The sequence below is a fragment of the Protomyctophum parallelum genome (assembly GCF_964188405.1).
Source record: "Protomyctophum parallelum genome assembly, chromosome: 1".
In the NCBI taxonomy this organism is placed as follows: domain Eukaryota; kingdom Metazoa; phylum Chordata; class Actinopteri; order Myctophiformes; family Myctophidae; genus Protomyctophum; species Protomyctophum parallelum.
In genome coordinates, this window is record NC_139697.1 from 83,011,665 (window position 1) to 83,253,778 (window position 242,114).

The window sequence follows — 242,114 nt, forward strand, 5'->3', positions numbered from 1 at the left end:
TCGTGGCGGTGTTGGTTACGACTGTTGGCCACCAGTTGTGATGCAACAGAGTTCGCTGTGACCGTTGTGAATTATGGGTGGCTCCCTGAGGTCCTTGATCGCCATTGGGTCCAACAGTGGTCATTGAAGCGTGCACACACATGCACACATGCACCTACACACACAGGGGCACATGCGTATGCACACCTGGACCTTTAAATGAACAACAACACAAAAACTAAGGCACTGGTGTCGGACTTCTGGTTTACCGGAACGGGGTTCAACTCCCTGCAGTGCCCTGCTCAATGTGTTGTATTTCATTCATTGGTCCATGGTCTCAGGTCATTGAGCGGCGCGCTATAGTGTGCGATTCTTCATCATTGTTGAGGATTTTTTAAAGGTGAAAATCAAGGAAAAGCAAAAGGCTATAGTCCATGGTCACGGACCGCATACTGGTCAAGGTCATTTATACTGGTGAAGATCATTTACTAGTCTTCTAAAGGTCATTTATACTGGTGAAGATCATTTACTAGTCTTCTAAAGGTCATTTATACTGGTCAAGGTCAATTACTAGTCTCATGAAGGTAATTTATACTGGTCACAGTCATATACTGGTCACGGTCATTTCTACTGGTGAAGGTCATTTATACTGGTCAAGGTCATTTGTACTTGTCAAGGTCATTTATACTGGTCAAGGTCATTTACTAGTCTTATTGAAGGTAATTTATACTGCTCAAGGTCATTGATATTGGTCAAGGTCATTAAGTGGCACGCTATAGTGCGCGATTCTTCATCATTGTTGAGGATTTGAAAAAAGGTTAAATTGCAGAAAAGCGAAAGGCTAAAGTCCATGGTCACGGAGGGCATACTATAGTATGTTGTTTTTCTTTTTTTTGGTGGTGTGCGGGCTCCATCCAATAACTACACCAGTTGTGATGCAATAGAGTTTGCTGTGACCGTTGTGAATTATGGATGGTGTGGTCTTTGCCAAGACGGTGGATTGTGGCCCATGCCTTCCTGCTGTTATTTGTCATGTTGGTGTTCTCTATATCTTTTCGTCCTGGGCATGACGTTAAACTGTTCCGTTCGAGAGGACCGGCGACCCTCGAATGTAAACAGGTGTTGGGACAGGGTCAGGTGTTGTCTTGATGCATCCTATGATGATGCCACAGGTGTCATTTAGGGCTGTGTCGACCAATTTGGTGTGACGGGATAGGCTTGTAGGTGATGCAGAGGAGGGAAATGGGTCGGTAGCTCTTTGGGGATAATGGGTCTTTGCCAGGTTTAGGGATTGCAACCACTTTGGCCTTTTTCCAGACAGAAGGGATGGTTTTCTGTGCTATGCATGTGTTCAGCATCCCCACAAGCCAGGTCTTTCCGTTAGGTCCCAGGTGCTGTATCATTTCTGCTAGTAGGTCATCAATCCCTGCTGCTTTTCCGGGTTTCAACTTTCCCATTGCAGTTTCACGTTCTTCTAGGTCGAAGGGTTTGGTTTGAAGGCTGGCTGATTGTGGTTGGTCTGATACCACTGTGCGATGGTATTCTCCTGTGGGTTGGTGGCGGTCTTGGTCACAACTGGTGGCCAACAGTTGTAACCAACACCGCCACCGACCCACATAGAATACCATCGCACAGTGGTATCAGACCAACCATAATCAGCCATCACTCAAACCAAACCCTTCGACCTAGAAGAACTTGAAACTGCAATGGGAAAGTTGAAACCCGGAAAAGCAGCAGGGATTGATGACCTACTGGCAGAAATGATACAGCATCTGGGACCTAACTCAAGGCCCTGGCTTGTGGGGATGCTGAACACATGCACAGCACAGAAAACCACCCCTTCTGTCTGGAAAAAGGCCAAAGTGGTTGCAATCCCTAAACCTGGCAAAGACCCATTATCCCCGAAGAGCTACCGACCCATTTCCCTCCTCTGCATCACGTCTTTCTTATACCTGTGGTGTGCGGGCTCCATCCAATACCTACACTAGTTGTGATGCAACAGAATTTGCTGTGACCGTTGTGAATTATGGGTGGTGTGGTCTTTGCCAAGACGGTGGATTGTGGCCCATGCCTTCCTGCTGTTATTTGTCATTTGTCATTATGGTGTTCTCTATATCTTTTCGTCCTGGGCATGACGTTAAACTGTTCCGTTTGAGAGGACCGGCGACCCTCGAATGTAAACAGCCACGAAAGGAAACTGTGTGTGTGAGGTGTTCTCTATCATTTCATTCCAGACTTCACTGTCTATCTCCTGTGTTTTCCATTCATCTTGAGCGTTACACAGTCGTCTGATGTGCGGGGGGAGGTGCCGGCTAGCGCATAAAGGCACGGACGGGACAGGTGTTTTCTTGACCCATCCCGTGATGATGCGACAGGTGTCATTTAGGGCTGTGTCGACCAATTTGGTGTGACGTGATCGGCTCCAGCTTGAGCAGGAATACTCTGCTGTAGAGAAAGACAGGGCCATGGCAGTTGCACGGATTGTTTGTGGGTCTGCGCCCCACTTGGGAGTTCACTAGTTTTCACAGGATGTTATTGTGGGTGTTGACCGTGGCTTTTGTGTTCTCCAGGTGTTTTTTTGAAGAAGAGTGTCCTGTCCAGTGTAACTCCAAGATACATGGGGTGGGTATGGTTGGAGAGTTTGTGACCATCCCAAGTGACGCTCAGTTCTTTTCTCGCGTATCGGTTCCTCAGGTGGAAGCTGCATAGTTGGGTTTGTGTGTCTTTCTTTTTCTGTCTTTCTTTCTTAGGACGGAGATCAAGGTAGACGCCATAGGAAGGCTCAACACTAGCCGATGCCCCTAGAGATCCATCCCAAAGCTTCCCTCAGGGAGCACAGCAAGCCAGCTAGCCAGCAAGCCTGCCCAGTCAGCCAACGCAGCCAGTCAGCTCCGCCAGTCAGCCAGTGTAGAAAGTCAGGCTGCCAAGCCAGAGCATATCAGCCCTTGCAGTCAGCCATTGCAGCCATACCAGCCTTGCTCAGTCAGCTCAGCCAGGCCTCTCTTGAGGCCTGGCTCTCTGTCTGCCTGGCCCGGTCTGCCCTGCCCTGCCTTGCAACAACAGAACCAGCCTTTCTGGAAAGCCAGCCAGCTCAGAATGCGAGCTGAGCAAGCCAGTGCAGCAGCAAGCCCAGACTAGGTTACCGCAGCCTTACTGTGCAGCCACAGCCACTCAGTCTAGACCAGCAGGAGCTGGCCAGGCTCCAACCCTTGCAGCGCAGCCTTAGGCCGGACAGTCCCCCTGCCTGCACTTTGTTGCCTTCCTGGCCTGTCTGCCTGCCTAGGCGCCTCGGTCTTCCTGTCTGTCTGCCTTGGCCTGCCAGTCTGAAACTGGTTTAGACTAACTGCGTGCTTGCCAGCTGCGCTGGCTTGCTGAGCTCGTATTCTGAGCTGGCTGGCTTGCCAGCAAGGATGGTTCTGTTGCTGCAAGGCAGGGCGGGGCAGACCGGGCCAGGCAGACAGAGAGCCAGGCCTCGAGAGAGGCCTGGCTGAGCTGACTGAGCAAGGCTGGTATGGCTACAATGGTTGACTGCAAGGGCTGATGTGCGCTGGCTTGGCAGCCTGACTTTCTACACTGGCTGACTGGCGGAGCTGGCTGGCTGCGTTGGCTGACTGGGCGGGCTTGCTGGCTAGCTGGCTTGCTGGACTCCCTGAGGGAAGCTTTGGGATGGATCTCTAGGGGCATCGGCTTGTGTTGAGCCTTCCAACGGCGTCTACCTTGATCTTCGTCCTAAGAAAGAAAGACAGAAAAAGAAACACACACACAAACTCAACTATGCAGCTTCCACATGAGGAAGGCAGGCAGGCACGCAGGCAGGCACAAGCTGCCTGCGTGCTTCCTTCGCCCTCCAGTTGCTGCTCCAGTTATTTGTTTTCCCTCAAACCCATCCTCAATGTGTTGGGTGAGGTTGAGCTCTGTCCAGCACAGGACGGGACGGAAACCAGCTTGGTCTTTAGTCAGCTTGGTGTCTATGAGTGGTATGAGGCGTTGGAGTAGCAGCCTCTCTTGTAGGTGATGCAGAGGAGGGAAATGGGTCGGTAGCTCTTTGAGGATGATGGGTCTTTGCCAGGTTTGGGGATTGCAACCACTTTGGCTTTTCTCCAGACAGAAGGGATGGTTTTCTGTGCCATGCATGTGTTCAGCATCCCCACGTGCCAGGTCTTTGCGTTAGGTTCCAGGTGCTGTATAATTTCTGCCAGTATGTCATCAATCCCTGCTGCTTTTCCGGGTTTCAACTTTCCCATTGCAGTTTTGAGTTCTTCTAGGTCGAAGGGTTTGGTTTGAGGGCTGGCTGATTGTGGTTGGTCTGATACCACTGTGCGATGGTATTCTCCTGTGGGTCGTGGCGGTGTTGGTTACGACTGTTGGCCACCAGTTGTGATGCAACAGAGTTCGCTGTGACCGTTGTGAATTATGGGTGGCTCCCTGAGGTCCTTGATCGCCATTGGGTCCAACAGTGGTCATTGAAGCGTGCACACACATGCACACATGCACCTACACACACAGGGGCACATGCGTATGCACACCTGGACCTTTAAATGAACAACAACACAAAAACTAAGGCACTGGTGTCGGACTTCTGGTTTACAGGAACGGGGTTCAACTCCCTGCAGTGCCCTGCTCAATGTGTTGTATTTCATTCATTGTTCCATGGTCTCAGGTCATTGAGCGGCACGCTATAGTGTGCGATTCTTCATCATTGTTGAGGATTTTTTAAAGGTGAAAATCAAGGAAAAGCAAAAGGCTATAGTCCATGGTCACGGACCGCATACTGGTCAAGGTCATTTATACTGGTGAAGATCATTTACTAGTCTTCTAAAGGTCATTTATACTGGTGAAGATCATTTACTAGTCTTCTAAAGGTCATTTATACTGGTCAAGGTCATTTACTAGTCTCATGAAGGTAATTTATACTGGTCAGTCATATACTGGTCACGGTCATTTATACTGGTCAAGGTCATTTGTACTTGTCAAGGTCATTTATACTGGTCAAGGTCATTTACTAGTCTTATTGAAGGTCATTTATACTGCTCAAGGTTATTGATCAATATCAATGACCTTGATGACCCCAAGGTCATTAAGTGGCATGCTATAGTGCGCGATTCTTCATCATTGTTCACGATTTGAAAAAAGGTTAAATCGCGGAAAAGCGAAAGGCTATAGTCCATAGTCTCGGAGGGCATACAAAAATGTGTGGTGCTATACTGGCCGTTCTGGAAAATTTGGGACAGAGGTTCATCGTTGGCATCCAGGGAGTGTGTGTGCAAAATTTGGCATCGACCGGGTTAATGGTGCTGGAGATTAGCTGTTAACAAACTGACGGACACACACACACACACACTCACTCAGAGTGCAAAACATACTCTATCCCCATGGCTTTGGCCTGGTGCCATACCGTTATTAATTATTGCCTACAATGTTAATTGTGAATTAAATTACTTTACCGTTGCAATGCAAAATTTACATTTCAACGAATGGACCTCGTAAAACAAAACAAAAACCAAGGCACTGGTTGTGGTACTTCTAGTTTACCGGAATGGGGTTCAACTCCCTGCAGTGCTCTGCTCAATTTGTTGTATTTACATGGTTCATTTTTATTTTCTGCTCATTGTGTTGCCTTTTCATAGATGATAACCCCCAGGTTCTTTAATGTGTTTGCACTCCCTACAGTTAGGTTAGTAAGTCTATTTATTTATTATTTCTGTTCACTAGAACTAGAACCAATTACCAAAGTAGGCTTTCTAATGACACAACTCGCCTTTGTTTTTATGTGTAGCAAAAACGTTCTTTTTATTTACGCCAAAGAGTAGAGGCTGGTCTGCATTCATGCGAGCGGGGAAGTTTAGAGTAACATAGCTCTAAATGAAACGCATTAGAGCTATGGACCAGAGCTAGTAGTCATAGCACTTCATGGTATATGCATAGTTTATATAGTTTCATTATAGATATATTAAACAGAGAGGACTGGAGTCAATTGGGTTATATTATGTTTAACACTAATTTGAAGCTGTCAAAATCTGACAGACTTCTGGCGGCCATGGCCACGCCCACCTTTTGGTAACGCCCACTTTCGGCCAAGCCCACAAAAAGGACCCCCCATGTCATTTGCCAGGCAGGCTCCACTCTCAGACAGATATTTGGCTCCGTCTTATGAGCTAATTTAGAACTTCCTGTCTGAGAGCTAGCTAATTTAAGACATCCGGTTGCCTTCAGAATAAAATAAGGTTATTTAATTCGTTAATTAAATAATTGTCAATGCCCCAAGGCACAGCACTTTTTTGAGCGTTGACCTCAGTAGAAGGTCTGCTGCCGTGAATTTTACACCTCTCCCACTTAGCGGAGAGTGGGGTGTGGTACAGGACATCTCCCCGAACGCGTGGGTATACTGCATCTACAAGTAGTACAAGATAAATTGAAACCATTGACACCTACTTCGATGGTTCAGTTGTCATCTATGCCGGGGAATTTAGCAGCTCTCATTCAAGCGTTTTTTCAAAATCCAGGTCACACATTTGATTGCAAAACAATCTGTGGTGTCACTCAACAACTAGTGAATAGCATCTTACTTGGCCTTAGGAATGCACAATGACCCATTAGATTTTATACACAAACTAGTAGTTTGGTTGAGTATGTGTGGTGTCCACACAGTTGTTCAAGCAAAACATACAGACATCTGTACATTCTGTGCCTGGACAGTTGAAAGCAATTAACAGAACAATAACGGAGGACAATTTGGAAGAAGATGATGATGATGTGGTTTTATGCAATGAAAGTCTAAATGACAATATGTGTGAAGCTATACCATTACCAATTCTACATCTGCTATCAAAAAATGTCACACACGGCTTGAAGAAGCAGCAGCGCAGGACTCAACATTTAGACGGAAACTTGAGAAATTCAATCTAGCCAACACATCAGTGTCATTAGTGTCTCAGAAATGTTCTAAGACAGAAGTATGCACCATATTAAACAGCTTTGTAGAATACACACTTCGGTCTCCTTTCCTTGGAGATGACCTGCTTTGCCTGAAAAGTCTTAGTCTGTATAGTTGTACTCAATGTGGTGACAAGGCCTTACCATCTACAAAGAACATGTCACAATTCATAGTGCAGCCACTTGACGTGTCACAAAAAGGCATCTTAGACACTATTGCACAAATATTACCTGCTCAATCTGAACAATGTGAAACATGTCAGCAGGAAAAGAGCTTATCAACATATGAAGTAATTAACAGCCCACAGACCTTACTTCTCCTGTTAAGAGCTGGCACAAAAATTCCAAAAACGTTCAATTTATCCTGTCTGTACCACCAAAATGAGTATGCTTTGACCAGTATGTGTGTATTTTTCGACAGGCCACCATATGCGTCATTGTACATCCTTAAAGATCATAAATGGCATATCTGGACAAATGAATCGAATGACACAGCAGGCTATACCTTTGAGCTGATGCAAAGAACATCTGCTCGACAGCACACAAAGACAGTAGTCACAAGTAGTTTCTATGTCGTGTCATACGAGAAAATAAACAGTCGAGAAATAATCAAGTTTCGTCAGGACAAACAAATGCATAAATGCACAGACAGATGCAATCAACGCACACAAGTGACACCCATTCCAAAGCTAGAGGTAACTCCTTGACCTGACTTAGCTTGCGTAGAGAAAGTGATTTCATGTCAATGCCCCAAGGCACAGCACTTTTTTGAGCGTTGACCCCAGTAGAAGGTCTGCTGCTGTGAATTTTACACCTCTCTCGCTTAGCGGAGAGTGGGGTGTGGTAGAGGACATCTCCCCGAACACGTGGGTATGTCCAGATAGTTGCCTCGCGGAGGCCTCTTTGTCCAGTGTCCATTCTGGGTCCGGAAACGGTACTTTTTGTCAGCATTGACCCCAGTAGAAGGTCTGCTGCTGTGAATTTTACACCTCTCCCGCTTAGCGGAGAGTGTGGTGTGGTAGAGGACATCTCCCCGAACGCGTGGGTATGTCCAGATAGTTGCCTCGCGGAGGCCTCTTTGTCCAGTGTCCATTCTGGGTCCGGAAACGGTACTTTTTTCAGCGTTGACCACAGTAGAAGGTCTGCTGCTGTGAATTTTACACCTCTCCCGCTTAGCGGAGAGTGGGGTGTGGTACAGGACATCTCCCCGAACGCGTGGGTATGTCCAGATAGTTGCCTCGCGGAGCCGTCTTTTGTCCAGTGTCCATTCTGGGTCCGGAAACGGTACTTTTTGTCAGCCTTGACCCCAGTAGAAGGTCTGCTGCTGTGAATGTTACACCTCTCCCGCTTAGCGGAGAGTGTGGTGTGGTAGAGGACATCTCCCCGAACGTGTGGGTATGTCCAGATAGTTGCCTCGCGGAGGCCTCTTTGTCCAGTGTCCATTCTGGGTCCGGAAACGGTACTTTTTGTCAGCATTGACCCCAGTAGAAGGTCTGCTGCTGTGAATTTTACACCTCTCCCGCTTAGCGGAGAGTGTGGTGTGGTAGAGGACATCTCCCCGAACGTGTGGGTATGTCCAGATAGTTGCCTCGCGGAGGCCTCTTTGTCCAGTGTCCATTCTGGGTCCAGAAACGGTACTTTTTTCAGCGTTGACCACAGTAGAAGGTCTGCTGCTGTGAATTTTACACCTCTCCCGCTTAGCGGAGAGTGGGGTGTGGTACAGGACATCTCCCCGAACGCGTGGGTATGTCCAGATAGTTGCCTCGCGGAGCCGTCTTTTGTCCAGTGTCCATTCTGGGTCCGGAAACGGTACTTTTTGTCAGCCTTGACCCCAGTAGAAGGTCTGCTGCTGTGAATTTTACACCTCTCTCGCTTAGCGGAGAGTGGGGTGTGGTAGAGGACATCTCCCCGAACACGTGGGTATGTCCAGATAGTTGCCTCGCGGAGGCCTCTTTGTCCAGTGTCCATTCTGGGTCCGGAAACGGTACTTTTTGTCAGCATTGACCCCAGTAGAAGGTCTGCTGCTGTGAATTTTACACCTCTCCCGCTTAGCGGAGAGTGTGGTGTGGTAGAGGACATCTCCCCGAACGCGTGGGTATGTCCAGATAGTTGCCTCGCGGAGGCCTCTTTGTCCAGTGTCCATTCTGGGTCCGGAAACGGTACTTTTTTCAGCGTTGACCACAGTAGAAGGTCTGCTGCTGTGAATTTTACACCTCTCCCGCTTAGCGGAGAGTGGGGTGTGGTACAGGACATCTCCCCGAACGCGTGGGTATGTCCAGATAGTTGCCTCGCGGAGCCGTCTTTTGTCCAGTGTCCATTCTGGGTCCGGAAACGGTACTTTTTGTCAGCCTTGACCCCAGTAGAAGGTCTGCTGCTGTGAATGTTACACCTCTCCCGCTTAGCGGAGAGTGTGGTGTGGTAGAGGACATCTCCCCGAACGTGTGGGTATGTCCAGATAGTTGCCTCGCGGAGGCCTCTTTGTCCAGTGTCCATTCTGGGTCCGGAAACGGTACTTTTTGTCAGCATTGACCCCAGTAGAAGGTCTGCTGCTGTGAATTTTACACCTCTCCCGCTTAGCGGAGAGTGTGGTGTGGTAGAGGACATCTCCCCGAACGTGTGGGTATGTCCAGATAGTTGCCTCGCGGAGGCCTCTTTGTCCAGTGTCCATTCTGGGTCCGGAAACGGTACTTTTTTCAGCGTTGACCACAGTAGAAGGTCTGCTGCTGTGAATTTTACACCTCTCCCGCTTAGCGGAGAGTGGGGTGTGGTACAGGACATCTCCCCGAACGCGTGGGTATGTCCAGATAGTTGCCTCGCGGAGCCGTCTTTTGTCCAGTGTCCATTCTGGGTCCGGAAACGGTACTTTTTGTCAGCCTTGACCCCAGTAGAAGGTCTGCTGCTGTGAATTTTACACCTCTCCCGCTTAGCGGAGAGTGTGGTGTGGTAGAGGACATCTCCCCGAACGTGTGGGTATGTCCAGATAGTTGCCTCGCGGAGGCCTCTTTGTCCAGTGTCCATTCTGGGTCCGGAAACGGTACTTTTTGTCAGCATTGACCCCAGTAGAAGGTCTGCTGCTGTGAATTTTACACCTCTCCCGCTTAGCGGAGAGTGGGGTGTGGTACAGGACATCTCCCCGAACGCGTGGGTATGTCCAGATAGTTGCCTCGCGGAGCCGTCTTTTGTCCAGTGTCCATTCTGGGTCCGGAAACGGTACTTTTTGTCAGCCTTGACCCCAGTAGAAGGTCTGCTGCTGTGAATTTTACACCTCTCCCGCTTAGCGGAGAGTGTGGTGTGGTAGAGGACATCTCCCCGAACGTGTGGGTATGTCCAGATAGTTGCCTCGCGGAGGCCTCTTTGTCCAGTGTCCATTCTGGGTCCGGAAACGGTACTTTTTGTCAGCATTGACCCCAGTAGAAGGTCTGCTGCTGTGAATTTTACACCTCTCCCGCTTAGCGGAGAGTGTGGTGTGGTAGAGGACATCTCCCCGAACGTGTGGGTATGTCCAGATAGTTGCCTCGCGGAGGCCTCTTTGTCCAGTGTCCATTATGGGTCCGGAAACAGTACTTTTTTCAGCGTTGACCACAGTAGAAGGTCTGCTGCTGTGAATTTTACACCTCTCCCGCTTAGCGGAGAGTGGGGTGTGGTACAGGACATCTCCCCGAACGCGTGGGTATGTCCAGATAGTTGCCTCGCGGAGCCGTCTTTTGTCCAGTGTCCATTCTGGGTCCGGAAACGGTACTTTTTGTCAGCCTTGACCCCAGTAGAAGGTCTGCTGCTGTGAATTTTACACCTCTCCCGCTTAGCGGAGAGTGGGGTGTGGTATAGGACATCTCCCCGAACGCGTGGGTATGTCCAGATAGTTGCCTTGCGGAGCCGTCTTTTGTCCAGTGTCCACTTTATAAAGTCCATGCACTCCAGTGAATAGCATTTATCCATTTAGATAACTTTATTATTATTATTATAAGGATTTAATTACTTATTCTTACACAGAAACATAATCTTGTCTTATAGCATCATATAGCATCATTTAAATGCTTAATTTGTAGTTTTAATGTGCAAATTAAACTTTTTTTCAATACTCTAGAGGGTACTCTTATTTTGAAGAGATCGTCCACCGGAAGTCTTAAATTAGCTCACTAGATTAGCTCACTAGACGCTGCCGATTGTCCCTCATATAGTTGCCGTACTAAAACAAAACAAACATGGCGGCTTCTTTGGACGTACACGTCCGAATTTGTGGACAAGAAATAATCAAATATGACCTGGAGATCAAAGCTTTCATTCAGGTATAACTATCAGAACATTCTATCAATGTGTCTGCGTCATTCATGTTATTTTACTATTGTTATTTAATGTGTTAATTCTACTGAGATTAGAAGAACGAGAACAGCCACATTGTTACGAAGTTAACTAGTAAAACTACAAAGCGTTTGCGTTACAGACTGAATCAAATGTGCAAGTAAACTAACTGGAGAAATATGATCATAGTTGTTACGTTGTAGAACAGAAATAAATCGTTTTATTCCATTAATACAGAACTTTAAGCGTGTATTCGTTCCACCTAAATAAAACAAATGGGTGCAAATGGATGCTGACACATACAAATCTGTTGGATATGATGATACGTATCAGTGTATATTTTATATAGATTACCATTACCATTGGCAACAGGTAGCCTAAGATTTAGACTCGTAGATGTATTTGATCGATTCTGACATTTTTGTCAGAGACTCTCAGTCTCTGACAAAAATCAAATCAAAATCGATCAAATACATCTACGATCCGAGAGGAAACGGATATAGATTCACTGAGGACAGAGTTCGTATGGTATGGTTGGTAGAAAATTAAATTCATGTTTTTGTTTTACTGTCCACTGTGATGAATTAAGACATTTAGTATTTTTGTAAAATGTTAACTATTTGTGTGTTTTAGGAAAGGTATTTTCGTTGTAAACAAGTGTAATGCTTAATTGGGTCGTCCACTCAAATTCTACAAACTGTTAATAAATATTTCAATCAATCAATCAATTCTTATTCAAGGCTTGGGGGAAAAAGGCAGAATGTTTATTGTTTTGTTTGCTTGAATTCTATTTTATTGTACACCTGCGGGCTGGGCATCTCTGGTGCATGACACATAAATAAAGTTTCTTTCTATAGAACCGATAAACACTAAGATGCTATAGAAAACATATTGTTGTATAATTATTAGCCTATGATACAAGACTGTCATAGACCGTGACCATATTAATCCAAGGCTAATATATTGATAATAGTACAGCCTACACTACACATCGTTTTTGTTTTTTACAGACATGCTTATGTATGGAAGTTGAAATAGCTCATCCATTATCTAAAAACATACATACAATCAAAATAATATATAAAATAATAATGAAAATAATATGCAAATGTATTTTTATGTACAGTATATATTATGATATTGATATACGTTTCTTAAGGTAAGTCACCGAGACCGAGTCAGTGTGAAAGACTGTAAATATAACTATTTAAACTATTTGATGTACACATGTAAGTGTTGTCAGTGTTTATTACAAGGCCAATTAATACATTATGTACTAACTAAAGCATCACAAAAAACGTTCCTCCAACTGTGCCTTGGTATCTGCCCTGGGGTCTCCTCCCAGTGGGACGTGCCTCGAGGACCTCCCTAGGGAGACGCCCGAGAGGCATCCTAACCAGATGCCCAAACTACCTACTTTGTCCTACTGTAAGCTGGCTCCTTTCTAGGTGAAGAAGCAGCGACTCTACTCTCTACTCCGAGTCTCTCCCGCATGACTGAACTTCTCACCCTATCTCTAAGGGAGATGCCAGCCACCCGTCGAAGAAAACTAATTTCGGCCGCTTGTATTCACAACCTTATTATTTCGGTCATGACCCACACTTCATGACCATAGGTGAGAGTAGGAACGAAGATTACTCGGTAGACGGAGAGCTTTGCCTTCTGGCTCAACTCCCTTTTCGTCACAACAGTGCGGTACAGGCAGCGACTGCAATACCGCCCCTGCCGCTCTGATTCACCGGCTGATCTCCTTCTCCGTCCTCCCCTCACTCGTGAACAAGACCCCGAGATACTTAAACTCCTTCACCTCAAAATGCCTCATTCCCTACCCGGACTGCACAATCCACCGGTTTCCTGCTGAGAACCATGGCCTCAGATTTGGAGACACTGATCCTCATCTCAGCCGCCGTTCACTTGGCTGCGAACTGGTCCAGTGAGAGCTGAAGGTTCACCAGTGAGAGCTGAAGTTCCACCTATTCAGCAATGGAAATATATGTGTTTACTATTTGATTAAAAATTAAATTAAATGTTCTAAGTTTAATACTCTGTTTATTATTATCCATAATATCTCATGCGACGTTGTGTGTTTGCGTGCGTGCGACCCTTGTGTGTGCCGCAGGACATCAGAGATTGTCCCGGCCCCCAGTCTGCTCTCATGGAGCTCAACTCTCTGGTGAAGGTGAAGCTCAACCAGCTCAGACTGCGGATACAGGCAAGAACTCAGGGAAACTGTACACACACACACACACACACACACACACATGCATTAGGCTACGGACCCCATTTGATATGTTTTTTTATCCCTGGGAGTGGGACCTCAATTATTTTGGCCCACTGTGTATTTGAGTTTGACATCCCTGCTCAAGAGGATAAACTTTACAAAAGTAAACCTGAAGATGTAATCGAAACACCATCATTAATATAAAAATCAGATAGTCCTTTGGAAGATGATGATAAATATCCAATTATTGATAAAACAACTGTCAATTATTATCGAGAAAGGGGTTTTAATAATAATAAATACTAATAGCTTTTACTGAAACACACTTAAAGAAAAATAATAACATTACTTTTAAATTAAAAACAATGAACACGAATTACAATACAATCAGGAATGACAGAGAATATGATATAGGTGGGGGAGTTATGTTTGCTATAAAAGAAGATATTTCCATTGAAATAATTCAAAATGAAATCAGGATATTAGAAAGAGTAGAACACGTATGTATACATGTAAAAGATAAAGATCTATATATCATTCTTATGTACAGATCACCTAAAACAGACCTTTCACAGTTAAACACATTTCTCGAAAACATGGTAAAGTATCTATCATCACCGACTTCTGCAATTATGATAATAGGAGATTTCAATGAAGACCATTATACTGAGAAAGATAGAAGTATAAAGACCTTCATGTCAAGATTAGGCTTTAAACAATTAAATACAAATCCAATTACAGATTACAGAAGTATTGTAGATCATGTATATTTTAACAAATGTGAAAGTATTATTACAGAAATTGAAGTTAGAGACACATATTACTCTGATCATGATTTAGTATTAATATCACTATAATCCAAGATGAAATACATTTAAAACAATTGACAATTTACAATAAATAATAAAATAATTATACTGTATAATATATCAGTTTATATACCTTTTTTTTCATCACATATCATATCAATGATTTATTTTTCTTTGAAAAACTAAAAAGGGATCTAGAATATATCTACATCGATAAAACTGTATTTCTTATATAGATAGAAACTTGAACCATACTTAATAATACTAGGTGTTTATATGCATAAAGTAGGTAGGTAGCAAATAGTTACACCTAATAATTATACATTTCAAACGTTCCTTCACAGATATACTGAGATTTGACAGTTTACAGCGGTTGAAAGTACTTGCGCGCTCTGCTTGCGCACTAGTTGGCCATTTATGGCCTACTAGTGTGCAACAAGCAAGTATGCACTCGACAGAGTGCAGTTCTAGTTTTAATATATTTTTGGGGGCTTTTTTATGACTTTATTGATAGGTACACAGTTGTCTGACAGGAAATGGGGAGATAGATTGTGGGGGTGACACGCAGCAAAGGTCGTCGGGATCTGAACTCGAAGCCGTGACACGCTGTCAGGCAGGATTGCCAGCTTAGGTGCCCAGAGTTGGTAACCAAATGGACCTTTATCTATGGTTGGTTACCAACTCTCATCACTTTAACTCTTGTAAAATGAAACCAAATGGACCCTTACGGTTTCATTTTATGCTCTCAAGAGTTAGATTTTTGTTAAACATCTGCATTATTATTATCTACACAATTATAGAATGCAAAATAATTGTTATTTTGATCGTTTGCCTGTTACTGTATCTCTCCTAATGGTACCACATCAATACAGCAAGGAATTGTGTATAAAATCTTATCCAGCGATAAAATAAAATCCTTAGTTTTGGTTCTACCGAGGCTAAATCTCATCAAATAGTGGTTTCGCTGACTCCCCAGCGACGAAATTATATGAAATATGAAAACCACTGGCGTAGTGGTGTAAGACGTCACAGTGTTTGATTGTGTGGTGGTTGTTTTTGGTTTGCTGTGGTTGGCACTAGGACCTGGAGCAGATGGCCAAAGAGCAGGACAGAGAGGAAGACAGACTGGCCATCCAAACGGAAACGGAGAGCCAACGCAAGCAGATGCTGAGGTTTACACAAGCAACGTAGACACTAATATACTCTGTACATGTTTGGCATTGTGTGGTGTGCTCATGGCATTGTGTGGTGTGCCTGTAACTTCAGCAATAAGCCATCAGGTTGTTAAACATTTCTTAATGTATATAAATCGGGGCTTAACTGTAGTTAGCATGAACCCCAGTTCTAGGGGCAAGCATACGCGTTCACTTTAAAAAGTCAGAGTTTGTCCGCCCCCCCTGCCCCCACACACTCTCGCTACACACACTCTAGTATCATTGGAACACGCACACTCTTTTTTTCCCTTTTTTGTAATGTTTTTTTTTGTGGCTTTCGCCTTTATTTTATATTTTGTATGGAGGGACAGACAGTAGGCTGACAGGAAATGGGGGGGGGGGAAGACATGCAGTAAAGGCCGTCGGGATCGGGAGTCGAACCCGCGCCACACTGCCAGACTGGATTACCAACCAAGGTGCCTGGACCACTGAGCCATGGCCCAGGCCACGCACACACTCTTTACCTCTCGTCAGAAGCGTTTACATGGCGGCAGCGTCGCGGTACAAAGGCACAAATTAAATCCGAAATGTGGATGGCAGAAAATCCACAAAGGACAGCGATCCAAGAATCCGACTTATGGCGGTTTGAAAATCCTCCTTTCAACTGCTTTGCACTGTGAATATATTTGCAATCCCATAGTTGGAACTGTGGGGCGTTGCTGTAGGAACCGGACCAGGCTTCCGTAGCCATCAACCATTATATATATAATAATATACGCTGGGGTACCTAGCGTCGACGTACGTATATACTTGGGGAGAAAAAAAGAGTTAAGTGATTAAAACCAGGAGAAGACGACACAAATCCTTTTTTCTCTGAATCCTTTCTCAGATTGAGGTGTTTGATCAGAACGGCGATGTTAGTGGCTCCACTTGACTTGGATAGATACTATATTTCTATAATTTCATAGTCCGATATCCAGAATCCCAGACAATATCTAGCCAGCCTAAGCTCCTCCAGCAGTCATTTAAAGCAGTGGTTCCCAAACCTTTTCATGTCAAGGACCCCCAAATTGACACTAATTAGCCCGCGGACCCCCATTTCAAAAGGTATGCCAGGGACCCCCATAAGAGAAGATCTTTACAGCTCTAGCAGTGATTCTCAACCCGTTTAAATTCAAGGACCCCGGCCCCAGTTTGACATGCATTAGTCTACGGACCCCCATTTAATGGCATTTCTATCTCTGGGACCCTCATTTTATATTGTAAAATCAATGATAATTTAACTCTAAAGCCCATTCACATTGCAGAAGCCAGCTTCTGCTTTAGCTTCGTGGTACCATGTTATCTCTATGCAGAGCAGCTTTTGCGTTTTGAAGCTTGGAATTAACAGCTTTTTCTTTTTTGCGTTTTTCTTTTCTCCCCAAAACTTAACTTTCAAGGAAGCTTTTCGTTCATGTAGGCCTATCGATGAACCTCATGGCAAAAGTTGAAAGACAGTAGATAGCCTATATTTATAGATGGAACACAATCCCCGTGTGTGTGTGTGTGTGTGTGTGTGTGTGTGTGTGTGCGTGTGCGTGTGCGAGATCAATAATGAATAGCCTTTATATGATTATATCAGTTGTATGATATGCATGTGGACATCCCTGATCCGACCTGTCCTGTCCTGATTGTATTTCTACGGTATGCTCTTGCTAAATCAACATTAACATTACATACAGAGCGGCTATTTAAAAAAATGCCCGGAGGGTTTCGCTCGAGAGGGGGAGAGGAGAGCTGAGAAGACTGGGGAGGATTGAGATCCGGTCCGTTCGGTTATTTACAAACAAGTTTACCAAGATTATATTATTTATTCATTGATAAATAGGTTATGATGTAACTAAATATATAATTATTTCTCCTATACAGTCGCTATTTTACATTTTAGACTTTCAAATGCGCAATCTGCTGAAAAACTGCCTGTGTGTTCTTCCTCGTCTCAAAGCCATTCCAGGCAGGTTGAGTGACAGGTACCTTGTACACGCCCACTTTCTAAAAAACAAAGCTGCGTGGAAATGAGTTTTGCTTCTTTTTTTTTCAGCTTTTTTTGATCTGAACGGGGCTTAACACTCAGAGTTACAGACCCACAAGAGTCCATTCGGTTCCAAACATTTAGCTGGGGACCCCGTGGAACTCCCTCCAGGACCCCTGGGGGTCCCTGGATCCCACTTTAGGAACCACTGATTTAAAGGCAAACAGGAAAAGGTCAGAATCTATGGTGTCGTTGTGCCTTTAAATTTATGGTGTGTGTGTGTGTGTGTGTGTGTGTTTGTGTGTGTGTGCGCGTGTGCGTGTGCGTGTGCGTGTGCGCGTGCGCGTGTGCGTGTGCGCGCGCGTGCCTGTCAGTAACCAGACAGCATGGCGTAAAGCCAACCTGGCCTGTAAACTGGCCATCGACAACATGGAGAAAGATGAACTGTTGCATGGCATACAAAACCCTACACTCAAACAGAGGTGAGTACAAGAAAAAGCCTTCACTCTCACACAGCAATCCACTGCTGCAACAAACTAATCGATTTAACCAATTATAAAACGGTAATTGAGTTTGAACAAAATAAAAAAGGACTCAAAATAGATCTACAAGCTCACAACATGAACAGTTTTATATTTGTCTGTGACGCCGTTATTAAGTGTAAAATAATAAAAAGTAATCGATAATTGCTAAGAAGATAATTGAAAATGCTAAATCTCGAGCCAACCACCATATGATGCCTTGACCCCTTTGTTCCTGTGCTTGTGTGCGTGTGCGTGCGTGTGTGTGCGCGTGCATGTATGTGTCAGGAAGGTGACGAAGGAGAGCTTGGTTCAGACCAGCGGTGACATCACAGACAGCCTGATGTCTATCTGCAGGATGATGGACCATAACGTCAAACAGAGTGAAGACTCCATTGGCACACTGGGTAAGACATGCTATTATGGTAAATGGTGCATTTATATAGCGCCTTTATCCAAGGCGCTTTTCATAGATTGTGCAGTTCATTCACCCATTCACACACATTCGTACACCGATGGTGGAGGAAACCATGCAAGGCACCAACCTGCACATCAGGGGCAAAGGGGTTCAGTGTCTTGCTCAAGGACACTTCGACACTAACTCTGGGGATCGAACTGGGAACCTCACGGTTCCCATCCAGCTGCTCTACCAGCCACTCAATCCTGAGCCACTGCCGCCCTGCCGTCATGATTAGGCCGCCTCAATTATTACATCATATCCATTCCTGACCGCAAATTATATGAGATAATCGCAATTATTTAGCATAATCTACAGAATTGTTTCATTCCTGTATCTATCTAATGTCACCTCACCACCCCTTTTGGTCTCCTCTGCTGTGTAGCCACGTCCTCCAGGACGATATTGGAGACCAACGAGGAGTTCAAGTCCATGACGGGGACCATCCACCTGGGAAGGAAGCTCATCCTCAAGTACAACCGCCGCGAGCTGACGGATAAGCTGCTCATCTTCCTGGCGGTGGCTCTGTTCCTGGCCACCGTCCTCTACATCCTCAAGAAACGACTGTTCCCCTTCATCTAGACTGACAAACACTCCCTGTCTGTCTCTGTTTTTGGTCAAGGGCTCACAACAAAATGCCAAGAAATATTGAAAATTGCATCACTGACTTGTATGTATTTGCAAATTGCAAGAGCTTGTTATTGTTACAGACTATGCTAATTATTGTGTCGCGGTGCCACATAAACTCAGGCACACGAATGCAGCTGCGTTTCAAACTGGGCATATTTTTGAATCATTGTTTCTGAACTTTTTGGATTCCATATGAAGTCTTGGAAAAGCTGTGTTCATGCCATTGGGATTCACATTGCAATTGCACTTATTTAGTAAACAATTCACAAAGTAGTTTTGTTTTTAGTTATCCCAGTATTTAGAAGCACATTAAATATTAAAAGAGCTGAGTTTTTTCCCCCTGCTGTTCCGACTTTATATCTCAGCCAATTCCCCCCCTCTATTTGAACATTCAGTCTTCTCTTGCTTTGACTATCATACAGATTATTTATATTCAGTGGTGGAAATGGGCTTTCATGTGATTAACCCATTTAGGCCTGACCTCGAAATAAAAAAATAATATTCTAAATCCTCCAGTTTTCTGAAATAAATATTCACGATTTTAGGAGACCTACAAGCTCGTAGCACGCCACTCGGTGGCGTGCTATGAGCTTGTAGATCTGCTATTTTTCAATAGCTAAATTATAACAATGTTTAAAACACCAAAAGGGGTTCCCACCCAAAATGGGTTGAAGAAGACCACCTACCATAAAGAGGTTATAGGGTCTTATGCACAACTGAGCCTTGGATTCTGAAGTCTTATCCAGTGGTAATTGTGTTAACTGAGACATTTATGGAGTGCCTTTATTTCTATTCAGACACATTGTACTGATTACTCAGTGTTCACAGGGCAAATGGTTTGCATTTCTGCAACTGGTCTGCTTTTCTGTAACTGCCATGACATTCGATAAATGGTATAACATTCTATAAATGGTCTTGCAAATGGTCTTTATTTACAATGCACATGCATTGTGACGAACTCAAGTCTGGCCTATGTTAACCTTTTATGCACATTGTTTAATCTTTTATGGACATTCTATTGTATATGTCGTTACTCTATGCTCAAATATCAATCTCCCTGTTTAGAGAAGACGACTACATAAAAATTAAGAAAGCGTGTTTTCTTCTATGTACTGCTACCATGTTTATTAGATTCTAAAAAAACACTTTAATTCCCTGAGAGCATAATTTTATTGACAGTCTTGTGATTTTAGTCATCACACTAATCCACAACATGACAAGAGTCAGCATAAGGAGGACAGTCCTCGTATTCCTGCAGGTTGGGGTTTCTTGTTGTCAATGGGTCCTCAATACAGACACACCGAGCATGGCTGGAGCCAGGAGAGAAGAGCTTCCTAGGGACTCCCGTCCAGTCTCTCTTCACTCCCCCACTGGAAGCAAAACAAATTAGACTGAATATTGTGAATGACATATTTACAGTAGAAATGACGTGTGGGGTGGGAGTGGAGTGGCAGCATATTCATTCCAGATTATTCCATGGTTGAATAGGGTTTTATTCTATTCATACTACGATGGCCGTACCTTTTAGTAGAGCACCAGACCCTTCCTCTGTTGGCACTCCATTCTGTGTTGCATGCTGGGTAGTTTTTTCTCTCAGTTTGGGATTGGGTTTTAAGTCTCAGGCCCTCTGCTAGTAACGCCTGTACCCCCAGCAGAGCTTCTGTGGGTGTTCCACTTGCACTGTAGAATCGCCCCACCAGCCGTCCTGAAACAAAACAGCCGATGCGTGTTGGTGCTTGGTGGCTGTAAGTGTATGAGCGAGGAAATGGTATAAAAGATGTAGCAAGTTGTATGGACAGTACAACAAGTTGTATGGACAGACACACCTATAGGATGGTAGTTCTTCCAATAGAAGGCTAGCCAGTCATACAGGGCCACCACCTGCAAAGGGGACAGACTGGACACGTCATCTGTCAGTCCGCTTTCTGTGAAATCCCCAGTGATGTAGGACAGTGAGGCATCTTTACCTAGGCATAATGATAACTGCATGAATTTATTGATTTAATTTGGTGGATTTAATCTGGTGTTTTATTTCCTATGTGCATGTTTCCAGTTGAGATGAGATGGTGTGAATGAAATCATATGTATGCATTTACATTGACTATTACATTTGTGATGTTACTGCATATTTTACATAAGTAAACCAGAGCTAGTCAGTTATGACATTGGGTCCAGAGTCCAGACTGGTCCAGACCCAGGTGCCTCCTTGAGGGGGTTTCCAGGGGCTCTCCAGCTAAATTAAGTGTAGTGTAATCTATTTGTATTGTAATAATTTCAAGTGAATTGAATTATCTCACTATAATTCAATTCACTTGAAATTATTACAATACAAATATGAGAGATTATTCTAAGAACCAACGCACTAACTAACGCACTAAACGATTTCCCATGTCCAATTCATTCCAACAAAAGCACAATAGGCCTATAAGGGTCCCTAAAAGAGAATAATTTAAAATTGTGGTCCATGCGGTAAATTGAAAAAGTATTTGAAGGTCACCTGCCATACTGTGATAACCACCACCAGGTCCATAGTTCTTTCTTCCCTTGCTTACATCAAACACCTGCCCGAGTATAGCCAGGTAAAGACCCTTGCTATCTTCCTCCCCGTTGTATATACTCAACTCATCCCTACTCATGAGGCGCTCAGGTGGCAGTAGTGATGATAATTCATGATGCTCATCGTCTGACGTCCAGTCCAGAGGAAAATAAAGTATTGCAAATATAACTGACAGAAGTGCGACACAGACATATCCAAGCATTATGTCCAGTCAGTCAAGCTTCCCCATCTAAAATGTGCATCCCGAATCTTGATCTGATCTGGACCATATTAAATAGAGTTTTGATCTGGAGTCGCCCGAATTGAATGTTTACATCGGAAGTGTTTCCGCGATTATAGTCTCAACAGCGCATGCTCGACATATTATTTATTTATTTATTTCGAGTTAGTACTTCGCCTTTTATGCTGCGTTCACACTTGCAGATACAAAGATGCAAAGCTGCAGTGTATTTGTAGCTGTTGCCTGTTGTAGCTTTTGCAGCAGCTGAATGGTAGACTGTCTGTAGCTTTGCATCTGCCCGTGTGACGGTGTCATAAGGCTTCGCGACGCGTTGTGGGCTTGTAGATCTGCAGTGTAGATCTGATAGTAGGCGAGCGAGGGACGTATACCACGTCACGTAAAACCTGATGTCACGTTACTGTACGTCAATGCGGTAGTGAGTGAACTCCGGAATGATCGCAGGTTAGAAAGGTCTGTCTGTGTGTTGTGTACAATCTGTACATGGTGGTGATATTACACACTGATCGGACCTGTCCCAATTCGGTCGAATACTGATTACTAATAATAGTCGGACCGCGAACGACGATGGGGAACACTGAGAGCGGCTGCGGGGCCGGCGGCGGCGGCAGCGGCGACGAGGAAGACATCGAGGCGGAGAGCCCCGCCGGCTTCGCAGAAGACAGTCCGGCCTCTGCGGCCACGGGCGTCGGCGGCGCTGGAAGCGGCGGCGGCGGCGGGGGAGCCGGCGGCTCCGCCTCGGCGAAGAGCGGAGGAGCGAGGGGGGGCTCGAACAACAACCCGTCGGTTCCCAGCCACGGACCCCCGACGCCCGGCGTGCTGCTGGAGCAGGTCAAGCTGAGGGAGGCGGCCGCTCGCATCAGCGACTCCGGCGTCGCCATTCCAGAGTCGGTGCTGGCCGGCAACGAGGGCGTGCTGGTGCGGTGGCTCGAGGACCGGCTGAGCCGCGGAGAGGAGTCGGTGAACGTGGAGCAGTTCTGCGAGATGCTGGAGAGCAGAGATGCTCCGCGTGACGAATGTGAAGAGGTACAGTATAGACTAGAGTACAAACTACAAGTATAATGGATATGTTATTGTTATGTACTATTAAGTGCCAATCATGATCAATCACATGATCAGATCATAATTGTGTCACAGGCTTACAGCGGGCCCAATAAATACAAAACACTAGCCCACAAGGACACGTGACAGGGCATCTATCTGTAACAGTGGACGTGGTTTTCAACCAGTGGTCCTTGAGGGGGTTCCAGGTGGTCCCCTAAATGATGGAGACTTGGTAACTAAATGGAATGGAGTCAATGGACCCTTGTATATCTTTAACTCTTGAGAATGTTAAAATGAAACCAAATGGACCTAGCCGGCCTAGCCCAAACATTTAGATTCTCGTAGAGGTTTTTTTTCTTCGATTCTGACGAGAATCAAAATGTTTGGGCTAGACCTGGCCCATTTGGTTTCATTTTACACTCTCAAGAGTAAAATTATTGTTAAACATCTGCATTACTTAATTTACAGGAAGTCTACACCATTTAGAGAATGTAGAAGAATTGTTGTTTTGTATCTCTCAGACTATGTTACATGGAATGGACAGAATCTTATCCAACGCAAGTTTCTGGTCTGAGACGGTCTCATCAAATGGTGGCTCAAATAAAATACCGAATAAATAATGGACCTTGATATGAAAAGGGTTAAAAACCACTGATCTATAACGTTTATTATTTATGAGTAAAATTGATTACGCCCTGTAATGTCACTGAAGGTTAGATATCAATTGTGTTATGTAATGTCACTGAAGGTTAGATATCAATTGTGTGTTTAATGTAAAATTCACGTGTGTGTGTGTGTGTGTGTGTGTGTGTGTGTGTGTGTGTGCGTGCGTGTGCGTGTGCGTGCGCAGCAGAGCCTGTGAGTGAGGTTAAGTGAACTTGTGACTGTTGTTTACATTCACCTTTGGCTGCCAGGTCCATTGTTATTTTTCAGGTTTCAGCTTTGGTCTCTCTACTAAATGGCAAAGTCAGTTGCTTTGTTGCTATATAGTACTACATTTGTTCAGTCAAAGCAGGTTTACGGATGAATAGCATATCTGTAATGAATGAGCACCTAAAGTCTGTGTCTGTTTTAGATCGGATGCACATGGAATGCCGTAGCTTTGCTTTGAAATACAATTGTTCCGCTGCTGCCTCACATATCCCAGTTATTGTTTCTTTCAGATATAGTGTGTAGAATAGCCTCGATGTGTCCTGTGGGATGAACCGTGTTCCAAACTTGTACACTGATGAAAAAAGAGGAAGCTGAAAAAACAAAACAAAACCATGAACACCGCGGTGCGGCGGGTGTATTTAACTTTACTGTGTTGTAGTGTGTTGTCAGGTCTAACTTGTCTGTGGTCTATTAATTTTCAAATCATACATATACGTTGGTTAAAAAGTCCAGGACTTGTTGATTGACATTGTCTGTGTAACTAATGACATTGCAAATTACGTTCTATTATGTCTGTCTGTTCCTCTGTCAGGCCTTTGGTCAGTTTGATGCAGAAGGCGATGGAGTGGTCGAGGTAGAGAACATGCTGATGGCCCTGAAGAACTCCAACGGGGCCAATCTTCAAGGAGAGCTGAGTCATGTGATCCGGCAGCTCCAGGCATGCTCCCTAACCCCAGGTAGGGGAAATTGTTTATGGGACGTCTCAATGTAATCTTCATCCTGAAAGGCTGGCGATGCCGTGATAGTTGAGTTAGCCTTGACACTTTTGTTTTGAACTCATTTGAAAATGGTTCTGTGTCTTCCCAGGATTTGTTGACATATTCTCCAAGTCGAAAGACCGGTTGGGGGCACACTCTGCCAAGATCTTGAAATTCCTCCACAGGAACCGCATTCCCAGCAGTGCCATCCCCTTCCCTCTCTTAGAGGGCTACAACAGCATCTGCACCATGAGATCAACCGTGGTGCAGGACTATCTTGAATTCCTCATGCAGAAGGAGAAAGGTAAGCCAAGTTCAGAATAACAAAGAACAGACGGTCAACATTCTGTAGTGTTAATTAACGGTATAATTTATTTCATTTAGGTAGTGGGGAACTGGACTGATACTTTATTGGGGATGCACACGCAGATCCGACACACCAAAGGTCCGACATGTGGAAATCACCCGTCGCTCCGGACAATGCGTTGGTCCGACATGCGTTGCGCCGTGCTTGCAGTTAGGGTTAGGTTAGGGTTTTGGGTAGGGTGTCGGTCTAATAAATTAAGGTGTTACAGCAGCTGTCATAGAGACATCAATAAAACACATTATAATAAAAAGAAATCACACCTGTGTGAAGTGAGGGTCGCTCTTATCATCGTACATCATCATACATCATCTCATTCCGGCCGATCAGAATCAGAATTTGCGTCCTCACTTTCATCTTCAATGTTTGTGTTTACACAAACACTCAAAACTGGCCATTCATTGTCAATGGCATTTCATGTTTGTGTTTACACACACCATCAAAGCTAGACATAGGTGGACTAGCGCCCCTCAAAAATATCAAAAACCTACAATACAAAACAAATGACTGCCCAAACCCAGTGGCTTGAATTCAACATCCCCAATCCTAATCAGCCTGATCAAGCCAACCATATGAGGAGTTGTACAGTCTTATTTCTAAAAAGCTCTTAACAATTTTGAGCTGTCGACACATTTTAGCAAGAATACATTATAGTTTCTGTATGTTTCACACCAGACTTGGACATCCAGTACAGAGCAGAGCTGAACCGGGACCCAGAGGTGGACAAGGTGAAAGTGGTCACACAGTGTTTCAGCTTCATAGAAGCTTCATCCAATGCGGCCGACATTCACAAGATGACAAATGGGGAAACAGGGTCTTTTTGGCAGTCTGATGGCAGCGCACGCTCGCACTGGATAAGGTAAGCGGTGCTCTTGGCCAGGAGAGACTTCGGCAATACACTCACAACACCCACACCTGACATGTGGGCATTTTATGTCATTTTGCCATTCATTTTTGAATGTGGGCCTATGTCCTTCTGCTCGCAGGTTAAAAATGAAACCAGATGTGGTGTTGAGACGCCTAGCCATCGCCGTGGCCTCCAATGACCATAGCTACATGCCTCAGCTAGTGTCCGTAGCCGTTGGGAAGAACCGACGCTCCCTGCAGGAGATCCGTGACATTCGCATTCCCAGCAACGTTACTGGCTATGTCGCTCTCTTGGAGAATGCCAACATCACACATCCCTGTGAGTTGTGATCTACACAGTGTGTGTGTCCTCAAAAGTATACCAATCACATTCCCAACTCATGCATGATGCATCACAAAACAGAACGACCTACACTACAGCCATGAAAGCCTGAACAGTCTACTGTAGGAAATCATGCCTGCCTGGTGAGGTAGATGCAAAAGTGGGACCAGCAAATCTCATAGTTACACCAACATTATAGGAAACATGTTTATAATGATAACTATTTCCATTTGACCAAATGAGGTGTAGACTTTACTTATCTTCATTATCAAACTGCATAATAACTTACTATCAATAGCTAAAGGTTGAACAGGGATGCTAAGTATGTAGTATGTTTTATTTATGACCTGTCAAAGGGTCAAATATTATTTTATACGTTACATATTTCATCATTGCACTAACCATATTATGATCTCTCCCTCAGACATCCAGATCAACATCAAACGGTGCCTGAGTGACGGATGTGACACTCGGATTCATGGCTTGAAGACCCTCGGCTATCAGATCACTAAAAGCAAAGAGGTGTCTGTTTCGGATGCCTCGGCCATCTGGTACCTGTCTCTCCTCACCTCGCTGGTCACTGCCTCGATGGAGACCAACCCTGTCCTGGCACAGACGGTCCTTCAGAGCACACAGTAAGAATCCCTTATAATTCTATTATATTCTGGCTTGTAAAGGGGTTTGATATAATTTCTTAGAACACTGTTTCCCAAACAGTGGGTCGCGAACAAAATCTCCCCTTTTTGGTTTTCAATTATTATTATTTCAAAACATTTTCAAAAATCATTCTCAAAAAAGAAAAACCTTTCATGAATTAATAACAAAATCCAATGACTTCTTTTCAGCAATGTCATTGAGAAATGAAAGAAGAATCTAGCGAAATTCCATAAATCAGAACAAATATTTAAGAAGTAGTGAAAATTGCAGATCTACAAGGTCACCTTGTGAATCTGCTATTTTCACTAGTTTGGGTCCCGGGCGAATATCTAATTTCTGTTTTGGGCCACAAGCTGATAAGTTTGGGAACCACTGTCGTAGAGACTATCTATTGTCACTAGTATTAACTATATTCACACAGCACCCATTTTACACTTGTGTGATATTTGGCTGTGGGGAAACCGCACCCATCTGTTCGTGCACTTAGCGGCATGAGCTGTGACTGGTCTACTTTTGACAGACAAAACCTCTAGATGAAAGCAATTATGCTTACACAGTCGAGGCTGCCGTAATCTTCTTGTAATTATCCCTTGATCTTTTCCTCAGGAAAGCTTTGCGGCACATGCCACCGTTGTCCCTAACTCCGTCATCCACCGAGTTTCCCAAGTTCTTCTCCATGAACATCCTGGAGGAAGTGGATGGATTTCTCCTCAGGATAGCAGAGTAATGATCAACCCCTGTTTTAATATTATCAGTGACATGTCATTGCTACGCTGAGCTCATTTGTCTGACATCACGACAACCGTCACCTGACTAAAATCAACATTTTAAAAACTTTTCATTGAATATGATAATGATCTAATATTCTAATATAATGTATGCTATAAACTAATATTAGGGTAGACAGTTGACACACACACACACACACACTATGGGTCAAAGTCGTGTAACATTTTCAAAATGGTAAAAAGATAATAAATTATGTTCATTCATTGGAGTATCTCTTGAGAATTAATACAGCCAATAATTACATTTTTATTCTCATTAGATTACAAGCTAATGACACACAACATCTGTCTGTCCTCTCTGTGTAGCTGCTGTGTGAGTCCCGATGCAGAGCTGACGCTGCTAGCCTTTGCCTTGGCCCGAGGCAGTGTGGCCAAAGTGTTGCAGGCCCTGTCTGGCATCAGTGATCACCTGGAGGCCGAGTACAGAGCGTCCTCCCTCATCTCCTCCATGGCCTCCGTCCGGCTGCGGCTGCTATACCGCAATGGTAACACATATGTTTGGAAGCCATAGGCCAGAGAACCAAACAAAGCTGCAACACTTGCACACAAGTGATGCATTATTAGAATCCGGCAAAGTTGTAGTGCTGTGATTCTGTTGGATCAGCCATTCCCACTTTACGAATAAGGATTAGAAACTGTAAAGCAAATATAAGTCCAAGGTCAGATCTGGTGTAACACAAGTTTAAAAGCTAAATCATGGCTGAGCAGGAGCCATCTCTGCTCTTTTCGTTACATGTAGTCTTGAAAGTTTGAGAAGCTTAAATATCTTGAAATGCTCATCTCTCCAGTTTATTTATTCATTTATCCAGGGAAACCCCTCCAGCTGCACCTTCAGGCCTGTGATGTGAAGAGCAAAGAAGAGAAGTCTGGACCAGAGAACATGCTAACGGAACCCTCCACTGGAGATGGTATGACAAGAACTCCATTTGGACAAGGGCATTGTTTTTGGCAGTGTTGGAGTACCGTATGCATTATCCTCTAAAGGGATATTGAACGTGCCATGTTTCTTCAAAGGTTTTCTCACAGAGAGTGGGCGAAAGAAGGCCAGCATCATCTTGTCTACAGAGGACCAGAGCAACTTCCAGATTACTCAGATGAAGATCAAAGTGAGGCCACTTTTTATTACTCATTACTGACAAAATGAGTCATTTGGCATTAACGTACGTACATATCGCCTCATGTCTGCTTTGTATGATAAGGTACGGAAAGGAGCCATAGGAGCAAAGTGTGGCTTGGTGTTTGCATACAAGGAAACCGACCCTTTTGATGCAGAGAAGCATTTCAAAAGATTCAAAAAATACGACTCGTGGGACTTCAAGGACTACAAGGAGTTTGTGCAAGACAAGTAAGGACTTTTGCCAAAATCGGATCTGTTAGTGATTGTCTTGTTATTTCAGTTTCATATTTTAAAGGGATAATATCAAAGCGAGGGCATTAAGGGCAGCCAGCTGTCGGTATAATGCCTGGTACCCTCTGTGGAGTTGCAGTTCACAAGTAATTTGCAGATCTTCAAATTACAAAATAGTCCATTTAATGTAGTTGGCCTCACTTACTTGCATGGATATCAAACTGTCCATAACTATCCCAGTTGTTGATGCTTTAAAGAGTGCCCATACCACATGTGCAATAACATGGTTTCTGTTGTCATATACAGTACCTCCTGTTTGATGTCTAGTCATTTACACTAACATAAAATCTAATTTATGCTGAATCACAGAAAGATGTCTCAAGACACTTTTCTGTATAAAGCATATTGACCCAGTATAGCAGACACCCTCCCCCTGAGGACGCATTAGGTCATAGTGGAAAAACGGCATACATCATGACTGTAAAGCACACACACTCATGTCAATTCTTTCATGAATCTAATTCAAGAAATAGAAAAGTACATAACAGATTGTGTACCAAAAATCGAATGCGATTCAGTGACTGCTTGTTGCTCACCTCCACATTTTCAGACAATTACATGCAAAATCAGGTGAACCAAAACGTAATCGGATAAGAGGAAGCTGTCAGTGCAGCTACTGTAGTCATGAGCACAGAAAGGTAAACTAATCGAAGAACATTACAGGGATTTATCTTTTCCGGCATTTCTACATACAGTAGAAATTCTAAATGAATCAAATCAGCCTGATTGGTGGTTCAGGGAGTGTTGTTTTGTTTCCTTTGTTAAATGTGGGCCTGTAAAACCCTTTTAACAGTGATTACGGGCTATACAAATAACTATATCTTGACCTATACCTATAGAATACTGTTCTCAATCTCACCTGAAAGTAATGGATGAAAAATAATCAAGAACAAGCAGCAAAATTCAGTGTGAGGTCTGCAAAAATAATGTGCAACATAACGACACTATCGATAATAAAGCTATGACAAATTATGATAAGACATTAAAAGCAAGGAAAACTAAGGATAAGCCTTGTGAGAAAATTAGGGGGCATAACAACAACTGAAGAGAATGCGCAAAGGTATGCATGTGGGCGGCTGTGGCACTGGCTCAGGAGGTAGAGCAGGTCGTCCAATGATCCGTGGGTCGTTGGTGTCCTTGGGCAAGACACTGAACCTCACATTGCCCCCAATGAGTCCGTCGGTGCGAGCTTGCCACCATTGGTGTGTGAATGTGGGAAGTGAGGACGCTGGCGTTGACTGTTCGCCGCTTCACCTCCCAATGTATGAATGAATGGACCATTGTAAGCGCTTTGAGTACTTAGAAAAACACTTTAAAAATGCAATCTGTTTGTATATACAGAATAGTAGCAACAACATCATAACATTAGAAAAGTTGGAAGAACACCAGATTATAATAAAATATATTTAGGAAAAATATTATGAACCATCTAAAATGAGTCTCTTGCAAGGCCTGGCAAGGTTGCAGGGCTTAATGTGAATGGCTTATCTATGCAAATAGCTTATTGCCCATGCTGTCATCTGACCCTGCAGTATGAGGATTCCAGCCCAGTCTGAAGATGAGCCCATTGGCTGGTTCGAGCTGGAAGATGACTGGAATGACGTGGAGATCAAGCTGCAGCAGTGTCGTGTTGCAAAGGTTTGTGCTACCGCATCCAGTAGTAAACGATACACAGTTAACAGTATACACTTTTTGGGACCTGCTTTCATTTTAACTTGCCTTTTTTATGTCTTCCATGTCAACATAATATTCCATAGTAATTTAACAGCTTTATGCTGCTCATTCTGGAGTGTTAATGTGCACGGTTCCTACGGCCATATCTGTTCCAGAGTAGGTCAAAGCATCTGCATCGTGGTTTATTGTCCACCCATTAACATGGTATATTGTCCACCATCACCATGTCTTCACAGTTTCTCATGGTGAAGTTCCTGTGTGCCAGGCAGGACACTGCTGAGCGCCTGGGGGTCCAGTCCCTCAGCTTCAGTGGTTACCTGTGCCTCGGGGCGGAGAGGCTGGGCGACCTGGACGAGCTCAGCCCAGAGGCAGACGGCTCAGAGGGTGATGCAGTCACTGGACTTACCCTGCTGAACAAGACCCTGTTCTTCATCCAGCAGCTTACACGAGACATGGTAACCTCTCTTCACTACTCGGGACCGCTCAAGGTATTCTTAGCTGCGCGGCACTGTTGCACCGACAATATCAGAGCCACAAGCTCACTACATGTCTCATTGCAGCTTGTAGACCAGCTGTTTGTGATGCGCAAACATGATGCGCAACCAAGTATAAATCAGGCATAATAATGGTTTACTGTTTTATGCTTTTCCGTAGGATGTGTCCCACTTCAAGCAGAAGCTGCTCCTGGACTTCAGTGGTCTCAATCTCACCCTGTTCTGGAACTTCTACAGTAAACTCAGGGAGATGTGAGTAGTGAGACCGATAATTGTTTTTTATACACTGTGCCGAGTAACTAAATGCCGTTGGCTTGACCAGTGTCATGGATATGGTTACACTAGTCATTCTCTAGACTATCTAAGCATCCAATCTTCTCGGGCTTTGTCCAGACGAGGACGTATTCTGCGCTAACCGGGCAAGTATTTAGCCGATCTGCCATTTCTGCCACACGGAGACGGCGTTTTTGACTCATTTTGAAACCACCTCCCAGAGTGGGAAAGTTTGGAGACGCAACTTTGTCGTCTCCATGTGTACAAGTACAGCGAATGCCGTCTCTTTCCTGAGCCGGTGATGTCATAGTCCCCTCGCCCCCTCCAAACTAACCAGTGTTAATGGTTTATTTCACCATAACCACTTACATAAGTATCACAGCTGTTTTATATTTGCATATAATGTCTATAAATCTCTTCTCTGAAAATAGCCGATCTGCAGCCATGCATGAGCTTGTAGATGAGCTATTTATTACAGCTGAACAGATAAATTATGGTGATTACCAATCTGGAAAGACAAGAAAAAAACGGATGATCTGCATTATTGTTGCTATAATGGTGTAGTGTAGAATAGATTATAGGCTATATCTAAGATCGGCAGCACAGCCAGGCAGGTCCCTCTGCGAGGTGCACAGAACAGCAGCATGGACAAAGTGCTTCGTCTTCTTGGGTGGAAATTAAACATTCTGAAGGTGCTATCCATGCTTCAACTTGCTCTCTAAATTATATTCTTTGCAAGCAAGCAGCCAAAATGTCACGGCGGGAAAAGCCTTTGTGTAACTTCAAACCGGCTTTGCATTGAGAGGATAAACACATCGTTTAGTGTCCATATTCCTCGATAAAAGGCCTGTATACAGTGTATAGTATTAGTAGCCTATGTGCAATTTCTCTTGTTAACTAGCTGCAGATTAGATTATGTTTAGTGCTGTGTAGGCAGCAGGTGGAATCTATTAACGAGCAATTATCTGACATTCAGCAGTGTTGCGCCCCGAATATAATCTCCAAAGTCACAATGCATCATGCCCCCCCCCCCCGCGTTTTGAGCTTTCTGATCTGCAACCTATGAATCTCATGATTATGTATACTTTGTAGCCTATACTTCTTGCAGAAGAGGGTAGTTATAATAATAATAATATAATAGGCCTACTAATATTCTCATATGTAAAATTGTAATGAGTAATGAAAAGAAAGAAAAACATCAGCTACAGACTGATCATGCATTTTACCTACTACTACTTTTTTTTTGGGTGGCCATCTACAGGCCGGGCATGTGTACTACAGCTTTCTCTGGAATCCGGAGCGGTTTACCAGTCATGTACACGGCATGCATAATTAACATAACCGCAATGTAGAGGTAGGAACGTTTTATATCGTTTACAAACTTGCGCGGCAAACAGCCCGAGCCATCCTCGTGTATACAGGGTCTCAGATTGAGGCCAGATGTGAGTTCCTTCCATATATGTGACCTGTCATTGCGGCTGTCTGTGATCAGATAACAGTTTGAATATCATGATCCTTCACAAGAAGTAAAATAAAATCACATCGCTCATAAAAATGTTTGTTCCTTCATTCCAATTCTTGCATAAGTAAATGCATATTGTCATTGCAATTTTATTATATATGAAAGGAAATTAATTAAAATTAAACTATATATCAGTGCTATTAGGCAGTGCAGAGGTCAAAACACCGTAAAAAGCGAGGTGACATTTCCATTTGTGTTCACATTCTACTTCAGGAATGAAACCTGACTAAGTTGTTCCGATGTACTGATTCAGTCGCCTGCACGACCCAACATAAGTTCACAACATCCGGTCTAGATGTTTGGCTCTTCAAAATAAGAGCTGAACAGGGAAAAATGCTGGCGTGAATTATATCATTTGTCAATAAATGCTAGTGCTGTAAGTGTTAAGGCACAACGTCTAATGTGTATGTGTGCTTGTTTATGTGTTGTATGTTCTCAGCGAGGGAGAGGAGGTGATGAAGAGCAGAGTTCTACTGCTCCAGCTGCTTCAGAACTGTTTTCCCATGCTCCCCAACCCTTTGGAAACCTGTGAGGCCGAGGAGGGGATGGAGATGGCGGCGGGTGCAGAGACTTGTCCGTCTCCCTGCAGCAGTGCTGACCCTCTGCCGGACGCTCAGCCTGACACTGCAAGATCTGTGTGGGACCTCTACACTCACCTCTGCCAAAGTAAGATCTGTGTGGGACCTCTACACTCACCTCTGCCAAAGTAAGATCTGTGTGGGACCTCTACACTCACCTCTGCCAAAGTAAGATCTGTGTGGGACCTCTACACTCACCTCTGCCAAAGTAAGATCTGTGTGGGACCTCTACACTCACCTCTGCCAAAGTAAGATCTGTGTGGGACCTCTACACTCACCTCTGCCAAAGTAAGATCTGTGTGGGACCTCTACACTCACCTCTGCCAAAGTAAGATCTGTGTGGGACCTCTACACTCACCTCTGCCAAAGTAAGATCTGTGTGGGACCTCTACACTCACCTCTGCCAAAGTAAGATCTGTGTGGGACCTCTACACTCACCTCTGCCAAAGTAAGATCTGTGTGGGACCTCTACACTCACCTCTGCCAAAGTAAGATCTGTGTGGGACCTCTACACTCACCTCTGTTAAAGTAAGATCTGTGTGGGACCTAGACACTCACCTCTGCCAAAGTAAGAACTGTGTGGGACCTCTACACTCACCTCTGTTAAAGTAAGATCTGTGTGGGACCTCTACACTCACCTCTGCCAAAGTAAGATCTGTGTGGGACCTCTACACTCACCTCTGCCAAAGTAAGATCTGTGTGGGACCTCTACACTCACCTCTGCCAAAGTAAGATCTGTGTGGGACCTCTACACTCACCTCTGCCAAAGTAAGATCTGTGTGGGACCTCTACACTCACCTCTGCCAAAGTAAGATCTGTGTGGGACCTCTACACTCACCTCTGCCAAAGTAAGATCTGTGTGGGACCTCTACACTCACCTCTGTTAAAGTAAGACCTCCACCCAGGGCATACAGCCATTAACACAGTAAAACACTGGGTCGGGACCCATTTGTGGGTCACAGACACATTTTTATGGGTCCCTATAGTCCCTTCATTTTTTTTGTTTCCTACATTTTGTTAAATTAAAAAGAAAACATTGAAAGAAAAAGACAATTTATTAAAAACTAAAATGCAACATTTTTCAGTAATTTCATAAAGAAATCAAAGAAAAATCTAAGAAATTCCATAACATTCCAGAAACAAATGTTTAAGAACTAGTGGAAATAGCACCTCACCTGAAAGTAAAATGATCAAGAACAAGCAGCTAAATTCAGTGTGTGAAGTCTGCAAAAATAATCATGTGCAACATAACAACACTATATCGATAATAAAGCTATGAAATATTTGAATATTTCTCCTCTGGAAACTCTGTATTGTTTTGGCAGTGTGTAAGTGTCTTCTGCTCTAATTGTGGAAACTAGAATCACAATTAGTTAACAAAGACAAAAATGAGGAAAAAAAGGGTGTAACGCAGAAACCTGTGGTCTGTAGAAAGATGTTACCATAGGTGCACGTCAATGTTTGATGACATTGCGTAGACCGTAGAGTGGGCCTAATAGGCAAAAAAGGTGACTGAAATGTGCCTGAATAATGCGTTTTATATTAACTGTACAATATGTGAAAATATTGAGAGTGGGATAATAAGCCTAGATCATAGACAGAGAAGTGATGAAGTGTCTGTGAGAAATCTGAAGGCAGGTGGAGTGCTGGTCAGCCCGTGATGAGCTGACGCAGACGCACGCAGCGACGTCACTTCTCTGATTCTGGTAGTGGGATGTTAGTTTGTGAACATGAGACTGAGTGTTGCTGTTGTTGGTTTTAGTTGTGGATGCTCCGGAGGCGGAGGAGTTGGTGGAGAAAGTCTTGCAGAAGGAGGCGATCAAGGCCATTCTTAATGGAGCGGCTGTCTTCTTCCCCGATAAACACAGCAGGAGGGACAAACTCTTCAACATGATGGTAACTGTGAGACAATTCCCTTTCCTTAAAATAAATACAATTTATGTCCGTTACTTGAATTCCCGAGAGTGTAAACATGTAAATAACTGTGTGATTGACAATGAGGATTTTACTGTGTTTTCTTTTTTTTGAAAGAATATTTGACACTAAATATAAACTTTTTCTCTCTCTCAGAAAAACATCACAGAAGAGGATCAGCCCAAGTCAGTGAAGGTGACCTTTGCATCCCTGTGTAATTACTTCAGGTAAGCATGTGTTGATGCATGCACATCAGATACATCCACAATGTACCTGCAACCCAGTGTATTCCACATAGATTAAAGTTCTCAATCGCCACGACTGATTTCAGTCATTTGGATTCCATGGAAGCCAGTATGACATGGAAATGTCATAAAAAGCAAACTCAAATCTTTCATTTCTTCAGCTGGTTGGCCTAAAACATCATCATTACATTTTCAGTCTTGAGATTTTATTTAGCTTTATTCCATGATTACAGCAAACTGCAAATAGCATGTTTTTTCCTTCCATCTTTCTTGTCCCTACAGTGACCAGGATCCTAGCGGCCTTCTCTTGCTCCCGCCCAAAGGAGCGCCCTCCGACTTTGACATCAGCCCCATCCTGTCCGTCATGGAGACTCTGCTTCTGGTAGCAACCAGAGAGGTCAGATCCTCTTCCTTCATTGTCATTCATGGCAATATCACTGATGTGCAATCGGCTAAAAGTTGTACTATAATGACCTATGTTCATGGTAACTGTTATTTCAGTTCCTAATGGTTTGCTTATTAAGTGATAAGAAAATTGTCTAGTCCAATTGAACTTAACTTAAATTTTAACCTGGTGTGGTTCCATTAGCCATAGCCTCGGAAACCCAGACATTTTTATTTCCAGGGAGAGAAAAAAGTCTGGGGCCGAGTCCAGTCCTTGCTCAGTTGAGAAATGTCTTTAATCCTCCAGCTCTAGTGTTTCATCAGAGCAAGTTCAAAGTGTTTTAGTTTTATTTGCCCTGAACCAACAACCTGAAAATCAATGCACCAGTGCTGATGTTGGTGTCTTCCTCTACCATCCTGTGCCAGTGTGAGGTGATGGTGGTGGATGTGAGTGGCGGGGCCAGCCGTACCGTGCTGCTCTCTCTCTTCTGGGCTCTGCAGGGCAGCCTCCTCTCCTGGTGCTACCTGCACCTCAAAGGAGGGGCGTCCTCCACTGCTGGAGAACTGGCCAAGGACATCCTGCTCAAATGTGAGGAACACTGTCTCATTTGACCTTTTCAGGACTATAGAGGGTATGCACATGACATCATCATCATACCCGGAAGTTATGTGGCAAAAAAGGACTTTCTGGCCTTGATAGTCCATATACATCCAAACAGAAAAGTCCTATCTGATTGCATTAAATTACGTTAACGACTTTAAACACACTTTGCCACTTCATTTGCCATTCACTTCATGCATGCGCATACCATCTATATACATAACAATATATCAAAGTCCCCTGGGATTAGATATGAAGTTATTGGGGTTGTCCCGATCCGATAATGTGATCGGAAATCGGGGCCGATCACGTCATTATCAAATGATCGGAATGGAATCAGGACCGAAAAAAGTGATCCTGACATCCCAAGTATCAAATATCATATCCATATCATGGTATTAGACTGGATATTGTCTGTGATTTTGGATATTGTACTATTGTGATATGGCTGTTTTATAAAAATATCGGATCGGGGAAAATCTGTATCAGCAGATACTCAAAATTAAATGATCAGATTGGGAGCAAAAATAACAAGCTGTTTTTATTGTGTTGGCTCAACAGTTTAACGAACAGCCAGAGATTTGTATTGAGTCCATCTCTTTCCTCCTCCTAGATGTGGATCAGTTCTTAGGCAGCACCAAGGCTGTGCTGAGCTCCCTGCTGGAGAAATATAGTGGGGCTGAAATCACTGACAAACTGAGCAGCTCCATCCTGGCCATGGTGACCAGACAACTGGTAATACATTCTTCCATTGTCATTTGTTAATAATGTTAACGAGATAGGACAGTGCACTGTGCAGCAGTGTCATTAAAACTGTGCTAATAAGTGTTGTGCCTCATCAGATGATATTCCTGCTGGAGCTGTGTTCCTTGGACATCCCCCACAGTATGCTGCTGAAGAGCTTCTCTTCTCTGGTAGAGCTTCTGAAAAATCTCTCCAGTGACACAGGAGACATCTTCTCCAAGGTGGGCCCACACTCCTATCGGTGATTGCTATGGGACCATTAAGTCAATTAACTGTGTGTGTGTGCGTGTGCGTGTGCGTGTGTGTGTGTGTGCGCTTGTATATCTGCTATTTTTAGCAAAGATTTGTTATAGAGGGAAAAATGTAGCGGACCTACTGTGTAGTAGCCTAGTAGGTCACACGTGGTTCAAGTGGATAATTGTTTTAACAACCTTTGTTTCAGGTGGACCAGGAAAGCTGCCAACAGCCACAGCAGCCGGTGGTCCTGAGAACCTGGAACATGGAGTCTCCTCACAACTATGAGAACAGCCGCCATGAGACCACCATCTTTGCCTGCCCGGGCGCCACCTCCTTTGAGGTGGAATTCGATGAGCGTTGCGAGACGGAGAAAAGGTGAACGGGCAAAGTAAAAACCTTAGACATCCTCCTGTCATTTTTGACATAACGAACACATGACATTTACCGTTGTCTCTGAATATTGCCAGGTATGACTACCTGGAGTTCACTGATGCCAGAGGCGGAAAGGTTCGTTATGACATGAAGGTCGGAACAGAGAAGTGGCCAAAGGTAAGACGTGTGTCAGCGCCATCAACTTGTTTCTTAACATGCATCTGTGTCACCTCATAGCTTTTAACCCCTAGAACCATTATTTTGAACTTTTGCTGTTTCACGATTTTTCAAAAATAGCAGATCTACAAACTCATAGCACTGCACCGAGTGCCACGCTACGAGCTTGTAGATCTGCTTTTTTTCTCATCGTGAAAATGTGTTAAATTCTTTGAATATACAGTATATTCTTTCACAGTGAATGTTTTAACTCAAATCTTTGCTTCTGGGTGTTTCTGAAACAACATATTTTGAGAAGGGGTTCCGGCAGCCAAATACATAATAATATTTGGGGTCTTTGACATGAAATAGTTTGAGCATCACTGATATAGAAACATGTCATGATTTAGAAGACATTTGTGACCGGGGACAGTGGTTTGATATACAAGGGGGACATTTTTCAGTTATTTACATATTATGAAACTGCACACTGTGACCTTTCATATGATGTATTGCTCATTGAAATTGGGGGGAAAATGATAAGATATGACCATTTGAATCTTGTTGAACCAGAAATGTCAATTTAGAGAATTCCCCTTTCAAAGTTTCCCTAGAATTTGAGCCCAGGAATGGGTGTGACAATAGATACTTGTCTCCACCCCTAGATACTTGCATAAACACTCCCCCCATCCACTAACCACTACGTAGGTTAGCTGTCAACTGCAGAGAATGACTTGAGTGGACACTTAGTAAAAGAAGAATACATGTGGAGTAAAACTACTTGCAGCTAACACTGCAAGTAGGCTATAATTTATTCCATGAAGTTACTTGTAGTTTTAGACCCATGCTTTTAATTGCTAAATTTAAAAATGCTGTATGTTTACATTACATTATTATGTACAAAGGTACCTTTTTACCCCTAAATACATGGCTTGAATCAGCCGTGCACTGATGTGAAAGAGTTAAAACCTTACCAACAGAAAGTCAGGGGAAAAAATACCTTAGACGAAAGTTTCCACTTTTAAGAAGATCACACCAGGATTTGTACTACACTATAATTGTCTTCACATTCAATATTTGAGCTGTTCTTCTAACAACAACAATGTCATGGATTGATCAAATTATTTAAAAGACGGATTTCACCGCAACACGCGATGTTATTAATTCATGTATTGATCATCAGGCAGCTGCATCCAACGGTAATAATGTTACAAAGATTAAAACACAGTGCTAAACATGCACATGTGTGCACTGAAATAAAGGGCAGAAGAATGGATTTACAACTAAGACAATCGTCAGAACGCGTGTGGTGTGGAGACCACAAACAAACTGGCAGCAACTTATTTTTTCTTCAGTGGACGACGGGTAAATCAGTTAATTTATACTTTTATTACAACATCCAACAGCATCATATCAAGTTAACAATGCTGATGTTGTATTTACTATTGTCACAGAAACACACTGCACGGCTACTATAACTGGAGAACAAAGATAGCTATGGCCAATCGAAACGACTCTATGTAAATACGTGCAGGATTGTTCACACCCCCAAAATACGGCAAATAATCTGTAATTATAGAGACATTTTTGCAATGTAAATACAACGACTTAATGACACTAAAGCGACTTTCTGATGGAATAAAAACATTCTTTAACATTCCAACTGTGTTAATGTGGCAAAAAAAAAAAAAAAGTATTTTGGCCTATTGTGTAGTTTAGTTTCATTACTGCCGACTTGTGGTTGAAAATACTGGGAGCGGTCACATTTGTAGAATCTGCGCTGTAAAATCTTCAGCACTTATTTAATTGGGCACAAATGGACCTGTAAGGGTCCATGTATGTCGTGCACCCTAAAAATTGGCCCAGAAGTTTGGTAAATCTTTTTCCATTTTAGTTACAGTTACAGACCTGTAATGGTCCGTTTGGACCGCTGGTGGTCCATGGACCAGACGTTGAGAGTGTCTTAACATCGACACAAAACAATATATCGAAGCTCCGGCATCTCTTCCTTGGCAGGCGCGCCTGGCCCTGTCTGTGGCATTGACACAGTGTCCCCCCCCCCGATTGAGTCTGACCGCGCATGCGCAGACCGTCGCTTTGTATTCAGACAGTCTCAGAGGCACTTAGACTGTAAACACACCCCCCCCCCCCCCCCCGCTTGGAGTGCCCCCCCCCCCCCCGCTTGGAGTGGGCCCCCCCACGCAGGACAAGGGGGGACACCCTCGTCAAACATCAGAGAGTAACTGAGTAAAGTGAAGGTTCCCTGCTAAAGTAATGCTAGTGCTTCCATGCTAGTAAAGTCATTTGCTAAACCAATTTCGCGATAAAATCCGTTAATTGTAACCGTTTTTGAAGATAATACTAGTATGGTACTAACTGGCTAACAGAAATAGCAGAGAAGGAAATATTAACAATGGTATTTTGTAAAAGTGTCTTGGCCCGCCTAGCCTACAGAGCTACCGTCAACAACAACAGTATGTTGCCAGATTCTGCGAGAGAAATAAGCAACCAGTTGTGAAAACAACTTCAAGCCCAAAATAATAACACAAATCTTATTTATATAGTGTTTTTATTTGTACTCATTTGGCACATTTACACAGGCCTAATGCATCTGAGACTGTTATTTTAATGTTTGTTTGTTCATTACAAAATGCCAAATAAATACAGTAGACTATATTTTTTTAAAGGAGAGATAACAGGCAAACGATCAAAATGACAATGGTTCTACATTATCTAATTGTGTAGAAATTAAGTAGGCTAATCTATTATCTCTAATGCAACAAGTAACAACAACAATACTATTTGTGTTGTGTGCAGGCAGCTAATGTGTCTGTTTGGTGTGGGGGAACCCTTGCTAACAAAGCCAACTACAGCTTCCATGCTAGTGCTTCCATGCTAGTAAAGTCATTTGCTAAACCAATTTCGCGATAAAATCCGTTAATTGTAACCGATCGTTTTTGAAGATAATACTAGTATGGTACTAACTGGCTAACAGAAATAGCAGAGAAGGAAATATTAACAATGGTATTTTGTAAAAGTGTATTGGCCCGCCTAGGCTACAGAGCTACCGTCAACAACAAATGATGTTGCCAGATTCTGCGAGAGAAATAAGCAACCAGTTGTGAAAACAACTTCAAGCTCAAAATAAGCGAAAATAACAACACAAATCTTATTTATATAGTGTTTTTATTTGTTCTCATTTGGCACATTTACACAGGCCTAATGCATCAGTTAAGTTTTCCATTCCTAGGTGTTCATTAAGGGGTCTGGAACAATGATCTTAGCTATCAATCAGGCCATTGCTATTCCTATTTTGATTGTGGGATGTCAATGGGCCATTCACAACCATCTATCCAGGAGGAATGTAATGTCAATAAGCCATCTCTTGGGCAATTGTGGTGAATATGATTGCATTTTGTATCCAGAAATAATGACAAGAGCTGTAGTGTCACCCAAAAGTGCTTTTTGTGCAAAAGTAATGCTTTTAATGGATTCAGAGTAATGAAAAACCCCTAGTTTGACCCCACACATTATGTAGTCATAGCACTTCATGGTTATATGCATAGTTTATACATATAGTTTCATTATATAGATAGATATATTCCACTGTTATGTTCTTAGCTTCTGTAAAACAGATGTCATTGCCAAACACTGTCTTTTGAATAGGCTAATGTGAGCTTGTAGATATGCATCTTCACTGTTATTGTGCTGTACTTGTGTCACACACACACACACACACACACACACACACACACACCAAATCAATCTAGACAGCACTATAATTGCTTTTTATGTAGTCATAGCACTTTATAGTTAGATATATGTGGGTGATTCTTCAACTTGGGGCACTTTTGACTTTAGAATTAAAAAAAATGTAAATATGGTTTGAACTCAGTTTAGTTTCCCATTCCTAGGTGTTCATTAAGGGGTCTGGAACAATGATCTTAGCTATCAATCAGGCCATTGCTATTCCTATTTTGATTGTGGGATGTCAATGGGCCATTCACAACCATCTATCCAGGAGGAATGTAATGTCAATAAGCCATCTCTTGGGCAATTGTGGTGAATATGATTGCATTTTGTATCCAGAAATAATGACAAGAGCTGTAGTGTCACCCAAAAGTGCTTTTTGTGCAAAAGTAATGCTTTTACTGTAGTTAATTAAACAGAGAGGACTGGAGTCAATTGGGTTATATTATTTTTAACACAAATTTGAAGCTGTCAAAATCTGACGGCCATTGTCACGCCCACCTTTTGGCCACGCCCACCTTTTGGTAACGCCCACTTTTGGCCACGCCCACAAAAAGGACCCCCCTTGTCATTTTCCAGGCAGGCTCCACTGCTCACAACTATGACTTGTCTTTCCTCCTGCAGAAAGTAACGTTTGACACGGGCCCTCAGCTGCAGTTCCTCTTCCACTCCGACAGCAGCAACAATGAGTGGGGCTACAAGTTCTCTGTGACCGCTCTGGGCCTGCCAGACATCACAGTCTCCTGGATGTCTGACCTGCAGCTGCTGGTGGCTCGCCTCATGGGTCGCTTGGCGTCTAGGACGATGGCCCTGAAGTCCCCGTACGGTGAGACTTCATGTTTGTGACAGGCTCATGTCAACAGATCACGCTGCCCACCACCACGAAGACTGGCGTTTCTCAGCCGCCACTCCGGCTTGGCGGGAATTGGTTGTGATCACGGGTGGGAAGACAACAGAGGAGGGTGTTCTCCGTTCCTGTCTACACCCTCCGCAGACCAAACGGTAGTGGTTTCACAGCGACGGGGCCTGTACAACATGGGGGAGAATTGACAAATTGACTGAACTGAGGAGAAAATGAAGAACAGCTAACAGCTGATTGAGAAGGAAAAAAAGACTGAATCAGTAGATATTCTATATGGGGTGTGAGCCTTTTTTCATGGCTTTAAAAGTTATATTTCATGCTGGCCCCCCTACGCACGATCTGAGCCGATCAGATGTGCATAAGACGTTGTTGTTGCCTGGCCTTTATATAACCAACATTTTGTTTTCTCCATCCCGACACAGAGATCCGCAGTGTGAAGGAGCTCCCAGCAGTGAAGATGTCCCATGTTCAGTCCTCGCCTTTATGGAAACCAGTTTTCAAACACGGACTGCATGAATCAAGGGATGTGTGTACACAGACAAACCAGGTATGTTCTGTGGTGTTTATTGTAGTTGTGTATTATATGTACCATGTCGTGTGTTGCTGAGCTTTCTTCATCTTCTTCACACAGACATGCCATGCTGAAGAATTCACAAGCTTCCTGGAAGACTTTGCCAGATGGAATCCTTCACAGGATTCAACCGACAGCAGAAGCGAGCTGATGAGGACCCTCATGCAGTCCTGTAGAAAGCAACCAATGAGGAATGAGATAGGCACCGGGCCAAAGGTCGACCAGGCTGTGAATGCCATCTGGGCAGCCATGGTGTACCACACACCGGCCCTGAGCAATGCCCTACACATCTATGGTAAGGGTTTATTATAATTATTGGTCACAAGGCATGACACTATTTCGCATGGTTATAGTTTGTACTTTTAATGTCGGATTCCTGCTTTAATGGAGCTTCTTATAGTAAAATAGAAGGTTCATCAAGATAAAGCATTTATGACTTCTCCTCTGCTTCTTGTTTTTGTACAAGTAGTCAGTCAGGGCGGCAAGCCGTGCCTGAATGAAGACTTTGTACACGTGTACTCCCTGGCGGATGGCATCAGAACATGGATGGTGAGTGTTTTTGGAAGGACTCATCTAATTGAACGTATTACTGCCGGTTGTGTAGTCCAGTGGTTCTCACCAAAAAGAAAGACATGGGACCTCTTCAAGACTCACCGATCTAACAACATAGACGCACTAAACAAACGCATGCTTGCATACAGACAGACTGCTATAATAATAATAGACAAAATAATATAGTAAAACCAACTACGGTATATTTAAGGATTAATACTTTAATATAGGTACATTTTCTTCGATGGGGTTTTTTGCACGTGTCGTACTATTAAATAAGTTGATGATGCAATAAGTTGTCCGTCTCTGTTCCCTGGAGTGTGCAGTCCCTTCCTTGGAAGGTTTATTTATCTTTTTGAAATATTAACGCTTCGCTTCTAAAGAGAGACCAGATGAGGTAGTGGAATGGAACATTATACCTCCCAGATTTTGGGAGAAATGGAAGGCGGGGCTTTTCAGAGCCCAACTGCTTGACACGCCTTTATTCTGAAAAATTCCCCGACAAAAGTAGTGTTAATAACGTATTTTGTATTTTTGTCTTTTTTTTTTCTTAAGTTGGAAATGAAGCAGAGATACCTGGTTGGCAAATTGAATGTTCCTGACGAGAAGGAGGCAGGTCATGGCGAGGTCACGATGGAGACGCTGGGTGAGCAAACTGCCGCCTTCCTTTTGAGTATTTTTGATGGGCTGCAAATGTAACCATATTGACATGGCAGCCATTTTACTCTTATTTCATTATTATGTCACTATGTGAGTATGACATAAGACAAAATGGCTGCATGAATACGGTCCTGCCTCCTGTCTCTCTAAAAGCTGAGACCTGCATCGAGAAAAGCCTCCTGCTGTTCCGGTTCGCCCCCAGCGGAGCAGCCTCCCAGGACGGCGATGCCTCCACGGCGATGCCTCCACTTCGTGTTCCACTCCTCCGCTCTGGTTCAGTGTCAGAAGGAGCCATGTTCCAGGCGAGCCCCTCGGCACCGGGGACCCAGGCGGCAACAGCAGCAGCACCCGAGGGAGACGACGAGGCCAAAGGTCAGAGCCAGCTCCTTAAGGCTCAGGCCCCGAGCTCCTCCTCCTCGTCCTCTGAGGTGGGGCCTGGCGGTGGGTCCACCGGCCATCATGGCCGCAGGGGATCCACAGAGAGTGTCTCGTCCCAGACGGCTGAGCCGGCGTCCCCTTCCACCTTCCCCCGCAAAGCCACCTTTAGTCGTGGGTGCCTGCGCCTGCTCTCCTACCGCTCGATGGAGGAGCCCCGCACGGTGCCCTCGGTCAGAGAGCGCTACCCCATCCTCAAAGACATCCTCAACTACATGAAGGACCAGGCTCTCACCACGGCCAGGTGTGTAACCGTTGCTTCGTTTATTCTCCCGTTCCATGTGCTGGGAAATATAGCAGGTCTAGTACGCGATGTGTTGTGAGCTTGTAGATCGGTGCGGCACCGGTCGAGCAAAAGTATATACATACATCAGGCTTATTATTCCTTTGTTTGTCTGCACAGCACTCGGGCTTAGTTATCACAATCCACAGTTCCTTGTGTGATTCCTAATTGACGACAAAATTAATATTTGCTATTTTTTGAGGGGTGCTATGTTTACCTTTTGAGGATTTGTGTAAACACAAACATTGTCCTAACACAAGGACAACAGAAACGCAAACATTGAATGTCATTGACAATGAAAGACAAAAGTGAGGACGCAAATTGTGATTGGCCGGAATGAGATGATGTATGATAAGAGCGCCCCTCACTTCACACAGGTGTGATTTTTTTATTAGTATTATATTTTTTGCAGCATTCTGCAGACCTTGTCCCTAAACAAAGCCCAGGCTCTGAGCGTGTGCAAGGTCCTGGAGACGGTTCAACAGTGTTTGCAGTCCCTGGGAACACCACATCTCTTCCAGGCCCCGTGCATTCTGTTCCTACAGGAGCTGCTGGCATGCCAGAAAGACTTCACAAGGTATTCCACTCAGGCAATATAGGGTGATTCATAATATAAATGTTGTACTATCGATCAAGACTGTGCAATGGACATTTTGTGAGCTTTGAACCATGCCCTCTAGAAAATGAACTGTCTCGCTTAGGTTAATAGTTTTATGGGTTGGGAATCAATGTCCTGTTGATTCCATGCCGTTGTACATCACAGATCCAACTAGATAAAGTGCCCTTCGGCACTAGTCTCTACCAGGGCAGGTCAGGTTGTGGCCTCCTGGTGGCGCTATAATAGGCCAATGTGAAAAGGGTGCCATTTCTTCTCACGCCTTGGATGGCAATTGGATGATTTGAGGCATTCTGTTCCAAAAATGGGTTTTGCAAAAATCCACCTGTTGGTGGCGCTATAACAGGCCAATGTGAAAAGGGTGAGATATATTGTCTGTGAAAGATTTCACGTAAATTGCACGCTGTGTTCATGATTTTAGGCTTTTTGTTCAAAACGGGGCAATCCTGCAAACTTTGAAAGGCAATGTTAGCCAATTAGGATGGAATATGAAATATCGGACAGATCAGTCGGACAGACACATGACTATAGAGATAGTGTGTAACAATTTGCCGGATTCTCCAGAATCTGGAGGAGTAATACATTTGGGGCAGAGGTTCATCGTTAAAGGACCACTTCACCACTTTTCAACCTATCTTCATATAATAGGTCCTCACTAATAATCATGAAAAAATGGCATGATTTCTTTCTACTCAGTCTGTGTCTCATAGGATGGCCGTGGGCAGTTTAGAAACCGTCTTCCAGTGACATCATCATGAGGCAGATATTTTTTTAAACAATATTTCTTTACAAAAATATTTAGATTTTAATTATCGTGAGAACGATGGCTTCCATTTTCGCATTGCAACTTTTCAGGACTAGTAAGCCTGCAGTTTCTATTAGCTTGTATTCCCCATCGATGATGTCACTGGAAGACTGTTTCTGAACTGCCCACAGCCCTCCTATGAGACACATACCGAGTAGAAAAAAATTGCGCCATTTTCTTCATGATTATTAGTGAGGACCTATTATATGAAGATAGGTTGAAAAGTGGTGAAGTGGTCCTTTAACAGTGCCAGAGGTTAGTTGGTAACGGACGGACGGACTCACACACACACACACTGTGGCCATTAGCTGTGCGTCACCACGCACGCCCATTGGTGCCGTCAGTTCACTCCAGACTGATACGTTATTTTTATGTCCTGACGTCACACCTGGCTAGCGGCAGGAGTTAGTGCTGTGGCAGCGGCGGAGGCTGGAGGTGTGTGTTTGCAACTCGCGGTTACGTTCGTTTAGCCAGTAACCCTTTTAGTTCATAATTCTTTGTGCACTCGGAGCGTTATCGTTTTGGATATACATTGTGGAGAGGATCACACAGAGGAGGACTCCCCGGGGATCGTTTGGATCGGGCACCTTGGAACAGTGGGGATTTAACCCCACACTTGTACGTCAGTGAGTGAGTAAAGAACGAGGGTACACAACAGAACAGCTGAGGGGTTCGGGGTTACAACCTAACGGATACCGTGCAGGTACAGGAAACATACTGTCGGGTTTTGCGTTTGTGCACGGGCTGTATATACGATGGGAACTGATTACTGAACTGAACTGTGGTGAACTTATGTGCTTTGAACATTACAATATATACAACTTATTAACTGCAATCTGCCGTGTCTGTGTTTATTGTGTTATAAGTGACTACAGGGTGTGCAGTGTGGTGCGGACCACATTAAGCTGCACAGCCTTATGCAACGGTTTACCCTCTTAATTAACATTTTGTCAGGATACAACTGCCTGGCTGGCACCCCAGATCCATGATCTATAACAAACCGTTACAACACACACACACGGACGGAGTGCAAAACGTGTACTCTCCCCATGCCTTCGGCCTGGTGGAGACAATAATCTAACTCATAAACCAACAAAGTGGGGAAAAGGCGGCACTCAAAAATAAAAGATGCAAGACTGGCTCAGACGCAATTTCTCATATTTTATGACACGTTAGCCTTCTTCAGAGCAGATTAAAAAAGTGATACTGGGTGTAGGTCCCTCTTTTAAAGCCAACATTTGATCATGCAAGCCCCATCCATAATCACCTCATGCATTTTGTCAGAACATTATTATTAGTCTTCCCAGAAGGGCCTTGCGTGCCGTTTCCCTTGGTATTCTCCTTTTAGGGGTTAGAGAATGATGTTATGCTAATGACTCCTGTTCAAGCTATTCTCTTCCTTCTCCTTCCTACCAGTTATTACTCTCAGCTGTCCGGCAGTGGGCAGGAGCTGAGAGAGGAGGTCCAGTGTTCCTACCACAAGCTGGTTCTGATGCTGGTGGAGGCAGTGCAAGGTTTCAGCAGCCTCAATGAGAAGTAAGGCATCGTCATACTATTAAAGTGTATGTGTCTATGGAGTTAACATTACTCTAATAGTGTGTTGTTATAATATTCAAATATGTCTTCCCTGTGTAGTTTTTGTTTCGTCCTGAAAGCTGAAAGCCTTTGATTCAAAAGGCCCAATCGTAAAATCATAATCATAAATCATAAAATCCAAGCTACCCTCTAAACACATCTTACATGCTATTATGTCCACAGAGCACTGTTGCCTGCCCTGTCCTGTGTGCAGACCTGCTTGCTGCACCTTCTAGACATGCACTGGGGCGTGCAGGACCTCGCCTTGTTCCTGCAGATCAAGCTGCCCGACCTACTGCTCAGCATGTCACAGGAAAACATCAGTGTTCACGACATTGCCATCAGGTAACAGAGACATGGCAGGGAGAGAGCGCGCTCCACTGTGAGGTGTTTTTAAACAAGTGCATGTACATGGTATTTATTGCACAAAAAGGTTAGAAAAATAGACCCACCAAAGTACTTGGGGTTTCATTGTCTGATTTCCAAGCTCATGGAAAAAAAATCCATTCGAATTAGAGTCTCGATTCTCATTATAAACTATTCAAAATATACAATGACTGAAATAATTGAGATAAAACTGATTGGGATTTTTTTTTTAATGAGAATCGATTTTCTTCAGATACTTTTGAATCAATTTTAATCAAAAAATCTCCAAATCAGAACCGAATCGTGAGATAGAAGATTCACAGCACTACTTCTAGTGCAATAGTATGTGTCAAAGGTAGCAGAGACGCTATGAAGATTGTACAGTATGTCACTAGAAATGAGTGCACATGGGCTACAGTCACACATTGTTGCTATCAGACAGTATTCAGTTGACCAAGAAATTTTCTGAAAACAAAAATGCACGAGTGCTAAGAGTAATCATTATCTGATGTGACTTCAACTCAACAGTCAGTGGACAGAGGAGGATGAAATAGCAGACTACAAGAAAAACCAGGACTGGATGGATGAGTGTGTGGACGGGATGTTTATGAAATGGTATGACAAGATCGATGAGGAGGGCTCCATGGACGACAGGAGAAAGGTACGATTATAATGTGAACAAATACTCCAGGGAAAAGAACTGACACACACACACACACAAACATACACACATTCATGTCTGAAACGGTGTTGATTTTGTCGACTAAAACTATGACGAATAATGTCCGTCGACTACCTTTTTTCACTGACTGAAACTATATGAAAACTAAGCTATGATGACTAAAACTAAGACTAAATATATTGACAATTTCGTCAACAAATAAAAACTAGATTAAAATGTTAGGAAGGGACTAGTGGACAAGAGATCCAGTATGAGTCATTTTCCTCTTGGTTGCATGCTGAAATATCTACAACAGGGCCTATCACCATGATGTTACACCACTGGATGGCGCCATCCACCTAGTACACTGTAATGGCTAGAACCTCTTCTCCACCCACCTTGTACAGTGCATTTACGGTGTTAAATACATTCACAGTTAGCATGGTTGTGTGTGTGTGACAGTATCTTTGGTTTGCATTCAAATATTTGCAGTTCGTTCTTCGCTGTTGAGAGTGCAAACAAAAGTTATTGAGGATACCCTTTGTAGTGATGCAAGATCCGCTGTGTGCATCAGCAAATATTTGACGGCGGAATGATGTGCACAAAAGAACCAGGATCTCAGTTTGCGACAGGGCCAAATATTTACTGTAAGGTATTACTTTTAAGTGTTAGTTTAGTATTAGGCTTTAGAATTTAGAAATTTCAGAACGGCAATTTTAATATACAGAATTAGTTAATGTTATGTTCGAGCAATGCAAATCCCATTGACAGCCATATTAATTGAATTTGATGGTGCTGTCCACAGATGCACATGTTCATCGCACGCTACTGTGACCTGTTCAACGTGGTGATGTCATGTGATGGCTGTGAGAGGATCGCTCCTTGGCACCGCTATCGATGCCTGCAGTGCATGGACATGGACCTCTGCAAAACCTGCTTCCTCAGTGAGCTCTCACACACATCTGTTGATCATTATACTAGCAGCTTTGTATCTTATCGTCACCGTCAGGCAGAAACCTTGTATCTCCATGTTTCAACTTTTCTTCAGAAATTGCACTATTCTATGAAAAAAAAAGTGCTCAAAACTTTATGTGAGGAAAGTGTGTAAAATCAATGTACTTTTACTATCGCTAAATGTGCTGTTCTATACGTCTTCGTATGACGGCATCACACAAAAGTTGGGAACATCAACTTATTTTTTTGACATTTTGCTTGAAAGTGGAAAGGGGGTGTTGTTTCTGTCACAATAAATTTGCACGCATACGTGAAGTTAGACCTCTGCATTTAACCCGTCCTAACTATGAGGACCGACGAGCAGTTAGGGCTTAAGTGGCTTGCTCAGGGAGACTTGGACACACAAAGCCCGGGCGTGAACCGAGGACCTTCCCATTTCCAAAAGGCCCCCAGTACCTATGACAGCTAACCAATGAGAATTGTTCACATCAGCTTGTGACAAAATCATAAATTCATTTTTCCCCATAAGTAACGGTTTTGGGCATACAAGGGTTCCACCCAACAGCGATGATATGGTATAATAGGTATATAGTATACGCTATGTAAAAATATATATATATATAAATAAATAAAAATCATACTCAAATGTCCCATCGTTGGTATGTACTGTAGGATATAATATTCCTAGTGTTTCTGTAGTATGTAATATTCCTAGTGTTTCTGTAGTATGTAATATCCTAGTGTTTCTGTAGTATGTAATATTCCTAGTGTTTCTGTAGTATGTAATATCCTAGTGTTTCTGTAGTATGTAATATTCCTAGTGTTTCTGACTGTAGGATATAATATTCCTAGTGTTTCTAAGTGCTGTGTGTCCATGTATGGGTTGACCCAGGCGGTGCCAAGCCGGAGGGGCATGAGGATGACCACGAGATGGTGAACATGGAGTATGCCTGTGACCACTGCCAGGGCCTCATCGTAGGCAGCAGGATCAACTGCAACGTGTGTGAGGATTTCGACCTGTGCTTCGGCTGTTATAACGCAAAGAAGTATCCCGACAGGTAGCACTTACAATTTTAACTTTAAAAACTTTATCTACTATAACCCTCTCTACAACATGTGATGCATTGTGAGCTTGTAGATCTGCTGTTTTTGCTGAATGTTCGACTACTATGACATGCTCAGACTAGGGATGCAGGTTCTAGTTGTTACACTCTTAACACATCCCTACTTTGGATGTCATGGTAGAGGGTGGATGGATGTCAAGTGAGTGGCAAATTCAGTGGCAAATCAGTTTAACGTCGCTTTACGATGTAAAGCGATTAAAGCGTTAAACTGATTTGCCACACTTGACATGAGAGAGTTTGAGAACCGCTGATTTAGAAACATAGGTTTTTCAGAAAACTGTCGTAGAATCTGGTGTCGGGTCTAAATGGGTTAACACTAGACACCTATTCCCATTTACCTCACTCAATTTCTTTGTTGGCCTCCAGCCACCTGCCCACCCATCGGATCACGGTGTTCCCCATGGTGACCATACGCATCAGTGACCGCCACCGGCTCATTCAGCCATACATACACAACTACTCGTGGCTGCTGTTTGCGGCGCTGGCCCTGTACACGTCGGACCTGAGCAGCAAGAGCCAGCTGGAGGGAGAGCTTCTAGACGCCAGCACCCTGACCCTGGCCTCAGACCTGCAGACACGCTGCTCCAAACTCATAACCGAGTGCTTGCTCAAGGGACAAACGGGCAAAGGTTGGTACTAGGGAGACGTCGTTTTCAATTCGGGTCAAGAGCTGAGCCTAGAAATAGAATTTCCATTTTTAAGTTAAGAGCCATTCCACATTGGCATAGAAGGTTCCTCGACATATATTTAAGTTCCATCCCACTGAGCATTTTTCAGGCTATTAGATGTCTAAATGGCCGTTAAAAAACGTCTATATATAGACGTTTAAAAAACTGCTAATGAATAGAGCCATAGAGTAAGACAGAGTTACGACATTGAGGGGGCAGAAAACAGCCCGGTCACGTGGTTCATGTAACTTGTTTGTCACTGTAAAGCCTATAGACTCCAATGCATTCCGTAAAGTTCCGGTTCAGGCCTTTGTCACTATTCGCCAATAGAAGTCGATGTAGAAGAGCGCCATTGGACTGGCCCCATGAAGTGAACAGAGTTGTCCGTCTTCCTCTCTTCCGCAACATTTAAAAAAAAATGTTTTTAACATTAAATACAGTTATTGAGCTTATTTCGTTATTGTATAATTAATAACATTATACAAGGCAAAGCTCATCTTCAGCTACAGCAACACTGTTTTGCATTTACCACATAAAGCGCCTAAATATGTATTCGGTCAAACGTTCCCCATACATTTTATAGGTCTGCGTTCCTCTGCCCTGCTGTCACTTCTGACCTCCAACGAGTCTATCTCTGACAGCGAGCTGCAGTGTCCAGTCTCTCCCCAATCCTCCCAGGATCTCAGCACCACCGCCACCACGGACACCTCCTCTGTTCCGGGCAGCACGGCGGCCATCTGCTCCCCTTCGTCACCCAGGGACAAGGTGACATGTCATTTAATACTCTGCAATTCCCAGTGGTGGAAAGTAACTAAGTACATTTGCTTAAGTACTGTACTTACTGTACTGTACTGTAGATTTTGAGGTATTTGTAATTTACTTGAGTATTTCCAATATCCAATTATTGTACTTCTACTCCACTACATCTCAGAGCCAAATACTGTACTTTTACTATTTTAATCACGGCCATTTGAAAATAGCAGATCTATAAGCTCACAAAGCTTTGCATCGCGATGCATTGTGAGCTTGTAGATCTGCTTTTTTCACCAACTGCCATACATCCCGTGTTTCTCGTAGTGAACACAATGGTCCATGAGTTAACAACATATTTCCTGTTCCTTCCTGTTCTTATAACTTGCTCCATCTTGCCTCTGTTTAGATCAAAGCACTGAGCACGGAGAATACACATTCAGCCTCTCCTCCCACGGCTCCCTCCGAGGCAGCCTCTCCTCCCACTGCAGCCTCTCCTCCCACTGCTCCCTCCGAGGCTGCAGCCTCTCCTTCCACTGCTCCCTCCGAGGCTGCAGCCTCTCCTCCCACTGCTCCCTCCGAGGCTGCAGCCTCTCCTTCCACTGCTCCCTCCGAGGCTGCAGCCTCTCCTTCCACTGCTCCCTCCGAGGCTGCAGCCTCTCCTTCCACTGCTCCCTCCGAGGCTGCAGCCTCTCCTTCCACTGCTCCCTCCGATGCAGCCTCTCCTCCCACGGCTCCCTCCGAGGCAACCTCTCCTCCATACTGGGAGGAGGACGAGGACGAGGAGGAGAACCGAAAGCTTGAGACTCAAGGCACGTCGGATTCGTCCAGCCTCAGCCAGACCCCCTCCGTTTCCAGCGAGGATACCCTCTCTCCTGTGGTTCGACGTAAGAGCTGACTCAGTTAGTCTCATGGCAATGCAGCATAATGTAAAATGTTATGCTCCATTATACAACAGGTCGTTTCGAGGCAGCAATCTTATTGGTTGAAATGGCCTTCTATCCGTACTTCAAATCAGCATCATGGAACACCTAATAAATAAAAAGTTTCAGCCGTGTTGTTCTCCCAGAGCGCAGCAGACTCGGTTGCTAGGCTAGCCAGTTTCTTGGCTCGTAATGGTCGTAGTGGCTTCATCTGTAATTAAAAAAATATACGATTTCTTTTTTTTTGTGAGTATCTTAGTTTTAAGGGTGTATGTTTAATGGGCCACTTCACCCCTTTTGCAACCAGGTCTTATTTTAATGACGTTTGGGAGACAAGAAACACTTTCCTGGGGTTTTTATGTTGGTAATATGTGTTTTTAGATATTTCAGTATTTCAAAGTGGCCATGGGCTCCATGATGTCATGGACACTGGGCTCACGGCAGAAGCACTGCTCTCTGATTTTGTGGCTTTGATAACAAACTGCACACATTGCAACTTATTATCAATAGCTAAAGTTTGAACAGAGACACCACTCTGTTATTGGGCCTAATGTTTTTTTTTAAATCACCCTTAGCTTCAGAATCTTGTTCGGAAGCGGTCGCCTCTCCGACGTCCGACGGTGCTGATGTGGTCACAGTACCACAGGAGAGGATGGCCCAGGTCCCTCTACAGGAGAGGATGGCCCAGGTCCCTCTACAGGAGAGGATGGCCCAGGTCCCTCTACAGGAGAGGATGGCCCAGGTCCCTCTACAGGAGAGGATGGCCCAGGTCCCTCTACAGGAGAGGATGGCCCAGGTCCCTCTACAGGAGAGGATGGCCCAGGTCCCTCTACAGGAGAGGATGGCCCAGGTCCCTCTACAGGAGAGGATGGCCCAGGTCCCTCTACAGGAGAGGATGGCCCAGGTCCCTCTACAGGAGAGGATGGCCCAGGTCCCTCTACAGGAGAGGATGGCCCAGGTCCCTCTACAGGAGCACGTGTTCTCAGAGTGTTCCAGAGAGAGGATCCTGGGCCTGCTGGCGGCCATGTTGCCTCCAGCCAAACCGGTATGACTTTGGACATTTTACGCTAATATTCTATATTGCAGTAGTAATAGTTCATTATTGTCAAATCAACATTGCAAGTCTGTGATCTCATCCGATGCCTGACATTATTTTGCTCTCCATCATCAGGGCAGCACTCTGTCCCTGTCCAGCCTGAGCCCCATCCTTCCCCAGCTCTTCAGAGTGGTCATCTCCAACGCCGGCTGCCTCAACGAGACCTACCACCTGACCCTTGGCCTTCTGGGTCAGCTGCTGCTCCGCATCGCTCCCGCCGAGGCCGACGCTGCCGTCGTGGAGGCCCTGGCGGACAAATACGAGCTGCTCGGCCAAGGAGAGGCGGCGGCCGCCGCGGCCGACATGGTGGGCTGGAAGAGCACGCAGCTTCTCTTCAGCCTCGGAGCCGTCTGTCTGGACAGGTACAAATGCAGACCTTCGCTCGTCAGGAGTTTCAGTGTGTCATTTTCTACCTCTCCCAACGTGCATTAACAATACCACGGGAGATCTTGTGGTACGCGCATAGTTATTTAATTACGCACTTGTGGAATAACAATATTGACTATTCTCCTCAGCTTGAATGGTAAATGGTGCATTTATATAGCGATTGTGCATTACATTCACCCATTCACACGCACATTCACGCACCAATGCCGGAGGAAACCATGCAAGGCACCAACCTGCACATCGGGAGCAATTAGGGAGTCTTGCTCAAGTGCACTTCGACACTAACTCTGGGGGAGGTGTCACTCACCTGAGCCACTGCCGCTTAAAACCATATCTCAGCTGTTGGTATTAGTTTTTAGATGCACTTTCACTACCCCAGTGCTGCTGTTATTGCCATATAACATATTTTTCCCTCCACTGTTCTCTCTCTGTCTGTGTGTGTGTGTGTGTGTGTGTGTGTGTGTGTGTGTGTGTGTGTGTGTGTGTGTGCCTGCCTCGTGTGTAGTCGTATCGGTCTGGACTGGGCGTGCTCAGTGGCTGAGATATTGCGCAGCCTGAACGCCTGTCCCCAGTGGAGCCCAGTGATCGCCTGCTTCACCAACCACTGCATCCAGCAGCTGCCACGAACGCTCAAACGCACCAACCTGTTCACTCTGCTGGTTCTGGTGGGCTTCCCAGAGGTTAGACCCCCCCCCCCCCTTCACTGCTTTATTTTTCTTTTCTTTTTTTCCCCCTGAAAGCCATTTTCTACAACATTATGATAGTTGCATTGTTGTTTTTGTCGACTATGACAAAAAAAGTACCTTTTTTCACTGACAAAAACTAAATTGAAACTATATGACAACTAAGCTATGATGACTAAAACTAAGAGTTCAAACTAAGTTTGTCAACAAATAAAAACTAGACTAAAATGTCTCTTCTCTCCTATAGGTATTGTGCATGGGCACCCAGTCGGTGTTTATCGACAACGCCAACGAGCAACACCACATGATCCTGCTCAAGCACTTTACGGAAAAGAACCACGCTGCCGTGGTAGATGTCAAGACGCGCAAGAGAAAGACGGGTCAGTTGCTTCAGTGCATTACTCCCCAGTCACACGGCACTGAATGTGGAAAGAGTCGTCCCCATGCCGACAGACACTAAACTCTTGAGTTCTCTGTGTTCTTTGTATTCTTTTACAGTGAAGGACTATCAGCTGATCCAAGCCCAGGACTCTAGCACAGCAGCTCTCCCGGGCCAGCCAGAGGGACCGAGCACCCCCCAGGCCCCGCTGACCCACTATCTGAGCAATTTCACCTCCATCATCAGCCACCTGCTGCAGAGCAGCCAGGACAACAATTCCCCTGACGCCGTTGAAGCTTCCTGGGTCCTTTCTCTGGCCCTTAAGGGCCTCTACAATACGCTCAAGGTAAAAACTGTGGCGCAGTCGGTAGTACAGGTCAATCTCTATTCCTTGAGCTTTTGGGCCTGTGGCTCCCCGGCTACTATAATGCCTCCCCCTGCCCAGCTGGGGCGCCTGATGGAGGGGAAAGGAATAACGTTGGAATAACGTGTTCCTTCCATGCCCTATGTCCAGCTGGGGAAACTCCCCCCGGTCAGGTGAAAAGAAGCGGCTTAGACTCCTCATGCATGGAAGGAAGCATGAGATCAGTCCATTGCTCTCCCCAGGTTGGCAGAGGGAGTTTAATTAGTGCCCAGGATTACAATTGACACTGGGTGAAAAAAATGGGTTACAAAAATCGTGGGATAAAAAATATATAATTTCAACACGATTTATGGGTTTTCTAGTACGTACGGAATTGTAATTCCGTACATATTTATGTAATTCTGTGAGACTGGGTAGTTGAAATAGTTGTTGTCCCCGTGTGTAGAAACACGGTGTGGAACAAGCCCAGGAGGCCATTCAGCGGTCCGGTCTGACCCAGCTGCTGGTGAGGAAGTGCAGCAAGGGGACGGGCTTCAGCAAGCTGTGGCTGCTCCGAGACCTGGAGATCCTCTCCGTCATGCTGTACTGCTCCAAGAGGGAGATCCACTCCATGGCGCAGGACCCCGAACGGGACGACCGGGAGCAGGAGAAGGAGCACGACTCGGACCACTCCAGCTGCTGTGCCGACGACCCCGACCCCAACCGGCCCGACCCGCTGGAGGGCCTGGACGAGGAGACCAAAATCTGCTTCCAGGTGCGTGATCAAAATGAACCCATGGGATACATCCCCTCAATATTGTCCCCACCCTTCCCCATAAAAACATGAAAGAAGCAGAGGACTTCTTTTTTTGAAAAGTCACTATAACAACATAGCCTCTGACAGAGGCAGTTCTTTTTTTCTCCAGTACTGGGTCTTTGGTACACACCGTGTTGTGATCTCAGTCAACAGTCGGCATAGTGTCTCCTCTCCACTGGCGCTGTACGCGTGTACTGTACACATGGAAGAGGTTGTTAACCAGCCTGAGGAGGAGGTCCCATAATTTGTTTTCCTTAAAAAGAAATCTCAAAACGCTCCTTTCACCTGGACCGTTTGGCATAAGGTGGTAGTCTGAGCTGTCTGAAGTCAGTCTTTTTCCTCATTCTTGTCAGTTCCAATCAAACCAAACACGTTTTAGTCTGTCTTGGTGCGTGCTCATGTGAAGTTCAATGATGTCGTGAACCTTATCAACAACCAATAGGTGAACCCAAGCACCAAACGGGTAGATGGATAAGTAGGATGGCGGCGGATAAGTAGGAGGGCGGCGGTGGCTCAGGGGTAGAGTGCCTGGATGGTAACCATAAGGTTGCCAGTTCGAACCCGGGCTCCCCCAGAGTTACTGTCGAAGTGTCCTTGAGCAAGACACTGAACCCCTAATTGCTCCCGATGTGCTAGTTGGTGCCTTGCATGGTTTCCGCTGCCATCGGTGTATGAATGTGTGTGTGAATGGGTGAATGTAATGCACAATCTCTGTAAAGCGCCTTGGATAAAGGCGCTATATAAATGCACCATTTACCATTTACCATTTAGGATGGAGCGGATGACAACAACAGAGCTCTGATAGTCTGGTGACCCGAACCGAGTCGAGTGAAAACTTGTGTGGTTCGATACTGCGTGACTAATGTTATCCAAAATGCAACTCAAAAGTATGTTGGAAAATGGCATACTAATTAGATCAGACACGCTCATTTAAAATGGCCTGATGGTGGCGCTAAAGGGAACGTCATGTTGAAAATCTGCAGGTTTCTTCTTGTTGGGACATCAAATATCATGGTAAAGTGGCCATTACTTCAAGATTCAAGATATGTTGGACAAACAGACGGAAGTCATTACATATCCTACTTTTAAGTTTGAGTAAAAAGATATCATCACAGACATCATGGCAAAAGAAAAACCAGACTTGAGACTGGCTAAGAGGGATGCTAGATTTATTCTCCCAGCTATTGTAAATCAATAGTGAGTCAGTAATATTTAGGCATACGCATATCTCAATAATATGTCCTGTGTGTGACGCAGATCACCCACGATGCCTTAAACGCGCCTCTGCACATCTTGCGAGCCATGTACGAGCTGCAAATGAAGAGGACCGACTCTTTCTTCCTCGAGGTGCAGAAGAGGTCAGAGTCGACACTGTGACACTGCTGGAAAATAAACATTCCTATTCACGCAGTCACGCATATACAGTATTCCCTGTATCTCTTTTGTCGTCATAATGAGGAGGTTACTTTTTATGTCAAATCTACAGATTTGACGGAGATGTGATCAAAACGGACGAAACGATCCGCACACTGGCCCAGAAGTGGCAACCGACCAAACGCCCTCGCTCCGAGGAGAGGAGCACCAAGGCCGTGGACACCGACATGATTGTGGTGTCCTGCGTGGTGAGACTTTTGTTAAACCCTTTTTTGGAACGTAAAAAAAAAAGTTCTGCCAAGTCTTTGTCGCATGATACAAGATACCAACGCAGTTGCGTAAAGTCCCGCCCCCCGCCTGCCTCTGATTGACCTACTGAATGTCCCCATCTGTGACGCGCACGGAACTGCTTCGCCTCTAGTCATGTGTCACATTCACAAGCATGGAAATGGTTCCGGTGTCACAGTACCAGTAAATGCCCCCTCCCCCTTGCGACTTTCCCTACTTGGGGGCTCTGGGGGACGAAGATTTACCATTCTGTCCATATCGGGTTGCAATTTGAACGGGGCAAATTTGAACGTTCGACGCGGCAACTCGTGCGCTTTAGCACGCTCGGTGGTGTCTCTCGTGGCTCGAGACACACTCTAAAACTATACTTTGTCGGCCCCAAAAAAAAGTAGTTCGCAGTTGTTGGGGGGGAAAAATGCAGATTTTGAACCCAGGAGGTGTGGATTGGGAGTCTAATGACTAGCAAGGCACGCAACCGATGTGACTAATAGGAGGGGGCCAATCAGAGGCAGGCGGGGGGCGGGTCTTTCCGCAACCGTATCGGTGCCGCGAATGACGCGTCTTTGTCATGTCTTTCTTGGAACTAGATGTAGTTCAAGAAATCGTGGGGGCGCTACACTGCCCCCACAATATCCGGTGGTACTGTGCCGGTTTTGTGTGTATCTAAGCTTTCAGAGAATGTGCTCAAAGACCAAAGAAATGAATGCAGGAAACGGACGGAAGGCTCAGCCTGTATTTTTTTATAGGTACAGTATTTAACATTGACTTAAATAAATTGGCCTTTAGCACATAGACTGCCGGATTTAAACGTCTTTAATCCCCGTTCACTGCTGCATTTCTTCCAGAGTTTTTCCACTAACCTTTGATTTGAGTCCAATATTCTACGTGACTCCTTTTCCACACACGGATGCTTGTGTGGAACGGTCAATTGTCGTGCACGTGTGTGCTAGAGTGTCAATCCGTTTGAAAAACACCGGCGATCGTGTGTAGAGAGCGCCTGGTTACATCATCCCATAGGAATCGACTATGTGAGGTTTTTCCACCAGAGCTCACGGGCACGCTGGAAACTATTTTCTTCCGGTCATGTGATCCACACGTGTGTCTTGTCAGGATGTAGCCACGGAAAGCTTATGATGTCTTATAAATTAGCTAACGGCGCCCTCCAGTGCCAAAAACCAAAATTCGGGAAACTCTGGTTTAACCCATTCTGAACGGGAACCCATTTTGGTGTTTAGCATCATGTTATGCTTTAGCTATTGAAAAATAGCAGATCTACAAGCTCATAGCGCGCCACCGAGTGGCGCGCTACGAGCTTGTAGGTCTGCTATTTTTGAAAAATCGAAGAACGACTGACATTTTTTAGATTCTGATCTCAGGTCCGAACGGGTGTGTGTGTCCCAGTGGAAACCTCGTATGAATCTGATCTCAGGTCAGAATGGGTTAAAGGTTTCATGACATTCATGTTCATTTATTTTTCGTTTTTCTTTTAGGTTTTATGACCTCAATTACACCCAAACAACCTGAGTATGTGCTAATCTGTCTTCCCACTGCTCCTTCCTCCCTTGTGGTCCGTCACAGTCCAAGCCCAGTCACTGTGAGAAGGCCACGGAAGAGATCAACGTCGTGGCCCAGAAGCTCATCACCAACTCTGAGAGCGACCTGCAGCTCAGCTACGCCAAGCAGCGGCGCACCAAGAGCTCTGCGCTTCTGCACAAGGAGCTGGACGCGCGCAGCAATCGCAACGTGCGGCAGTACCTGGTGAAGGTCAGTGTTGTTGATCGACTAAAAACGTACTATGATGAAAAATGGTCGTCGGCTAGCCTTTTTCCACTGAGGAAAACTGGATAAAAACGAAATAAAAACTAACCCATGATGACCAAAACTATGACTAAATATATTTGACATTTTGTCAGCAAATTAAAACTAGACCAAAATGTTAGGGACTAGTGATCAAGAAAACTAAAAGAGATGTCATTTTATGTTTGGTTGCGCTCTGAAAATAGATCTACAAGCTCTGTGAGCATTGTGAGCTTGTAGATCTGCTATTTTCAGAGCACAAGTGTAAAATCGGGCATTACGACGCCATCAAGGCCCGCCAAAACACATTTCAGTCGACAAAATCGACTGTAGATTTAGTCGACTAAAATCTTACGACCTTTAGTGGACTAAAACTAAAGTTAACACTAAAACATTTCAGTTGAGTAAAATGTGACTAAAACTAAATGACGTTTTTTAACACCACCCACCCGCCACCAGAGGGCGCAGCTGTATCACACACAAAAAACACACGCACTCACACACACTAGAAAACTAAAAAATAAATAAAAAAACAACAAAAAAAGAAAACTTTAAAAGAATAACTGGTGCGTGTATGTGTGTGTCAGACTGCCAACAGCTGCGTTCGCTTCCCGCGTTCACACGTCTTACTTGTTCCAAAGACTAACTAAAATATCATAATATTTTTCCCTGTCAAAATCAACACTGGTTGGGTGAAGGTGAACCAGGCCATCGCCACACTGTACGCACGCCACGTGCTGGCCTCTCTGCTGGGCGACTGGCCCGCCGCAACGCCCCTGAGCGAGGAGGCCCTGGAGCTCAGCGGAGCGTCCCACATGGCTTACATTCTGGACATGCTCATGCAACTGGAGGAGAGACCCCTCTGGGAGAAGGTAAGGGGCGTGTGTGTGTGTGTGTGTGTGTGTGTGTGGGCTTGCATTAGTGTTATGCTCTTACTATCAAAATGGTGATCTCTCAAGAACAGATTCCGAGCTGCAAAACCGAATCTGTCAGCAGGGCCATTCAGAACGTGTATACATTGTTTCATAGTGGGAATGAAAACACAGGAAGTGGAGGGCTGAGGGCGGGCCAAACGGGCCAACATCCTGTTATACACATTCTATTGAGGCTTGCCCCCAGAGGCAAATTCAAACGAAATAAACAGTGGAGGGCGCTGTTTTGCCTTATTCTTTTGCCAATGGGTTCCCAGATTGTCAGAATGGTAGTATGTGATTGCATATGTATGTACAGTATGTACTGTGTTGTTAGTTTGTGTGATATCTTAGAGCAGTGTAGTAAATGTGTAAAATGTTAGAGGGGAAAATGTTGCCTTGTGTATGTCTAAATCTTAGAGGCATTGTATTGCCCTTTGCCCCAGTACATGACTAATTCTGAATTTATGTATTTTAAGTGTGCGTGCGTGCGTGCATGTGTGTGAGCGTGTACTGTATTTCCAGTGAGTGTACTGATGTTGTCTGTGGCGTGCTGTGTCCCATCAGATCCTCCAGAGGGTGCTGAAGGGCTGCAGTCAGAGCATGCTGTGCAGTCTCTCTCTAACTGCCTGCCAGTTCATGGAGGAACCAGGCATGGCCGTGCAGGTCCGAGAGTCCAAACACCCCTATGACAACAACACAAACTTTGAGGTGGGTAAACCTAGTGTTCCTGCAACCAAGTCAACTCACTGTAACTCCTTGTATACTGTACCTGGCAACACCAAACAGAATTCAGGTTCTGAGGAGTAGCCGTAGGGGCGGCCGCGCCTTTGCTGCTGCTCCTAGGCTCTGAAACAGCCTGCCTTTTTATTTGTATAAAAAGTGCCAACTCTGAATCTTTTAAATCCCTTCTTTTATTTATTTACATGCCAGTGCGACGGATGTTTTTGCGATGACGTCATCAAATCGCGTCACCTATCTCACTCTGTCCGATGGAATCTACGTCTTAAAACGTATTAAAAACGCGAATTAAACAATGAAAACATAACTCGTTATTGCGAGGGAAGCTGTTCTACAGTCAATTTAATCGTGTAACTTGGGAGGGAAAGTGTTAATGATTGTGTCTTGATCTGTTTGTTGTATCCAATGTTTTGTTGTTGTTGAACTTGCATAATTTAATTGTTGATGGTTTTTGTTCTCACCTTGTACAGCACTTCACAGTCAATTTTGATTGTTGTAAAATGTGCTTTATATAAATTTAGTTTGATTTGATTCTGATGCCTGTTTTTGGAGAACTATTGAGTACTGGGGAAAACTAGGATATTTTGGTGGTGAGAGTGCATTCTGTGTGTCCCTATAGGATAAGGTGCACATCCCAGGGGCCATCTACCTGTCGGTGAAGTTTGACTCGCGCTGCTACACGGAGGAAGGCTGTGATGAGCTCATCATGGCCAGCAGCACTGACTTCCTCCAGGATCTCCACAACTTCAGCGGCTCCCCCCAGAAATGGTCCGACTTTGAGATTCCTGGTAAGACAACAGTCTTTGTGTGTGTTGTATGTATGCATGCTGTCGGCCAGGGGTGGGAAACTTTGAAGATGGAGAGGGCCACTATATTTCCACACTCACTCCAGAGGGCCACATTGCATATACTACAAAAAGATTGCAGATCTACGAGCTCAAAACGCATCGCACTGTCATGCGTTTTGAGCTTGTAGATCTGCTATTATTTGAATTGAAATCCTGAATATTCTTTTATATTTTTTTCAATTAGAATCCTGAAAAATAACATGTTTATTTATTTATTTATTCTTTAACTTTATTTAACTTTATTAACTTAAATGCAAATACATTAGACATAAATAAGACAATAAAATTATAATACTAGTCATTCAGCTACTAATATAGACTGTAGTAATTAAGTAATGTTGTTTGAAATTTTAACAGCTGGAATAAATCAATATTCGGATATTAACCTGCATGCCACATTAAGTGAAGTAGTTAATGTGGCCCCTGTATGCTGATGACGTATGTGGTTGTGACTGACCTGTGACTTTTCTCTCAGGTGATACCCTGCACTACAGGTTTTTTTATGTGGTTGTGACTGACCTGTGACCTTTCTCTCAGGTGATACCCTGCACTACAGGTTTGTTTCTGACATGAGCAACACGGAGTGGGGATACAAGTTCACCGTGACAGGAGGCCACAGAGGACGATTTCAGACAGGTAACAGACTTTGGCACTGTATATCCAGGGGTATAGGAACGTGACATGTAATCAGCGTCAGCTCATTGTAATAGAAATGGGACTTCAGAGGCCAACCACCATTTTGTAAAAGGCAAAAAAATGGAAATCAAACTCTCATATTGCTTTGCAACGCCAAGCTCTTTTTTTGGACACAAATCATATCCTATCAATAGTCTGTATAGTGTGTTATAGATTCAGATTATGGGCCCTATTTTCACCAGTCCCTTGACTGATTTTTTTTCTACTATTTTGAATAGTTCAAATAGCCAATCTACAAGCTCACAACGTGTTGATGTAGTTGGAATATTAGCCGGCAGCATAATTACTAAATTGGGGATAAAAAGGGAGTAAAATAATAATAATAGTAATACTGTACATTATTGAAAAGTTAAGAAAGGTAAAAACTAAATAATAATAATATTCAATCGGGCGCCTGCTGGCCTAGTGGTCCAGGCGCATGCCACATATAGGCTCTGGTCTGACAGCGTGTCACGTGTTCGAGTCCCGTTCATGACGACCTTTGCTGCATGTCTCTCCCCTTCTCTCTCTCCCTCTTTCCTGTCTGTCTTCACTGTAACTATCAATAAAGGCACAAAAGCCAAAAACAAATATGTAGGCATTTTACCCCTTATTCAAACACTTAGTTGTTGATTTACTTCAAACAGGGTTTGAGATCCTGAAGCAGATGTTGGCTGATGACCAAGTGCTCAGTCACCTGCCGCTGTCTGACATCTGGGAGTGGCAGGTGGGCGTGGCCTGCCGTCAAACGGGGAACCAGCGGCTGAAAGCCATCCACCTGTTGCTCCGCCTCCTGCAGTGTCAATCACAAACGTGAGCTCACACCCATACATCCATCCATTCCTCTGAATGCAATGCAAGCGTTTAACACCTACCCTACCCAAACAAGGTGAAATAGCACGGAATTGCAAATCTGTGCATACACAAAAAATCCCTACATATGACACTGGGCGACGTGTTGTCCAGAATTGTAAATAATGTCAAACCCGAACTCACCCAGCCACGGTGAAATAGCACTTCCATACTGGTAGGCATGTAACGATTCACTCAACTCACGATACGATTCGTATCACGATATGAGGTTCACGATACGATTTTTCACGATATTTTAAACAAAAAATATGTTCCACAATCTTTTTTTTATATATATATATATATATATATATAATTTATCTTCCCCCTAAGCTTTTTTCACATATTTTATTTAACTACATTGCAAAAGAAGTAGCATTACTTTTGACAGTGCAGAAACATATTTCCTTCCTTGATGAGCATCAACGACCATCATCACCTGGGCACAGTCACAGACACACACAGCTCCCCTCTACAGTGCTCTACTACTAAGTGACTCATTTCTCTCCAAAAGCACTTGAATATGATAATTCACTAGCCCCCTAAAAAAAAGGGGGAAAAAAATATTTCAATAAACGATTCATATCGTCGGGATAAATGTCGATATACGATATATCGTTACATGCCTACATACTAGTGAAAGCCACGCCTCCGTCGTGGTCAAAACAGTAGTCGTGTATTATGTGCAGATTTTGGGGTTTTCTAGTAGACATGCATGGAATTGCAATTCACACACACCCTCATGCTGACAACAACACTAGTACACTAGCTTTGCTGTTCGTAGTTTGGTGTAAGCATCAGCTGTACTCTTTTCTAGTTAATGCCTGTGTCGTTTGTTGTCCCAGGAGACGAGACACAGGATTTCACTTCACACAGGGTTTGCATACAGGGCTTCACGGAAGCTTAATATCCTGATAGTTACCATGGAGATGAGCTAAGGGATATGTTTGAGGATTTGCATAGCTTCAGACTCTGGTGCTTTATGGCCATGGTGACAGCATCACCATGCCAGAACGTAAAATCTTCCAACAGCTATTTTATTTTGCATTTTTCAGTTTTCTTTCGTCAGAGTCGTTTCTTGGGCATGCTGACACTTTAGCTGACTACCACATAATGTCCATGGTTCAGTTCCGCTCTGAGACCTGCGTTGCACATTGTGCGTAGGACTGTCACCAGTACAAATTTAAGTTGATGATTAATTGTCATACAAACAATTGCGATTAATGATTGAATTGTATGTTTTTATTTATTTTTTAACATTGAACATTGGAACATTACAATTTGTATTTGTTTGCCTTTTAGGCTTCGTAATCACACATTGCACAGGGCAGATATGACAAATATAACTTAAATATACAAAGAAATCACTGACACATAATTATTAGGCCTAAGGCCGATTCTAAAAACGCCTCTAAATCCTGACCTAAGTTTTCTGAAAAACTTCAAATATTTATATAGCAGCATCAATTTTTTTACATTTTTGAATACTGTACATACTGTACAGAACCCCAAAATGGGTTCCCGACCTGACGGGGTAAAACACCAAAAGGGGTTCCCGCCCAGAATGGGTTAAAAAACATCAACAAATGTACAAAATAGCTTGTAGATCTGCTATTACTGTTTTTTCCCACTAATGTTTGAAAATGGAAACGATTGACGATTATGCAAAAACAATTGCGATTATCTCAAATAATTGCAATTAGGCGATTATGTAATAATTGTGACAGGCCTATAGTTGTGCGTGGTGTCGTGTCCTGACTGCATAATGCCGTGTCATCACGTCATCTCTCTTGAAGTCCTGCATAATAAGGCTGCTGTGTCATCATGTGGCTGCGTTGCGTTGCAGGGCCTGCGAGTTGACCCTGCTGCGGCCGCTGTGGCAGCTCTTCCTGACCATGGAGAACAACCTGGGCCAAGACCCCACCAGTATCACTGTGCTGCTGCCCCTCCACAGAGCCCTGACCGAGCTGTTCTTCATCGCCGAGTCCAGAGCCAATGTGAGTAACATTTCTTTCAGCATTTTGTGCGTGGGTGGGTGAATGTAATGCACAATCTATGTAAAGCACTTTGCATAAAAGCACTATATAAATGCACCATTACTGTGTCTGTGCCCATTGGATGTTGCCGCATGTAATGCCACTAGCAAACACCAGGGGGCAGTAGCAGGACGGATACATGAGGGACGTGGAATGATGATATTGGCCTTGGACGCCCTTCAGAACCACACACGGAATTCAGTATCACTGTCGCATTGAACGAAGCGTGAGCTCAGTTCGGGGCTCTCCCCCGGTTGGCAGAGGGAGAGAGTAACGCCTAGGAATACAGTTTAGGCAATTGGCACCGGGTGAAAAATGGGTTACAAAATTGTGGGATTTCAAAAAATGTATAAAAAAATGTCACAGCAATGCTAGGGTTGTGTGCCTCCATCCAGGGGCCTGTTTGTCTTTTTTTTTTTTTTTTACCAGTGCCTCACGATCAAATTCGCATGTGTTTGCTATAGCCTCTGTTTAATGCTTAGTCATCTCTGTTCATCACACAGCATCTGACATGTTCAGAGAGGCGGAACGTAGCAGATGAGAGAGAGAGAGAGAGAGAGAGAGACAGCGAGAGACACTAAACTAGTAATAAGCTAGCTGACATGTTTGGCAGTGTACCATTCATGCCATGCACATATCACAATTGGATTATTGCAACATACAGTTGGGGGTTATAGGCCACAGTAGTCGCTCCGCGTGGCTGTTTAGCTATGGACGAATGCTCCTCGACTACATTTTACCAGCTGTTCTGGAGATACTTAAATTAATACACCAAAACCTTCTCTAGCCATTTTGCTGACACCAACACTGGCTTAGCCTGATTAATAATCAATGTGTAGGCAATTCTTTTCTTTTTCTATTTCTTTTGGTACTGGGCAGTCTTGGCAGACTCGTCTGTTTTCCAGGTTACCACTGACCTCAGACAGTGCAGTAAAGTCTAATTTATTCTTCATTGCACGACTGTGTCGCTCACAGAAAATACTTATTATACTTAAGTATGAATTAGACTTATGCCAGCTGGTCAGCTAGCTTTTATTAGCACAACACAACACCACCATGCCCTCAAACTGGCACAGCAGTTGAGCAAGAGTAAAGTGCTGTGCTGAAAGAGCAGTGTCTTCAGTGTGACTTCCTGATGATGGTGGCTAAAATAAAACCATGCCGTTTACCCTCTCTGCTGCTCAGCCTGGCTCCTCCCACTGCCAGACTCTGACTGGTGCTTGACGCAATGACGACGTTGCATTCAGGATGTGGTTCAAGCCATTATGTGAGGTTTCAGAAGGAGACGGCACTGTACATATGGTGCTGCACCTGAATCCAGGTTGCACTGACTGGAATCTAGGCTATGTGCTCTGTGTTCTCTTGCAGCCACTTTGCAGGGTAAGATCCAAAACAAAACAAAAAGGTGGACATTGTTTTCTTGTTCATGTCTGCATTCACTCCGGTGCATAATATTGACCAGGGGTTCTCAACCTTTTTCTCCCGGAAATGCTTTAGCCATGTCTACTTTATACTATATAAAGAATAAAGATGACAATCTTTAACATGGAAATTATTATGAATATAATATCTAATTGAGATTATCTCAAAACATTGCGATTAGGCAATAATGTAATAATTGTCACAGACCTAGTCGTACTGACAATGGAGCTGTGGATGTGCGTGGACAGAGCTCCATCGTGGCTCACACACACACAGCATGTTGACACACGAACTCGGCAGCGTGCGATGACATACGGCCCTGTTCAACGGCTCCATGTTGACACTGCTGCAAAAACACGGCCGAGCTGCAGAGCAGTTCTGACGTGCCTTCCTTGTGAGTCTTCCAAAATAGCCTTATTTGGTCTGGGACAAGGACCACTGCATTTCTTAAGGTTTAGCACTTAATGCCGTCCAGATTTCCTTGCGTGATGCTTACAGCTGGGGGGGGGCATGTCCATTGAGATATAATGAACTTTCTTCTACCCCCAGGAAGTGAGAGCTATATTTAGGAACCAAAAAATGGCACGTCACGCGCTGGTGACCATACAAATGGTGCTAGGATGTTCCCCAGAATAAACATTTGGGGTGTTGTGTGAGATGGATGGTTCGAGTGTGGCTCTGGACTGTGTCTCCTGGACCCATAAAGGCTCCATTTCGCCAGTGTCTCGGCCCATTTAGTTTGTATTTAGTCTTATCTGTGTGTCGTACCCAGACAACTTCCCATGCTTTATCGTCTCTGCCAGGCGGAAACCTTGTATGTCCAAAAAACCTTTTATAAAATGTTAAACAAGAACCTGTGTTCCAATGCACGCAAATTAATTATTATTCACAAGCTCTTGCTTTTACTTGCTTAAATATTTATACTTCTATTATACTAGAGGTAAAATCACACCCGTGTAAAGTGAGGGGCGCTCTTATCATCGTACATCATCATAAATCATCTCATTCCAGCCAATCACAATTTGCGTCCTCGCCTTCGTCATCAGTGTTTGTGGTTACGCAATGTGTGTGTTTACACAAACACTCAAAATTGTCCAGTCATTGTCGATGTCTTTTAATATTTGTGTTAAGACAAAATTTGGGTTACACGCACCAAAAGCTGGACATAGGAGGGGCTAACTCCCCTCAAAAAGGATGGATTTGGAGATACGTGGTGTCTACCCAACCAACAGTGATGTTATGTAACCTGAGGTATGTCTTCACTATGGGGCCTTGGTGGTGGAAGCTCTGATTTGATTTGATGGTAATTTTAAATAACCTTTCCAACATTCCACCACGGCTTTGACGGAGATATGGAGATGATAAGTGGTCAGGGGGAACGGGAACCAAGCCTCATTTATAACTGGAGCATAGTAAGGCAGATAGCGTTGCATGTTCCTTCCTATACACTGCACTTATCCTGCTTGACATTACTTAACCCGTTTAGACCTGAGACCAGATTCTACAAATGTCTTTTAACCCATTTTGGCCTGACCTCGAAATGTAAAAAAAGATCTTCTAAATCCTCCAGTTTTCTGAAATAGATCGTAGATCTGCTATTTATCAATAGCTAAATCATAACATAATGTTTACAACACCAAAATGGGTTAAATCATTTTCTGATACGTTTCTATAGCAGTGGACCCAAAAACGTATATGTATTTGGCCGCTGGCCCCCATCTGAAACCTGTTTGTTTCAGGGACCCCCCAGAAGCAAGGTTATGAGTTAAAAAACGTTTGCTGTGAAAGAATAATATAAATTATTCCAAGAATTGCACACATTTTCACGACTTTAAAAAGGCAGATCTACAAGCTCGTAGTGCGGCACTCAGTGCCACACTATGAGCTTGTAGATCTGCTATTTTTCAACAGCTGAAGTTTAAAATTATCATTAAAGTCCCGTCCTAGATGGCCCTAGAAGGCCCTTCGCTCCTCTAGGGTGCGTAGGCATTTGACATATAAGTCCACCACTTTACTCTGGTAATGGCGGTTCTTTTCAGAGCTGCCCGCTCTCTTGACATTTCTTCCTGGACACGTCTTCTCCATCTATTCCTCAGGGGCTACATTCTTATCTCTTTCCTTGAGAGTTACTTTTCAGGGCTTGTCGGATGATGTTTTGTGAGGTTATTATGCCGTTCTTACATCGCACGGACCAAAACAACTCTGCCGCGAATCCTCTGCCTAGAGTGAAGACAGTGTGTGGGAGGGGGCTGCACTTCCTGGTTGCCCAGGATCTCTTCTTCTACTGTGGTATTTTGCGCATTTGACTGACACTGGCCTAATGATCCCGCCAGTTCTTTGCACTGTCTTGTCCTGTTTTGCACTAATGTTGTTGTAACTGCACTCTGCTGTCCCTCCAAACCAAATTCCGAACATGTTTACATGTCATGGCAATAAAGTCTTCTGATTCTGATTCTAGTGTAACGGGAGGGAATGTGTTAATATGTGTTGATGAATGTTTTTGGTAGCCTGTGTGCTTTGTTGTTCTCCAAGTCGAAGATCCATACAGCATAACCTTTTTCACGCCGCGGTTTGAAGATAACGTATTTTGTTATTACTTTTACTTTTACGGCTTGTGGAGATTTTGTTTCATGGATCAACCACATTCTAATGTGTTTTCCAGGCACAAGGCATTTTCCAGGAGTACCTACTAGCAATGACCACTGATGAGCAGCTCCTGAACCACACAGCTCTGGTAAGACCTTTTCACTTCTCTCCTAGTGCATGGTGTCCCCCAAGGGTCTATGATGGGTGTAGTGCTTTTGTTTCCTACACCAAATTTCTTGGCTGAAAATAGACGAAGTGTAGCAATTGTTGTGAGTCTATAGATCAGCTTTTTCATGTGGTTTAAGGTGTCTCTAGTCCTAAATTGTCATAAGCTCATTACATAACATTCTTTTCATCTTCTTTTTAACTCACCATTCTGATTCAAATGTTTTCCCATCAGTCTTTGTTTTTCACAACTTCTCAGAAGAAATATTTGCGTGAATGTAATTCACTATACAGTATACAGTAGGTAGAGAGTCAAAAGAGATCTCGTTCAGTCAGTGTCCAGGTGCTGGACACTGGCTCCACTTTTTGAGTGGTGCAACCACTCCTATAGACAGCTAAGTGTGTCCCTGGCTGGCTGTGTCCCTGGGTCTGAGCACGGAAATAGCATATTTTCACCACCAAGTGTCACTGATGTGCAGCCTAATACACACACACACACGCACAGAGGCCAGGAAGGAGACCTTGTACTGCAGGGGTAGGAAACCTTAGGCACCGGTGCCAACATCGGCACCAAGGATGGTGATCACTGGCACACTGGCATGTGTGTGTGAGAGAGCATTTTTGATGAACTATTTAAAAATAGAAATGTACTCAAATAAAGTCCCTCACATTTGTATGCAAATTACATCGTGTACATAATTCTACATTCATTAAAACTCTGAACTCTGACTTTGGAGGGAGTCTGGGAGAGAATCGAGGTTATTGTTTTGAGTCTAATGATCATTATAACAATGTAAAACATGTAAACGGTTATTGTAGCGCTGTCTGTTGCTACTGTGGGTTCCTCTCAGTCACATGGAATGACAGACAGCTTGATGCAGGTTCACTCATTTATTGGCTCCACACAGCCGTGCTGGGAACATTGCCTGCCACGCAAATTTTAGTTCAGTAGGTCTTCTCTTGCACTCTCTGCTCTCTGTGTGGCCAAGCCCCACGCCCAACACTCTACTAAATAGAGATCAACCTCGTTAGTCATAATCACAAACACCTGCCATTTAAAAAACCCTGACACTGACTGCTCCCATGAGTCACTCCCCCCATCTCCACCTACAGCAGAGCCCAAATCAAACCCCACAGTTACATTCGTGGACAATCAAAATGATTGTCATTAAAATTACCGTTGACAATTGACATGGCACATCTAGAAAATAAAATCATGGCACTTTGTTTCCAAAAGGTTGCAGACCCCTGTTGTACAGTACTGTATACATACGGGTAGACAGGTCACAGATTTAATTTGTATTTTTTGCTGCTCAACATTAACCAGCAATAAATAAGATGAGCTATATCTTCCACTCAGTGTACTGTGTGTTTCCATTGGAGGCGGCGAGCGCTTTAGAGGAGGGGGGGGGCGGGTCATGTGGGTGGAGGGACAGAGTGGAGTTGTGGGTGGTTGGATGGAGGAGGTTACTTTCGTATTGAAAAATAACAGCGGAGTAGATGGTGTTTGTGATGTGGAAAACGGATCACTTTCATTAATCAGTCCACGGAGAGCTCCTTGGTATGGCAATACATTATTGTTAGTCAGCAGCCAGAGGCCACAGATTCTGGATTACTGAACAGAACAGACCTTAAGCAACACTTCCACTGGAGATGTCTTTCGAGTCCTCGCTGTAAAGCAAACCGTGGAACTAACAAAGATAATCATGCACTCTGTCTATAATTGAAATTAAAAAGTCTATTAGAGAGAGAAACGCAACTTAACTTTCAGGCCCTCAGTCATAGTTGCCATTTTGCCTGATTTCTCTATAATAGATGTTTTAATTGCTAAATAAAATTGATGGATCCCTTGCCTCCAGTGTTACAGCATTGTGCATCTCCCTGAACTGCTTTATTCCATCATTGTACAAATTCACTCACTTTTTCCCTTGTTGTCGTTTTTGAATCACACAGGCTCTGAAGAACATTGCCGCCATCAGCCTGGCTATCAATTACCCCAACAAATCCACCAAGCTGCTCGACGGGTCGCCCTGAGAGGACCGGACCATTTAAGAGATTTGACCGAGGTGATTTTAGAGGGTATGATTGCAGCCTGGAGGCGACCCATCTTCACGTTAACTCAGCTTGGCTCACTTTGATCCAGGGGATGAAGGCGTTGTTCCCCCCACACAACAACCTCTACTTACTGTAGGGACTCCCAGTGACATGCGTCTACTCTCTCCGTTCCTCTAGACAGAGAAGGGGGGAGGGGGGGGGCTTACTAATCACAGTTCCGTTGGCCTTAGGTGAATCCAATATATCAGCATGTGCTTTATTGGAACAAGTGTCTTTTTTTAAATTATTTTTATTTTGAAGTTTTACTTGACGATGCTGTGCTAAAAGTTGAGGTGTGCCAAATCTGCCACTCCCACACGGAAGAAGTATTTTTCTTTCTTTTTTTCTTTTTTTAACTCTGTTCATTTTCTTTTGAATTGTCTCTAAACAAAAGCCACTTTGCGTACACACGATTGATAATGGTGACAGAAAGCAGCAAGCAGGTCACCTTGCCTGCATGCCGGCCGAGCGTCTCTGTGGACATGTAGAACGTGTCTAAAAATACGGCCCGGGACGGTGGATTCTCATTAGTCACAATGTGGAGACACTTCTGACCTACTAGCTCACTCAATTCCTCTCCTCCTCCAGCTTACTGAGGGAAAAAAGTTGATTATTATTATTATTATAAAACGTTTGATTTTCATTTATTTTTAATACTAGGACTAGGATTTGCCTGTGAATTCCTTCCTGAAAAAGATGAAAAGGCTCTAACTTTTTGGTGTGAGAAGTGGGAGTCTTAATAATAATGGCTACTGCACCACTTCAAAGTTGACCACGGAATGATGTACATTAGAGTTGATATACTGTTACACCCGTACAGTGTGTAGGGTGGGAGCGTTTTTCTTTTTCTTTGTTTTTGACAGAAATTATAAAGAATAATTTAACAACTTTTCCCCCCTTTCTTTCATGTTGGTGCCATTAAACAAAACGCATATAGGACTGCCCAAACGGAACACCAATGCAAACATTTTGCCCTGAACCATTGAGGCATTGGAACGGAAATCTATCGTCCACCTCAAACCTCAGCCTGTGCTCTGTTACTTGACTTCAAGGATAGCACAAAACAAATTGATATACAGGAAACTAGAAGGACTTGAAATATTTATTTTAAGAGAAAAAGGCCTGATGCAAACAGAAAATAAATGTCTAATAAAAACCAGAACCATAGTGATTGAAAATAGGGGTAAGGAGAGGTGTATCATCTACTCTGGAGGGAGATGAAAGAAACAATGAATACATTTCCTGTGATTACATAACGCCAGGAGGAGATGTGTGGAAACGGCAGGGTTTACGAGCTTACGAGCAGGTGTTGGGTGGTGGATATATGTTCTAAATATACTAAATGTGTAATTGTGTGTGAATTCTAAAAAGTATGAATCCGAATCTGAATTCCTTTTCTGTCATTGTACAGTGTACAGCACAATTTACTGATGGTGCACTCACACACACACAGTTAAGCAAATGTACGGGTGAAACATAATGATATATATGCGTTTGCTGTAACCTCTAAAACAATGATACATAATATACTGTAAACTAATTCCAACAGCTAAGATATTGCACTTCAGGATATTGCACATTTTCTGAATTGCAAGTAGTACAAGAAAGAAATGGACGCTTACAAAGGTGCAATTAAAATGTCAACATCTGTGCAGTTCTGTAAACATGTAGTGGGGATAGTTTGGCAATATTCAGTTCCTGTATGGCTCTGGCGTTGAAGCTGTTCTTAAAGCGCCACTTCACCCCTTTTGCAACCAGATCTTATTTTAATGATGTTTGGGAGACAAACACTTTCCTGTGGTTTGTATGTGGGTAATTTGTGTTTTACACTGGTCTCACTGCTGGATTACTACAAGGACCATGATGCTTTGCTGCACTCACCGCACCTTGTGGAGAGGGGAGGGTTGTCTTACTGAGACAAGTAGTCCAGGAAGTAAGTGAGACCATTGTCCATGACATCGCTGGCACTTTGAAATACTAAAATATTTAAAAAAAATGAACTGAGTGGTGCAACTCCCCCCCCCCCCCCCCCCACCTCTCTCTCATTAGCAGGCAACAGTGCAGCACTATCCCACTCTGTTTCTGGCACAACAGCGCCCCTACTGGTACTCAGTCATATACTGATGCTCATTAACGTCACATAGGTGGGTGAACAACACATAGACACGGACATTGCGCACACGGACATTGCGCACACAAAAGAAAAACATGAAAGTGTTTCTTGTCTCCCAAACATCATTAAAATAAGATCTGGTTGCAAAAGGGGTGAAGTGGCCCTTTAACTATTTTTTTTTGTTGCTAAGTATGTATATATTCGTACCCCCCAGCTATGGGACGTTATCAGCGAGGTACGTACATATTTGTACCCCCCGGCCCCCCGTATACTCCTGATATGAAGCGCTCACCACCAGCTATGGGACGTTACAACTCTTTATTTACCTCTGTTCAAAGCAGGATTTTCAAAGCTCCATAACTCAGAAACTACGAGCGCTGTCCTTGTCATCCATCCAAAGTTCGGATGTCATTTATTACTTTTTCTCGCATCGCTCCCGACATGTAAATTTTTCTGGCGAGAGTTAAATGGTGTGAGTTAATGCTAATGATAGCCGATGGTTACAGTGATGGTGTGCAGGGGGTACAAAGGGGATGAAACTGATCTTAAAGTGACTTTTTCTTCATTTTTTTAAGATATGTTTTTGGCTTTTTCTGCATTTATTGATAGGTTGAAAGTAGACTGACAGGAACTGGGGAGAGAGATTGGGGGGAAGACACGTGGCAAAGGCCGTTGGGATTGGGAGTCGAACCCGCAGCACGCCGTCAGGCTGGCTCAGCAGCCTAGGTGCCCTAGCAGTAGAGCTAACCGTCCGGGCCTTAAAGTGAACGCAAACTCTGGCACAACTTAACTACACTTTTGCTACCACCCTGCGGCACAGAATTAATTAAGTTTGTTTGTGCTTGATGGTGGAAGTTTAAACCCACCACCACCTTCAAACAAAGTCTTGTTTCAAGAAGTAGAGAAAGGGGACGCGGGTTTAAACTCAATTTTTGTTCTTTCTTTTTTCTTTTTTAGAATGAAACCACGGTGGTGTACTGTATGCCAAAGAAACCCATTGTGAGTCATCAAAATGAGCTCCCTCCACTTTTCATCATATTGCTGAGGGGAAATGGGTTAGAATATCCTTATTTATTTTTTGATAGACCCTATAAGCATCTTTGGTGTTTTTGTTTACATGACTGTCAGCCACAGCGGGGAGCATAATTCATAATCGGTCGCCCGACCATATGTAACAGATTTTCCGAGTTAAATAAAATAAAAACACACAGTGACTCACTGCTAGTGACTACAGTAGGGGCACAGTAAAAAATTGAGCTCAACATTCTTGACTTGGTGAGTTCGAAGGCCTCCAGCATGGCTTCTTTTTGTTCTCTGAAGAATTCAGTTGGATGACGCCTCACTTACCGTATATACCATGTGCCTACAGCTAAAACAAAAAAAGCAATCGTTTATTTAACTATAATTATATTTTTAATTAGAAATATATTGTTTAATTTGAGCATTTTCTATCTTTTTACCTTTTTGTGTTAGTGTCATTGTGTTATTGCTCGTTACTTGAGACTGACTGAGATTTGAATGTACATATCTGTGAATATTGTTAATTGCATAGTAATAATAAAGGGGGGGGGGGGTCTTTCATATCAGCCCCTTACCAATTTGAATTTTAATATATTGGTCACTAAAGGCTAGACACATTATTTTGTTTTATTTTGTATGCATGGCACATTGGAGATCAGTTGGAAGAGAATATTGCTTGGGTTGAAATGTGATCCATTTCTAATTTAAAAAGAAAAAAAGTAAACCTTTTGATGTGAGAATGTTTCTTTGTCATCTTTCGTTGTGTGTTCGTCTGTGTTCACTATAGGGGTTATCTTAATTGAATCATCATAGATTATCTGGAATTCTTATACCAATTTCCATCTGTTACTGTACTTTATAGAGGGTATGCGCATGCATAAAGTGAGTGTCAAACCGAGTGGCAAAGTGAGTTTAACTTTGTTTAATGCAATCAGACGCTACACCGCTCCCCATAGATCAGTGGTTCCCAAAGTGGGGTCCTTGAGGGAGTTCCAGGCGGTCCCCAGCTAAATGAAAGTTAGGAACCAAATGGACCCTTATGGGTCTGTAACTCAGAGAGTGTACAAATGGAACCAAATGGACCCGTTTGTACACTCTAGACCAGGGGTCCTCAACTAGAAATGCTGAAGGTCCACAAATCATTTTTGAATACGACCATGGTCCAGTCTCATGCACACGCAAATAAAATTGCGGTGAATGTGTGAATGTGTCACTGCTAGTGAGCCAGTCAGCGAGACATTGTCATCATGACATGCCGGCCCATAATACACACATTCAGAGTGTTAATTGCGTTTCTCGGCATTGATCGAATACAACGGAGAATTCAACTTGCGGTTGCGGTGACTTTCTTTCTTCTCTTTATTCATTTTTTTAAAATGTTTTTTGTGTGGCTTTCGCCTTTATTTTATATTGTTGATAGAGGGACAGACAGTAGGCTGACAGGAAATGGGGACAGAGATGGGGGGTGGGTCACTCCCGCTGAGCCACGGCCCAGGCCTTTTCTCTTTATTCTATCATTTCTCCAGAGTCCGCAGAGACGTGTGCCGCGGTCCGGTCGTGGGCCGCGGTCCGCCTGTTGAGGACCACTGCTCTAGACGTTCCTCCTACTAGTAGGAACCACTGCCGTAGATTCCCCCGTTGCCCCGCCTCCCCGTTCCTCCTAGTAGGAACCACTGCCGTAGATTCCCCCGTTGCCCCGCCTCCCCGTTCCTCCTACTAGTAGGAACCACTGCCGTAGATTCCCCCGTTGCCCCGCCTCCCCGTTCCTCCTACTAGTAGGAACCACTGCCGTAGATTCCCCCGTTGCCCCGCCTCCCCGTTCCTCCTACTAGTAGGAACCACTGCCGTAGATTCCCCTGTTGCCCCGCCTCCCCGTTCCTCCTACTAGTAGGAACCACTGCCGTAGATTCCCCCGTTGCCCCGCCTCCCCGTTCCTCCTCCTAGTAGGAACCACTGCTGTAGATTCCCCTGTTGCCCCGCCTCCCCGTTCCTCCTCCTAGTAGGAACCACTGCCGTAGATTCCCCCGTTGCCCCGCCTCCCCGTTCCTCCTACTAGTAGGAACCACTGCCGTAGATTCCCCCGTTGCCCCGCCTCCCCGTTCCTCCTACTAGTAGGAACCACTGCCGTAGATTCCCCTGTTGCCCCGCCTCCCCGTTCCTCCTACTAGTAGGAACCACTGCCGTAGATTCCCCTGTTGCCCCGCCTCCCCGTTCCTCCTACTAGTAGGAACCACTGCCGTAGATTCCCAGGTTGCCCCGCCTCCCCGTTCCTCCTACTAGTAGGAACCACTGCCGTAGATTCCCCTGTTGCCCCGCCTCCCCGTTCCTCCTACTAGTAGGAACCACTGCCGTAGATTCCCCCGTTGCCCCGCCTCCCCGTTCCTCCTACTAGTAGGAACCACTGCCGTAGATTCCCCTGTTGCCCCGCCTCCCCGTTCCTCCTACTAGTAGGAACCACTGCCGTAGATTCCCCCGTTGCCCCGCCTCCCCGTTCCTCCTACTAGTAGGAACCACTGCTGTAGATTCCCCCGTTGCCCCGCCTCCCCGTTCCTCCTACTAGTAGGAACCACTGCCGTAGATTCCCCTGTTGCCCCGCCTCCCCGTTCCTCCTACTAGTAGGAACCACTGCCGTAGATTCCCCCGTTGCCCCGCCTCCCCGTTCCTCCTACTAGTAGGAACCACTGCTGTAGATTCCCCCGTTGCCCCGCCTCCCCGTTCCTCCTACTAGTAGGAACCACTGCCGTAGATTCCCCTGTTGCCCCGCCTCCCCGTTCCTCCTACTAGTAGGAACCACTGCCGTAGATTCCCCTGTTGCCCCGCCTCCCCGTTCCTCCTACTAGTAGGAACCACTGCCGTAGATTCCCCCGTTGCCCCGCCTCCCCGTTCCTCCTACTAGTAGGAACCACTGCTGTAGATTCCCCCGTTGCCCCGCCTCCCCGTTCCTCCTACTAGTAGGAACCACTGCCGTAGATTCCCCTGTTGCCCCGCCTCCCCGTTCCTCCTACTAGTAGGAACCACTGCCGTAGATTCCCCCGTTGCCCCGCCTCCCCGTTCCTCCTACTAGTAGGAACCACTGCTGTAGATTCCCCCGTTGCCCCGCCTCCCCGTTCCTCCTACTAGTAGGAACCACTGCCGTAGATTCCCCTGTTGCCCCGCCTCCCCGTTCCTCCTACTAGTAGGAACCACTGCCGTAGATTCCCCCGTTGCCCCGCCTCCCCGTTCCTCCTACTAGTAGGAACCACTGCTGTAGATTCCCCCGTTGCCCCGCCTCCCCGTTCCTCCTACTAGTAGGAACCACTGCCGTAGATTCCCCCGTTGCCCCGCCTCCCCGTTCCTCCTACTAGTAGGAACCACTGCTGTAGATTCCCCCGTTGCCCCGCCTCCCCGTTCCTCCTACTAGTAGGAACCACTGCCGTAGATTCCCCTGTTGCCCCGCCTCCCCGTTCCTCCTACTAGTAGGAACCACTGCCGTAGATTCCCCTGTTGCCCCGCCTCCCTGTTCCTCCTACTAGTAGGAACCACTGCCGTAGATTCCCCTGTTGCCCCGCCTCCCCGTTCCTCCTACTAGTAGGAACCACTGCCGTAGATTCCCCTGTTGCCCCGCCTCCCCGTTCCTCCTACTAGTAGGAACCACTGCTGTAGATTCCCCTGTTGCCCCGCCTCCCCGTTCCTCCTAGTAGGAACCACTGCCGTAGATTCCCCCGTTGCTCCGCCTCCCCGTTCCTCCTACTAGTAGGAACCACTGCCGTAGATTCCCCCGTTGCCCCGCCTCCCCGTTCCTCCTACTAGTAGGAACCACTGCTGTAGATTCCCCCGTTGCCCCGCCTCCCCGTTCCTCCTACTAGTAGGAACCACTGCCGTAGATTCCCACGTTGCCCCGCCTCCCCGTTCCTCCTACTAGTAGGAACCACTGCCGTAGATTCCCCCGTTGCCCCGCCTCCCCGTTCCTCCTACTAGTAGGAACCACTGCCGTAGATTCCCACGTTGCCCCGCCTCCCTGTTCCTCCTACTAGTAGGAACCACTGCTGTAGATTCCCCTGTTGCCCCGCCTCCCCGTTCCTCCTAGTAGGAACCACTGCCGTAGATTCCCCCGTTGCTCCGCCTCCCCGTTCCTCCTACTAGTAGGAACCACTGCCGTAGATTCCCCCGTTGCCCCGCCTCCCCGTTCCTCCTACTAGTAGGAACCACTGCCGTAGATTCCCCTGTTGCCCCGCCTCCCCGTTCCTCCTACTAGTAGGAACCACTGCTGTAGATTCCCCTGTTGCCCCGCCTCCCCGTTCCTCCTAGTAGGAACCACTGCCGTAGATTCCCCCGTTGCCCCGCCTCCCCGTTCCTCCTACTAGTAGGAACCACTGCCGTAGATTCCCCCGTTGCCCCGCCTCCCCGTTCCTCCTACTAGTAGGAACCACTGCCGTAGATTCCCAGGTTGCCCCGCCTCCCCGTTCCTCCTACTAGTAGGAACCACTGCCGTAGATTCCCCTGTTGCCCCGCCTCCCCGTTCCTCCTACTAGTAGGAACCACTGCCGTAGATTCCCCCGTTGCCCCGCCTCCCCGTTCCTCCTACTAGTAGGAACCACTGCCGTAGATTCCCCTGTTGCCCCGCCTCCCCGTTCCTCCTACTAGTAGGAACCACTGCCGTAGATTCCCCCGTTGCCCCGCCTCCCCGTTCCTCCTACTAGTAGGAACCACTGCTGTAGATTCCCCCGTTGCCCCGCCTCCCCGTTCCTCCTACTAGTAGGAACCACTGCCGTAGATTCCCCTGTTGCCCCGCCTCCCCGTTCCTCCTACTAGTAGGAACCACTGCCGTAGATTCCCCCGTTGCCCCGCCTCCCCGTTCCTCCTACTAGTAGGAACCACTGCTGTAGATTCCCCCGTTGCCCCGCCTCCCCGTTCCTCCTACTAGTAGGAACCACTGCCGTAGATTCCCCTGTTGCCCCGCCTCCCCGTTCCTCCTACTAGTAGGAACCACTGCCGTAGATTCCCCTGTTGCCCCGCCTCCCTGTTCCTCCTACTAGTAGGAACCACTGCCGTAGATTCCCCTGTTGCCCCGCCTCCCCGTTCCTCCTACTAGTAGGAACCACTGCCGTAGATTCCCCTGTTGCCCCGCCTCCCCGTTCCTCCTACTAGTAGGAACCACTGCCGTAGATTCCCCCGTTGCCCCGCCTCCCCGTTCCTCCTACTAGTAGGAACCACTGCTGTAGATTCCCCTGTTGCCCCGCCTCCCCGTTCCTCCTAGTAGGAACCACTGCCGTAGATTCCCCCGTTGCTCCGCCTCCCCGTTCCTCCTACTAGTAGGAACCACTGCCGTAGATTCCCCCGTTGCCCCGCCTCCCCGTTCCTCCTACTAGTAGGAACCACTGCTGTAGATTCCCCCGTTGCCCCGCCTCCCCGTTCCTCCTACTAGTAGGAACCACTGCCGTAGATTCCCACGTTGCCCCGCCTCCCCGTTCCTCCTACTAGTAGGAACCACTGCCGTAGATTCCCCCGTTGCCCCGCCTCCCCGTTCCTCCTACTAGTAGGAACCACTGCCGTAGATTCCCACGTTGCCCCGCCTCCCCGTTCCTCCTACTAGTAGGAACCACTGCTGTAGATTCCCCTGTTGCCCCGCCTCCCCGTTCCTCCTAGTAGGAACCACTGCCGTAGATTCCCCCGTTGCTCCGCCTCCCCGTTCCTCCTACTAGTAGGAACCACTGCCGTAGATTCCCCCGTTGCCCCGCCTCCCCGTTCCTCCTACTAGTAGGAACCACTGCCGTAGATTCCCCTGTTGCCCCGCCTCCCCGTTCCTCCTACTAGTAGGAACCACTGCTGTAGATTCCCCTGTTGCCCCGCCTCCCCGTTCCTCCTAGTAGGAACCACTGCCGTAGATTCCCCCGTTGCTCCGCCTCCCCGTTCCTCCTACTAGTAGGAACCACTGCCGTAGATTCCCCCGTTGCCCCGCCTCCCCGTTCCTCCTACTAGTAGGAACCACTGCTGTAGATTCCCCCGTTGCCCCGCCTCCCCGTTCCTCCTACTAGTAGGAACCACTGCCGTAGATTCCCACGTTGCCCCGCCTCCCCGTTCCTCCTACTAGTAGGAACCACTGCCGTAGATTCCCCCGTTGCCCCGCCTCCCCGTTCCTCCTACTAGTAGGAACCACTGCCGTAGATTCCCACGTTGCCCCGCCTCCCCGTTCCTCCTACTAGTAGGAACCACTGCTGTAGATTCCCCTGTTGCCCCGCCTCCCCGTTCCTCCTAGTAGGAACCACTGCCGTAGATTCCCCCGTTGCTCCGCCTCCCCGTTCCTCCTACTAGTAGGAACCACTGCCGTAGATTCCCCCGTTGCCCCGCCTCCCCGTTCCTCCTACTAGTAGGAACCACTGCCGTAGATTCCCCTGTTGCCCCGCCTCCCCGTTCCTCCTACTAGTAGGAACCACTGCTGTAGATTCCCCTGTTGCCCCGCCTCCCCGTTCCTCCTAGTAGGAACCACTGCCGTAGATTCCCCCGTTGCTCCGCCTCCCCGTTCCTCCTACTAGTAGGAACCACTGCCGTAGATTCCCCCGTTGCCCCGCCTCCCCGTTCCTCCTACTAGTAGGAACCACTGCTGTAGATTCCCCCGTTGCCCCGCCTCCCCGTTCCTCCTACTAGTAGGAACCACTGCCGTAGATTCCCACGTTGCCCCGCCTCCCCGTTCCTCCTACTAGTAGGAACCACTGCCGTAGATTCCCCCGTTGCCCCGCCTCCCCGTTCCTCCTACTAGTAGGAACCACTGCCGTAGATTCCCACGTTGCCCCGCCTCCCCGTTCCTCCTACTAGTAGGAACCACTGCCGTAGATTCCCCCGTTGCCCCGCCTCCCCGTTCCTCCTACTAGTAGGAACCACTGCTGTAGATTCCCCCGTTGCCCCGCCTCCCCGTTCCTCCTACTAGTAGGAACCACTGCTGTAGATTCCCCCGTTGCCCCGCCTCCCCGTTCCTCCTACTAGTAGGAACCACTGCCGTAGATTCCCCCGTTGCCCCGCCTCCCCGTTCCTCCTACTAGTAGGAACCACTGCCGTAGATTTCCCCGTTGCCCCGCCTCCCCGTTCCTCCTACTAGTAGGAACCACTGCCGTAGATTCCCCTGTTGCCCCGCCTCCCCGTTCCTCCTACTAGTAGGAACCGCCGTCTCTAGCGACCTTGAGCCACAAGAGACGACCACCGAGCCACAAGTTGCCGTGTCGAACGTTGCAAAGTTTGCTAGAGCCGACTCAGCCCCGTTCGGGTTGCAACTTTTCTGTTTGGATGTATGTGCTGTCAATAGGGATGAGAATTATCGATCAATGCATTCATTGATTGATTGTTTTGATAAGCTTATCGATCGATTAACCGGTTAGTTGATAAGCTGCGTTTTTGTAAAAAATAAATAAAACGTCTTAATTTCCCTCAATGTCTAACATAAAACATTTTTCTGATACACAGAAATAATACAAAAGGCAAATGATATTTATATAAAATATTTATTTGACCATTGATGATACAGGGCCAGGCAATGTCATCTTTGTATGCACGTTCCTCTGCCACGCTCGCGCAGACGGCGTTACATTCACAGAAAACCCAATGATAGAATCACAGACTTTTCAATTAATTACGATGAATTAAGTTTAATTGACTAATTTCTTAACAGCGATTAATCGATTAACTATTAACACCCCTAGCTGTCAAGGCCAGAAAGTCTTTTTTTGCCACCCACATATGGTGGCCAAGTGGTCCAGGCGCATGCCACATATAGGCTTTGGCCTGACAGCGTGTACATTTTTTGGGGGGGATGATGGTAATGTCATGCACATACCCTCTACCAGCTTTCCTTAACTCTGGAAGCTGGTACTAATCAATTACTGTCCTTCACCTTCTTAATACTTATCTCCCTTTAGCAATGGAAAAGAACCTCCCCATTCATTCAGATATTGGTGACCATTTTTGTCATCTTTAAAACTGCGGTCCTGCCTCTGTTTAATTTTATTTATCTCGGCACAGCATCTGCCCTGAGTTATTGTTTAGTCTCTTTTCCCCTGGCTTAATATGACTTTAGAGTCCCTGCCGTTCAGCTCCTATACGCCTATAATCTCCTCAGAGGTGGGCATTCATTCATGAAGGGAAGGATGATGATCGCTGGGGTTGATAATGATATCAAATGGAGGAAATATTCAATAAAGGGTCCAGATGATTCAGCAGGCTATGTGTGCCACCTAGCCCCCACACACTGGAGTGAGTCAGCTCATCCACCTCCGCCCTCCTTACCTCTCTCCTGCCCCAGCTCCTTCCTGTCTCCTCACTGTTAAGCCTTTAAGACCTGAGACCAGATTCTACTAAATGTCTCCTGAATCAGTGCTTTTCAACCCTTTTCAAATCAAAGCCCATTATATATTCTGCAATTGAGCCTTGGACCACCTCTCAGACCAATTTAATATTTTGTTATCGTCCAATTATTCTACTTCTCTAATATTGTGTAGACTTCTTGTAAATTAAGTAATGCAAGTAATAACAATAATTTCACTTAAGAGCGTAAAATGAAACCAAATGGACCTTTATGAGTCCATTTGGTTTCATTTTATGCTCATCATTCAGCTGGGGACCACCTGGAAGCCCCTCAAGGACCACTGGTGGTCCCCGGACCACTGGTTGAAAACCAGTTCTAAATCATGAAAAACCCATGCTTCTATATCAGTGGTTCTCAAACTATTTCATGTCAAGGATCCCCCAAAGTTATATGTATTTCGCCGCCGATGCCCATCTGAAAATATGTTGTTCCAGGGACTCCAAGTTATGAGTTAAAAATGTTTGCTGTGAAAGAATATATATTCAAAGATTTGCCTACATGCGCCCTCAGGTCTAAATGGGCTAATCTAGGTCTCCCAGCCTTTTCACCTATACCCAAGGTGAACGAAGCGTCACCTAGCTGCCTCGAGTGTGAATGCACAGAGGGGAGCGTGAGGAGGACAAGCTGTGATTTGGGGGTGGCGCTGGGTGTCAAGAGTATAAATAACCTCTGACACAGGATGTCATTGCTGCAAACAGCAGTAAAATAGTCCATTTCATTCCATAGATTGAAAAGCAATAAAAAAATATAGCTTTATTGGGCACTTTCAGTGTTGAAAGAAAAATACATTACCACTTGTCTGACCTTCAATAAGGACCCAATTATTATCATAAGCCCACTGTGCACAACTAAATCATCAGTGAGACAAATTTTCTAAAAAGATAAGTCACAGTGATGACGCCATTGGCAGCAGCATGGAAACGTAAATTAATATCCGACCCTCGGTCTCATCCTGTGTTCTCGTTGTGCGACTCTGTGATGAATGAGGTGACTGACTCAATTTCTTAAGGTCAGACGACAGGCTGCCCACTTGGATTCATCTTCTTGATGTTTCCCTCGTCTCATGCAGGCTGGTGGATTTTCCCTGGTGCCCTGATGTTTCCCCACCACCAACAAGTGTCTTCTAAAGTGTAGAATATGCAACATCTTCGAGACAAAAATGCTTGATGTCAGTATGTTGTCACTTGTTTTGTGGACCCTTTCACCCGGTCCAAATATCCATCTTCTGGGGATGAAGGCAGAACAACAGATGGTCAGTCGGGCGTTAAGAGTCCCGCTGATGCTGTGCCGTCTCCTTCGTCTCGTCTCTTGCCATAATGAGAGACCTACTTCCTTTATCCCACTTGGGACACAAAGGACCGCGTGGGTCACTTCCCCTGAGGCCTGAGGGTAATTGGGAAGTTTAAATAACCCAGGAAGATTGTGAGACACGCTCGACCCCAGCCATTCTTGTAGCAACTCCTCACATGCTATGTGTCTGGGTTGGGATAGACCAGTTTGTGTTCTGTCTCCTTTCTGGGTGTGAGGCAGTGTTGATTTTGTCGACTAATACTATGACGAACAATGTTCATCGACAACCTTTTTTCACTGACGAGAACTAAATTAAAACTAAGCTATGATGACTTAAACCAAGACTAAAATTTTAGGAAGGGACTAGTGGACAAGAGATCCAGTATGAGTAAGACACAAGTAATTTTTCACTTGGTTGTATGCTTAAAATAGCCGATCTACAAGCTCACAATGTGCTGCTTGTAGATCAGCTATTTTCAGCAAGTGTAAAATTAGCCATTATGACGGCATTAAGGCCCACCAAAATACATTTTAGTCGACTAAATTAACTGTAGATATAGTCAACTAAAGTCTTAACTGATATTTAGTTGACTAAAACTAGAATAACACTAAAACATTCCAGGTGACTAAAATGTGACTAAAACTAGTAGTTTTATTCCAAAGACTATGACTAAAACTAAAATAGAAATGTGCTTCCAAAAACAACACTGGTGTGAGGTGTGCTGTTGTTGGAACACCCACCTGTAGCACAGGAAGAGGTTGGATTGTAACGGATAGCTGGTTTCCTCTACCATGAGTCATGACAGCCATGATGTTAAGCCTATTACCCCAGGTGCTGAACAACATCATTAGGGCTAAGGCACTTCCTGGCCTACACTGCAAATGCAATGAGTCTCGTACAACCTTTAGTGAACACCATGTTGTCAGATTGACAGGAATTAAGAAAAGGCATGGTATTTCCTATTTTAGTCTGTTTTTGCTTTAGGACAGAGTAGAAAGCGAGGTCTCCAGCCAGAATTAAATTTAACCTGATGACGCACTATATGCAGTTAGCTCTTATCTGTCAGTGCACTGCGACATCAAGCCATAGTGATGCAGTGAGTGGGATCATGGTCAGTAAATAAGCTAACATTCTTTCAGTATATCACTTTGTTACATTGGCAATGGTGTTATCAAAGTGGAGTATAGCCAAGTTCCTCTTTCCAATTCCTAATTCATTCTACAGTCCAAGGGTAAAAAGACACATCTGGTAATAAAAACAAAGTTAAAAACGTAGTTGCTGTCAGGGGTTTTGATGCTTTTGCAGAGCAAAGAAATAAAATAAATATTTGTTCTTTAAAGAAAATGTAGTTGAAAGATTATCTGATAGGGCCAGCCAGCAAGTGTTTCAGATCAATCTGCACAACTATATTTTGTTTTGTCCGTGTTACATGTGTAAGGCTAAAACAGTTTTTTTAATTCCAGGTTGAAGGTGGCAAGTTCAGATAATTCATTGTCCCGCTACAACCGGTTTAACAAACATTAGCCTACTGATGATCACGCAAATCATGAGAGTTGATTGCTTTCCACTCAAGCCTGAAACAATGGTTGATGTGTGTATACTGTATAGTATACCGTATGCTTCTTTACGGTTGGAAAACGCTCCCAGCATTCAATTCACAGGAGAGAGAAAGAGAGAATTACAGTATCCTAAAGAAAACCCTCCGCTGTGCAGTTTCTCTCTTTCCATCTCTCACTTCTTTGTAATTCTTTTTCCTTTGATTTTTGTCTGGTCTAATATGTAATTCCGCTGAATTGTTATATATTTTATTAATTTAATAAAGGGAATATTTAAATTCGATGTATCTTCTTTGATGTAGTCCTAGCTTATCTGTAAGGGCAGAAGAGGGGGCAGCGGTTATGTTTATCTTTCTTGTCGGAGAGGATGCCAGAGGTGGATGATTTATACTGCAAAGTACGAACAACATTGTTGGACGACAATATATAAATGTGGCTTTTGGCCCTCCCGCCTTTCATGTTTCTCAGTCTCAGTGCTCTCAGGTGAACCAACACACCTGCTTACCGTTCTTAAAGATTTACCTTTTCTTTTTATTCTTTCCCTGCATTCTTGCATTACATTTGTATCGCTCAAAAACAAACAGCTCAACAAACACCAGGGCTGTACTGCCACAAAGATGTTCAAAGACGTTCAAATCAGCCTCATGGTGGCGCTATAACAGATTAATATTTTTACTGTATAACCGCACCGATCTGTGTAACACTTTGTATGCACACAATAGATATTTAAAAAATAGATGCCTCATTGGCCGCTGCAGTTCGTTGGAGTGTCGACGGGAGGGCGGAATAATTTACACTGGGGGAGGAAGTGCTTCGCAAGGAATCTCGGGATTTTTTTGCCCTCCCTTGATCACATATACGCTCCACAGCCGAAAGGGGCATCTACCTTTATGTCTATGATGCACACTCCCTAAAGGCCAAGGAAAAACATCTTTTTTATATTATTCCTTCAGACAAAAAAACAGTATGTATGATCTTTATAGTCGTGTGATCAAGACGGATCGGTTTGATGTTTTTGTATTCTATTGTGGTTGCCTAAGATTGCCATCTAAAGTTTGCAGGTGTGCCACAAGGAACAAGGAACAAAATGCCTCAAATCATAAACGCGAAACCTTGTATGCACATTTCCACTACGTTAGGAACAATTAATGCCACCCTTTAACATTGCCCTATTATAGCACCAGCAGCTAGGAGGCAATTTTGGGCCAAAAAACATGTTTATATCACTCCTACACATTTTGTCACCACACATGACAAATCTTCCTCCTGACCTGGTGCAGACCCATGCTCCAAGGAGCACTTTTTCTAGTTTCTCATCTATTTTATTGAGAACTGATTAATGGAGCAAGTTGGACTATACACTATAGTATAGATGCTTGGTTTTTCTTTTTTCAGTGGTGCTAACCACTCCTATAGACAGCTATGTGTGTCCCTGTGTATGCGTGTCTCTGTATGTACGTACATGTACGTCCGAGTATGGAAATAGCGTTTGTTGACCACCAAGTGTCACTGTTGCGCAGCCTAAAACACACACACACACACACACACACACACACAAACACAGAGGCCAGGGAGGAGGGCTAGTACAGTACAGTACAGTACAGTACGAGTACTACAGCTACACTCACTTCAGACTGGTTTGATTTTTGAGCCCCTCCTATATACAGGTTTAATGTTTGTCTTTAGTTCAATGTTTGTTTAATAAACGCCATTGAAGGGAAAACTTACGTCATTTTGTAAGTCATTATGTCATATCTTTATTGTAATGTTTGTGTTGGCACCGTTTGTTTTACATCACCATTACATCACCTAATCAACATGAGTTAGACTTTAGTATATTAGCGCCCCTCACTTCACACGGGTGTGATTTTTTTCTTTGTTGGATTGTCACTGGATTGAGTAAGAGCAGTTACTTTCTCAGTGGCAACCCATCCAGGGCCTTTGTCTAAAGTAGCTCCCCGACTACTGTACGTGTTGTTATTGAGATATACTGATAATGATAAACATAATCTAGGTGTCAGGTATGGCTTCAGTGACACATACAGTAACTCACTGATGTACTTTGGACAAAACAAAAGCTGCATACATATGCACTTGTGTGTGCTGTCATGCGCAAAGAAGAGATGCTTTGTGGACAGTGGTTGAGCCTGTGTGACACAGTCAGGAGTTTTTTCCCCCGGAACTGTAGATCCCTCCTGGGTGGATAAGACTGGTTTAGGGGACTGGCAGAGAGCCCACCACATGCATCAGTGCTTCCCATGGCAGGACAGATGAACAGAGAGACTGTAAAGTAGGGCAGAAGGTTAAAAGAAAATACAGAGATTGAGGTTGTGGAGTTATACATAATGCACTATACTAAAATAGAAAGAACGTTTTCACTACCCACCAATGCAAAGACGGCTTGTGTGATTAGAAAGCGTACTTTCCGGGTGGACGCACTCTGACCACACGTAAAATGCACTTTTTGGCCAGAAAAGGCACAGACGGATAAAAGGATTCTTTTTTTCACCGGAAGAAAAATACTTTTAGTTACTCCACTGCGCCCTCTACCGATATTTCCACGAGAAAACCCCATAGACAAGATGTTTCCTTTCGGTGAAACAAAATCCCTTGCTGGCCAAAAAGAGCATTTTTTGTCAGTAGTCTGGTCTGCATGTCATGCGAGCGCAGGAAGTCGAGAGTAGCATAGCTCTAATACTAAGAGCTTTAGAGCTATGGACCAGAGCTAGTGGGACACATGAGTGGCTAGATAGACCAAGGACAAAGCCATGTGAACTGGATAGATGGGGGGACCTTTGGTGCACACCAAGGTACTTTGGGTAGGTCATGAATCTTATCTAGGCATGCCTTTCGGGCTGCACCTTTGAGTCGACTCATGATCCTTCATCAAGGCTGTTTTTTTGCATATGAACACACCAGAGATGCACTGAGAGGGAAATCGATGATTGATTAGGAGCAATCTCACACCAACTATTTTTTTTTTTTCTTCAATAATATTTTTATTGATTTTCACATTTTATGACAAAGACAAAGTCAAGACAGGAAAAATAAAACAAACAAACAAAAACAGACAGCTCAGCTCAGGCGCGTTGTGGAACAAAGGACACAGTTATACACTTATACCAAAAAAAAGTACAAAATTAATATACAAATATGGACACATTTGCAGTTTGGTGCAGTTTGGTGCTTGAAAGTCTAGATGGGTTAACAACTCCAGAGAAAATAAAATAAAATAAAAGATATGCATATACATACATACATACATAACAATAATATCCATAACTTTTTTATATAGAAGGTATCTGTAGTGGAGCGTAGCAGGCAGGTTTGTAATTCCAACGGCATGCACTGCATGATTATTTTGTGGCAGTCTTTTTTTTCTCATTAATCCAAGACAACAGAATATTTGTCCTAGCAGCATAAATTAAGAGATTAAACAGACGTGTATGGAACTTGTCAACAATCTTGTCATCAGGCAGCCCAATAATCAAACACATAGGGTCAGGTTCAAACTCCATATTAAAGATCTCATTCAACTGCTGCACGATACCCAACCAGTATCGTTTAATCTTACGACATGACCATATACAGTGAATATAATTTCCCTCTTCAGTTTTACACTTAAGACAGAGAGGAGATAGAGTAGGATTCATTTTATGGCGAAGGCTAGGTGAAATCTGTAATCGGTGTATGGTTCTTAGCTGAATCGACCAAGCTCTTACACACAGAAAGTTTTTTGGCATTTTCAAATATTTCCCACCAAACCTCGTCTGAAATTTCAACCTCAAGATCACTTTCCCATTTCCTTTTAGCATCTTGTGTGTCAACAGTTGTTTTGGATCTTAACATGCCATACAGAATACTTATAAACCCTCTTGTAAAACCCATTGTCAGCACTCTCTCAATTGGAGAGGTAGTTGAATTAGTTGATAGTGTTGTGCGTCTGAGAATGAAATCCCTCACCTGTAAAAATCTGAAAAAATTTCTGCGATGTAGGTCATATTTTTTAGTATAGGACCGGTAAAAAGATTTTGTAACGTTGTTATACCGCTATCTCTCCAATAATTAAACCCAAGGTCAATAAGGCCAGGAGGAAAGTCTGGGTTCCCCTGAATTGAGGTAAGAGGTGATGTTACTTTGGCTCGACCCTCCAAAAGCCTTGCCACCTTCCATGCCTATAATGTGTTGGAAACAATTGGGTTTTTACAATATTTCTTTGCTGTTGTAGGATCTCTGAGAAACAAGAGATTCCGGAGAGGACAATCACACTGTGCAGTTTCAATATCTAACCAGATTGAAGGTTGATCTTCCTCTAACCATGCTGCTACAAATCGTAGTTGTGCAGCTGTCTGATACCATTTTATATTGGGGAGGTCCAGCCCTCCTTCAGAGACAGACAGTTGTAATTTTGCTAGCGTCAACCTGGGCCTTCTCTTGCGCCTGTTATATCTCCAACTCCGGATTCACTTGTTACACATCCACTTGCTTGGATTCAGGTCACACACAACTGCACAGCAATGTGCTGCAGTGGTCTGCTTGGTCTCTATATCACTAACTTGGCGGCCTGCAGAAACGTCTATTGTTCTGCTGTGTTCACTGTACTAGAACCCATTTGGATGGATAGAGACGGTCCAGTGGAGTCGGGCCATGAAAGATGACACTTCCATTTTTTTGATGGAGCCCCCAGTGCTTTGTAGATTTTATTCGCCAATGACCTTGATGAATAAAGCAGCTGCAGTGCCAATGAATGGGGGCTGGTTAATAGTTAATGGCCATGTCTATTACTGTGTTAAGTTTAGCATTACAGCCGTGTGTGTGTGTGTGTGTGTGTGTGTGTGTGTGTGTGTGTGTGTGTGTGTGTGTGTGTGTGTGTGTGTGTGTGTGTGTGTGCGCGGGCGGTCACGGGAGGGCGGTCAGGTCACAGTGGGTTGTTTTGCTCAGTCCCTAACCCTCTTACAGAGAGCCATCGTTACAAAGTTGTGAAAGCCAAGCAGGCGACGGTTACATAGTCATGACTCATGATGAACTATACCCAGTCCAGATCCGCCACGCAGTGAGAGAAATACTAAAGTATAGTAAACAATGACCATCATCTTCATCATCATTTTATCCTGCAGAGTCCAGACACAAAGCTAGTCACTGGACAGACTTTCAGTAAAGGACTTCACTATACCAGGGCTCTGACATGTTTGTTTAGTCCCACTTTTTTGTCTTAGTGTGTGTGTGTGTGACAAAGAGACTGTAATGACTGAACAAATGATTGTAACACATATAATGGGCAGTTCCCTGGCTATCTGTCATTGGCAGCTGGTTTGTCACTATATTTAAGAGGATGCTGTCTTAGCCATCTGTGTGTGTGTGTGTGTGTGTGTGTGTGTGTGTGTGTGTGTGTGTGTGTGTGTGTGTGTGTGTGTGTGTGTGTGTGTGTGTGTGTTCTAACAGACCATATTTCCTGGCACACATTTTGTACATCAAACCAACTGATGCATGTCTAGTTGGATTATTAGATTAGAATGACATTCTGACTACATACTTTATGTTGGCTTCAGCTATACCATTTTAATGGCTTAGACAATGGATTTCTTCTAGCTGAGTCAAATAAATAATTTTCTCCAGGAACTGTTTTCAACTAGACCTCAAAAATGTGTATCTGCACTTACTTTAATATCCGTTAAAGCACTATAATAACATAACTGTGTTAGTTGCTTTTCATGCTGTACTGTAATGAACTATTACATTTAATTGCTACTTTGAAAATCAAACAAACCACGGTATACTTTGGAAAACAGTGTTTTCCATATACCATGAGTCGGAGTCAATAAACTAAACATAGTCTGTTTAAGGTTATGGGAAGGGGACAATTTCTTTTTTTACCAGCTGCTGTGTGAAGCCCAGCGGAGCTGGTTTATGAACGATCGTTTTGCCATTCTGGACTAGCAAGCTATTGGACCTGTTAACTTTCATGTGGGAGCTGTCAATTCTATACTGCCAATGATACGTTCTATATTTAAACCAATGATACGTTCTATATTTAAACCAATGATACATTCTATATTTAAACAGTGTAACATCCTGTTCTCCCTTGTCCTCGCATCGGGTTGGTTTGATTGATTGATTGAATATTTTATTAGGCAACATATAAATGCAAACAGCATAATGTACAGTCAGGCATTTCTGTCCAAAAAGGATTTCACCGAAGAAAGACCTTGCCTTAATTGTTTCCATTCGGGTCCCATCCACTCACACATGACATGAATAATAATTTAACACAGTAACAACAATTGATATAACAATAATATTTTTTTTTAAATTTCCTCTAAACATGAAATATACAGTATGCACAGGTCAGCATATGTACTTACATCAGTGGTTCTCAAAGTGGGGTCCAGGGACCCCCAGGGGTCCTTGAGGGAGTTCCAGGGGGTCCCCAGCTATGATGGATAGTTGGGAACCAAATGGACCCATGGATCTGTAACTCTGAGAGTGTACAAATGGACGCTGACCGGTCCAATTGGACCCGTTCCATTTGTACACTCTCAGGGTTAAATTAACATGGATTTTACAATATAAATTGGGGGTTCCAGAGATAGAAATGCCAATACATGGGGGTCCATAGCCTAATTCATGTCAAACTGGGTGTCCTTGAAATTACAATGGTTGACAGAACGAAAATACATCGCCTGGATGCAACTGGGACGTATCCTCAGTGATGTATCCCAAGGTCATCGGGGTTTCGGGTCTCTCGAACATCATACCACTCACTCAGGCGACCCAGCCGGGGTGATCAAGTCCCGACTTACGTCCCAGTAGCTACCCTCGATCAGACCCACTAGGGAAAGACAGGGCCGCGCAATCCGTTGGAACCACTCCAGAACTACTGTGCCGGGACTGAGAGGTACAATTCTGGTATGTGGAGGGACTAGGCTCTGTGGGTTGCCTCCTGTCCGGGCCCCTGCTACGTCTCACCAGGTCCACTCCTGCTCTCACCAGGAGTACCGCCAGGACCTGTGCGTTGCACAATCACTGCTAGAGCCGTAAAAAATCTTCTCATATGGGGGTCCCTGGCATATGTTTCAAATTGAGGTCTGCAGGCTAATAAGTGTCAATTTGGGCATGAAAAAGTTTGAGAACCACTGATGTAAAAGCTGAGATGTTCCTACACCAATGTCCCAAATTCCTGCACACTCATTGCTGCTGGCAACTACAGTGATTGTGTTTCCCCCCATCTTTTATTTCCCCTTGATGTACTTATTTTGGATGGTAAGGAAGGTCATAAAGTACACGCTTAAAAATACAACAATGATCCGTCCACGCAGGCTCCAGGCTCCTTTCACCCTGTCTCACTCTCCCGCCCGTCAGCTCTTTTGCGTGTCCGTCTCTGCATGCCATCATTTGTTAGGCAAATAATGCACCGGCCTCCTCCTGACAGGCCTTTCCCGTGGCATGTCACACAGTGACAGAGAGGGTCAGAATGTCCAGGTCACAAAACGGGTTACATGATAATTCGGGGTGTGTTCATCCTGACCTGTGTGACCTCTCACTGTGTGTTTAAATATAATGGCTCTTCTCATCCCGTGAGTCTTGCACTTGCACTTTGTGCAAACGAAGAATGTCGAGACTGCTTTGAGCTTGGATGTGTCGCCTGGCTATTTCCCTGTCCTGCTCTATGCTGAACTGACTTAGCCCTGCATGTAGGCCAGTGGTTCTCAAACTTTTTCATGTCAAGGACCCCCAAAATTATACTCATTAGCCTGCGGAACCCCCATTTGAAAATATATGCAAAGGAGAATATTTTTTTTACGGCTCGAGCAGTGATTTTCAACCATTTTCATTTCAAGGGCCCCCGGTTTGACCTGAATTAGACTACGGTTGCCTATTTAATGGCATTTCTGGGAGACTGGGACCCCAATGTATATTGTCATTTGGTTCCATTTGTACACTCTCTGAGTTACAGACCTATAGGGGTCCATTTGGTTCCTAACTATCATTTAGCTGGGGACCCCCTGGAACTCCCTCAAGGGCCCCTAGGGGTCCCCGGACCCCACTTTTGGAACCACTGATGTAGGCCATGCAGGGCAGGCTGTCGCGTGCTTCCTGCAGGATCTGAAGCCGAGCAGTGTTCTGCAGAGAGAGAGAAGAGGGAGAGAGAGAAGAGAGAGAGAGAGACAGAGAGGAATCAGGCCATAGTTTTATTTAAAGGCTGTAACAACGTGGGCTGCATGCAGCAGTCCTCTGGGGCTCCCATGCTTCACAGCTCTTATAGAGGTGATCAGAGCTTCCTATACGGAACTTTAACCACCTCAGCCTCTTATAGAGGTGATCAGAGCTTCCTATACGGAACTTTAACCACCTCAGCCTCTTATTGAGGTGATCAGAGCTTCCTATACGGAACTTTAACCACCTCAGCCTCTGACATGTTGGTTATGCGTGTGCATGTTTAGGGGGAAGAGTATGCAAATGCAACACTTACTGTGGGTGCGAGGAGGATGTGGGAGGGTTGGAGACTAGTGACTTTGGTGAGAGCTTGAATTGGGCTGCCCTCGCAACCGACGGTGTGATTCATTGAGTTTTTAAGGTCCAGGAGCGAGCGAGGGAGGCCAGCCCACCTGGAATAACAAGCGCTCCCACAACAACAACAACAGCCGTAACAACACGGCAACGACAGCAGCAGCGGGGGCTTAAAGGATGATGAGCAGTGGTGGATGTCTGCCAAACACCGTGCAGGACGCAGGAAGGATGCACTGCTGTGGGTTGGAGGGAGAGCCTATATAGCACACCATGCTATATACACAGTCAAACCCTCAGGCTTCATTGCACCCTCAGAGTTCTCTATATTCTGAGTATTACCGTTAAAAAAACACCCGTGTGAACTGAACGTACTGTACTGTATATTACCACTCGTACTGTACTGTACGATTTGTACTGTACCATACTGTACTGTACTACTCGTACTGTACTGTACGGTACTGTTGTACTCTGTACTTCCCGTCCCAATCAGGAGGTTCACACGGCCATGGCAACAGGTCACCTAGCGCTCCTGCCGTACTCAAACGGATGGACAGACATACATACACGGGGACGAACGGACGGACATAGTTGTGTGTTGGAACTTGGAGCGGTTAGGCACTGCTCAAAACATTTGATGATGGATATTGATTGCCTCTGTAGGAACTGCAGATTTCAGACTGTGCTTTATATCGTGCGCTGCACAAGACAATACAGCATAGTTAATAAATTGGAAACACCAATGTGCAAATCATGCAGCAGGTGCACAGCACATACTGTACATATGGAGTGCATGGGTCATTGACATTAACACACATTGATCCTCATGTTTACCATGCTATGAGCTCATGAGATGTAAGCTACCAAGCTTATCTTCAATTGCTACCTAATAAGTCAAACTCTCTCTAAAGTCTAAACGTAATAAAGTTGACCTGAGTTGGCTCTGTAAGTCAAACTGTCTCTAAAGTCTAAACTTAATAAATGCGTGTGCATATTTTTCACATTACACCAAATCTCTCACCAATAATAGCCGATTTACAAGCTCAGCGCATGACAACGAATAAGGATGCTAGGATTCAGGTGGTCAAGTTCATCAGGGTCTATTGACCGTTGCTCTATTGAGCCACGTACACTATAGAGAGAGCGACAATGGTTTCAAACTTTGTAACAGTGACGAGAAGAAGAAAGTTGATTTCATGTCAGGTAAAGGAGAAACATAATTTTGACTTGAAGATGACATAATATATATGTTTATAATGAAACCTGGCCTTTGGGTGTTGGCTATAGTAGACTTGGTGAGAGAGAAGCTTAACTGTGAGAGCCATTCTGTCTGAAGCAGAGGTTTGTGTTCAGTCACATCCGCCGAAGTCAGACTGCTTTGCATTTTTTGTTTGCTTTTCCCTTATAATCCAGTGTGTGGATTCAGGTTCCCTCAAATGGAGCCCCATTGCAGTTGAAGAGAAGGACATTGCTCAGTGCTCAGTCTGCTCACCACCAACTATTAGGCTAAGCACCTGGCACGACTTTGATAAATAACGTTATTTCTTTCTGTGGGTTGGGTTTGCCACCTACGACCTACTATACCACAAGCTGATGTTATTCTAATGCCCCAAAAATGGCACATTTTACATTATACAATGTACAAATATTAGATTAATTGCAATATTAGAGGTTCAATAATGTGTTGCCTTCCCATTTATCTCACTATAATTTCCCCCTAGATTGTCTCTCAAGTTCTAGGGAAATTGCAATGAGTATCATATTCATTTGCCTAGAATTGCCATTTATGGCTATATTGTCATCAGGAAATTTATGTTATGATGATCATTTGTTTGACTTAGCAGAGAGGAGGAAGGAACCTTGGCTTCAGCATGTAATGAAATGACGGTTGTAACGCTGACAAAGACCAGTCTGTGGTGTGTTGCTAGATTGGCTTTTCTCTCTCTCTTTCTGTTGAATGACTTAGTGGCCGCGCAGTGGTTCCCAAAAGTTTTTTGGCCGTGCACCCGAAATTGATACATTTTATATATCGCCCCCCACATACGCACTTCACACCTGACCTAAGGTGTGCATTGGTGTGTTTACGTTCAGGTTCAGCACCCTTGGCCGTGACCATAAATTGGTGCCCCTGGCCACCCTTTTCATGTCACGCACCCCCTACCTAGGGTGTTCACGCTGCACCACAGTTTGGGAAACCCTTAGCCAATTCAACCTTTTTGGTTTTCTTAGAGAAGAGTGAAATTGGACTGTCTATTGTATGATTTGTATCATTCATTGCTTGTCCCTATTGCATCTTTGGCCTTTATGCAATGTGTTAGTATTAGTAATATGCAGTACAAGTTCAGTCTCACATCTTGGACACAGGACAGACATAGAGACAGACATAGAGACAGACATAGAGACAGACAGACAGACAGACAGACAGACAGACAGACAGACAGACAGACAGACAGACAGACAGACAGACAGACAGACAAAGACAGACTTAAGAGATCCAAAGCATAACCTCTGCAGGATATATTTTGTATTCTGAGTCTGTGCCTGACTAACTACCTGTCTAACGTCAGTCTGCAGGAGATCAAAGAAAGGGCGTGCGTGCGTGCGTGCGTGCGTGCGTGCGTGCGTGCGTGCGTGCGTGTGTGTGTGTGTGCGTGCGTGCGTGCACCGAAAAAGAATAATAATATATTGTCTATTTTCTGTGGCTCTGGTACGTACATTATAGTCTATACTCTAAATCAACGTGTGTTTGATAGATGTGCTTGTTTTTGGGTTTTGTTCTCTCCCTCACATCATCTCTGAACTATGGTTGGTTACGTAACCACTAAGTGACTGCATCAATCCTCCTCATTCTCTTGAAATGTTAAGACTGGAGACTCTCAGTAATAAACAAAACAACATGTGTCTCCACTCTCCAGACAGCAAGATATAGTGAATCCCTCTCTCTGTGTTCAGTGGGGCAGCTTGACTGTGCGAGAGTCAGTCTGTAGCTACTCTGTACATTTACCTACAGTATAGAGGGTATGCGCGTGACATCATCGTACCTGAACGTTATGCGGGAACGCCCACTGAGTGGCAAAAAACTACTTTCTGGCATTACCAGCCCATTCATCCAAACAGAAAAGTCCTGTCTGATTGCATTAAACATGTTAAACTCGGCCCAGGCGGTGGCGTAACCGTCTGGGCACCCGACTGGTAATCCAGTCGCAGTGTGCCGCGGGTTCGACTCCCAAGCCCGACACGGCCTTTACTGCATGTCTTCCCCCATCTCTCTCCCGTTTCCTGTCAGCCTACTGTCTGTCCCTTCAAAAACTAATAAAAGGCGTAAGCCGCAAAAAAATATCTTTAACAAAAAAAAAACCATGTTAAACTCACCAACATTGCAGCTGTACGAAAAGCTTGAATTATCCTCTTTCTATCTGCAAAGTTTTTGTTTCATAAGAATCCACCATAGATAGCTTTCGATAACACAACATTTTGCTGCCTCCTGCATTATGTGACATTTAGAAACAGGTGGTACGCAGGACGGTTGAGTGATTTTTTTTTCCAACAAGCGCTTCCAAACTCCAACACGCCATGCTGCTCAATGTTTTGACACTCAGTCTAGATGAGGGGGGCGTGTCCTGATTGGAAAATAGTTTTCACTGGAGCCATCTTCTCCAGGACTCCAGCCATCACATATGGGAAAGTAAAGGGGTGCTTACAGCAGAGAGAGAGAGAGAGAAAGAAAGAGAGAGAGAGAGAGAGAGAGAGAGAGAGAGAGAAATTAGGTGTCAGGCTAAAGGGGATCTCAGCAGTGAACTTTTTGTCTATTAAAAGACTGATACTTCCCAGAGGACCAGTACTCCCCAAGGAATCAACATCCGCTGGCCTAATCTCTAACCCCCATCACAATCACTCCGCTCGCCTCCCTCCTCTTCTCTCCTCTCCTGGTGCATTCCCTCCGTCATACCTGCGGCACTACGGGTGGCAGATATACAGAGATTACAGAAAGAGAGAGAGGAACGTATGAGCATATAGGAAGCACTGAATCAGTTTGTGAGACAGGAGGAGCCTCAATTAGTCCAAGTTTGACAATATTATTGTTCGTAACTACAGTAGCCTACATGGCAACATGCAGTATGTACTGTATGTGTTGCACCACCTCATGAATTGTGCCTTGCATATTTTATAACTTGTAGCTCACCTTTTCTTGGTGAGTTGGTGCCGTTTGTATGCCAGATGCTCGGCAGGCAAGCTGTGGGGTTTCCCCACGTTCGGCCATGTATTTGCACTAGCCTGGCTGCTCATGCTCAGTATGGATAGGTTTTACAGTCATTTTTCGGAAATGCATTCTGAATGTTTGTGTAGCTTTTGGAACGGCTGTATTTATAGCATGCCGATAAGTCTTATTTGACATCTATTGAGACATCTATGATACTGATACTGACCTGATACTGACCATGATACTGACCTGATACTGACCATGATACTGACCATGATACTGACCATGATACTGACCATGATACTGACCTGATACTGACCATGATACTGACCATGATACTGACCATGATACTGACCATGATACTGACCTGATACTGACCATGATACTGACCTGATACTGACCATGATACTGACCATGATACTGACCATGATACTGACCATGATGCTGACCATGATACTGACCATGATGCTGACCTGATACTGACCATGATACTGACGGTACTGACCTGATACTGACCATGATACTGACAATGATACTGATCATGATACTATCATGATACTGACCATGATACTGACCTGATACTGACCATGATACTGACCTGATACTGACCATGATACTGACAATGATACTGATCATGATACTATCATGATACTGATCATGATACTATCATGATATTGACCATGATACTGACCATGATACTGACAATAATACTGACATATCACAAAGGGCTTACCCACTTGCCCCTCCCCCTCCTGTTATTCTTCCTCACAAGCCTATTGGCCTGACCGTCAGCACCCACAGCCCTCCTACAGATGTTTAATAAACACTCTTCCTCTGTCTGGGGTGCTTCAGCTGAAATAACATTTGACAATATTATAGCAGCCAAGCACCAAGCCGTTGTGAGTATTAAGCAAGGCTTTAAAGGGCAATTACCCGGGCGGGCACACACACTTACAGCAATTAGTGATAATTCAGAATAGGCCACTCCGCTCTATCAAAGATGGAAAGAATATTCTACAAATTAATGTCAAGCCAAGCGTTACATTTTCCAAATACCTGATACTAGTATACCTGGCGACTGTGACTCAAGAGGTAGAGCAGGTTGTCCAATGATCCATGGGTCGGCGGTTCGAATCCCGGCTCCTCCTGTCCTCCTGTCTACATGTCGAAGTGTCCTTGGGCAAGACACTGAACCCCAAATTGCTCCAGATGTGCTGGTTGGTACCTTGCATGGCTTCCGCCGCAATCGGTGTATGAATGTGTGTGTGAATGGGTGAATTTACTGCACAATCTATGTAAAGCGCCTTGGATAAAGGCGCTATATAAATGCACCATTTACCATTTACCTGGTCGAACTGCTGACCTCATGCCATTTGAGTAAATTTGCCTCAGGCAGAGAGCAGTAGTAGGTAGTGGTACTACAGAACAAGTGTTCACTCTGTTCATTTAGGCTATGGATAGGCTATTATGAGTCCCTTCCCTGAAGCTTTACCCATAACTCTACCCATAACATTTTCCAATGTAAGTCGGTGGGAAACTACAGATAAGAAAAATGCAAAAAGGGCCGTATGCGTCTAAGTAAATGCAATTTCTATATTCAACGTTGAATGTTTCATTTTTGATGATTGTCATAGTTTATATTTTGACAGTAATTGGGTCATGTTAGGCTAAATTAACGAAACTGAGTATTGATTTTGTTCATAAATCAATCGTTTCTCTGGAAAATATGTTCCACTACTAGACAATTCATATTAGTCTGTGGATTTTTTAAATGCTAACATAACCTAACAAAAAATTACATTTTGTGTATGGGATTGACTATGTCAAGCAAGTCCCGGCAAGTTGAGTTTCATTCATACTGTTCTGAAATGAACGGAAAACATTCGTTTCCTCGAATTGATTGATTGTTTGACATTTTTATTTCATAGTATGCAGAAAGCAGAATACCTGTGAGTGGGCAGTGTTGGCTGATGAATGAATATCAACATCCTAATGCATCCTGATACTGGGGGGTCAAATTATGACAGGCAATTCCTGCTGTCAAAAAACACTTTGTTTGAAATAGACACTCATGCTTTCCAAGGTGTGATTTTGTCAATACAAAAACTGTTACTGTGGACGACACCATGATTGCCTCCACCAGGCCGAAGGCATGGGGGGAGAGTATGTTTTGCACTCCGTCCGTGTGTGTGTGTCCTTCAGTCCGTCCGTCCTTCCGTCCGTCCGTTATCAGCTAATCTCCGGCACCGTTGGCCCGATCCATGCCAAACTTTGCACACACACTCCCTGGATGCCAACGACGAACCTTTGCCCAAAATATTCCTCAACGGCCTGTTATAGCGCCACCATGAGGCCGATTTAGGCAAAACACATTTCTGGCATCCAGGGAGTGTGTGTGCAAAGTTTGGCATGGATCGGGCCAACGGTGCCGGAGATTAGCTGATAACGGACGGACGGACGGAAGGACACACACACACACACACACGGACGGAGTGCAAAACATACTCTCCCCCCATGCCTTCGGCCTGGTGGAGACAATAAATGTAAATGCCTGATTTATATTGGTTGTACTGATCTAAGCTCCCAATGTCTCGCTTGTAGATCTGCCATTTCCGTTGCTCTGAAGTGAATACAAGTCCATTGTGAATCAGTCAAACACTGACAAGCCGTCAAAACATGGTGGCCAGTTTCTCTTCCGCCGACAGTCAGGACTCAAAGCAAGAGGGGAAGTCTGCCTCTCTTGGCTACTTTGCATAAGCACGCACGCTTTCTAAAAGGGGAAGTATTTGATATTCAAATGAAGCTGTCAATTACATCATCCACCTGCGCTCTCTGACAGTGTCATCAGTATGATACTGTTAGTGACATGTTCCCTGACTTGGCCCTGTTTACCGTCTAGATACCATCATGGAGTACGCACCGTGCACTTCCACAGACAACGGTAGCCTGCATGTATCCGCACAGTCACTCACATGCACAGACAATGGTAGCGGGCATGTATCCGCACAGTCACTCACATGCACAGACAACGGTAGCGTGCATGTATCCGCACAGTCACTCACATGCACAGACAACGGTAGCGTGCATGTATCCGCACAGTCACTCACATGCACAGACAACGGTAGCGTGCATGTATCCGCACAGTCACTCACATGCACAGACAACGGTAGCGTGCATGTATCCGCACAGTCACTCACATGCACAGATGTGGAAAGCGACTTGGAGAGAGAATGGTTTGTGTACTTCCCTGGTAATACAGGACAAGGCAGGAGCCCAGAGAAAATCAGTAGAGAGTTGAGAAATGGGGGAGAAAAATAACTGCTGCTTTCTCTGTGAGAGTCTAGTTTAATTTAATTTAACTCTGGGAGTGTAAAATGGATACAAAGGGACCCTTGCGGCCAGGATTTTAGGTGGAACATTGTGGAGGCTTACCACCATCAGATAATGTGATTGGTTATTAAACATCCCATTCCTCTTATTTTTCAGAAATCACAGGTTATTGCTTTGTGCAGCACCTGCCTCCTTTCTCTCTCTCTCTCTCTCTCTCTCTCTCTCTCCTTCCCCTCTTCTGTCTATTTACCGGTCAGTGTTCGGTAACATGGTCTGAAAGGAAGCCTGTGTTATTGTTGTGGTCTCTCTCTGGTCTGATGGGAAGCAGCAGCCAGTGCTCATTGGGAATTTACATAAAGGCCATGCAAGGACATGCAATCCCTGTCTATCCTACATGTTGATGTGGGTCCCGGGAAATGACAGTTCCTAGAGAGCACGACATTATGTTAGTAAGTAAGTTGGTTGGGAGTGGCTTATTGTCTGTATCCACCGGTAACACGCGGGAGTCTGTCCCCGTTACAATGCGCTATCTAGAGACACCTGGGAGATGGATGCTGAGGTGGAGCGCAACACTTACCATCAACTCCCAGTACTTGCCGCACCAAAGCTGTGCTACTCATACACTGAGTTGGCGGTTTGTGTGTGTGTGTGTGTGTGTGTGTGTGTGTGTGTGTGTGTGTGTGTGTGTGTGTGTGTGATTTTAAAGCCCACTGATTAGATTATTGGTGGACTATATGATGTGTGTTGTGCTCTCTGACACCGATATGGTGATTACTTTAGAATGATAAGAATGTATGTCCCGTTACTTAAAGGGACACTTCACCTTTTTTTGCTAAAACATACAGCTCCATCTGTATATTCAATATTTTGTAAAAGTTAATTTTCTTCTGTAATATAATTCAAAAAGTGAAACTTTCATATTATTCTCAATTCATTGTGCATAAAGTGAAGTATTTAAAACCTTTTTTTGTTTTAATCTTGAAGATTATGGTGTACAGCTCACGGAAATCAAAAAGTCCTATCTCAATGAATTAGAATATTTTACGAGACCACTAAAAAAATGATTTTTTAAACGAGAAATGTCGACCATCTGAAAAGTATATTAATGTATGCAGTTTAGAAACCGTCTTCCAGTGACATCATCATTAGGCAGATTATGTTTTAAACAAGATTTCTTTACAAAAATGTTTAGATTTTCATTATCGTGAGAACGATGGCTTCCATTTTCGCATTGCAACTTTTCAGGACTAGAAAGCCTGCAGTTTTTATTAGCTTGTATTCCCCATCAATGATGTCACTGGAAGATGGTTTCTGAACTGCCCACAGCCCTCCCATGAGACACAGACCAAGTAGAAAGAAATTGCGCCATTTTTTCATGATTATTAGTGAGAACCTATTATATGAAGATAGGTTGAAAAGTGGTGAAGTGGTCCTTTAATACTTGGTCTGGGCTACTTTTGAATAAATTATTTCATCAATGGGGTGTGGCATGGAGGTGATCAGCCTGTGGCACTGTTGGGGTGAAGCCCAGGTTTGCTTTGATAACAGCTGTAAATTAATTTGTATTGTTCAGTCTCATGTCTCACACCTTCCTCTTGACAATACAACGTAGATTCTCTGTGGGGTTTCAGGTCAGGCCAGTTGGCTGGTCAGTTAAGCACACTAATACCATGGTCAGTACAAAAGGGTGAAGTTTCCCTTTAAGGAATGAAAAACTTGACCATGTCAACTTCCAAGACATCAAAACTGAACAGAAACAGAAATGCGACAAATATAGCCAGGTTCACTGGGTGCGCTTAAGAAGAGAATAAGCACCTGTGATGTATATTTTGTGCACCAAGTGACCCTTGTGTCTTGTAGCGGCGATGGTTGAGTGGGAAGAAACGGAGGCAGGCAACAGGTTCCAGTCTACGAATCAGTTTTATTGGACAGAATTCACTCGGTACAAGGCAGGCACGGGCAGAAGGCCCCGTGCCTCAGGAGTCACATCGTAGCCAATCTCATGTGAACACAACTCAGTGGTCACCAACATTGCAGTATAGTTAACTTCAAAGTCCCTCCTCCGTGGAAACAAACAGGCTACCTCCGCTTTATGGGAGCCAATCAGAATGTTGCCTTCACAACTGTGAAGGTAGGAGGGACACCTGGCATGTAGCTCATATGTCATACTTAACTATACGGTTTATATCAATAGGACTAATTAAATATCTATACTATATATGAAGTATGCAGAACCTTGTTTAACATACATTTTATACTAGAGCAGAGAGCAGGAAGCCCCCTGAACACACACAGCTGTTGGATTGCAGTTTGAGATTATATTACTTACTTACTGTCCCGCGACCCCTGGGGTCTTGACAGCATTATAACAAAGATTGTAAATAACTCTAGCAGTTTACTCTTTCTATGAAGTCACCACAGTATCATACACCTTGTGTGTCAGCCAGTGTACCTAGCTGACAATATTCATCACCTGCATTAAGGCCAACAAATTGGTGTCTTGTCTTTGCTGTGATATGTTGAACACTGCTTTCTCCAACATTCCTCTGTCTTTCCAGGATCTCTATCAATATTTCGGAGACATCGTAAAGCACTGGCCGACCCTCAGCCGCCTGTTACGCAGATAACATACAGTAATTGCCTCTGGTAATTGCTTCAAATGCAGCATTTGATTCCATTAATTACTGATGGACAGCAATGTGAAAATTATCCAGCCATTCATCAGTGAGTCATCCTGCTGAAAAAAATAGTGTGAGTGTGTGTGTGTGTGTGTGTGTGTGTGTGTGTGTGTGTGTGTGTGTGTGTGTGTGTGTGTGTGTGTGTGTGTGTGTGTGTGTGTGTGTGTGTGTGTGTGTGTGTGTGTGTGTGTGTGTGTGTGTGTGTGTGTGTGTGTGTGTGTGTGTGCGAGAGAGAGAGAGAGAGAGAGAGAGAGAGAGATTCAGATTCAGATTTTAAGTTCTGGCTTTATGAAGAGAGAATTTTTCAATTATAGTGTTGAAAATATCCTGTCAAAGGCTGTTTAACAACACATCACAGTGATCACACACAACTATCAATCAACTATTTAATCAAAACCAATGGAACCGATTTATTTTTAAAATGTTGGAACTAAAATAACCAAAAAAGGTGAAACAAAGGACTACGAGGATTTGCAGCTTTTACAGCTTCTGCACAGCTACAGTAAAAAGCATCTTTAATTGGTCTGTGTACACTTCTTCTGCAGTTAATTATTTGAAAGAGAAAATAGTTTGGCATGATAAAAGTGGACATACTAATACCAGCAGACCTTTCTTTGGTCAGAATCGATTTCTCTCCATTTTGCCAATTTTACTGAATCAGACGACAACATGGTTATAAACAAGGCCATGATGTGTCAAGGGTCAGTACTACTTAAGAGAGCATGTACAATCACACCTCCTCTGACAAAAAATGCTTCTCTTCCCAGGGCAGACAGACTATATGAGGCAACACTCTGAGCCGTGCACTGTGAAATGATGACTGCGTCACAGATGTGCACTGTGCAGAGCCCCAATGCGGGAAGAAACAATGGGGAATCGAGGAAGCAGGAAAATGTGTCTGTGTGTGCATGCATGCATGTGTGCGTGGTGATGGTGGTGGTGTGTGTGGGGGGGGGGCGGTGGGATGAGGGGGGGCTTTATTAAAGGAGATAGAGGTGAGTTGGGTTGACTTACTCTTTCAGCTGCTTGTCAGGTACAGCTGCTAACATACTGGGGTTGACACTAGTACATCGCAACTCTTCCATTCCAAGTCAATGGCAGCTGTTTCTCCCTCCAGCATAATGCACCGAGTGCTATGTGGGAATATCAGATGAACAGTCAAAGGCAATATAACTTTTGTTTGTTTGGTTGTAAATCAAAGTAAAACTAAAATAATGGTTTAATGAACATTAAATATTGAATCAAGATATAGCCTAGGCCTATTGTAGAAAGCAGAATTAGGTCTTTGTGGCAACTCACAAATGCAAGGAGAAGGTAAAATTGGCTTTCGTGCATGGGAGGTCATGGCTCTTTTCCCTAATGCAAATGAAAGCTGTGAGCAAAGTGAAGCCCAATGCTGCTGTAGTATGGCTGACGGTGCTGTGTGGAAAATGTAGTATGACTACAGCGGGGACTAGCACAGTTCCTCAGTGTGTGTGCCACTGAGACGGGGGGGGGATTTCCTTTTCATAAGAACCTTGGCAGATCTAAGCAAGGGGTTCTCTAAAAAAAATGTGTGTAACTATAGGACTGTTGTGATATGTTCTTCCTTTCTTGTCACAAGGATTTGAGTCTACTAGACAGATTTATTTTCTCTTTTCTCTTATCATTTACCCCAATTTAGTCATTGCCAATCCCCTTGTATATACAGTAGTCCCTGTCACTGCCAAGCACCAACTCCTACTGGTGGAAGGAGGCGAGGGTGCAGCAGACAATGTCTCTTCCGATACACATTGAGTCATCAGCCGCTTCTTTTCACCTGACAGTGAGGAGTTTCAGTTTCATCGTGAGTGCATAAAACATGTGGAGGAACACACTACTAGCTACAGAGAAAAATAAAGTTCCCCACCTGCGAGCGAACATGGAATTTTTTGCAGCGCCCGGCCAAGCCGGAGCCACCATGGAGGAATTGGATCCCAGTGGCTCCAAGCCGGAGCCACCATGGAGGAATTGGATCCCAGTGGCTCCAAGCCGGAGCCACCATGGAGGAATTGAATCCCAGTTTCCAAGGTGGGCAGGCATATTATGCGCCACCTGGACGACGTGTGTGTGTATGTACACACACGCACACACACACACACACAGACAGACAGACGGACGGATGCACACACTTCAACTTCAACTTCAACGTGAATAGCCATACGGGGGTTAAGAATCAAAGACATGACAATGATGACACATGTCTAATGATTGTTTGACTATATGTGAGTGGGTGGACTGGAGAAGCAGTGTTTGTAGCCTGTGTAACTATTCTGCTGGGGGGTGTGAAGGAGCGCTACAGGTCTGTTTTTTTATATAGAACCCTCTAGCTGGGTCGAGCAGCACCAATGGACAGGTTAAAAGTCATCAAGAAAAACACATTTTTGGTTGGACATTGGACATTTAAAGGGCTGTATTTTGCGTGTCTTAAGTACCAGGTCTTATTCCCTAACTTGAGTAAACTAAAGACCTGGAGGCGTGATCAATGCCATTTGGCTATTCTGAGTGGCCAAAGAGCATTGATCACGCCTCCAGGTCTTTAGTTTACTCAAGTTAGGGAATAAGACCTGGTACTTAAGACACGCAAAATACAGCCCAATCATTATGTCCAATGTCCAATGTAATGCTTGGACAATTAATATCCAAGCACTTCATGGAACCAGCTACCATCATCTGGACAGTAGTTCTGGAAGTTATGTAACCTCTGGTTATATTCATACTTTTTTTCCCTTTTTTTTACCATGAAAGAGGAGGCCAGCTGTGAGCGGGGACAGAATTGGAGCACCTTGTTCCTTTTATGCTTCATTTCCAAAGAAGTCCCAGTCCACTTCCTACCATCTCCTACAAGTGGACCCATTTCAGCCACTGCATACTGTGAGGAGAGCACGCTGCAGTAACCTTAAGCTAAAGATAAGGTTTAAACAAGTATAAGGTGAGGTGATGGAAGGGAATGTAGAACATATTGTTTCACTTGTGTTTTGACTCCAGTGACCATGAGCCACGCTTCCCTATATAGTAACTGTTTGTTTTCAACTGTTTACAAAGTTTTGAAGAAGATTCAGTGTGTATAATAATATGCTAAATGTTTAATTGTAGCCTATGTCAATTAAAGCCAATGGCACATTGTTCTCAGACACCCCCCCCCCCACACACACACACACATTGTAAACTTAAGGGTTTTATTTTTGAGGGGCGCTTTTGAGGAACCGCGCTAGGTGCTAGCCCCTCCTATGCCCAGCTTTGTGTGTGTCTGTGTAGTCTGTGTACCCCATATAGAGCTGATGCTGATTTGATTGACTGAGCACGGAATGTGATGGTGATAAAAGAGCGCCCCTCACTTCACACGAGTGTGATTTTTCATTCTGCTCATCATGTCCCCTCGTCCATTGCAAACGGATGAGGGCCAGCCAGCCACTCAACTCAGGTAAATAACCAATAGCAGCAGGAGAGGGAGTGCTCTGTCTGTGGCTCTCCCTCACCATAGAGGCGGTCCGTATCACACACAGACACACTCACCTTCACATGTTGATGAAGTATTACGAACAGCAATCTGATCTACTGAGTGTGTGTTATTACAGCAGCGTCGCAATCAGGAACCCGGAGGTATATCGCCGCTCAGAGAGAGGAGGGGGGGCAGCCAGGTGACAGTCCGTCCGTGCAGGAGGACCACTACTAGGCATTTTCAACGTTCGTCGCTGGAAATTACGGCTGTTTTTGCCCTCACTCACCGTCACAGTAGATGCTACTTTGTTGTTAACTACATGCATTTCGACTTGATTGTTTAAGCCAGGCCAGCAGTCCACCATCAAGATGGAAAATGCGCACACTAAATCGGCGACTGAAGTTTTAGCCAACTTCAAGGTGAACGAAAACACCGGGCTGACACTCGAGCAAGTGAAAATCAATTTGGAGAAATATGGACCGAACGGTGAGTAGTAGTAGTGTATGTTTGTTTGTATTTTCCTCAGTCGAAGTTCAGAGTAGACGAATGCACATGATGAAAAGATGAATGAGCAAAATACAACCCGTGTGCTAGACGTAGACGGTAGATAGCCTATATCAAATTCCCTGTTGCGCACAGTCATGTGTCAAGTTCATTCATGTGGTGAAATAAAATAATATCGTGCATTTCTGTGTGCGTAAACTTATCGGCATTTGCAGCTGGGGCGCGTTGACTTATGCATGCACTGCACATCATCGTGGAGGGAAACAAATACACGTGTTTCTTTTACAAAATTGACTGAAACAATAATGAAGAATGGTGACTATGGTATTTCTTTAATGCGCCCGCCGCCTGAGGACCGCCGTTCAGTAGCTATCTAATCTATGTGCGCACCAGACACCATTAACGCAGTAAACGCACGAAGCACTCCTGTCCATGACTGTCCTCACTGTCATATAGCTGTTACAGTTTTAGGAGCGATTTTGATGACGTTGACTTGACCTACAGTGAATATATGCTGGCTACATGCCATTTATGTATATGTATATAGTGTTAACAATTATTATCATAACCTCATGATCTGCTGCAATGCATCTGTCGAGGAGAGAGAGTCTGAGAGACAGACGGAGAGAAAGACAAACGATTTATCACCCGTGCCTCTCACGCAGAGATAAGGAAGTGCAGTGCATGGGTCTGTTCCCCAGTGCAGAATATATAGTGGAGGAAGATGAACTAAAGATACAGAGGGAAAAAAAACTTGAACGACCTGTTTCCACTTTCAGAAATTGTATTCCACACATGGCTCATACTGATACTTCTCGATTTCAATTACACCATTAGAATGATATGTAGTGATCTGCACAACTGCAGTGATATTGTCATCAAGGCAAGGCATACATTGACCAGAGTCACCAGAAGTTGGCCAGCCTATATGGACTGAAAGGAAATGGCACCAATTTGAACAACACTAAAGTGTGAGGGCCCGGGCCTTTAGTTGCAATATTGCTTGGTAATTATTAATTAACCTATTGTCGAGCCAGAACAGATTATTAGATTTAGGTGGAGCAGATTTAATAGAGTTCTGCTGGGTTTGGTCAAAGCTAAATATAAGCCAGCCAGTTCTTCTTGCATTTTAATTGAATACTTTTTTGCAGTGGATGCTGCTGTGCTGAACGTGGTGTTTGACATTACTACCTTTCCTCCAGCCTGTCATTTGCATGTGTGCCCAGGCTCTAGAGTGGAGCAGCATATTGTCCCAGTCAAACAGAAGCCCTTTTGTTGCACTCTACCCAGTGGCTCGATGACTTCATGGAAAAAGCAACGTCTTGCTACAGATAGCATCTTTTTTGGCTTTTAGTTGTGAACTTCCTGCTTCTGCGAGTGTGAGACAGGCAGAACGCTAGTGAACACATACTGTAAATGTCGGAGGGAATACCCATTCCTTTTTTGGGTCTGAGTGTAGGTTATTTTTATCCCCTCCACAGTAAAATAATTTATCAGCAGTCTGCGTGTGTTTGCTGTTTTAGTGCATGTCACTGCCAAGTGATATATTGACTGCTCAATGGCTCATTCCCTCCTCTCTCAAATGTGTTAGTTGAGTTCAAGGACATTTGTTCCAACTAGCTTCGGTTAAAAGATAATTTGTGGTTGGTGCAATCACCTTACTCACTCAGACATTCAGTAGTACATTAAGCAGTAGGTGTCCCGTTGGTGGCAGGTAGAGACAATTTACAATTTACAATTTAGGCATTTAGCAGACGCTCTTAATCCAGAGCGACTTACATTTAAGCAAGAACAAAAGCATGGGAATACATCACATAAAAGCATTTATCATGAAACATGCGTAAGCTAAGAAGGTAACAGTGGAATATCTATATGATGAAACTATACATACACTATACATAATAAACTATACATATTCACTACTATGCTATACATATGTACTATGGCGTGCTATGACTATATACAATACAATTATAGTGCTGTCTACATAACATGCTATAAGTCTGTGTCAAATGCTATCTAAGCCAACAGAAATGCTATCTAAGGGGTTAGGGTAAGTGCTATGGGCCATGATGGAGTCTGAAAACGTGGGTTTTCAGGCTACGGCGGAAGATTGATAGAAGATAGAGAACTGCCGTCATTGTGTGTAACTAATTCAGAAATGCAACAAACATGCTATCCAATGTGAAACGGGTCAGCAGAGATTCCAGGTTTGCTGCGAATGTGACGTATGTGTAGGGCTATCCCTCAGAGGGTAGACCAGAGAGGAACATTTTTTAACAGCAGCAGCACTGCTCCATAGTGCCCACTTGAGGAGGCACTGACATTCTGGGATAATATCATGTGCTCGTCTCTGAGACTCAGAGACAATGTACACACACTTGATAGTTGTATGTGATGTGGTGTTAAACAGCCTTGACAGGATTTTCTCAACAGTAGTCATTTAAAAAAATTGCACTTCAGTCTTCATAAAGCCAGCACTTAAAATCTGAATGACACACACACACACACACACACACACACACACACACACACACACACACACACCACCGATAGTATGTCTTCCCCAGGAGTCTTGGTAAGGGTGAATTTGACCACTTGACCCCAGCATCCATAATCTTGGCAGACCATTTTCCCAAAAGCAGCAGATCTACTGTACAAGCTCATCTCTATGCAACACCCTGTGAGCTTGTGGATCGGCAAGTACAGAACCAACTCGAGTCCTAGAGTTGCAGATTTGGCATGATTTCCAGATACATTATTAGTTTATTCAAGGATGGTTAGATGGCATTTACTATTCTATCACACTACTGTAACATTATAGTGTTCATTAGTGACTTAAGTGTTAGAGGTTTTCCACTGGTACAGTTTCATCTTTATTAATACCTGCCGTGCATGCGTGCGCTGATAGTGTTATCATTATCTGATGAGTCTCACCACCTTTGGAAATTAAAATGTAAGAGCTACACACTACAGTATAGTATGTACATTTCCTGCGGACGATCACTTGAGCCTATTCTTAGATCCTTGAGGTCTGATGTCCGTCTGTCTCCAGGCCAAAGAGAGGTCATTGTGTTCTTTTGGGTGACCACAATTGGATTAATGTTTTTTTTAATGTTACTTTATGTCTAACAAGGGAAAACATCAAAGCTCAGCTATGGTTATCCATGTTGTTGCCCAATAATGTGGTCCAGTTTTCCATTGACGTTTTATTAGATCACTTAAAGTTGTTGTGTGTCGTGATGTGATCTTGTTCTTATTTGGACTACTGAATATGCTGGCTTGTGTGTGCCGCTTATCTGCACCCACTGTCGAGGTGCGTGCAAATAGGTATGCTCTGAAATTGTGCCGCTTATCTCTCATAATCTCATTAAGATTAATATGTTGCCTTCCCATGCCGTGAGAGGACTACCGAATGTGTGCTGAATACTTGGCTCTACTAGAACATCAGTGCTTTCATGTGTTGTTGCAGAGGAACCAAAGTAAACATAATGTCTAGTCCAGTGGTCCTCAACAGGTGGACCGCGGTCCACGACCGGACCGCGGCACACGTCTCTGCAGACCCTGAAGAAATGATAGAATAAAGAGAAAAGGCCTGGGCCGTGGCTCAGCGGGAGTGACCCCCCATCTCTCTCCCCATTTCCTGTCAGCCTACTGTCTGTCCCTCCATAACACATATCAAATAAAGGCGAAAGCCACAAAAAACATTAAAAAAAAGAGTTTAATTCTCTGTTGTATTTGATCAATGCCGAGAAACGCAATTAACACTCTGAATGTGTGTATTATGGGCCGGCATGTCATGATGACAATGTTGCGCTGACTGGCTCACTAGCAGTGACACATTCACACATTCAGTTGAATGAACAAAATTGGATTTTTGGAGGTGTGAATAATGAATGTCAAAGTGAAAAAATATATTTTCATACTCTGCCACCCCAGTGTTGGTTGGGATGGGACCCGGTTTGTATAGCTTGGTTTGACTGTACTAAACAGGCATAGTTGTTTCTAGGGGTGGGGAGCGAGGGGGCAGCCCCACCCCATGGGGCCCACGTGGCCCGCGACCCGCAATTTTATTTGCGTGCGCATGAGACTGGACCATGGTTTAAAAAAAAAGAAAAATTGTGGACCTTCAGCATTTCTAGTTGAGGACCTCTGGTCTAGTCCTTTCTGAGATGTTGGAAAATTGGCAAGCTTGTTCTGCCCATGTGGACAACCTGACAATGCAGTCTGCGGGTGGAGGGAAGTGCCTGACCTTCTATTCACATGTTCCATTTATGGTCCACTCTTATTGTCTTACACACACACACACACGCACACACACATGACTGACTATGCCGATATTGGGCTACTACAGGTCATGTTGTATCTACCACACAGTTTACATCAACCATTAAGCCCAAAATGATTCTATTTGTGAGATAATTTGTTTGTTCACAATGTTGGATTCTCAGTGACCACGACTGATTTCAGTCATTTGAATTCCATAGAAGCCAGCATGTCTTCTATGGAAGCCTATCTACAAGCTCTTTTGGAGTAAGCATTTCTTGGGTATTATTATTTCATCTGAAATTCAAATGGAACTAGAAAAAGTGCCCTTCTGGGCACAGGTCTCCACCAGGTCATCCACAGATCCGTGCAGTTGGCGCTATAACAGGCCGTTCTGGAAAGTTTGGGGCAGAGGTTCATCGTTGGCATCCAGGGAGTGTGTGTGTGCAAAATTTGGCATCGACCGGGTTAACGGTGGCCGAGATTAGCTGCTCACGGACGGACGGACACACACACACACACACACACACACACACGGACGGACCATAGACTGTAAAAAATATGGACAAAGCGTTCGCCGGGTCTAACATGAACGTAAAATGAAGCCTGTAATAATATGGTAATTCCTGATGTAAGTCGCCATCTTTCTAGATCCGTTTGGTACCAGCTGGCCATTGGCTGGCTCCGTTTTGGACCAGCTGGCCATTGGCTGCCCAGACAACGAGGCGGGACTTCCCCCCTTCTTCTCCGTTGGTTTTTATTTTGACTCGAGTGGGAGGGGAATCCCGATCATAGACTGTAACGGTAGCCACGCCCCTCAGAACATACGCGATTGTTTTTTTTCTTTATGGTCATTTTTTTTATTATTGGGACCATAATTTTCCAAAAAGAATATTATGACATTAGAAATGAGACTTTAAACTAGTGACTGGAAGAAGAAAGTATTCATGACCATGTTTATTAAGGTAATACAGTCTAGGTGAAGTTGGGCCAAAATATATGGGCCTCTATGGAGCTATGGGGCTTTTTTTTCCAGCGCCACAACAGGCCATTATATGAACTACCGATTTCAAATGAGGCTTCACGAAATATCTGGCTGACTGCCCCCCTGGGACGGACACACGGACGGACGGAGTGCAAAACATACTCTCCCCCCATGCCTTCGGCCTGGTGGAGACAATAATTTCCCTCTGTGAAGTGGGCAGTGGGCCCCTGCCTAGCTGTTGAATGTATCTGAAATCCTGCACTAAGTTGTCACTTGGATTCTTACCCCATACCTCTCTAGTTGTCAAACACCTTGTCCTAGTAGTTGGTGTTGAGTCACTGAGCCCCTAACATTGTGGCAACTGAAAACTGAAAATAGCAGATCTACAAGCTTGTCTGCGAATCATATACCTCTGCCATGTCAACATTAGGTTTTCTGTTTGCACTCACAGATCTGATCTTTGTATTATCTGTTTGATGTACAGTAACATATAGGTAGCAGGTTTGTATAATGTACACCTTGTAAACCTCGAGGAATGGTACAAATCTTTTTTTTTGGTTGAATCTCAGGTTGAATTGAATCATAGTAGAATCTCATTTAATGTAATGAAACGAGGGTCCGACATGAACGGATGCCTGAATGCCTGGGGCAGGAAATAAAAACATGTGGACAAGTGAAACCTGTCTGGACCTGCCCAGGTCAGGCAAGTACAGTACCAATTGAGCGCAATGTTTCGTGTTGTTTTTCATTTTGAATCTGCCTTTTCTGAACCTCTCTGCTTGAGCAACCTAGACTGCAACCAAAAGGGCCAGTTAGAACTTTACCTTCTCGCATTTGTACAGTGCATGGTGATCACTATGTCAGTTTCGCCCCGGTCTCATCAGTACCGTGTACATTGATGAAACTTCTTCAAAGCCACTGAAGCAATTTCACGCAAGGCCATATCATGTCTTGTGAAGTGAGTCATGTCATTAAAATTATGCTGGAGCCCTGCTGAGCATGTCTGTTTTGAAATGACTAGACTATAATACTATATCCGTTTCTGTCATATTGCTTTTAATCTCAACTACAATTCAATCTATTGATTGGTGTAAGATAGTCGACAGGCAATGGATTTATATATACAGTGAGAGAAATCTACATGTAATTCCAAATTGGAATCCTTTGGAATTACATGTAGATTTCTTATTATATTATAATAAGCCCTATAAATAGAATGGTGTTAATAGTAATACAGATATTTAAACCAAACTTTTAGGGGATTGCTCACTGACTGTTTCAGAAATCACACCCGTGTGAAGTAAGTGGTCCCTGGAACTTCCAGACCCACAGGAACAGGCCCAGGGTCTCGGCCTGGTTCCGGCGAGCTGCCCCACGTCCAAAACGGTTGAGAGATGACAGAGTTACCGTGTAGGTTCCCCAGGGGGTCCCTCTACTGTACTGTACTGTCACTGTACTGTACTGTCACACCCAAAATCATCATATATACAGTTAATGCGTGTGTGTGTGTGTGTGTGTGTTAGGCTGCGCAACTGTGACACTTGGTTGTGAAAACCAACCAAACGCTATTTTCGTGCTCAGACCCAGCCAGCCAGCCTTAGAGGCTATTGCATTGATGGGGTTAATAATAACTGTGCTACAAACATGATCTTGCTCAGACAGCAGCCATTTCATTTTCTTCTTTAATAGTGGAATTGTAAAACATAACAATGACCTTTTTATTAAACGTTCTTAATCAAAACATTTCCACATTGTGAATGTTGAAATAAACCGTGATGTGCACATAGTTTTGAGGAATCCTCTTGCCAGTGATTTAGGTCCTTATACCGTTTATTGACTCTGTCTCAAAGCAGATCGAAAACAGACTTCTAGCTGGAGCTATGAAGAATTGCGGTCTGCTGGGTAACACTGATCTTGAGGTTAATTTGAATGCATATAGAGCACAAGGCACAAATAAATCAGTCTTTTGTGGTGCTGTATCCCTAGAAGTCGATATACAAATGAAAATGTGCAGCAAGACATCTTCATGCAGCAGTCCCTGATTTAGTAGTGTTTTCTTGGAAGGTTCCTTGGCATTTCCTTCTTCAGCACTAAATTTTCAATTCAAAGGAGCTTTATTGGCATGAGAAATTATACGTTTACATTGCCAAAGCAAGTGTCAAAATATAAAAACAGTTGAAAATGGGGAAGTATACGGTTGGAGGGGGTAGCACAAGGCATTTTGTAAACTGCTATGTCACATTGCATCGTGCAGCTTTTTTGAAACATTTTGCAGTCAAACTCATTCATTCATTAAAAAAAAATGCATGTGTAAATTAAACTGTACAGTGTGAGCATGCTTGTAGAGCCCACCATTAGGTTGTTCACACAGCTGTGTCCAACGTACTGCTAGAATATTGACATTATAATGTCTGGAATTACCTGAACAGGTACTGCACAACACCGCAAAATATCCACTCACTGCTTCCTATTAACCCTATCCTTCGGAATGCCATGTGATTGTGAGCCAGGTCCAATGGCCTTCAACCACGACATCAGTGTCTGTCTGACCTAATTCATGATCTTGTAGCTGATTGATTGGAAGCTGATGAAGGCCGTTCACGGCCGAAACGTTGTCCTAATTTAATGGTGTTTTAACACAAATAAACACTGTTGGAGCACTGTCTGGGGTCCCCAGATATAAATGGCATTAAATGGGGGTCAGTAGCCTATGCATGACAAACTAAACTGGGCATCCTTTTCAAATGGGGTCTTGCCCTGAAAAGACCTCGACCTCGCGCGTGCAGACTCGGCCCCCAGCCTGGTACCCTAGTCAAAATATGGCCCTTGAGGAAAATTCATTGGGGAACCCTGGTCTATGTGCTACAAAGTAACTAGGATATAATTAGATGTCAAACCTGTCACCTCTATCTAGCAAAACGGCTACTTGTGTGAACACTGCCTCACAGCTAAATGTGTATTCGTAACACAAACTGTGTTTGTTCATATATTTTAATGTAGTTATGATGCCTGCAGGCCGGGCATGCTGTATCAAGGCCCTGCAGATTGCATAACAAGTTATTCTTGGTAGGTTGTGATTGTGGCACCGTGGAACGTTTGAAACTGTTTTCCTTGAATTCATGAGCCAAGTAGCCATGGTAACTGTTCTGAAAACGTTCTCATGTTTGAAGTGTGTGTGTGTGTGTGTGTGTGTGTGTGTGTGTGTGTGTGTGTGTGTGTGTGTGTGTGTGTGTGTGTGTGTGTGTGTGTGTGTGTGTGTGTGTGTGTGTGTGTGTGTGTGTGTGTGTGTGTGTGTGTGTGTGTGTGTGTGTGTGTGTGTGTGTGTGTGTGTGTGTGTGTGTGTGTGTGTGTGGAGTGATCCCATATCTTGCAGCACTGAAGGATGAATGGCAAGTTTCCTACTCCTCTCCCCTTTCTCTCATGGCCATGGGGCACCCACTCTCCACTGTTGTTGGCAACAGTCTCCAGGAAGTGTTTCCCCATTGCTCACATCACTGCTAAAGTGTAAACAAGCTGCCTCTTTTATTCATTGTCTGGCCTGGGAGGGGAGGAATGGGGAGAGGGAGAGACAGAGGTAGTGAAGTCAGTTTGCAGGAATGTGCTTGGGCAGGCCTGGGTTGACACGACCCAGATGACTGTGAGGGAATCCTTGGCAGAGGGAAGACGGGGAACCCCGATCAACACCTCCTCCAGCCTGCTCTCTCTCTCCCCTCCCTCTTTATTTTTCCTTTCTTCTGTCTCTCCCCTCCAGTATGCCTGCCTTTGTATCCAGCACTGGAGCTGCAGTCAGCCTGTCTGTCATAAAAAACATCATACGAGTATGGAAGGCAGAGTTGTCACCGGGAGAGGGCTCATGTCAGACTAGTGAAGCATGGAAAACAGTGGGACACATTTCTGCTGCTTTTGGCATAGAGCAAAAGTGTTTTCATTTAAGTCTAAGAGGGTCAATTTTTACATTCAAATTGACACTCTGGTCAGGACTTTCTTCTGTGTAGGACTTACGGGTGTAAATTAAACCGTTCTAAGCCTGACAACGAGCATAATTTCAGGAAAGAAAACTACTAACATGGATGGTTTGGCATGGATTTTGAGTGCACTTGTCTGTCTCATAATCAATTAATCTTCAGAGGTGGAGAAAATATACATAAATAAAATAAATTAATTTTAGTTTAAATGAAAATTCTAGTAGGTGGCAATTACCATTCCATGGGTCCCCAAATGATATGCCCCTGTCTGAAAATATGAAAACCCACCATGCAGCAAATGTGAAAAAATGGAACACAATGCTTCATCAACTATCATTACACAAGTTGATGATCTGTCCCAAAGCTAATGGTAGATATACATGTAGGATCTGGCCCACACAGCAAATTCCTGAGTGTTGTTTTAACTCTGAGAGTGTACCAATATAACCTTAAGGCAGTTACAAGTCCATATTTTTACACCGAGTTATGAACCTCAAGCTCGCTCAGTCTACTCTACGGTATGTGTTGAAGTGTCCCTGTGCAAACCCCTAACTGTTCCCTGGGTGCGGTGTTAATGGCACCCACTGTGCTCTTATTTGTAAATGCAGAGGACAAATTCCTCGTTTTTGTACCCTGCCAAAATACCAACAACAATAACAAATGGGTAAATTATAACACTGAGGCTTTTGCTGTGCAGGAAGCTGTTCAAATTCACTAGTTGTGCCGGGTTGCCTGAGGGCATTTTGAAATCAAAGTTTCCTAAACACAATAACAGGCCTTCATGCAGCCTACTCAAATAGCATAATTTCGGAAAAAGAGACGAGACCTCTGTGTACTTAAAAACACAATAGCCTCTTTGTGTTTTCAACAATGCACTCTCACTGAACCTAAAATAAAACTTAATTAAAAGACTATAATGCACAGAATTGAAATAATCAGCAAACAAATGTTCCACGTTGCTGTTTGTAATCTGGAACATTTTGACTGTGCCATGTGCCAACTTGGTCCTGTGTCTAGGATAATTTGTCTCTTATTCATTATGAAGTTCTTATTCAATCCGGTGGTCGTGATATAAAATATTCTTTCTGTCATAGCACATGTGTAATGTAAAGAGGGCTTTTAGAGTTTTGTTTTTGGAAGGAGCTTGTGGGCTCACGTCATGGCCTTTCCTTTTTCCACCTCCCCCTCTTCACAGGGTCATCATGTTTGATGGGTATGTAACACAGCTGAAAACTACTGCTTTAGTGTGGTCAAAACACAGTAACACACTAGAGAAACATGGGACTTATTTGAAGTCTACTTTTGTGTGTGTGTGTGTGTGCGTGCGTGTCTAAACTCTCATACACTATAAACAATATAGGCTTAAGCTATCAGCAGTTCTGTGCGCATGCAATGCGCACATGTAGGCGCATGCGTGCGACTGGTACTGGGGGAAAAAATCACTATTGCGGGAAAAAAGGGGGGTTTGCTCTGCAAGCTCCATAAATTTCACAGAGTGGATAATTGGGGCTAAAATCGTGTAGTGTGAACTCTGCATTATTAAACTAATACTTACTTGACCAGGGTCCGCTCTGTACTTCTGTACTGTACTGTGCAAGTCTCTTTGCCCCATTTTACAAGCTTAGATCTGTTATTTTCCGTGTATGTCCCCCCCCCCCCCCCCCCCAAAATAGGGACACATACTGTAATAGGGTTCATATTGTTAATTGCTCTTTTGTCTTTCTCCCACCAACACCGTCATTCCTCTACTGCATGGTGTGACATCAACAGAGCTCCCAGCTGAAGAAGGTAAATATAGATGTTTCCAGTGTGTGCTGTCTGCGATCCTCCTCCCTTTACTATCCGATTAATATTGTTCTGATAGGACCCATTGTGTTATTTAGGCCGGGAGGTAAACTTGGAGAGTGTACACAGCCTCAGAATCACACCCATAGACATAGACACTAGAACTCCTCTGTCAATACAGTACATGGATGTATCGCCTTGCTTCACAGATCACTCAAGCTGCTTAATACTTTGTAGATCCAAGTCAATACACCCTAGATTCTAGCCATGCATTTGTGTAAAAACATATTTTATGTATGTTTATTTATCAAACTGAAAAACAATTAACCACTTCAGCCCAAATATACTTGTTGTGTACAGTATGTCGAATAGACGAAAATAGCCGTTCTACCATGCACAAGTGTGGATCTGCTATTTTTGCATTATATTTTTATTTTTAAGAAATGTACACATTTGAACATTTTAGCAAGTATAAAACATTTGGAAACATTTTACATATCTAAAATGGGGACACCAGTTTGAAAGTGGATAATTCGGTTTTATGCTGGGCCTGTTGATGAACATTTGTGCATTTATTTTGTACCATGCATGTTCTAGGCAAATCGCTATGGGAGCTAGTGGTGGAGCAGTTTGAAGACCTCCTGGTCAGGATTCTGCTGCTAGCTGCCTGCATCTCCTTTGTAAGTACCCAAACCACTAATATAACCAGGTACCAATAAATGTCACTGCTCACCAATGACTGCACAGATCTTATTTTAAGACCGTTTTAAGACAGAGTTCACATTGGCCCCTTCTGCCTAATATTGAACCAGTTCAGAGTGTTTCCACTGAAAATTAATTGGTTTCTAGAACCCTAAAAGTTGGTTCGGAACTGGAACCAAAAAATGGCCGCTGGTTCCGTGAAAGTTTCCAAGAATCTGGAACGGAGCCAGTTCTAGAACCAAAGTTATTTTGGTGGAAAAGGGGCCCCAGTGATTCGACAAATTGACAGCCCTGGTATTTTGCTCTATATTTTTCATGTACATACATACCTCCCTGTATGGTCAGTACATTCTTCCCTGCTTATGAGTATACGTCAACTACATGCTTCCCTCCTCATGTATACAGTATACCTTGTGCACCTCACTGCTCATGTGCCTACTTCATATACATACTTACCGCCTCATGTGCATACTTCATATACTTCACTCTGCATTCGCAGCTCAGTGACCTTGTGGTCAGAGTGTCCGCCCTGATATTGGGAGGTCGGGGTTCAATGCCTGGCTGAGTCATGCTGCACCAAAGACTATTAAAAAACATTGTACCTGATGCAATGATTCATCCCTGCTTGGCACTCAAGGGTTGGATTGTGTTGGTAGTCCCTGCAATATGCTAGCGTCATGTCCAGGATGTACATATCCTCCTCATACCTCATGTACATCCTCCTCCTCATGTGCATATTTCATCAACATAATTCCCTCCTTGCGCACCTAGTTTTTATAATGTACATAATTAGTAATTACCTGCTCATGTGCATACCTCGTGTACATACTTAATACACACTTAACTGCTATAGATACTTCCTTCTCTCTGCCCAGGATTGATTGACAGGGATTCCTTCTATATGGGGGGATCAAGCATGTCTCAGGAAAAACGGGAAAATTCCCTATGACACAATGGCCTCAATTGGTGACACAAGTTTTAGGACTTTAACTGGGTCAGAGAGGGGTGTGAGCAGGGGAGGGCAATTCTGACTACATAATAACTTTTTTCCATCCATTACAGTGAGTCCCCGGTGCCTCGGAGTGGAGTTGCTATTTCTGAGAGTAGGAAAACGCTATTAAAATGTATATGTGACACAATATATCTCCTCTAACGGGCCGTGTGTGTGTGTGCTCTGTGCTGCAGCTTTTCCAAGCCAGATGCCTGGAGTCCAGGCGTGGGCTATAACTGCAGGGGTTTGCAGTGTGGGCTTACTTTTCCTAATGTGAATTGGGCTTCCCTCGGTTGTAATTTAAAATGCACTGTTTATAGTGGAACAAGGCCTCTGTCCTGTTCCATTGGCGCATGGCTCCCAAAGAGCCCTTGCAATATTGAGATCTGCCTTGCATGTTTTCATTCTTCAGGCCGGCAAGTCTCTCAATGTAATTCCCACTTAGGTCCTATACACACACAGACAGAGGTCTCTCTGAACTTGGATTCTTGGAACATTGATGAATTGAGCTCTCGCTGACATATCGTGTCTAACTCTGCCCCTAAGTTCTTCATGAATTTGTTTATGATGCAGGTATTAATGGTTACATTGTGTTCTGGAAAGAAGTAGGTCGGGAGTGGCTGTATCAGCCAGTAACATGCAGGAGTCTGTCCCCGTTACAATGTGCTAGACCCCTGGGAGCAGTGTTGCTTTGGAGAATAATGCACACAACGGAGATGAGTTGAACATGAACACTAATGGTGCGCTGGCAACGCAGTACGCAGTACGGACTAGAACATGTCAAACCGGTGTCAGATCATCAGCAGCACATCATTTCGTTACTGTCGTGGACTCGTAGGGTGGCCAGACGTCCGGTTTTAGACCCACCTGTCCTCCTCCCAAATCAACCTCTGGCCGGACAAATCATTGTCAGTTTTTTTGTGATATAGCCTACAGTGCTTGTGTCATAACTGTCATTTACGTTGTCTCTGTATTAAAATCTCCTCATCACTTTTCCGCTGCACAGCAAGCTCTCAGTCTCCCACTGTCACAGAGACAGAGCAGGCGTTGGGGTATTGCCATGTCCGCTTATTATAAGCGACTTTGGGCTTGTTTTATAATTGACCAGTCGGGCTTCTTTTGGGCTTGTTTTCATAGACATGGCTGCTTGTTTCTCTTCTAAAACCTGGCAACACTGCCAGTGGGAGGGTCTGTTTGTTTGTTGTAGAACGTGTGCTCTCACAATCACTAGTTAGTTAATGCAGAGATAAATAAACCAAATATGCCAAAATGAAAAACTACATTTAATGAGCAATGGAGCAGGGGACTCCACATCATAAAGAAAGGGATCCTAAAGCACTGTGAACATAATAGGCTACTGATTTATCTCAGTCTCATTATTTTTATTTGAATATATATTGGGAAAGTTAATATTTGCCTAGAACCACGTGGTACAGTGGTTTTCAACCATTTTCATATCAAGGTCCAGTATGTATTCTGCATTTTAGCCATGGACCACCATTTGATGAGATTTGGCCTCACAGACCCCAAACTAAATATTATGTTGTTGTCGTAGGATAAGATTTATTATTTGACAATGCATCTCAGGCGATTTTATAAAGTAACGCAAAAGTAATGTAATGAGTAATGTAACTAGTTACTTTCTCCAGGGAGTAATAAAGTAATGTAAGGCATTACTTTTTTCAAAAGTAATATGTAATATGTAGTGTATTACTTTCATGAGTAACGGACCCCAACTCTGCTTGCCACACCCAAGCCGTGCTGCTCATACACTGAGTTGGCGGTGCCCGGGATCGAACTTGTGGTTCAAAGGTGAGAGCTCTACCGACTGAGCTACACGGACACTGAGTTACCCCCCCCCCCCCAAAAAGAGAACAGAATAAAATTTACAAATTTGTCCGTGTTTGAATACACTCAAATTGGCACATTGGACTTGCCTGCATTATTTGTATGACAAATAACCAAACTACCCAGGAGTCAGTTGGAAAGCAAATCCAAATTGTATATAGCCTGACATTTTTGCTGCTCTCTTAAATCCATATTCCTTCTTTTTTGTTTGTTTTGTGGTGATTTCTTACTAGGCCCCTTGGGGTTCATTTAATGTCACATAGGCAAATTACTAATTTGTTCTAACTGTTAGAAGGTACCTTCTATCAATGTAGCCATGTTTACAATTCTAGTGCAAATGTGTGTGTGTGTGTGTGTGTGTGTGTGTGCAGGTCTTGGCTCTGTTTGAGGAAGGAGAGGAGACCATCACTGCCTTCGTTGAGCCTATCGTCATCCTTCTCATTCTCATCGCCAATGCTGTTATTGGGGTCTGGCAGGTGAGACACACTGTGTGTGTGTGTGTGTGTGTGTGTGTGTGTGTGTGTGTGTGTGTGTGTGTGTGTGTGTGTGTGTGTGTGTGTGTGTGTGTGTGTGTGTGTGTGTGTGTGTGTGTGTGTGTGTGTGTGTGTGTGGCTGTGCGCGCCTACTGAAAGATATTGGATATATTGCTATATAAATGCACAATTTACAAACCATGCAAGGCGACAACCTGCACATCGGGAGCAATTAGGAGTTCAGAGTCTTGCTCAAGGACATTCGACAAGAACTCTGGGGGAGCCGAGGATCAAACACGGAACCTCGCGGTTCCCATCTGGCGGCGAGTGGATGACATCTGTCAAGGCTAAGAGTATTATGTCCTATGCCTGCACTAACCCCGACTCTCAGCCAGTATACCTTTTATGTATGGATGTATGGCGCTGTCAAGGCCAGAAATTAGTTTTTTGCCACTCGGTAGGCGTTTCCGCATAACTTCCAGGTACGACGATTTTCACACACATAGCTTCTATAACTAAAGAATGTCAGATTTGCGGTGACACACTTTTCTCCCCGCAGGTAATGATGAGTTAATAGATGTTGCCGCTGGCAGGGTTTGCAGCTGAAGAGTTTACAGCTGAAGAGTTTACAAATGCATTTCTTTAAAAACGACTTGTCTGTATTTCTGTCCCGTCAGGAAAGGAATGCTGAGAATGCCATTGAGGCTCTGAAGGAGTACGAACCAGAGATGGGCAAGGTGTATCGTATGAACAGGAAGGCTGTGCAGATGATCAAGGCTCGGGACATTGTCCCTGGAGACATAGTGGAGGTGGCAGGTATGCAATGAAAAACTGAAATGCAAGAAATGAAACTGTACGTTTCTCACAGAGACTGTTCCGTGCTTTGGTCTTATACAGTATTGGAAGCTTGTGCATCTATTCTGCGGCACACTCGCGTCTAACGCTATGTGTCTATGTCGCAGTGCGGTGTGCGTGAGACACACACACACACACACACACACACACACAAACCGTACATTTTGAACAAACGCAGACAGCGATCTATCTTTTGCCACTGACCGCGTTTTTTCCGTGCTGGGCAGGTTGTGTGGGCGCTCTGTAATCGGTCCTTCGCATCACGGAAATGGAAACTGCACCCACAAAGCTGCGTTGAAAACGCAGAGGTAAAGTCAGTGACGTATCATGGCCACAAAGCACAGGCGTAAATGGAACTTCTGCATACTTCTGCATATGTATGACTTGACCAACTGAACCGTGCACAAAGCTGCTCTTCTCAAATGTATATCTAGATAAGCTCACAACGCATCATGGATGTGACGAGTTGTGAGCTTATATATCTGCTATTTTTGGCCTGTGACGCCATTGTACAATGGAGCATAAATTATAGGCTTAACTCACTACATTGCCTGTAGACCAGTATTGCTGGCACTCATGTCCACAAACACAGACATACACAACCCATGCCAATGAGCCAGTGAGTCTGGAAACACTACTGGAATATCTCAAACCAAGATACATAAGTGCCTTTTCTCTGGACCTGCAGGTGCCAGTGTGTGCTTGCGTGCGTGCGACCGTGCGTGGCTGGCTGTGTGTGTGTGGGTGGTACTGTTTAAGTGGCTGTGGTCGGTTCTGTATTTAGGGTCCTTTTTAAATTTCCACAGCTTTTCCTCTTCCCTTTGCTTTCCATGCTCTCAGTCCATCCACCTGGACGCTGCTGGATGTTTGTCAGCTTCACTCACATCCCTAGCTGGTACACACACACACACACACACACACACACACACACACACACACACACACACCAACATACAGTACACAAACTTCTGTGATTATGTGTGGGCAGTCTCATCAAAAAATAGACATCGGTATGGAGTTGTGTGTGAACGTGCATATAGATGTTGTAAAATTCACACACATGTACTGAATGGACATAACTTCACTATCATCATGATTATTGATCTCAAAAGCATCAGAATGGTGTCTCTGGAAAAATGGTGTGTACAGGACTGGAATTAGATCACAGACTTCACTCATAATTTGTGCTCTTCTGGCCTAAAAAGCCATTCACATCACAAGGCACAGGTATTTTATGCACTGTATAAGATAAGCTGTGTGCTAGATACACCGTAGCCTGCATCCATTCCAGTCTAGCTCGTTAACTAAGTAAGGGCTTGTCTGAGGACCACCTTGCAGAGGGCCTTTCAGACCTTTCATCATCGTTGGCTGCAATCTTACATGTTGGAACTGGCATTACATTTATGATGTAACATTTAATTTAATGGACTCAAGGAATTTCACTAAACTGGTTCTATCACAATGCATGTGAGTTTGTTGTTACCTGCAGGCATCATTGGAAATAATTGTATTTCTTCATGTGTAAGTGCGAGCACAAGATTGTGTGCCGTTGCACACAGTGGCCCTTGCAAACCCAACAAATGACAGTGAAGTCACAATGTTCACAACACATTCACAATCATGTTCACACAAGTTAAAGGACTGCGTAAACACAGACACTCCACCTTTCTTCACCCTCACCATTAACACCAACAGTGTGACTGACAACCTCCCTCACTAGTGATATCTTCGAGCAATGCAAGCTATTGAGGTTCAGTGACTCCTTTTGTCCCTGATGCCAAAGAAGGAAAGACATTAGTATGTCATGATTGGATCAGTATGGAAATCTCCTGCAATTAGATTGTCTCTTTAGCCAGACTGTTGACTCACACAATTTTCAAACACAAACACTTCCCTCATACAGGAAGCGCAGAAGATGATCTGGCAGTAAAGGGGTTGCTTTACCCCCATCATTGCAGTCGCGTACATTTGTCCTACTATAATGATTTACAGTAGGACAAATGTATGCGGCTGTAGTCGAAGTAGTCTAGACATATATAGGCATATATAAGGTTGGGGAATAGTTGTCTGGCTACTCGTAATGTCTCAAGAACAGTAGTCCATGTATTCCACGTGTGTCCATGTGGCCCACAGACTCACGGATACAAATGGTGACTGAGAGACTCACAGGTTAGGTTACTTCCAATCCGGGACCCCATCGGCAAAATGGAAAAACAGGTTAAGGCCCGCGATGATTTTTGCCCCTTGAAGAATAATAAGGCTTTAAAAATGCTATTTAAAGAATGGCTAGAGAGATCACAGAAGTCACACTTGGGCCATATGTTTTTTAGCCAGTGGAAATAGCTGGTTATGAAGGAGCTTTCGGTCTGCCAGTGAAGGGGATGTTCTAAGCATAATGAGGTACATGGATCATGGTTGGCATACACTGTAAATACACTCAGAAAAGAATGTACCTTTTATCAAACAGTTACACGCATCTGTGGAAGTGTTTTGATAGTCTAGTGCAGCCTGGCACATATTTTATAAACACAGTATGTGACTGTCCTACCCTTCATTTTGACTGACATAATCTTGTTGCTAAGCGTAGTTAAAACAGCAGTAAACAACACTAGAGCTTGGTAGTGCACCAGCGCACAGTTTTTCTCCCTCCTCTCTCTCTCAGAAAGTGTGTGTCAGGGAACGGGGACGTTGAAGCTCCTGGCTCAAACACAGTTTTTCTCCCTCCTCTCTCTCAGAAAGTGTGTGTCAGGGAACGGGGACGTTGAAGCTCCTGGCTCAAACACATTTGTCCCTCCTCTCTCTCTCAGAAAGTGTGTGTCAGGGAACGGGGACGTTGAAGCTCCTGGCTCAAACACATTTGTCCCTCCTCTCTCTCTCAGAAAGTGTGTGTCAGGGAACGGGGACGTTGAAGCTCCTGGCTCAAACACATTTGGGGTTTGGTGACAAAGAAAACAAACAAATCTTCCTTTTCCGCCATTACATTTCCCAAGCTTTTCTGCACTTCAGATTACCCAGTCTCTGTTCCATGGGAACTGGATGTTAGGGGATAAATTAAGCTCCTTGGAGGCATTGGAAAGGGACACTGGTATAGACCACAAATGCCTTTTAAAGAGAGAAAAGCACATAAATATATTTACACGCAAGTTTCCAATCCTTCTCGATGACTGTAGATTAATTGTCAGCAGTGACAGCCAAGGGTTACGGCATATATGTGATTCCCGCTTGCACTCAAACTTTCCTGTGTTTCTACTTTCTAAACACTTTAACACTATAGCGTCCCCTTTGCATTTCATGCAAAAATAGCCGATCTACAAGCTCACAATGCATCTGTGAGCTTGTAGATCTGCTATTTTTGGCCTAGAGTTCTGGTATGGAGGGAGTGCCAGTGCGTTCCGTTTGAGCCTTACCAAAGAGACTCCTGTGTGAGTTGATAATGACTTGATGAATAAAATATTTGGTAACACTTTACTTAAAGTCAGGTCTATAATGCATTATAATTACATTAACTTGGCTAGTTCTTATGAAGTGCATTATAAATGTAGTACATTATAGACCCGTCCTTAATATAAAGTCTTACCAACTTTGTCCAAGTTGAAATAACAACAAATATTTGACCATTACAGTTGTGACAGTGAATCGGAAAAGACATGACGATGTATCACCCCGAGCATTAACAAATCATATCCACCAGTTTGAGTTTCAAAAGCAGCTTTTACTCAATATTTCAATTGTGCCTTTTCTATTCTAGAGTGCCTGTAGAACATGGGTGCCCAAAAGGTAGATTGTGATCTACCAGTAGATCAAACAGCCTATAATAAAAAAATAAGAAACCCTATTTTTGGTATCTGCCACTTGAATTAAGATGACCTTATTGATTGACATAAAAAATGGCCTGTCAGCTCAAACCCACAAAGCAATACTTTGATTTCAAGAGTGTTGCACACAAACATCAGTAGCATTACAAAGTTATATACAAGAAAACCCTTCCAACTCCACCCTCCCCCTCCCCTATTTCCCATTCCAAGTGTGTTTGTCTTATATGTAGCCATCACCGCATTTTTAGTTTAGTTTAGTTTTTCTTTTTGAAAGTAGCTCTCAAGTCCAAAAAGGGTGGGCACCCCTGCTGTAGAAGGTCAAGTGTGAGCATGTTTCAATGGGTTGGCATTTCAAACGTCTTTGTCCCAAGTCTGCTGCTGTAGACCTATTGTCTCCAGCCAGCTGAAGGGCTACACACACCGGGTGCGCAGCGACGCGGCACCGGCATTGTCGCGCGCCAACTGCCTGGAAAATAGAACGCTGACGTATCGGAGCGTCAGGCGAGGTGTGAACGCGTGGCATTCGCAGACGGTGTGTGTAGCCCTTCACACACAAATGCAACTTCTCGTTCCACATCACCACCTCCCTCATATCACAAACTATTTAATGTGGGCGATTTATTTTATTCCATAAAAAAATATAAAGTACATTTGCACATATCTAGAAGCTGTCCTGTGTGTTTGACCCATCCTTTTTCATTGATTGATTGTTTGATTGATTGAAGTTTTTATGTCACAGTATGCAGAATGGTAGCCCCTTTCAGCACCCTTGGTTAGCTTTTCTGAAGTTTGGACGTCGCTGCCCTCCCTGATCTGTTATTATTATGGGATGCAGATGTACATACCCTCCGTTCACGCAGTGTTGGTGAGATGTTTCAAAGATGCATAACACGGCTATAGGAGAAAACGGAAACGTGGGCGAAGTTTTGGCTTCTCCAAAATTCTCTCTTCCTCACTTCCCATGTCCCCTCTCCCACGACACAACAGCATTATAAACATCCTGCATGTACCCGGTCGGCCAATCGGAGGCAGTAACTAGGACGTGCAGCTAGCCAGTCGCCGCTCGGGAGGTGGAAGTCAAGGAAGTGAGGAAGAGAATTTCGGAGAAGCCAAAACTTAAAAAAAAGGATTAAAAATACTTAATGGCATCGACGGGTAATGCGATTTCGCCCACGTTTCCGTTGTCTCCTATAGCCTTGTTATGCCAGTACCTGCTGGCAGGAGTATGTTAACATGCGTGTCTTCTTTGTCAGGAGTATGTAAAAAAACAAAAAACAAAAGGCCCAGTATTTCTTGTGATAACTCCTATACAGTGTCACAGGGAATATTGCACATAAGGTGTTTAGCCTTTCCACTCTCTATTGACAATAAAGATTGTATTCTAGTACATAATGGTACTGTAAGCATCAAAGATGAGCGAACGCCTTGACAAAGGAGAAGTGACACAGGATGTTCATAATAATTCAACTAAGTACTGCATTCACCATGTGCCCTTGCTTTGGATGTGATTGGTGGTGACTGGTGAATAGATCTGAGAGCTAAGGACTCTGTCTGAGCTATTCATGAGACAAATTATGCAAAGTAACAGATTTACAGAGGTCTGTCTGTTGCCTTGGGCTGAAAAAAAGAAAATAAAGAAACTAGGACATTGCGAGCATTTGAAGTGTGTTCCTTCTTCTTTCTGTTTCTTTTCCTTGAAGAACACTAATTTGAGATTCTTAGAATGGGGTAGGTTCACTAGGTTGACAAACATCTTGGGCTATGTTGGAAAGGGGTGAACTCAGTGGTAGGAAACCCCCAAATGGACCAAGTTGGGGCTTTGCTGTAGGAAGGATGTGAATGTGTGACTTTGTTGGGAAAAGGTGAGGTGTAGGGAGAGGAATTTGAGAAACAAGGTATGCAGGTACTTTACAAGAGAGTATGGTGTTGTGATAGTATGTGACATGTCCTGGGGGCACCGTGGCACAGTCGGTAGTGCTCTGATAGTATGTGACATGTCCTGGGGGCACCGTGGCACAGTCGGTAGTGCTGTTGCCTCACAGCTAGAAGGTCCTGGGTTCGATTCCCGCTGTGGCGCTGCCGCGCTGGGGGCGTGTTCTCTCCTCCTCAGCAGTGCCCATATGCTAGGTGGGGTTGTCAAAAGGCCCTCTCTGTTTGGAGTTTGCATGTTCTCTCCCTGTCCCCCAGGGTAGGTACCCTCACAAAAAACATTCAGTATCCTGGTCTCTAAACTGCCTCCCCCTGGCCAGCCTGATGGAGGGGAAAAGGAACTGGTTGGAATAACGTGTTCCTTCCACGCGCTACATCCAACCAGGTAAACTCCCCTCTATCAGGTGAAAAGAAGTAGCTTGGACTCCTCATGCATAGAAGGATGCTTCCTTCTATGCATGAGGAGTCCAAGCTGCTGTCAGTCCGTTGTTCTCCCCAGGTTGGCAGAGGGAGTGTCGCGCCCATGATTACATTAGATAATTGACACTGGGTGAAGAAATGGGTTACAAATATTGTGGGATATAAAAAAAAAGGAAAAGGATGTGACATCTCTTCTCGTCCTCTTGCTCGGTGCTTGGAAATAATATAGCTGGTCAAATGACTGTATGCAATTCACCTCTCGTCAAGTCTTGCCCGTGTTCCTGCCCCTCATCCGAGCCCATTGGTTGCCGTTTCAAGATTGGACAAATGCCCTCTCTCCATCCAATGCCATTGAAAAGATGTTAAGTTGTTTCATTTGCCTTGATATTTAATTAAATTCCTATTTCAAACTTGGTCTTAGTGAAAAGGAACAACTCGGGTGCAGTGCAGTATAGTGAGTTTAATCAGCAGGGTGGATCTCACACGGGCAGTAGAACGAATCCATTACATAGATTTGAAGCAGACATTGACTCTACTTTGTTCCTGCTGTGTGTGTGAGAAAGGGCTGACCTGCACAGTAAAATCCTGAGTGTTACTTTAACTCTGTGAGAGTACAATGGAACCAAACGGAGGGTCCATTTGGTTCCATTTGTATGCCCCGAGTTAAATTAACCCTCAGGATTGTGCTCACTGTTATCTTAATTTCTTTGCTCAGGGTTTCACTATTTGAACACATAACTGAATGTAGATGGGTGTTTCCTGTGTTTCACAACGTAACAAGCTAACCTTTCTCTACTGTGAATAAAATGCATAGTCGGACTCACTCACTCATTCATGTGGGCAGGCGCACGCGCGCACATTTTTAAGAATGGTACCCTGATCTCGAGGGAAATGGTGTCCTGATGTAGAAGGAAAAACTCACACCTGTGTGAAGTGAGGGCGCTCTTATCAACGTACATCCTACATCATCTCATTCCGTCCAATCACAATTTGCGTCCTCACCTTCGTCTTCAATGTTTGTGTTTACACAAACACTCAAAGCTGGCCATTCATTGTCAATGGCATTCAATGTTTGTGTTACCACAATGTTTGTGTGTGCACAAACCCTCAAAGCTGGACATAGGAGGGGCTAGCGCCCCTCAAAAAGGAGTGGGCCTAGTATAGATCCCTGGAGGATCCAGGTGTACGAAATGTAGTTAAAATTAATGCCAGTCTTTTGTTGTTTTTTGCCATTCTGCTGTGGTGTTTAGTTGGTGACAAAGTGCCTGCTGACATCAGGGTGACATCTATAAAGTCGACCACCTTGCGAGTGGACCAGTCCATCCTCACAGGTACTGTCATCTCTCTTGGTCGAGCACAACTCGTATGGCTCAAGTAATGCGTACTGAATCTGTTGGATGAAATTTTATATCAATTCTACTTAATTTCCTGATTGCTATGCAGATAGGCATTTGTGGGTGTGGGTGTGGGTGTTTAATACACATTTTCTATTACTGCAATTTAAAGGACCACTTTTCAAATCATATAATTGGTCCTCACTAATGTTCATGATAATATACCACAATTTTTTTCTATTCGGTCTGTGTGGCAGGGCTGTGGGCAGTTCAGAAACCCATCCACCAGTAACATCATTGTTAGGCAGATTTGTGTTAAAACCATATTTCGATTCTTATTATCGTGAGAACGATGGCTTCCTTTTTTGCATTGCAACTTTTCAGGAATAGAAAGCCTGCAGTCCTTTAAGTTCCAGATTGAATACTTTATTAGGGCTAAATGTAAATGGCACGTGGTACAGTAAGACATCAAAGCTGAAAGGGTAACACAAAAAGGTCCAGGGGACTTGTTTCCATTGTGGTCCAGAATGCTTTTAAGGGTTTCAAAATAAATGTAGTAGAGTGTGCAGGTCTGGATTGGTGGGGGGGGGGGGGGGGTGGCAGTGTTCAGAGAGTGTGCAGGTATGGATTGGTGGGGGGGGGTGGCAGTGTTCAGAGAGTGTGCAGGTATGGATTGGTGGGAGTGTTGGCAGTGTTCAGAGAGTGTGCAGGTATGGATTGGTGGGAGCGTTGGCAGTGTTCAGAGAGTGTGCAGGTATGGATTGGTGGGGGGGGGGTGGCAGTGTTCAGAGAGTGTGCAGGTATGGATTGGTGGGAGCGGTGGCAGTGTTCAGAGAGTGTGCAGGTATGGATTGGTGGGGGGGGGTGGCAGTGTTCAGAGAGTGTGCAGGTATGGATTGGTGGGAGCGGTGGCAGTGTTCAGAGAGTGTGCAGGTATGGATTGGTGGGAGCGTTGGCAGTGTTCATGTGTCTGAGGGTCTGATCGTCTCTTTAGGGGAGTCCGTGTCGGTCATCAAACACACTGACCCTGTTCCTGACCCCAGAGCTGTCAATCAAGACAAGAAGAACATGCTGTTCTCTGTGAGTATACCTCCTTTGGGTTTTTTCACACTGCTCACATGTTATGAAGAATAAGCCTTGTTGAACATTTTAAAAGGGGGTATTGCATGTCACACATTTTGTTAGCTCGGACTAGTTGGTCTGCATTTGTTTTGTATTATATCGATTGCACATCCCCTCACCCCATCGTATTGTTCAATGCTCAGTTATTTATAATGTATGACAGCCTTACATATCTGTAGTAAACAATGTGTTGACTGTATACATACGTACCGGTACATGTAGCCTGACTTATCTGTAGCGATTAGTGTTTCCAGTGAATGTGCCAGTCTTGTGCAGTACACTAGAGTGCACCCTGATGTATATTATCACTTTTTATGACCCAGATTTTTTTTTTTAATAAAGGCGCTAAAGTACTGCCCAGCACATGAGGCACATTTTACTCGCCTTCCATTTCCCCCCAAAATGGGGAGGTATTCCATTACTAGCTCACCCTAATATGTCTGATCTCTCTTTAGAAGCATTGATATTCCAAATAAGATGCTTGGTTAAGTCAGGACAGAACATTGGCGTTCTGATCGGAGCCGTAAACAAGGAAGTGAGCGGCTACGCGCATGCACAAAACATGTCCGGGAGCTCCGAGCAAGGTGTTGCCTAGCAACGGCTGCTGTCAAAAAAGCGATGGTTTTGTACCATTAAAAAAAAAGGCAACCTAAAGACGTCTCCAGATGTCTTGGGCCGTCTACGGGTATTAAGACATGTGGGGACGTCTTGGACAAAATAAGTGTTAAGCATTTCGTTTAGCGAGGTAGACCACTTCCAATCAGGCATCGTACTCTTGAGTCATGGAATTGGCATCTGATATCTCATCGAAAAGTACAGAATTGGCATCTGATTCCCCCCCCCCCCCCTCCCGGCTCCTGTTCCCAAGGGCACAAACATCGCAGCGGGCCGGGCCATTGGCATCGTCGTCTCCACCGCGGTCTCCACGGAGATCGGTAAGATCCGCAACCAGATGGCGGCCACGGAGCCGGAGAAGACGCCCCTGCAGAAGAAGCTGGACGAGTTTGGCCAGCAGCTCTCCAAGGTCATCTCCCTCATCTGCGTGGCCGTGTGGGTCATCAACATCGGCCATTTCGGGGACCCCGTCCACGGCGGCTCCTGGGTCCGCGGCGCGATCTACTACTTCAAGATCGCCGTCGCCCTGGCCGTGGCCGCCATTCCCGAAGGCCTGCCCGCCGTCATCACCACCTGCCTGGCCCTTGGCACGCGGCGCATGGCCAAGAAGAACGCCATCGTTCGCAGCCTGCCCTCCGTGGAGACGCTGGGCTGCACCTCGGTCATCTGCTCCGACAAGACGGGCACCCTCACCACCAATCAGATGTCTGTGTGCAGGGTGAGTGGCATCTATAGGGGCTCTTATATCTTTTGTAGGGGTTTTTGTTTGAATTAAGAGAATAGTACAGGCAATGGTCTATAATCACTATGCAGACTGTGCAGAGTTCCCATCAGGAACAATAAAGTTTACTCTCTCTCTCCCCTCTCTATGCCTCTGGTTTACACACTGTTATCTAAAAGCAAAACAAACAAATTAATGCTAATAATAGAGGTTATGCTCATGCATTAAGTGAGTAGCAAACGTCAACGTCGTTTAATACAATCAGATAGGACTTTTCTGTGTGGATGTATGGGCTGTCAAGGCCAGAAAGTAGAGTTTTTTTGCCACTCAGTAGGTGTTTCCGCATAACTTCCGGGTATGATGATGATGTCACACGCATATCCACCCTCTATATTTACCCACTAGTTTAACACGGGTGTATTTCTTCCAGTAAAACAGTGTATGCGTGAGCTACAGTACAGTATGCCAGTTCTACTCTAAGCACTACTTGCGCTTCTGTTTGTCTTGGCATGTGGCTCTGACACACACCTACTGTACACAACGCACACACACTTTACCCCAGTTAACACCTCTTCTTTCTACATCCTGTGCACCTCTCTCCTCGGGTAATGGTCTCAAAGTTACTGGCCAAGGCTGTCAGCCTGATAATAACCTATGTATGAATGCCAGCACACTTGCACTTTATTATGACTTTAGGTAAAGTTAACAGTGTGCTCCACGATGGTTAGGAGTTTGTAGTGCCTTAGATCCCGTGTAACATGATGCATCAACTTAGTGGGACAGAGTGTTTTCAAGCATGCAAGCTCCTTTTTGGTGACGACACAGATTGCGTTTTGAGTTCTCTCTCTGCTCTGTTAAATAGAAAACCTGGCCCTAAATCAATTGTGAATTTAATTGCAACGTGTGTTTACTCTCTGTCTGCAGTTCCCCTAAAACTAGAGTGTGTGTAACGCCAGGGCTTCCCACAGGAGGGGACACGGAAGCCAAACATCTTATTAACGCCACTAATCTGCAACACTAGCCTGGCCTGTATAATAATGTACTGTAGTACAGTGGTTCCCAAAGTGGGGTCCGGGGACCCTCAGCGGTCCTTGAGGGAGTCCCCAGCTAAATGATAGTTTGGAACCAAATGGACCCTGTTACTCTGAGACCCCTAACTGCTCCGTTTGATTTGAAACATTGATTTTACAAAAACAAAAAAGGGTCCCAGAGATGCCATTAAATGGTAGACTAATATGCATGTCAAACTGGTGGTCCTTGAAATTAAACCGGTTGAGAATCACTGCTAGAGCCGTACAATTCTTCTCTTATGGGACTCCCTGGCATATCTTTTCAAATGGGGGGGGTCTGCGGGCTAATTGGTTCAATTTTGGGGGTCCAAAAGTTTGGGAACCACTGCTGTAGTACACATGCTACTTCAGCTTGTCCTGTGTAGTGCTGTAGTATATGGTACTTGGGTTGTGTTGTGTCTCAACATGTGTGGCGTGCACATTGCACAAGTATGCATCACAGGTCTTACTGTTTTGCTGTCTTTTTCCAGTCAGCCAAACTTCATGGACAGGGAAACCAAGACCTCTGTTCAGTCGGATAAAAAAACATTACATTGTACCTGTGGTGTACTGTGGTAATTCTGTCGAAGGTGTCTCTTTATGCGTGTGCGCCTGGCTTTTCAAATCTTTTTTCCCCCCCTATAGTATATTTTGTAGAGGGAATTCTAAGCATGTGCATCAGTGGCTTTTGTGCGTTTCCTGTGGAGCAGCTTTCCCAGACTGCTCCCTCCCCTCCTCCCTGCGATGATGACGTGGGTGCTTTGCAGTACTAGGGAGTTCCCTCCAGTGGGGGGAGGGGTGGGGGTAGCCGTGGACTTGAGATATCTAATTTCTAACCCTGAAGAGAATGACTGCAAGCAAGCAGCTTGGTTAAATATTGACTCACTCACTGCTCTCAACTCAGTGCCGTGGGCTGCTTCTGATAGCTTTCTTTCTGGTGGACGACGCACGCGCGTGCGAGCGCACACACACACACACACACACAGACACACACATGTCACACTTCCGCCTCTGTGGGGGTTTTTATGGTGTTTCCTGGTGATAGTAATTTCACGGTTGTTAACTAACTACATTCTGGGCATGTCATAATAGATCTGCAACGTCACGTGTCAGTGAGCTTGTAGATATTTTGGTGAGTACATTTTGTGTAGTAGTGAAAAAGGGAGGGAACCAAGAATGGACCACTGCTGGGGGACCACAGTCAACTATTATAGTACTTAGTATATACTGTATATGGGGTTGGAGTTGCTCCTCCTCCTGTGATTGAATTGAAGTTGCATGTTCTATATTGTTTTATTATCTCCGCCAGGCTGGAATGCATGGCCAGGGCCGGATTATATTTTCTAATCGGCCTCATGGTGGCGCTATAGAGCGTCGCAGTCCTGCCCCTGAAGAGAATTTCATTTTTCAGAAAGTATTTCTTTTAAAGCCTCGGACAAAGCCAACTCGGCGGCTGACAAATCATGACAACAACCACAATTTTTGGGCCAAACAAATAATTGGAAAGAAGAAAATTATTTGATCATTATCTTTTTAATTTAATGTCATGATTTGTCACCATCCGATTTGGCTTTGTCAGAGGCTTACAGGACTTTAAATGAATACTTTTTGAAATGACTATGGCAAAATTTAATTGGGAGATTCTCTTCTGGGCCACTCATCGTTATGAAAGGGGGCGGGACTGCGACGCTCTATAACAGAAAACTCGAAATAATTATTGTACATTCCGTCTGCCTGTAATTGCTTTCACAACTTTACATCATCCCTAAACACAAACTGAGGGCCTTCTCTTGGCCTTGTCCTTAGGGCTGCATGCCACAACTTACATAGTCCTTGTTGGGCAACCAGCAGGCATGGATACATTTAGATTTAAATATGGGCAAACTACTGTAGGAGACTGTTCAGTAGTCAGTAGTACGGACTCACAGACTGTCAACAAAATTCTGAGACAAATCATCGTAGCTGTAACTGAAACTAAGGCAGGAAGTGAAGTGGTTAAAACATCTGAGACCTGGGGGTTTTCCCTTCTCTTTTATTGCTAAGAGAGATGAGTGAGAAGAGTTTGCCCTAAAGCTCATTCCAGGCCCATAGAGAAACTCCGCTTTCTAGCTTCAGTCGATTTGAAAGGGAACCTTAAGTTTATAGAAGTTTTAGAGGTAATGTTCACTGGTAGCTTATCAAAGACTTTATATATAGAGAGAATGTGAATCTATGCACTTACTGTACGTCTTTTCTGTTAATGGTTTAAGCCTGAGTACTTGGCTGTGTATAGAAAATAGAAATTGGCTTAATTGTTGCTTTGAGCTGTTTACCCAGCCTTTTCCATCTGTCCAATATTTTAGTTTTTTCTTCTTTTTTGGGGGGGCTGGACCTTGTCCTGAGCCACTGATAGGAATATGCATCTCCCTGCCCAGCTGTCCAGCCCTGGTTTTCCGACCTTGAGGATATCCCCGCCCTCAGTGGTGTTTCCAGGGAACCCCCACCATATCATAACAGCACACTTCCCCGCACTCAGTCACACATGCACACAACCGCACACATGCACACCCATCTGCATACAGCCCACCTCAGAGGAAGTGAATGGTGTAACACAAACGTTCGCCAGCGCTAATGAGTCACATGGCTCATGCTGTCTCTTGTTTCCTTGGTGACCACAGCGGATGAAATGGCGATAGAATGACTGGTAGGAAGCATGGTCGGTTGACCAAAGATGCAGGAAACGGTCTAATTATAATAATTGTATTGTGTCTGTTCTTCCTCTTGGGTAGTTGTGTTTTTTTCCTTTTTTTCTTTCTTTTTTCCAAAGACTTTATAATTCAGTGTTGGTGTTCAGGATATGGTCCTCTTAGTTTCTAAGATTGGGACAGAATGTGACATACTACTGTAATCTTTCTCACTCACCGACTGAATTTGTGGGTGTGCAGTAGACAAGATTCTATAAACTTTTTGCATGAGAGTATCCATTCTATTGGGAGAAAACAAACACAACATGTTTGCTAACACAAGTAGAAATGATTTGGAGAACGTGTAGATCCAGCACACACACAAGCGCACGCGCGCACGCACACAAGCGCGCGCGCACGCGCACACACACACACACACACACACACACACACACACACACACACACATATACACACACACACACACACACACACACACACACACACACACACACACAGTCAAACTAGCTAAGACAACATCAACTATCGGTTTGATTCCAGTTTGGGCCCTGCATTGTATGTCCTCCTTCCCCCTCTCTGGCCTCGTTTTCCTGTCTCTGTACCGTGCTATATCTAAATAAAGCAAATAACATGGTCCTAAGAAGAGGTTCAGGACAAATGGTGACTGGTGCAGACTGATCGCATCATGCTTCTGGGCTGAGGAAAGCCCTTGGCAGGGCAGATATGTTGTCTTTCTCACTCCGCTTGACGTCACTGGCCTGAAATCAGCTCTCCCTTTTCAGCTTTCCCTGGCCCCTTTCCAGCCCGCAGAGTACTTCACATTCGGTGCACATACACTCACGCTTTGCAACAAGGATTTCTCATACCAAATGCTGCAGATGCGTCAGCCTCTTCGTAACCCCTCCCCTAGCATCACTATTCTGGGCATGTCGTCGTAGGTGAACATTTGCTGAAAATGGCAGAGTAATCTATGTGCATAGTTGAACCCCTTGGCTTATCACTGACCTTGACCATAAAGTTGCACCACATTGCACAGTATGTGCCAAACAAATTTGACATCAAACATTTTTTCTCATAACATTTTGTGTTTTTCTCTCCAGATGTTCATTGCAGACGAGGTGCAAGATTCAAGTTGCACGCTTCATGAGTTCTGTATAACCGGCTCTACATACGCACCTGAAGGACAAATGTGAGTGTCTCTGCTGTTTATTTGCTGAAGGATTTATCACCAACGCCATACATAAAAAGAAATCGGCCCCATTGGTGGCTGTATTTAAGGTTACGGATTTAATGGTTTGCCTGTGTGGTTTCCATGCTCTATTTTGAGTGGTGTCTGCTTGCATTTTGGACAGGCCTTGTGTGTTTGCCAGGCACACATACATCGATTTTTAATAAAAGCCTGTGCTCCTAAACTTTAGCGATGTCATAGTGCCACCACATTGCCAAGGATACATTTTCATATCCAATCCAACATTATTTATAGAGCAACAGAAGTGTTTAAAAACAACAGAGTTGACCAAAGTACTTTACATAAAATATCAAAGAGACACATCACAAATAAAAGTACACGACAAAACACACAAGTCAGAGATATAAACACAAATAAGCATAGAAACACGAATGAACATAAAAGGTGGACTCAGGTAAAACAGAATAGAACTCGTACAAGTGATTGATTGATTGATTGAAATCTTTATTAACAGTTTGTAGAATTTACAGTACATTTTAAGCACAAACTCAATACAAAGACTGTCAACTGTGAGTGGACGACCCAATTAAGCATTACACTTGTTTACAACAGGGTCCACATTGTTCAATTCATCAAAACATTTAAGGACATACAAACATTTAGAGACATACAAATAGACATTTCTCTGTAGGTAAAGAACAGAACAGGAATTCATCATATGGGAAGCAAAAAAGGGAAAAGATACAATATACAGTGAGGGAAAATGGGGTGGGGGGGTGGGGGGGATTCAGATTTTACAGAGGCCAGTTTCGAATTGCAGCCGTCCGTAGGTGCCCTTTGAGAGCGGTTTTGAAGGAGTCAAGGGATTCACATGTCTTAATGACTGTTGGTAGGGCGTTCCACATTTTGGTGGCATAGGAGCGAAAAGAATTTAGTCCCTTGTTTGTGCCGAATCTGGGTTGTACATGGTTTGTTGCACTCCCTCTGGTGTTGTGGGTGTGGACTTCGTTTACATTAAGGAAGTATTTAGACAGGTACATGGGTATCTTGGTGGTGTATCGAATCTTGTGGACCAGACCCATTGCAAGATGCTGTACTCTGTCGTCGACCCTAAGCCATCCCAGCCTGTCAAAGTGGGCAGGGGTGAGGTGGGTTCGGGGGGTGAGGCCAAACCCACCTCACCCCTGCCCACTTTGAGTAAAGTAAAACCCACACTGGATTAAAAGCTTGGGAATAGAAATGTATTTTAAGACGGGCTTTAAAAATGGAGCGTGGGGTGGCCAGTTTGTCATGGAGGGAGGAGGTCATTCCAGAGCTTGGGGTCAGCCACAGAAAAGGCTCGATTCCCCCCCTAAGAACAAGCTTGGACATCGGGACCTCAAGCAGAAGCTTTCCTAACAATCTCAAAGTCCTTTTTGGGACATACAGTTTAAGATGATCCAAACTACAGGGTGGTGTTCATATTCAAAATTTAATTCAGTAGTTAGTTAGTTAGTTAGTTCAGGATTAATTAGAACAATAAATTTTTCTTGGATTGGAATTGAACAGTGTAGAAGCACAAAGTAGTGATGGGGAAATGCAGAACGGGGAACAGATTTGAGTTCCCTGTTATCATGTGCCATGTACACAGTTCGAGCCTCGGTGCTAATTTAACTCTGACCATGTACAAATGTAACCAAAATAGACTCTTTAGAGTTTAGACTTTAGATTTGGTGTGTAGAAATACTAAAGTTTGGGCTGCTATGCGTCCCTCACATCTATAGCCTACAATAATAGTCTATTATCATCATCATCATCATCATCATCATCCTAATAATAATAGAGCGAATGTCTGAATGTCTGTCTGTCTGTCTGTCTGTCTGTCTGTCAGAAACAAACACTTATCTCCTCATTGCCTGCACCAATCGCTCCCACTTTTCACACAGGCATTGACCATAATAATATGGAGGTCTTAACGAAGCCATTTTTCCAATAAGATTAATAATGAATTTATTAGTGAATAAAAACCAGTTTATTTGTCCGTGCTCTATCTCCGACCGAGCCACACTATTAGCACACATCTCTCCATGCCAAAATAAATCTGCACGCTCCCACAATCCAGCTAGGCTACTTTTTTACCGACGCAACTGTCGTATTTACTGTACAGATATTGTTTTTACATCACCACACGATCATGGAGAATTGTAACTTGAAGAATTGTGTGCCTGTGGAGGGGGTGTGGGACGCATAATTCGATAGGTCACCGTTTGTAGTGTGACGTAGGAAGCGAAACCCAGCCCCGTCGGAGCATCTGTTCTGTGTCCGTGTTGGATGTGAATGACCAGCGACACACAGCCAGGACTGCAGCCGCTCCGAGGACACTGTTTCTGGGCTTATGATCAGTGACACACAGCCAGGACTGCAGCCGCTCCGAGGACACTGTTTCTGGGCTTATGATCAGCGACACACAGCCAGGACTGCAGCCGCTCCGCCGCTATATATAAATGCACCATTTACACTGTCCGCCCCCTCCTCAACCACCTCCTTCGCCGTGCATTACACATGGGCTACATGCACGCTCAAAGCCTGGACACTGACAACGACAGCTTACAGCCCTGCGCGCACCCAGCGTGGCTGCGTGACACACTGAACAGCACGATCACAACGGAATGCTTATCTGTCGGGGTCTCGGGGTGGCCAAATGGAGACGTTTGGAGAAGACAGATCCCGTGCCGTCGGAACAACACAATGACAAAATACATACAGACAGATGCAATGACAACGACACGTTCCTAAATCACACAAAACATCTAATTCTTATCCTGATTATATAAAGAACAAACTACAACTTGCTTTGAAGCCCAAAAAGCCAACCTCCGCGTTCACCGTTTAATAGCTTATATCTCCACGGGCAGCAGACGGTGAGCGGTTAGGGACCGTCTACAAAGTGCAACACCGACCTTGAAAATATTCAATAACTTCCATTTATAGGCAGAATATCACCACCATATTTACATCACACATCAATGGTGTACTTATGATTGTACTACAGCATTTAATTAGCCTATACTTTAGTGCCCAACCCAACTTCCCAAGACCATCTGTAAACAATTCCCCCCCCTATCAGTAATGTGATCTATTACATCACACACTGAACATGATTTGCTGTTTGCATATATTCAGAACGGGTAAGGACTAGTCATACTATAATTAACCGAATGTCTGTGTGTCTGTGTGTGTGTGTGTGTGTGTGTGTCTGTCAGAAACAGTGCCGTAACTCCTTACTGCCTGCACCAATCACTCCCACTTTTCACACAGGCATTGACCATATGCATATGGAGGGCGTAACGAAGCCCTTTTTTCCGATTTGACACATTAATGATTATTAACCCTCTAATGGCCAAGTGGCCAACCTTAATAACATCTTATTGTGCCTTAGGCCAGCTTTGGCTGACTTTTTGAATGACAATAGAATAATGTGCGATATGACCACAATGTCACGAAATATCTCATTTTAAAGCTGCACGTCTCTAGTTTACACAGAAAAAGAAATTATGTTCCTAGCATGTTCCATCGTTTACTTATAAGCATTTTAGTACACCTTGGTTTGACTTATCACTGAAACCAAGGTCTACTAAAAAGCTTATAAGTAAACGATGGAACAAGCTATAATCATAATTATTTTTTCATTGTAAAGTAGTGACTTGGAGCTATAAAATGAGACATTTCGTGACATTGTGGTCATATCTCACATTTTTCGATTGCCATTCAAAAAGTCGCCAAATCTGGCCAATGCTGGCCAATGCCCCATTTCTTAATTCGTCATTTTAATGCAATAAGAGGGATCAGCGATCTAAATAAAATACATCACGTTTTACTTTCATTTTCAAATTAATACCCAGAAGTGCCACCAGATGGCGGGAACGTTCCATTATTCTGATTTCTGCAAAAGTGTCAAATCTGGCTAAATCACTTCCTGTCAAACGGAGGTAAACAAAGGAGGCTACTATGACCACTAGCACATAGCTTAGCAATCCGGACAGCCAAGCTAACATTAGCTTTTTTATAACTTAGTCAAATTAAGCTTAAAAACGGCCAGGAACATCCCAAAATATCAAATGTTTTGCCGCGGATCACATAGAGACGGCGCGCGTGCACGATAGTGCACGATAGTGTACGATCGCGCGGGTTTCGGCCGGTTTTTGGTAGATTACATAAAAATAATTAAAAAAATGTCAAACAATTGCAATATTTTGTTATAAAAAGACGTACTGACAGGGCAGTACGTCTACTACGCAGATAACGTCATTGGCCACGAGGGATTTGTTGATTTACTACGTCAATTTACAATTTACAATTTACAATTTACAATTTAGGCATTTAGCAGACGCTCTTAATCCAGAGCGACTTACATTTAAGCAAGAACAAAGCATGGGAATACATCACATAAAAAGCATTTATCATGAAACATGCGTAAGCTAAGAAAGTAACAGTGGAATATTTATGTAGTGAAACTATACATACACTATACATATAAACTATACATCTTTACTACTATGCTATATATGTGTACTATGGCGTGCTATGACTACATACAATACAATTACAGTGCTGTCTACATAACATGCTATAAGTCTGTATCAAATGCTATATAATCCAACAGAAATGCTATCTAACATGGCAGTCTATGGGCCTGACGTGCTCTTGGCCACAAGGGGGTTAATTAATGTATTAGTCAATTACAAACGCACCCGGGCGCAGTACCCTTCACGGCCACAAGGGGGGGCAAATATCTCACAACGGGTAAGGACTAGTACTAATAACTACCGGTATTATTCCTCAAATACATACCCCTCAGGTAAAGCTTGGCTTGCACGCCTTCAAGATCAGTCAGATCATGGTGTCATTTGTGGGAACATTCTTTATTTGGTGCTGTATGGAAATATTAGTTGAGTAAGGCCTCTTATTTTAGATTAAATGGATTTAGTTGGAGCTATGTATACGCTCGTGTATACACACAAAAACACACACACACACACACACACACACGTGAATATTGTGTTCCGCGGTGGGCATATAACATTGCGACTGCGTGTGTGTGTGTGGCTTATTCTGTGCATGATGTTCTTCTGTGCCACGCTGGTCGTGGCGATCTCTCTCTCTGTGTCTGACATACACACACTGTCTGACTGGCCGTGCATGTCAATATTTTACATGCGAGCATAAACGTGTGCGCAATGAAGTAACTCACAAACACACACACACACGTGCGATCACACATACCGGTAAGTCATTCGCCGTAAATACCAACCATGTGTTCCTGTGACTCACTCTCTGCCCAGCCCTGACACACACACACACACACACACACACACACACACAATGGCAAGCGTGGACGGTTGCATTATGGACAAAATAGTCCTTTTCCTTTTCACAACTGTCTCGGTATATGGCGTTCCAAAGTTCAAGTGTCCTGCTATGGCGAGTTGAGTTGATGCTGCCGTAATCATGTAGTCACAGGGCATCTACAGTGTCTCTGCCGTCCAGCATGTGTCTGCACACACGCACACACGCACACACGCTGTGCACGTTAGAGGGTTTCCGGTTGTTGCGTAATCATGTAGAAATGTTGCGTAATACAATTAAAAGTAGACGCTGCAGTGGCTACAGGTATGATTGATTTTTAGGACACACGTGGTCTGCTAGGTTCTCAACCTGGGGGTCACAAAAACATTTTTTGGGGGTCCCCAGATTATTTAAAAGAAAATAAATAAATAAAGAATAAATAAAAACAATTGCAACTGAATTGCTGGAAAATGGAAATACATAGTACTCATAGTACTTTCCTTAATGATTATATCTGGTTTCAGTATTTATGATGTATTTTCTCTATTATTGTGGTTATTATAGCGGTCAATTTGTATTGGGTAGTGGGGAGGGGGGCGGGGGTTGCGAGACATGGCCAAAGCATCTCTGGGGGTCCCCAGCCAAAAACATTGAGAACCCCTGTGCTAGAACATAGCTCAACAAAGACTGTGGATAAACATGGGGTGGAACAACTATCCAACAACGGATAACCAACGGATCCATTTGCGTAACATTTGTACACTCTCAGAGTTAAATTAACTCTCCCACAATTAGCTCTCCCACAATGTGTGGCAGAAAGCCTATGTACAGTACAGTATATACTGTACACACCTTCCCCAGAGGAAAAAGCTGAACAGTCCTAACGGTTAGAAGTAGGGCTGAAGTGAAAGTGAACGATGGACTGCCTACAAACCGCGTGGCTGGCTGCGGTGCAGCGTATTCTAAGTCTCACTGTGTATGAACTTCATTTCATAACAGTACTGTGTGGGCTGTTGTGTGGGACCCCTGATAGCAACGGTTGCCCTCTCTCTACCTGGCAGAGATCCACGGTGGTCACGCAATCAACTGTATAGCTTGTATAGCAACAGCGACACACTTTCAACGTCTAAAACCCCCGGTCATCGAGGGCTTTTTTTAAGTACCCAATGTACCGCTAAACATTGATGAGGGCTTAACCACTTAACCACTTAACCACCTGTATAGTTGGTTTTATACAGGGCTCTGAGTTCATGTGCATAAATGTCAGTGCCATTGCGTTGTGCTCTTCTGAGTGATTTGTGTGTGTACATATGCCTGTTTGCTGTCTTCTAGATTGAAAGGAGATCAGCCAGTCCAGTGTGGAGACTATGATGGGCTGTTGGAGCTAGCCACTATCTGTGCCATGTGCAATGACTCTTCACTTGACTATAATGAGGTCAGTACTACACACCCACACACACACACACACACACACAACACATCTGCTGCTGCTGTGAGACCTGATGTCGTTAACAGGTTAACACATTGACTACATAACCTGCTAAACCTGCATTTTATTCCATTGTCTCCCTGCGTAATACACTAAACGCGCTATTTGTTTTATGTTTAATTCACTGTTTTTTAATAACTTAAAAGAAATGGCGGTTTTGTCGCGGACCTGGTGACGAGGCCGACACTTTATGATGACGTAACCGGAAATCAACCAATCGCCGGCTTGCAAGGGCTTCTTGGAAAATGAGTCGTATGGAAGTAGCTTTAACGCCTCTGAGCTTCATAAAACATTAATTAAAGCTCCCGCCAAACATATCAATTGAAGTCATATCTGGGAGAGAGACAACAGTGTGTTGTGTACATTAACGATCTTCCAAATACCTGTCCAGGCGTTAGCTGCCTGCCAGATGTATGCTGATGACACTGTCGACACAGACTCGACAGTGTCATCTATGCGTGTGCTAAAACAGCCAGCATGGCAGCTGCGCATCTGACACAGGAATTGGAGAACATCTCAAATTGGAGATTAACTTTAACCCATTTAGACCTGATTTAAAAACATTCACTTTGAAAGAATATATATTCAAAGATTTGCACCACATTTTTACGATTTTTCAAAACATAATGTTTAAAACACCAAAATGGGTTAAATGTAAAAAGAAAACAGTTTCAATGTGTATCTCAATCTGTAACAGGCCTGCTATGGATACCTTTGAGGTACGCATAAAAAATGAAACTGAAATGAGTGAAGTAAAAATATTTAGGAATTATCTTGGATAAAAACCTAAAATTTGAAAAACAGGTAAAGCATATATGCAAGAAGGTTAAACCAAATTGTAATAGTTTTCGTCATATTAGAAGGGACTTATCAGCCAAAACTGCTCAGCCGTACATGCATGCCATGATTTTCTCACCTATCATACAGCATTACAACATGGTCACAATCCTCTCAAACCATCTTAAAACCAATAACATCAATATACGAACGGGCTATAAAAATCATGGATCAAAAACTGATGAGATTTAAAAAACACAACCTTTTTACGTTTGAAACTTTTGTCATTTATTTTCTACTATCAAATTGGTTTTTAAATGTTTACATGGTCTTTGTTCTCTGGACTGGTTGACAGACTCCGAGCTCTGGTAGAGAGAGACTGATACATCTTCTCAAATACACAATTGTGATTAAAACGTAATTCTTCTGTATGGTAAAGTATATTAATACAATATAACCATCAACTGCAAGGGGTTAGAGGTGGTCTCTCGACCATTCTAATGAGAAATGTAGACCCATGGTGTCAGTAGGACACTAGCTGGTTGACAGCTGAAGCCCATCACACACCGTCTGCGAATGCCGTGCGTCAAAACAGCCGCGCGTCAAAACAGCCGCGCATCAAAACAGCCGCCTCTGTTATTTTCAATGAACCCACACCGGCGGCGTCCGACGCGCGTTCACGCCTCGCCTGACGCTGTTCTATTTTCCAGGCGTTGCCGCGCTGCTGCGCACCCGGTGTGTGTTGGGCTTAATACTGCCTGAGCTCATGGTAAATGGTGCATTAATATAGCGCTTTTATCCAAAGTGCTTTATATAGATTGTTGTGAGAACTTGGTTAACATCCTGGGTAGTCGGGACATTAAAGTTATGGATTGCAGCTTTATTGAAGGTGTTTTATTGCCGTCAGTGTTTGGTTACTAGTACAGATTATGTGTGGACCGCCATTACAGCTTCATCTACCTACTCCACACAGTACACATGTCACTTGACAACACCATGCATTTGTGAGCACACTCTCTCTCTGTGTCATGTCTGAGCGTGCAGGACTTTCACGGCAGATGTACTTCCATCATTTTCATTTGCTTGTCATTTTTAACGTGATGTTTGTTAAGTCTAGAAATTACTTACCAATTGCCAAGACTTAAGTTATTTGTTAAAAATGTATATCTTACAGGTAGGACTAGTTTATAGTCCAGGTCTTTTGTATGCACAAATACTGTACCTGTATGTGCTAATGAGGATGATAAAATACCCTATCATCAACCAGTTGTAATATTTAGTAAGTTGAGTCCCCTCTTTGAATTTCACTGAATCTTTCAAATCACGTACAGTGTGGATGTCTGTGTAATGTGACAGTTCAACTAACTAAAATATTAAATGGACCCTTACGTGTCCATTTGGTTGTACTGTACATGAGCGTGCACAATTAGTTTGTACTGTACATGCTCAGAGGTACGTTAGCTTGGAACATTTTACTCTGTAGCGGTAATTTAGAGGTAATCCCTATCTTGTCTTGTCTCTCCCAGGCTAAGGGGGTGTATGAGAAAGTGGGGGAGGCAACAGAGACGGCTCTTACAACCCTGGTGGAGAAGATGAATGTATTCAAGACCGACCTCTCCGGAATCAGCAAGGTGGAACGCGCTGGAGCTTGTAACTTGGTGAGCTACTGTATACTAAAGTGATCCTGAACTGAGATCAATAATACGTATGAGATGTGTTCTATCGGTGAGGAGATGTCTGTCTCACTCAGTAAGCAATGCAGTAGTTTGTACTGTACTCTAGGGACTTGCATAAAACCTGCCTGCGGTTTTTCCACACATCAGTTTCAACGATCCATTATGACACATTGTTTCAGTGATTGGTGATGCACTGAAAAGAGGGTTTATGTAATGGCTTAGATATGATATGATTTGTGAACCTGTATCTGCGTGTCTATGCAGCATGGGCTGTTTTGACTATTTTGTATTTAATCCATCATTGGGGAATTTGATTTTAACATGTTTGTTTGTCAAAAAACATGGTCCATAAACAACAGAAAAGGCTCGCACACTGACAGATGAATGTTGAGGCTCTTTGGATGTAAGAAAATGTTACTATCTTTTAATTATAAAAGTGCAAAAAGTGACATGGTGGGGAAGAAAAAAACATAGAATTATAAGGTTGGATGGGTGGAGGTCATGATATTAGTTGAAATTTTATGTTTCAAACCTACATAGTATACACATTTCTTTTACGCATTTCCCCCTGTGGGGGGAATGTATTGTTAAAGATGGAGTGTCAATATGTGCAATGGTGTATTAACGTTGTATTTAGGGTTTCTTCCTGGAGGCTGAACCCTTGACAGTCAAACGGGCCAATGAAATAAACAGTAATATAGTGACATCACATTATCAGCCCCCCCCCCCCCTTAACCCTCTATGAGGGTTAAAAGAGAATTTTTCCACTCAACTCTAGATGAATATAATTTAAATCGATAGTTACGTATGTAACTACGGTTCTATGAGTCCTGAATGACCGCCAGAGGCGGTGCTTTAAGCACTGAATACGTCCCTTCGCGCATGCGCAGTCGAGTATTTTATACCAACAATGTCGGTTGACCCCGTGATGACCCGGAGTCGTCTATAACTTCCGGCAGTCATCCGGGGCTCAGTCCCTACAGAATCTTCTCGCGAGAACACGAGGATTCTGAGTGACAAGAGTGCCTCTGGCGGTCATTCAGGACTCATAGAACCGTAGTTACATACGTAACTATCGTTCTATTTCGTCCCTGCTGACCGCCAGAGGCGGTGCTTTAAGCACTGAATGACTTATACCAGCCAAGTCACGAGGAATCCTGATTACAGACCTCAAAGGGTAGAACCGGAGGATTCGGGGAAGAGGGCCACGTCCACTGGGTGGGGAGTGGCAACATTCACCCTGTAGTACCTTGAGAAAGTGCCTGCCGAAGCCCATGAGGCGGCGGCACAAATGTCCTCCAAGGGCACCCCTCTCATGGCAGCCCATGATGTGGAAATGCTCCTTGTAGAGTGGCACCGTACCCCTGATGGTACGGGGAGGTTACTTGCCTCATAGGCGTGGCTGATTGTGTCTACAATCCAGTGGGACAGGCGCTGCTTGGAGGGAGCGCCGCCTTTGTTCACACCACTATGGCAAAAGAACAGCTGCTCTGCTCGCCTGATGCGTGCAGTAGCTTCAATGTAGGCTCTCAGGGCCCGGACTGGGCACAACAGCTCCAGTTTGTCTGTCAGCTCCCCAGGTGGGGGGTTGAATCGAGCCAGCCTGATAGGCCGGTTGAGGTGAGCCTGCGACAGCACCTTCGGGAGGAATGCTATGTTTGGCCACAGCGTGACCCCCGAGCCGTCTGCGTTCCACCTCAGACATGATTCGCTGACTGACAGAGCGTGCAGTTCACTGACACGCTTTGCCGATGTAATGGCCAGGAGAAGGGCTGTCTTGCATGACACCCACTTCAGCTCTGCCTGTGCCAAGGGTTCGAAGGTAGGCCCGCACAGGGCGTCCAGTACCCGGTTAAGGTCCCATGAGTATGAGAATGTGTGCTATAGAGCGGAGCGCACCACTTGCCGCTCCAGCACATTGCCGTGTTCGGCCCAGTAGACTGGCATAAACTTCATAACCCTGTTGGGTCCCATCAGATTCAAGACATGTCGACACCCGTCTGTCTTGCGTCACGAGGAAGTATGTAGATCGGACTTCCCTTAGTGTGACTGAGGATATACAGCCTCTGTTGCGCCCTTGGGCAGGGGGACACATCACTCCTGGTCTGATAGTAGGGCTCTCGTCATGTTGCTGATAATGGCCATTTTGACCCGCCGGATATGGGGGGCTGGCGTCAGAAGGCACTGCACAGCCCGGAAAGTCACAGTCACAGTCAGGTCCCTGCGTGGGACGCCAGGGAACACGCTGGCCTCTAGTGTGGGCCGGCGGTGATACGCGAGCTCCGAGGGCAGTCAAGATGATTTCATCAATGTTGGAGCTCGGCCCTTTGGGAGGCGGGATGTGTCGTAGGCCTGCAAGCTGCAGCCTGGTCTTCCCCCCCTGGATGGTTCGCTCCGGCGATTCTCGCCCGGCTGAACCACCTAGTGCTCCTGGCTCCTCAGGGAGACTACGGAGAGTTGGCCTAGGCTCATCAGTCAAGCTTGACTGTGAAAACCCGACTTGGCGACGGGCTAGAGATACGATGGACATCAGCCGCCCACGCTCTGAGGACATGACGCCAATGCCTCCAGTGACACACCAAAGGTGACTGAGCCAGTATTAACGTTGCCACTATTAAGTGTGAACGGGAGGCCCCAGTGAGCAGGTTGTCTGTGCTCCTGCACTGGGGTCGAGGTCACCTAGCGTTCTGCCGCCGGGCCTCGTTGGGGAACACAATGAGGGATGCAATGACAGGCTTGGTGGCTGGCATGTAACCCAGGCCAGCCCTTATCGCCTTGTGCGTTCAAATCTATTAAAGTGTCACGTCGCAACGGGTTGTCTCAGGACACTTTTCCCAATCAGGGCAGGGCTGCCAGGATTTCACCATCGGTATAGAGATGGGAGAGGGCCCTGATCGTTCGCCCGGCAGGCCTGTAGCTGTCTCAGGTACAGGCGTGGGGGACGGCGAAGACAGCAAGAAGAAGGCGCTTGGAGGAGCCGACTGCCTGCTTTAGTATGCGTTCCACGGCTATGCGCCTGAGCTGAGAAGTGGGAGGCCGGCTCTGATGCCTGGGAGGCACCGCCTTCTGCATCTTCCTCATAGTCATGGAAGTGCGTAGCTTAAGCTGTCGGGGAGAGCACATCAACCTCGAGTCAGTTGTGGCATCGGAGAGGTAGGCGCTTCGGCACCCTCCGAGGTGCCTAGGTGTTATCTGAAGTGAGCATGGCCCTCATGCGGGCCAACTCTGCAGATAGCTGAGCCCTCTCGGATCTGCTGTAGTCAGCGGTCAGACCTTTTCCTCCTGGCACACGGGGCAGGACCAAGGTCGGCTCACGGCTGAAGGAGAGCTTCACACGAGGTACAAAAGTGGGAGCTCTCCATTGTGGTGGCACCGGTTACTCTGGACCGGCCGGTGCACACAAGTCCCAACTAGCCCAGGGCGCGGACGCTACTGGTTGCTAGGTGTTGGCCATATGCTTGAGGGAGCGCATACGCTGTCTGTACCAGCAGAGGCTTTCGAGGTACGAAAGTGGGTGCTCTCCGTTGTGGTGGCACCGGTTCCTTTGGACCGGCCGGTGCACACCAGTCCCAACTAGCCCAGGGCGCGGACGCTACTGGTTTGCTAGGTGTTGGCCATATGCTGCAGGGAGGGGGCGCGTACGCTGCCTGTGCCAGCAGAGGCTTTAACTTAGATCGGCATATAATGACTTAATCGAAAAACTGAATGCTGCTATACCTGCCGCAGCATGTGAATATGCATTTACGTTTATGCAAATGCTCATTGCAGCACTTTGAGATTCAACCAGATGTAAAGTGCATCATAGAAACAGCACACAAACGTTGCTGTTAGATAGACTTTGCGACCTGCATGGTCGCGGTGGGGGAGGGGAGCTTTACGCTACCTGTACCCCCGGCGGAGGCTTACTTATAATTTATGATAATAAAGTAGCCTTCAGTCAAGGTTTGGACGCTGCTATGTAGCAGCTGTAGTGTTTCCTATGTGACCGTTTATCACGGCACTATGACGCTTATCCAAACTCCAGTGCATTATTATTTATGTTTGCTAGTCCAGAGCGAAACAAAAGACACTTCCAATACACTAGTCACGTGTGCACTACTACGCATTCATGCTGGGAGGAGGGAGCGCTACCGCTGCCTACCCCAGCCAGGTTCGGTTAAATAAACCGACACAAGCTAGTTTTGGAGAAAAGGCTACAACCGATAGCTCCACCGATAGGGGCCACCTGCTGAAGGAAGGGAGCGCGTACGCTGCCTGTATCAGCTGCAGCTAATGAACATAACAAGCTATACACCAATAGCTGTTAATAAATGCTTGAGCTAACAAACGATTAGTAGTAAGTAACATCAAGCTGGCCGTATGCTGGAGGAGCGGAGCGCATACGCTGCCTGCCCTGTACCAGCTGGGCCAACAAACAGTAAGGCAAGCTATATACAGATAGCTTTTTATCTTCAATAGTATAATAAGCGCTTGGGCTACAACTACAGGTAGCAGCGCCAGTTAGAGAGCTATGCTGGAGACCAGCTAGGCTACTAAAAAACAAGACAAGCTATAGCCTGTTCATACACAGCTTTAACTTTAAGCTACTGGTAGCAGCTGTGAGCTACGCTGTCAGCAGCGCCAGATACTCTGTGCTGGGGACCAGCTGGGCTAATAGGACCTACAGGTACCCAGGGGCACTAATCCGACCTGTGGGAACAAACCAGGTTGCACCCACTGTATATGCAAAAAACTGTTAATGGAGCTTTGAGCTCCAGACATACTGGTAGCAGCTTCAGCTAGGCCCACTACTGGGGGCCAGCTGGGTTAACAACCAGACAGGCTATGTACACCAGTAGCTGTTAGTACTATTTTGCTACAAACTATACTGGTAGCAACATCAATACCCTGGGAGGACACAGGAAGCTGCTCCTGTACCGGGCTGATAATAACAACAACAATACAGCTATTCGCAAAAGCAGTTAAGCTTGAATGCTGCCAATATCGGTATATGGCTTTGGCCAGCAAGGCTCTTGCCATCACCAGCAGGGGCTAAACAAAGCTTAAAAAGTAGCGTGTTTAACAAACGAAGGTAATATGACAGTGTTCTTATCCTTCGGCAAGTCTTATAGTCGCTTATAATAAGCGCTAGCGTTCACAGTCGAACAGACCTCGTATGCAGAGCAGGGAGGCGGCGCGAACGCAGCCTTTACCCACACACAGGAGGTTATGCCATGATAAGTATATGATATCATATGAACGTCTGTTTAGCGGGGATAGCGCCGCTTTAAACGATAACGTACCTTCTGTCCGGGGAGGGTTTTGTTAGCCTTCATTACCGGCGAGAGAGATTGGACGCTCCTGCGTCCACGTGACATGGGTTGTCACCGAGTGCCTCCCTCAGATGTTGGGGGCCAAGGCACCCAGGGCAGAGGTCATGCCCATCCTCTGGCCGCAGAGGAGCCTGGCAGGAGGTGCACAGGTGGTGGCGGGGTTCGTCCATTGGAAACCCGCAGATGTAGCCCAGAGCGCGGACGCTAGTGGTCGCTAGGGGTGGAGCCGTAAACTGGTAGGAAGGGAGCGCGGACGCTGCCTGTGCCAGTAGAGGCTACTGTAGCTGCTAAAGGCCGCTTAGCTGGAGGGAGGGGGCGCGCACGCCGCCTATGCCAGGTAAGGGGTGCTCTAGCAGAGACCAGTATATATGATATATATATAATGATATAGTTATATATATATAATTTCAGAAAAACCAACCTATAAAGTGGCAATGGCTCTGTGCCGAAATTAAAGTACACTATTTGAGAACAAGTGACTAAATCAGTCAAGCCAATTCATATAACCGGGGTTACTGACGTAACCTCGCGGTGGTGCTATATAGCTGGCCAGTGCCAGCAAAGACTCATTCAGAGAGGCAGAGTAATATAGCAGTAAATAAGTACACTTATAAGTAGTATAAGTATAAGTAGTATAAGTATAAGTAGTAAGCAAATAATAATAGCGTCGACTCACGTGCTGGGAGCGGGTAGCGCTAACGCTTGCCGTCACCAGCACTGCGGCGCAGCCTTCGTGGGAAAACAAGACAGCGTAAGCTGTCAAAGAGAACGAGCTATCCGTTCAACTTTGACGGGTGCTAAACGGGACGCTCAGGTCGCCGTTTGTAGCACGCGGCGGTGCTATATAGCTGGCCAGTGCCAGCAAAGACTCGCTCAGAGAGGCAGAGTAATATAGCAGTAGATAAGTACACTTATAAGTATAAGTAGTATAAGTATAAGTAGTATAGGTAAGTAGTAAACAAATAATACTAGCGTCGACTCACGTGCTGGGAGCGGGTAGTGCTAACGCTTGCCGTCACCAGCACTGCGGCGCAGCCTTCGTGGGAAAACAAGACAGCGTAAGCTGTCAAAGAGAACGAGCTATCCGTTCAACTTTGACGGGTGCTAAAACGGGACGCTCAGGTCGCCGTTTGTAGCACGCAACCGTGTGTGTTGCAGGGAAGCAGCGCGCACGCAGCCTATGCGAACAGGGGTTGTCTGCTTACCTTGTTCCCACGGGGAAAGAAGACGATGTGAAGCCCAGCTCCACTCGAAAACGATACAATAATAGTAGTATTAAGTCGCAGTCCCTGGAGGGCGAACGCACGCGTCACAGCTCCGACCAACAATGGTCGCGGGACTACCGGCGACTTAGTAGTAGCAAAGCAATAGTTCTGTTATCGTGCAGTTTAATTCTGCTGTAGAACTCTGTGCTATGTACAACTTGCGCAAGCGAGAAGAAATTAGGGACTGAGCCCCGGATGACTGCCGGAAGTTATAGACGACTCCGGGTCATCACGGGGTCAACCGACATTGTTGGTATAAAATACTCGACTGCGCATGCGCGAAGGGACGTATTCAGTGCTTAAAGCACCGCCTCTGGCGGTCAGCAGGGACGAAATAGAACCCTAATGGTCTCACTGCCAACATCCTGTTGGTGACAGATGTGGAGGTCATAACTAATATTTAGTTGTTGCTGTAGCCTTAAGCCTGATTTATGATTTGTTGTAAGTGGTGTATTTAAAAATATCTACACTTTCACTTTATCATTGAACCATAAATGAGGTTTTAAGGTTAGAGATGCGTGATTGCAGCCTGTGAAAGTCACCTCTTCCATTTGGACTGACCGAGAAAATCGGTGTGGAGAAAGGTTGAGGTAACAAGATGTTTAACCCACTTTAATGAAGGTATCCTGTGCGTGCGTACGTGCGTGCGTGTGTGCGTGCGCGTGTGTGTGTGTAATTGACTGAAAAGCAGGATGTTGATTAAGAAGAGAATTTATACTCTGAAAATCTTACTTAATAATAAAAATTTGGAATTATGATGAAAGGGTCATTTCCTACCCTGCTGTGCCAAGACAAACTAACTGGGATAGAGATGGGAGCTTTGTCATATGGACAGATTTGGGGACATCTTTCCTGTGTAAGGAGTCCCCTGGCACGGTGTGAGTACGTCACAACCATCTGTTCTGGCACTGGCAGAGAGATATGTTAGCATTCTAGCTAGTGCCACCATGGGTCTAGCTCAGAGGTAGAGGGACCCCTACTGGTTTAATAAGACATTGATACCGTACACAAATATGTGATTCTATTTAGTCCTATAATTTATTTTTTTATGGGGACAAATTTTGTCCAAAAATGTTTTAACGTGGTCGCAGCTGTTTTCATAATATCAAAAACAGGTTTATATAAGTGCTTCACGAACATAAGCAAACAAGAAATATGAGAGCAATTCAATAAAATAAATATGAACATAAAAGGCATGATAAAAGAAATTTGAGAGTGAAAGCAAAAACTAACTGTCTTTTAGAGTCTTTTAACTCTAGTTAAAAGCCATTATATAAAGATGAGTTTTTAAATGATTTTGGAAACTGAATTAGCCTGTCTGGTTTCCAGTGGTAGTTTATTCCACTAAAGTCGAGCCCTTGCAGCCGCCCAGTGATTTAAAAACAAACACATTTTAAATACATTTTGAACGCCACGGGTAGCCAGTGCAGTGAGGCAAGAACTGGGCAAATTTGATTGTATCTTCAATTTTTCCACATAACAACAGTCCTGTTGCACGAGCAGTGCGTTGAGCTTACTTGTGGGCACTTAGTTAAAGAGCTGGGGAGACCCCTGTTACAGAACACACTAGTCTGTACAGACTCTGTAGCAATGAATAATAATCAGAATATAAAGCTTTAACTTGACAGGAGTTCTCTCCTATGACTTTCATGTGCCAGGTCCACATTATATGCAAGGTGTTGTGCACGGTTGGTTGTCTGGCACAGAGTGTGTTCTGTTTAATAGACACCAGACGGTGTCTGATCTAAAACACCATCTTTCAGGCTGTCAACAACTCAGCCAAACCTCTAAGTCACCTGCCACTAGCCTGAAAGCTGCTCACAAAAATAGCTACATAGCTGGAGGACTCGCACTAGCATTTCTTTTCACTGTTCTTTTATCTCTTATGTGTATAATTCCTTCTCTTTTCTCCCTCCCATCCATCAGATGATCAAGCAGTTGATGAACAAGGAGTTCACTCTGGAGTTCTCTCGTGACCGCAAGTCCATGTCCGTCTACTGCACACCCACCAAGGCTGGCTCCCAGAGCAAGATGTTTGTCAAGGTAGAAATGTATTTAATTCCAGTCAAAACATGATTATATCCAATACACAGGTTATGCTGTGCTTCACACGATATACTGTACCAAGTATAGAAAGATTGACCACCTAATTCCAAAATGTACATTTTTCATGAAATTAAAATTATTCATTTTTCAGGAAATGAAGAAAATCTTATATTTTAAACGATGCAATACTGCCTCATCAAAGGTGGTGTTGTGACTTTATATATTGTCAATGACATGCATGAGAGGGGGAGAGGTGGTGGTGGAGTTAGCCGCTTTAGCTGACAGTTTGTAGGTCCAATGGAGTTAAAAGGTTTTGTCCGGATCGCATTTTATTACTTTTCATTGGTTCAATATTTTTCTAACCAACACACAGATCTAAAGAGTGTTCAACAGCATTGATTCATGATTTTTTTTTTATATAATAATCAAAAACCTCAAATGGAGTTAGGTGGTTTCCTCCCGATAGCGACGTTGTATAAAAACACTGCAATGGAAAATATCAAATGTTGCAACCAACACACATACATGCTAACATACTGTACTTAGTATTTTTCTTTGTCAAACTATTGTCATCATCAGCTCCATTTGATCCATCTCTCTCTAGGGTGCGCCAGAGAGTGTGATTGAGAGGTGCCAGTACCTGCGCGTGGGTTCAGGGAAGGTGAACATGACTGCTGCCTTACGGGAGCAGTTGCTGGCCAAAATCAGGGAATGGGGGACAGGCAGGGACACACTGCGCTGCCTGGGCCTGGCCACACGTGACACGCCACCACGCCAAGAGGTCATGGACCTGGAGAATGCCAACAAGTTCATAGAGTATGAGGTAGAATCCTGCAGAACTCCATGGGATAAACTAAACTTGTTTAGCATGATTTGTATAATAATTTTAAAGGAATGTAATGGCAAGTTTGCTTGATTTGTTTTCTTTCCATCTGCTCTTATTTCCATGTAGATGTCTCTAACATTCGTGGGCTGTGTTGGAATGCTAGATCCTCCCAGGAAGGAAGTAATTGGCTCCCTGAAACTGTGCAGCGAGGCAGGCATTCGTGTCATCATGATCACGGGAGACAACAAGGGCACCGCTGTGGCGATTTGCCGGCGCATCGGCATCTTCGCCGAGGACGAGGATGTGACAGGAAAGGCCTTCACGGGCCGCGAGTTCGACGACCTTCTGCCAGAGGCCCAGAGGGATGCCGTCAAACGTGCGCGCTGCTTCGCACGCGTGGAGCCAGCTCACAAGTCCAAGATTGTGGGTTACCTGCAGTCCATGGACGAGATCACTGCCATGGTGAGCAGTAGTAGTGCAGTGCAGAATGTTCCTAAAGCCCAAACCTCACCAAAGGGTCGAGACGGGACGAGGCGGTTTTAGCGTTCGCCCCGCGGTATGATATGTCCTGTTGCACGTCGACCCAAGTGATTCAACTAGTTCAATTCAATGGCCCAAACCACACCAATGGGTTGCCCATGCATCTACTCGCAACCGTTTGGTTGCAAGGAGTTGCTAGTCTTTAAGAGTTTGCTGCTGGTATAACTTGGGTGTCTCTCTCTCTCTCTCTCTCTCACTTCAAACTTGCTCTCACCTTAGATTCTCTCATCCTCAAAAAGCATATTAAATATATATGCACAGTATTATATTAACAGTATTTCTGTGCAAAAGAAAGTGCTTCTCTCATCTCTGTGGGTGGTGTAGGAAGAAGTATGAATTAGCAGAAGCCAGTGAGCCACTTCTGTCAGGTCTCTCAAAGGGTTGCTTCCTCAGGCACTACTGTCAGAGCTGCCATCTAAGATGAACCTTTATTGATCCCAGTGGGGAAATTCAGGTGTCATAGCAGCAGCAGCAACAGCAGTAAGCATGCAACTCAGGATAGGTACGGGTAAGAGTAGAGATGACAATAAAGATAAAATCAAATAAATAGACTTGGAGCCATGTTTAAATGATTGATAGTGCAAGATTGCATATAGCTTGAGCACATTTTGGGCATGTCCAAATCCAGGTTAGCTAGTTTGATGGTTCATAATCTGGTTACAAAGTAGAGCAAAGGGGTTGCATTTAGTCTCGTAATTAATCATGGGTGTCTTTTGGGTTAGGGTTAACAAACACAACTAAGAATTAAAAATACATGAGATCTAGTGACCAACTGAAAGAAAAAGTTGTCAAGAAAGGGTACAGGGAGAGTGACTCCTCATGTAGTTTAGTCCAGAAAGGGTACAGGGAGAGTGACTCCTCATGCAGTTTGGTACAGGGAGAGTGACTCCTAATGTAGTTTAGTACAGGGAGAGTGACTCCTCATGCAGTTTGGTACAGGGAGAGTGACTCCTAATGTAGTTTAGTACAGGGAGAGTGACTCCTCATGTAGTTTAGTACAGGGAGAGTGACTCCTCATGTAGTTTAGTACAGGGAGAGTGACTCCTCATGTAGTTTAGTCCACAGGGAGAGTGACTCCTCATGTAGTTTAGTACAGGGAGAGGTACTCCTCATGTAGTTTAGTACAGGGAGAGTGACTCCTCATGTAGTTTAGTACAGGGAGAGTGACTCCTCATGTAGTTTAGTCCACAGGGAGAGTAACTCCTCATGTAGTTTAGTACAGGGAGAGTGACTCCTCATGTAGTTTAGTACAGGGAGAGTGACTCCTCATGTAGTTTAGTCCACAGGGAGAGTGACTCCTCATGTAGTTTAGTACAGGGAGAGGTACTCCTCATGTAGTTTAGTACAGGGAGAGTGACTCCTCATGTAGTTTAGTACAGGGAGAGTGACTCCTCATGTAGTTTAGTCCACAGGGAGAGTAACTCCTCATGTAGTTTAGTACAGGGAGAGTGACTCCTCATGTAGTTTAGTACAGGGAGAGGTACTCCTCATGTAGTTTAGTACAGGGAGAGTGACTCCTCATGTAGTTTAGTACAGGGAGAGTGACTCCTCATGTAGTTTAGTCCACAGGGAGAGTGACTCCTCATGTAGTTTAGTACAGGGAGAGGTACTCCTCATGTAGTTTAGTACAGGGAGAGTGACTCCTCATGTAGTTTAGTCCACAGGGAGAGTGACTCCTCATGTAGTTTAGTACAGGGAGAGGTACTCCTCATGTAGTTTAGTACAGGGAGAGTGACTCCTCATGTAGTTTAGTCCACAGGGAGAGTGACTCCTCATGTAGTTTAGTACAGGGAGAGTGACTCCTCATGTAGTTTAGTACAGGGAGAGTGACTCCTCATGTAGTTTAGTACAGGGAGAGTGACTCCTCATGTAGTTTAGTCCACAGGGAGAGTGACTCCTCATGTAGTTTAGTACAGGGAGAGGTACTCCTCATGTAGTTTAGTACAGGGAGAGTGACTCCTCATGTAGTTTAGTACAGGGAGAGTGACTCCTCATGTAGTTTAGTCCACAGGGAGAGTAACTCCTCATGTAGTTTAGTACAGGGAGAGTGACTCCTCATGTAGTTTAGTACAGGGAGAGGTACTCCTCATGTAGTTTAGTACAGGGAGAGTGACTCATCATGTAGTTTAGTACAGGGAGAGTGACTCCTCATGTAGTTTAGTCCACAGGGAGAGTGACTCCTCATGTAGTTTAGTACAGGGAGAGGTACTCCTCATGTAGTTTAGTACAGGGAGAGTGACTCCTCATGTAGTTTAGTCCACAGGGAGAGTGACTCCTCATGTAGTTTAGTACAGGGAGAGGTACTCCTCATGTAGTTTAGTACAGGGAGAGTGACTCCTCATGTAGTTTAGTCCACAGGGAGAGTGACTCCTCATGCAGTTTGGTACAGGGAGAGTGACTCCTAATGTAGTTTAGTACAGGGAGAGTGACTCCTCATGCAGTTTGGTACAGGGAGAGTGACTCCTAATGTAGTTTAGTACAGGGAGAGTGACTCCTCATGTAGTTTAGTACAGGGAGAGTGACTCCTCATGTAGTTTAGTACAGGGAGAGTGACTCCTCATGTAGTTTAGTCCACAGGGAGAGTGACTCCTCATGTAGTTTAGTACAGGGAGAGGTACTCCTCATGTAGTTTAGTACAGGGAGAGTGACTCCTCATGTAGTTTAGTACAGGGAGAGTGACTCCTCATGTAGTTTAGTCCACAGGGAGAGTAACTCCTCATGTAGTTTAGTACAGGGAGAGTGACTCCTCATGTAGTTTAGTACAGGGAGAGTGACTCCTCATGTAGTTTAGTCCACAGGGAGAGTGACTCCTCATGTAGTTTAGTACAGGGAGAGGTACTCCTCATGTAGTTTAGTACAGGGAGAGTGACTCCTCATGTAGTTTAGTACAGGGAGAGTGACTCCTCATGTAGTTTAGTCCACAGGGAGAGTAACTCCTCATGTAGTTTAGTACAGGGAGAGTGACTCCTCATGTAGTTTAGTACAGGGAGAGGTACTCCTCATGTAGTTTAGTACAGGGAGAGTGACTCCTCATGTAGTTTAGTACAGGGAGAGTGACTCCTCATGTAGTTTAGTCCACAGGGAGAGTGACTCCTCATGTAGTTTAGTACAGGGAGAGGTACTCCTCATGTAGTTTAGTACAGGGAGAGTGACTCCTCATGTAGTTTAGTCCACAGGGAGAGTGACTCCTCATGTAGTTTAGTACAGGGAGAGGTACTCCTCATGTAGTTTAGTACAGGGAGAGTGACTCCTCATGTAGTTTAGTCCACAGGGAGAGTGACTCCTCATGTAGTTTAGTACAGGGAGAGTGACTCCTCATGTAGTTTAGTACAGGGAGAGTGACTCCTCATGTAGTTTAGTACAGGGAGAGTGACTCCTCATGTAGTTTAGTCCACAGGGAGAGTGACTCCTCATGTAGTTTAGTACAGGGAGAGGTACTCCTCATGTAGTTTAGTACAGGGAGAGTGACTCCTCATGTAGTTTAGTACAGGGAGAGTGACTCCTCATGTAGTTTAGTCCACAGGGAGAGTAACTCCTCATGTAGTTTAGTACAGGGAGAGTGACTCCTCATGTAGTTTAGTACAGGGAGAGGTACTCCTCATGTAGTTTAGTACAGGGAGAGTGACTCATCATGTAGTTTAGTACAGGGAGAGTGACTCCTCATGTAGTTTAGTCCACAGGGAGAGTGACTCCTCATGTAGTTTAGTACAGGGAGAGGTACTCCTCATGTAGTTTAGTACAGGGAGAGTGACTCCTCATGTAGTTTAGTCCACAGGGAGAGTGACTCCTCATGTAGTTTAGTACAGGGAGAGGTACTCCTCATGTAGTTTAGTACAGGGAGAGTGACTCCTCATGTAGTTTAGTCCACAGGGAGAGTGACTCCTCATGTAGTTTAGTACAGGGAGAGGTACTCCTCATGTAGTTTAGTACAGGGAGAGTGACTCCTCATGTAGTTTAGTACAGGGAGAGTGACTCCTCATGTAGTTTAGTACAGGGAGAGGTGGTACTCATGTAGTTTAGTACAGGGAGAGGTACTCCTCATGTAGTTTAGTCCACAGGGAGAGTGACTCCTCATGTAGTTTAGTACAGGGAGAGTGACTCCTCATGTAGTTTAGTACAGGGAGAGTGACTCCTCATGTCGTTTAGTACAGGGAGAGTGACTCCTCATGTAGTTTAGTCCAGAAAGGGTACAGGGAGAGTGACTCCTCATGCAGTTTGGTACAGGGAGAGTGACTCCTAATGTAGTTTAGTACAGGGAGAGTGACTCCTCATGCAGTTTGGTACAGGGAGAGTGACTCCTAATGTAGTTTAGTACAGGGAGAGTGACTCCTCATGTAGTTTAGTACAGGGAGAGTGACTCCTCATGTAGTTTAGTACAGGGAGAGTGACTCCTCATGTAGTTTAGTCCACAGGGAGAGTGACTCCTCATGTAGTTTAGTACAGGGAGAGGTACTCCTCATGTAGTTTAGTACAGGGAGAGTGACTCCTCATGTAGTTTAGTACAGGGAGAGTGACTCCTCATGTAGTTTAGTCCACAGGGAGAGTAACTCCTCATGTAGTTTAGTACAGGGAGAGTGACTCCTCATGTAGTTTAGTACAGGGAGAGTGACTCCTCATGTAGTTTAGTCCACAGGGAGAGTGACTCCTCATGTAGTTTAGTACAGGGAGAGGTACTCCTCATGTAGTTTAGTACAGGGAGAGTGACTCCTCATGTAGTTTAGTACAGGGAGAGTGACTCCTCATGTAGTTTAGTCCACAGGGAGAGTAACTCCTCATGTAGTTTAGTACAGGGAGAGTGACTCCTCATGTAGTTTAGTACAGGGAGAGGTACTCCTCATGTAGTTTAGTACAGGGAGAGTGACTCCTCATGTAGTTTAGTACAGGGAGAGTGACTCCTCATGTAGTTTAGTCCACAGGGAGAGTGACTCCTCATGTAGTTTAGTACAGGGAGAGGTACTCCTCATGTAGTTTAGTACAGGGAGAGTGACTCCTCATGTAGTTTAGTCCACAGGGAGAGTGACTCCTCATGTAGTTTAGTACAGGGAGAGGTACTCCTCATGTAGTTTAGTACAGGGAGAGTGACTCCTCATGTAGTTTAGTCCACAGGGAGAGTGACTCCTCATGTAGTTTAGTACAGGGAGAGTGACTCCTCATGTAGTTTAGTACAGGGAGAGTGACTCCTCATGTAGTTTAGTACAGGGAGAGTGACTCCTCATGTAGTTTAGTCCACAGGGAGAGTGACTCCTCATGTAGTTTAGTACAGGGAGAGGTACTCCTCATGTAGTTTAGTACAGGGAGAGGTACTCCTCATGTAGTTTAGTACAGGGAGAGTGACTCCTCATGTAGTTTAGTCCACAGGGAGAGTGACTCCTCATGTAGTTTAGTACAGGGAGAGGTACTCCTCATGTAGTTTAGTACAGGGAGAGTGACTCCTCATGTAGTTTAGTACAGGGAGAGGTACTCCTCATGTAGTTTAGTACAGGGAGAGTGACTCCTCATGTAGTTTAGTACAGGGAGAGTGACTCCTCATGTAGTTTAGTCCACAGGGAGAGTGACTCCTCATGTAGTTTAGTACAGGGAGAGGTACTCCTCATGTAGTTTAGTACAGGGAGAGTGACTCCTCATGTAGTTTAGTCCACAGGGAGAGTGACTCCTCATGTAGTTTAGTACAGGGAGAGGTACTCCTCATGTAGTTTAGTACAGGGAGAGTGACTCCTCATGTAGTTTAGTCCACAGGGAGAGTGACTCCTCATGTAGTTTAGTACAGGGAGAGGTACTCCTCATGTAGTTTAGTACAGGGAGAGTGACTCCTCATGTAGTTTAGTACAGGGAGAGTGACTCCTCATGTAGTTTAGTACAGGGAGAGGTGGTACTCATGTAGTTTAGTACAGGGAGAGGTACTCCTCATGTAGTTTAGTCCACAGGGAGAGTGACTCCTCATGTAGTTTAGTACAGGGAGAGTGACTCCTCATGTAGTTTAGTACAGGGAGAGTGACTCCTCATGTCGTTTAGTACAGGGAGAGTGACTCCTCATGTTGTTTAGTACAGGGAGAGTGACTCCTCATGTTGTTTAGTACAGGGAGAGTGACTCCTCATGTTGTTTAGAAAGGGTACAGGGAGAGTGACTCCTCATGTTGTTTAGAAAGGGTACAGGGAGAGTGACTCCTCATGTAGTTTAGTCCACAGGGAGAGTGACTCCTCATGTAGTTTAGTCCAACGCCAAAAGAGGAACATCTCTCTTTAGCCTCTCGTTGCTTTTTGCTATAGTCTGACTGAACCTTGCGTCACCAGGAAGTGAATGAATTTGTTCCCGCTGACACTAATGACCGAATCATTTCGAATTAATCCTTTGTGAATGTCACAACTCTAGAGGAGAGGTGTGAATGGGTGCACGGGGCGCTAGTCTGTGTCGCCGCTTCCCTACGGTATCTTGACGCAGAGTGGAAAAGCAAAGAAAGGGAGACAAACAACGTTGTCTGCCATAAACTCTTGACACATCATTCACCACAGCACAAAGCAGCGGCGGGCCCCGCTATTGGAGATGCACCCAAGAGTGGCTTAGCCTAATCCTGTCTGGACCCAATATGAGACCTTGCAAAGCATATTTACAGACTACATTTCAAACTTTACTAGCCCTTAAAGGTTAAATATTGTAAGCACTTCTGAACACATTGCAAGCACTTCTGAACACCGTTAATAACTGTGCAAATTGTTGGCTCTGTTTGGCTGTGTCTTTTAGATGGGTCCCATGGACATTTTCCCGCTTCAACAACGTTAGGAGTCATATTATGTAATTTTTACAAATTGCAGAATTTAACTCCCATTTCATCTGGTATGGTTATAAAATGGTTATATTCATGTATAAAATATATCTGAAAGAAATAAACACAATTCTAAAGGCTCATTAAAAAGTAGGTTAGGGGTACTAGCAGCAATACAACTAAGATAGAAATCACACACGTGTGAAGTGAGGGGCGCTCTTATTGTCATACATCATCTTACATCATGCATCACATTCCGTGTTCAGCCAATCAAATCATCTCAATTTACCGGTAGTACACACAAAGGCGGGGCTGCACCCCTCCAAAACAACCCTTGGAAAATTATACAGATGTGGATTGGCACTCGGCAAAGCAAGCAACTCATTTCTGATTTGTATATTGTACTACTCTTTTGCGCTCCATCGGTCATATCCCTTGATATTATCCAAAACCTTGACAGTGAGTCCAAAATGTGTTCAGATTCAGAATGTTGACCAACTGGACCTCATTCTCATTTATTTTGTCCTAACACTTAAAAGGACTTTATGTCATTGTGGTTTTCAAGGGGACATCCTACTCCTGATTCCAGGTCCATTGCTAGTGGAAACGCAAAATGTGTGTTTCCACTAGCAATGGACCTGGACCAGTTATCATTTAATGATAACTGTTCACACACAATTGCGCCATGGCCTCATTTGGCCTGAGAATTGTCATGGAAAGGAGGCTTTTGTCAAGCAAGTCTCAAGGCTAGAGTCTGCAGAAACATCACTTCTCATCTATGATATGTAGTTAACACACTGTATGGCCCTTCTCTGTAGAGAGTAAATGAAAACTGTAATCATGTGAATCTCGGGAATACACATGGGAATGGTGTGGCTCCAATGTGGATCTCTGACTTTGTGTGGACAGCTTGTGATGTCAGTCAATTGTGATTACAGTCATAGTAGAGCAGCAGCCGATATGGTCTCCCGGGCCCCCCCAGAGTTATTTTAATAGTGTCCTTGAGCAAGACTCTGAACCCCTAATTGCTCCCAATATGCAGGTTGGTGCCTTGCATGGTTTCCTCCGCCATCGGTGTATAAATGTGTGTGAATGGGTAAATGCAAATCACAATCTATGTAAAGAGCTTTGGATAAAAGCTCTGTATAAATGCACCATTTACCATTTGCAGCTAGCCTCCTACAGAGCACAGACGTTTGTTTGGCTAGTTAGATCTGCTAGGTTCCCAAAATAGAGATGCCAGGGTTAATGAAGCGCTCCTTTCCCACAGACTGGAGATGGCGTGAATGATGCGCCGGCCCTGAAGAAGGCAGAGATTGGCATTGCCATGGGCTCCGGCACGGCGGTGGCCAAGTCGGCCTCTGAGATGGTTCTCTCCGATGATAACTTCTCCACCATAGTGGCTGCTGTGGAGGAGGGCCGAGCCATCTATAACAACATGAAGCAGTTCATCAGATATCTCATCTCCTCTAATGTGGGAGAGGTGGTCTGGTGAGGACTCACTCACACACACTCACTCACTCACTCATTCACTCAGTCACTCACACATGCACGCACGCTCTCTCACTCTCACTCTCTCTCACTCTCAAAGATACATCCTGTAGTGTATACACATGTTTCTATTTTCTCCGTATGCAGTATCTTTCTGACCGCCATCCTGGGCCTCCCTGAGGCTTTGATTCCAGTCCAGTTGCTGTGGGTTAATCTGGTTACTGATGGACTGCCCGCCACTGCCTTGGGATTTAACCCCCCAGATCTGGACATTATGGACAAGCCGCCCCGTAACCCCAAAGAACCTCTAATCTCTGGCTGGCTCTTCTTCAGATACCTGGCAATTGGAGGTACTGTAAACACGATGGTGCTGATTAGCTGATACCAGAGCATGTGAGCGGCACTGAGCGGCCGAGAAATCCGCCCTTCGCTCTCTGCGGCTTTTGTCCCGCTCGTGTTGACCCCCCCCCCACACCGCTCAAATACGCCCGTTCAGCAGCAAAAATATATGAAAAAAAAAAAAAAAATGCTGTTTTCCTGAAATTATCTTATTAAACACATCGTCATTATTGCCTGAAGGACTTCGGAGCATAAACATTTATGTGTTTAAAAGGTTTTACCGGCGATTAAACATTATTAGTAACCACGTCCACTTCGTTTTGCGAGAGTGCAGGTTCCTCCTCCGCCACCACTTCATCATCATCATCTTTCTCCTCTTCTCCAATGTCAGGGAAGATGTTAAATGCCTTGATCATGTTGGTGGCACTGTCGGTCGCCACACGAATCACGCATTGATGAATGTTCCAATTTTTTCAGCACACTTTAATACTTTTGTTAAATGCACTCTGCACACACTACATCCAAGTTTAGGTTCTAAACACGTGTGCACTGAGCGGCTCGAAGCGGAGGACAGTTCTCGCTCCGGAAGCCGTTTTGACCCATTTTAAAACCTGCACAGCGCTCAATTCAAAATCAACCCGCTCCACTCCTCACGCCGCTCTCGCTCTGTTGATTAAAACTCATCTTGTGTCAGTGATGGGAAAATACGTCAAAAAGCTCTGCGATCCACATTGCCAATGACGAAAAGTACGTCATTTTTTGTTTTTCATTGATTACGTTAGATCGTGCTATTCGCCAATGTATGAATGATGCTAGGTTGTTGTCACCAATTTCAACCAATCAGGAAAGAGAAACAATTTATCCGCTTCTATTTAAAAAAAATGTGTCCTGACTTGGAGAGCTGGGGAGACCCCTGTAACTGACAAACACTAGCAATGAATGCTAGGGGAATATAGAACTATTCAATACATACTGTATAATAAAAAAGGTATATTTAATGCTAATTTAGATTAAGTTTGTCATTCATCATCATGCTGTTGTTCCACTGTGCACAATAATGTTTTATTGGTGAGTCATTGCGTGATGTGACTGTGACCGACTCCTCCTGCAGGATATGTGGGTCTTGGAACAGTGAGTGCAGCTATGTGGTGGTACATGTACGATGATGAAGGCCCTAAAGTCTCCTTCTATCAGCTGGTGAGTAGGCTGTATCCTGTGTTACTTGAAAGTAACACTGCACAAGTTGGTTACAATTCTGTGTTGCCCCATTTTAAAAACACTGCTAAACCATATAGATGCACTTTATACCTTGTACTTTGTTTCTTGTGTGTATGTTTTTATGCATTGTCTCGTAGTGTGTTTTGTTTTGTGTTTTGTTTGGGGACTGCGGATGAAAATGTGCATCTTTGCTAAAAGCGGACCCTCGGCGATATAGACTTCTATGTGGCAGCCCCTGCCCTCTGAAGCGCTCTCCCCTTGGAGATTCGCCAGACTCCTACATTGGACTCTTTCATGTCTGCACTGAAGAGACATTTGTTTACTCAGTTTCTTTGTTTTGTTTTTCTGTTTTGTAAAGCGTCCTTGGGTTTCTTGAAAGGCGCTATATAAATTCAAGTTATTATTATTATTATTATTATTAGTATTAAATCCGGTGTATTTACATTCACATTGCATTTACATGTAATGTCCATTAATATGCACTGTCCTATCAAAATAAACAGTAAAATAAAGTGCTCCCGTCCCAACTCATCAGACTCCAGCTTAAAGGGACATTTCACCGATGGAAGAAACTGCAGTCACTTAATGTTAATAGTATTTGTAGTAGATGACAGTAGCACAATTAGAAATTTACAGTACAGCCCCTTCTATGCATAATTGTCTTTTCTGTAGAACGGATTACATTTTGCCATGTATTCCCACGACGCGCGTTGGATTATTTGGCGATCCCAACATTCTCCAAAAATAGATGGTGTGTTGGTGGGAAGCAATACCCCTGTGGTTTAATTTCAGACAGGGAGGGAACAGGGCCAGATTTCCCCAGCTGCTACACTGTCAGATCTGAGCTTCATCAAACAACAGAGGTCCTATCCATATATCCTGTTGACACGCATGCTGACATACACACAAAATAACGTAAACACACACAGCTTGAGTAACAAACCCTGCATCAGTGATGATCAACCTTTTTAATTTCAAGAACCCACACTTTGCCATTAGTGTTAATTTAACTCTTATGAGTGTACAATGTGTACATTTGTACACTCTTTGGAGTTGCAGACATATTGTACAGACATATTGTAAGGGTCCGTTTGTTCCCCAACTGTCAATCATTAGCTGGAGACCCCCTGGAACCCACTCCAGAACCCCTGCATTCTCCACTCCCCAGGCTCCACGTTGACAAACAGTGCCCTACATAGTAAAGTGCAGTGTTAAAATTGTCTGTTTTTACACATTGTCTGACTCTCTCTACAGAGACATTTCATGCATTGCACTGAGGAGAATCCCATGTTCCAGGGGATAGACTGTGATGTCTTTGAATCCCGCTACCCTACAACGATGGCCCTGTCTGTTCTGGTCACTATTGAAATGCTCAACGCTCTCAACAGGTCAGTCATCTTCTACTGGCTGTGTTCAGGTCAGGGGGGGTATAGTGATAAACTCAACAAAATGTAATTACTGTCTGATTAGGTGTATCACGTGACCCACCCCCTAAATTATTTTAGCCCATACTTGCAAATGTCATTTAAGGTATCAGTCTAGCGGTCCAGGCACCTAGGCTGGTAATCCAGCAGGTTCGAGGTCGATCCCGACAACCTTTGCTACGTGTCTTTGCCCCATCTCTCTCCCCGTTTCCTATCAACCTACTGTATATCTATCAATAATGGCAAAAAGCCCCAACAAATATAAAAAGAATAGGTAGGCATATATCCTTGATCGTCTGGCTGTGCATAACTACTTGATTGCTGGACTAGTCAAGTGAGATGAGCAGACCTTGGCAAGTTGGCATATGGGCTAATGTCGGTGTGTTCAACGAACTGGGTGACCATCTTTACCAGCATTAGGTGATCTGAATTTATTCTATTTTAAATTCTTGGGCTTCAAATAGATTTCCTGGAGTCCCAAACTGCCAGAATCCTTCATTTGTGACAAGACTTAATGCTGCATTGACTATATGCAATACATTATTATAATGCATACAGTTACAGTACAACATAATAATTCGCACATTGTATATATGTTAATATTTGGATACTTGATGAGCGTATGGGAAAAACTCATTGTGTTGTTGCCAGGTTTGCTCATGGAGCAAGCCTGTCAAATAGAAACCAAGACTAATGCCTCGTTATAGGAAAGTGTTTTCGGAATAGAATTCTAAATGAGAGGGGCTTCCCTCGTCGATGAAAAGGCAGAGACTACTGTGGTTCATATCCCCAGCCAAAATAGACAGTAAAAGTGACAGGTCCACCACATGTTTACATGGTTGCTAGCTACACTAGCTTGGGGAAATCTGTTGTCATGATTTAGTCAGCGTTGTTATTAAGTCTCTCTCCGTGTGAGGACATCGACCGCATGCCTTTGATTATACAGTAATTTCTATTTCCTCAATCCTCACTGGAAGATGACAGAACTGGATTCTTTAAGCTTCTAGGGGTTTTCAAAAGTTCAATATTGTGTGTTGTTTTTTTGTCTGATTATAATTTTAGTCACTAATCTTCAATTTAATTTCCTGTTTCAATTTATTTGAACACAAATTAGTCTTTCTGAGAACCAGTCCCTGGTCAGGATGCCTCCCTGGGTCAACTTCTGGCTGCTGGGAGCGATCATCCTCTCCCTCTCCCTTCACTTCCTCATCCTCTACGTTGAGCCTATGCCTGTGAGTAGTGTTCTGTCAAGACGCTAGATGGCGCACACTAAAGTTTGGGCCTATTAACCCATTTTGAACTGAGATCAGATTCTAAAAATGTCAGTCAAGGGCAGTCAATCATGACTAGGTCACTATAAAAAACGGGCCTGTTATATGTCAGGTTTCACCTGACAATAATCTTAAAGAGTTAAATGAATACTCTAGTCTACACAGAGGAATAGGCACTCTCACACACAGGGGCAAACTGCTGCTGAAATGTCAGCCTATGTTGAGGCGGTTGGCAGAGAGAGCACTTTATTTTTATTTTTATTTAATCGCCAGACAGACTATATTACTCTAACCCAAATTGATATTGCATACTACAATGGGAAACTTTATACCTACTGTAGGACACTTCATAAGATGACTGGTTTTGTTCTGGGTAAGTCTAGTATAACCCTGATAGTCTACATTGTGATTGTATATTGACGACTGATAGTATATTGCATTGTATATAACTATTACTTTATATTTTGTGTAAATAGTTCTCACTGAGACAAAACCATTGCATGTTCAAACATACTTGATTAAAGATCATTCTGACTGCACCTATATTGCCTTATCGTGAGGCTTATCCTCTTTTGAAGTAGTGCTTTCCACTAGTTAAGTTGCATTTTATTGTAAACAAAGACTTGGAGAGGAAGAAAGACCTTCTGTCTTAAGGAGACTGGTGCATCTCTGTCTGCTTGCAGCCATCTAATGATTTATCTTGGTCTAGACTCAGTCTAGACCAATTAACCGTGTTCTGTCATCGGAAGAGGGAATAACTTTGTGGTCTCCTCCGTCCCTCAGCTGATATTCCAGGTGACCCCTCTGCACTTGGGCCAGTGGATAGTGGTGCTGAAGATCTCCATTCCAGTCATCCTTCTGGATGAGGCCCTGAAGTACATCTCCAGGAACCATCTAGAAGGTATGGTAGACCTCACTGATTCACGTTTGAAAAAAGCAATGCACCTTGATCTCAGTTCTGAAATCTTGAATAATTCAAGTTCTTGAGTATCCGTGAAATGTCAAATTGGAAGTCAGTTTTCAGTTGTAACTAATCCCTTTACTCTCTTTTCCTCATGCATTTATAATGCAGCCTAAATTCTTTCTCGCCTTCTCTGAAAAGGTACTCTTTATTTCCATCTTCTCCTCTCCTTTGCTTTAAACTAGCAACTGCTAGCAATAGTCTGGTAGGACAACATATCGCTTCTAATTGTGTTATTGTCTTCTTTCATCGTTGGCAGGTGATGAGGAGAAGAGATACAGGAGGAGACGGGTGCTGGACTAAGACCTCTCTCCCTCAACACACACACACACACACACACACACACACACACACACACACACACACACACACACACACACACACAAACACACTTACATACACACATACGCCTGCCCTCTTCCCCTTTTCACTATACACCCCCTCTCTCTCTCTCTCTCTCTCTCTCTCTCTCTCCTGTCCTCAATCCCTGGTCCTGCATGTCCCAGCCAACCACCACTAGAAATCCGCAGGGCTTGCATGAGGCGGTGAGAGTGAGAAAGTGTGCATGTGTGTCACTGCGAGCATGTGTCGTCTTTACCATGCATTTTGAGCGTGTGAGAGAATGCGTTAATGTGAGTGACTTGTGAGGTGTTATCTTAGCTGTGACCCAACTTCACAGTTCTGGGAAAGTGCGACAGAGAAATTACCCATAGCCCTTCAAACATCTCTGCCCATTGACTGTACAATTCAAAACATTGGTGCAGTAGCTAGCTAGACCTTTTTGCGGGGGTGGAGGACAGAGATTTAGAGAAGTTGGTGGGGGTGTCAGTATGGGAATAGAGAGAGACCTTGAGAGGTGACGCCTTCCCAGGAGAACACTGAGAGACCGCGATTCACACTCGCAAGACTGAAGAAGGCGAGCATCTGCAGGGTGGCACCCACCCCTGCTCAGTCACTCTTATTTGTGTGTCACCATAAAAGCTTTATCTTTGAGGTATCTCCTGCTACCCACACAGCCAGCTGTGGCCAGCTCTGTATGAGCAGGGCCTGTCAACAAAATGGACATCTCTGATCTCTGGCTAGTGTGTCATAACACTGTTCCTCCATCTCCTGCTGTCTTTACTCTTGCCACATGGAACCTCTTCCTCTTATTTGTTGCAAGATTATGCAGAATTGGTCCTTTTGCACTCTCCCATCCCCCCCCACCCCCTTTCCTTGCTCTCTCTCTCTCTCTCTCTCTCTCTCTCTCTCTCTCTCTCTCTCTCTCTCTCTCTCTCTCTCTCTCTCTCGCTCATATATTTTCTCTCTGTTGAGGAGGACTTGTAGGACTCTGGGATGTGGAGGGGTTTCCCCTCTTGAAGGTGTGAATAGCTTTATGCTGCTTGGCTTCTTCATTTAGTTCTTATATGCAGAGCTGGAGTCAGCTCGCAGACAGAAAACAAAAGCAAAACAATAATAGTAATAATAATAATAAGTAGAGTGAATTGTCTAACCTTACCAAACCAGCATACTTATGGTGCTTTTACACTGCATGGTACCAACTCAGCTCCACTCCACTCGACATTGGCTAGTTTAAAAGGGTGTAAACTGCAGGAACTTACTTACTTAATGTATTGTAGTATAGGGGAAGTCCAAGTCCACTGGCAATGATTCTCTCTGTACAATCAGCAGTCTGCAGTGTTTTCACATCACATTTTGTTATCGTCTCCGCTCGCTTGAAACATCGCCAAAGGAGATGCCAAAATATAAATACTAGCTACGACTAGGTACTGCTTTTGTCCACAGGTAAACCAAAAAGTGTGAGTGCAGTTGAGCCGCACCATACAGTAGAAAAGTGACTATACAGTACAGTTATCAATAGAGCCTCTCCTAGCTGACTGTCGTATTCAACTGCTGTGCTGACACTGGAGCATTCAGTTATCAATCATCAGATGTCTGACGTTGACTAATGGGTCTGGGTGAATGGGTCTTTCAGCCTTTGACTTGCGACTTGCACAGCTGATGTGACATGACTTAAGATGGGCATGGATATCAAGCACACAGACGGTTTTCTCAGCCTTTAATAATTAGTTTGCTACACATTAGAACGTGCCCATGTTAATCCCATCATCAACATCAATGCCTTATATAGCCCACTGAACTTCCACATTGAGTAATGTGGTAAAAAAAAGAATGTGTTTTTTATAAGACTTTTTGATTTTGCGTTATCCATTCTTTGTTTCCATTCATATTTGCCATATCTGTAATTATCATAATCTTGGAGCACTTAGTCTTGAAGACTCTGAATGTCTTAAAGCATGGTCTAATGCGTATCGTTTACCGCTCCCCTCTATTGTATATTCTCTGTGTACTGTTCCCTCGGCTCCTCTCGCTCCCAGCGCTTTTGCAATTCAGGCTCATGTGGGTATTGTTTTATAATGACTAAATAATAATGTATTTGACTGAATGAACCCAGGGGGTTTTGATTGTGTCTTTAGTTCTTAATTGTGGGTTTTGTTGTGGGTCCCGGTGCTCTGGGCTGGGCCAGGCTGATGCAGTAACTAACAGGGTGTGCAGACACAGCTCGGATCACTTGCATAGTGCCACTATTTCAATGTGGGATAGGTGACTTTGTGTGTTATTCTTGCATCGCTCACAAATGCTCACCATTTCTGTGTACTTGCTCTCTCAGAGGTGGGCTATGGACAGTTCAGATATGTTCAATGACATCATCCATTTTCCTGCAGTGATGGATGGCATCGGTGGTCATTTCAAGCAGGATTTAATGTATTGATGCAAGGCTACTCAATTTCACTGTGCTAACTTTCCAAGAAGAGGAAGGCTGTAGTTTCCAATACAATTTACAATTTAGGCATTTAGCAGACACTCTTAATCCAGAGCGATTTACAGTAGCTTGGAATCCCCACCGATGTTGTCTTTGGAATGTTTCTAAACTGTCGACCGCACGCCTCTGATCGAGTACAGAGATGGTGCCATCTTACGATGAGCATCAGTGAGGACCACTATATGACGATAAGCTTGAAAATAGGCAACTACTGTATGGAAAACTGTACCCATGTTCATCGATTTCATCAGCTTAATTTCCACATGAATGTGTAACCAGGTCAACATGTTCATGTGGTATGTCTTTCCATATTAGTTGTGGCTTAGCCCAATTCATACATACCGCCGGTAGTCAAATGATCAGTCGGCATGAATACTGTAGATGGTTGTGATGCGGTCATACAGCAAATATAAATGAAGCTGAGGTCTCCAGACTGGCTGACTCCCTCTTAGCTGCTGCAGCGGCCCCCTGTGGCCCTTTGACATGGCACTATAGTTCTGTATAACCTTGTTCTTTACTACTGAATCCTCGAACTCTGTACAGAAGATGAAAAGATGGTCGCATGGAACCTTGTTACTGTAATTAATAACCTATACAGTATATGTTATTTAAAAGAAATGTTTTTATAACATGCATCGATGAAGCCTACATACCAACGACAAAACGAATTGCAAGAAAACATTTTTATTTTTATTTGAGCACATACTATCTAAGAATCTCCTTTTTTTGTAGACTAGAAAGTTTGTTTATTCATTGTTCCGTTTGGTTTTTACAGTTGCTGGGTTTTTGTGTCTTTTACTGTAGGGAAAAATATGATGTGTCATTGTTAAAGATAGGCAAGATCATGCTTAGGCTAATTCCAGTAACGGTGGTGATGATGATGACGATAATTTCAGTGATAGTAATCTGACAATCTTTATCAAAACTGTGTAAATTAACTGTCTGGTTTGAGGCTGACTTCTACTTTGATGCACAAATCTATAAGGGTCATGTACCAAATTATAAATGAGCTTAATGCTTATACACTGAGTGACAAGCAGTGAGGAATCCTGCGTTATGAAGTTTATAATGGATGTACATTGAAGGGCTCAATGTGGCTGCAGGATCTCTAGAGACCCGTGCCAAACCTTTTGGGTTCAGCCATTTGGAATGCATATATGTCTTGAGTATGGCACTCAAGTTCTCCTGTCTGCTAAAACGAATGACCCCCTATTATTTTAAAAGAGAATCATGTTGCTGTTGCTGACATTTGACCATCCCATCGCCTCTTCTGTTGTCTGCAGTAGTGACAGACTGGTCTTTAGAGCCTGGCTCCCACCACTGAGAAGTTAAAAGCATTCTCTGTATTGCCTTGTTGATATTAATTGTGGACACATAATTTTATAAATGACAAAGTGGAAATAAAGATTATTTATCTTGTTATTTATTCCGTGGTCATGTTCCTTCTTCTGGACCACTAAAGGTTTTATGACTAGCTGTCATTTGTGGCATGAGGCCTTAATGTCACTCTCCAGAAAGCATAGCCTACGTTAGCTACAGTTCAAGATGTCAGAAACTTAATCACAACAGCGAGGGGCCATGCAAAGCCATATCTTGTCTTCCCATCACGGAGGGATTCATTTTCTCAAGCATAAACCTTACAAGCTAAAATACTACGGTCACCTATTTATTTTTTTGATTTGAGGGTGGAGTGTCACTTAATAGCTGACTCATGATCACTTAGCCTATATATTAGAACAAAAAGTTCCACTGCCAACCATAGCCTCCAGTTTTCAGCCACACCAAGGGACTACATGGCAAGACGTGTGTGAATACATTTCCACCAGCAGAGGACGATGTTGCATTTTTTTGAAAGAAAAAGACGCCTGATATTCTGATAGTTATTTGCTATATGCTATATATTATATAGACTTCAATAAGAGGCCACTCCATTTCTTTAATAAACAGAAAATAAATGTTTAGGTCAGGATACCAAATTTATCCAATCAGGAGATGAGGAGAAAGAACCCCACATTAATCTGCTTCAGTTTTACAGTGTTCCGTGTTTGTCTAACATTTTCTGTTTCATAATTTACAATTTCACTCGTTTATGCTGTATGAGTTCCCACCAAGGGTCATCACCATGTTAGCTTGTGGTGGACAGTTCTGTAAAAATTCCCTTTTTGCCACAGGCATACAAAAAGAGTGGGCAATATTATTACCGGAAACACTTAAAGAGAGAGCCCTGAATGACCATGACATGTTTACCCTCATGTGCTTAAGGGTAAACTAAGCACCTCCTGCTTCATTAGGCCTCACATGTTGAATGGCACCAGGGGCAGTACTAGAGCTCCAGGGGAATCCCAGGGCTCTGAAGAGAGGAAGTGGAAATCATTAGTATCAATGTGACGTGGCAAGTTGGTTCAACTAGGCCAGGGCTCCAGAGAGCTACCAGGCAGATTATGTTTTGGCCCCTGCATCTGACCGTGTGCTTGAGAGACTGTCTGTGACTATTCTCGGACACCACAGCACCGATCGGCATGAAGCTTGCACATACACTCCCAGTAGGCCATGGAAGAAACTCCAGACCAGTTATTTTCAAATCAACATAATTGTGTTGCTATAACAGGCCGCTTCACATTGTTACCTACATTGTTACCCACCCACCAAATTAGGCACAAATGCCCTCATTCGTTATATGACAATGACTATCACATCCGGGTTTCTGCACCTTTCTGTTGCAACTGTCCGTTGTGTTTGTCAGACAAACTCAAATTCCTGCACCCCACGGCTGACAAAGCAGAAGTGCACTACTAGTCTGAAATACATGCACAGTGTCTCAGTAGCAGCATAGAATCTGTCATCATGATTGATAGGTGACTTAACTTTGAGTCAATTAACACTTTTTGATCTATAAGCTCACAAGACGTTACATTGTAACATTGTGAGATAGCGATTTAAGCCGAAAATTGGGATGCTAATTGGGAAGTTAAGGTTTACTTTACTTTAACGGCACTCTGTGCTGTTTGAATACAATATATGGCCTAGCTAGCTGTTTCCTGAATTGACAGATGTGTCATCTTTAGAATGAAACATTAGCAGAAATGTGACAATTGGCCCCGGTCTCCCAAGCAGAAGTAAACATGATTGGTCTGTTAAAAATGGAAAAATAAATCTAAGTTGCGTGGGTAATTATTTTTAAATTTATTTTTATTTACCCAGGCCAGGGTAGAAGCTGAGCACAAGACGTTCTCATTTTCAGCAACACCTTGGACATAACTTGACAGCACAAAGCATAACGGGAGGATACATTGTGGTTCATAGTTGTTTTGATGGAGATGGAGTGTTGAGTGATTTTTGTATTTCTTTCCAGTTTTTCATGTGTTTATGCGGTGACAGTATTTCCCCTTGGTGTGTTTAGGGTTTCTTCCTGGAGCCTCAAACCTTGACAGTCAAGCATGCCAATGAAAAAAACATTGATATAGTGACATCACAATAACATCCCCTCCCCCTTTATCATACAACAACAGCTGTGGGTGTGGCTTCAGTTCAGGTGGATCACCAGATTCACCATCCATCACCACCCACCAAGATATTTTTTGCCTTTATTGATATAACAGTTTGAATGGGGGAGAGAGATGGGGGGGGGGAGACACGCAACGCAGCAAAGGTCGTCGAGATCGAGACTCGAACCCGCGACACGCTGTTAGTCAGGATTACCAGCCTAGGCCCTAGCCCAGGCCAAACCAGGCATACTTAATGAACTGGTGGGCGTGTCCACATAAAAATAAATAAATCGTCCTCCTTATATAACAATAATACCTCATGATCATGTTTTAGGGTGGCAAAAAATCATGGCTCTCATTCTAACACAACAAACTCCACAAATGTACAAATGACACAGAGGAGATCATGCTTTTTAGTGGGTGAAATGGACATTTTCAAATTGCTCTGTGGTAGGCTATAGTATCACAGCAGCTGCCATCAACCTTAGTTTTTGACTGCCTATGCAGTGTTTTAATGTTTGGGTTAACAAGGTCATTTACAGTAGGAGTGCATTTGGGCACAACCTTACCCTGCACATAGCAGGTTGCAATTTCATAGAAGAGAGACTTGCTAGAACAGGTTAAACGGCAACAAGGACATAGTGATACAAACACAGAGAAGGCTCAAACAAACCACCTTGACTCAAATACACCAGAGTAAGGCCAAATGTGTACAAAGACGGATGCATGCACACTGACTGCACAGACGAACAGTCTGGTGAGATGTAGGAGCCTAGGAGGACCCTAGGAAGGAAGCCCTCGTTAGTATACACACCCCTCAATGGCAATGCCTGCAATCCCCCAAGAACACACAAGGCAGAGAGAGAGAGAGAGAGCCTCCTGGTGGCTCTGGCATGAGAGAAAGGACAATAGCTGGAAATCTGGAGAGTGTTGTGCGTTGCGTTGCAGGCAGCGTTGGGGACCACCTGATGACCTCTCTTCCAGGCCAAGGCTTTATCCATTACTAGAAATGGATTATAATCACATTTTTGATGTATTTACAAACTGTATTGTGGATCATTTCCACATCATGACTCATATATCAAACAGAGGCTGTGTGTGTGTGTGTGTGTGTGTGTGTGTGTGTGTGTGTGTGTGTGTGTGTGTGTGTGTGTGTGTGTGTGTGTGTGTGTGTGTGAGTGAGAGTGAGTGAGTGAGTGAGTGAGTGAGTGAGTGAGTGAGTGAGTGAGTGAGTGAGTGAGTGAGTGAGTGAGTGAGTGAGTGAGTGAGTGAGTGAGTGAGTGAGTGAGTGAGTGAGTGAGTGAGTGAGTGAGTTTTAAATCATACTTGTGTGAAGTGACGGGCACCCACTGAAGCAAACATTAAAAGTCCATAGACTTGGCTGCCACGTGACATCATGTCTGAGCACTGGACGTTAGAGGGGCTAGCACCCCTCAAAAATGTGTTTGGATTAATAATATTGCTATCAAGGAGAACAATTTTGCACCCTGTCTCAGTCTTTGTGTGATGTGGTGAAACTGTATAGTAGCTGTTGCCAGGGAAATAAGAACTTGCAATCAACTTCCCTTTTGGTTACTTACGTGGCAGCATAAGTAACCACACACACACACACACACGCACGCACGCACGCACGCACGCACGCACGCACGCACGCACACACACACACACACACACACACACACACACACACACACACACACACACACACACACACACACACACACACACACACAGGGTGTTTTCTCTGGAAGGAACTTGGCCAGTAGGGGCGCTCGTGGTTTCTTTCTCTTTTACATTATAAAGTCCTTTCTATTTCTCACATAAATCTTGTTTTGTTGTATGGTAATTGTCAAGCCATGTTCATAATATTGTGCAGTAGTAGGCTATAGCCGTAGCCTACTGTAAGTTAACGTTTTATAGTCGATATTATAGTCAATATTAAATATTGATTGATTGATTGATTGATTGAAGTAAGTATTAATAGATTGGAGAATTACAGTACATTTCAAGTACAACTCAATACAAAATTGCTGCCTCACTGTCGTGTACGTTTACCCTAGCCTGGCGGGGCCAGACGCCAGACTCATCAGTCAAAGCCATGCAGGCTACGTTTACCTGCCTGTGTGTGCGCCTGCCTGCTGCTGCATCGTAAAGGCTACACTGTAGCTGCAGTAGTACAGTACAGTTACAGACAGTAGGCTACACTGTAGCGTCCCTGCGCTTCGTTGTCAATAGAAGAAAGGAAAGGGGAGTTAACCATAGGAGAGTGAACCAGTAAACTGCTTGTGCTGGCTGCTGTGTTTTCCGGAAGAGAGGGTGTGAAACATGGGACAATTTTCAACGTTGCAGCAGCCGAGACTGTGGGGAAGCGTGTCTGTCTGTGGATGATGCGAGTGTTTTAGAAACAGTTTACAAGCGCTGACTGTGTCCCACTCACCACATGTACTGTACTGTTTGAGTGTGTCGGTGTAGCATAGTGAGCTGGCTGGCCGAGCCTGTGTGCACTGCCAGTGTGTGTGTGTGTGTGTGTGTGTGTGCAGCTTTATTTATTTCTAAAACTGGACGCGCCTCGCGGATCCCGCTGTGGAAAGCGGTGGCTCAAAACCTCAAATAGTGCACGCAAGACCACTTTTTGGTGAGTAAAACTTTTATGTGATTATTTCAATGCCCGTTTTAATGTATAATGTATTTGTCATGCCAGTGTATATCTGTGTTGTGGGAAAACCACGCGCCTGTGGTTTGCATTGCACTATATATGTTCTCCACAATGTGGCTTTAATTAATTTATAGCAGGCGCACAATACCACTGCATACAATACTGCATTTCGGGGTGTGCGGGGCAAGCGCTCACAGCCTCACAGAGTTGGAGGGTTGTCTGCGTGGATTCGAACCACCATAGGGAACCACACTGAAATACAGTAGGCTATGTGCACTGAGCATATACTGTACATATGCAATGCACACAACAATGTGTAATTGACCTGCTTCGCACACCTGCCATAATGGTATACGCCTCCCATTACCCATACACAAAATATTGTAGTGTAATACACTACAAGATTACACTAAAAATCTTATCAAAAATATTGTGTGTGGGAAGCTTTAAACCACACACGGCTGACATTGTGTGTAACACACCTAAGTGTCAATATCATATTGACAGATGTGTTGCGACCATATTGACTGGAGCTGGCTGCTGGTTTAAATTTGCATAATTCCATCCAGTAAAAGGAACTATTTAATTTGAGATTAATAGTGACCAGTGTTGGGCAATATTACCAAAGCGAGTGATATGTTACTTATTACATATTACTCCTTAAAAAGGCATAATATTATATTACTTGGAATCAAGTACAACCCAATCTGTTTAGTCAGCTTCTTTTAGAACTGAATCAAATTGTTTTGAATAATAATAATAATAATAATAAGAGTCACCAATCAGCCAAAAAGGCTATAAAAGCAGCAATCTCTCTTGATGAATGAAATGTTTTCAAACAGTAGCCAACAAATCCTGAGTAATATGTAATAATTGTATAATATTACTGTTTCGGCAGAGTAATACCCTACACTACTCGTTGCTGGGTAAAGTATTAATATTACAGTGATACATATATTACTAGTAACTCATTACTAACACTGATAGTGACTGTCTCTCAATAATGATTCAAGATTATGTTGAATTCACTAAAAGCATATAGCTGTATTGTTACATTTTATTTAACCTTTATTTAAGCAGTAAAAACACATTGAGACAAAGTCTCTTTATCTTTTTTTTGTAGTAGAGAACATCTGAATGAGAATGCAATAAATGGTGTTTCAACAATAGTGTTGTCCAATCAAATATCCATCCATTTCCTAGGGATGTGCACAACCTATTGAGCAACCTTGAGTATAATGGAGGTCCCACAATTAATTATTGGAACTGCAGTTTAATCACAGACCAATATTTGCAGTTTTTCAGTTCTAATATTTTAAATCTGTGCTATGATTTCTAAATGCACTAGCCAGAGTAAACAATATGATCAGATGAGATGGGCTCTGTAGAATACAAAGTAGGCTTACCAGTGGAGAAGCACACAGAATGAACCAAAGCAGTTTTGGCTTGGACTTGTAGATTTAAATATTTTTAAGATGTAAAAAATGCATACCAATTATGCAAAATATATGGCTATTGCCTAATCCTAATGCAATAGGTAACATCTTATGATCTTTGCATGCTGAAAATATAGGATAGCGGCTCTGAATTGATTGATTGAATACTTTATTAACAGTTTGCACAAAAAAAAAGCATGTAAGAGTATTGGCTCTAAGTTCGCAACGCATCACATCAGTAACATGTGAGCTTGTAGAGTAGCAGCTATGTTCGGCAACATTGTACCACAAAGTATAAATCAGGCAATCAAATATAAATGATCTGGCTGCACATTCCATTTCCTTCTGGCCGATATCGGAGTTGTATGACTCTTCTGTCTGTGGCTTTCCTCTAGAAACGGGCGTGTTGGGGTCGTGCTCAATTTTGTTTGTTTGTTGTTGAGTTTGCCGCAGTATTCTTTACCCCTCCCTTGAGAGAAGAATACCAGTTCCTGTTAAAACACAGGTCAAGGGGCTTTGCTTGCAACTAGACTGATTCAGTTTTGTTTCTATAAATTACATTCAGGAAAATCAATTTCCTAATGGCACCAAGATTGCTCCCATCTCCACTTGTCTAGACACATTTACTAGGCTGGCAATCCATGATAAAGTTGGATATTATGCATGCATACTGTACATCATTTACATTTGTGCTCATTTTCCACACACTATGGTTTCTTCAACAGGTAAAATGCATATCTTTTTGTTATCAGGCAGCTATTTATTTTGTCTTCCTATTATGAAAAGGATGTACTACTGATACAGTAGAATACAACATACTATGCTCTACATAAAATATTCATAACACACCGGTATTTCTGTTTCATGGGATGCATATTGAGTGTTACCAAAATAAGTGTCATGCAGACTGGCACCACCATGGCCCGCCAGCGAGCGGTCCACGGACCCCCAGGTTGGAGAACCAGGCTACTCTAGCCAGGTACTCTTCTCCAGGTTGGAGAACCAGGCTACTCTAGCCAGGTACTCTTCTCCAGGTTGGAGAACCAGGCTACTCTTGCCAGGTACTCTTCTCCAGGTTGGAGAACCAGGCTACTCTAGCCGACTGTGGGGGAGATGACAAAACCTCCAAAGCACCGTTGTAGTGTAACAAATTGTCTTTGACAATTCTTCATTTGCACCATGAGCCGCTGTATGACCCAGCTATTCAAAAAGAGGACATGGCAACAGCTCCTGGCTCTTTGAGCCCTTGTGGGAAGGGATTAGAATTAGGTTATGGGCGAGTGTGTGTGTGTGTGTGTGTGTGTGTGTGTGTGTGTGTGTGTGTGTGTGTGTGTGTGTGTGTGTGTGTGTGTGTGTGTGTGTGTGTGTGTGTGTGTGTGTGTGTGTGTGTGTGTGTGTGTGTGTGTGTGTGTGTGTGTGTGTGTGTGTGTGTGTGTGTGTGTGTGTGTCATTCGACAAACCCACACTCATGCAGTAAGTTCAACAGAAAGATAGTTTTGACTATGATCATTAGTTTTGAATTAACCAGTTCAAAACTATATACAGTACTGCGTTGACCCAGGTCCCACAGAGCTCTATACCTGATATCTCTCTTCGCTGAAACTAGCCAATCTGGGGCGACCGCTAGCCGCAAGGTTAGGCGCAAGGCGCACATGTGCGTGCGCATCTATCACATCAAAATCACTACAATGTAATGTAACAAACATAATAAATAAATAGTAAAACAAATTTGCACTCAAAGACGTGGCGGGCGGATGCGGTGGCAGCACCTAGGCAGTCAGCTACCGTGTTTGCAGGAGAGGGATGGTGTTCTTTGTCACTGCACTAGTGACTCCAACAGGTTGGTCAAGGGCACCTGTCAGCAGGGTGAACTATGAGGAACAGGATGTTCCTCAGCATGCACCACTACAGCATAGAGATGCTCTGATAATCGATCAGCGATCGGTAGTGATAAGTGATTTAAGTGTGTCATGCCGTCTGCAAGCGTAAGACACAGTTTTAGGCTCTCTACCAGAAACAAAAGCAAGCTTGCCTTGCTTTTATTTGGTGTCCCACAGTCATTTAATGTTGCAGTGCCAATTGTGTGACGATGAGATATGAGATGAGATATACTTTATTAGTCTCCCGAGGAAGAAATTTGTCTTAGACAAAGGGCCCGCATGCAAGCGTAGCCCTAGTCCATGTCGCCACAGTGCAGCGCCAAATACATCTTTCTTGCATCATAGAAAAATAAAGTAAGAAAAAAGAAGGATGGGGGGTGGGGGGTGGGGGGGGGAGGGGTAGAAGCATGGAATGGGTGAGGGGTATTGACAGAGAGGGGGGGGGGGGGGTAGTAGTCTATAATTTCCTGGAAAGTTGTAGCTATTATGGAGTTTATGGAGTAACACAGACAGGCAAGGTTCAGCTGAGTCATCCTTAGTGTCTGTTTACAGCTTCTTAGCAGGATGTTGTGTGCACTATAGACAGGTTTGGTTTAAGTACAGTATGTGGTTATATGTACAGTACATGTCTTATGTTAGAATCATATAAGTCACAGCCGTCTTGCATCTTTGTCTTCCGTCTTTCCTGTCATTCTTTATTGTATCTATTTCACAGTTTAAAGGAAAATTGTTAACTCTGGTCTCTGCTGCTCACCAACTCCCAAATTATATTCCAGCTCTTACCTTCACTTATGCATTACATGTAGATATTATGGTCTCTCTCCATCTGTCCATGGTTTTCACCCTTTAAATTATGCATGGATATAATAAGAGAGCTGCTACCAAGATGTGTGCATAGAGTGCACTTCAGGCATGCCATGCAAAAATCCAAGTCTTAAAATAAGATCAAACTTGCATTTGACAGTGTATAATAACAACATAGATTTCTTCCTGAAAGCATCATGCTACATTGGGAAGTGAAATTCTTCTCAGTAAAACAAGAATTTATGACATTAATTAATTAATTACCAGCTGCTGCCTTATATCCCAAGGCTGAGAGGTCGGCTAGAGGCAAAAATCACACCCGTGTATGTGAAGTGAGTGGTGCAACTCCGTGTGGGGGTTTCCGGGGGGGGGGGGGGGGGGGGAAGAGTTCCAGACCCCCAGAACGCGGCCGGGCCGGTTCCGGTGTGCTGCCCCGCGTCCAAAATGGTTGAGAAATGACAGAGTTACCGTGCGGCGGTCCCTCTACTGTACCCTCTACTGTACTGTACTGTCACTGTACTGGCACACCCGAAAGCATCATCAGTTAATATGTGCGTGTGTGTGTTTGTGTGTGTGTGTTAGGTTGCGCACAGGTGGTGAAAAACAACCATGTTTTCGTGCTCATACCCAGCTACCCAGCCACCCACCCACACACATAGCTCCGTAAGGGAGTGGTTGCACCACTCAAAAAGTGTGTGGTTGCCAATCAGGACGATAGGTAGGTCAGTACAGCCAATGAGAAACATAGGTCTCAACTACAGCCAATCAGGACGATAGGTAGGTCAGTACAGCCAATGAGAAACATAGGTCTCAACTACAGCAAGTGGGCGTGAAAGCACTGCAGAGAGAACATTGACACACAGCAGCTGGTAAAAATCGGACCCGTCTGAACTGAGTGGTGCTGTTGGGGGGTCGGACTATTGGTTGTCTGCTACTATTGGCTGTCTGACTACTGGTTGTCGGACTATTGGCTGTCAGACTATTGGTTGTTGGACTATTGGCCGTCGGACTATGTAGTCTGTACTGTACTGCCTCTCACGCACCTGTGCATATGCTACACCGTAGCATGTACTGCACTGTGCTGGAGTTACCCTAACACTAAAAACTCAGCTTCCTATCATGTGCCTGTGCACATTGTGAAGCTCAACAGCACCACCTGCGTTCATGATTTGAGGCTTTTTGTTCAAAACGGGCCAATCCTGCAAACTTTGAAAGCCAATGTTAGCCAATTAGGATGGAATATGAAATAACGGACAGATCGGTCTTGAGCACAACTATTTGCGGGAGTTTTGGACAAAATCTGGAGGAGTAATATTAAAAATATGTTTTACAAAAGTCGGCCTCCTGGTGGCGCTATAACAGGCTGTTCTGGAAAGTTTGAGGCAGAGGTTCATCGTTGGCATCTAGGGAGTGTGTGCAAAGTTTGGCATCAATCGGGTTAACGGTGCCGGAGATTAGCTGTACACAGACGGACAGACACACACGGACGGACGGAGTGCAAAACATACTCTCTCCCCATGCCTTCGGCCTGGTGGAGACTAAAAATGTAAAAGGACCCTGACAGTGTGGTGGAACTATCAGCAGGCCAGTGAGTTCATTCATTTGTGGTTGTGCTATGGGTTCAGCTGTGAGATTAACTTTATGTTTAAGATAAGATAAAAACAAAGTTTCAAAATTTCATCAAAGTTTAGTCTTCCTTGAAATGGAAATTGTGTCGTCTCAGCATAGTAAATAATAGATAAAATCTACAATAGTAAGATAATGTTATAATCTGACATTTAAGAATCTGGTAGTGGGTAATAATAAAACTAAAAGCACAATTTCTATCGACTCACCCTGTGTTTCAGATAAGAGGTGGGCTGTGGAAAGTAGACAGTTCAGAATCCTGCCTTCCGATGACATTATCTGTGGCAATTTCATCATGCTAACTTTCCAAGAAGACAAAAGCTGTAGTTTTCATTAGCTTTATCCCCACCGGTGATGTCATTGGTAGGAAAGACCAATTGCCTGAACTGTACATAGCCTACCTCTAAGATGCAGAGCGAGTAGACAGAAATGGTAAGTAAGTAAATAGCCATGTGACCCATATGTCAGGAGTCTTATCTCCTGACATTGTACAGTACAGAGTACATATCCCCCAGTCATGATGTACAAGTAAGTACACTCCCTGGACATGACTAGTATGTCGCAGCCCCAATCTTTGATGCTGGGGAGGCATTGGGTGACATTATTATAGTCTTTGGTATGACTCCCGGGAATTGAACCCCGACCTCTCAATCACACGGAGCATGGTGCATTAGTGAGGACCAATTAAATGAAGAGAAGGTTGAAAATGGGTGCTCTTGCATTCTTCCTCGAGTAGATGATTTTAGGCATTTGTAAGATCCTTGTATTTCTCAGAAATGTTATTTGGATTAGTCCCAAAGCACTTAAAGACAGAGTAATCAGGTTGCTGAGCAATTTTGTCAAACAAGTACTTAAGTGATCTGCCTTTGCTCTGCTCTGTTTATTGGACCGATAGTGTTATCAAACGATAAGAGCACTGGCCGGCAATGACTCCACTCAGAGGAAAACCACAGTTTGACTGAAGCAGTCGTAACAGTCCTTTCCATTTGAACCTATCCTAATTATCAACACACACAAACCCGGCATAGCAACTACTCCACAATGTTGTCCTGTTAAGAAACCATTATTATTATTATTACCAGTAAGACGCCTGAGATCGCGGGCACGCATCTGCCTTGTTGACGGCAGATTGCTGGGCGAATGCTGGCGCTTTGACATGGGACCAATATGGAATGAAATGATCAGGTCAGATCAACATATGGAATGTCAGAACAGGTCAGCTCCATACAGTATATGGAGATCTAAGGGTGGTAGCGCGGACATTATCTTGAGTGTACAGGGTTTGATGAGGGCCCAGGTAGGGCCGGGCCTTAAATTTCAAGCCTCTTTTCGACGGCTGCTGGGCACGGCTGCACTTTGCAACTTTGGGGCAGGCCCGTCTAGAGTTTGAAATTTTAATGGACTAAGTCAAAAGGTATAAGTCAAAAGGGAGACATCGAAGAGGAAGGATGGATGGGGAAGGATCAACATATGGAATATGTCAGAACAGGTTCTGACATATATCCATATATGGAGATCTAAGGGATGACATCAGGGATCTCCATATATGGACTTAACTGCGTCAGCAGGTCGCATTTACTATGACATCAGGGACTCCACATCTCCATCCCTGATGATGTCACGAGACCTGGGCACCATATATGGTGCCTGACACACCAACTGACGGGAAATGCACGATTCCATAGATAACTGCGACCTTCGGTCGCTATTATTATTACAATTGATTTATTTTTAAGTATTTTTGTAAAATTGCTTGATGGATGGGGAAATGGCTACAATGTTTTGGTTAATAATATTAACCCTTTAAATAATGGAGAAGAAATGATGGCAGGGTACAGCAGCTAACCCATTAAGTTGTTTAAATTAATTGCCAAGTTTCAGGATTACATAATTGCGAAACCTAAAATCACGATTTTCGATTACTGCCAATGCATTGTCCAGCCCTACTGATCTGCACTCCCATTTGATTCCTGTTTTTGTGGCACAAGCTGTGCGTCCTCCACAGTATGTGAGCTCAACAGATGGCTGGCCAGTGGGTTTGTGGTATAATTCCATCACTCTGCTCTACAGTACCTGTCACTCTGTGCCGGTGGAGCTTGTCCATTTGTTGTCCAACCGAAAAACCCGGCTTAGACTGACATTCCTTTTGCGGTTTTCCATCTAAAAAACAGGATCTCAAGAGGCTCTCGGCCTCTCGCATATGTTTTTGACAGTTGTTTGCGTGTAGGCGAGGAGCAGTGAAATGGTATTGAGCGGCAAGGACGGAGTTCTCCGTTCAATCAATTAGTAACGCCCAGCGCTCATGTTGTTCAGAAGACTTGTAGAATTCCACTTCCTGTTGGTGATGTCACTAAAGGGCCAGTTAATTATTGTTATGGAGAGGAGAATTACTTGTGTAACGGGGATGAGTGTGATTCTATTTATTCAAAAACTAAACATGACCAGCAATAAAGCACAGATAGATTTATGTGAATGGCATAATTTATGGAATTTGTAGATTTTTTATATCTCATATCTCAAGTCCAATTTCATCGAAGGCCATTAGGGGACATGGAAAAATTGACAATAGGGGGTGTCGATTGAAAGAAAGCAAGATAATTTCTGATCTGAAAATAAAATCTATGGAATTTTACACAATATTAAAGGGAACATCTAAATTGATGAAAAAACATTAAAAAAAAAATTGGTGACTCAATCGATAAAATACACCTTAAAAGGTCCTACTGGTTTCGTGGAATGACTCAATGACTCAACAAAGTCTGTGTTGCAATGTGCCATATATATGTGGCCAACTCACAGATGTGCCAGCCGACTGTGTAAACACATGTCTGTTGTGATGCATACTGACAGATGGTGTTGATTTCTATGACAGATTCAAGAGCAGTCTTGTATCGGTATATGAGCAGGGTTTGATGTTGATGCCAAGGGGGACTGGTATGTGTTGCGGCACGTAGTGTAGATGCACATAAATGAAGATGCAGCATATTGTTTACTCTTCTTATCCCATGTAGCTAAAGGTTTCTGAATTGTAAAATGTGTTTGGAAGCTTAGTGGATAGTTACCCAAATTAAAGTGCCCCTCGGGGCACAGGTCTCCACCAGACGCTCTTAATCTCGAAGTGTTTAAGTTCAGCAGAAATTGGCCTCATGGCCTCATATATGGACGAGCAAATCGACATTTTTGTCCTACACAAATATTACATTCCCATTGACAATGAATGGAGAAGTTACATCATATGTGGACGAGCAAATCTGCATTTTTGTCCTTGCACACATTGGCAACGAATGGAGACATGTTACGTCATGATGATGTACGATGATAAGCCCCTCACTTCACACATGTTTTGCAGTGCACCACAGTTTTGTGGAACAGAGAAACACAGAAGAGTTTCTTTTTTCTTTTTTTTTTACATTTTCTTTACAGCACAATAAGTAATTTCAAAACAAGTATTGACATATGGAAAATATATATGTCAATAATTGTTGTCCCCATGGCAGCACAAATACAAACAAAATCTTATCAGGAAATGTTTTGACAACAATAAATACAGAACAAAAATAAATAATAAATAACAAAAAATTAAAAATAAATAAAAAAACTTAAAAAACACATTACATACAGTTAAACAAACAAATGCACAATGTCAACACAGAAGAGTTAGTCACAACTGCACAATTTTACAACTGTAAAATTTAGAAGACAGTCTATGTGAGATACATGAAGGCAAAGGGAAGCTATGGATGTCTCTACATTTGCAAGTCATTGCACGTAATAAGTATGTTAAATACTTAGGAAGTGCAATATCAGTAATGCTCTTGGCTTACTGGACTGAACATTGTGTCACTGTAAGTATGAATCACCTGCAGACTGCAGAGCCATGTCTAATGTGCTACTTACAGTAAGCATCACTTCCGGTCTATTCTACAGTATGGCTCTGGAGTGGGCCACTAATTAACAGAAATGCCACACGCCATGCTTTATTAAACAGCAATGTGGCCTACACGGGAAGTTAATTTGTGTACATAACTCCAGTTAGCTGCTGTAGGGCAGGCGGGTTCAGCTCAGTCCACACACAGTCTGCATGAGGTCTACTGGATCATCAAGAACAGAGAGGGGACTCTGCCTCTTCTTAACCTATTAAAAAACTAGGTAAGACGTGTGTGTGTGTGTGTGAATATAGGGCATATTTTCACATGCAGGTTATTTGTTAAAGTTGGGGTTTGGTTTTCATTTTAAGGTGCAGGCACTTGTAAAAAGAACCACCGCACATCCGCTGAAAAAACTTAAGAGAGGTGCTGGTGCCACAAAGGGAACCTGAGAAAAATAAAGGGAAGCTCCGCACACTCAGATCTGCGCACAATCGATGTATTTATTTAGCAAGCTTTCGGTCTACTGACCTTCTTCAGGCACTTCAAAGCAGGGAAATGTTGCATTGATCGAAGCAGCAGCCAGGAACTGTTGAGGTGCCACAGGCTGTCAGGCAAAAGACAAGTTTCAGTCAAGAGGGAAAAACATTCATGTGCATGCCGGAAGCACTGCCTTTAGTCTTTCTGATAAATTCCTAGAGGAGTGTGAAAAACAGTAAGCTGGACTGGCACCAATTTGCACTAGTGAACTGTTTCAACTGAACATATTCTCAACAGACAGACAAGCTGCTACCACAGAACACAATACAGCCAGGGGAATATCTTTGCTTAATGCACCAGTGCAAAGAGTGAGGTACTTTAATGCAGCTGAAAGCCTCCATCTAATATCTAACATAAGTGTTAAAGAAGTGGAATTACATAATTCAAATGTGGATTGAGTCTTTGTATACATGGTAAAAAAAACAGTTGCACACTATTTTTTTTTAAAGGGCAATAGACTGAGAGAGTCATGGCAAGCCCAATTGAGTGCATGCCTTTTGTCCGACGGAGCATTGGTCCGAACGACAACCTACCTCCTCCCTCACCCTAACCCTAACCTCTCCCGGGGCAGACACCTAAACCTAACCGCAACCCTCTCCCGACCCGCAGCGCACCTCGGAGCATTGCTCCTTCGGAGCAATGCTCTGTCGGATGATAGTATGCCTCCCAGCCCAATTATGTGTTCCATCTGTTCTACAAGGATTATGCCAACGGATACCCACACCACCCACTCCCATAGCCCTCTACCTTTGCCTGACAAAGAACAACAGAATGTGCCCACCAGTAACATCACCCATTCTTTGGGACCGTTTTTACTACAGCCATTGAGAGGACCATGTGCACAACTTAAAAGCAGTCATGGTAAGGTGTGTGCACTCTGTGCAGTGGTTTAGGGGGGTTAGCTGAGGGAAGGGGGTCAGGTCAAAAGGCCGGCTGTAGGGTTGTCCCGATCACGTGTTCGTAAATTGGTGCCAATCATGTCATTTTCAAATGATTGGAATCGGATCGAGAGCAAAAAATCGGGACATCCCTATATCAATATTATATCCATATCATGACAATAGGCTGGAATCTGGATATTGTCTGTGAATCGGTATCAGCAGACATCCCTACCTCACTAAAGCCACCAAATGGGGATAGAGATCCCTTCCCTGGGCTTTTGTGCTAGTGAGAGGGACTTAACGTGCACAACAGATGTGCGTGTATGTGGAGGAGAGAGGGGTTGGGGGAAAAACACCAGCCTCCTGCTTTCTTTTAGCAACAGATTAATCCTCCACAAACTCACTCACCTCTCCCTATCCCTGTTTCACTTCCTCCTGATCCCAGGGCTAACCCCTTCTAAAAATAGACTCAACTAGTCGCTCGAGCCGGTCATTCCGTTGGACTGTGTGAGTAGAGATGGGTGGAGCCGTAATGCCCAGTGCACCAGTTCCAACCATATCTCATCACATACATACAGTACAGAATGTCACTCTTCTATTAGGGAAAACTGGAGATGTGTTTACATATTGGCTAGAGGGGGTGATTCTGGTACAGCCTTGTCTCACTGGCTTCTTTGTCAGGGTGACATTTTTGGGATTCTTGCAAGGTCAGCTACTGTATGCTGAAACGCCAGATGATTTCTTGTTGTGAGTAGAGCAAAATTTTCTCTGGCTCTTCCAACTCGTCTGTTTATGCTCTTCTGGTCTGTGGTTATTATTGCCTGGGGCAACCAGTCTCGCAGAGGCTAGCTCTGGATTAGTCTTGGATTGATTGTCCCAGGGGCTGTTTCAGTTCAGTGGGACTGATGAAATTCATGACAAAATTGTTGTTTTTCCCTGATCATCGCTAGATTGGTGTGTTTACAGGGAATGGATCTTTTTAACAGGTTTATTAGGATAGTCTTTGTATCTAGTCTCACAGTTACCAGGCTAATCTTGTTGATTCAGTTAAAGGGTTCCATTAGGGATTAGTCTGGGTCACTGACACTGTTTACTGTCTAGCAGGTGAACCAATAGGAACGAGTCTGCCTCTGCTATACTGTTTTTACTTTTCTAATTTAATTTAATTTAATTTAATGGTTTATTTTCTCCGCCAGAACAAAGGCGTGGCGAGATTATGCTTTCATCTGCTGGAGTGCAGTTAAAACTACCATTCACTTGCATTGAACTCATTTTCCCAGAAACCCTTGCAGCCCAGAGCACGGGTCGATTTCCGGTTTCGTCATCATAACGCCAGGACTCCACTGCCCGCGTTGCGTCGCGTCTCCGTCACCATTAAAATTGCCCCGGTTCGTTTTTTGACGCACGCACGCGCGACGCGCCCGGTGGAGCCCCGGCGTGACGCGACGGCCTCGTCACCAGGTCCGCGACAAATTAGCTATTTATTTTGAATTATTACAAAACGGCGAATTAAACACATAAAACAAATGGCGGGTATAGCGTATTACGCAGGGGAGAAACATGGATTAAATGGCGTGTAAAACGGGTTATGCAGCTAAACTGTCTATTATAAGATTGGCATCAAAATTTGCAGAAGTGGCCCGTTTTGAACAAAATGCCTCAAATCGCCTGATTGCCGTTACTTTGTACGTACATTCCCACTAGGCCAAGGAAGAAATACCAATGCATTTTTTAATCAGCCTGGTGGCTCTCGAATTGTAATCATTATTTTTCAATTATGATTTTATTCAAATGCAATCAAAGCCACAGCTTATAATGAAAGCATTGGGATTTGCGAGGCTGCAGCTGCCCCATGTGCAATCAGACCGGTGCAAAAATAAATAAAAGCCTACTGCAAGTAGCAGCCTGGTTCTTTTTGTATGCCAGGGGTACTATTTGGAAAAATATGGTATTACATAATCAGCAGAGCTACATTTTAATGATGATTTGATGATTGAGATGGAGACTTACAGAAAATAAGAGGGATGGATTTCGCTTGACAGTGTAGGAGGACTGTTAGAGGTAGGGGTGGGCGATATGGAAAAATATAATATCTTATATTCTTATATTATTATATTATATTATTCTTTTTCAAGCAGTAGCCTATCTTTTTCATGTTGATTTTTATGGTTATTTTTCAAGTTACTTAACAGTACAACCACCTACAAGGTAACAAAAACTAAAAGAAAAAGGAGTAACAGACCATTTAGACCAAAATACTTATTACTTTTGGCGAACAAAACTGCCGTAATTCAACAGGAGCTAAATTCTCACACACGTGCTCGTCCAATCATGCTCCTCATAGTGATGATGATCATAGGCTGGATCTGGAATATTGCGACTGTAGGTCGCGGTTTACTATGAAAACCTGCCGACATTCAGTCACACCAGTCAGTCAGTCAGTCCGTCCGTCAGTCAGTCACGCCTCGTGACACGCTCCATATATGGCCAATACCGAATTCCATATGTTGATCTGACCTCATCAAACACTGTACACTCAAGACACTGCCCCAGCGGTCACCCTTAGATCTCCATACAGTATAGGGAGCTGACCTTTTCTGACTTTCCATACTGTATGTTGATCAAACCCTGTACACTCAAGACACGCTCCATATATGACCCCCCCATGCCAAAGCACCATATATGAACCCCCATGCCAAAGCGCCAGTACAGCACTCGCCCAGCAGTCTGCCGTAACCCAGTTGGATGCGTGCACGCGACTCACCCTTTAGGGGTGAGGTGCCGTAACCCAGTTGGATGCGTGCACGCGACTCACCCTTTAGGGGTGAGTCGCTTCTATTATGTCTCCAACACATCATGTATTCTCATTCACAATGAATGCATTTGGGGTGAAGTATTCCTTTAAAATTATGTTTGTGGAATAAATCATTGGCATGTTTTCTCAGACCTCTCAGAAGAGCAGATGGATTCATCTTAAGTCTATCCTTATCTACAGTACCACAACTCCCCTGCATGTATAGAGGATGTTTGCTCAGAAATCTTCAAGGTTACAGGTTACTTGTCTTTTGGCGTAATAGTTGAGAAAAAAGGGGCTTTTAGTTGTTTATTGTTTGCATCCATCATGCAGAGGTTTCTTTTTTTTTTTTCTCTCTGAAGATTGCAGCAGCCCCTGCAAGAGTGGAAAATAAAATAAACAAAAAACTGAACAAGAATAAAATATTTGTTTATTTTGTATGGCAGCATTAGTATTATTGTATATTCATGAGATTCTGCCAGTAAATGAGTGATTTATTTTCTGTATTGGCATTGATTGTCTGTCTTTAGTCATCTGAATACAACAATAGCATAGGGAAGACAATTTGAGGCAAGACTGGAGGTGAAAGTGATTCTCAAGTCTAATGGAGCCAAATGGGTGCATCTATTGACCCAATGCACCCTATTTTACTGTAATTGGCAGGCACTGCTTTCTGTCTAAATGGAGGAAAATATGGCATATGATTAGAATTATTTATGAAAGGAGCTCAAGCTTTCTTTCTTTCTTTCTTTCAGTTGGTTTCAGCAGGTTTCAGTTGTTGCCAAACTGTTGAACTGTTGTAAATGGCTCATTTTGAACCTTTACAGGTTTAATTCATAACTTAATTTATAACTCATTACAAATGTGCAGGGACTCCATAGTTATTATAGAGATATATGGCTGTTACCGTGGCAAAAAAGGGGGTAGTGGGTCATTGCTTTAATAAAAAACTAAACTAAAAACAATGGTAAGTATACCTGAAAATATGAGTTTTTCTGTTTTTTCTGCACTCAATAAAAGGATAAAAGAAATCTCACACAGGTATTGCATCATGCTACAAAACAGCCTAACAGTTCTGGACAACCATAGAGAATATGATTTGTCAACTGTGTGTGTGTGTGTGTGTGTGTGTGTGTGTGTGTGTGTGTGTGTGTGTGTGTGTGTGTGTGTGTGTGTGCGCGCACGTGCGTGTGCGCGTCAAACCCACACACTCATTCAGCCAGTTCAACAAACATAGTTATGACTAAAGACAGACAGATGATCACTAGTTTTCAATTTCCCAGTTAAAACCCTTACTGTACTGTGTTGACCCGGGTCTCATTGGGCTCTACTTGATCCTTTTTCCGCATGGTTTCCGCTATCGGTGTATGAATGTGTGTGAATGTAAAGTGCTTTGGATAAACACGCTATATTAAGTGCTATATTAAGTGCTGCCTCTGTTACATTTCATTGGGCCTAAAGGGAGGCAAGCCAAACTGCCTTGTGCTTGTAGTACTGTGGACATCGCCTGTAATGTTTGTCTGTGTTGTGTAGTAGGTAATGAGACAATACATTCAAAGTTTTTAATTATTTTTGTGGAAAGACCTCCCACTGACTGAGAATGAGCCCAGTGTAGTACATGGAACAAAATTAGTTTGACCCCCCTCCCTTCGACAAAGTGGAACGCACAGTATTATTTTGATATATAAAACATTGACTTTGTCTTAATAGAGGACTTCTTGCATGCATCCTGCCACATTTCAAGAATAGCATACGGTGGCCCATTTACTGGAACCCCCCCCGACATTGTCCTCAAATGAATCGTACATTTATAGCGCTTTTATCCAAGGCGCTTTGCATAGATTGTGCATTACATTCACACACACATTCACACACTGATGGCGGAGTAAGCCATGCAAGGCACAAACCTGCACATTGAGAGCAATTAGGGGTTTGGAGCCTTGCTCAAGGACATTTCAACTTTAGTCTAGAGCCCGGGATCGAACTGGGAACCTCACAGTTCCCATCCATCTGTTCTACCGGCCACTGCCACTCTGAGCCAATGCTGCCCCAATGATAATATCATTGGGGCAGCAGTGGCTCAGAGTGGCAACAACACATTTGAACACAACCATATTATGGTTGTGTTCAAATGTGTTGTTTCTTCTGTATGTTGTCTTGGTGCAAGTTGGTGGATGTATTGACTAAAACCTCTATTCTCATCATCACTCATGTACTGTAAGTGGATATTTCAAATGCTGCTTTATCCCATCTATTACATTACTACTATTTTTATTACTTACTTTTATTACTTACTTATTTTATTACTATTACTACTATGATCTGTTCTCTCTACAGCAGTGGTCAGGGGTAGGAAACTGGAGAGGCCGGGTATAGTTCTACACTCACTCCAGAGGGCCACATTGCAGATACTGTTGTTTGTTGTAGTAAAGATAGCAGAACTACATTGTAGATCTACTATTTTTTCATTAAGCTACTAATATAGGCTGAAGTAATTTAACCAAGTCGTGTTTGTGTGATTGGAACAGCGGAAATAAGGTCACATGCAAATGTGAAATAGCATCGTACTGTACACATTTATGGGAGTGCAGATTCTTATTTATTTATTAGCTCACATCCACTCCTGTGTTGTCTTTTCAGCTGGGGGGGTGAGACGTTAGACATCGCTACCTCAAGCTGGCAAGTGCTTCTCCTCTCCCCCGCCCTCCATGGCTATGCACAGTGACCTTGGCTACAGGTCAGACCCTGATGCCTACGACCATGATGCAGACGAACAGGCCAATGTCCTCACGGACATTATGGCGGCCGTAACGACCAGGGAGACGGGGGACTCCACTGCCAATGGGGTGAAGAAGGCCCATCCGGCACGCCCCCGACACTCCGGGAGGAAGTTGTCATTGCAGGAGAAAGGCTCCCCTCGCGTGGCTCGCACGCCCACCGTGGAGTCCAAACGTGTATCCATATCAGATACTCGGGTGAGAGTTTTTTATTATACTTTTTTTTTTTAAAGATATTTTTGGGGCTTTTTGCCCCTATTGATAGATACAGTAGGTTGACAATAAACAGGGAGAGAGATGGTCCAAGTGGTGATTATTAAAGAACATTCCTATATGATTATGTTATGTAATCGTGGTTGTTATCAATCTAAATGAAGCAGGGCTGCTCAGAAGGAGCAGCCCTGTTACTCCATTTACACCCCTGGAATTGATATGGGTTTTTTTTGTGGTTAGGTTTTACAGGTGAAGCACAGAGAGAACTAAACAAACGGATAAAACGTTGGCCCTCATTTATGAAATTAACTTAAAACTGAGCGTATCAAGTGTACTTGTGCAACATATTTGCGGTATCTAAGCATCCAGTATGCAGCCACATTGATGGTTAAGTTGTTTCTGTCTCGGAACGTAAGAAGGCATGAGTCATTCCACAGTTTGGAATCTCAGTTAAGGAGAGAACCCCAAAGCTTGAATGCCATACCTGTGCCAAACTAGTACTCTGCAAACTCCCTCTCATCTGTGTCTCCCCACATGAACAAGCAACTGTGATTCCTGCGTATTGAGTTATTCGTTCCTCTCATGTCTATCCATGTGTAGAAGTAAACCAAAATCGGCTTGCTGTAGTTGATAATTGGTTTTCCTTATCTTTCCGTATTTATCCTAATCCCAGCAGTACTAGTTATAACCAGAGGTCTCATGAATGGCTTTGCCTGGTCTGGTGAGCACTATTCCACTGGACAGAGAATAATGAAAATGAGGTGGGGGTCAGCCAAGGTGTGTGGGCAACGGTTCATGAATTGTGTCCTTCTCGCCTTTCAAACACAAGGTCATGGGTTCGACCCCGGCACTGCCAACTCAGCGTATGAGTAGCATGGCTTGGGTGCAGCAAGTCATGCGGCAAGTACTGGGAGCTGATGGTAGGTGTTGCAGTCCACCTCAGCATTCCATCTCCCAGAAGTTTAGTGCATTGTGAAACGGTTATAGACTCCTGCTACCAACATTAAGCCTCTCAGACCTACTTACTTAACAAATGTACTTAATTTATTCACTTAGTCTGTGTTCACTGTTCACACACAGACTGAGTGAATCCATGACGATCTTTAAGATCAGCATTTTACAGTCTGCTGTTGGAGGCGTTCCACTGTAAATTCCTGCATGAAAGCTGATTTGCAGGTCTGTCCCTGATCTATGGAGATGGAACTCATGACAGTTGCTTGTATTTTCCCACACCCGCAGGGCAGTGGGGACACGGTTTGACAGACTGGGAGGGAGAACAGTATGCCATGTTGGCACAGCCAAGACTTCTGAGTGAGATTTCAAGACGGTGAATACAGATAGGACATTTTCCCAGACAGAGTAATGAGGGAACGAGTGCAGTTGACAGTTTATCCCTTTTCCTTATTATTTAATCAAATGTGTCCTGCTCTGCATTCTGAACAGGTAAAACCTTGGAGGTAGCTTACATGTGTCAGCTATGTAGGAATGCGAGAGAAGGAGCTGACCTCCATCACTGTTGATATTTCAATAATATCATGACATGTTGAGAGGTTGCTACTGTAGGTTCTTTCCCTCGGTTTTTAATCACTCTTATGGCAGCTCCAGACAGCACAAATAGTCGGCTGGCGGCCAGTTTGAAAGCATTGGGAGTTGTCGGCAGGAGACTCCCGACGACAAGCTCCAACAAATCATAAATAGCAGTTAAATCCAATAACGTCAATACTAAATAATAGGGGGCAGCCTATATATACAATATCGAACACCTACACAATACACACATATCTATATGAATATAATAGGTCGAATACACAGTATATATGCATACATATATACACACACACATACATACATATACATATATATATATATATATATATATATATATTAGAGCTGGGACTCGATTAAAAAAATTAATCTAATTAATCAGAGGCTTTGCGATTAATTAATCTAGATTAATCGCATTTTAATCGCATTTCATTATTTGACCCGAGAACAGTGAGAAAGAATTTTTTTCAAATGGATTTTGGTATACTAGTGAATCAATGAATAGTGAATACATAAGTTTAAGCAATAAAACATTGTTTTTGTAGTAATAGGGGTAATAATTCTTTATTGAATAATTGCACACAACTGTGCTGTAATCCACGCTACCATCGGATAGCCTTTTAAATCCTATTTCCAATCCACGGGGACAAGCAAAGTGATCTCAGCGGCTTCCCCCAGTCTGGTGAACTGTCTGCGGTGTCTGGTGGTGTTATTGTCTGAAGAGGAAACGGACACTTGGTGTGCAGGTCTGTCTGAAAACTGTCCAGTGACAACGTTCCGCGGTGAAAAAAATTGTGCGATTAAAATGCGTTAATTTCTTTAAAGCATTAATTTTTCTGTAGTTAATTAATCGCAATTAATCGCAATTAGTCCCGGCCCTAATATATATATATATACATAAACACACATGTGTATACACACATATGTGTGATGCCGTTATGCAGGCCAAACACTAGGTCTATTAGTCCACAGTTCGATTCAATGACCCATTAAGGAAATAAACAACTCAAGTACTGCTAGTCATATAGTATAAACAATAACAGGTGGCCAACATCCAAGCCAAACGACAAAGCGCATGGGCCGTGCAATGAAGTGGGTCCATGATGGGTGATTAATAGTTATGGCAATAAACAGTTGGGTTTCCAGAGGCTTTCTAACTACTCACGTTTGGTTAGTGGACGCACACAGTTGGAGGGGAAGAGAGAGATGGTGCTGGAGGTTTGGTGGACAACAAGACACAGCACTGGTGTGGTGATCTTCCCAGCTTGAATGGGGGAATGAGTGCAGGACAGGTCCACTTATATCCTCCAACACCTGTGCGTGGCCAATGGACAAGCTGCCACTCACTCAGGCTTGATTGGATGGGAGTTACTCTCCATGAGCCTTTTGACAGTCACCCCGGAATTTGGATAAATTCCAGTTCATCCAAAGGCTCAATCGTTGTACGCAATGCTAGCTGATTGATTGATGTTGAGGAAGCCACCCCGTCAACAGTCTCAGGTGTAGCAGCGATCACCTCTTCCCATGTCTGGGACTCTGCAGGCTTGGGGAAAGCATCTGTCGGCATGGAAGGGATGCTATAGCATCTTGCAGATGAAGACTGATGCTTTCCCCAAGCCTGCAGAGTCCCAGACTAGTGTGAATTTACCATATTCTCAATCTCAACTCTCAATTCATATACCAATTGATCAACTCCAAAGCAAAGCCTCCGAAAAAAAGCTCATTTGTGTTTGGTTGTGGATGCAGAAACTCTGTGTTGCCTGATTCTGTGAGTGAAACAAGCGACCAGGTCTATGAAAACAAGCCCAAAAGAAGCAACCAGTTTCACCACTTGAGCCCTATTACATCAGCTTTTTTCAAAAAGAATTGTGAAAGCCCAAATAAGCAACTACACTTCGGAAATAAGCCCAAACTAAAGCAACGTGCAACCATGAATATTAAGATATGTTACAGGATAATATGTTAACTAGCCCAAAGTCGCTTATAACAAGCAGAACTGGCAACACTAAAAACGCTCCAGGCTAATTTGCATGGGGAAAAATAATGTTTCGTCGGCTGACTGGTTTGTGCTGATTGCGAATGCAATGAGCGATTACTATGTAACCCAGGCAGAACTGTCTGTCTGTGTCACGCTGTGACACTACCCGCCTGCCACCAGAGGGCGGAGGAGGTGTATGTCACACAAAAAATACACACACACACACACACACACACATAGTAGAAAACTTGAAAAAAAGGAAACCTTAAAAAGAGAAGTATGTAATTAATTTTAATTGTTGTTATTGCAATTTATGAGCTGTGTTCGCTTCCCGCGTTCAAAGTGTCCTTGAGCAAGACACAATACCCCGAACTACTCCTGATGAGTAGGTGCCTTGCATGGTTGCCTCTGCAACCGATTTGGATAATGCAGGGTGCTATAGAAAGGCAGAACATTATCGTTGTTTGCATGCTATGTCCTTTTCTCTGAACTCATATTGGTCTAAGGTCACATCTAATCAATACCAATTACCTAAGTCTTAAGAGGTCGATGTATGCACAGCTAAATTGAATTACCCAAAATCAATATCTACAGGGTTTCTTAGTAAGGAATCAAAATGACAAATAAGACTTATATTTACCATATCGGTAGCCTGGAACAGACCTATGCTTTCTAATGGCATAGGCAGCTCTCAGCAGGATCCGCCGGCAGTTACTAGACGCACCTGCAGCAGATGAGCATGATTAATTATAGAGACGGAGAGAGAGAGAGGTGTGTGCGGGCGGGCATGCGTGTGTGTGTCAATTGAATATTCCTGCAGACCATCAGTAATTGGCAGATAGAGAGAGACCCTTTCACGCTACTGTATCCCAGAGTAATCTAGTAAGATAGTTCCAATATTTGGAACTATAGCCCATAGGCACCTGCTTTGCGACGAGATCAAAGCGTGTCGCCACTCTCTTACTATTCCACTCGGCTGTATCCCACAATTAAATGGGTTTTTGCCCAGACTTTTTTTCTTCCTCCTGGAAATAAAATCGTCTGGGTTTCCGAGGCTACCATATCAGCAACATAAAGAAGCCATGTAGGCTATAGCTCTTGATAACATAGTTGGGAATTATGAAGGTATTAAGCAGTCAAGTGTTAAGCACTAGTTGACTACTTTGTTCACAGAGTCCTGTTTTAAATTATTTTATTTTATTCCACTATTTTGCAGAGACGGCACATAGGTACAGTTACCAGTAATGTTATGCCCCTGCTCCCTAAAACCCCAATTTCCACCCACAGAAACAAGAAAAAAGTCAAAGAAGGAAAAAATAAGTTTTTCACTGACATGCTGTATGTGTATACTACACTAAAAGCTGACCTAGCATAACGCAGAACTCACAAATCCACCATGGAGCTATTATAAAGCCTGCACTATGGTGAGGTTGTTTTGAGGTCTCCAAGGAAGATTAAACGGTGTGTGCACCGATCGCTCAGTCGCGCCTTTCCACCTCAGGCTGACAAAACAAAAACAAGTTAGAGAAATGGTGTGTACTGTAGTGTGTACTGTCAGCTGCCTGCTTGGCTTAATCAGTAAATCCTAATGTATTTATTTCCCAGGGCAGTATAATGTCCAATTATAACAGCTAGTGTAAGGTATTATATAACAAATGTTTCACTGAGTGGATATTAGTCTCGTCCCTCTCAATGTTAGTTTTCTTTCTGCAATGTCCCGCCCTATAACTAGAACTGTCCCTACTGTATAAGTAAAAGGAAAAATGTATAGCGCCGCACACTTGTAGCTGCCAATGCCAAAAGTGTATTGTGGACGGACAGAAATACTGCCTTCTTCAGTGTATACAAGAACAATGGTCTGAGTGACATTAAATACCATGATGACACCTATTGCCAATCGGCGGGAAGTGACAATCAATTTGCCCTGTGCTGGTGGAAAACTACTGGGTTGAACTTGAGATAACGCAGTGGTGAGCACTGAGAATGACATGTCTCTTTTTATTCACTTTAGTCTGAGGAAGGGCGAGAGTCCGAAACGTCACACAGGTTGCACTCAGGTGCAATACAAAATCCTACAACTGGAGCCTACAGTGTGCGAGCGTTCTCTTTTTAGTTCTCAGGGTGTACTTTTCATCACTGTTGGCATGATTTTGTACACTCTTGCAGTATATTGCACTCAAAAACCCATGTAGGATATTTCACACATAGAGCATGACACGTTGTAGTTGCAGGAATGACTACTACTGTAGGCTCATGTTGGATTGTCACAGCACATTATTCTACTGCAAATAATAATTCTCAAACTTTTTCATGTCTTGACTTAGGCCATGGACACCATTTGAAAAGATGTTGTGCCAGGGACCCCCATAAGAGAACGTTTTGTACAGATACTTGCATACAGATACAGATGGCTCTAGGTCAAGTTTATTTGCATATATTACAGCAGGTAAAAAAAAATCTCTATCTTCTAAAAACACCGTAAATATACAAAAAACAAGAACAGACCAATACATACATAGTCAAATACTGGGCCCTGGCTGGTTATAGCCTGGTTCCAGACGAATCTGGTTGGCTCGTCACCACTTCGGCCGTGAAGTTCTCCCACAATTGAGAGGGGCCAAATTGAATCTGCCTGGGGCAATATGCATTGCAAAGGCAGATGAAGACTGGCTATGTGAGGCTAATGTTTTGCACCCCCTCCGTGTGCCTATTTTTTTTAATTTATATTACTCCTTTACTCCTTAAATTTCACATGATCTCATGTGATCTGTTAGATTTTTCATAAGATTGACAATTTGTTAGACGAGAGTCTAAAAGATAACCCTGCCCCTAACGTCGAAAAGGAACGTTTGTGCCTCAAAATCACTGTACAAATGCAAAATCTAAGCTGCTTTAAATGTTGCCCCACTTGTTTGTGAGGTGTTCGCAATCAGATTAAACACCAATAAAAATAAAAATAAAATAAATAAAAATAAAAAAGGTATTTTAATCCACTCTGTTTCTGAATCCTCCATTGTAAATGCGGTAAACGGCGCAACAGAATATTGCTACCTCACAAACAAGTGGGGCAACATTTAAAGCAGCTTAGATTTTGCATTTGTACAAGGTAAGAATGATTTTGAGGCACAAACGTTCCTTTTCGACGTTAGGGGCGGGGTTATCTTTTAGACTCTCGTAGAGAGATTCGCCAGAATCGAAAAAAAACCCTCTACGAGAATCTAAATGTTTGGGCTAGTTTTCTATATGCATGTGTGGCATGCACGTCTGAGCGAGGATTTGTGAGCAAGCGTTGCAAGGATGATACATTTCTGCTTGTCCGTCCTTCATCCATTAACCTGACAGAGTATTGACTGCAGTGCAGAATTTAATGAGCATGTGCCAGCAGCCTCCCAATCCTCACTTTCTCCTTCTGTTTTATTCCCATAAGTGGTTACACATCTCATCATTTGACTTCATCTTAATCTTGAACTGGTTAAACATTTCCTCATTTAACTTAAGTTTTTCTTTCTTTGCTCAGTTTTCCTCCATTTTCTTTCTTTATTTTGCCAGCATGGACAATCTAGCTCAATTCTACTGCTGTAGTGTCTCACCTGATTTACCCTTCTCCTTCCCCCTCTCTCCCTGTGCCACGCTTTCAGCCTACTTCACATGGGTCTGTGTGCATAATTCACCATTACACTGTGCTCAGACCTTCAGCAGCTGTACTTTTGGTAGAGCCTCTTTTGATGCTTTTAGAGCAGCGCTTGGGCTCCTGTGTTCCTATAAACACATTCGCAGCTCCAGTAGAAAGCCCAAGGCACTGCTGTGGCTCCCCACACAGCCGGCTTCAGCCACTGTAATGAGGGAACCATCTTCCTATGCTTCAACTCTATTCCTTTTCTGTCTTGTTCGCTGTTTCTGTCTCTCAATGTCTCGTGTGACGTCACGTGTGAATATATTACCTCCGACAAGCAGCTTGCGTTTTTGCCCCCATTTTTCCAAGATGTAGTGCGAGGGTTCTCCCCAACACAATTGCTGTACAAAATGTCGCTAACATGCTTTTACTTTTTTCCACAATCATTTTTACCAGCTGCTGGAAGCAGGCTGGGCTATTTTCGGGTTGGTAGTGGCAACTTATCATTGTGAAGTCTTGGAGAAATGGAGAGCAAGGGGTTAAGGCCTGGGCTATACGACTCTGGGTGTTTTTTCAAACGCACATTTCTATGTGCGTTTGGGCCTTTCAGCCAGACGCAAACGGCGTTTTCGGACACTCAAACGGAGGTTTTTGGCAACGGATAAATAAGTGGAGATTTTCGAAAAGATCCGGATGGTGGAGCTGTGTAGTCATTTTGAGGAAGGATGACGTCACCTCCCTAGTCGCGCATGTTCGTTGTTGCTTTTAACACTGAGCATGCGCATCAGTTCATGGATTGAAAAACTAACAACTTCCGGGGTGAACGTGAGGTTACCATAGAAACGACAACAAAAACGATGGAAGCTAGCGCCACCAGCGCGGGCGGATCATCACCATCTAATATAAACACAAACCCTATTCTTCCAGCAGCCTTGCTAGCCTAGTGGACTACTACGCAGACTAAGAAAATATATGCTTTGCTTCACTTTGCTGGTTCGCGCCCCACTGCCACAGCTGTTTTTACAACCGCAGACTTTTTAATAGTTTTTGGATTAAGGTTGGTGAAGGATGCGTTGCTCCCCCGCTTGCGGTTATGTATGCAAGCAGGGAAGCAACACATCCTTCACCAACAGTCAGCTGGGAAAATGGGGTTTGTGTTTATATTAGAAGGTGAGTTCCAAAGTTGCTCACTAGACGGAGTCCTGTCTGCATGCCTTGTTTGTTTTGTTTTTAGTACTACCGGGTTACGTGGGGGGATTTATTGGGAAACCAGCTCACTGCGCATGCTCAGAACATTTTTCTATTGGGTTACATATTTCTTATCGCCACCTACTGGCCTGGCATGCTTGTTGGAGTCAAAAAGTATCGTTTTGGGTTGTATGTGTGGACACAGATATCTTTGTCGTATGGGCCCCTGCCCATACGAGCATTGCTCCTCATTGCAATATAAACAGTAAGGGCCAATTCATACTGTGTGTGTGTGTGTGTGTGTGTGTGTGTGTGTGTGTGTGTGTGTGTGTGTGTGTGTGTGTGTGTGTGTGTGTGTGTGTGTGTGTGTGTGTGTGTGTGTGTGTGTGTGTGTGTGTGTGTGTGTGTGTGTGTGTGTGTGTGTGTGTGTGTGTGTCGTTCAAACCACGATGCGCTGTTTTGTACAGGTATATATGTTACCTTACTGAAGGAATATAGTAACAGACACATGGCCAACAACTATTACATACATCTAGCCTACTAAAGAGATTTAGAGTTTCAACTGGACAGGGCTACGTGGATGAGTGAGCACACAACATCACAGCACGCACCACGGCAGAGACAGATTAATTTGGTGGACTCAGGTTTACTATGCTTTTAGCAGTACTTTTGGCTTTGTGCAGTGCTTTAATTTGTTTCCACACACACACAAATACACAGATTTACATTTCATAGCACAATTCTGCAGATATAATAAGGCAGCTGGTAATTAATTGATCAATTATTGTTTCATTTTGCTTTCTCTCAATGCGGAGGAGCTACCAAAATGCTTTTGTTCTGGCTTTACCATCTGCTCATATCTGTGAAATACTGTACCACCGCACCCCCTCTCACCTTTCTGTTCTCTCGGGGTCCGCTCAGTTCTGCCATGCTGGCTGGCTGGGGTCTGCAGCAGTGGTTGCTATGGAGCTGCAAAGCGTCCATTTAAACTGTAGCACTCTAATGGATTTGGAGACTGTTAACATCACAGGCTTCATCATTGCTTACATCTGATATAAGACTTGGCAAGAAGACGTTTCTTTCCATTGGCCAAGGCAGCATATCTGGCTTTGTTTGAATGATGATTATGGTAGTGATGTAGATGATGATGGTTATGAGGATATAAGGTATATGATGGTGAGGATTGATGCTGCCATACTTTTGTTACAATGTTCTCCTTTCTGTCTTATAGGATTGTATCCAGTTGAACCAGTACAAACTGAAATGTGAAATTGGAAAGGTGAGTCTCTTAAGTGGTCTTGTGTCACTAATCAACTTTGTAATACAACTTTGCAAACATTTGACTCAACATAGTCATAGATTTAAAACATTTCTATAGATTTTTATTTAATTTTTTTCTCCATCCATTAAATTGTTATTGGTGTACATTGACTGAGGTCAACCAATGCAATATTTCTATAGTCGTGTACCAATGTACCCTGCTTGCGCTTGCTACAGTAGCTTGACGGCATGATATAAAGTTACTGTAATAAATCACAATTCATTCATGAACATTCAACCCAGAGTAATGTACCGGTAGTAAGAGAGTGGCGACATGCGACATCTCACCGCAAAGCAGGTGCCTATGGGCTATAGTTCCAAACATTGGAACTATCCCATTGAGATAGAATGAGCTCTTACGCATTCCATTGTTACAAAGTGAGTCAACGCTAGTGTCGCCACTCTCTTACTAGATTACTCTACATCGGTTTTTGCAAATCTGTGTATCCATAGTGATGTCACTCAACATCAAAATCACGCTTGTAACACATTGTAGACACACTTATTTAGCGCTCATTCTGGTGATGTCCAATGCGTCTAATGGTCTTTAACTATTCTTTTATTCTACAGAAAGAAATTGAAAATGATTGTATTGCTTCATCCTTAATTTCACACTTTAAATTTTATGTTGTATTATAACATTATTAACATATATTATGTTTAATTATACGATACATCCATGAGTCAATTGATTAAGCCGGGTCTCCAATTTGTTATAGGGCTCCTATGGTGTGGTCAAACTTGCCTACAATGAAGACGATGACCAACATTATGTAAGTTACTGTTTAGTGTTTTTGAGCGGTGCCTCTGCTCCATTACGCAGCTATGTGTGTCTGTATGTGTACGTGTATGTATGTGTACGTACATGTCTGAGCACGGAAAGCTGCAACACGGTAACTCTGTCACTTCTCGACCGCTTCGGACGTGTTATGGCTCGCCGGAACCGGGTCGCCCCCTGGGTGCGTTCCTGGGGGTCTGGATGTTTCAGGGACCCCCCGGAGATCCCCACACGGTAACTCTGTCATTTTTCAACCGTTTCAGACGCGGGCGCTCACACTTCACACAGGTGTTGATTTTTAACTATCATGCCACAGAATCTGCTGTCTAGACAAAGAGAGTTTTTACTATTTACCACATGAACCTGGGGTGACCCGATAGCCGAATGGTTAGGCCGCGTATCACAATGGACTCTGATGGCAAGGCATGTCACTCCCCAGCTCACTCTCCGTTCCACTGGGTTTTAAATTATGCAAAGAGCTTTCCATACTGTGTAAGACATAAACAAGTAATTTTTTGAGGGGCACTAGCCCCTCCTATAAACAACTATAGTGTAGATTCTGTCTGAACACAAACATTAAATGGCATTGACAATGAATGGAGAATTTGTGCCTGAGCAAATCGGCTGTCGGTATGCCGGTGGAGACCCTTGGCCAATAAGGGACCACTATTATTGGTGCCGTAACTGGTGACATAACTAAAGTATGTTTCAAGGTCGGTATAAGGTTTTATAAGGTTTTATTGGATGATGTACGATGATAAGAGCGCAGGTGTACGATGATAAATTCACACAGGTGTGAATTTATTTATGTCTACAGGGAAAAGCCATTCCACAGTGTGGCCTTAGTGGGCAGCACTGTGCCCTTTGACACGGATGGAAAATGTTCTTTCTCTCTCTGATTTGAGTCGCTCTTTTGTCTGGAAAATGGCCGTCCATAAAGGCTGAGAAAGATTGCACAGCACTCCACCCTGGCTTAAGTAGACACACAGGAAATAAGGAAAGATGGAATGAAAGACAGAGAGGAACAGGCATGATGAAATGAAACATGTGAGGATAATTCTATTTTGTGGCATTTGGAATTGGATTGACACAGTATTGATTGGATTTGGCATCTGTGTCTACCGCATGAGGACAACCTGTGCATTCACCCAGAGCATAACACACACACACACACACACACACACACACACACCAAAGCCGGCTGCAGGATGAAATGACTGAGGGGTCAATAGAGATTTTTTTTTTTTTTTTTTTTCATATTGCGTCAAATCAAACAGGCAGTGCCAGTTCTAGGACACAGGTGGCCCTATGCAAGATTATTTTTGGTGGCCCCCCACCGGGCTGTAGCCAGGCTTCACAAAATAGTGAGGGAATGCTAGCGCTAGATAACATTTTAAATCTATAAAGAACTACACACAACATATTAGATTATCATCTTTACTGTGCTAATATTGCCAACATCAGCAGGGGAGAACAGTACAAAGTACAAAACAAAACATTGGATGGGGCAGGGGTGGGCAACTTTGATGATGATGATGATGATGATGAGGGCCACTATATTTCACACTCACTCCAGAGGGCCACAATGCATATAGTCAAAAATTGCTTAAAAATGCATCACACTGCGACACATTTTTAACTTGTAGATCTGCTTTTTTTGCTATTTTTTAAATTGGAATCCTGAATAATTTTATCTATTTTTGAATTGGAATCCTGAAAAGTAACATTCTTTATTTAATTTCAAATACATTTATATGTTATGTTAACTTTATAATGATCTCTCGATTATGAACTTAAATGCAAATGTATACATTGGACATAAAAAAGACTAGTACTAGTCATTATTAAGCTACTAGTACTAGTCATTATTAAGCTACTAATGTTTACATGTTTGGAATTGTAACAGCTGAAATCAATCAGTATTCCGATATTAACCTGCGGGCCACATTAAGTGAACTGCGTCTGTGCTCAGAGAATACATTCTTCAGCATGTCCACAATATTCCACAGCCCACTTTGCCACTCTCTCTGATCCACTGCAGCAATAGCACACCTCCCCCCCCCCCCAATGGCAGAGAATCATTTCAGACACATACATTCAGTTACATGACAGTTGATCTGATGATGTGTTGAAATTCCTGTGCCTGGGGAATGTCGTATTTCCCGTTATTTCCAGATGGGAGATGATGGGAAAATCGAGCGAACGTTTTTTAACTCAAATCTTTGCTTCTGGGAGGGTCCCTGGAACCAATCAGATGGGGTTCTGCAGCCAGATACAGATAATTCTGGGGGTCCTTGACGTGAAAAAGGTTGAGCACCGCTGACATACTGTAGAAACATTTAGGATTTAGAAGACCTTTTTTTTTTATCGACCTCAGGTCTAAATGGATACTTAGTTACTTTCCACCACTGTCGTTTCATTGGCAGCCATAGGAGGCTCAAGTAATTCTAATTTGTGATTTGGTTAGTTCAGCTCAGACCAAAGTACCATTGGAGCATGAGAATTGGTCACTTTCAGAAGGCCAATCATTGTACTCTCTTGCAGTCAAGTATTGAATTACTGCCTCTCCGAATCAGCTGTTGGAAAGTGACCAGAGAGGTTGGGTCAGGACATGGGCACGACTGGTCCTCGTCTGTGAAGCTGAACAGATGCATTTGTTTATGCTTTTTTATCAGAGACACCTCTATTTACTTTGTTATGACTTTTTTTCAATGTTTTAAGCTGCTGTAGTAAGCAAACATAATATACCTCCATGACTTACTAATCACCCCCCCCCCCCTTCCACAGGCCATGAAACTGGTGTCCAAGAAGAGGTTAATAAAGCAATGTGGATTCCCACGTATGTCTTTTCCATTCTATTATTTTGATGGTATGACTAATTACTTGGAGCAATATAAGAGGACAGGTGTCATGGTGCGGTTCTGTTAGTTATTGTATGACGTGGCCACGAGATCCTGATCTCATTGGCACAAGATCTGGTAGAGCCCTACATTAAAATGGGGGTCCTGCCAGTCCCGGTGCAATAGTTCACATGAGGAGAGGGCATTTAAAAAGAAAATGTATCTGTGGGTGGAAATAGTCGGTCAAAAGCACAATCAAATAAACCGGGTGTAGTGGTGCGCTTTTGAGTCAAAAAGAGTATCAAAACAGGAGATTACAAAGGAAAAAGAAAGCAAGGCAGGTCTGATATAAAGTTATGAACGCTTTTATCGTATGGTTAAATGCAGAGGAGAATGTAATTTTGAAATCCAACGGGAGCGGGACTAAAGAAAACAGCAGGGCTCTACCATCTAGTGGCCACAAGATCAGGATTCCGCTGCCAGGTTTTTGTGTTGTGAGTGACCATGAAGTAACTCACTGAACCATGCCAGGTCGCCGCCCCTCTTCCACAATGACCAAAACAGGGAAGTTATCATGTTGTTTCTGTGTGGTGCTTTTCAGGTCGCCCGCCCCCGAGAGGACCCAAAGCAGCCCTGCAGGGCGGACAGCCCAAAGCCTTAGCACCGCTTGAAAGGATCTACCAAGAGATTGCCATTCTAAAAAAACTGGACCATCTAAACATAGTTAAACTTGTGGAGGTTGGTGTTTTTGTTTGTTTGTTCATTTGTTTCTGTCTTCAAGAGGAAACCCAGAAAATTAAACACTTTTAATTTTATTTATTTTTTGATTATATTTTTTTGAAATGATACCACTTATTATTTCTTGTATATGATTTCAAAAGCCAGCAAATCCACCATTAGATTATCCACTGTAGATGCAGTTGATTACCTTCTGGTCAGATTTCTTCAACATGACTCACATGTGTGACCCAAACAGACAATAGCACCCTCAGCATCTCACTGCACCCTTTTAACCACTTCAATCCTTCTATACTTCACTGACCAGTGTCTACAGGGTACTTTGCCCCGCCCCATGTATCTTCACCGAAAATACAATATCTCCAAGGTCACAATGCGTCGCAAATGGATGTAGATGTTTTTTTGCTGAATGTTTGCCTGTTTTTTGCTGAATATTCACCTAGTATGACATGCCCAGAATAGGGACTGTAGGGTTCATGTGGAGATGTGGCTGACAGGGTTGGCCTTACATGATCTGCTGGAGAAGATAGTACAAAGTTTCGTGCTGAGCTGTGGCAATTCCCTGACCTGTTCAGGTTGGCTTAGCTACTGCAGATCTAAGCCTGATTCATGCTTCGGCGACAAGGTGCAACAAAAACAAATTATGTCAGCTAAACCATGAATTAGGCTTCAGGTTTGGAAGATGAAAGCTGACCTGCAGTGCACTGCTCCCCGGTGACAGCATCAAAGAGCTCCTCAGTCTTTCTTGGCCAGATGGCGGGGGCAGCAGCAGCTCAGCACAGGTAGGCAGTCAGTGGGAAGGCCTGGCTGGTTAACATGCTGAGTGAGCCAGGACAAATGGGTCTTAAGTAAGAGTGGAGTCGTTTTTCTGCTCCGCTGCACCCACCACACAAACACACACACACACACACACACACACACACACACACACACACACACACACACACACACACACACACACACACACACACACACACCTTTTTGCTCATGCTGGGATGAAAAGGATAAAGCATAAATGAAGAGCCCTGTTAATGCTAAAGCAGATCCACACTAACATTTACTTGTAGGCTCTCTGTTGAAATGCCTTCATCGTTTTGACTTGTTGCAGGTGTTGGATGACCCTGCAGAGGACAACCTTCACATGGGTATGCACACCATTATGCTCTCTCTTGTATATTCTTTGTATATTATTCTTGTCTCTCCCTCTTGCTGTCTCTTTATCTCTCCGTCTATCTCTTTCGCCAAAGGCATACACTCATAACTCAGTAATGCAGATGATCTTTCAGCCGAGTCTACACCACCTCAGGGCTCATGCAGTATGCATACAGAATCCTTCCATCAGCAATGCCAGGTCAATGTTGACGGCACAGTTAACGCTAATTTACATTATGAAAGTAGAAAAGTATCAACACTTGAATATGTTTAGGTTTTTGTCGTACGATGCAACCGTGGGACACCGCTGCTAGTGTGAGATGCCAAACATCTGCCTCAAGCTCATAGCTTTGTAGTATTTACCTAAGTCTCATCAAGTGGTTTGAATGTGCTGCTAATGTGTGCCAACAAATATATTTGTACGGATAACAAAACAAAGGACGTGGACTTATCTATTGCTCTCTCTCTCTCTCTCTACAGTGTTCGAGCTAATGCACCACGGGTGCGTATAACTCATATCCTATTTCTTTCTTTCTTTTCTATAAATGCTTATCCCCGCCATCCTTTACCTACGACGCCACCAGTATGCCTACCTGCTGTGGTCTCGATCGTTACTGGGAGCTTCGCAGCTCCCAGTAACGAAGGCTTCCTTTTCAGCTTCATCTCAGACTCCCAATAGCTTCATTATGTGCTTATTTTTTCATTTACCGCCTTCACTTGTGGAACCGCTCCAAGTCACCAGGGAAACTCGCTGTGACGTGAGGGCTACCAGCTTACTAAGTACATTCAAGCGGATGAAAGCCAGTGCCGTTCTTCTCGTAAATTAGGGCTGCGACTATCAATTCATTAGCATTATTGTTCTAGCAATTATTTAACAATTTTTCTATCGATTTCTTTGTCCATGAATTGAGAAGCACTTTTTTGAGCTTTCATTTTCAATGAAAAGATGCGAAATAAATTTGATTCGATTTTTGAGGGCCTATGCACAGTTTTGTGTGTATGAGCACGGAATGTGCTAATCTGATTGGCTGTGCACGGAATCTGATGTATGATGATAAGAGCGCCCCTCACTTCACATGAGTGTGATTTTTTAAAATAATCAACTTAATTGTTTTCCATGATTAAGTCCTATTTTATACTTTGTCGTACAACACTAACTGTTGGTTTCACTGAATACTTCAAATCTATTTCAAGTAGATAACGGATAGAATGGATATGTGTTACTTTTGAGGGCAAAGAACAAGTGGCATCATTTCAGTGCACAGATTGGACACATATGTTCTTTGGCATTAAATGGCCACTGTACTGTATGTGAGGTGTGGGGGGGAACTGTATTTCAATTGAATTCTGGTTCGATAATGCCGGTGATGGTGATAAGCTCTTTATTTTGATATTATCTGTACTGTGCTTGGTTTTTATCAAATACATTTATGTATTTTCAGCCCGGTGATGGAGGTACCCACAGACAGTCCTTTCTCAGAGGAGCAGTCCAGGCTCTACTTCAGAGACATCATACTTGGCATGGAATATTGTAAGTATAACATTTGGGTGCCATGCGCAGCATGTACAGTATCTATCAGAATCCATGTGCATAATAGAACGGTAGTAAAATGGTTATTGTCTCTCCATGGCCATGCCCTAGAGGCCTGGCCTGTGTCATACATCTAATCAGTAATGCGCTTCAGGTCAGTAAAAGGGCTTCTCTTTGGATCTGCCCTCATTTTACTGAAATGGATCCATTTCACACACAGGGCCATGAGTTCAGTCACTCACTAGTGTAGATCAATAACAACTCTCAGAGGTTTGGGATGCGCCCAATTGACTATGGTCTGTTCAATTTCTGAAAGTTTAACAATGTATAATTTAAAGTTAAACCAGTGCTTTTCAAACTTTGTTTTTATTTCTCTGTAAGTCGGAGAGTGTACAAATGTGTACACACTCTCTACGTTCAGACTGGCAGATACAAAAGTTGCAAAGATACAAAGCTTTGTAGCTTTGTGTCTTTGTAGCTGAAGTTGAAACCAGATCAACATTTTTGTAGCTGTTGTATTCTTGTGGAGGAAAATCGAGATTCCCATTAGAGCTATATGAGACATATATTTCCTATATATCTACACACAGTATACAGTATATGCACATACTGTATATGAACCTGAATATGGCATATTGTGTATGCAGTATGTATATCTGCATATATATTGGCCTATATGTTCATATATATATATATATTTTTAAACATATGTTTATTGATTTTCTTTACAAAGAAGTATTTTCAAAACAATTTACATATATTCCCCCCCCCCACATCCCCATGGCAGCACAAATACAAACTAAATCTTATCACGAAATGTTTTGACAACAATAAATAAAGAACAAAAATAAATAAATAATAATGACAAAACGAAAAATAAAACGAAAATAAAACGCATTACATACAGTTAAACAAACAATGTCCGTCACAGTTCCCTACCCCCACCCCATAGCTGACTACTCCAATTAACCACTATACATCCAAAGCCTCTTCAATATCACCTCGCTTAATGAAGTCCAAGAACTTCTCCCATATCTTATAGAATACCGCAGGTTTCTTCCTTACATATGTTAGTTTCTCATGTGCCAAACTGGTTGTTAAGTTCCTCAGCCAAAAGCCGATCGTAGGGGCATTGACATTCTTCCAACATAGCGCAATTGAGTGTCTGGCCTGTAACAGGCAAAGGTCGGTCATCATTTTTTCATTACTATTTAGTGTACAATTTAATGGATAAATACTGAGAATACATAATTTAGGACAAAGAGGAACTGGACCTGATGTAATCTGAGAGACATAATGGACGACTGTGGCTCAAGAGGTAGAGCAGGTCGTCCAATGATCCATGGGTCGGCGGTTCGAATCCCGGCTCCTCCTGTCTACATGTCGAAGTGTCCTTGGGCAAGACACTGAACCCAAAAAATTGCTCCCGATGTGCTGGTTGGTACCTTGCATGGCTTCCGCCACAATCAGTGTATGAATGTGTGTGTGAATGGGTGAATGAAATGCACAATCTATGTAAAGCGCCTTGGATAAAAGCGCTATATAAATGCACCATTTACCAATGGACCACAGACCTCCAGAATGTTTTAATCTCCTCACATTCCCATAAGCAGTGGAACAGTGTACCTTTATGTTCCCCACATTTATAACATGAATCAGGAATGTTTGGATCAAATTTATTTACTTTCTCCGGGGTTATGTAAGTTCTCATTATCCAATTATACTGATTTTTTTGAACATATGTTTATTGATTTTCTTTTTTTACAAAGAAGTATTTTCAAAACAATTTACATATATTTTTCCCCCCCACATCCCCATGGCAGCACAAATACAAACAAAATCTTATCACAAAATTATTTGACAATAAATACAGAACGAAAAATAAAACGAAAATAAAACACATTACATACAGTTAAACAAAACACATTACATACAATTAAACAAACAAATGCACAGTTCCCTACCCCCACCCCACAGCTGACTACTCCAATTAACCACTATACATCCAAAGCCTCTTCAATGTCACCTCGCTTAATGAAGTCCAAGAACTTCTCCCATATCTTATAGAATACCGCAGGTTTCTTCCTAATTACATAATTATGTTAGTTTCTCATGTGCCAAACTGGTTGTTAAGTTCCTCAGCCAAAAGCCGAACGTAGGGGCATTGACATTCTTCCAACATTCTTGTTTGTGCCTTGGAACATATTAAACCCCGATCAATTTCTGAGATTTCCACTTGAAGGTCCTGTGTCCATTTTTGTCTTATTTTCTCCGAGTCATCTTTATGAAAACCTTCTAGTATACCATACATTTGTGAGACTATGTTCATATATTTAAAATAACACCATAGCACCATCATTAGCCTTTTCATGTCACGCACCCCGTAGGACCTAGAGGGTGCTCGCGCACCACAGGGGATGCACGCGCCACAGTTTGTGAATCCCTGCAGTGTACAAGGGCAATTTAGAATAGCTGCTGGTGTAGCCTATAGAGCGCCGCAGTCCCACCCCCTCGAGAGACCCGGAAAAGAATTCCCTGTTCATTTTCCTCATAGGCTTTTCAAAAAGTATTTATTTAAAGACGTTTACGCTGCGGACAAAGCCAACTCTTGTCGTGACAAATCATGACAATAAACACAATGTTTTGGGCCGAACAAATAATTAGAAAGAAGGAAAAAAACGGCAGGTTACATTACAACACAAAAATAAACACAATAATTTATTTGGTTTGGTTTGTTGTCATGATTTGTCACGACTCGAGTTGGTTTCGTACGACGCTTAAAAGGTCTTTAAATAAATACTTTTTGAAATGTCTATGGGAAAAATGCATTGGGAATTATTTCCTGGGCCTGGCGTCGTCATGAAAGGGGGCGGGACTGCGACGCTCTATTCTAAGAAGTATATGACACTCTCTCTCTGCCTCATCTTTTTCTCAGTGCATTACCAGAAGATAGTGCATCGGGACATCAAGCCCTCTAACCTGCTACTGGGGGACGATGGCCACGTCAAGATCGCAGACTTTGGTGTTAGCAACATGTTTGAGGGCAGTGATGCCCTGCTCTCCAGTACTGCTGGCACTCCTGCATTCATGGCTCCAGAAGCCCTTTCAGACAAACGGCAAAGCTTCAGTGGGAAAGTGAGTTTTTCTTTTTAAATTATTATTATTTTTCGCCCTTGAGCACAAAATATCCTGCCCTCAATGATTATTATTACTATAATACATGTTAACAAAACCATGGCCATGATACCGATGTCTGTAGTGATCCACCAGTCTAGCAACCGACAGTAATATGCCAGCTGATTTGCGTGTATATGTCTCTGTAATGGAGAGCTTTTTAGACCACATTGCTAAAATAAGCTACAGTACGTGCCGTTTTAGGAACAATTGTGCTTTGACCGCACCCACCTTCTTTCTTTTTTCCTTTTTTAATTGGGATTCGATGGTAATCACCATAATATAGGCTGATTGATTGATTTAGCATCCCTATCCTGGCCGTGAACATTTGCCGGAAATTGATGATCTTGTGAGCTTGTAGATGGGTTATTTTCCGCAAAGACAAGTCAGTGTACAGAGAAAAAAGGAGGGGGCCTAGTATAGACCCCAGGGGTACTCCACTAGTCCACTCCAGTCAATAACGTATAGGGTTCATATGGATTTGGCCATGGAAAGCCCCTGCATGTCCAGACATTTCTGACCAGGTGTTTGATTTGTGCGCAGAACCCATCGGGACCTACTCTGAGTATGTTTGTTTGAATGCCTGAGGCAGTGGACCTCACAGTTGTTAAGGAGCCACTATTACACTGATTAGTAGTCTGTTCTTCACATGTTGCGAGCTTGTAGATCAACTGTAGATGGCACGAAGTATTTAGGACTTAAGTCACTATGGTACAGTACCATGTGTGTGAAACAAGAACAAATTATTATGTCATGTGTGTGACTGGGATACCGTGTTGTAATTTAATGCAAAGACCCTTTCCGAAGCTCCTTTATTTGTAAATCTGTGTATATATATATCCTCTATCGAATTGCTTAATTACACCAACAGAGCAGGCAGAGCCTGACAGAGTGGGCACAGCGAATGCTGTGAACCCGTGCACACACACACGCACTCACACACAAAGACACAGATTATGTGACAAATCGCTTTGTCTTTTTTCGGTGGTGGGTGGTGGGTGGTGCGAGCTGGTCCGTTGGACACCGCAAAAACAAAGAGGCTGTATATTCAATATTAATCAATAACAACTACGTGATCTATTTATCGGCTACAATGAATAGTTTGTTTTAGAAACGAGTTGCGGCAGTCTTGTCTGTCTGTTCCCAGCCCTGTTCCCATCACCGGCCAGCCAAACCCGCCTTTGTCCACTCTGAGGAGCGCTGTGGCTTGCTTACATGCCCGCCCTCAGCATGGGAACATTTGCCAGGGTATGATTTGGCTGTCAATCAGCCCAATCATCAAAAGGTTGCCGGAATCCAGTGACCTCAGGACTTCTGAATGTAGGACTGGTATCCCAGTTAATGGGACAGGCTATGGCTCTTTTTTCCACTTATCTTTTTATTAAAAAGAAAAAAAGGATTTCAAGGACAGTAAAAAAGCAAAAAATTACTGGTACCACGGCGTGGTACTGCGTTGCAGTGCGTTCTACGAGCATGACACCACTGGGTAGACGGCAAATGGCACCACCTTCTGTCCTGTTCCATTTACCGTCCTGCTCCCGTCCACTAAAATGACTTCCGGTTTGCCGTCTGCCTGAAGCCATGTCAATGCAGCATACGAAAGAATAACTGTACAAAACACACAGAAAACAAAATACAAAACATTACAAGGAAAAAGAAAACAAGGCTGCATTTTTCAGATATTACAGATTAATTGAAAGTTTACTATGAAAATCTGCATTTCCTGTCAGTCGTGCGGTCGGTCACAGCTCCATATATGGTCACGCCTCGTGACAGCACGCCTCCATATATGGTCACGCCTTGTGACATCACGCCTCCATATATGGCCGTCTCCATTATGAAGATCATGACACTGACCTCTAGACGGGCCCGCCCCAAAGTTATTAGTGCAGCCGTGCCCGGCAACCGGCGAAAACTAGTTTCTCAACAGGCCCATCAAATCCTGTACACTCAAGACAAACTCTGTATATCAAACCCTGTACACTCAAGACACTTCCCCCGCTGCCACCCTTACAGTAGATCTCCATACCTGTGTATATGGAGACACGCTCCATATATGGCCAGTACAGAATTCATTCCATATGTTGATCTGACAAAGCGCCAGCGCTCACCCAGCAGTCTGCCGTCACCCAGGAGGCTGCGTGCATGCTTCAAGTTCTTACCCTTTAGGGCGAGGTCTCTTCTCCCCCTCAGGTCGTCTTACTGGTATTTAAATTCCAAATACATGCTGGAGGAAGAGATTTCTGTGTCTCTTTAGTAGATTGAACAGATCCAAGCCACTGTTGTCAAGCCTTATCCATCACACCATAGAGACAGATTGCTTGCTACTGTGAGCGTGTGAGAGATTGACAATGAGACTGATGGATGGCCTCAGCGGCAGCCTAGTATGGCTATCTGAAACCAAATCTATCTCTTATAGGGATTAGGAGAACTCCCCCAAAAACGACTAGGCAGTCCGAATTGATTTATGTGATGGGGCACGTTTGTGTGTTTACGGAGTTGTGAAATTCCATCCGTGTATGGTCAGCTTCATCCTGTGATTACATTACATGCTGCTTCCACTGCATTGTGTCCTTATGTGCCCTGTCTATGTACTGTTGTTGTTGTTGTTGTTGCTTTTCTTTGTATTTCTTTGTGTACAGCACTTTGTTTCAACCTTGTTGTATAAAAATGTGCTTTATAAATAAAGTGGATTGGATTGGATTGGATGTCTATGGTTTGTGTCTGGATTTACAATGTATCTGTCATGTAACCTCCACTGGTATTTCTTTCAGGCGCTGGACGTATGGGCAATGGGAGTGACGCTTTACTGCTTTGTCTTTGGAAAGGCAAGTCAGCACACTTTCTTTGACTATCAATTTGTCCATCTTTTTTAGGTTGTCTTCAACTGATGTTGAAGACATCAACTGGCTGGTTGTTGTTTTATAATAACACCATTTGTCAGCCTTGATAGAATATCAATAAGGCCACCCCTTTCTATGATTATTTTTTATGATTATAATGCTAAAGTCCTTACATAATCTTGCAGTAGTCAGTGTTGTAATCTTCACTCTTTTTCCTTCTTCCTGCATGCAGTGTCCATTCATTGATGACTACATCCTAGCTTTGCACAACATGATAAGGAGCAATTGTGTGGAATTCCCAGAAGAGTAAGTCTAAAGCTTTATCATTTCTTTCCTTTGTTTAGATAGATGGGTAGAATCTTATTGATCCTTTCCTCCACTTCCCCCCCTAGATGTACCCACAGTACCATCAAAGAAATCCTATCTGGTCTCAATGTCTCGCATTTGCTCTAAGCTGCAAACTTCGCCCATGTTGTGCTGCCATTAGAAGTACTTGGGACATGATTTTCTTTGTTTTTGTCCTGTTGTATACACCAGGCAGGTAAAACATACATAAAAACCACACTTGTGTGAAGTGAGCGGTGCCTTTCACAATGATGATGACTGATGATGTTAACAACATGATGTCCATTGTCCAATCATATGAGCACATTCCGTGCTCAAACAGACAGACAGACACACAAAGCTGTGCATAGGAGCGGCTGCAACCCTCAAAAACTACAAAAAAATCCAGTCAGCTAATGTTAGGAGAACAAGAACTAATGAGCTGACAGAGAGAAGGGATCATGATGATGGTCCTCAGTTAAATTTATTTTGTACTGGCCAGTTTCAACTCCCCTCTAAGTAAGAAGAGGAACAGGCACAGTGACAGTTTAAATCAAGTTCTACAGTAAGAGAAAAAAATGCATCATCCATAGAGAGAACTGAAGATATATTGAACATTATTTCCTAATCAAATCCAAAATGAGATTTTTACAATAGTAATAGTAGTACCGGTAGTAATAGTATTTTCACTTTCAACACACTAATTGACAACCAAATGAAGAAGCTCCTGTGTTGTTGACTTTAAAATAAAAAGGAAAAAAATAAGCATTTGGTTCAATTTACTGGTAAGTGTACTGTTAACACTTTCAGCACCACCTGCTGTTCATTTGAAATGACCGCAGGGAGCCAGCTATGGACCGATTCCGTATAACGGGTCTCATGGTCGCAGCCTACGTATTTCCTGTAGGCGGAGACGACACATCTGCGGTTTCCCCGCACCAAGCTTCTACTACAGTGAATGGAAAATTGACTGATGTTAGTCTGCCTCAAACGTTACTCTTTTACCTGCTTTTTACTAACACTAACATTACAAAGATGCCCAGAACATCGGGATGAACCTGTGTAGTTTATGGCTGCTCCAACAGTAGTGGCAACAAAAAAAAAACGGAATGTAGAAATATCTACCGCGGTGGCTGAGACCAGAGCCATTGAGTAATGGTTGAGACAAAGCAGTGAAATGTCCTGAAAGATACATAACGCCAGTCTTGCCCAATACCCAATCTTTCTGTTTTAGGAACACAAGGCTGCTATACTTTATACCTCATACTTTAATGCTTAGTATTACTACTGTTGGAGCAGCCATAAACTACACAGGTTCATCCCGATGTTCTGGGCATCTTTGTAATGTTAGCGTTAGTAAAAAGCGGGTAAAAGAGTAACGTTTGAGGCAGACTTAACATCAGTCACTTTTCCATTCACTGTAGTAGAAGCTTGGTCTTACTGTACTTCTACTTCACTACATCTCAGGTGCAAATATTGTACTTTTACTACACTACGTTTATTTGAATTTTTTTGTTACTAGATTATTAATAGATTATTATTCAAAAACATACATTGTCCACTTCGGCCATATATATTTTGGCCATTTGAAATGAGCCGATCTACAAGCTCACAATGTGTCGCGATGCGACACACTGTGAGCTTGTAGATCTGCTATTTTCAAAAGATTTTGATACATTTTGAACTTGTGATATGGGACATTCTGCATTACACTGCATAGTACTTTCTACTTTTAAGTATATTTTGATACCAATACTGTAGTAGTTTTACCCAAGTACATTTTGATTACCGTACTTTTACTTCTAACGTATGTGCTGGGGTTGGTTGTCACGTATGTGCTGGGGTTGGTTGTCACGTATGTGCTGGGGTTGGTTGTCACGTATGTGCTGGGGTTGGTTGTCATGTTGCTAATGATGAAGTGTCTCGCCCTAGTCACAGTGTGATACTGGTAGCGAGAGAGCTGGCAGCACACTCCTCCTGCTTCCAGAGCAAAAACCCCTATTAGAACATCTCTTTATACAAATCAATATAATGATCTATTACCTTTACCTTGTCCTCTATGGCCGTATTCACACATGCAAGACACTGTGTTCTGCCTCCCTCCCCCCCCATCAAACAAGACTGTCTTGTCAAACCCTATGTGACTTCCATTGGAAATGAATTGGAGCGGCCATTAAACACAAGACAAGACACCAGACAGACACAGCCCTAGGGATGTCCGATATTGACTTGTTTTACCGATATCCCGATATTGTCCAACTCCTAATTTTCAATACCGATATCAACCAATACCGATATATGCAGGCTTTTTCCAGTGGTGGAAAAAGTACTCAAAATATTTACTTAAGTAAAAGTATAAATACTGCAATATAGAAATACTCCGTTATAAGTAAATTCAACATGTACTTGAGTAAAAGTACAAAAGTACTAATTATGCAGAATGTCTTATTTCAAGTTTTCAAATGTATAAAAATCTTGTAGATCTGCTATTTTCGAATGGCCGAAATATATGGCTGAAGTGTATAATTCATGATTTGTAATAATAATAGAAGTAATTAGTAACTACATTTTCAAATAAATGTAGTAGAGTAAAATACAATAGTTGCCTCTGAGATGTAGTGGAGTAGAAGTAAAAGTATTGGAATACTCAATTCAAGTGCAAAACTGCAAATACCTCTTAGTTTCTAAGTACTAAGTACATCACATAGATGTTGAGGCCTATTTGCCAGTGCAGAAGCATAATTGCCTTGATGCCTGAGATAACGAGCACGAACGAGGACCAGGTGCACATTGCACAGACACACTAAAGGCTGATTTACACTGGCAGCCAAATCTAGCCTGAATGTAGCCTGAATCAGATCTGTGTCACTTCAAGATAGAAATCCGATTTGCTTAAATAAGTCTGAATGCAGACAATCCGATTTTTGTCTCCACCAGGCCGAAGTCATGAGGAGAGAGTATGTTGCCAAATTTGGCACACACACTCCCTAGATGCCAACGATGAACCTTTGCTCCAAAATTGCCTGTTATAGCGCCACCAGGAGGCCAACTTAAAAAAGAAAATTGATATTACTCTGCCAGATTCTGTCCAAGAATTCCGCAAATCGTTACACACTATCTCTATAGTCATGCGTTCAAGATGGATCTGTCCAATATTTAACATTCCATCCTAATTGGCTAACATTGGCTTTCAAAGTTTGCAGGATTGGGCCTTTTGAAACAAAAAGCCTCAAATCATGAACGCAGCGTGCAATTTACGTGAAATCTTTCACAGACTTTCCTACTAGGCTGAGGAATATATCCCACCCTTTTCACATTGGCCTGTTATAGCGCCACTAACAGGTGGATTTTTGCAAAACACATTTTTGGAACAAAATGCCTCAAATCATCCAATTGCCATCAATGGTGTAAGAACAAATGGCACCCTTTTCACATTGGCCTATTATAGCGCCACCAGGAGGCCACAACCTGACCTGGCCTGGTGTAGACATGTGCCCCTCGGGGCACTTTTTCTAGTTTCAAATGTGACTTGAGTCACATTCAGAGGTGGTTTCAAATCCGATTGAAATCCGATCTGAGGACATCTGTCTCAGTCTGAATGCAACGACTAGATGAAGTGACCTGAGTCACATATCAAACTATCCAAAACGTCACTTGCAGCACGACCCAATAGCTACTGACGTGAGGTCATTACAGAGCACGAGTATTTTCATTTAAGTAAACAAACAAGAGAGAGAGAAAAACAGAGAAACAACCAAACGAGAGCAAAAGAAAGAAAACAAGCGAGAGGACAGAAAAGATGGAAAACAATAGTGCAACACACGTTTGTTTTATAGGAATAATGTCACTTCATTATGTCAGCACTACAGCGGAGTGGACAGACGGTGAAATTATTATTGGAAATTGTTATTGGAATTCTGAAGGGGGGGAGGCGGTTAAATGCAGGTAGGATGTGAAATTACGTCAGACTTTGGCACTCCTCCTGTCACTTTGGGGGATGCCTCCGTACAATCTAAACTTCTCGAAATGTACAGAAACGAGGCCGTTTATGAGGATATTTCTCTCGGAATGGTAGAGAATGGCTACACGCGGTCCTATCTGCAATGTCAGATTGTTGTTGGTTACCACGGTAGTCGATGCAGGGCAGCTTTGGGTTGAGTTGTTAAAATCAGTCTGAATGCACAGATCGGATCTGGTCACTTGCAAACGACCGGGCCAAAAGATCGGATTTGAGAAAAAAAATCGGATTTGAATCGGATTTGACTTGATGTGACTGCAGTCTAAATCAGGCTTTACGTTACTGAATGAAGCTTCAAGCTCATTTCTCTCCAAAAACCCATATGGAATATTAAGGATTACTGTGATTATGGTATGCTCGCATTTCATACCACACACACCATACAGTAAGAACTCCTGTAACTTAAGAAAAAAAAACGATACCGATATTTTATAATATAATATCGGACATCCCTAAGCCCTAGCGTGAGTCACAGTTGAAGGATCCGTTTAGATGGCTGCACAGCTGTTTATGCTACCGATATCATCACATTCAATGGGGATTTCTATACCGCTGCTGTTATGGCGCATAGTCATATTTTGTACCATGCCATGTCTTTGTCTGTGGACAATGCAACCATATTAATTTCTCATGGTTATAACTATAAGATCTAGAAAACTGTAACTTTAAGTGGTTTCACATTCTCATATTCAGTGAATTCTTAACACTGTATTTGATACTTTAGCTCGCTATATTTCATAATATAACATGACCTTCACTTGTTTTTGCTTTACAATCTCCATAAGATCAGACCTAAAATCTGAACATTGCCAATGTGTTCCCCTCCTCCCAGACCAAAGATCAGCGAGGAGCTGAGCACTCTGATCTTACGGATGCTAGATAAGGACCCAGACACCAGGATCACTATCCCAGAGATAAAGGTATAGACACTCCCAGGCCCAAATACACAATGAGTATCAATCATCAGAACTAGGGTTGTCCCGATCCGATATCCCTAGTATCAATATTATATCCATAGGTAAGACTGGATATTGTCTGTGATTTTGGATATTGTACTATAAGTGTTCTAATAAAAATAAAAATATCGGATCGGGAAAAATCGTTATCGGCAGATACACAAAATCAAATTAGTTAATTAGATGTTTGGAGTTGACATAAGTACTGTAGGTCATGGGTTTTCAACAGGTGGTCCGTGGACCACTGGTGGTCCGTGAAGGTATTGCATGTGGTCCCTGATCATGCATTTAGTAATGTAGGAAAGGGAAGATTTGTATTTTAATTTATTGTATTGACCACAAGTTGAGAAACAATGCAGTAAATGACGTGGTGACATATGATGACGCTCGATCGATGTTGTCAGTTACTGGGAAGTCGGACGTCAAGAACTTCCACAGAAAAGGGAGTGAGGATCTCATGGGAAAACTATACCGGATTGTCTGGTTGAGTCACCATTATAAGAAAATGTGCCCATAATTAATTGCATGTGTCTGCTCGCTCATACATACAGTAAGTTACAATGAACAGCAACATGATTTTAATATGGAAGGTTTTTTCCCCCCCAAACCACGCCCATATCCCCCCTCCCAACACAACAGTAGTCCCCAGGTTGATTCTCAGTCAGGGTGGTGGTCCCTGGTTCATAATCAGTTGAAAACCCCTGCTGTAGGTGGTTTACAGTGGAACTCATTAACAACGCTGTTTTGGCATGACTGAACATGTCCGTCCCTTTAGAGCAGAAAGTTAATCTGGTTCTCTGTTGGAGGACAAGTGAAGGATGCTCCCTGAGTCCCTAGTCTCTTTGTTGTTTCCAAGGTATCAAGCAAGCATGCACATCAATTTGCACAAATGGCATCATGGAAAATGTGATCCAGTCAATAGTCATCGATACAGTTAGAGTTTACACGTTTACAATAATTATCCTTATGCTTAATTTATAGTTAGGAAAATATATACAAGCTTGGTGTCCCGAGAGCTTCATAGTCTGTGTGTGTGTGTGTGTGTGTGTGTGTGTGTGTGTGTGTGTGTGTGTGTGTGTGTGTGTGTGTGTGTGTGTGTGTAGTTGGACCCGTGGGTGACCCAGGAAGGTACTGAACCATTGCCTTTAGAGGAGGAACACTGTTCTATGGTGGAGGTGACTGAGGAGGAGGTGAAGAACTCGGTCAAGTTCGTCCCCAGCCTCTCAGCAGTGGTAAGACCCCCTCAGGAGTCAGGACGTTCACAACCAACTGCCTGTTGGAATATCTAGCACAGTACAGTGGTTCTCAAACGTTTTAGCCCGTGACCCAAAACAGAAATTAGACATTCTCCCGGTACCCAAACTAGTGAAAAAACTTTTCACTACTTATTTTCTTCTAATTTATGATTGATACATTTGATTAAATTAGATTGTTGATTAGATTGTTCTTTTATGAAGTTATGATTACTGAACCCCTGGTCTAGCACACTCTCCCTCCCTGTGACCCCCATGAAGACTACATCACTTCGGTCTGTGTATTTTTCAGCCATTCAAATTTATCTTTTGTTTGACAAATGAAATTAGGAAAACAGCCTGTTTTCTAAATCCTGTTTAGAAATTGTTATGTCAGCGGATTATGCTTGTACAGTAGATCTTCTGTTTTCTGCGTGTCATTTTAAAGCAAAATAATTTGCCTTGGTGGACTGTATTTCCCCTACTACTCGCCCCCATTTTGCAGCGTAATCTTAATTCTTTCTCTGCCGCTAGCTGTTAGCATAACACCATGACACCATCCGTGTTCACTTTAAGACAAGGAGTTTGCCTGCCCCCCCCCCCCCCCCCCCCCGCCCCATACACACACTCAATACACACACTTTAGTATCATTACCATTAGCACACACTGTTTACCTCTCGCCAGAAACATTTACATGTCGACATGTAGTATACGTTGGGGTATACGTTGTGCTTTGTCCAAGCCAAACCAACGGTAAGTAAAAATTCCAAGACACACCTGTCCCGATGTGACGTGTTGTGATCTTGTAGATCAGCAATTTATTTTGAAAATGTGTTTAAAAAAGAAAATAATTGGAATACTCCTTTTCATCCCGTGGCCATTATTTTATCCTGACTTGTCAGTGTGTTTAATCTAAGCCTCTGGAATTTGCTTGTAGTGCTAGAAGTTTCCAATGTATATAATAATTTTGCCAGTATTTATGCATGCTTTAAGCATTGAGCAATGCTGTCATTGCTCTCTAACTCTGTGTGTGCGTGCGCGTGCACATGAACACGCACTACTGGCAAATGGCAACTGGTCCACATGATCATATTTCAGATCCTGGTTAAGGCGATGTTGAGGAAGCGCTCCTTCAGTAACCCGTTTGAGTGTCCCAGCAGGAGGGAGGAGAGGTCCATGTCAGCACCTGGCAACCTGCTCATACCGTGAGTACACAGCAAATACACACTAGTTAAACCTGGCAACCTGCTCATACCGTGAGTACACAGCAAATACACACTAGTTAAACCTGGCAACCTGCTCATACCGTGAGTACACAGTAAATACACACTAGTTAAACAACCTGTGACTGACTCAATGTCTACACCCCCACTGTTTACCTCAATCCTAAAGACCGAAGTCACCTCCCAAATTTACACACACAAACACATAGTGTTATGTTGTCTTTTTCAATTGTGGTATTTTCATATTTCCAGCCTGCCGTTGGTGCTAGTTAACACATTGTCTGCTACTGACATATATATATATACATTTTTTAATAGCCATCTATTGTCTGCTGGTGACGTGTGTGTGTGTGTGTGTGTGTGTGTGTGTATATATATATATATATATATATATATATATATATATATATATATATATATATATATATATATATATATATATATATATATATAATTTCATATAGGCTACTGTAGCACTGAGAAAACTGTTGCGCCTTTCTTCGTCCTTTTTTTCTCTTCAAACTTAACTACGGTAGCGGTGGTCTCAAAAACATAAGGAAAACTTTGACTGGAAAAGACTCGCTCACCGTATAGAAAAAGAAGTAAAACTCCTTAGACTGAGACTTAGAAAAATATATTTTCTTTTATTTTATCATGCTGTGCTCATGGTGCTCTGTGCTCATGGTGCAATTAAAAAGCAAACGTTTCGGTCCTCAGACCTTCGTCAGTGCTATCTGCACTGACGAAGGTCTGAGGACCGAAACGTTTGCTTTTTAATTGCACCATGAGCACAGAGCACCATGAGCACAGCATGATAAAATAAAAGAAAATATATTTTTCTAAGTCTCAGTCTAAGGAGTTTTACTTCTTTTTCTATACGGTGAGCGAGTCTTTTCCAGTCAAAGTTTTCCATATAGGCTACTGTAGCATAATGTGTTGGATATGAAACGGTTTAGCAAAAAAATCTACTTTTAGCCCTGAGCCGGTTGCTACTCTCGCTGTTTTCTCAGAAACTACGGCACTGCTACTACTTGTTAAAGGAGAATTACGGACTAGAAGGCTTTCTTACCTTTATTTGTAGTTGTTACGTCCCCACCAAAGAGGTCCAGGTGTTATTTTGTGCAAAAGCCCATTATTGGCTATTTCCCCTACCATAAGCCCTCAATGGCCTCAATTAAATTGAATTTAGTTGAATGGGGTGAATGGGGTGTTGTGCTAATGTACTTATTTCCATCGCTCAAAAAAAAAAAAAAAGATATATACAGTATCCTCTCTTCATAATTTAAATAGTATCCCAGCGGCACACTTTACTACTTATTTTGGGCTTTTGCACAAAATAACACATGGACCTCTTTGGTGGGCACGACCAACTACAAATAAAGGCAAGAAAGCCTTCTAGTCTAGTCTAGTTCATGTTTTAGGTTGTTATTAGAGAAAGTAAAAGATGAGTGTTAAAATGTATCTTTTACTTAGATTAAATAGCTAAGCATCTTTTACTTACTCTAATAACAACCTAACACATGAACCTTGGTTGAAAAAAAGACTCTCCCCACTGCCCCTGGTAGCATCCATTTTTAAAGCAGGAACTGCTGCTGTCTGTTGCCATAGCACCATAACTCATAAGTCTTGTACCGTGCTGTAGCGCTTATAGGTCTTATATAAGTGTTTGTGTGGGCTTCTTGCAACTTTCAAGGCTACTAGAATGAGACTGACGCACCGCAGTGCTTTTGCCACCAGCTTCTGTCGAGGGTTGACAGCTTTTACAGTTTGACTGCGGGATTAAATAATCGTGATCCAGATCTCCCTGCCTAGTTTTCACTAGGCAGGGAGAGGCAGAGCCACCACCGCCATTTCCCAGAACACTTTGCATGCCAGTGCGACGGATGTTTTTCCGATCACGTCATAAAAATGCGTCTTAAAACTTAATTAAAAACGCGAATTAAACAATGAAATCATAACTTGTGTAACTAGTTATTGGGAGGGATGCTGTTCTACAGTCAATTAACTCGTGTAACTCGTGTTGGGGAGGGAAAGTGTTTTAAAGGGTGAAGAGCAGTGGTGGAAAAAGTAGCAATCCTGCAATATGGAAATACGGAATTCAATATATGCTTGAGTAAAAGCACAAAAGTATCAAATGCCATCAAAATGTACTTAAAGTACCAAAAGTAAAAGTACTCATTATGCAGAATGTCCTGTTTCAAGTTTTCAAATATTTTGAAAATGGCAGATCTACAAGCTCACATCAGATCATCTACAAGCTCTATTGTAGATCTTCACTTGTAGATTTTCAAATGGCCAAAATATATAGGGCTGAAGTGGAAGTGTTACAGTGTGTTACCACAAGTGCTAATTGTCACCACCTGTCCACAGGAGACTTTTCTAAAAGTACAGTAACACTTTAAAACTCCCAATCTAGTACAAAAAAGGAATACATACTAATAATATTTACAACAAAATTATCCAATTACAATACCCATTACATTAACCTACAATACAATGTTAATGTATGTTTTGTAATAATCATATTATAATAATCTAAATAAATGTACTAATGTGGTGGAGTAGAAGTACAATGTTTGGATCCAAGATGTAGTGGACTAGAAGTAAGAGTATTGTAAATTTGAAATACTCAAGTAAAGGAAATTGTACAGCACTGGTGAAGAGTTGATCTCCCATCTCCCATGCCATTTATACGAATCCAACCCAGGGAAAATTGGAGCATGTACAATGCAGTGCAGTGTTATGACATTGGAAGATAATCTGTATTATGGCTGTCTCACTGCCTGTGTATTCTTTACAGTAGGTCCTCCCTGTGGGTTTCTGTTTGTGGGTCATTGGTAATGGCAGATTATAATTCCGCCTATAGGCAGGGTCTTTATGATTGCTAGTCTGTTCCAATAACACTATGACTTGAAGGGGAGCCTTTCTTGTCGTGGTTCGGGGAGGGGAGCGGAGGTGGGGCGGTGGTAGTGGAGGGTACTGTACACATTACACGTGAATACACATATTTGCCCGGCGTCTACACACAAAGCATATACTATCAACACATTCATATACAAAGAATATTTTGTCTCGGACAGAGAACGGAGAAACAGAAAAAGTATTCATTGTTGCAATGTTTTACTTAATTGCTCCCCGCTAAGCAATAAAAATGCCAACGCACAGTGGACAGGCTACGGTTTGCATGACTTTGTTAAACAGACGTAGTATGCATCCTATGACTATTATGGACATCAAACACTAGAAAACATTCACTCGATAGGCGCACGTGTGTGTGTGTGTGTGTGTGTGTGTGTGTGTGTGTGTGTGTGTGTGTGTGTGTGTGTGTGTGTGTGTGTGTGTGTGTGTGTGTGTGTGTGTGTGTGTGTGTGTGTGTGTGTGTGTGTGTGTGTGTGTGTGTGTGTGTGTGTGTGCGTGAGTACCAGCGTTGAGTGAGCATGCATGGATGGATGGTCCACAGCAACAGATAACATTCTTTTTTTAGAGACAAATGATCAGAAATGGCTATAGACACGGCACCAGTGGTGGAAAGTACTCAAATGTTTTGCTTAAGTAAAAGTATCAATACTACAACGTAGAACTGGAAGTCCAGTATTCAAAATGTACTCAAGTAAAAGTACAAAAGTATCCGTATCAAAATGTACTAAAAAGTTAAAGTACTCATATTGCAGAAAGTCCCATTTCACAAGTTAAAAATGTGTAAAAAATATTTTGAAAATAGCCAATCTACAAGTTTGTAGATTGGCTATTTTCAAATGGATGAAATGTATATAGCCTTGAAGTGGTTAATGTATGTTTTGTAATCAAAATGAAAATCTCCAAAGTAACTAGTAACAAAATTGTACTTAATTAAGTACAGTTCTTGAGTAAATGTACTTAGTTACTTTCCACCACTGCACGGCACACATATTGATAAGCACTTTACTTTTAGCCTATTTATTTCATCCTAACCTAAATATACAGTAAAATATTAATTGATATGTATGTATGTATCCCCTAAATCTCTTAAATTAGGCTTTCTGGGGAGCCTGTGTTGGAGCCAAGCTCCCTGTGGCAATCCTGTATTTCAAACCCTGGGTTTACTCCTTTGCCTCTGCCCCATGGCTTTCAGAGCTAGAGGACAATGGTTTCTGAGGTTTTGCTGTGGAGAACTACTGCCCCCTGCTGACAAAGGAAGGACTAAGCCAGAGATCAATGAATACTCTAGTCTAGCTTCTAGCAGTAAAGCACTCTGTGTAGTGTACAGGCATACAGTAGATAGAACCAGGAGCCATTTATAGACAGTACATTTCATACCTCAACGCAGTTCAACAAAGCCAATGAGCTGCTCACTGATCGGATGCGTGGCACACAAACCCCTCAAATCTCCTCAGGCCTCCGTAGGTTCAAGGTTCAAGGTTCAAGTTTATTTAGTTTCCCCGAAGGGCAAATTGGGTTGCAGCATAGACAGTACATTAAACAATGAATGAAACAGTACAGACAACAAACAGTTCACATAGCGGATACCAGAGTAAAAGGTGCACACAACCATTAAAGTGCAGGCGTTTAAAGTGCTATGCGATAGGTCATAAAAGTGCGTGTGCATAGACATAGGCACCAGATAATACAGTAAAAAGTAAAAGTGCTCATCATAAGGTTATATCCTCGATCTACGCACAGCAGCATTCAGTGTGTGAATAGAGACCGGGACAAAGGAATGTTTGTGCCTGTTTTTTGTGGCACAGGGGGCTCGCAAGCGAAGGCCGGATGGGAGAAGGATGTACTCTCCGTATAGTGGGTGAGCAGCATCAGATCGGATACACAGGGCTTTGTTAAGTACCTGTTTCTTAAAGATCTGGTCTAGGCCGTTCATTTGTGAGCCAATGATTTTAGAGGCCACTTTTACAATTCTCCCTAGGGAATTTTTGTCTCTGATGCAGAGATTACCATACCAACAGATAATGGAGAAAGAAATGACGGACTCGATGTAGGCACTGTAAAACAGTTTCATCAGAGTCTTGTCGACATTGAACTTAGCCAATTTCCTTAGGCAGTACAGGCGTTGTTGACCTTTTTTATGCATCACATCAGTATTTAGGTAGAATTTCAGTTTGTCATCAATAATTGTGCCTAGATACTTGTAGCTGGGCACAATATCTACAGTCTGTCCATTGACAACACTCTTCTGGGGGGATTGTGGGGGACGTCTAAAATCTATGCATAGCTCTTTTGTTTTTGAAACATTAAGCTGCAAGAAGGCGTTGTCACACCAGGATAGAAAGTCGTCTACCACTTGCCCGTGACAGTTCTCATCATTGTCAAGCAGGCTGACGATGACCGAGTCGTCAGCGTATTTAATGATGAATCTATTTTGGAAATGGCTAACACAATCGTTGGTATAAAGAATGTAAAGAAAGGCAGATAAAACACAACCCTGGGGCGAGCCAGTAGAAGATGTCAGGAAGCTAGACAGTATTTCATTAACCCTTACACGTTGAGATCTGTTGGTTAAGAAGTCAAGAATCCAGCCCACCAGACAGGGATCTACACCAAAGGAGTTAACCAGTTTATCAACCAAGACATGGGGCTGTATGGTATTAAATGCTGAGGAAAAATCAATAAAGAGAAGCCTAGCATGGGTTTTACTACCTTCAAGGTGTTTGTACTGTAGGAGATTCAATAAGGTGGCAAGTGCATCTTGAACACCCCTTCCAGCCCTATACGCAGACTGGAGGGGGTCCAGTAAGCTCTCGGTTTTTGCCACAAGCTCGGACTTGATTAGTTTTTCAAATTGTTTCATGATCAAGGAAGTTAAAGCAACAGGCCTGAAATCATTGAGCGTTTGGGGCTTATTGCTCTTGGCCACCGGAACTATGGTGGACTGTTTCCAGAGGGATGGCACCTTCTGCTGGAAAAGAGATAGATTAAATATATAATAAAAGATAGGGCCTAGTTGTTCAGCGCAAGTCTTTATCAGGTGACCCCCAATATTGTCTGGGCCGGGACTTTTCCCAGGCTTACAGCCTTTAAAGGACTTGATGACACTCTGTTCATCAAAAAGGGGTTTTAAAGGGGGGGCTGACTGCAGACTGTTCCTTAACACGCAATGGTTACTGCTGAAGTCATGGACATCGAATCTGGTATAGAAATCATTGAGGCTCTGAGCCAATTGATGATCAGAGGTAAAGTTGGGCAGCTCAACCTTTTTCCTTTCTCCCTCTTTCACCCCTGTAATTGTTTTCATCCCTGCCCAGGCAGAGCCCAGGTTGTTTGATTTGAGTTGAGCTTCAATTTTGTTTTTGTACTGGTCCAACTAGTGACAACATCAGTCAACTCGTTAATGTCAGCAGATGATTCAACAAACATGTCCCAATCCGTCGAGTCAAGGAGACCCTGGAGAGTCTGACAGGCATCATCCAGTTCTTATAGCGAATGCACTGCACTTTACCCCTTTGTAATGCGGTGCGGTAGATAGGAATGAGGTGCACACAATTGTGGTCAGAAGCACCCAGGGGCGGGAGGGGTAGTGATTTATATGCATTTTTCACATTACTGTAGCACAGGTCTACAATCTTACTGCCCCTAGTAGGACATGTAACGTGCTGGTGGAAGTCTCTTAATGTGTTTTTTAACGAGCAATGGTTCATGTCACCGATTATAATATTCGGTGCATCCGGGGAGATTAGTTGTAACTTTTGTGTAACCTGGTGTATCTGCTCACATGCATTCTTTTCGTTAGCTCTTGGGTGGATGTAATGAATATCTGGGGAAACTCCCTAGGCAGATATGGTGGTCTTAGAGTGACCTTTGCCCTTACGTGACCTTTGCCCTCTTGACACCTGTGACATTTTCGGGTTGTTTGTTTCATCCTGCTGCAGGGATTCGTGGCCCCTCCGTTCCTCTTTAAAACTTCACCCCTCACTAAGGTAACAAGTGCAATGTGGTCAAATCTACCACCCATTATACCCCTCAGCCACTGTTTGTCCCTCTCATGGGTAGTATGGGGAAGAGCCTGTTCTCCATCTACCATCCTGAGATCCTGGTCATCTCTGTGCTGCTGTCATTTAACGTTGCGTTAAATGGGCCAAAGTGTTGTGGCGTTTTCCCACCATTCATTCATTCAGTACAACTCAGAGCTTACAGTATGTGAGGAAAACAAACGTTTGCTTGTGTGTTCCCTGTTGTTTTCTGCTGTGAATATGTACTTTCAGACGGGCATCGATTAACGCAGACGTTGGCGCCTGGATCAGTGACATGTCTGCTCCAGGTCTGCTCGTGGGGGGTGCGACAACGCAAGCGTAAAAAAAAGCTCAGAAGAAGCCTCTTGACTTCTCCGCTCGTACAGAAAAGAATGCAGGTCTCGTGGAAAATGAATTACTAGGCGCGTTAATCGCTGCTCATCTGAAAGGACCTTTTGACTCAATAATGCTGATAACTTAATCCATGCAGGAAAAGCAATGGTGAATAATATATATATATTTTTTTTTTACTTAACTTTCAGAGCGAGCAGCTTTCCAGCTCGAATCCATAATGCAGAAGCAATCATATACGGATCATATACTGTTCAAACAGCTATTTTTACTGACTAATCTATCTCTCTTTCCTCCCATCTTTCAGGAAGGGAAGCTTTGGAGATAGAGAAGCAGAACTGGAGGACCTGCATGAAGATGAGCCCTCTTGAGTCCAATCCGACTGGCTTCTATTGACGCCCACTTCTTCTCCACATCCATTTGCTCAAAGACAGTATGGCTCAATAACAAAGAAAAAAAACACCTTACATTCCATTCAACTTTGAAATGCACTTTGGGCTCATCTTTCTAGGCGCTGCGCAGACATTCAACTTTTAAAATCCTATATATTGCAGATGGTTGCCCTTCGCTTTCTCTGTCTTTTCCTATCTAAAGCAGATGATCCTTCCTTGACCAAGGACATTCCTCAATTCCTTACTTCTGTCTCTCAGGTCTCTTGGCACCTCAATGACCAATTTGTATATCCGCTTCCTTAAATCAACCGCTGCACTATTTATTGGTGGGGCCGGCACCACTCAGTGCTAGAAGTGTACCAAACGTTGACATATCACATGCATGGTGAAGATCTGCCTCTACACACAGGCACACCTCACAGGGATCTTTTAGAGATTATTGCATGCATGAAAATGTAACTCTACCGCACCAGACTCATTGAAATAAGTCAAACCACAGGGCTTTTCTGTCTACACTGATGCATTGTTTTAATACTGTACATGTATACTGTAGTAGATGTGTTTGTGTGCTGTTGGGGGCTGATTATCTGCCTCTTATCTGTTTTCCTGTGTCTGTGCCATCTGTAACTTCTCTTTTTGGAACCAGCCAGTTAATATTGATGAAGTCATCCCTGTGCTCTCGTTTGGTCATCCTAGGGAAAAACTAGGGTTTGATTCCTGCGTGGTTGCGGTGAACACAATTGGCCATGTTTGCGAGTGGGAAGCCAGCAGGCGAGTGCTTTCTATGTCACTGCACTAGCGAAACTTACAGGTTGGTAGGGGCCTCTGTTCAGTAGGTGTTGGCTGTTATTGGGGTAATACTGTCCCTGATGTACAGTATGTATGTGTGTATACTGTACATGATGTAATCCTGCCATTAATACATTCACCATCATCAAGCGGGTGCTTTCTGTCTTCATTAATAGACAATCTGTCCCGGTATCAGCCACTGACGCCGGGACAGATTGTCTATTAATGAAGAGACGCTGAGCGGCACATTGCTTCTATGATGTTATGCACTGCAGTCAAAAAGGATCATTAAATGTGGTGATTATGAACACCACAAACTCTCTATTCACTTGAGCACCATCCTGTGTGGCTGGCTCGAATCGATGAGTTTGGTGCTTTGCTTTTCCACCATTCGTGTCATTGTCACTGCCCCTAAAGACTCATCTATACTTCGTCACACGACAGTTTGAAATGCATCATTGTTGTACAACACAATAGTATAAATGAGCCTTTATTCCTGGGTTTACTATTGCTGGATCAATTGAGAGAAAGGGACTGGTAATGTTTAAGAGGAAAGCATAATGCAGACTTATAAATTGTACTCTGTGGAATTTCCCTTTCACATAATAGTAAAGTCACTATACTGTATGTTCAAGTCATTCACTTAGTTTGTATTCAGTACAATATTAACTGGAACACCTGAATACTACATGTTTAAATGACTAAATGATTTGTTTTCTGTGCATGCTAAAAAAGGGAACCAATTTAAGACACATTTGTGCACAGTAAGAGATGGGGTGTGTGTGACTACTGCTTCTAGCTACCTACAGTAGTCATACCTGCATGCATTATCTTAGCCAATTCAGCTTTTCCCAGAATATGCTATTTCTAAGTAGTTGGTCTTAGTTATGATTTACACAGTTCTTGACTTTGATGAAGCTTGACTTTTGCATTCCTCCAGTCTTCTCTGGACTTGAGAGGGGAACTTTGTGTCAACTTGTCATAATTTGTCAGCTGACTCAGCTTGCAGGAAAACCTTTACCAAAGGGCTGCTTGAAGCACCTATGTCAAAGTACGTGTTCAGATATATACATTTTTCTCGCATAAGAAAAATTACTGAACACCTCACAGAGCATGTTAGAATCTTGTTAACGGTATGGACTTCACTTTGTGTGTTTGTAGGCCTACTGCAAATGTTATTGTAAGAAGCGCAATATTGTTGTCAGATACATTAATACAGTACTTCAACCCTTATCATAGAGCACTCATATTTCTCATGTTTTTTTTGTTTTATTATTACTGTAAAGACACGTCAACATTAGATCTGGTTAATTCCTGAAGTAAGAACACAGTGTTGTTCACCTGTACAATATATATGTATGCCATTCCAATCCCCAATGGTTGTGGTTTCATACAGTTTTGTTCTGTTATAATTTCATATGGCAGACTATTAATACTTGGTTTTAGATTGGTTTTATATTCCCGCATCAAACTTCAAAGCGCTGCAACAAAATTACACTGACTTCTATTTGACTGACTTATCGCCTCTTCCCAGAACTGTATCATTTTAAACGTCATACAATTGGGGCACATTTTCACTGCGGAAATTATTTCCTTCTTATTAAATTCAAGAAATATAGGCCAGTTACCATATCCCATACATTACAATTAGGAATTATCACTTAATTTGCACACTCCCTCCTGTGGTACACATGGCACACTGGCCCTGTGGCAAGGAATGTTCCAGTAACTTCCAAAAGAGCCACTGCCTTCTACAACACTGGTTCCCAAACTGGGGGGTTGGGACCCCCAGGAGGTTCGCCAAAATATTGTTTTCCCACTGAACAGTAATAGTCCGGCAGCCAACAGGCTTTAAAAAAAAATCAAAGCGGGAAATGTGGTATATAGTTTTGCTACTTCATTATTTTTGCGCCGGGTCCGTATACGGACCCCGCCGCTAGGGGACGTTATATCCCAGGTCCGGACCCCAATGTATACTGGCAGCTTTTAACATTGGTCCGGTTGCTATGGCAAAAACGCCCCACCGCTCCAGCTATGGGATTGAAAATATAATCACAGTGTAAAGCATAGAGTTGGTGTAAAGCAGTTGAAAGGAGGATTTTCAAACGTCCGTAAATCGTAATCCAAGAGAGCTGTCCTTGGTGGATCTTCTTCCATCCAAATTTCGGATTTAATTTGTGCCTAATTGTACCACGACACTCCCGCCATGTAAAAGCTTCTGACGAAAGGTAAACAGTGTGTGCTTGTGCTTGTGCAAATGATACTAACGTGTGTGTGGGGGGTGGGGGGGCGGGCAAACTCCGACTCTTAAAGTGAACGCGTATGGTGGCACCATAGGGTGGCACCTGTAACTGGGATTTATTTGAACAGCTAGCCGCAATAAAAGAGTTAAAGCTGCAAAGCATGATGAAAATGTGTACATTTTATCAATGGTAACGTCTCACATAACCCCTATACAAATTATAAAAATGAATTTATCAATGCTAACAGCCGATCAGCAGGTCATGAATGTATAGACAATAATTTAAGGCCAATAAAAATAAATAAATAAACTAAATACCAAATTTCCCACAATGTGTATATACACATTTCTAAAGTCACAATTTAAAAACGATTAATAGCTTTTTAATACCAAATTGGCCAAATTGTCAGATATTACATAAGAAACTAGATAAAGTGCCCCTCGGGGCACAGGTATCCTGTCAGGCCAGAGTCATTTTGTTCCAAAAATGTGTTTTGCAAAAATCCACCTGTTGGTGGCACTATAACAGGCCAATGTGAAAAGGGTGGGATATATTCCTCAGCTTAGTAGGAAAGTCCGTGAAAGATTTCACGTAAATTGCATGATGCGTTCATGATTTGAGGCTTTTTGTTCAAAACGGGCCAATCCTGCAAACTTTGAAAGCCAATGTTAGACTTAACCTGACGCTGCCAGATCCAAGAAGCTTGCTACACAAATTTGATTCCTCTTGAACACATTACTATAGAGATACTGTGTAACGATTTGCGATTTTTGGACAGAATCTGGAGGAGTAATATAAAAGAAAGCCTTTTACAAAAGTCGTCGTCCTGGTGGCGCTATAACAGGCTGTTCTGGAAAATGTGGGGCAGAGCTTCAGTGTATGTGCAAAATGTGGCATCGACCGGGTTAACGGTGCCGGAGATTAGCTGGTAACAGACGGACGGACGCACACATGCGTGTATGTTTTGCACTCTGCCTTCGGCCTGGTGGAGACAATAATACATATACATTATGAACATTGTGAAAATAGCCGATCTACAAGCTCACAACTCCTCACCATTTTGGGAACCCACCCTGAATCACTGTGGAAAAGTATACAGTTAAACCTTGTCATGTTAATTTCACACTGCTACTGCAGTGCTTAACCACATAAACCGTAGTGTCCCCCATTCTGGGCATGTTGAACTAGGCAAACATTCAGGCAGAAATAGTTTTGGTGAAGAGATGTGGTGTAGACTAGAGCGAATAAAGGAGGAGACAATTTATCGACCCCTGGCTGTGGGACCTCAGTCGACAAAGTACGTACCGGGTGGTGTGTGTGTGTATACAGTATATGTATATGTGTATATGTTTATGTATATGTATAAATACACACACGCTCACTCACTCACTCACTCACACACACACACACACACACACACACACGACTACACGTAGGTGGTAAGGGATTAAAAACACTGACTCATTCATCAACACACAGTAGATACTTGTTTCCATGTATGCATTGAAAGAGGATTTATGTAAGGGAATGTGTGTACATAATGTTAAGCCATGCATTGCTGCTATGTGTTAAT

The 242,114-nt window shown here is 43.8% G+C and overlaps 5 protein-coding genes across 8 annotated transcripts; 4 read left to right on the plus strand and 1 right to left on the minus strand.

Moving 5' to 3' along the window:
- The first annotated feature begins 11,104 nt into the window (after positions 1–11,104).
- Positions 11,105–19,545, plus strand: bnip1b (BCL2 interacting protein 1b). Its single transcript, XM_083771538.1, has 6 exons — positions 11,105–11,198; positions 13,331–13,423; positions 15,322–15,413; positions 17,781–17,888; positions 18,216–18,334; positions 18,770–19,545. The coding sequence occupies exons 1-6, from the start codon at positions 11,115–11,117 to the stop codon at positions 18,964–18,966; spliced, it is 693 nt and encodes a 230-aa protein (XP_083627664.1). The 5' UTR covers positions 11,105–11,114; the 3' UTR covers positions 18,967–19,545.
- A 480-nt stretch (positions 19,546–20,025) lies between these two features.
- cyb5d2 (cytochrome b5 domain containing 2) lies at positions 20,026–21,893 on the minus strand. 2 transcript variants are annotated; one of them, XM_083771518.1, is made up of 4 exons: positions 21,512–21,893; positions 20,841–20,975; positions 20,536–20,719; positions 20,026–20,384 (listed from the first exon to the last, which is right to left on the minus strand). In XM_083771518.1, the coding sequence occupies exons 1-4, from the start codon at positions 21,771–21,773 to the stop codon at positions 20,216–20,218; spliced, it is 750 nt and encodes a 249-aa protein (XP_083627644.1). In that variant the 5' UTR covers positions 21,774–21,893; the 3' UTR covers positions 20,026–20,215. The 2 variants fall into 2 exon arrangements, with proteins under 2 accessions (XP_083627644.1, XP_083627643.1); XM_083771517.1 differs by having other exon boundaries at positions 20,062–20,384; positions 20,841–20,981.
- A 362-nt stretch (positions 21,894–22,255) lies between these two features.
- zzef1 (zinc finger, ZZ-type with EF hand domain 1) lies at positions 22,256–74,020 on the plus strand. The gene is made up of 56 exons (XM_083781991.1): positions 22,256–22,835; positions 24,319–24,463; positions 24,594–24,788; positions 25,524–25,707; positions 25,835–26,034; positions 26,462–26,672; positions 27,301–27,417; positions 27,789–27,967; positions 28,292–28,390; positions 28,497–28,588; positions 28,682–28,827; positions 30,423–30,528; positions 30,801–31,052; positions 31,219–31,310; positions 33,293–33,519; positions 35,194–35,333; positions 35,502–35,572; positions 35,873–35,987; positions 36,401–36,563; positions 37,189–37,310; positions 37,418–37,540; positions 37,762–37,931; positions 38,024–38,105; positions 42,459–42,660; positions 43,119–43,243; positions 43,328–43,562; positions 43,737–43,816; positions 44,375–44,465; positions 44,633–45,158; positions 45,610–45,774; positions 48,035–48,154; positions 48,377–48,538; positions 49,088–49,220; positions 50,026–50,164; positions 51,067–51,232; positions 51,665–51,927; positions 52,550–52,731; positions 53,126–53,603; positions 54,215–54,300; positions 54,544–54,684; positions 54,811–55,097; positions 55,628–55,802; positions 56,053–56,185; positions 56,304–56,530; positions 56,994–57,302; positions 58,602–58,702; positions 58,831–58,966; positions 60,585–60,770; positions 61,502–61,675; positions 62,282–62,425; positions 63,075–63,243; positions 63,841–63,939; positions 64,626–64,791; positions 66,677–66,827; positions 70,951–71,022; positions 72,993–74,020. The coding sequence occupies exons 1-56, from the start codon at positions 22,377–22,379 to the stop codon at positions 73,071–73,073; spliced, it is 9,594 nt and encodes a 3,197-aa protein (XP_083638117.1). The 5' UTR covers positions 22,256–22,376; the 3' UTR covers positions 73,074–74,020.
- Positions 74,021–109,684: 35,664 nt separating this feature from the next.
- atp2a3 (ATPase sarcoplasmic/endoplasmic reticulum Ca2+ transporting 3) lies at positions 109,685–177,842 on the plus strand. 2 transcript variants are annotated; one of them, XM_083779872.1, is made up of 22 exons: positions 109,685–110,105; positions 121,110–121,127; positions 121,722–121,804; positions 125,037–125,141; positions 125,816–125,954; positions 133,408–133,488; positions 134,486–134,571; positions 135,482–135,946; positions 140,783–140,871; positions 147,529–147,631; positions 149,989–150,120; positions 158,642–158,758; positions 159,366–159,584; positions 159,714–160,049; positions 168,159–168,379; positions 168,527–168,729; positions 169,830–169,915; positions 171,191–171,324; positions 172,475–172,592; positions 173,415–173,532; positions 173,852–173,932; positions 173,979–177,842. In XM_083779872.1, exons 1-21 carry the CDS (start codon positions 109,988–109,990, stop codon positions 173,893–173,895), a joined length of 3,015 nt encoding a protein of 1,004 aa, XP_083635998.1. In that variant the 5' UTR covers positions 109,685–109,987; the 3' UTR covers positions 173,896–173,932; positions 173,979–177,842. The 2 variants fall into 2 exon arrangements, with proteins under 2 accessions (XP_083635998.1, XP_083635997.1); XM_083779871.1 differs by having other exon boundaries at positions 173,852–177,842.
- A 4,361-nt stretch (positions 177,843–182,203) lies between these two features.
- camkk1a (calcium/calmodulin-dependent protein kinase kinase 1, alpha a) lies at positions 182,204–237,579 on the plus strand. Of its 2 annotated transcripts, XM_083773910.1 has the most exons (17): positions 182,204–182,536; positions 199,025–199,359; positions 208,930–208,977; positions 209,738–209,791; positions 212,584–212,635; positions 213,238–213,374; positions 214,483–214,519; positions 215,007–215,028; positions 215,969–216,057; positions 218,993–219,192; positions 222,006–222,059; positions 222,307–222,380; positions 227,249–227,336; positions 228,476–228,604; positions 229,704–229,810; positions 236,686–236,733; positions 237,425–237,579. In XM_083773910.1, the coding sequence occupies exons 2-17, from the start codon at positions 199,093–199,095 to the stop codon at positions 237,486–237,488; spliced, it is 1,470 nt and encodes a 489-aa protein (XP_083630036.1). In that variant the 5' UTR covers positions 182,204–182,536; positions 199,025–199,092; the 3' UTR covers positions 237,489–237,579. The 2 variants fall into 2 exon arrangements, with proteins under 2 accessions (XP_083630036.1, XP_083630037.1); XM_083773911.1 differs by lacking the exon at positions 236,686–236,733.
- The last annotated feature ends 4,535 nt before the right edge of the window (positions 237,580–242,114 follow it).

What these genes read in the sequence shown, in the direction of transcription:
- bnip1b (XM_083771538.1), top strand. Translation starts at nt 11,115, where the DNA reads ATGGCGGCTTCTTTGGACGTACACGTCCGAATTTGTGGACAAGAAATA. An exon ending in AGATCAAAGCTTTCATTCAG is followed by an intron (nt 11,199 to 13,330) that starts GTATAACTATCA and finishes TGTGTGCCGCAG; the next exon opens with GACATCAGAGATTGTCCCGG. An exon ending in AACCCTACACTCAAACAGAG is followed by an intron (nt 17,889 to 18,215) that starts GTGAGTACAAGA and finishes TGTATGTGTCAG; the next exon opens with GAAGGTGACGAAGGAGAGCT.
- cyb5d2 (XM_083771517.1), bottom strand. Translation starts at nt 21,773, where the DNA reads ATGCTTGGATATGTCTGTGTCGCACTTCTGTCAGTTATATTTGCAATA. An exon ending in TGGTTATCACAGTATGGCAG is followed by an intron (nt 20,982 to 21,511) that starts GTGACCTTCAAA and finishes CATTATGCCTAG; the next exon opens with GTAAAGATGCCTCACTGTCC. An exon ending in GTCTGGTGCTCTACTAAAAG is followed by an intron (nt 20,385 to 20,535) that starts GTACGGCCATCG and finishes TTTTGCTTCCAG; the next exon opens with TGGGGGAGTGAAGAGAGACT.
- zzef1 (XM_083781991.1), top strand. Translation starts at nt 22,377, where the DNA reads ATGGGGAACACTGAGAGCGGCTGCGGGGCCGGCGGCGGCGGCAGCGGC. An exon ending in CTACACTCACCTCTGCCAAA is followed by an intron (nt 33,520 to 35,193) that starts GTAAGATCTGTG and finishes TGTTGGTTTTAG; the next exon opens with TTGTGGATGCTCCGGAGGCG. An exon ending in TTCTGGTGGGCTTCCCAGAG is followed by an intron (nt 55,803 to 56,052) that starts GTTAGACCCCCC and finishes TCTCTCCTATAG; the next exon opens with GTATTGTGCATGGGCACCCA.
- atp2a3 (XM_083779871.1), top strand. Translation starts at nt 109,988, where the DNA reads ATGGAAAATGCGCACACTAAATCGGCGACTGAAGTTTTAGCCAACTTC. An exon ending in TAGCTGCCTGCATCTCCTTT is followed by an intron (nt 121,805 to 125,036) that starts GTAAGTACCCAA and finishes GTGTGTGTGCAG; the next exon opens with GTCTTGGCTCTGTTTGAGGA. An exon ending in AGAGCAAGATGTTTGTCAAG is followed by an intron (nt 158,759 to 159,365) that starts GTAGAAATGTAT and finishes ATCTCTCTCTAG; the next exon opens with GGTGCGCCAGAGAGTGTGAT.
- camkk1a (XM_083773910.1), top strand. Translation starts at nt 199,093, where the DNA reads ATGGCTATGCACAGTGACCTTGGCTACAGGTCAGACCCTGATGCCTAC. An exon ending in AAAGCAATGTGGATTCCCAC is followed by an intron (nt 212,636 to 213,237) that starts GTATGTCTTTTC and finishes GGTGCTTTTCAG; the next exon opens with GTCGCCCGCCCCCGAGAGGA. An exon ending in CATACTTGGCATGGAATATT is followed by an intron (nt 216,058 to 218,992) that starts GTAAGTATAACA and finishes TCTTTTTCTCAG; the next exon opens with TGCATTACCAGAAGATAGTG.